Source organism: Miniopterus natalensis, chromosome 1 (genome assembly GCF_054644295.1).
Source record: "Miniopterus natalensis isolate mMinNat1 chromosome 1, mMinNat1.hap1, whole genome shotgun sequence".
Classification (NCBI taxonomy): Eukaryota; Metazoa; Chordata; class Mammalia; order Chiroptera; family Miniopteridae; genus Miniopterus; species Miniopterus natalensis.
In genome coordinates, this window is record NC_142081.1 from 99,775,765 (window position 1) to 100,037,651 (window position 261,887).

The window sequence follows — 261,887 nt, forward strand, 5'->3', positions numbered from 1 at the left end:
TTAATTTGCATCTCTCTGATGATTAGTGACTGAGCATTTTTTCATATGGCTCCTGCCCATCGGTATGTCCTCTTTGGAGAAGTATCTATTTAGGTCCTTTGCACATTTTTAAATTGGATTGTTTGCCTTCCTTTTGTTAAATTATATGAGTTCTCTTTCTATACTTTGGATATTAACCCTTATTCTGATGTGTCATTGGCAAATATGTTCTCCCAGACAGTGGGCTCCCTTTTCATTTTGTTGATGGTTTCTTTTGCTGTGCAGAAGATTTTTATTTTGATGTAGTACCATTTGTTTATTTTCTCCTTTGTTTCTCTTGACCTAGGAGGTGTATTGGCAAACATATTTCTATGAGAGATGTCTGAGATTTTGCTACCTATGTTTTCTTCTAGAATTTTTATGGTTTCAAATCTACATTTAAGTCTTTCATCTATCTTGAGTTTATTTTTGTGTATGGTGAAAGTTGGTGGTATAGTCTCATTCTTTTGCGTGTACCTCTCTTATCTTCCCAGCACCACTTATTGAAGAGACTGTCTTTACTCCATTGTATGTTCTTGCCTCCTTTGTCAAATATTAATTGACCATAATGGCATGGATCAATTTCTGGGTTCTCTGTTCTGTTCCACTGATCTCTATGTGTTCTTGTGCCAGTACCAAGCTGTTTTGATTACAGGTGGCTTTGTAGTATAACTTGATATCTGGTATTGTGAGCTCTCCAACTTTGTTCTTCTTTCTCAAGATTGACATGGCTATTTGGGGCCTTTTATGGATCCATATAAATTTTTGAAGTGTTTGTTCTAGATGTATGAAATATGCTGTTGGTATTTTAATAAGGATTGCATTGAATTTAGATTGCTTTGGGTAGTATGGACATTTTAATGATGCTAATACTTGCAATCCAAGAACATGTTATACTTTCCATTTGTTTATATCTCTATTTCTTTTTTTAGTGCCCTATAGTTTTCCAAGTACAAGTCTTTTACACCTTTGTTTAAGTTTATTCCTCGGTTCTCAGTTTCTTAGTTGCAATGGTAAGTGGGATTTTTTTTTTTTAGTTTCTCTCTCGGAGAGTGTATAAAAATGTCATCAATTTCTGGGTGTTAATTTTGTATCCTGCTACCTTGCTGAATTCATTTATTAAATCTAGTAGTTTTTTGGTGGAGTCTTTAGGATTTTCTATGTACAATATCATGTCATCTGCAAATAATGACAGTCTTACTTCCTCCTTTGCAATTTGGATGCCTTTTATGTTTTCTTCTTGTCTGAATGCTGTGGCTAGGATTTGCAGTACGATGTTGAATAACAGTGGTGAAAGTGGACACCCCTGTCTTGTTCTGTTCTTGGGGGAAATGGTTTTAGTTTTTGCCCATTTAGTATGATGTTGGCTGTAGGTTTGTCATATATGGCCTTTATTATGTTGAGGGATGATCCCTTTATTCCCACTTTGCTGAGAATTTTTATCATAAATGGATGTTGGATTTTGTCGAATGCTTTTTCTGGGTCTATTGATATGATCATGTGATTTTTGTATTTCAATTTATGTGATGTATCACATTTATTGATTTGGGAATATTGTACCAACCTTGCATCCCTGGAATAAATCCCACTTGGTCATGGTGTATGATCTTTTAAATAAATTGCTGGTTCTAATTTGCTAATATTTTGCTGATGATTTTAGCATCTATGTTCATCAGGGATATTGGCCTGTAATTCTCTTTCTTTGTAGTGCCTTTATCTGGTTTTGAAAATAGGCTAATGCTGGCCTTTGTAGAAAGAGCTTGGAATTGTTCTTTCCTTTTGGATTTTTTAAAATAGTTTGAGGAAGGTAGGTGTTAATTCTTTTTTGAATGTTTGTTAAAACTCCTCTGTGAAGCCATCTCGGCCAGGGCGTTTCTGTGCTATTTTTTAAAAATTATTGTTTCAACTTCAGCAATTATTGGCCTATTCAAGTTTTCTGACTCTTCCTGATTGACTTTTGGAAGGTTGTGTATTTATAGGAATTTGTCCATTTCATCTAGGTTGTCTGGATTGGTAGTATATAGTTGTTCATAGTAATTTCTTACAATCCTTTGTATTTCTGTTGGGACAGTTATTTCACCTCTTTTGTTCCTCATTTTGTTTATTTGGGTCCTCTCTCTTTGTTTCTTGATGAGTCTGGCTAAAAGTTCATCAATCTTGTTTATCTTTTCAAGAACCAGCTCTTGGTTTCATTGATCTTTTGTACTGTTTTCTTAGTCTCTATGTCATTCATTTCTGCTCTGATCTTTATTATTTCCTTCCTTCTACTTACTCTGGGGTTTTCTTGTTCTCTTTCTAAGTTTTTAAGTAGTAGGGTTAGAGAGTCTATTAGAAGTTTTTCTTGTTTTTTGAGGTAAGCTTATAGTGTTATGAACTTCCCTCTCAGGAATTTTCATTGTGTCCCATAGATTTGGAGTTGTGTGTTCATTTTCATTTGTTTCCAGGAACTTTTTTCTTTCTTTCTCGATGTCTTTGGTAACCCATTCATTGTTTAAAAACATGCTATTAAGCCTCCATGTGTTTGAATGTTTTTTAGTGTTTTTATTGTAGTTGATTTCTAATTTCATGCCATTGTGGTCTGAGAAGATGCTTGAAATGATTTCAGTCTTCTTGAACTTGTAGAGACTTGTCTTGTGTCCTAACATGTGGTCTATCTTTGAGAATGTCCCATGTGCAGTTGAGGAGAATGTATATTCTGCAGCTTTGGGGTGGAATGTTCTGTAAATGTCAATTAAGTCCATCTGAACTAGTGTGTCATTTAGGGTCACAGTTTCCTTGTTGATTTTTTTGTCTGGAAGACCTATCCAGTGAAGTCAGTGGGGTGTTATATTCTCCTAGTGTGACCGTATTGCTGTCTATCTCTCCCTTAAAGTCCTCTAGAAGGTTTTTATATATTTAGGTGCTCCTATATTGGGTGAATATATGTCTATCAGGGTTACATCCTCTTGTTGGACAAATCCCTTTAGTATTATGTAATGACCTATTTTGTCTCTTGTTATGGTCTTCAGTTTGAAGCCTATTTTGTCTGATATGAGTATTGCTACCCCAGTTTTTTTTTTTTCCATTTCCATCCCTTCACTCTCATCCTGTGTGAGTCTTTTGTTCTGAGGTGGGTCTCTTTTATTTATTTTTATTTTTTTAAATATATCTTTATTGATTTCAGAAAGAGGAAAGGAGAGGGACAGAGAGAGATAGAAGCATCAATGATGAGAGAGTCATTCATCAAGCCCGCAACCCTGGCATGTACCCTGACCAGGAATCGAACCCCAATCGCCTGGATCCTAGGTCGGCGCTCAACCGCTGAGCCATGCCTACTGGGCGAGGTGGGTCTCTTTTAGACAGCATATATTTGGGTCATCTTTTCTTATCCCTTCATTGACCCTATGTCTTTTTACTGCGGCATTTAATCCATTTACATTTAAGGTTATTATTGATAGATACTTATCTATTGCCATTTTAAGTCTTTATACCTACATTTCTCTCTTTCTCTATTTCTACTCCTAATTACAGCAGTCTTTAACTTTTCCTGTAATACTAATTTGGTGGTGGTAAACTCCTTTAGCCTTTTCTTTTTTCTTTTTTCTTTTTTTTTTTAACCTGGGAAGCTCTTTATTTTACCATCTATTTTGAATGATAATCTTACTGGGTAGAGTAGTCTTGGTTTCAGATCCTTGTTTTGTATTACCTTGAATACTTCATGCCATTCCCTTCTGGCATGTAGACTTTCTGATGAGAAGTAAGCTGACAGCCTTATGGGAGCTCCTTTGTAGGTAACAGATTGCTTTTCTCTAGCTTCCTGTAAGAGTCTCTCTTTGTCTTGAATTTTTGGCATTTTAATTATAATGTGTCTGAGTGTGGGCCTCTTTGGATTCTTCTTGCTTGGGACTCTCTGTGCCTCCTGAACTTGTGTGACTTTTTCCTTGACCAGGTTAGGGAAGTTTTCTGCCATTATTTCTTCAAACAGGTTCTCTAACCCTTACTTACTTTTGACCTCCTCTAGCACTTCTATAATGCAAATATTGTTAAGTTTCTTGTTGTTCCACAGCTCCCTTAGGCTGCCCTCCTGTTTTTTAATTGTTTTGTTTTGGTTCTCTGATTGAGTGATTTTTTTTCTACCCTGTCTTCTAATTCACCTATCCGATCCTCAGCTTCCTCTGATCTGCTGTTTATTCCTTCCAATGTATTCTTTATTTCTGCTATGTCATTCTTCATTTCCTTCATAGTTTCCATGTCTTTTTCCATGCTGTTGAGCATCTTTACAATCAACATTCTGAATTCTATATCTGAGAGATTGCTTATCTCCATTTCATTTAGCTCTTTTTTTCTGAAGACTTCTTGTTCTTTCATTTGAGGCTTGTCTTTTGGTCTCCACATTTTGGCTGCCTATTTGGGTTTCCTTCTATGTATTAGGTAGGCCTGCTAGGACTCTCAGTCTTTTTGGAGGGTCTCTGATGCAGGCCAATGTCAGATGCAGTTTGTGACTTGCTCTGAGTACCCTGTTTGGAGCTATCAACAACCCTCGACTTGAGGTCTTCCTTGCTGGGGCTGGGTGCATTTGGACAGGACCAAGATGCACACCAAAGTCTGGTTTTCTGAGGCCCAGGTCCAAAAGCAGATCAGGCAAAGACTCAAAGCACTCTGAGGTCTGCCTCTTTCTGCAGGCTGATTAATCTGATTCTTTTAATGAGCCTCAGGCTGTAGAAACTCCTTTGGGTAGGGAGGGAGGTTTTTCAGCAGGGTGGGGAATTGCTTCCTGCTCCAGGCAAAAGGAGCAAATTGTCTGCCTGAGAAAGATGGGGGAATGCCTTGGCACTGGCATTCAGACGAGTGCCTTCTGATTGCACTCTCCAGATCCCACAACCCTTGGTTTTCCTCACACAGCTCCAGTCCACCCTGCCCTCCTGCGGCTGGGGCCCAAGGTGAGTGGCTGCATATGAAACTTTGTTTTGGCCCTTTAAGAGTGTTTTTCAGCAGGGTAGGGCAATTGCTTTCCCCCTCAGGCAAAAGCCACAAACTGCCTGCCTGAGAAAGATGTCCTCTTCAGTCTGGGGGAATGACTCGGCACAGGAATCCAGACAGGCACCATCTGTTCTCACTCTCCAGAGCCTACAGCCCAAGACTCTCCCCACACAGCTCCAGTCCACTCTGCCCTCCCTCTGTTTGAGCCCAAGGTGAGTGGCAGCACAAGAAACTTTGTGCATTGGCTCTTTAAGACGGTGCCTGCATTTCAAGCCATCTCTCCCTGGCAGACAGAAACCCAGCTGCTTTTCACAGCCAGATGTTTTGTGGGCACCTTTCTCAGTTCTGGTGCTCTTGGCTGAGGAGCCCAGCCTGGGGTTTAGGCCCTAAGGTTCTCAGTGGGAGGCCCCCACAGCTGAGATACCCCTCCAGACCTTCAGCTGCTGCCTGTGGGAGTCCAGGCCCCCCCTCTTACACCTCTGCACTTCCTACCAGTCTCTATGCAGCCTCCACTTTTCCTCCTTGGTTATGAAGGTGCTTTCTATCTCGTCTTCAGTTGGTTTTCAGGCTGGTTTTTCTATATTTTAGTTGTAATTCCAGTTTGGTCCTGGGAGAGTGTCAGTGTAGCTTCCACTCAGTCTGCCACCATTTTTAATCTCTCCCCTTTTCCCATTTTTAAATTGGATTTTTTTTTCTCTTTTTGGTAAGTTGTGTGAGTTCCTTATATATTTTGGAAATTAATCCTTTATCAGATATTGGCAAAATGTTCTCCCGTACAGTAGGCCCTCTTTTCGTTTTGTGGATGGTTTCTTTTGCTGTGCAGAAAATTTTTATTTTGATGTAGTCTCACTTGTTTATTTTCTCCTTTGTTTTCCTTGCCCTAGGAGATGTATCAGCAAACATATTACTATGAGAGATGTCTGAGATGTTGCTGTCTATGTTTTCTTCTAGTATTTTTATGGTTTCACATCTTACATTTAAGTCTTTCATCTATTTTGAGTTTATTTTTGTGTATAGTATGAGTCTGTGGTCTAGCATCATGTACTTGTCCAATTTTCCCAACACCATTTATTGAAGAAACTGTCTTTACTCCATTGTATGCTCTTGCCTCCTTTGTCAAATATTAATTGAGTGTAAATGTTTGGTTGACTTCTGGTTTCTATGTTCTATTCCATTGATCTATATGCCTGTTCTTGGGCCAGTACCAGGCTGTTTTGATTACAGGGGCTTTGTAGTATATTTTGATATCTGGTATTGTGATCCCTCAAACTTTGTTTTTTCTCAAGATTGCTGTAGCTATTTGGGGTCTTTTTTGGTTCCAAATAAATTTTATTTTAAAAATATATCTTTATTGATTTCAGAGAGAGGAAGGGAGAGGGAGAGAGATAGAAACATCAATGATGAGAGAGTCATCATTGATCAGCTGCCTTCTGCACACCCCTGACTGGGGATCAAGCCCGCAATCCTGACATGCACCCTGACTGGGAAGTGAACCCTGATCGCCTGGATCCCAGGTCTACGCTCAACCCGAGCTACGCCTGACTGGGCTCCAAATCAATTTTAGAGTGTTTGTTCTCGAACTTTGAAATATGCCATTGGTATTTTAATGGTGATTGCACTGAATTTATTGATTGCTTTGAGTAGTATGGACATTTTTATGATGTTAATTCCACCAATCCATGAACATCATATATTCTTCCATTTGTTTATATTTCCCTCTATTTCTTTTTTCAGTTTCCTATAGTTTTCCAGGTACAGGTTTTTACCTCTTTGTTTAGGTTCATTTCTAAGTATCTTAATTTTTTTGTTGCGAAGTAAATTGGATTGCTTTTTTGGTTTCCCTTTCTGTGAGCTCTCTATTGGTGTGTAAAAAAGCCAGTGATTTCTGGGTGTTAGTTTTGTATCCTGCTACATTGCCCAATTTATTTCTTAAATCTAATAGTTTTTTGGTGGAATCTTTAGGGTTTTCTACGTACAGAATCATATCATCTGCAAATAATGACAGTTTTACTCCCTCTTTTTCAATTACAATGCCTTTTATTGTTTGTTCTTGTCTGATGGCTGTGGCAGGGACTTCTAGTACTATGTTGAATAAGAGTGGTGAAAGTGGACACCCCTGTCTTGGTCCTGTTCTTAGGGGAAATGGTTTTCATTTTTGCCCATTGAGTATGATGTTGGCTGTAGGATTGTAATATATGGCCTTTATTATGTTGAGGTATAATCTCTTTATTCCCTCTTTGCTGAAAGATTTTGGGTTTTTTTGTTTTTGTTTTTTATCAAAGATGGGTGCTGTATTTTGTTGAATGCTTTTTCTGCATCTATTGATATGATCATGTGATTTTTATCATTCATTTTGTTTATGTGATGTATCACCTGTATTGATTTGCAAAATATTGTACCAGCCTTGCAAACCCAAAATAAATTCCACTTGGTCATGGTATATGATCTTTTTAATATATTGCTAGATCCAATTTGCTAATATATTGTTGAGTATTTTAGCATCTATGTTCATCAGGGATATTGGTCTGTAATTTTCTTTCTTTGTAGTGTTTTTATCTGGTTTTGGAATTAGGATAATGCTGGCCTCATGAAAGGAGCTTGGAAGTCTTCCCTCCTTTTGAACTTATTGGAATAGTTTGAGGAGGATAGGTGTTAATTCTTCTTTGAATGTTTTGTAGAACTAGACAGTGAAGCCATCCAGCCAAGAACTTTGTTTGCTGGGAGGATTTTCTTCTTTTTGTTTTCATTTTTGTTTTGTGTTGTTGTTTTTTGGTGTCTTTTTATATTATTCTCTTTCCAGCTCTTTTAGTTGTAGGATTAGATAGTTTATTTGAGACTTTTTGTATTTCATCAGGTAGGCCTGTAATACTTTGAACTTCTCTTTGGACTGCTTTTGCTATGTCCCATAGATTTGGGGTTCTTGTGTTCTCATTTTCATTTTTTTCTTAGGAAGATTTTTATTTCTTCCTTGATCTCATTGATAACCATTCATTGTTTAGCATGCTACTTAGCCTCCATGTGTTTGAATGTTTTTGAGCCTTTTATTGTAGTTGATTTCTAGGTTCATGCTCTTGTGATCCAAGAAGTTGCTTGATGTGATTTCAATCTTCTTGAACTTGTAGAGACTTATTTCGCATCCTAAAGTATGGTCTATCTTTGAGGATATCCCATCTGCACTTGAGAAGAATGTATATTCTGAAGCTTTGGGGTGAAATGTTCTATAAATATCAATTAAATCCATCTGATTGAGTGTATAATTTAAGTCAATGTTTCCTTTTGATTTTTGGTCTGGAAGATTTACCCAGTGATGTGAGTGGGGTGTTAAAGTCCCCTACTGTGACTGTATTGCTACCAGTCTCTTCCTTAAAGCCCTCCAAGAGTTTTTTTAAAATGTATCTTTATGATTGAAAGCACTACAAATGTTCCCTTTATTCCCCATTGACCCCTTCTATCCCACACCCATCCTCCGCCCCAGGCCTCCTCACACTATTGTCTGTGTCCATGGGTTATGCATACGTGCATATAAGTTCTTTAGTTAACCTCTCCCTACCCACCACACCCCCTTTCACTCTTGATTCATGAGTCTGTTCCATACTTGTATGTCACTGGATCTATTTTATCAGTTTATTTTGTACTTTAGATTCCACATATAAGTGAGATAATGTGATATTTGTCTTTCTCTGGCTTATTTTGCTTAGCATAATACTTTTCAGTTCCACCCATGCTGTCCCAAAGGGTAAGGGATCCTTCCTTTTTACAGCTGCATAATAGTTCATGGTGTAAATGTTCCACAGCTTTTTTATCCACTCATCTACTGATGGGCATTTGGGCTGTTTCCAGATCTTAGCTATTGTAAATTGTGTTGCTATGAACACAGAGGTGCATATATTCTTTCTGATTGGTGTTTCAGGATTCTTAGAATATATTCCTAGAAATGGGACCACTGGGTCAAAAGACAGTTCCATTTTTGATTTTTTGAGGAACCTCCAAAAATTTACATAGTGGTTCCACCAGTGTGCATTCCCACCAGCAGTGTACTAGGGTTCCCCTTTCTCCATATCCTCACCAGTACTTGTCATTTGTTGATTTGTTGATGGCAGCCATTCTGATAGGTGTGAAGTGATACTTCATTGTTGTTTTAATTTGAATCTCTCTAATGATTAGTGATGAGCATTTTTTCATATGTCTCTTGGCCATCTGTATATCCTCTTTGGAGAAATGTCTATTCAGGTACTTTGCTCTTTTTTTAAAAAATATATTTTTATTGATTTCAGAGAGAGGAAGGGACAGGACATAGAGATAGAAACATCAATGATGAGAGAGAGTCATTGATGAGCTGCCTTCTGCATGCCGCCTGCTGGGGATTGAGCCCACAACCTGTCATGTGCCCTGACCAGGAATCAAACCTTGATCTCCTGGATCATAGGTTGATGCACAACTGCTGAGCCATGCTTGTGGGCTTTTGCTCATTTTTAAATTGGATTGTTTGTCTTTCTCTTTTTAGTTGTATGAGTTCTTTGTATATTTTGGAAATTGGCCCCTTATCAGATATATCTATGGCAAATATGTTCTCCCATACAGTGGGGTCCCTTTGCATTTTGAGGATGATTTCTTTCTTGTGCAGAATGTTTTTAGTTTGATGTAGTCCTATTTGTTTATTTTTTCCTTTGATTCTCTTGCCCTAGAACATGTATCGGTGAAAATTCCACTACATGAGATGTCTGTGACTTCATTGCCTGTTTTTTCTTCCAGGATGTTTTGGTTTTGTGACTTACATTTAAGTCTTTTATCCATCTTGAATTTATTCTTGTGTATGGAATAATTCGGTGGTCTAGTTTCATTTTTTTGCTTGTACATGTCCAATTTTCCCAACACCATTTATTGAAGAGACTCTCTTTACTCCATGGTATGCTCCTGCCTCCTTTGTCAAATATTAATTGACCATAATATAATGGGTTGATTTCTGGGGTCTCTGTTCTGTTCCATTTATTGGTATGTCTTCTGTTGTATCAATAACAGACTGTTTTGGTTGCTCTGTAGTATAGTATGATATCCAATATAGTGATACCTCCAACTCTGTTCTTTCTCAATATTGCTGTGGCTATTCAGGGTCTTTTTTGGTTCCATATAAATTTTTGGAACATTTTTCCTACTTCTGTGAAATATGTTGTTGGTATTTTAATAGGGATTGCATTGAATCTATAGATTGCTTTTGGTAGTGTGGACTTTTTAATGATGTTGATTCTTCCAATCCATGTACACAGTGTATGCTTCCACTTGTTTGTATCTTCCTCTATTTCTTTTTTCAGTGTCTTGTGGTTTTCCAAGTATAGGTCTTTTACATCCTTGGTTAACTTTATTCCTAGGTATCTTAATTTTGTAGTTGTGATGATTAAATGGTATTTTTTTTTTTTTAGTTTTTCTTTCTCAGAATTCATTTTGGTGTATAAAAATACCATCAATTTTCAAATATTAATTTTGTATCTTACTTCCTTGCCAAATTCAATGATTAAATCTAGTAGTTCTCTGCTGGAGTCTTTGGGGTTTCCTATGTACAATATCACGTCATCTGCAAATAATGACAGTTTTACTTCCTCCTTTCCAATTTGGATGCCTTTTATTTTTTCTTCTTGTCTTATTGCTGTGACAAGCACTTCCAGTACTATGTTGAATTAGAGTGGTGAAAGTAGACAGCCCTGTCTTGTTCCTGTTTTTAAGGAAAGTGGTTTTAGTTTTTGCCCATTGAGTATGATGTTGGTTGTAGGTTTGTCGTAGATGGCCTTTATTATGTTGAGGGATGATCGCTCTATTCCCACTTTGCTGAGAGTTATCAAAAATGGGTGCCGTATTATGTGAAATGCTTTTTCTGAATCTATTTATGTAATCATGTGATTTTTGTCCTTCATTTTGTTTATGTGAACTATCATATTTATTGATCTGCGAATATTATACCAGCCTTGCATTCCTGGAATAAATCCTCTTGGTCATGGTGTATGATCTTTTTCACGTATTGCTGGATCCGATTTGCTAATACTTTTTTGAGGATTTTAGCGTCTATGTTTATCAGAGTTATTGATCTGTAATTTTTTTTCTTTGTAATACCTTTATCTGATTTTAGGATTAGGATAATGCTCGCCTCATAAAAAGAGCTTGGGAGTTTTCCCTTCTCTTGAATTTTCTGGAATAGTTTAAGGAGAATAGGTGTTAATTCTTCTTTGAATGTTTGGTAAAACTCACCTGTAAAACCATCTGGTCCCAGGGTTTTGTTTGCTGAGAGTTTTTTAAATTACTGCTTCAATTTCATTAGTTGTTATTGGCCTCTTCAGATTTTCTGATTCTTACTTACAGAGTTTTGGAAGGTTGTATGTTTTTAGGAATTTGTCCGTTTCACCAAAATTGTCCAGTTTATTGGCATATATTTGGTCATAGTATTTTCTTACAGTTTGTATTTCTGTGGTGTCCATTATTATTTACCTCTTTCATTTCTGATTTCATTTATTTGGGTCCTCTCTATTTTTTGGTAAGCCTGGCTAAAGGTTCATCAATCTTATTTATCTTTTCAAAGAACCAGCTCTTGGTTTCATTGATATTTGTTTTTTGTGGTGTTTTTGGTTTTTTGTTTTTGTTTCTGTCATTTATTTCTGCTCTGATCTTTATTACTTCCTTCCTTCTACTTCCTCTGGGCTTTTATTGCTGTTCTCTTTCTAATTCTTTTAGTTGTAGCATTAGGTAGTTTTTTAGAGCTTTGTCTTGTTTCTTAAGGTATGACTGTAATGCTATGAACTTTCCTCTCAGGATTGCTTTTGCTGTGTCCCATAGATTTTGGGTTGTTGTGTGTTCATTTTCACTTGTTTCCAGGAAGTTTTTTATTTCTTCCTTGACCTCATTGGTAACCCATTCATTGTTTAATAACATGCTATTTAGCCCCGATGTTTTGAATATTTTTGAGTTTTTTTATAGTGGTTGATTTCTAGTTTCATGCTACTATAATCTGAGAAGATGCTTGATAAAAGTCACTTATGTAGTGACATTCTTTGTCTCTTATGGTCTTTATTTTGAAGTCTATTTTGTCAGAAATAAGTATTGCTACTCTAGCTTTTTGTTTATTTCCATTTCATGGATTATTTTTTTCCATCCCTTCACTTTCAGCCTGTGTGAATCTTTTGCTCTGCATTGGGTTTTTTGTAGACAGCATATATATGGGTCATGTTTCCTTACCCATTCAGCTACTCTATGTCTTTTGACTGGAGCATTTATTCCATTTACATTTAAGGTTATTTCTATATATAGTTATTTAATGTCATTTTTTCCCTTTATGCCTATATTCCCTTCTCTCAATATTTCTTCTTAAAGCAGTCCATTTAGCATTTCTAACAATGCTGGTTTGGTAGTACTGAACTGATTTAGCCTTCTTTTTTCTGGGAAAATCTTTATTTCACCATCTATTTTGAATGATAGCTTTACTGGATAGAGCAGTCTTGGTTGCAGGTTCTTGCTTTTCATTACTTTGAAAACTTCATTCCAATCCCTTCTGGCCTAAAGTGTTTCTGTTGAGAAATCTGCTGACAGCCTTATGTGGGCTCCCTTGTAGGTCACTGATTGTCTCAGTCTTGCAGCTCTTAAGATTCTTTGTTTGTCTTTAACATTTTCCACTTTAATTATGATGTGTCTTGGAGTGGGTCTCTTTGGATTCCTCTTGTTCGGTACCCTCTGTGCTTTCTGACTTGTGTGGCTTTCTCCTTCATCAGTTTAGGGAAGTTTTCTCTTATTATTTCTTCCAACAGATTCTCTATCCCTTGCTCACTTTTCTCCCCCTATGGACCCCTTATGATGTGGATGTTGGTTCACTTCATGTTGTCCCCAAGTTCCCTTAAACTGTCCTCATGGTTTTTAAGTATTCTTTCTTTTTGATGCTCTGATTGAGTGGGTTTTTGGTACCTTATCTTCTAATTAACTTATTTGATCCTCTGCTTCATTGAGTCTTTTAATTCCTTCCATTGTATTCTTGATGTCAGATATAGTATTCTTTATTTCTGCCTGGTTCTTATTCACAAAATCTATATCTTTTTTTTATGCTGATGTAGTTTGCACTAAGTTCCTGGATATTCCCATTAAGTGACTTGTGGTTCTCACTAATTTTCTTGAACATCTTTATAACCATTACTCTGAACTCTATTTCTGATAACTTGCTTACCTCCATCTCATCATGGTCTTTTTCTGGTGATTTTTTCTTTTCTTTAGTTTGAGGGCTGTTTCTTCATCTCCTCATTTTTATGTCTCTTTGCGTTTGTATCTGTGTATTAGATATATTTGCTGTCTCCCAGTCTTGTGGGTTGGGCTTTTGTAGTGAATGTCCAGTTGGGCCCAGAAGTGTGTTTTCCTTATACTTCTGAGCTGTATTCTCTGGGTGTGTCCCTTTTGTTCTTTGGGCTCTCCTGTTGTGATTGGGTCTAGATTGTTGCTGATCTGTTCATGGGAGGACTCTCCTCTCAGACTGGCTACCTGTGAGGCTCAGCCACTGTCATGTTCTGTAAGCTGTTGCACAGGTGCTGACAGGGCAACACAAAACCAAACTGACAGGAAACAAACAGGAGCTTAAAAAATGTCCTAACAATCACAATAAAAACAACCCAAGAGAAAGTAGAATTATGAAAGTGAAGAGAGAACACAAATACTGAGGCAAAAAGAGAGAGAGAGAGAGAGAGAGAGAGAAAGAGAGAGAGAGAAAGATACTGTTGCTAATAGTAAAAAATAAAAGTAAAAAGTAAGATATAAAGAAGCTATTGAGCGATAAAAGTGGCAGAGAAAGGTTCTTAAAGGAAAGAAGCATGAGCAAAAAAATAAGGGTAGAGAGTAGGAGTAGGAAAATGGTTTTAAAAAGACAGGAAGACAGAGAATGAAAGGGGAAAATAAAAATTATGCCAAGGGAACAAGAAGAGAAAGAAAGGTAAAGCAGCCGTAGGGAATGAGACCAATAAGCGATATGGAAGAAACAATAGAGAAAAGCAATAAACATAATAATTATATTATCCAAGCAATAAAGCAGAAAATATCAAGAAAATCTTGATAAAAGGACAAAACTAACAAACAAAAACAAGCAAAGCAAGATAAAACAAATCCCCCCAAATTAAATTAAATTAAAAATAAAAAATATTTTAAAAAATTTAAAAACTAAAAAATATATTTTTTCCTCTTTTTTTCTTAGGGAAGAAAAAAAAAGCCAACCAAGTGATTTTCATCTGGGCAACTTATGTTGTCTGAGGTTGAGTTTTGTATGCTGATTTCAGGTCTCCTGGGAGGTACTTTTGTATCAGCCAATATCAGGAGCTAAGTTTGGCTCTCAGTGACCTTCTGTACCTGGTTGGTCTGAGGCTCTCTGTGGACAGCCTCCACCAGTCAGCTATTTTGCCTCCCCTTGTGGTTGCCTGGTCTTACTCCAGCGTCTTCCAAAGAGAGTCTAGGGTTCAGGCTGGCTAATGTAGCTCTGGCTACTGGGCCCCTTACTTAGAGATTTTGCTGTCAGGTACTCACTGTGGGGAACTTAGTCTCTGCTTCAAAGCCAACTCCTCAGTTTCTACCATATCCTCCAACTCTAGTTCCCCATAAAATGGCCTGCTGCAGGTTCTGATTGAATTCAGTCTGCCTTTTCTATACGGGCAGTTTCAGAGGGCCAGGGCTTAGTGGGATTGCTCAAAAGAGACTGGTGAGCATGATGTCTGCCCAGCCCCCAGAAGGGGTTTTAAGCATTTCCTCTGGTTTCCAAACAATAGTCCCTGAAAGTCTTATGCTTATAATGTCTTCCTCTGAGCTGTTCTCCCTTCCCCCACCTAACTGTGCCCAGTGGGGGAAGAGGGTATCTGGGGCTTCAGTGAGCTGAACCAGCCCCTTTCCTATTGGGGGTTGTGCTCCTAGTCTGCAGGAGAGGTAGGCGTGCTCCACCCCTTCTTTCCCAGTTCTGGTTGGCTGATCTCTCAGGGCGTTCAGTTCAAACTCTCCACAATGCAGGCACAAATCCCAGTTTTCACTGGTCTGACTCCCCACTATAAGCCAGGAAGGTGGGTGCTGTGGGCTGCCATCCAATAATCAAAAAATACATAAAGTAATAAACAGGCAGAAAACATGTTTTGTGAGGATCTGGCACCCTTGCACCTTGGGTCCAAGATGGAGGGGTTACAAAGTCAGCACCATGCAGGCCCCCCACACAGATTATCTAAGTAAAACTGGGGCAGCTCACTATACTGGCTCTTTTCAGAGCAGATCAAAAATCTACCATCCACCCCACCCTCAGCTCCAATCTTCCTCTAGCAGCAGGAGGGCTCTCTTCCCCTTCCCTGTGCCACACAGTTTAAATGCTTTCTGGGGCTCTGTACGATGCCTTATAGGAAAGCAGAAGGTCTCTTTAGGTCACTGCTAGGTGCAGCCCACAGGCCACTTTCTACTCAGAAGCCTTGTTCTATAGAGTAGTCTTCGTTTCAGGTCCTTACTTTTAATTACTTTGAATACTTCCTGCCATTCCCTTCTGGACTATAAGAGTTTCTGTTGAGATACCAGCTGACCGCCTTATGGGAGTTCCCTTGTAGGCAACTGACTGTCTCTCTCTTGCTGCCCTTAAGATTCTCTCTTTGTCTTTAATCTTTGCCATTTTAATTATGATGTCTTTTGATGTAGGTCTCTTTGTGTTCATCTTGATTGGGACTCTCTTTGTTTCCTGAACTTGTGTGAGTTTTTCCTTCACCAGGGCAAGGAAGTTTTCTGTCATTATTTGTTCAGACAGGTACCCCTATGATGCAGATGTTGTTTTGTTTCATGTTATACCAAAGTTCCTTTAAACTGTCCTCATGCTTTTTTTTGTGTGTGTGTGGATATTTTTGGATATTCTTTCCATTGCTTTTCAGACAGAGTGGAAAGGGGAGAGAGAGAAAGAAAGAAACATTGATGTGAGAGACATATCAATTGGTTGCCTCTCGAATGCACCCCAACCAGGGCCAGGGATTGAGCCTGCAACCGAGATACATGCCCTTGGCTGGAATCAAACCCAGGACCCTTCAGTCTGCAGGCAAACACTATAACCACTGAACCAAACTGGCTAGGGCCTCATGCTTTTAAAGTTGTGTTTGTTTGTTTGTTTGCTGCTCTAATTGAATAATTTTTTTCTACTTTGTTTTCTAATTCACTTATTTGATCCTCTGCTGCTTCTAACCTACTGTTAATTCCTTCCAGTGTACTCTTTATTTCAATTATGTCAATCTTCATTTCTGACAGCTTGTTTTTCATGGTTTTTATGTCCTTTTCATAGTGTTGAACATTCTAAAAACCATTACTTTATACTCTGTTTCTGATAAATTGTTTTCCTCCATTTATCTATTCTTCTGGAGATTCCTCCTGTTTTTTTCATTTGGGGTCTGTTTCTTTGTTTCCCCATTTTTGCTATTTCTTTGTGTTTACTTCTTTGTGTTGGATAAGACTGCTATGCCTCCCAGTCTTAACAAAGTGGCTTTCTTGTGGGACCCAGTGGTATAGTCTTGATCTTCTGAGCTGGTTGCTCTAGGAATGTCCCTCCTGTGGGTTATTTGGGCCCTCCTGTTATATTTAGATCTTGATTGCTTTTGTCCCCTTGGTGGATAGGCTCAGTCCTCAGGCTTTCTGACTGAGGCTTAACCCCAACCACATCGTGCCAGCTATTATACAGGTGCTGACAGAACAAAACAAGACAAAACAACACCAAATAAAAAACAACATGAAACATAAAACAACAGGAAAGACTGAAAAAGGGGGAAAAAAATGAAAAAAAAATACTAAAAGATATGAGACCAAAAGAATTAGAGAGGGAAAAAAGAACTATAAAAGAGAATATGGAAGAAAAGAAGGAAAAGAACTTTCTATGTTCTACTTGTGCAGTTCATTGGCTTTTGCTCCAATATTGTTGAATCTGGCCCCTTTGTGTGTCAGTCCCAAGCCTCTTGGGAGGTTCTGCAGTACAGGTCAATGTGAGTGGCTCTTCCTGCCTTGCCCTGGACAACTTGACTAAAGCATGGCAGGGTGGAGCCCCAAGTAGTCTGGGAGGCTGGGCCTCCATAGCCCAGAGGCTGGGTCTCCCACCTTCAGTGTCCCGGTTCTGAGCTGCTCTCCCTTCCCCCATGGAATTGGATTCTGCAGTAGAATCCTGGTCTTGTCCAGTATGTTTTGAACAGATTCTGGTAAGGGTGGTTTCCGTAGCCTTTAGTAAGGGTGTTGGACACTTCCTCTCCTTCCAATAACTTAACTCTGCCTGGCTTGCTGGCGCCTCCACATTGCCACATTAAGCAGAAGGGGATTAAAAAATATATATCATCCCCAACTGGTACTCCAATCTTCCAATGGATGGCCCCTGCTCGGCAGGACCCCCACCCAGGCTCTGACCAGGCCAAATGTCCGAGTTCCCCACTCAGTTGTGTGGATTTTCCAGCCCAGAGCGCTCCCTCCTTACCTCGGCACCAGGGCAGCGCACAACCAGCCTTTCCACGGGTTGGGGAAGGGGGACCTCCGCATTGCTTGAGGTGAGCCGGACCCATCCTCCTTCCCAGCCCTACTGTCCAGTCCCTGTCTGGTGGAAGTTCCTCCAGAATGTAAAGGGTCCCTCAAAATCACTTCTGGGTTAACCTGTCAGACCCCTCCACTGGCCCAAAACTTTGCTGCATGGCCTCTCCCAGACACAGATTGGGGCTAACCTCCCAGGCAGGATGATGGCAGGGCGCTCGTGCTGCTCCCTCCAGCAAGTCTCAGCCTTGGACTCCCGCTGTCGTGCTCGCAGTGAGCCTCTGCAGCCAGTTCTCCCCTCTCCGCCCCTAGCACTCCTGGCTCTGCAGCCTAGCCACAGCTTACTGTCTCCATCTGGTTCATGGTTCCAGTGGTGCCCAGGACTGGGGAGGCGACAGCCCTCTCCCCAGCAAACACAGAAGTTTCCTGATGCTGATTTCTGATGGCAGGGCTGCGCTGCCAGGCCCAGCAAGGAGTGGCGATGGCGAGGCTGGGCGCTAAGTTGCAGCTGCTTCCAGTGCCCTACTCCCAAGGAGGATTCTGCAAAAATCTTAAACTTTTAATGGTCATTCATTATTTTTCTGACTACCAGATATACTAGTCAGAGGCAGGATAATGGAGTAATATGTTTGGACTATTCCCTCATCAAAATTTCGAAGAATTTTCATTAGTAATTTTTACAATCTTTTTTTCGGGTCCAGATCCTTCATCTTGTGACTTAGGTAAATAACTCCTGTCCCCAGGTATCACATACAGGTATGCCTTGGCACACATTCAGTCCTGAAACCCTATCTTGACCTACTGTTTTAACCTTTGAACACACTCTGAACCCTCCTCCTAAACTACTGGTCTTATGGGACAGAAGCTTAATTATGAACTTGGCTCTTCTTGACAGTAATCCTGGTATCCTCTCCCTTGGTACCTTGGGTAATGTGCCTCCTGATGTTACCAGATGGGAACTGGGTCCAGAGCTAGTCTGCCTCAGGCCTGCTGCTAGTGTGTAGATTCTTGAGTTCATGCAGGAAAGATTTCAAAATACGAGTCCAGGTGGTTCTGAGACTACATTTATTAAAGCTGAGGTCAGTGAAACAAAGGAAGGGCTTAAGGTAAAAGAAGCAACAGGAGAGAGAAAGTCAGAGAAAAGGGGCCTTGGAGACAGGTTCCGGGGGTTAGCCCAGGACAAGCTGCCACTGTCTGCTGCTCCCCTGGTAGCAAGACTCCTGGGGTCCCTTAGAGTTTAGGAGAAAGACAGAGAGATACAAGGTGTGGGCGTGCTCTATCCAGAGCACATGTATGTGTAGAGTATGTTTATTACAGCTGGGACTGGAGACGAAGCAACAGGAAAGAGCCTAGGTTTTGGCTTTCTAGAAACATTATAGAAAAAGAGACAGAGCCTAGGCAGAGCTGCTTTGACTCACCAAGAAATAGAAATCATAGTGAAAGAAGTGAGCCATGGGAGGGCTGCTATTAGTTCTCTGGAAAGTCAGAGAAAAAGGGAGCCTTGCAGACAGGTTCAGGAGATAGGATGGGGACAAGCTGCCACAAACCACTGTTGCCCTGGTTGCAAGTCTCATGGGGACCCATAGAGTTTAGGGGAAAGAGAACAGAGATACAAGGTGTGGGCTTGCTCTAGCGAGAGTGAGTTATGAATCCTTTGCCTTGAGTTTTTTTATCTTTTTCGGTTGGCAAGAATCCTAGGGGAGGTCTTGGGGGAGGGTCTTAAGAAAATACTCATTAGCTTTTCAGGTGTGTTTTTTGTTATGATTCATCAAAATGCGCATATAGAGAGGTCTGGGTTATTTTCTGGTTGGTTTTATTTTTAAAGAATGTCATTGAAGAGGGAACAGGACTGAGGCTGGTCCGTCTGGGGCCAGTCTGCCCTTGGATGGTTTAGAATGTGTAAACCATTTGCTCCTAAGTGTCCTTGGTTAGGGAAGATAAAACCTTGTGATTCATTAGTTGGCTAGTAAATTGTTCAAATTGTTTGGCCTTGTTTAATTATTTTGTCTATTTCCCTTATTGCACATGTCAAGGAATTTCCCTAGCTTCTTACTATCCTGCCTCACTGACTGGTGGAGTACCCAGACACTTATTAGTGGTGATGAAAACAGGTTTAAGCAATGTAGGATGTAGTATAAATATGCAATCTGAGGATCTGAAACTGTGATTGTGAGATCAAATTTCCATTTTTTGCTATAAGCGCCATCCTAGCATAATTAGCCTTCTAAGAGAAATTTGATGAATCCTGGGAAGTTACGTGAGAGATGATGTTTTTCTGATTTCTCATTATGAGTCATGTACATATAACTATTAAATTAGGTGGCTAACAATCTAAATACAGGGTGGGGCAAAAGTAGGTTTACAGTTGTGAGTGTGGGAAACAATTTATTCTTGTATTATTATTTACTAATTATTGTATTATTTTCCATACATGCAACTGTAAGCCTACTTTTGTCCCACCCTGTATAAATTACCATGATTTTTAAGGGTCCTTTATTTTAAAAAGTTCATTTTCCTGATTTTTATACTTATTTTAATACTAAAATGAAACTTCATGATTTAAAAAATTTACATTCCAGCCAAATAATGCCACACATAGCATTATTTTATTTTATTTCAGTCAGTGATTCAACTACACTCTGATAATACAGTGGTGACAAAGGAAGACAGGGTCCCTATCTGTAGCGTTCCCATTGATCAGCCCTCAAGCCTCTCTTGTATTAACCCCTGTGCTTCTGAATATCCACTACTTCCTGGATCTACCGCTCTCTTCCTTCCCCACTGCTATAGTTCAAGCTCTCATCTTCCATCTCCAAAAAACCCCCCCAAAACCCCCAAAACCTAACTGGATTCTTATCCATCCAACTATTCAACATGAGATTTCTAAAATGCAGATATCTGGGGGTAATTTTCAACTGCACACGGAATAAAGTCCTGACTTTCGACTTCTATGTAAGCTCCTGTAGGACCAGGCCCCTGTCTTATCTCTGGGCATTCTCCATCTTGAACCCAAAGTTCAACCATTGTCTTACTATTTGCAGTAAGTACATACCCCAGTTTGTGAAGTTTTGTCTGAGGTGGGGGGAGACTGGGGGACAGTTACTAGAGATTATCAACCATCAAGAGAAGAGCCCACACCAGAAGGAGGAAGCGGGACACCTCAAGCTTGCTCTGAAAGCACATCCCTACCCCCACCCCCCAGTCATAAGTGGATCACATTTTGGTGATCTTGTGATCCCCTCTCTAGAAGGGTCATTCCTACTACCTAAGCCCCCCCACAGCATTTCGAATCACAACAATCCGTGTTTTAATCCTCTTCTGCTTCTGAAGTTCCTGGCGAATTTATATTCCCTCTTCAAGATTCAGCCTAGACGTCATCAGTCTGAGGACTTTCCTTTCCTGCTCCCCACCTGGCACTCCTACAGTCTGGGGAGCTCACCGTTCTGTGATGATGTCAGGCCTGGCACCTGCCATGCACACTAGCGACTGCGCCACCATGCCCTGGAGCAGCAGGCACCGCCACCGCCCAAGCAACGCCGCGGGAGCTCCGGGGTCACGCCAGGAGAAGACGCGCGAGCTGTGCTCCATGGTCGCGCGCGACGAGCCGCATCCGGTCACGTGACACGTCGGTTGTCACGAGGGCGCAGCTCACCTGATCAGGAGGTCACGTGGGCCGGGCCGCTGGGACCGAGGAGGCTGGCGGGCCATGGCAGGCTCCAGGCTCTGGTTCTCGCTGCTGCTGGCGGCAGCGATCGCTGGGCCGGCCACGGCTCTGTGGCCTTGGCCCCAGTACATCCAGACCTCCGACAAGCACTACACCATCTCCCCGCACAGCTTCCGATTCAAGTACCACGTCAGATCGGCCGCGCAGCCCGGCTGCTCCGTCCTGGACCAGGCCTTCCAGCGCTACCGCGACCTGCTCTTCAGTTGCGGGTCCCGGCACGGCCCCGCCCTCGCAGGTGAGCGGGACGTGCCCCGCCTCGTCCTGGGCGCTGGGACTGCCTGCCCTGGGGCAACTGCCCAGACTTCCTGAGACGCCCTTCTTTGCGCTTCTGTCCTACTCTCTAGTCACCACCCTCCGGTCTCCACTTCCTCCTGCCCTTTCCCTCCCGCTCTCAGCTTCCTCAAGGTTTAGTCCCCTAACTCCGTTCACTTCACTGAGCTCCTGCCCTCGGGCTGTATTTCACCCAGAATGCCTGCTATTGGACTGTAGTTCAATCAGGATACCAAATTACTGTAAATACTGTGCCAGTAGACATCTGAGGCGATCCCTCTTACAGTGTTCAGGCGTCACAGGGTCCTAGTGAAGCTGTGACCCTGGCTGGGGAGAGGGGAACAGAGCCCGTTCTCAAAGTTGGTACGACAAAACGTGAGAAATGTATTAACCTACGGAAAATTACATGAAAGTCTCTGATATGTTCAGTAAGTGATTAAACTGGGAGAGAAATCACAGAACACGTGCCTGCCCTGTAAGAAAATGGGTTTTGAGCAGCCACCTATAGTGAGGTGGCGAATCTAAGGGGCCAGGGCCGGAAGGAGGGTGTCCGGGAAGCGTGGAGGGCTTGAGCGGCGTCACAGAGGGTAATGATTGAGCAGAAAGTGCTGGGCTGGTGGGGCAACGAGGGCGAGGCCTGCGGAGTGGTGAGGAATGAGGCGGGGGTGGGTGAGGTAAAGTGTGGGATTAAATGAAAAATCAGGAGGGCTTTGGACATTAGTTTCATCTGTATTAGCAGGGGCTGGCAATTTTCTTTAAGGCAGCTGTTGGAAATTGTGTTTGAGGATTATTATTTAAAAGCAAATTAATGAGTGCACTCAGCAATGCAAAGGAATCAGATTCTACTTTATGGACGTTCTCTTGAAAATCTGGAATCTAGTTCTCTGGTGATGATGTGTAGGTGTTTATGAGGAAGCCATACTTATGGTTGGGCCGTATGGTAACATCATTTTGAATGATACTTCAACTGTGCTTAAATTACTTTTACAAATGTTCTCATTTGATATATAGAATTAAAAGCATTTAATTGAGCAGATGGCAGTTAGAGAGTGACAGAGCGTCTTGACATCAAGGTAGTTCTTAACTGGTGAAATTATTAGGCTGGGGGGACAAAAGGCCTGCTGTTGTGTGTGTGCCATGTCACATATTTCTCTGAATCCTTTGTGACAAATATTAGAATGCCTTGCACAGGACTGGCATTCAGAATATGTTTATTTTTATATGAAACAGTTAGGGCCTGGCTTGTGCAAAAAAAATAGATCTGTCATGTAATTGCTTTGTGCCTATCCCAGTGCTGGCAACTCTGGATGTTATAAGAAAAGTAGAAGACTTGGGTCCAAGCTTTACAGTCCAAGTGAGGAAATATGAAGCAAAAGGATGCAATGTATTATAAAATGCTCAAAAGATAGATAATTAGTATGCTTACTACTATTGTATAAATTAGGATAATTCCTGTACTTCTATATTAAGCTTTTATCCCATTAGCATAGAAGTACAGTTTATTCAAGAAAATAGAAACTGGCAATTATATGGCAATGAAGGGCTGTAAATTCCTAATGAAATAGATTTAGAGACAGATTAGAAACTTCAAGTGTTTATTTCAATTTATTACCTGTTTGTAAATGAACTTACTCTATTAGTTGAGGTGTTCCTATCCATTGAGAAATAATGAAAACTGGTTTGGATGAATATTACCAAAGACACAAGAGCAGCTTCTTCCTCTCTTCTTCCCATGGAGCCTTCCCTTTGGAACATGGTTTTCTGGGGAGGCTTTCAGATAACTTGAGCTATAGTCCTATTCCTGGAAAAAAAAAAAAAAAAAGATGAATTGATAGAGGGGAAAGCAACATTAACAAGGCCCAAAACAGGGTATATTTCTCTGTGGCTCTGATTTTAGTAAAGAAAACAATATATGGAAGTTAAATGTTAGCTAACTGCTTTTTGTCCGATTCCTCCAAATAACTTCCTTGTAGCAGTGGGCCAGTGTTTTTCTTAATGCAGCACAACTTCTGGTTTTGATCTGAACCTCGAATTCAGTGGGATTCATACTTTCTTTTTTTGAAAAACAAGTCTAGTACTGAGTTTCCATTCTATTCTGAATTTGCTTTCAAGGGTTAGCCGTAGTCCCTCCACTGCTAAATGGTCTGTGGAGATGTTTATAGTATTTACTACTTGTCTTTGCCATTGAGAGCTATTTCTATCAACTGGAGAGTGTGTGCTACATATTGTTAAACCTGTTAAATGGAATTATTTTAGGCTCTAGATATTTGAATAATCTAGTTCTGTGTTTTGATTATTAAGCCACATCCTGTTTGCAAATCAAAGATCTGATCATTTGGGATGGCACCCATCTAATGTTGTCCAAATTCTTTTTTTGGGTGATTGATGGAGCTGATAAAGCCCTAATTTTCAGGTTAAATGGCTAAATCTGATTATGTAATATGGCTGCAGTCTTCTTTGCTTTCCCTGAAACTAGTTGATTAAAGCTATGGTACTTAATGGCTGTTAGAAAGTTTCCATCCTGTTCTGATGTCCACATACAAATTCCTGTGAGTAACTTAGGATACCACTGCCCCCACCGCATTTCCCAAGCCACCTGGACTTCAAAGTCCATTTATCTTTACAACTGTTTTTCTTCTTTGTATTCTAGAATGGAAGGAAGATTATTATATGAGTATCTGGATCCCTCTGCAGCCATTTTCAATATTTGATTTGCTTGTTCTCATATTAAATGAGTGACTAAGTACGTGGCACAGTGTATTATAATCTGAATCTCTTAAAATACCTCCTTTGGCCATCCCTTATATAACTATGGCTGAAACATAGTAGATAATTATTTGTTGGCCATATTAACTTAAAAGGGCTACTTTGTATAAAAATTGTAAGAAGGCTTCTTGGTTTTTCTTTATTTCTGAAATCATAAAAAAAAAAAAAAAAAAAAAAGATGATTTGCAGGTTTCATTTAGAATTGATTGCCTTGTCTTTCAAGTTTCAAACTTGGAATATTGGCGTGTGATTCCAGGGAAAGGAGGATTAAAACAGGAACCAAGTTCAGCTGCTTGTCACTACCAGAGTCAATAAGTAGAGACAAGGTTGAAGCGTTGAGGTGCTTTATTCAGATGCTGGTGATCTGAGAGAACGGCAGGTAAATACCCTGAAACACTGCTCTAACATCTGTCTCAAGCCGCCGTTATATAGAGTTAGAGGGTGCGAGAGAATCTAAAACTACGTGAGTTCTCGGGGTCTGTTTTCTATCATTGTCCTGGTAAAGATTAGCCCTCAGAATTTTGTCTCCTTTCAGGCAGGGCCTGACCTTGATTTGCTCTCAAAATGTATCTTCTGTCTGAGTGATGGAGCCACCTGGACTTCAAAGTCCATTTATCTTTACAACTGTTTTTCTTCTTACAACACGTCCTCCAGTTTCCCAGGGTCCTAAGAAAATCTCTTTTTTTATAGCTAGTATAGTGAATAGTTATTAATTAACTCCGATTCTATTCCTTTAGTGTGCCCTTCCCCTATCATCACATTGTGCCATGGTCCCAACTCAAGCTGATTTTATCTCATCACAGAGCTAGAGACACATAGGGAATACACCTAGGGAGTGTAGGACGGAAACCTAAGGTCAGGTCGCTGGGCTGAGGGGAAAGAATAATGCTGATTAGCTCTCTCCACTCTAATTGGACTAGTGGCTGTGTACACTTTAACCTTTCCCATGACAAGGACAAGGCATATTCCTACAGAACACTTGATTGCCATTAAGTTTCTTGTTTTAAAAGCAAAGAGGAAGTAAACAACACATAGAATTCTGTAGCAGATTTTTCTTGTTGTCAGGAACCAGCCTGAGAAACAAACAAACCTGAGTTCCAGTGGTGGGAATGAAAGAGACAAAGTTATGGGATCAGGAGGAGCAGCGCCAAATGGCTTCAATGCCTTTATTATATAGTAAGTAACAAACAATTGGTAATGAGGTGAGGGTGATACTAACTAGTTCCTTCAAAGCTGCATACTCTTTCAGAGTAAATATCCTGCCTCCTGCCTGAGCTCAGACCTTGGTAATTTCTTTATCTCGGATAGCAAACCTCCTCAAGGGTAATTGTGGGGAGGGTCGAGTCCCTGACTCCAGACCCTCAGGCGACGTGGACCATGTCCAGACACATCACTGGCTCCCAACATCTTGTGAAGGAGAATAGAGGGACACATAGGAGGGTAAAGAAGAAGATTTGAAAAACAGGTAGAAGGAGCTAGTTTTTAGTTTGGGGGGAAATAATTGTTGTGCTTCAACCAGCCTCTCCTGTTTTTTTCTTTATTACTAATTTGTAACGCTTTTTTGACAGCCTTGTGTAGTACTGACCCCAAGAAGCTCTGCTTGATCAAGGTGTGTGTGGTAGTTTGGTGTGGTTAATAAAAAATTCAAGCCTTATTTCCTTGAGCTATCATTGCTCCCCCTACCTTGTATTTCTGCTTGAAGACTGCAGTGGAGGACTCTGTCTGGAGCATGATTTATTCAGGAGTCAGCCAGAGAATGTTTACTAGTTACCTGTTTATGTGCCCTCAGGCAAACTGCCAAATTTCCAAGCAGCAGCTGCTGCTTTAAAAAAAAAATCTGCCTATATTCCAAACATTTCTGAAGGTAACAAGGAGATAGTGATGGGTGTCTTTACAATCTTTGAAGGAGGGTATGTAGAAGGAAGAACTTGGTGACTTTAAAATAAAACAAAAATAAAAAGAAGAGCCCCAGCGGTGTCTCTTCTCTTCTTCCACCCCACTTCCTTACCACCACACAGAAGAGTGAAGCAGGGCATTGTAGGTTTTTGCCTGTTGATACCTTCTTTTTTGCTTTGGTTTTTTTTTTTTTTTAATAGCAGGTTTAGGCTCCCCCCCCCTTTTTCTTATAGTTACACAGTCTCTTTCTGGGACATGTTGTCAATATATTAGCCTGTAAAGGAATAAAACTAAGTCCTTTTCCTGTTGATTATACAGAAAGAAAGTTTTACTGCCTAACCAATGCTGCTTTTAGAAATGAAGGTCACTGTTATGTTTCTGCATTTTTGTAAGTTTCCTCTGCTGGCCCTGGAGTTAAGTGATAAGAGTAGAGTCAGTGTGCATCATCGAGAGGTTTAACCGGCTGGATTAGGTAGGACCTTTCTCCCACTTTGTGGGGCACTGATAGCAAGGTTGGCTGAAGAGAGGAGGTTTTGTTTGTAGACGTGATAGAGGTTGTCGTGTGAATGGTTTTCTGAGATCTGCCTCAAGGTTTATGGGTTCACTGTCACAGGGAAATGGATTTGCTTCTCTTCTCTATTCCTGGCTGTAGTGAATAAGACCCATTATTGGGTCAGGAACTTCTCTTATTTCCTTTGCGTCTGTTTTAAGCTTCTGTTATTGCTTAAGCTTGCTGGCCATGCACTCAACCCTGACTTCCAGTCATTGTGTCCACATTTGACGTTGGTTGGGATTTGGCTGTGGTGTGGAACTCTTTCCTCTGGACGTGTGTGCTCAGATGTAGGAAATTTGGGCACTTGTCAGATCAGGTGTCAGCAAGCAATCTCCTCTTGTAAAGCTTTGGAATGGGAGCAAGGGAAATGGCTTACCGGATACACTGGATAAAAAGTTTAAATTCTGTTCTGTTCGACACTGCTGGGATTTCACATTAGTGGCTTTGATCTTTTAACTGCGGCCACAGTCCTAGTTTGAGGCAGATTCAGAGTTCCAAGCTTATGTTCCTTTTATATGTTGGAGTGTCAGCCTGTGTGTCATACAGGGTGGCATCACACAGTAGTGGAGCCTTCAGGCTTCTGTAAGAAGTTCATGAAAGCCCTGGGGAAGCTGCTCCCATGGTATGGTTATCCCACAGGGCCCCCAGCCCCTGGGCTCCTCCAGCCAAGTGGAAAACCGACTTAATAGGAAAAGGGAAGTAGAAAATGGAAAGAAACTATCATTTATTGAATGTTTGGCACTTGCTATATGTTATGTCCTTTGATCTTCATAACGGTTCTGTGAGGTTGGTGTTACCCCCATCTTTCAGAACTGAGACTCACAGAGGCTAAGTGACATGTCCAGGGTTACACAACTGGCAGTGGTGGAGCAGAAATTCCAGTCAGGTCTGTCTGTCTACAGACTGTGCTCTTTTTACTATACAATCTTGGGGTAATCTACTCATAAATATCTTCATCAAGCATTATACCAATTAGTGATTTTGAAAACTACTGGCCTCTGGTAGAACTAAGCCCTGATCACACTTTAGTGTTAATTATCTAATTACTTAACCGATAACACTCAGGTTATGAATATTTTGATACCTGACCCATCATTATCAGATTCTAGTAGTATTTCTGGCTGGCTTCCTTCCTTCCATCCATCCTTAGTACCAGTAGGATTTTAAACAACTATAGTTTGTCAGTAGCTCTGGTCCAAAGAATATTAATTGAACTGCCCCCATCCTTAAAGAATTTACAGTCTCCGGAAGTGGGAATCAGACATACAATGAAGTATGATTTTTGCTGATAATTGAAGTACAAGGTGCTTTGGGAGCACCTGACCCAAGTGTGTATGTGCATTTGTAGGTATATTTTGAGAGGCTTCCATAAAGAGCTGTCTAATCTGATCAGAAAGTAGGAGCTGGTGGAGATGGAGGTAGTAATCCACATAAAAAGAACTGCATGTGGGAAAAGCCTTCAGGAAAGAAGCCTTCATGCCATATTCAAGGAAATTGAAGTCGGTATGGTTGAAGCACACAGCTCCAGGGTGAATCAGCAATTTCTGAAGCTAGAGAAGTAGACCCAAATCATGTGAGGACAATTCCAGAATTATGATGTAGCAATTTGAATGTGTTATGCTGCCATTCACAAGGTTATGGGAAATAACAGGAGAGGAAGGGAAGAGGGGAAGGATGGAGTGAAAACAGAGGGAGACAGAGAAATTGATTAAAAGGCTAGAAGTGGAGTGAGAATTATAAAAAGTAAGTTTGATTTTAGACCTGTTGAATGCGAGGTGTCTAGTTTCTAGCAAACAGCTATATGGTACTGAAGCTTGAGAGAAGGAGTTGGAATGCTTCCAGGGGAGAAGAAGTTCCAAAAGGTGACCATGGAGGGGTTGAGGAGGAAGATGATGTTGGATAACTGCTAAGCCAGACATGGTTTAGTTCTTCCTCTTGAGTATTGAAATCATTTAGGATAACAGCCAGCCTTAGGATGGAGAGGAAGACCGGGGACCAGGATCTAAAGTCTTGGATAAATAAAGCAGTAACCAGGAAGTTGCAGAGTGTTGTGACAAGGAGAGGCTCAAGATTTTACAGCTGGATGGCATGAACCACAGAAGAGAGTTTTGTTTTTTTCACTTGATGCTAAAGGGCCTGACAGCAACCCCAGATCCCAACCTGAGGATGTGAGAAGGAGCTGCCTCCCAGAACGACTTGTAGGAGAGATACATTCCTGGGAGAGCCAGCTTTTATTAAGGAGAAAATAGAAGAGACTGAGGATTTTTATAGTTAAATAACCATGGAACGAAATTCCAGAGGGTTTGTGGTGGTGGATGATGATGTAGTACAGGTGGTTTGTGGAGGAGAGCAAACACCACTTACAGGAATGGGAGTGTGTCCAGGAATGAGTAGAGGCAATTATATATTGGGTAGGATGACAAAAGATGATAGAAATATGACATGGTAGATTTCCCTGACTGTAAGATTGCCAAGAAAATAAGTTCCAGAGATAAGCAAGAGTTCATATATACATGAGAATTTAATATACGATAAAGGAAGAATTTCCAGTCAAAAGTAAAAAGAAAGATTAGTCAGTAAGTGGGTAGGGATGGCTTATTATCCATTTGGAAAAAAATTAAATTAAATCTTTACCTCTATCAGTCACAAAAGTAAATTCCAAGTGGATTAAAACTCTAAACATAAAAGATATTCCATAAAAATATTAGAGGGAAATAAAGGAGACTGTTCGTGTACTCCTAGGGGTAGAGGAGGCCTTCTAAGCCAGCAAATAAAGGACACTGTCAAGGAAGAAACTAACAGATTTCACTGCATAAAAGTAAAGCAAAATAACCCATAAGGTTAAAAAAATAAAAGTCATGCTCTGGCTGGTGTGGCTTAGTGGTAGAGCATTGGTCCATACACCAAAGGGTCACAGGTTCAATTCCCGGTCAAGGTCACACCTGGTTGCAGGTTGGATCCCCAGCCCTGGTTGGAGCAAGTGCAGGAGGCAACCAATTGATGTGTCTCTCTCACATCGATGTTTCTCTCTCTTTCTCCTCTCTCCCCTTCCCTCCTTCCCTTCCACTCTCTCTGAAAATCAATGGAAAAAATATCCTTGGGTGAAGATTAACAAAAGAGTAAACAAGTAAAATAAATAAAAATAAAAGTAAAAATGGAGCAAATATTTATAACCTTAGAAGACAAGTTTAAAATCTAGAAAGATCTCTACAAATCAGTGAAAGAAAATTAACCAAAAAAAAGTACAAAAGATACAGCCAATGAATGCAAAGCAGTGCTCAAATTCATTCATTATTAAAGAAATACAAATTTTAAAATGATATATTTATCTATCAGGCTGGCACTGATGAAAAAGAATTGTGACAGTCTAGTTTTGGAAGGCTGTGAAGAGATGGACCAGTGCAGTAGTTTGGGAAGAGTAATTTGGTAGTCAGAACAAAAAAATTATATCTTTGGATTAACATTTTCACCTCTAGGAATTTTCCCACAGAAATCTCTCACAACTACTTTAAAAAAAGGATACACACACACACACACACACACACACAACTATTTACTAGACATTGTTTATGATGTCAGAAACTTGGAAGTATTTCCAAATGTCAACAAAGAGGAGAGAAGTTAGGACTTTAACTCTTTAAAGTATATCTCAAAAGTGGGATTCTATTCAGCACCTCCAAGTGATGTAGATTTATAAATACTGACATTAAAAAATCTGCAGATCATTTTGGTGAGTGGAAAAAATTAGACTAATATGTATTAGGATCTCATTTTTGTTTTAAAAATTAGCAGTCTGTTTTTACAAAAAACTGAAAGACTATGCAAAATATTAACCAGGGTTATCTCTTGGGATCTATAATTATAGGGAGAGTTTTCTTTTCATTGCAGTTATAGGAGAAGAGGAGGAAAATAAATCAAGTTTTAGAAGTAGGGGGGAAAAGAAAACTTTTAACTACAACTTTTACAAAAAAAGATGGAAGGAGGAACATCCAGGAATCATCTGTGGGTTGGATCAGTTGCACTTCTGAGTAGGTATTAGACATCTCTGGAGGATGCACAATCTTAGGATGCAGGAGGAGGCACCATGGTCCAAACTGAATTCAGCAGCACTATTGAGGGGCTCCAAGCTCAGGGCTGCTGGCTTCTCAGACTCCTGCTTTACAGGGATAAAAAGTTTGACAGGGGTGGCCTTGCCTCTTGCCCTAACCACACCAACGTACTTTTGCAGTAACTGCTTCCCAGGCGTTGGAGTACCTCATCCCCTCTTGATAGCCTGGCAAACACCAACTCAGGGTTCAAGGTTCCTGGCCAGAGGTCCCCTCCAAAGTTAAGCCTGCTTCCATTTTTGGAGATAGCTATAATATCTACTGCAGCCCTTGTCATGCTGTTTTGTAACTGTTGTTTATATTTGTCTCTTCACTAGACTGTGAGCTCTTCAAGGGCAGGGACCAGGGCTTGTTTTTGTTTTTAACTGCCCCAGCACCTAGCACAATTCCTGATGCACAGTAAGTGCTCAATATATTTTGGTTGGAGTGAAGAAAAGAGTGGGAAATGAGTGACTTCAAGGGTTTTTATTAGGCTGAGTATTGGGAAAGGAAGCCTGAATGTTATATATATATAAAGGTGGGAGGGGGAGGGGAACAAAGTGGGTGTGGAGAATCAATGACATTGGCACCAGCCTTCGAGGGAACCAGAACATATGGGGCAAGGTAGATCTGAAAAAGTGTGAAGGTGCCAAAGGCTGGGTTGACTTTCCTAGTTTCCACTCTAGAAACAAACCAAATGCCACTCTATAACCAAAATGAATGTGTTTTCTCCGCACTGCTAAGATTCTGTGAATTAAACACACTGATGATAGAAATGTGTTGATTCAAGGAGGAGAAGGGCTGGTGGAGGGAGAGGCTATTGTGCATTGAAGTATAGACAGAGTTTCCAGGTACCCTAATGTAGCAATGATTTGTTCTGTCCAGAGAAGTGGAAAGTCCAGAATCTTTAGATTTATGGACCCCTTTTCAGAGCAGTGTCTGAAAAGGTACTTTCTGTATGCCTGGGTGTCTTACCATCCTCCACCCCAGTCCCAGAAATACTAGGCTTGGATATATAAAAGTAATTTCTACAGATTAACTGTCATTTATGCCTGATTATCATGTAGCACAATCATTGTGCATACATAACATTAAATATGCATTTTTGAATTCTAGCATGACTCATTTTCAGCAAATATTTATTGAATGTTTACCATGTGTCAGGCACTGGGAATACAAAGATACTGAGATTGGTCCTTGCTGTGAGGAGCTCACAGCCTCAGTGAGAAGGACAAACAGCATATATTAAGACAAATGTTATGAAAAGTGTATGTATGTGTTGCTTCACGATCACATAGGAAGGTCTCTTAGGAGAGGGTGGGGGCTTAACAGCAAAGCTTTATAAAAGGAAAACCAGAGCTGTTTCTTAATCAGGTGAGATGTGGAAGCAATGCAAAGTTGGTGTCAATTGGAGGAAGCAATATGTGCAAAGAAAAGCATGGAGAAAATGTGGAATTTTCAGGTTTCTGTAAAGAGTTCATTGTGCTCCTGTGAGAGTTTCTATACAGAGTTTCTGCACAGTTTCTACATCAGAGAAAGACAAGGCTGGAGTTCTTATAATCATCCAGTGGATTCTGGACTTTATTCTGAAAGCTATGGGGAGCCATTGGAGGACTTTGAGCAGAGATTGTCATAATCTGATTTTCATATTAAAAGATCACAAAGGATAGTATATATGGAGGCAGGGAAAGACCAATTGGTAGGTTTTTTTTATAGTCATCCAGGTGAGAATTTATGAGAGGCTGAATTAAGGCATTGACCAATGGAAGTGGGAAAATGGTGATGATGTTAAGAGATAGTAAGAATTTGTAGTTATAAGACTTGAATTCGATCTTTCTTTTTTACTGTTGTAATCTCGGTGCTTAGCACAGTGTTTGACACATAGTAGACAGTCAATAAATATTGACCTAAACTTGTGATATACTCAGAAAGGTGGGAGGAGGAGGAGGTTTATGATCTGGGTTTATGATCTATTGATTTAATAGATGGTGCTATTATCAAACTGAGAGAGCTGATCAGCCAAGAAGAGGAATGAAGAGTTGGTTCCGTTTTATATTTGAGCTTTGAGGTGCTTTTGAGACATTTGAGCAGAGGTGTATGAGCCTAAAGTTTCAGAAGGGTTGGCATATAAAGTTAGGTTTAAGAGTCAGCCTATGTGGGAGTGGATGGCATTGTCCAGAGAGAGCTTAAGTGAGGAGAAAAAAAGTAGTCTTTGGCTCAGGGCACAGACATTGGTGAAAGAGAAGAATGAGGATGCATATTTGAGGAATTAGAAGGAAAACCAAGAGAGCAGTGTTCCCTGAGCCAAGGGAGTTTAGTTCTCAGAAGGTCTGGGATGACTGATGCTGCCATGAGGTCTCAGAAGGAGTGAGTAGTCACTAGAATATTAGTTCTGTGACAGCAGGGATTTTTGTCTGTTTTGGTGACTGCCGTATCCTCAGTACTTAGAACAACCTGACACATAGTAAGTGCTCAATAAATAACTGTTGAATGAATGAATGAATGAATTGTAAAAGGTCCCTTGGATTTAGTCTTAGAACCACAGGACCTTGGTTAAGGCATTTTCAGAAGGAAGCCAGATTATAGTAGACTGAAGAGTGGACAGAATGTCAGGAAGTGGCTACAAAAAGAAAACTTAGAATGGCCATGAGTACTTATGTGCTGGACACTGAGCTAAGCATTAACTCTTTTAATCTTCCTAACAGCCCAGTAAGGTACTGCCATGATCCCCATTTTACAGATAAGGAAGCTAGCTCAGAGAAGGGAAATTATTTGCCCAGGGTCCCACAGCTAGAACCAAATGTAAAACCAGGACTTCAACCCAGATCTTTCTGACTTTGTCAACACCTAACTGCATTTCCTCCAGGGTTTCTTTGTGATGAAAGGTAAGTGAAAAAGTGACTGTTTGAGATGACATACAGTTGAGACTTGCAAATATTTTAATGCTAATGGGAAAAAATCACCGAAAGAAATAATTTGAAGACTTTTGGGGGAAAGGGAAATAATTTATACAAGAGGAGCCTGAGGAGAGATCTAGAGTGCAGGTGAAAGGAAATCCCTTCCACCAAGGTAGGAGGAGGAGAAGGTGAAGACTAGGTGTGTGTTGCAGATATTTTTGTCAGGGAGGAGAGGGAAAAGTAGAGATGGATGGGAGTTCTGATTGTCTAGGTGGTAACCAAGCTCTAGACTTGAAGTGGTATTGTTAACAGGGAATGGCAGCAGATGTTATACCTCAGTCCTTGAATTTTGGCTAAGAAAGAATTCAGTGCCAAGACTCAAATACAAGCAAAAGTTTATTTAGAAAGTCACAGAGGTAGAAGTGAGCTCCTTGGGCTCAGGAAACAAGCTATAGAAGCAAAAGAAGGGCCTGTGGACCTTAGGAGGAAGAAAGCAAAGGTATGTGCCTTGAGTGTGGGTGTGACAGAGAGAGAGAAAGGGAGAGAAGGAACAGAACATTGGGGAAGAAAGGGGGTAGAGAAAGGCATGCTGGGTTGTTGTTTTTTTAATCCTCACCCAAGGATGTTTTTTTCCCCCACTGATTTTCAGAGAGAGTGGGGGGGGGGGGGGGAACATCGATGTGAGAGAGACACATTGATTGGTTGCCTCCCACACGCCCTGACTGCCCTTGACCTGAATCGAACCCACAACCCCTCCCACAGCCCTTCAGTGCACAGGCCCAGGCTCTAACAACTGAGCCTCCCAGGGCCAGGGCCATGCTGGGTTCTTCATCTGAAGGGTTTTAAAGGCAGGGATTTTAGGGGAAGTCTCAGGGGATGATCTCAACAGAATATACTGGGAATGGGGGTGTCATTAGTCATTGCAGCTGATCCTGATATTAGCCATGGTGGCACCTGTTAGATGGGCCAGGTACAGAAACCCAGCATGACTCACCAGGGCAGGAAGCCCCGGATGCCTAGCAAGAGGCATACTGGAAAAATAAGAACCTTGTCCCCAGGTCAATCTATCCTCCCCTAGCATATTAACTGGTTCTGCAGTTTAGACCCCCTGAGTGTTTCCTCCCTGAAGATAACACTTAGGCCTCAGTTGTATTTCAGTTCCAGGCCCAAATAAGCAGCGAAACCAGACAAGTGGTACCTGTTGTTGCCTTAGGACCAGATACATTCACTAATGACCCTCTGTCCTGGCACTGACCAATCAGTGGAGACCATGACCTGAAAGAGCACACCTGGAAAGCTGATGAATATTCTATTGAGACCTCCCTTAAGATTCCAGCTTTTGAAAGAGATAAATACCCTCAGGACAAAAGACCCATCTCCATCCCTCCAGGGGGAACCCATGAGACTTGCAACCAGGGGAGCAATGGGCAGCAGCAGCTCATCCCAGGCTTACCCCCTGAACCTGTCTCCAAGGCCCCCTTCTCTCTCTCTCTCTCTCTCTCTGACTTCTCAGTGATCCAGAGCAGCCCAGTCTAGGTTCTCCTGTTGCTCCCTCTGTTCTCTTCCCTGTTTATATTTTGCTGCTGTCATGGACCCAATACCTTTAACTCAGTGCTATGTAGCCCTGTTCCTTGGATGTCCCCATTCCCTTTTAATACATTTAATTTTTCTTTATTCACCCATCTGAGATGGCTATTTAGCCTGCCCACACACCACCACCATGTTAACCTTTCAGCACCCCTCTTGGCCTTGCTGCTTTTCTGGGCCTGGAGCTGAAACAACTGAAGCCTGGATGTTATCTCTAGTATGGCCAAAACTCTCTCTCTGTGGTCAACAGACCCAAGGCTTTGTTCCTAAGATTATTTGATGATGGTCAGAACGTCATTGTCCTGAGGTCTTAATGCTTAAGGGAGTGATCGTGCAAGGGCTTGTTTGGGAGTTCTCTGGCCCCTTTGTTCCCCCTGTAAGGGAGTCTACCGTGAGACTAGTGACATGCCAGGGGAGGGTCTGAACCACATGACCAGTGATATGAAAGATCAGGAGGTCTAAAAGGCATGACTAGAGATATGCTAGGGGAGGAAAGGTCACTCTGAGGGCAGGGTAAAGGCCCCACCCTACAATTGTCCATATTAGACTTTCTGCCCTGGTGACCTGTGCCTGGCCTATCCTACTCTGCTCATGCCTGTCTGTCTACTATAGCAGTATAAGTTTGAAATGCTGTTGCAGAAAATAGAAAAAGTAGCAGTGACGGAGACAGAAGATTTTCAGGGCAGCATCGAGGGCCCAGCCAAGATGAGAGACCCATGATTTTACCAGTGGCCAAATCACACTGATACCTGATTGTTAGGGTTGAGAGTTTTGCCCACTGGATGTAATAGAAGATAAAAGAGACAGGTTGTTGAGTGTACTGGCTAGAATGTGAGATGATGGCCCACCACATCTAGGGCAGGAGGGAAGGAAGTGAAGGTGGGAGAGAATTCACAATAGAGAGGAGATGGGAGGTTCCTAGTGCCAGAACCTGGAGATGGTTCACCACTAGGACTTCGGGGATAAAAAGATCTCAGAGTTCCACATCTAGCTGACCTGTGATAAATAAAGCAAAGTTATGTTTAAAAATGGGACACAAGAGTAGAAAACTAACAGTGGTTGTCTCTTCAGAGCGGGGGACAAACGTAGGGTACCAAAGATAATTTATTATTTTATTGTAAACACTCTGTACTATTTGAATTTTTTCAACTTTCTAAATTAAACACACGAACTTTTCAGTGAACCCTAAAAGAGCAAGTTCACATGAAAGCAGGGAGATGAGGGAGCTGCGGAGATAGGAGGCAGTGGTCATGGAATGGGGCCCTGGAGGACTATCTGATCCCACCCTGCCAATATTTCCATGGGAGGAAATGGGAGCCTGAGACTCGCTCAGCTTGGCACCAGCAGAACCAGAACCAGAACCAACCTTTTCTGATTTTCCAGCTCTGTGCTCTGTTTTCCAGGCTGCTTCCTGAGCACTTGAGGCTTCAGAATTTCCTGCTGTCCCCGCTGGGCTTACTGTGAATGTGCCCATGAGATTGCTGGCTGTTTCCTGTCCTGTGCCTCCCACACCTTGGGTGCATCTTTGTGCAGCCTGTGTGGGTGTGTGCCGAGGTGACTGGCCTGTCCCCTGACTTTTTTCTGCTCTCTTCAGAGCAGCAAGTTGGAGGTGGAAAACCACAGTGATAACCTATTTACATTCTTTTAAGTGGCCAGTGCCCCTCCTGTTTTGTCAGCTCTCACATCACCACTTCCCCCAGATTTTCCCCCTCAGCTTGTTTAAGCAGCAGCCCAAACCCAGATGAGTCACTGAGTGCATTTAGGACAGGGATTCTTTACCATGAGATTGGTGGCAGGGGTGGAGGGATGAGCCCTTAATTTAGGGGCATTGTTCTAGGGGGGAAATTCTTTCATTTTCATTAGATCTTCAAAGGAATCTGTGACCCTCCCTCTAAAAGACTATGGATTTAGAGAGTAGAGTGCAGGTATGTTTTAGAAAAATAAGATATAATAGCAACAGCTACAAAAATTAGTTGTTTTCTTCTCTTCCAGGTAATAATTCAAATAAACCTGGTGTTTGTACAGCCTTTCTTGTCACTGGGACAGTGACCATGGCAGTTGCATATGTATTAGTTGTGATTTCTCCTCAATTTGGTAGAGTGAGGTCCAGATGATTAACACCAAAGCTCAGGACTTTTACCCTCTTTTGGATGGCTGCCTAGATAAATATGCAGATGAGCTCTCCACATAGTGATATTGAGGCTTTGTGATATGTGACTAGGTACAAGGAGGTACGGGATGAAGGCATAGTTTAAGGAGGGATGTTCTTTTATAGTTTCTTCACCCCCACCTCTCAGTTAAAACCTCCTTTGAGAGTGGCCCCTGCCCTGAAAGCCTCATTGTCCTTCTGTGTTCATAGGGATGAGTTTTTAGGATTTAGAATGGAGTTGTGAGTTGGCCTGGCCCAGAGCAGCCTCAAATTCCTTTTTCCCTTCAGGGTTTAGGTAGGTATTAGAGTGAGAATACAGGGTATTGCCTGGGAGGGAAAAGAATCTGTTTGTTCAGGATGGTTGGAAAGACCTCTTATTGTTCCTTTTTTCAAATCTCTTTTTTAAAAATTATTATTGATTTCATAGGAAGGGAGAGGGAAAGAGAGACAGAAACATCAATGATGAGAGTCATTGATTGGCTGCCTTCTGCATGCCCTCTACTGGGGATTGAGCCTGCAACCCGGGCATGTGTCCTGACTGGGAATCGAACCTCGATCTCCTGGATCATAGGTTGATTCCCAACCTCTAAGCCATGCTGGCTGCACCTTATTGTTCATTCTTGGCAGACCTGAGAGCTGAGATGTGTCCAGGTGGTCATGCTCAGGAGGGGTGCGCAGGCTTCCTTGAAATGGTTCAATGTTTTTGGGTTCCTTATGCCTAGAGACAGATAACATTTGGGATTCTGAGAGCTGAGATGTGTCCAGGTGGTCATGCTCAGGAGGGGTGCGCAGGCTTCCTTGAAATGGTTCAATGTTTTTGGGTTCCTTATGCCTAGAGACAGATAACATTTGGGATTCTGAGAGCTGAGATGTGTCCAGGTGGTCATGCTCAGGAGGGGTGCGCAGGCTTCCTTGAAATGGTTCAATGTTTTTGGGTTCCTTATGCCTAGAGACAGATAACATTTGGGATTCCAATTTGGTTCTGGACTCTCTCTCCCTGCCTTCTGCTAGGCCATTCTGTCCCTGACTTTGTAGTCCCACAGGAAGTCATGGATGTTGTGGTACCAGTGGGAACACATGTGGCTCCAGAAAGGGGAGAGGGGAGGGAGGCTCAGGTTTGGGACAGTGCAATCACAACCACCCTGAAGGTCACAGAGAAGAACCAGTAGGAGGGTGGGAAGAGGCAGCATTGGTATTTTGGCTTTTTTTCAGCATGTACTGTGATCTGTAAGACTATATGAGATAGTATGTTGGCTCAGACTTGGTGGCTTTCCACTGTTGGGAGAATTCTACCTTGGATAGAGAACCTGTTTAAGAAGAGGGAAGGAAGCAGAATGGGCTGATGATCATGTGCCTTTGCTGGGACACCAGCCGGATCATCTCAGGCCTTCTTTGCACAGGCAATCCCCCTGTCATCTTCTTCATCTGCTCACATTAGCTCTCATCTAGAAAGCCTTCATCTAGAGCCCTCAAGAGCAGTGCTACTTCACGTGCCAGTCTGCAACGAAATGGGAAGCATACACACCAGAATATAAAACTGTTCCCGTCATCAAGACCTTGATATGAAAAAAATCTTAGAACTAAACCGTGTTTATTCCGACATAATTGATTTACATTGTGGCATCATATAAGCTTCCTGTCTGGTGACCAACCAGTAAAACAGTTTACAAATCAGCAGCTAATCCACAGATCACACTTTGAGCGGTAATGCTCCAGAGCTGCCTCTAATTTCAAAGCAGTTGGTGAGGCCTTGGAATTGTGTGCTTGGACTGTACCAAGCCAGAAATATTCAGTCCTGGTTACAAAGGACTGACACTAGATCATTCATACATGGCCAGGGCGGGTCAAAACCAAAATGAAAAAGTTGAACAGATGAGTAGGCAGTGCATGTGCCAAGGGTGCATGCCTTTTCCTTCCTTCTCTCTTGCCACAGGCAGGTGAACTGAAGGGACTAGAGCTAGGGACCCTCCTGTAGGGCTTTGGTTTTGCCTGTTGATTCTTATGGCAGGTCAGCCACATTAACTTTACACTGCCCTTGCAGGAAAACAGCATACATTGGAGGAAAAGCATTCACTGGTTATCCTTGTGGTCACTCCCGGATGTGACCAGCTTCCTTCTTTGGAGTCAGTGGAGAATTGTAAGTACCACCCTGTTCCCGTTCGAGAAAAACAAGCACTTGTCTGGAGCTATAGCTCTAGATGGCCTGGCCTAAGTCACTGATGCCAGGCCTGAAACCCTCCATAACTGTGGGGACCAAGGGCCACTAAGTGCCAAGGGCCGTAGAAAGTGAGTTTTCTCCTGTGCCCTCTAACCATTATCTGCAGGCTGACTGTGGACTGCCACACTGGCTATTCACTGAGTCCCACAGAACACCTGCCTTCAGGACTGAGCATAATTCTTTTGCCACTTTAGGAGGAATGTGTATATACTTTTGCTGATTTTCTCTAAGAGTTCCTACGTAGGGAAGAGGAGGAGTTTTTGGTCATTTGAACTGAGATGAGGTCAAGTCCTGTGACTGCCTCCTATCTTCCCTGATCAGCAGCATTTGGGCACTTCTCAGCCTCCAAAGTGAAATTCAAGTCTTGGCTTCTTCCTCACATTCTTGGATGAGGTAGCTGAAGCCTGGGGACAAAGGGGAAGGAGGGTGGTTACAAAGGCTTTGTGAACATTGGAACTTGAACTCACCCCTCTGAGCATCACTGTTCCCTTTGCCAGTAGAAGACTTCATACTTCAGCTAAAGGCTGATGAGAATTCATGTTTCTTGGAGGAGAAACTGACCCACAGTGCAGGTGGTTTATAGAGGACTCTGCTCCAGCCTGACCCTCCTCATGTGTCATCTAGGGTCTGCAGAGCCCCTAGGTGACCACCTCCCACTCTGGCCCCAGGCCTGGCCTACCTGCCATTGCCCTGCTCTGGAGATGCCTCCTCTTTGAAAGAAAGAAAAAAGTGATCTTGCTGTTGCTTTTTAATCCAAGGATTTTTACAGAACATGTGATACATAATCTGAGAGTAGAAATCTTTAACATGGGGTCATTTCTGTCGTTCCAGACACCCTGACCATAAACAATGAGCAGTGTTTCCTCCTTTCTGAGACCGTCTGGGGAGCTCTGCGAGGTAACAAGGTGGGGCTGAAGCTGGGAGAGAGACTGAACGGTGATATGGAACAGTTGGCATTGGTGGGGTGGGAGGACAGGGCTGGGAGACCAGCAATTGCCCACATTTTAGTAAGCTTTATTTGTAGAGAGCAAGTAAAGTGTTTCCCCATCCCCCTGAAAGGAGTATTCTCCTTACAGCTTTCCCTAGAAGTTGACAGGTTTTACCTGTGCAGTGGCAGCAGCTCCCCTGGGTGGTGCCCTGGGGAACAGTGGGAGACCCTGCAGGCTGCTGTTCAGGGTGCCAGTGGGAGACAGGTAGCTAAGGAGAAGGGCGACTCTGCCACAAACACTGCCTTTCCAGCTCTCTCTAAAGATACACAATTGGCCAGGTTTTAGAAAAAGGCAAAGTATATCAAAGAAATAGATAAATCTCAAAAAATGCCCTTCCTCCTGGTTTACTGAAAAGAAATTTGGTCCCTAGGTACAGACTTAGCCAAGCACCTCTACTGCTTTCGGTAAAACATCTGCTAGTAAAGGATGAGAGACCTTCTCACAGGATTCCAAATCGGGGCTTGGTTTGCCCTTTCTCTCCCCTCACCTATGTTTTGGAGAAACAGCGTGTCAACTCCCCTTTCTGCCCTCTTGTACCTTTTGTGCAAGTGCCAATGATTACTTTGGTTGAATAGGGGAAATCTGGGACTCCAGAGCACTGGGCATCAGAGTCAAAGCGGAGCAAAGACAAACAGTATTTTAGGAGTCTGCCTCAGATTAGGTGCTGAGTGACCAAGGATTGATTCCCTCATTCTGAAAATCTGAGACTCTGGGATTCCTTCGTGGAGCTTCTGGATTTTTAGAAGTGGGCTCCACGTGTTGAAAACATACCATGCTGTGGACTCAACATGCCTGCCCTTGGGCCTAGCTGGAATCTAGGAGTCTGTGTCTTGCGGACTGGGACAGTCCTTCTGGGGCAGCAGCTGCCTGCTATACCTCAGATCCATATAGCTGGGTCTCTTCTCAAGCTCTGAAGAGGAAAAGGGGATGATTCTTTGTAGGTCCAGCTGTGGACCCAGGCATCTTGGAAACTGAAGATTATGATCGCTTTTCACAATTCAATCCGGGAGAAGTGCAGGTACAGCAAACTGAGGACTCTTTTTCTCAGCTCCCTTAGCTCCTATGAGTATTATCCTTAGAAAGCCTTAACCCCTTGCAGGCTCATTGTCCCTGCACCTGTCCTTACAAGCACACATCTTCTTAATATTCTTATGAGTTCACACCTTTGGCAATACAGGTAAGAGGTGTATGGGTTTTGAGGGTTAATGTTTTTCTAGAAGGGGCACTAAAACCCCTTACACTTGGACCTTCCGAAATAAAATATAGTAAAAATTGATACCGGCTTCCTAATATCCCCCTTTTGTAGTGTTGAGAATCATCAAACCTACATTACACCCACTTTCACTGTGTGCCCAGACAACATCCTCTGCCATACTGTGTACCTCCCAGATGCATGTGCCTTTTCCCAACCTCCCTAAGTTTTTATTCTGCCTTTCTACTTCCCTGTAGGTCTGGAGACTTTCAGCCAGCTTGTTTGGAGATCTCCTGAGGGAACAGTGAGTGTGGTCCTCAAAAAAGGGGCCCCTTTTAAATCTTGGGTTTGCTCCTATCTTTCAGAGTCCTGGAAATATCTTATTTTGCTTTAAGACAGTCCTAGTGGCTTGAGATGGCCTCAGCAAGAGTATACAGGGTGGAAACTGGTTTGGTAGATTTAGCCTGTTTGGAATCACTGTAATTTATTTATTTATTCATTCATTCATTCATTCATTCATTCAATTTTTATTGATTTTAGAGAGAGAAAGGGAGAGGGAGAGAGAGAGAAACATTAATGATGAGAGAGTCATTGATCGGCTGCCTCTTGCACGCCCCTGACTGGGGATCGAGCCCGCAGCCGGGGCATGTGCCCTGACCGGAAATCGAACTGTGATCTTCTGGATCCTAGGTCAATGTTCAACCGCTGAGCCACGCCCAGCTGGGCTGGAATCACTGTAATTTAGTGCCAGTCATTATTTAGTAATGACCTTGAGACCACACTATTTTAAAGAAAACAACATATTAATGGTCAGTGAAAATGCAGAATCTGTAGGCTGAGTGGTGTGTGAGACAGCTGCATTTGGTTATCCTGGGACAGTTGCTCTCTGGACAGGTTCCTGCTTATGGTCATTGGGGTAGAGGTATGGGGCATTTGGGTAGACACTTACCCTGCTAAACAGTCACAGAGTGGCTTCTCAGGGATCTCGGGAGACTTTTCCTCATCCCCCACCCCACCCTCATGGTGAGTTCCCTTTGAATCCTGACATGTTCATTGTTTGGTCCACACAGTTCTTTATCAACAAGACGGAGATTGAAGACTTTCCCCGCTTCCCTCACCGCGGCTTGTTGTTGGATACATCTCGGCATTACCTCCCATTGCCTAGCATCCTGGACACTCTGGTACCCAGGCCTTAATACCTTCTTCGTGGTGATGGGTCGGGATAGCCCAAGTGCCATATTCCTAAAGAGTTAGAGAGAGTATAAGTAACTATGAGCTCCTAGGAAAAATGTAAAGGGTGATCTGCTCTAAAGCTCAAAAACATAACAAGAGGGATTTAAATCTACCTCACCAACCACTGTGGACCAGGGATGCAGGGGGTGGTTTTGGGACCAGCAGAGCTAACTTTAGTTTGGTTAGGACAAGGTCGTAGGAAAGAGATGTTCCAAAGCCTAAACTGGGGACGTGCCTCACTGTCTTGAGTTTGATGCACAGTCATGCCTGATGGTTGCTGATCCAACTTGGATGTCTGTCTTTTCCTTTGCTCCTCTGCTGGAAACAAAGGAGTGGAGACATCCATCAGTCTTGACTTCTGAGATTTATGGGTTATGGGGCTACTAGATTCACAATAGATCTCGTGGTTTGGATGAATACTAGTCAGATTACCCAAAACAAATGGCAGGAGGAAGTGTTAGTCTTCAGGGTACTTGGGAGCTTTTGGAAGACTCCAGGAGACCACATAGCTGTAAACCTCCTCTCAGTGTGGCTACAACTCATTTCAAAAAGAGAAGGCACTGCTCTGTGAGCCATCTTTGGATGTACCCTGGGGAAAGAAGTATGTTGGGTCTTCATCCCATGTCAGGCACTCCGTGATGGGAAGGTTTGATAGATCCTATTAACACTTGACAGGATGCTGGTCTGGGCTGGCTGAGGGTGTGTGGAGCAGCCTGGAAGTCTTCCCAGCTTCTCAACTTTGAGGCTGAGACTGGAAAATCTATGATGAGTTCATAGTACATGCTCTGACTTACAGAATGTCATGGCATACAATAAATTCAATGTGTTCCACTGGCATCTGGTCGACGACTCTTCCTTCCCATACAAGAGCTTCAGTTTTCCAGAGCTCACCAGAAAGGTATGTCTTGATTTCGCCCTGACCAAGTTTATGGGATGATGTTTGAGCCTATCTGTGGCACTGCGAGCAAGGACAATAGCTCTCCTCCTAACCAGCCAGTTTTAGGGATACACTTGACACAGGAAGAACACTGGATTTGGAGTCTGGAGACCTGAGTTCGGGTCCAAGCTTTGCCATTAATTTTCTCTGTGACCTCCAGGAGATAATCTCTCCTGGTCTCATTTTCTTTTTATTTGTTTGTTTATAGTCTGTCAGGTGGGCATAATACCTACCTTGTTTGCCTCACTGGTGGTGTGATACACAGATAAGACAATATATGTGACAGCTTGTGGGGAATTATGCATACGTTTTGTAAAGATAGTCCCTGATATCAAAGGGCTGTGGGTAGATTTTTCTGATATCCAGGGAGTCCTGGAGGCATTTTTAGTATGCTCTAATCTGTAAGCCTTCAGGAAATGAGAGCCTTAGGGGTGTCTTGTGCCTTTCAGGGGTCCTACAACCCTGCCACCCACATCTACACAGCAGAGGATGTGAAGAAGGTGATTGAATATGCACGGCTTCGGGGTATCCGTGTGTTGGCAGAATTTGACACTCCTGGCCACACTCTGTCCTGGGGACGAGGTAAGAATATGGGGTGGAGGAAGCCTACTGATCCTCCTCTCCTTGGGGCTTTCAGTTGTTAGTGCTTGGATGTGGCATGCCATGTCATTGGTCCCTGGAAGAATTTTTCTGTCAACCTCTTCCACCTGGGAATTTAGATAGGCAGAACTTACTTTGGGCGAAGGAGGCCACTTCTTACTATTAAAATATGGGCAAATTCTTCTCACACATTCTTATCTTAATGATGCCCTTGCAGGCTGTTGTGCCCTAGAGTGGAAGAAAGACTTTGCCAATTTGGCTAAATTGGCGCTCTGCTTTTCTGCCTAAAGGCAGTATGAGAGCAGCCTTTGGGAGCGAGGGTGACCCTACTGGAAACAGTGTGTCAAGGCAAGAGTGTGTGCTGACAGTTGTCTGACTATATAGCCTACCTTCTGACGGTCTGTAATTGTGGATATAGTAGTATTTCTTTGATTGTGACTAAACACTCATGGTTACCAGTGTCTTTGAGCCTCTGAGTGTTTCTACCTGTGTGAGTATAGTGTTTATGAATATGATTGTCTTAACTTAGTGTGACTTAATGCCCTTATGTATATGGCTGGGCCTGGGAGTCTGTATTTGTGATACTTGTGTGGGGTTCTCTACTGGCTTAGGTGTCCCTGGATTATTGACTCCTTGCTACTCTGGGTCTCAACCCTCTGGTACCTTTGGACCAGTGAATCCCATTCTCAACAGTACCTATGAGTTCATGAGCACATTCTTCTTGGAGGTCAGCTCTGTCTTCCCGGATTTTTATCTTCACCTTGGAGGAGATGAGGTGGATTTCACCTGCTGGTATGAGTCCTTTGATCTTCCCATCCCAGCCTGATGAATTGCTTGCTCAGAATAGGCAATAGGCCCTGCCCGGCTACCTATCTCAGGTGTTGCTCAGGGACTAACCTCTGAGACAGCAATTCTGTCTCAATCTAGATGGCTTAGGTCTTGCGCCTTTCCTCTCTCCAGCTCTCTCCAGAGAGGCCCTGTCTGATTTTGGCAGGGCTGTAAATGTGAAACTCTCCCTTCCTCTTGTCATATCCTTGAGATATTTATGGGAAAACCAGCTCTAGGCACAGAATTGTCTTGTTAAAATCCAGGATAGGGAAAAATAATTTATGCTTTTGAAGGCTTGAAATAGTCTGGTTGAAGAGTCAAGACACAGATGAATTTGAGACTAAGAGATGACAGTGAAAGTTACAAATCCCCAGATCTACTTAGCTCAAAAGAGGCTGAGGGGCTTCTCTGAGAAGTGGGCACTAGAGCTGGATCTGGGAAAGTAGTTTGGCTTTTTCAAGAGATGGAAGAGGAGGAAAATATTCCAGGAGAAAATGTGAGCAAAATACAGACATCGTGAGGCAAGGGAGTGGCAGCAACTCTTGTATCCAACTGGAATAGAGAATAAATAAGGGGACATCTGTAATATTTTGAACAATTTTTAAAAAGCCAAGATTAAAAACAAAACAAAACAAAAAGAGCAAGAATAAATAGTAAGGGAAAAACAGAATATGCCCAGGGTAGGGGTTAGAGAGGGAAGTCAGAATCCATTGTGCCAGAGCCTCAGAGCCACATGTCACAGTCCAGGGAGAGCAATATGTGTTCTCTTAGAAAGTTTGAACTTAAAGTTCTTCAGGTCCAGGCTCAAACTTTCTCAGCCTGTGTCAGTGGCCTCCTTTATACAGCTTTGTTCAGCCATACCTTCCATATTTAGGGTCTCTGAGATCCTTAGTTGATTGTTATTTCAAGTGAAAAAGGAAATTGTGGGAGGCCAGGTGACTAATCCCCAAGCTTTGAAAGGCTATTAGGATGTTGAAAGAATTAATCCTCATTTTCTCTTGGGATTTAGGAGGTCCAACCCAGACATCCAGGAGTTTATGAAGAAGAAAGGCTTTGGTAATGACTTTAAACAGCTGGAGTCCTTCTACATCGAAACGTGAGAAAGAAAGGAGGGTGGGCAAGGTCCCTTGGGTCACCTCGAATGGGGTGACCATACCAGGGCCAGGCCCTGCTTGACCACTCTCTGAGTCCCTTGTCCTATAGTTTCAGATTTGGAGTGGTCTGTTCCAAAGTGGGGAAGACACTGCTTGATTAGGAATGGGCCCCTAGTTAGGCTCAACCCCTGAAACACTGGCACTAACAGCCTAGAGCCTGTCTGAGCTGAGTAGATACTTCTTTTACTCTCCAGGCTGCTCAACATCGTCTCCGCCTATGGCAAGGGCTACGTGGTGTGGCAGGAGGTGTTTGATAATGAAGTAAAGGTGAGCCAGGGGCAGAGGGAGAAGGAACCACCTTCAGTGCCTCCCTCTGGTCTCCCAGCCCTTCCCTGCCTCTGCATGGACTGATCCTCCTGATTTGGGTTAAGCTTTAATGTTTAGAGCATGAGGAGCCATCTCTTCTTTCCCCTCTAGAAAGGTTGCAGAGATCTGGGTGTGGGTTTTGGGCCTCTGTCTATCTTCCCTCGCTACAGATTGATCAATAGTTATTTCTGCTCCTGGATTACTTGGGATTCCTGAGACTGGCATAATGGTTTGGGTTTTTCTTCCTGAGTCATAGACTAGGGTCTTACAGGTCTATGGAAGCAGGGTTTCCTTCTCCTTCATTGTTGATCAATAAGATCCCAGCCTCCTGCCACATGCAGGGGCTCTGCAGGAACCTTGTCCATCCTCAGAAACATCTGGAGACTCTTGGACATGGTTACTCCAATGAGTGTGCTGGGCCTCATTGCTTGCCTCCCTTAGCTCATAGCCAGTATTACTATCTCAGTGTGGAGAAAGACAGGGGATGAAACGGCGGGAAACTCCTATGACTTATGGGATCCTTGACCTCTGCACTGGGCCAGGAGCTCAGTGGATCAGAGTCACAGCAAAGTGTTTTTCCGCTAGAAGCAGAGGAGGAGGTACATGTCCCTTGGCTTGGGCTGCCTATATAATAATGTCCAGGAATCTCCTCAGCTACGTGCCATTACCGCCATTTGACCCTTGTGACAGGTTCAGCCAGACACAATCATCCAGGTATGGCGAGAAGAAGCACCAGTAAGCTATTGGAAGGAGCTGGCGCTGATCACCAACGCCGGCTTTCGGGCTCTGCTCTCTGCCCCCTGGTACCTGAACCGCATAAATTATGGCCCTGACTGGGAGGACTTTTATATGGTGGATCCCCTATCATTTGAAGGTAAAAGCAGGGTGCTTACCTTACTGATCAGAGGAGGCTGGACTGGGGTCCGGGGTGGAAGGCAGAAGGGTCTAGGCTGGGTATTTCAGGTTAGAAAATGAAACAACCTACCTGAGGAGGAGGTGGTTGAAAGGGAACCTTAGAGTTGTGTGTTGTTGCTTATTTCCTCTCAGGTGGTCCTGAGCAGAAGGCTCTGGTGATTGGTGGAGAGGCCTGTATGTGGGGAGAGTATGTAGACAGCACAAACCTGGTCCCCAGGCTCTGGTAAGGGTTTTCTGAGGACATGGAGGTTGAGTTTGTGGTCATAGGGTTTCCCTTACAGATTCAGTCCCATCCAGACACCCCAGACTAGCACCCTCCTTTCAGGCATGAGAGGGAAGGGGCATTGCAATGATCTTCGGCTTGTGTGTAATATCCACCCCTCACCTGACTTCCACCTGTGCTTCTCCAACAGCCTATTAGGTATGTAGGACAGAGATAGAGATAATGAGGCCTGGAGAGCACAGATGATTTGCTCAGGATCCAACATGGAAGTCCATGATTCCTATAGGGACTTCCCTAGACTGCCTCCTCAGCAGCCTCACCAGGCCTGGGTGGGTATGGAGTTGACATTTTCACAACACCTGCCGTTGCCACACTGTCAGTAACAGTTCAGGATGCCTTTAAGACTTGCTTTGGTTCCCGTGTCTGTGGGAGGGAAGAGTGGGATCACTTTCCACATTTAATGAAGATGGAGATGAGTGTTGAGGTCACTGGGAATCCTTCAGCCAGGTTGTCACTCTGAGTAAGGTGCTGGTCGCATCCCTGGGCCCTGAGCCTAAACTAGAAGCAGTAGCCTGTGGGTGTCCACCACCTTGCAGGGAATCCAGGGAAACCTGGTGCATGCCTCCTTTCCTGCAGGCCCAGAGCAGGGGCTGTTGCCGAGAGGCTGTGGAGCAACAAGCTGGTGACTGACCTGGACTTTGCTTTTAAACGTTTGGCACACTTCCGCTGTGAGCTGCTGAGGTAAGCAGGCTGTGGGGCCTTCCCAAGGAGGTGGGCAGGTCAAGGGCATGGCACCCCTTACTGACAAGAAAAGAACACTTAATAATAGCTAACACTTAAAGAGGCTTAACCCTTTACAGGCATTATTTCATTGAATCTTCACCACAACCCCATATGGTATAGTTTTATCCTCATTTTAGAGAAAGGCAACCGAGGCATAGAGAGATTAAGTAACTTGCCCAAAGTCACTTAGAATCAGGATTTGAACCAGGCCCACTTTAGAGTCTACTCAGCCATGCTTTTATGGGCTCTTTTAAGGGATCCCTTTGCCCCTGTTGCAGATAAGACTATATAAGATGGTCATTTCCCTGATTGATTCATTGACTAGGTCTTAAAGATCTGAGGGATACTGTCTAGTGCAGAGCAGAACCCCAGGCTGAGTGCCAAGCATGGTGGGATCTAAACCTCAACTGTCTGTAATTCACTGGGTCACTCTGAGCTAGCTCCCTCTCTCTCTAAGCACATTGCTTATTTGGATAATGAGGGAGGCATGCCTAGAGGTGAGGCTGAAAACTAAGGACAGATTTTCATGCCCCCATGGTTTGCATAGCATCTCAGTCCCCTACCACCAGCGCATTCGCAGCATTTTAGAGCCCTTAAAGGGGGCTCAATGGACCAATAGTACTGGGTACTCCTCAAGCATCTACCCCTTTTCTAAAGGAACTGAGTATTTGGGGCTGGGGTACAGAGACAGGCAGGTTAGAATAGAGAGGTGCTGCCCTGACCAGGTAACTCAGTTGGTTAGAGCGTCGTTCCAGTATGCCAAGGTTGTGGGTTCTATCCCCAGTCAGAGCACATATAAGAATCAACCTATGAATTCATAAGTAAGTGGAACAAGAAGTCGATGTTTCTCTCTCTCTTTCTCTCTCTCTCTCTCCCCACTCTAATGAGTAAAAAAAAATTTTAATAAAATAAATTTTAAAAGAAATAGAGAGGTGCTCCCCAAAGGCCAAGGGAGGGAGAGGCAGGAGTGGGTAGAGGTGGGAAAAGTTGGGGAGGGAAGGAGGATAGCTGCAATTATGTCAACATTAAAATTTTTTAATAAAAAAGCTCAGTACCTAACAAAACATTGCTACTAAATTAATATTAATTCACATCCCTTTGAAAATCAGTAGCCTCTTTAGACCACAACAGAGTGCACATTAGTTCACGTTATTATAGCAAAAGCATGTATACATTTTAGATTCTAGAGATGGAACAGATTATTGAAAAATGAAATGTTTGACTAAAACTACTAACCCTCACAGAGTAATTAAATAGTCTTTAATTTTTTTGGAAAAAAAATAATAATGAAAATAAAATAAATTTGCCCTGGCCGGTTTGGCGCAGTGGTTAGAGCATTGGCTCTTGGACTGAAGGGTCCCGCGTTCAATTCCAGCCAAGGGCATGTACCTCAGTTGCAGGCTCAACCCCTGGCCCCAGTCGGGGCGTGTGCGGGAGGCAACCCATCAATGTGTGTCTCTCACATCAATGTTTTTCTCTCCCTCTCTCTCTCTTCCTTCCACTCTAACTGAAAAGCAGTGGACAAATATCCTCGGGTGAGGATTAAAAAATAAAATTTTAAAAGAAATAGGGAGGTGCTCCCCAAAGTTCCTGGGTGTCCCTGTATCAGAATCACCTGGAGCACCTGTTTAGAATGTAGATTCTTGCCAACACTTAGCCCCACCCCAAGTGAGAATCTCTGGAAGTGAGCCTCTGAGTAATATTGGTATAAAGTGACAGTTTGTGGCATACTGAAATGCGGGAAAGGAAGACTTGATTGTGGTAAAGGTGTTGCTGGGGCCCAAGCTTGACTCCCTTCTGCGTGGCTCATCTCCCTTTGTTTCTACATGTCCTTTTGCAGGCGAGGTGTCCAGGCCCAGCCCCTCAGTGTAGGCTACTGTGAACAGGAGTTTGAACAAACCTGAGCGAGCAACCCCAGGAACCGAGGAGGGTGCTGGCCCTAGAAGAATGGTGGTGGGACCAGGCTCCCACTGCATCCTGGCCAGGGGTCAGAGCCCTTTGCCCACATGCCACTGTGCCTGGAGAGAAAGGGGCTGGGGCTGGTGTCCAATAAAGAGTGATATGTCATTTTTCTACAATGTACATGGATTACCTGTGTAAAAAAATGCAAGTGGCCCTGGGGGGAAGGGGAGCTGCCAGGACTAGCGTATGCTCCTGAGAGTGTTGGGGCTCAGTAGAGTCCAGGCAGGTTGGGCTCAGTGTCTGTCCCTGGAGGGATCTTGTACGGTAAGAACTGAGGATGAAACCCTTGCCTTTGTGCAGTCCTGCCTCTCCAACACAGTCCAGATACATACCCCCATCCTCTAGTCATTTCTCTTCAAGTGGAGAGGTTACTTAGACCTCCAGGGCTTCTGTATACAAAGAAGACATTATAGAGGTTCAAAGAAATTCTGGGCAGTGGCAAGGGCTCCAGACCCAACCTGGTCACAGAATAGCCCTTGCTCCATGCATACTCGCATACTTCCCTCTCCTAGAGCTTTTCTTCTGCTGTGGATTGTTACTTCAATTTCATGCAACCATTATTTAAATGTTAAAAAACATATTATGGTCTTGGCACTGTGATAGGTGTTGAATATAAAGGACTTGGTCCCAAGAGGCCCCCAAAAGCCAGCAACTTCCATCCTCCCACCCATTTTCAGCCCAGTTACATGATTTCAGAGAATTGATGGCACAGCTGAGACCATGAGAAGAAAGCCCCTGGCGGTCCAGGAAGTGAGCATGTGCTTCTGAAGGAAGAGGGACTTTGCACAAGTGACCAGTTTTCCCTAGGAGGAAGTGGCTCTGGTGGACCCAGGCTGACCCCTGGTGGGTTCATGTTCAGAGGTGATAGTGCAGACCACAGGCTGGGGTGATAGTGGACAGCAACTGTTTTAGATAAGGATTTCTTTGACTATTTTTTAAGTTCTTTTACCTGGTCCCGGGATGGCAGGACAGTGGAAAGGTTCCCAGGCATTTCTTTCAGAAAATTTCCAGTCTGGTGGACTCAGAAGCTTTGGGAATGGAACTGAGTAAGATTTGGTCCTTAAAGAGCATCCTTCAGTCCCTCAATCATTTTGGGGGGATCTTGTTGGAGGTATACTAACCCTGCCTTCTTGCACTGTTTCTGTAGGGAGAAGGTGGGTACCTTTTACCTACAGAACCCTCTTGGGGATGGAGTTTTCACACAGCCCAGAGTAGCCATGCCCAGGGCTCTGGCCTAGAGAAACACCATGTGTGCACACCAGAGGAGCGAGCCCCCTTTACCACCATTACCCAGAGAATCCTGTGGGGTGGTCCCAGGCAAGGACCCTGCAGGAGTGCTGCTATACTTCACTTGCCCCTGCTTCCTTCTTGATCATAACTTTAACATTGCTATTGTTTGGGATAAAAGTAAATTAAAAGATCAGCCTTTAAGTCATAAGTCTCAAGTCAGTGATGGAACAGACCATGAAAACATTTGTGTTAAAGCAGTAAGGTTCTATGACTTCTTATTCCTGTTGTAAACATTTTTCTTTAATATTATTATTTTTATAATTTTAAAAAAATCAGTGTAGCCTGATCAAGACCTTCAATGGTGGGATGTGCTATTTCCAGCCTTCACCTCTGCTCCTGTGGGCCCAATGATCATGAGGGCATTTACCTGAAGATCATCAGACCTCAAAACTACTGACCAAAACAACCGCCCATTCTGTCCCAGTGCTTCCCCACCTCAGCTCCCTTCACCTGGGCTGTGGATTTAGTGCCCCACCCTGCCCAGGGCCACACTACACCAGCCTACCTGTGTTCTCTGGGCACCACCAGGGGGTGGAGAATTGCCCAGACTTATTTCCTGGTTCCAGTCATCTTAGGGCACAAAGGAGTCTGCCCCTCTCTCCTGTGAATCTCCTCAGGATGCAAAGCAAGCCTACTAGGAATACAATTAAAGGAGTGAATGGAGGCTGGGAAGACATCCAGCCCCACTCAGTAGGAGTTGAGGCCACGTGCCAGGTACCTGTTCTTTCTTGGAATCTCATGTTTTTAGGTGCATCTCAATGGACTAGCACACACATGTATGGCAGAGGACTTGGGCAGAAGTGCTCCACAACAGTAGAGATGGAGTCAGCAAGGGTGTGATGAAAATGGAATGATACTGGGAAGGGGTGAAAAAAGGATGATGTGGGTATAGACTGAATTTATGTAAATGTAGACATACACACCTGTTGGCAACGTTAGCGTGCTAAAATGTAGATTTTTGTAATTTTTGTCAATTTCATTTGTGAAGTTAATCAATATAGGCCATGATAATTGTGTATCATATACCTTTTTTCCCACTACAAAAGTAGGAATTGGATGATTTGTCTATTTGAACCATTCTGTATGGGTTTTTTTTGTAAATAAATAAGCTCAGAAAGTTGGAAAATTAGTGTCCTTTTATACTAACTTTTAATATATGTACAACATAAATCCATATTAACTAATTTCAGTGAAATGTTTACTTGATATATATATGTGTGTGTGTGGTATCTCAAAAAGTGTATACACACCCTTTGAAGTGTGTAAAAGGCAGTGTTTATTAAAATACATTTCATTTTCAAAATTGAACCATCAGCTGTTAAAGTGTGTATACATTTTTTGGGGACATCCTGACATTTTAAAAAATTCTTTTTGAAGCAGTCCTTGTGTGTTGTGTGTTCCTGCATTTTTCAACGAGATTTTTAAAATGAAAGTGTCACCCTGCTTGTGTGGCTCAGTTGGGCAGCATCTTGTACACCAAAAGGTTGCTGGTTCAATTCCCAGTCAGGGTACATACCCGGGTTGCAGGCTTGATCCCCGGTAGAGGGTGTGCAGGAGGCAGCTGATCGATATTTCTCTCTCCCTCACCCTCTCTAAAATTCAACTTGAAAATCTTTTTTTAAAATAAAAATAAAATGAAAATTTTCGTGAACCTTGCTTATTTTCATAGTAATCATTGTACTCTAACCACAGTCATGTATGTCTTCTCTACCACAGTACTTTTATTTTTAATGATGTCCAGTATTTCAAACATAAAAATGTGTAGAATAAAATAAACACAGTATAACCACCACCCAGCTTTATCATATCTTAATAATCATGTTTGCTTCAGATTTTTTTTAGATGAAACATTATTTATGTCCCCAGTCCCTTCCCCAAAATAACCACTTCCAAGAATTTATTTTAAATCTCATTTCCTCTGGCTACCTGATACTTAGCTGTGTTTTTTCTTCATTGTTAATAAATTCTTTATGGCTCACTTTATAGCAAATAAGGGGATGTTTTGGAAGCGACTCAAAAATTTGTGAGAGAAGACAGACCAGTTGGTAGGCAGCATGGGCTGGGAAATGGGGTGTGTCTGTGCTGTGTTGGTGTGCTGCTGAACATGAAAAGGGAGCATATATTGGAGGTATCTGTGTAACCTATTATGAAAAAGAAGATATTCAAACATGGAAATTCAGAGAAAGCTCTTACATAAGTCAGAAATTTAAATGATGATATTTGTGGAAATACATTCAGGGAAATGAAAGCACTTTGACCTTTTTATGTGCTTGCTGTTTCCTGCACTGTTATAAGCATTTTATTGGATGTTAACTTCATATATATACATACATATATATTTATGTCTTTATTGATTTCAGAGAGGAAGGGAGAGGGAGAGAGATAGAAACATCAATGATGAGAGAGTCATTGATCGGCTGCCTCCTGCATGCCCCCAACTGGGGCTGGAGCCCGAAACTCAGGTATGTGCCCTGACTGGGAATCTAACTGCGATCTCCCAGATCCTAGGTCGGATCCTAGGTCGATGCTCAACCGCTGAGCCACACCTGGCCGGGCAGACTTTAACTTCTTGTTAACAACTTTCATCTGCATCCCAACCAGTGAGATAAGCATCAGCATTTTATTGACTGTTAACTATGCTAGCCTGATAGCTCAGGGAAGGCCTGCATGGCGGCTTTGCAAACAGAAACCTAAAGTAACCACAAAGGATGGTCTGAAATTAAAACTTTTTTAACTAAAACAGTGTATGGTGGGTAGCCATTCCCTAGGCCAACATCTTCCCTGACAAATGTCAATCTTTAACTGAGCTTATTGTCTTTTTCATCTACGATAACATATCATTGGAATGTCAAAGTAACTTTCCTTTTTCTGAACCCCTCAAAAACATAGATACTGCTCTTCAGAGACCACAAATCCTCTTATTGTCATTGAATTCATTATTGACTGTTAACTATCCTATACCCACCTGTGTAAAAGAAGTATGTGTCTATCATTTTACTTTTTACCCAGTCCCAGAGTGTTCCCCTCTTTGTTTTATCTGGCCTCCCTAATCTATCACCAATGGGTTTCATGTAACCCACATAAAACCTCTTTTGATTGTAATGTATAAAATAAGGTAAAACTGCCCTTCCCTAAAGCCTTATCTCAATCCTTTGAGATTGTGCATCCCTACAATTGTTGACATTTTGGCTCAAATAAACTCACAAATATTCTTCACAGGTTTAAATGTTTCTTATGTTGACAAAGTTCACCTAGTTAAATACTCAGAAACCTAAGCATATACGTTCTTTTTTACAGGCAAAAGGAAAGAAACCATTATTTGTACAGTTGGTCCTGGAAAATATATGAAGTTTGTATGATGCTGTCTTTTAAATGCCGTCTTTTAAAGGTTAAATTCTGCCCTATACCTCACTAGGCCATCACCCACTGCCTTACTCTGCACCAGACATCTTGCTTTTAGGCACCGCACTCAGACATGCAATGAAGCAAGAGTCTCAGCTATATCTGGGCTCGAGTCCATTTCCTCCCAAACCACTTCCTTATGTACGGTTTATTTTTCTCAGCACACAAATAGGCACAATCTCCCCTATATTTAAATAAATTAAAAACAGTCCTACTTTTTCTCAGTCAAGTTGCCTGAACAACTGCAAGTTTGTCCCCACTTCCCATCTAGTCCTCATGAAGGCACTCACTGAGGCCAACAATAACTGACATGTTGGGAAATCAAGGGACATTTCTCAAAAAATGTAAAATATTACTTGGCCTTTCCTTGTATTTTGAGACTTTGACCACTCCTTCAAAATTCTTTCTTCCCAGACTTCTGTGACATTCTTCCCTGAGTTTTCTCCTATATCTCTCATGATTCTCAACCTGCATCACTGACTCCTCCAGCAAACTCCCATCCCACAACCAATCATGTGCTTTTTCTTGTCTAGTTTTTATTCTGGGATGTAAAACTTTTAAATTAAAGTATAGTTGACATACAGTAGTATTAGTTTCAAGTGTATAACATAGATTTCACATTTCTACATCTTACAAAGTGATCACCACCAAAAGTCCCTTATCCATCTCTCACTGTACAGAATTATTGTGATATTATTGACTGTATGTCCTATGCTGTACTTTACATCCCTGTGACTTGATTTATGTTATGTTTGTACCTCTTAATTCCCTTCACCTTTTGCCCATACCCCCACCACCCAGCCCTCTGTCAGCTATCAGTTTTTCTGTATCAATGAATGGGTTTGTTTTGTTTGTTCATTTGCTTAGTTTTTTTAGATTCCACACATAAGTGAAATGATGAAGTATTTGTCTTTCTCCGACTTATTTCACTTAGCATAATACCCCCTAGGTCTGTGCTTTTACAGATGGCAAGAGTTCTTTTTCATGGCTGAGTAATATTCCTCTGTGTGTGTGTGTGTGTGTGTGTGTGTGTGTGTGTGTGTGTGTCCATTTCTTCTTTATCCATTCACCTATTGATGAATACGTAGGTTGCTTATTTATCTTGGCTATTGTAAATAATGCTGCAGTGAACACAGGGGTGCATATATCTTTTTAAATTAGTGTTTCATTTTCTTCAGATAGTGCCCAGAAGTGGAATTTCTGGGTCATTCATTGTCTCATGTTATAGCCTTTGTTTTAAAGTCTATTTTGTCTGATATACAGATTACTATCACAGCTTTTTTTTTTTTATTTCCATTTTCATGATATATCTTTTCTATCTCTTCATTTTCAGTCTGTGTGTGTCTTTCAATCTGGAGTCTCATATAGGCAGCATATATAAGGGTCTTGTTTTTTTATCAATTCAGTCACCCTATGTTTTTTCAATGGAATACTTAATTTACATTTAAAGTAATTATTGATAGGTGTATACTTATTGCCATTTTAATTGTTTTCATACTAGATTTATAAATGATTGGTCTACAATCTTTACTATATGTTTGCCTTTACTAGTGAGATTTTCTCTTTCATATATTTTTTTATTTTTAAAGTATTTTATTTGTTTGTTTGTTTATTTATTTATAATCCTCACCCTACTATATTTTTTCCATTGATTTTTATTTTTATTTATTTTTTAAAAATATATCTTTATTGATTTCAGAGAGAGGAAAGGAGAGGGAGAGAGAGAGAGACAGAACCATCAATGATGAGAGTCATTGATCGAGCCCACAACCCGGGCATGTGCCCTGACCGGAAATCGAACCCCAGTCGCTTGGATCCTGGGTCGACACTCAACCACAGAGCCACGCTCGGCCGGGCTCCACTGATTTTTAGAGAATGGAAGGGAGGAAGGAATGGGGGGGGGGGGCGGAGAGAGAGAGACATCAATGTGAGAGAGACACATCAATTGGTTTCCTCTCAAATGTGCCCGAATCAGGGCCAGGGATTGAACCTGCAACTGAGGTTCATACCCTTGACCAGGAATCAAACCTGCAACCCTCCAGTCCATGGGCTCACACTCTAACCACTGAGCAAAACTGGCCAGGGCTCATATATTTTCTTATTTCTAATTGTGACCTTTTCCACTCAGAGAATTTCCTTTAACATTTCTTGTAATCTGGCTTAGTGGTGATGAACTCCTTTAGCTTTTGCTTGTCTGAGAAAATCTTGATTTCTTCTTCAATTCTGAATGACAACCTTGCTGGTAGAGTATTCTTGGTTGTAGGTTTTTCCCTTTCATCATGTTGACTATAATTTACCACTCTCTCTGGCCTGCAAAGTATCTGTTGAAAAGTAAGCCAATAGTGTTATTGGCATTCCCTTGTGTGTAACTAGTTGTTTTTCTCTTGTTGCTTTTAAGATTCTTTCTTTATCTTTACCTTTTTAAAAATTTATCTTTATTGTTGAAAGTATTACAGATGTCCCCTTTTCCTCCCCCATTGACCCCCTCACTCCACTCCCAGCCCTTCACCACACTATTGTCTGTATCTATGGGTTATGCATATAAGTTCTTTGGTTAATCTCTTCCCACTCCCTCCTCCCCCCTTCCCTCTGAGATTTGTGAGTCTGTTCCATTCTTCCATGTTTTTGGATCTATTTTGTTAATCAGTTTATTTTGTTCATTAGATTCCAGATATAAGTGAGATCATGTGATACTTGTCTTAATCTGACCAGCTTATTTCACTTAACATAACACTCTCCAGGTCCCTCCATTCTGCTTCAAAGGGGACTCTTACTCTTTATCTTTAACTTTTAACAATTTAATTATAATTTGTCTTGGTGTAGATCTCTTTGATTTTGTCTTTGTTTGGGAAGTTTTTTTCCTTTGCCAGGTTAGGGAAGTTTTCAACCATAATTTCTTCAAATATGTTTTCCATCCCTTTCTCTCTCCCCTTCTGGGACCCCTATGATTCGAATATTAGTATGCTTGATTTTGTCCCAAAGGTCCCTTATGCTATTCTCATTCTTTTTAATTATTTTTTCTTCTTTATCTTCCAATTGATTGATTTCCACTATCCTGTCTTCCTGATTGCTGATCCATTCTTCTGCATCATCTCATCTGCTGTTGATTCCCTCCAGTATATTTTTCATTGCAGTTGTTATATTCATGAATTCTTTTTCTTTTTCTTTTTTAAATATATCTTTATTGATTTCAGAGAGAGGAAAGGAGAGGGAGAGACAGAGATAGAAACATCAATGATGAGAGAGTCATTGATAGAGCCCGCAACCCGGGCATGTGCCCTGACCGGGAATCAAACCCCGATCGCCTGGATCCTAGGTCGACGCTCAACCACTGAGCCACGCCTGGCCGGGCATATTCATGAATTCTGAGAGGTTCTTTTAAATAATTTTTACTTGTCTGCAGAGTTTGATAAGCATCTTTATAACTATTACTTTGAACTCTTCATCTAATAGATTACTTCAGTTTCATTTAGCTCTTTTTCTTGGGTTTTGTCCTGTTTTTTTGGTTTGGAACATATTCTTTTCTCTCCTCATTTTGCCTGTTTGTTTCTATGTATTTGGTAGTTCAGCTAAATGTCCTGGTTTTGAAAATGTGGCCTTATTTAGATAGTGTCCTGTGGTGAAATCCCCTTTGTCACCAGAGCCAGATGGCCCAAAGGTGTTCCCTGGGTTAACTAGTGTGACCTCCTTGTGGCTGGACCACAGCTTCTATGGACACACTAGCAGACAATGCTGGTCCCTGGCCTGCTGGCTATAAGGCCTGGCCACAACTGTTGCAGTATCACTAGTACACAGGGCAAGCCTTCAGTTTGGCTGGCTGTAAGGTGTGTTGCAGACACACTGCTGTGTTCTGGTGCTGACTGAGGCTGCCCACTCGGTGTGACAGAGTAGGAGCCACTTTGGAGGGGTGCTAGCTGGGTGGGTCCTCAAGAAAAGGCCAGAGTGGAGTGAACAGTGTTAACAAGGTTAATGGAGAGTGTCAGAAATTGCACCTGTCAGTGTCAGACCAGCTAGGTTAAAGAAAGGGCAGGGGAGTGGCACCTAACAGTACCTCTAACTCAGGAGAAAGTTCCAACAGATTCCTGTCCCCCCAGCACACACCCTAAAGTTAGTCAATGTATCACCTTCACGTATGACCTAGGTGCTTTTCAAGCTGCTGCCTCTGTAGTGGGACTCAGGAAGAGCACAAGCTGGGTTTCTACAGCCCTTTGGCTCCTCCAGACATAAACCCTGCTGGTTTTCAAAGTCAGGTGTTATGGGGGCTCCTCTTCCTGATTCAGGTCCTCCAGGGTAGGGCCCCTCGCTCTTCAGAGATAACCTCAGGGGTTGTGATTCCTTCCCACTTGTGAGTCACCACATGGGGAGTGAAGGATAAGGTAGGTCCTGACTAGACTTAGCCTCTACCCCCTATTCATTTCAATGTGGCTTTTTCTTTATATCTGTCGCTGTAGAAAATTGTTCTGCTAGTCTTCAGGTCATTCTCAGAGATAGTTATTCTGTATGTAGTTGTACTTTTGGTGTCAATGAGAGGAGGTAAACTCAGATTCTTGTTACTCTACCACCTTGAACTCGAAGCCAGGAACATTGCTCCTGAATGCCAATATAGCTTGTCTGTGAAATGCTGTTCCTTGTGGTTTGTGTACTGCCCCCCAAGAAATGTGTCTCCAAATAGGCCCAACAAATCATTTTGAAGGGTTTGCCTTCTTCCTTCCTCTATACTTTATTCTCAGTTATCTCATTTACACTCAAATCTGCAGAATATATATACATATATCCTCTGAGCTCCAAAATCATCTACTTTATGCTCACGTCACTGAATGTCCATCACACACTTTAAGCTCATATGCAAGGTAGAATTCATCCTCTTTCTTCATAGTTGCTCACTCTACTCTCCCACTAGTAATTTCAGCAAAAATCTAGGAATCATCTTTAACTCCTTCCTGTACATCATAATCACCTAATCTCTCATCAAGTCTTGCCCACTCTATATGAATAACTCTTAGATCCACTTACTCCTCTCCATCTGCACTGCCACTATCTTTGTATAGGCCTATCACATCTCACCCAAACTTAGAATAGGATCCTGATGCAACTGCGTTAAGTATCCTTGAATCACCAGAAAATTCAAGAGGAGGGAAAACTCCCAAACTCTTTTTATGAGGGCAGCATCATCCAAATCCCAAAACCAGATAAAGATGCTACAAAGAAAGAAAATTACAGGCCAATATCCCTGATGAACATAGATACTAAAATCCTCACTAAAATACTAGCAAACCAGATCCAGCAATACATTAAAAAGATGATACATCATGACCAAGTAGAATTTATTCCAAGGATGCAAGGCTGGTACAACATCTGCAAATCAATAAATGTGATACATCACATAAACAAAATGAAGGGCAAAAATCATATGATCATATCAATAGCGCAGAAAAAGCATTCGACAAAATCCAGCACCCATTTCTGATAAAAACTCTCAGCAAAGTGGGAATAGAGGGATCATACCTCAACATAATAAAGGCCATATAGGACAGACCTACAGCCACCATCATACTCAGTGGGCAAAAACTAAAACCATTTCCATTAAAAACAGGAACAAGACAGGGGTGTCCATTTTCACCACTCTTATTCAACATAGTACTGGAAGTCCTCGCCATAGCCATCAGACAGGAAGAAAACATAAAAGGTATCCAAATTGTAAAGGAGAAGGTAAAACTGTCATTATTTGCAGATGACATGATATTGTACATAGAAAACCCTAAACACTCCATCAAAGTACTACTAGACTTGATAAACAAATTTGGCAAGGTAGCTGGATACAAAATCAACATCCAGAAATCAATGGCATTCTTATACACCAACAATGAGCTTTCAGAGAGAGAAACTAAAAAAGCAATACCATTTACCATTGCAACTAAAAAAATAAGATACCTAGGAAAAAACTTAACCAAGGATGTAAAAGACCTGTACTTGGAAAACTACATGGCACTGAAAAAAGAAATAGAGAAAGATTTAAACAAGTGGAAGAATATACCATGCTCATGGATTGGAAGAATTAATATCATTAAAATGTCCATTCTACCCAAAGCAATGTATAAATTTAATGCAATTCCTATTGAAATACCAATAGCATATTTCACAGACCTAGAACAAACATTTCAAAAATTTATATGAAACCAAAAAAGACCCCGAATAGCTGCAGCCATCTTGAGAAAAAAAAAGAACAGAGTGGGAGGGATCACATTACCAGACTTCAAACTGTATTACAAAGCCACTGTAATCAAAACGGCCTGGTATTGGTACAACAGGCATATAGATCAATGGAACAGAACAGAGACCCCAGAAATAGACCCACACATTATGGTCAGTTAATATTTGACAAAGGAGGCAAGAGTATCCAATGGAGTAAAGACAGTCTCTTCAATAAGTGGTGCTGGGAAAATTAGACAGATACATGCAGAAGAATGAGACTAGACCACCAACTTTCACCATACACAAAAATAAACTCAAAATGGATAAAAGACTTAAATGTAAGTCACAAAACCATAAAAATGCTGGAAGAAAACATAGGCAGTAAAGTCACAGACATCCCACATAGTGGACTTTTCACTGATACATCTCCTAGGGCAAGAGAAACAAAAGAAAAAATAAACATACGGGACTACATCAAACTAAAAAGCTTCTGCACAGCAAAAGAAAATAGCCTCAAAATACAAAGGAACCCCATGGTCTGTGAAAACATATTTGCCAAGGATGTATCTGATAAGGGGCTAGTTTCTAAAGTGTACAAAGAACTCATAGCACTCAGCAAGAGGAAGACAAACAACCCAATTAAGAAATGGGCAAAGGACTTAAATAGACACTTCTCCAAAGAGGACATACGGCTGGCCAAGAGACACATGAGAAAATGCTCAACGTCGCTAATTATCAGAGAGATGCAAATTAAAACCACAATGAGGTATCACTTCACACCTGTCAGAATGGCTGCCATCAACAAATCAACAAATGACATGTGCTGGCGAGGGTGTGGAGAAAGGGGAACCCTGGTACATTGATGGTGGGAATGCAGACTGGTGCAACCACTATGGAAAACAGTATGGAGGTTCCTCAAAAAATTAAAAATGGAGCTGCTTTTGACCCAGTGATTCCACTCCTAGGAATGTATCCTAAGAATCCTGAAACATTCATCAGAAAGAGTATATATAGCCAGATGTTCATAGCAGCACAGTTTACAATAGCTAAGATCTGGAAACAACCCAAGTGCCCATCAGTAGATGAGTGGATTAAATAGCTGTGGGACATTTACACCATGGAGTACTATGCAGCTGTAAAGAAGAAGAATCTCGTACCCTTTGGGACAGTATGGATGGACCTAGAGAATATTATGCTAAGTGAAATATGCCAGGCAGTGAAAGACAAATATCACATGATTTCGCTTATACGCGGAATCTAAAGAACTTAATAAACTGATGAACAGAATAGATTCAATGACATGGAAGCATAGATGAGACTGACGAATGTCAGAGGAATGGAGGAGGGCAGGTAGGTGGATGGGGAGAGAGTAACCAAAGAATTTATATGCATATATGCACAATCCAAGGACATGGACAATGGTGGGGACAGGGACTGGGGAGGGGGAAGGGACGGGGTGGAACGGGTCATTGGGGAGAAAAAGGGACATCTGTAATATTTTAAACAACAATAAAATTTTTAAAAAAATAAACTGCAAGCCAAATTATGTCAATTTCCTGCTTTTAATTTTCAAAATTGCCGCATTGTCCAATTCTTTTAGCGTATTCTAGCCTTCTCCTTCAAGATGATGTCTTTTGAGATCTCTAATCAACATTTCATGACACTTTACTTGTATTTGTCAGAACTTATGTAGTTGCAAGGAAAAAACCCAAACAAAAAAGATAACATTGCTTCGTGTACACACATGCTTCATCTAATGGGAGTCAACAATAATATGATCTAGTAGAAGACATACAAGACCTTTATTTAAAAAAAATATGTTGTTATTGATTTCAGAGAGAGAAAGAGAGAAATATCAAGGATGAGAGAGAATCATCAATCAGCTGCCTCCTGCACACCCCCTACTGGTATATGCCCTGACATGGAATTGAACTGTGACCTCCTGGTTCATGGCTTGATGCTCAACCACTGAGACACACCAACTGGGCAAAAACTTTATAAAGAAAATTATTAAATGTTTGAAAGACATAAGAAGAACCAGATTTAGATATGAAATATGTTCATGAGTAACAAGACTCAATATTGTAAGGATTTTTAACTGATCTGTAGATTCAGTGTGATTCCAATTAAAATCCAACATTTTTTAAATTCTTAATTGAATCAACAAATAATAGCTTGTTCAATATAATACCAACAAAGTATTTAGTTACAAATAAGTGAAATAAAAGACAACAATGTTATAAAGGATGGGAGGGAATAATTGGGAATACTCTGTTACAAGGCTCTTGTACTGCTCATGAAACAGTATACTGTTATTTGAAATCACAAAAATAAGTATAATGTTTACTTGAATTAGCTGTAAATGTATTTAATGAGCCTAGGGCAACCACTAAAAAGTAAAAAAAAGGAAGAAGAAGTATAACTGATATGCTAAGAAAGAAGAGAAAATAGAATATAAAATATTCAATTAAAATCATAAAAGGCAGAAAAATAATAGAAGACAAAAATAGGAACAAAGAACAGGGCAATAAAGTAACAGAGTAATCCAACTTTATCAATAATCACTTTAAACATTAATGGTCTAAATACACCAATTAAAAGACAAGGATTGTCAGAGTGGATAAAAAAGCAAAACCCAACTACATGTCTGCAGGAAACTTACTTTTGTTTTCATTTAATAAAAAATATATATCTATTTTTTACATTCAATACTATTTATTTTGTATTAGTTTCAGATGTACAGCATAGTGGTTACACAATCATACATATTACAAAGTGTTACCTGGATATCTCCAGTGCCCACCTGGCACCATACATAGTTATTACAAATGGTAGTTACTGTTGTGTAACTACCAATCTGTACTTCTCAACCCCTTCACCTTTTTCACTGAGTCCTCTGATCCCCAAACACTCTGGCAAATCAGTCTGTTCTCTTTATCTATGAGTCTGCTTTTGTTTCATTCGTTTGTTTGTATTGTTCTTTAGATTCCACATATAAGTGAAATCATATGGTATTTCTCTTCCTCTGACTAACTTATTTCACTGAGTATAATACCTTATAGCTCCATCCATGCTGTTACAAATGGTAAGATTTCATTCTTTTTATGGCTGAGTAATATTCCATTGCATACATGTACCACCACTTATTTATCCACTTGTCTATTGATGAGCACTTGGGTTGATTCCATATTTTCGCTGTTGTAAATAACACTACAATATAATGAAGCTGCACATATTCTTTTCAATTAGTGTTTTGGGATTCTTCAAATATATCCACAGAAGTGGAATTACTGGGTCATAAGGCAGTTCTAGTTTTAATTTTTTTGAGGACCCTCCATATTGTTTTCTGTAGTGGCTGCATCAATTTTCATTCTCACCAACAGTGCATGAAGATTCCCTTTCTCCACATCCTCACCAACACTTGTTGTTTATTGATGATAGCCATTCTGGCAGGTGTGAAGTGATATCTCACTGTGGTTTTCACTTGCATTTTTCTCATGATTAGTGATGTTGATCATCTTTTCATATGTTGATTGGCCATCTATATGTCCTCTTTAGTGAAGTGTATATTCAGGTCCTCTGCCCATTTTAATAGGATTATTTTCTTCGTGGTATTGAGTTGTATGAGTTCTTCATAAATTTTGGCTATTAACTCCTTATCAGATGTATCATTGGCGAAAATATTCTCCCATTTAGTAGATTGTCTCTTCATTTATTTGGTGGCTTCTTTTTTAAAAAAATTATTTTTATTGTTGAGAGTATTACAGATGTCCCATTTTTTTCCCCTTTGCCACCTTCCATCCAGCTCCCACCCCACCCCAGGCCTTCACCTCACTATTGTCTGTGTCCATGGGCTATGCATATGTGTATATAAGGCCTGTCATTAATCTCTCCCTGGCCCTCTCTGAGATCTGTCAGATTGATCCATGCTTCCATTTCTCTGGACATTAGTTGTTCATCAGTTTTGTGAGGGTTTTTCCACTAGATTCCACATATAAGCGATATCATGTGCTATTTGTCTTTCTTGGACTGGATTATTTCACTTAGCATAATAATCTCCAGATACATCTGTACTGTCACAAAAAATAAGAGATCCTTCTTTTTCACAGCTTCATAGTATTCCATTGTGCAAATGTACTATAGCTTTTTTTTTTATGTCTTTATTGATTTCAGAGAGAGAAAGGGAGAGGGAGAGAGAAAGACAGAAACATTAATGATGAGAGAGTCATTGATTGGCTGCCTCTTGCACACTCCCTACTGGGGATCAAGCCTGCAACCAAGCATGTGCCCTGACCAGGAATCGAACAGTGATCTCCTGGATCATAGATCAACTCTCAACCACTGAGCCACGCCAGTGGGGCTACCGTAGCTTTTTTAACCACTCATCTACTGATGGGCACCTGAGCTGTTTCCAGATCAGTAGAATCTGATCTATTGTAAATATCACTACTATGAACATAGGAATGCATATATTCTTTCTCATTCGTATTTCAGGAGTCTTAGGATATATTCCTAGAAGTGGGATCACTGGGTGAAATGGAACTTCCATTTTTAATTTTTTGCAGAAACTCCATACTGTTTTCCACAATGGCTGCACCAGTCTACATTCCCACCAGCGGTGTACTGAGGTTCCCTTTTCCCCACATCCTCAATAGCACTTCTTGTTTGTTGGTTTGTTGATGGTAGCCATTCTGGCAGGGATGAGGTTACATCTCATATTTGTTTTAATTTGCACCTCTCTGATGATTAGTGACATTGAGCATTTTTTCATATGTCTCTTAGCCAAATGTATGTACTCTGGAGAAATTTCTGTTCAGGTCCTTTACCCATTCTTTTTTTAATTAATCCTCACCCGAGGATATTATTTCCATTGCTTTTTCAGAGACAGTGGAAGGACGAGAGAGGAAGAGAGAGAGAAACATTGATGTGAGAGAAACACATCGGTTGGTTGCCTGTCACAAGTGCACCAACTGGGGCTGGGGATTGAGCCTGCAACTGAAGTACGTGCCCTTGGCTGGAATTGAACCCAGGGCTCTTCAGTCCATGGGCTGGTGTGATCTAACCACTGAACCAAACAGGTTAAGGCCTTCACCTATTTTTTAATTGGATTGTTTGTTTTCCTTTTGTTGAGTTGTATGAGTTCTTTATATATTTTGGAAATTAACCCCTTATCAGATGTATCATTGGTGAATATGTTCTCCCATACAGTGGGTTCACTTTTTATTTTGAGGATGGTTTCTTTCGCTGTGCAGAAGCTTTTTAGCTTGATGTAATCCTATTTGTTTATTTTTTCCATTGTTTCTCTTGCCCTAGGTGATGTATCGATGAAAATTCTGCTACCTGAGATGTCTGAGATTTTACTGCTTATGTTTTCTTCTAGCATTTTTATCTTTTCATAACTTATATTTAAGTCTTTTATCCATCTTGAGTTTATTCTTGTATATGGTGTAAGTCAGTGCCCTGGTTTCATTTTTATGCATTTGCCTGTCTGATTTTCCCAACGCCATTTATTGAGAGATTGCTTTTACTCCGTTGTATGCTCTTGCCTCCTTTGTCAAATATTAATTGACCATAATGATGGGGGTTGATTTCTGGGGTTGCTGTTCTGTTCCATTGATCTATATGCCTGTTCTTGTGCCAGTACCAGGCAGTTTTGATTGCCATGGTTTTGTAGTATAGTTTGATACCTGGTATTTTGATCTCTCCAACTTTGTTCTTTGTCAAAATTGCTGTGGCTACTCAGGGTCTTTCTTGGTTCCATATAAATTTTTGGAATATTTTTTCTCAATCTGTGAAATATGCCAATGGTATTTTAATAGGGATTACATTGCTATAGATTACTTGGGTAGTATGGACATTTTAATGATGTCAATTCTTCCAATCCATGAACACAGTAAATACTTCCACTTGTTTGTACCTACCTCTATTTTTTTTTTCAATGTCCTATAGATTTCTGAGTACAAGTCTTTTACCTCCTTGGTTAAGTTTATTCCTATGTACCTTATTTTGTTGTTGTTGCAATGGTAAATGAGATTTTTAAAAGTTTTTCTTTCTGAGAGTTCATTATTGGTGTATAAAAATGCCATCTATTTCTGGATGTTAATTTTATATCTTGGTAATTTTGTATCTTGGTAATTTGTTGAATTCATTTATTAAATCTAGTAGATTTTTTTGGTGGAGTCTTTAGGGTTTTCTGTATATCACATTATGTCATCCAGGAATAATGACAGTTTTACCTCCTTCTTTCCAATTTGGATTCCTTGTATTTTTTCTTCTTGTCTAATCACTATGGCTCAGACTTCCTGTACTATGTCAAATAAGAGTGGTGAAAGTGGGCAACACTGTTTTGTTTCTGTTCTTAAGGAAAATGCTTTTAGTTTTTGCTCATTGAGTATGATATTGCCTCTAGTTTTGTCATATATGACCTTTATTATGGTGAGGTATGTTCCCTCTATTCCCACTTCATTGAGAGTTTTTATCAAAAATGGGTGCCCAAGTTTGTCAAATGATTTTTCTGCGCCTATTGGTATGATCATGTGATTTTTATCTTTAATTTTGTTGAAGTGCTGTATCACATTTATTGATTTGAGAATATTGTACCAGCCTTGCATCTCTGGAATAAATCCCACTTGATCATGGTGTATGATCTTTTTAATGTATTGCTGAATCCAATTGCTATTATTTTGCTGAGGATTTTAGCATCTACGTTCATCAGGGATTTTGGCTTCTAACTTTCTTTCTTTGTAGTGTCTTTATCTAGTTTTGGAATTAGATTATGCTGGCCTTATGAAAAGAGCCTGGAAAACTCCCTCGTTTTGAATTTTTGGAACAGTCTGAGGAAGATAGGTGTTAATTCTTCTTTTAATATTTGGTAAAACTCACCTATAAATCCATCTGGTCCCAGGCTTTTGTTTGCTGGGAGGTTTTGTGGGTTTTTGTTTGTTTGCTTTTTATTACTGCTTCAATTTCATTAATTGTTATCAGCCTATTCTAGCTTTCTGATTCCTTCTAATTGAGTTTTAGAAGATTGTATGTTTCCAGGAACTTGGCCACTGCACCCTGGTTGTCCAGATTTTTGGCATATATTTTTTCTTAGTATTTTCTTCAATCTTTAGTATTTCTGTGGTGTCAGTTGTTACTTCACGTCTTTGATTTCTGATATTATTTATTTGGGTCCTCTCTCTTTATTTCTTGATGAGTCTAGGTAAAGGTTCATCATTCTTGTTTATCTCTTCAAAGAACCATCTTTTGGTTTCATTGATCTTTTGTATTGCTTTTTTAGTCTCTACATCATTTATTTCCACTCCGATCTTTACTATTTCCTTTCTTCTCCTTATTCTGGGCTCTTCTTGTTTTTCTCTAATTCTCCTAGTTGTAGGATTAGATAATTTATTTGTGCTTGTTCTTGTTTCCTCAAGGAGGCCTGCAATGCTATGAACTTCTCTCTCAGGACTACTTTTGCTGTATCCCATAGATTTGGGGTTGTTGTGTATTCATTTTAATTTGTTTCCAGGAAGTTTATTTCTTCCTTGATCTCACTCAGAACCCATTTATTGTTTAATAACATACTATCTAGCCTCCATGGGTTTGAAAGTTTTTGAGGTTGTTTTTTTTTATTGTAGTCGATTTCTACTTTCATGCCACTGTGATTTGAGAATATGTTTGATATGATTTCAATCTTCTTGAACATGTAAAGACTTGTTTTGAGTCCTAACATGTGGTCTATCTTAGAGAATGTTCCATGTGCACTGGAGAAGAATGTATATTCTGCAGCTTTGGGATAAAATATTCAGTAAATATCAATTAAATTCATCTGATCTAGTGTGTCATTTAAGGTTGTTGTTTCTTTTTTTATCTTTTGTCTGGAAGAGCTATTCAGTGATGTCAGCAGGGTGTTAAAGTCCCCTACTATGATTGTATTGCTGTCGATCTCTCCCTTAAAATTCTCCTGGAGTTTTATACTTAGGTGCTCCTATATGGGGTGCACATATACTTACCAGGGTTATATCCTCTTGTTGGGATGATCCCCTTAGTAGTATGTAGTGACCCTCTTTGTCCCTTGTTATACTCTTTGTTTTGGTATCTATTTTGTCAGATATTGTTACCATTACTTTTTTTCATTTCCATTTGCTTGAAAAATTTTTTTCCATCCTGTGAATCTTTTGTTCTGTGGTTGGTCTCTTGTAGACAGCATATATATGGGTCATGTTTTCTTATCTATTCAGCTACTCTACGTGTTTTGATTGGAGGATTTAATCCAATTACATTTAAGGTTATTATGAATAGGTACTTATTTATTGCCATTTTGATTCTTTACACCTATTTTCCTTGTTCTCTTTCTCTATTTCTTCTCATTCTTACTGCAGTTCTTGTAACATTTCTTGCAGTGCTGGTTTGGTGGTAACAAATTCTTTTAGTCTTTTTCTTTTTTGGTCTGGGAAGCTCATTATTTCACCTTGATTTTGAATGATGATAGTCTTGCTAGATAGAGTACTCTTCATTTCAGGTCCTTGCTTTTCATTATTTTGAATATGTTATGCCATTCCCATATGGCCTGTAGTGTTTCTGTTGAGAAATCAACTGACAGCCTTATGGGAACTTCCTTGTAGGTAACTGACTATCTCTCTCTTGCTGCCTTTAAGATTCTCTCTTTGTCTTTAATCTTTGCCATTTTATTTATGATGTATCTTGGTGTGGGTCTCTTTGTGTTCATCTTGATTGGGACTCTCTGTCCTTCCTGAACTTGTGTAAATTTTCCTTCAACATGTTAGGGAAGTTTTCTGCCATTATTTCTTCAAACATATTTTCTGTCTCTTGCTCACTTTCTTCTCCTCCTGTTACCCCTATGATGTGGATGTTTTCCATTAAACGTCCCGAAGTTCCCTTAAACTCGCTTCATGCTTTTTAAATGCTTTTTTTCTTTTTGCTGCTCTAATTTAGTGTTTCTTCCTACATTGTCTTCCAAGTCACTAATTTGATCCTTTGCTTAATCAAGCCTTCTTTAATTCCTTCCAGTGTATTCTTGATGCCAGATAGTGTTCTTCATTTCCAACTGGTTCTTATTCATGGTTTCTATGTCCCTTTTCATGCTGATGTATTTCCCACTATGTTTCTTGTAATTCCCATTAAGTTCCATTATGTTCAAGTAACTTAGAACTTAAGTTATAACCATTACTCTGAACTTTATGCCTGATAAATTGCTTACCTCCATCTTATTTAGGTCTTTTTCTGGAGATTCCTCCTTTTCTTTCATTTGGGGGTTGTTTCTTTGTCTTCCCATGTTAGTTGTCTCTTTGTGTTTGTTTCTATGTATTATGTATGCCTTCTATGACTCCCAATCTTCGTGTCTTGGCCTTTTGTAATAAATGTCCTGTGGGAACCATTTCTGTGGTCTCCTTGAACTCCTGTGCTTGATGCTCTAGTAGTGACTCTTTTTGAGTTGTTTGGGCTCACCTGTTGTCATTGGGTTTTGATTGTTGTCCCATATGTAAGTGGAATCTCCCCTCAGGCTGGCTGACTGTGAGACTCAATTCCAACAATGTCATGCAAGCTATTGTACAGGTGCTGACAGGACAAAAAAACAAACAAAACACAAATAACAAACAAAAGGATACAAAAGACTCCAACAACAACAGCAAAACAACCGCAAAAGGAAAGAGAGAAAGAATAGCCCAGCCGGGCATGGCTCAGCGGTTGAGCGTTGACCTAGGATCCAGGCGATAGGGGTTCGATTCCCAGTCAGGGCACATGCCTGGGTTGTGGGCTCCATCCCCAGTCAGGGGTGTGCAGGAGGCAGCCGATCAATGACTCTCTCATCACTGATGTTTCTGTCTGTCTCTTTCTATCTCCTTTCCTCTCTCTGAAATCAATAAAGATATATATAAAAAAAAAAAGAGAGAAAGAATAATAAATGAAAAAGAAAGAAAATAATATTGATAACAATAACAATAAAATAATAAAAAGAATACTAGAAGAGAAAATGGTAGAAAAAGATTGTGAAAGGAAACAAGGGAGAGAAGGAAAAAATTAGAATAAAGAGTAGGAAGAGGAAAACATTAAAAAAGAAGAGAAAAAAATATGAAAAAGTAAAAAGAAGAGAAAGAGAAAGCAAAAGAAAGAAAATAAATAGAGTAAGAAAAAAAAAGAGGAAAATAAGAGATAGGAAAGAAATAAGCGATAAAAACATAACAATAATAGTACTAATAACAAGGCAATAAAAAAGAAAATAATAAAAAACAAAAACATAAACTGGAGTGAAGTTTGTCTTGGCAAATTTTAGTGACCGCTGGGCTTTCCCTTTGGTTCCCACTCTTTTGTTGTCTGAGGCTGTTTTTTATGCTGGTTCTGGGCCTCTCAGGAAGTACTTTGGTGCTAGCCAATATCAGAAGCTGTCCACATTTGGCTCTCAGTGTCTTGTTCAAAGCTTTAAGCAATCCACAGCTTAAGCAATCCACTGGGCTTGGCTACACATAGGAGGCACAAAGCTGAGCTCTTAGGCTGTTTTTTTAACCAGTACAGTGCCCTAAGGCAGGTCAAAAAATGTTCTGAACTCAAGGAAGATGGTGGGTGTGTTCCCAGACTATTTCCCTGTCCTCAGCCAACCAGATTCTGCCTTAAGCAGGCCAGTGTAGTCTGCTGGAAGAAAAGAGTTTCTATCAGTTCTTCTGTGAGAGGGAAATGCCAGCCAGGTTCCCAGGAATTGGGGGGGGGGGGTCTCCATCCCAAAACCAGCCACTGATGCTCCCTGATACTGCTGCCCTCTGAAAGTCCTGCCTCCTCAGCAGGGGTGAGATGCAGAGTATGGAGTGCTGGATTCCAGAGGGTGGGGTGAGTGGGATTCCTTAGGGTTGGGCAAGCTGTATCCTGGGGTCAGGGTATTTGCCTTTCCCCAGGCTCCTGCTGTTGAGAGAGGTGTGCGCCTCTCAGGAAAAATGGCTGCTGTGATATAGGGGTGGGGGGCATGACAGCACAGCTATCCCTGCAGGCGCCCTGCCTCTCCTCAGGTGACTGCAGTCCACACTGCTATTCCTCTGCTGGGACCTAGGGTGACTGTCTGGGAACACCTGTGCACCAATCCTTTAAAAAAAGTGGCCTTGTCTCCAGGTGGCTCATCTCCCTGGCTGATAGAAGCTCCACTGCCGGTTGCTGTGTGGGCAGCTCTTCTGGGCTCTGGATGTCTAGGCTGGGGAGCCCTGCTTGGGGGCCAGGCCTCTCTCCTCTCTGGGGGAACTCTCCTCACCCTAGGCCTCTCACATCCCCACTCTTCCTACTATTCTTAAGGTAGTTTCTGCCCTTCCTTGATTAAAAGCCTTCTCTTAAGTCCATTTTTAGCTAGATTTTTAGGGTGAATATTCCCCAATTTAGTTTTTTTATTGACTTTAGAGAGAGAGAGGAAGGGAGAGGGATAGAAAGATAGAAACAGCAATGAGAGAGAAATATCCAACAGCTGCCTCCTGCACGCTTCCTACTGGAGATTGAGCCCACATCCCAGTCATGTGCCCTAACCTGGAATCAAACCGGTGACCTCTTGGTTCATAGGTCAACACTCAACCACTGAACCGCACTGGCCAGGCCCTAATTTATTTTTAATACCAGTTAGATTCTGGGAGGAGGTAGAAGAAAGATGCACCTACTCTTCCACCACTTTCCAATTCTAAATGTCAGAGATTTTACTGCCTATTTTTTCTTCCAAGAGTTTTATGGTTTTGAGTCTTATATTTAAATCTTTAATACATTTTAAGTTTATTCTTGTACATGGTGTAAGAAGGTGTTCTAGCCCAGGCTGGTGTGACTCGGTTGAGCGTTGTTCTGTGCACTGAAAAGTTCGCTAGTTCAATTCCCAGTCAGGGCACATGCCCAGGTTGTGGTTTTGGTCCCCAGTCGGGGTGTGTACAGGGTATGTACAGGAGGTAACTGATTGATGTTTCTCTCTCACATAAATGTTTCTCTCTCTCCTGCTCACTTCTTTTCTCACTAAAATTAATAAAAATATTTTTTTAAAGTTTCAATTTTGCATTTATCTGTCCAATTCTTCCAACATTTATTGAATAGACTGTCTTTACCACACTGTACGTTCATGTCTCCTTTGTCAAATATTAATTGATAATATAGACATAGGTTTATTTCTGGGCTTTCTATTCTGTTCCATTGATCTATATGTCTGTTCTTAAGCCAGTACCATGCTGTTTTGATTACTATAGCCTTGAAGTATAATCTGATATTAGGTAGCATGGTACCTCCAACTTTGTTCTTCTTTCTCAATATTGCTGTGGCTATTCAAGATCTCTTGTGATTCCTTATAAATACTGGGTGTCCCCTCAAAAATGTATACACACTTTAACAGTTGATAGCTCGATTTTTAAAATGAAATGTATTTTAGTAAACACTGCCTACATAATTATTCAAAGTGTGTGTATACATTTTTTTTGGACACCCTATATTTGGATTATTTTTTCTAGTTCTGTGAAATACACAATTGGTATTGTGATAGGAATTACATTGAACCTACAGATTGCTTTAAGTAGTATGGACATTTTAATGATGTAATTCTTCCTACCATAAATTCAGAATACACTTTCATTTAATGGTATCTTCTTCAATTTCTTTCTTCAGTATCTTATAATTTTCCAAGTACAGGTCTTTTACATCCTTGGTTAAATTTATTCCCAGGTTTTTTTATGCAATTATAAGTGGGATTATTTTGTTAGTTTCCCTTTCTCATAGTTCATTATCGGTGTTTAAAAAGCAATGAATTTCTAAATATTAATTTTATATCCTACTACTTTGCTGAATTTATTTATCAGTTCTAGTAGTTTCTTGGTAGAATCTTTAGGGTTTTCTATATACAGTGTCATGTTACCTGCAAAGAATGACAGTTTTAGTTTTCCCCGTTGAGTATGATGTTAGCTGTAGATTTGTTATATATGGTCTTTATTATGTTGAGGTATGTTTTCTCTATTCCAACTTTGCTGAGGATTTTTATAATAAGTGGGTTCTGGATTTTGTCAAAAGATTTACAGCACTTATTGATGTGATCATATGATTTTTATCCTTCCTTTTGTTTCTGTGGTGTATAAAGTTAATTGATTTGTGGATATTGTACCAACCCTGCATTTCAGGAATAAATCCCACTTGATCATGGTGTATGATTTTTTTAATGTATTGCTGGATCTGGTTTGCTAATATTCTGTTGAGGATTTTAGCATCTATGTTCATCAGTGATATTTGTCTATCATTTTCTTTCTTTGTAGTGTCTTAATCTGGTTTGGAATTAAGATAATGCTGGCCTCTTAAAATGAGCTTGGACGTCTTCTCTCCTCTTAAATTTTGAATAATTTTAGAAGAATAAATGTTAGTTATTCTTGGAATGTTTGTTAAAATTCACCTGTGAGGTCATCTGGTCTAAGACTTGTTTTTTGGGAGTTTTTAAAATTACTGCTTCAATTTCATTACTTGTAATGTATCTATTCAGATTTTCTGATTCTTCCTGAATGAGTTTTGGAAGATTACATGTTTCTATGAATTTATTTATTTCCTCCAGATTGTCTGATTTGTTGGCATATAGTTGTTTGTAATATTTTCTTATAATCCTTTGTATTTCTTTGGTATCAGTTGTTACCTCATCTCTTTAATTTCTGATTATATTTATTTGGGTATTTTCTATTTTCTCTTGATGAATCTAGTTAAAAGTTTATCAATCTCGACATCAAAATGACTACTAAGCTACAGAACAACCATCATTCAGAACCACCTGAATAGAAGTCTTACAACTAGGAGTTTAAAGAAGCCACATTGAGACTGATAGGAGGGGTAATGATGTAGAACAGGTTGGTCTTACATCCTCGTGTGGCAGTTTAAAATTTGGCAGAATATCTCGGCTGTGGAGAATCTCCCTGTGGAACAAGGGATCCCAGCCCACATCAGGCCGTTCAGCCCAGGGTTCCAGAGCCAGGAAGAGAAGTTCCCATAACTTCTGGCTATATAAACCATCAGGGATTGTTGCTGAGTGAGATGGAGAGTACTGGAGTGCCAGGCATTTCCTCTTAAGGGGCCCATGCACAGACTTACTCAGACTCACTTGCTCTGAGCTCCAGTGCTAAGGCAGCAACTTGAAAGTAACCAGAGACATATTGGGAGAAACTGGATTGTCTGGCATTAAAGTTAGAGCTGGTGAAGCAGCTTTTAGCCAGATGAAAGTGCTGACAGAGGCCACTGTTTCTTTTGTGAGACCTCCACCAACAGAGCTGATAGGTAGACACCATATCTGAGTCTCCATCAACCTGACTCACACTTTTTGCCCCACCTGGTGATTCCCTAAGACTCTGCCCCACTCAACTTGAGGGCCCACTCAAGCCATTTGTTGTGGCTTTTCCATACAAATGCCCTTTCTTGTGTCTTCCTCGTACTTTCCCCAAATCTCTCAAACAAGCAGTATTGGGCCTCTGCATACCCCATACCTCGTGTTAAGTGTCCCCAGGCTGGCACTAGCAGTGGCCAGCCTTGGTTCACAGTTTAACCTCTCCTGGGCCCCTCCAAGCCCAGCACAAGCAGCAACTATCTGCACATTGCTCTGCATGCAGTTCATGTAGGGGGGGCCATAGGCAGGGCACTGGTGGTAGCTGACATTGCACCTCTGGGAGGCCCCAGAGCCAGTGCACCCAGTGGACAGCTTCAAACCATGCTGGATTACAATTCTACCATGTCCATGAGTGACAAACTCAAGGGTGCAGTCAAAACCCCACTAAAGCAAGTCCTGCTCCATGGTGTTGACTCCTGCACAGCAGCACTTGGGCTATAGTCAAAGGTGGTCCTCACAGCTGATTGGCCTGCAAAGGTCAATCACTCCCAGTAATGCCAATAGCAATGAAGGCTCAACTACAACAAGACCGTGTACACAGCCCACACAGGGAAGCACCTGGAGAGTCCATCTTAGGTGACTGTGGAGGCTGTGCCACTGGGCCCTGTGGGACCCTTTCTACACCAGACCACTCTACAAAGTCTGGGAGACAAGGCACCTCTACCTAATACATAGAAATAAACATAGGGAAGCAGTCAAAATGCAGAGACAAAAAAACATGTCCCAAATGAAATAACAGGAGAAATCTCCAGAAACAGAATTAAATGAGATGGACACTAGCAAACAACCAGATATAGAGTTCAAAACAATGGTTATAGGATGTTCAAGGAACTTAATGAGAAGTTCAACAACATGAAAAAGGACATAGAAACTATAAAAAAAAACCAATCAGAAATAAAGGATACACTAACTGAAATGAAGAATAATTTATAGGAAGTCAATAGTAGAGGGGATGAAGCAGAGAATCACATCAGTGATTTGGAATATAAGGAAGCAAAAAACACCAAATCAGAACAGCAAAGAGGAAAAATAAATTAAAAAATAAAAATAGTGTAAGGAGCCTCTGGGACAACTTCAAGGGTACCAACATTAGCATCATGGGTGGTGAACTAGAAGGAGAAGAGAGAGAACAAGAAATTGAAAACTTATTTGAAAAAACAACAGAAAACTTCCTTAAGCAGATGAAGGAAATAAACATACAAATCCAGGAAGCTCAGAGAGTTCCAAACAAGAGGAACCCAAAGAGGCCCTCCTTAAGACCCGTCGTAATTAAAATGGCAAATGTGAAAGACAAAGAAAGAATCTTAAAGGTAACAAGAGAAAAATGGCTACTTATCTACAATGGAGCTCCCATAAGACTGTCAGCTGATTTCCCAACAGAAACTTTGCAAGCCAGAAGGGGGTGGCATGAAATATTCAAAGTGATGAAAAGCAAGCTCCTACAACCAATATTATTATTCTCAGCAAAACTATCATTTAGAATCAAAAGACATATAAAGAACTCCCCAGACAAGAAAAAACTAAAGGAGTTCATCACCACCAAACTAGTAGTATATTGAATGTTAAAGGGTCTTCTGCAAAAAAAGAAAAAAAAGTTGAGACTATGAACAGTAAAATGGCAATAAATACATATTTATCAACAATTGAATCTAAAAAAAACAAAATAAGAATAAATGAAGAAGTAGAACAGAAACAGACTCATTGATACAGAGAACATTTTGATGGTTGCCAGATGGGAAGGCAGTTGGGGGTATGGGTGAAAAAGGTGAAGAGATTAAGAAGTACAAATTGGCTGTTATAAAATAGTCATGAGGGTGTAAAGTAGAGCACTGAATATAGTCAATAACATTGTAATAACTATGTATGATGTCAGATGTGCACAAGATTTATCAGGATGATCATTTAATAAGTTATATAATGTCTAATCACTGAGTTGTACACATAAAACTAATGTAATATTGTATGCCAACTGTAATTTAAAAATAAAAAATGATTTAAAAAATTTATCAATCTTGTCCGGCCGGGCGTGGCTCAGTGGTTGAGCATCGACCTAGGATCCAGGTGATCGGGGTATGATTCCTGGTCAGGGCACATGCCTGGGTTTCAGGCTGCAAGCCAATCAATGACTCTCATCATTGATGTTTCTATATCTCTCTCTCCATCTCCTTTCCTCTCTCTGAAATCAATAAAGATACATTTTTTTAAAAAAAATTTATCAATCTTGTTTATCTATTCAAAGAACCAATTCATGGTTTTATTGATATTTTGTATTGATTTTTTTTAGACTCAATTTTATTTCTGCTCTGATCTTTATCATTTCCTTTCTTCTACTCACTTTGGGCTTTGCTTTTTCTTTTTTGTGTTCCTTTAAGTGTAAGGTCAGATTTTTTATTTGATTTTTTTTTTGTTTTGTTTCTTGAGGTAGGCCTATAATGCTATGAATTTCACTCTTAGAACTGCTTTCACTGTGTTCCATAAATTTTGAGTTGCTACGTGTTCATTTTCATTTGTCTCAAGGTTTCCTTTGATTTCTTCCTTGCTCTCATTGCTAACTCATTTATTGTTTTGTAGCATGTTATTTAGCCTACAGTGTTTGTGTGTTTTTCAGTTTTTGTTTTTTGGGGTTTTTTATTGTTCAAACAGATGTTCCCTTTTCTCCCCGTTGACCCCTTCCACCCTGCAACCACCCCCCACCCCAGTCCCTCACCACTCTATTGTCTGTGTTCTTGGGTTATGCATATATGCATATAAATTCTTTGGTTAATCTCTCCCCATCTACTCAACCCCCATCTCCACCTTCCCTCTGAGATTCTTCAGTCTGATCCTTGCTTCCATGTCACTGAATCTATTTTGTTCATCATTTTATTAAGTTATTTAGATTTCACATATAAGTGAGATCATATGATGTTTGTCTTTCTCTGCCTGGCTTATTTCACTTAGCATAATGTTTTCCGGGTCCATCCATGCTGTCCCACAGGGTATAAGATCCTTCTTCTTTACAGCTGCATAGTATTCCACGGTGTATATGTCCCACAGCTTTTTTATCCACTCATCTACTGATGGACACTTGGACTGTTTCCAGATCTTAGCTATTATAAATTGTGCCACTATAAACATAGGGGTGCATAGTCTTTCTCATTAGTGTTTCAGAATTCTTAGGATATATTCCTAGAAGTGAGATCACTGGGTCAAATAGCAGTTTCATTTTGAATTTTTTGAGGAACCTCCAAACTGTGGCTGCACCAGTCTGCATTTCCTCCAGCAGTGTACTAGGGTTCCCCTTTCTCCACATCCTCACCAGCACATGTCATTTGTTCATTTGTTGATGGTAGCCATTCTGGCAGAGGTGAAATGATACCTTATTATAGTTTTAATTTGCATCTCTCTGATGATTAGCGATGTTGAACATTTTTTCATATGTCTCTTGGCCATCTGTATGTCCTCTTTTTTTTCTTCTTCTTTTTGTAATTGATTTCTGCTTTCATAACATTATGATCAAAGAAAATAGATGATATAATTTCAATCTTCTTAAATTTATTGAGACTTGTTTTGTGTTCTAAAATGTGATTTATCCTGGAAAATGTTCCTTGTGCACTTGAAAAGAATGTATATTCTGCTGCTTTGGAGTGAAATCCTCTGGAGATATCAACTAAATTCATCTGATCTATTATGTCATTTAAGGCTGCTGTTTCCTTTTTGATTTTTTGTTCTGGAAAATCTATCCATTGATGTCAATTGGGTGTTGAAATTGCCTACTGTGACTGTATTATTCTCTAGCTCTCCCTTTATGTCTATTATGATATGCTTTATATATTTAGGTGCTCCTATGTTGTGTACATAAATATTTACAAGGGTTATAGCCTCTTCTTGGATTGATCATCTTATCGTTATGTAATATCCTTCTTTGTCTTTTATTATAGCCTTGTTTTAAAGTGTATTTTATCGGATATAAGTATTGCTACCTCAGCTTTTTTTTTTTGTTGTTTCCACTTGCATGAGATACATTTTTTCATTCCTTTACTTTGAGTCTGTGTGTGTCTTATTTGGTATGTCTCTTGTAGACAGTATGTACGTGGGTCTTGTTTTCTTAACCATTCAGCTATTCTGTGTCTTCTGATTGGAGCATTTAAGTTACTCACATTTAGCGATTTTTGATAAGTGTGTATATTTATGCCATTTTATTCTTTATAACTATGTTCCTCTTTTTTCTTTTTCTTTTCTTCTGAAAAGAAAATGAATTAAAAATATGTTTTTGATTAAATAATTTCAGTTTCCTGACATCAAGGAAGAACACTTTTCAAAGTGGTTTTATTGATTCCTAATACTTCTTTCTTTTATTACAGATACTATTACAGATGTCCCCCATTCCACCACCACCCCTTTACCCACCTCCACCCTACCCGTGTCCCACCTCAGGCCTTCACCACATTGTTGTGTATCCATGGTTAATCTCTTCCAATCCCCCCACCCCCCGCCTCTGAGATCATTCATTCTATCTATGCCTCTGGACCAATTTTGTTCATCAGTTTATTTTTTCACTAGATTCTACGTATAAGTGACATCATATGATATTTGTTTTTCTCTGGCCATATTATTTCACTTAGCATAATAATCTCCAGGTCCATTCATGCTGTCACAAAGGGTAAGAGGTTCTTTTTTTTTCCTCTTTTTTTTTCTAGCCAAATGGTATTACATGGTGTAAATATACCACAGCTTTTTTATCACCTTATCTACTGATGGGGACTTGGGCTTTTTCTAATTATTAACTATTGTAAATAATACTACTATGAACATAGGGGTACATATATTCTTTCTGATTGGTGTTTTGGAATTCTTAGGATATATACCCAGAAGTGGGATCACAGCTCCATTTTTAATATTTTGAGGAAACTCCATACTGTTTTCCACAGTGGCGGCACCAGTCTGCATTCTTACCAGCAGTGTACTCAGGTTCCTTTTGCTCCACATCCTCGCCGCCCTTGTTGTTTGCTGATTTATTGATGGTAGCCATTCTGGCAGGTGTGAGGTGGTACCTCATTGTACTTTAATTTGCATCTCTCTAATGATTAGTGACATTGAGCATTTTACCATATGCCTCTTGGCCATCTGCATGTCCTCTTTGGAGACGTGTCTATTCAGGTCCTTTACCCAATTTTTAATTGGATTGTTTGTCTTCCTGCTGTGGACTTGTATAAGTTCTATATATATGTTGAAAATTAACCCTTTGTCAGATGTATCATTGGCAAATATATATGTTCTCTCATACAGTGAGTTCCCTTTTTATATTGAGGATGGTTTCTTTTACTGTGCAGAAGATTATGTTTGATGTATCCCCATTTGTTTATTTTTTCCTTTGTTACTCTTGCCCTAGGAGGTGTATCAGAGAAAATTCTACCTCTATTTCTTTTTTTCAATGTCTTATAGTTTTCCAAGTACAGGTCTTTTACCTCCTTGGTTAAGTTTATACCTAAGTGCCTTATTTTGTTGTTTCAATGGCAAATGGGATTTTTTTTCTTAGTTTCTCTTTCTGAGAGTTTATTATTGATGTATAAAAATGCCATCTGTTTCTAGATATTAGTTTTGTGTCCTGCTACTTTGCTAAATTCATTTCTTAAATCTAGTAGTTTCTTGGTGGAGTTTTTAGGGTTTTCTATGTACAATGTCATGTCATCTGTGAATAATATTTTTTCTTTTTGTCTGATTACTGTGACGAGACTTTCAGTACTATGTTGAATAAGAGTGGTAAAGTGGGCATCCTTGTCTTGTTCTTTATCTTAACAGAAATGCTTTTAAGCTTTTCCCATTGAGTATGATGTTGGCTCAAAATTTGTCATATATGGCCTTTATTATGTTGAGGTATGATCAATATATTTTAATCAAGGTATGATCAAAACTCCCACTTTGATGAGAGTGTTTATAAAAAATGGGTGCTGGGTTTTGTTGAATGCTTTTTCTGCATCTATTGATGTGATCATGTGATTTTTATCCTTCATGTTGTTGGTGTGATGTATCACATTTACTGATTTGCAAATATTGTACCAATCTTGCATCCTTGGAATAAATCCCAAGTCATGGTGTATGATCTTTTTAATGTATTGCTGAATTGATTTGCTAATATTTTGCAGAGGATTTTAGCATCCACATTCATCAGAGTTATTGGCCTATAATTTTCTTTCTTTGTAGTTTATCTAGTTTTGGAATTAGGATAGTGCTGGCCTTGTAGAAAGAGCTTGGAAGTCTCCTTTTCTGTTGAATTTTTTTTGGAATAGTTTGATGAGGATAGGTGTTAGTTCTTCTTTGCAAGGTTGGGAAAACTCACCTGTTAAGCCATCCAGTCCAAGGCATTTGACTGCTGGGAGTTTAGAAAATCTAATCTTTAGTAAACCATGATTAAGAAAAAGAAAGGAAAAACTTTAAGAATGAAAAATAAAATATAGCTGCAGCAATTGAAAAGGTAAAAATTGAGAAAATACTAGGTGAAATATTGTGAAAATACATTTAATGCTGCATTACAATTAGTTCTTTAAGGAATATATTAATTACCACAATTGGCTCAATGATAAGTGTGAGGATATTTGTGTGGTACCCAATATTTGTGTGTAAGAAATTCGCCACACCTTCAAGAAACAATTCACAAACTTTTTTAAATGAAGTTTTATATTTTTTCTAGAACATGTTTTATTACATTTTCCCAAACAATGTGGTGCTATAAATTTTTGTAAAATAACATTTTAAAATAATAATTCATAATAAAAATAGCTAAGAAGAAAATTAACTATTCTAAAGTGGTAGTTCTTAGGAAATTATCCAGAATGTATCTAAGAAAGTCAAGGTGGTGGAAACTAAGAAAGAAGTAAATAGATAGGAAGACAGAGTAAGACAATCTGATATATCTAATCAGAGTTTCAATAGTGACTAGAAAGAATGAGACACTGCAGGTTTGGTTCCTTAAGAAGCTGTGTCTTGGAGCATGTAAGGTTTTTATTAAGGAGTGCCTTTGGAATCAATTCCCACAAAAGGGAGTGTGAGGCAGCAAGAGTAGATAGAAGGAGAAGATGAGCTGTAATTCAAGGCAAACAACAGCTACAGTTGACCCCACAGGGAGCTATGCTGGCCTTCAGAATTGTTCTTATTGGGGCCTTTATAATAAGATATTGATCAATCATTGGTTGTGGAACACCCTGGGAAGGGGCATGGCCTTGAGGCATTTCTGAAGGGGCTGACAACTGAAGGATACCTGTCCACAGCACTATATCAACAGATTCTTCACCAAAGAGAAGAGAAGGGGCCCTCAGTAGCACTTCACACCACATGAGAGAAAGACACTAATTGAGGAAACAATGACTGAAGAGTTGTCAGAAGGGAAGAAAAACATGCAGATTTAGTAAGCACAAGAAATTTTGAGCAATTTAAATAAAAATAATTGTGTGCTTAAGCACATCATTTTGAAAGTAAAGATTAGCAAAAGAAATGAAAAATTCTTAAAAGCAGCCATAGAGAAAAGCCAATTACCTGCAGAGAAATGAAAGTTGACTATCATAACTAAAGATGAAAGCCAAAGTATGGTAAAACCATATCTTCAAAATGTTGAAAGAAAATAACTGTAACTCACTAAGCTATCATTCAAAAGTGGGCCAAAATAAATAATATCCAGATAAGCATAGCAGAGGTTACCACCAACTGGCTCCTCACTGAAGGAACTTCTAAAGCAGTAGGTGCTACTTAAGCATAAGTATGTTCTAAAGCCCGTTGGAACCAACAAGAGGGCTTTAAAACACACTTATGGTGAGATTCAACCCCTGCAATTCCAATTAAATTAGTCTAGGCTGTGACTGTAACAAGGTATGCCTTCTCCTCCACAACACCAACGTGGTGTCAGAGAAAGTCAAATGGGGAGATAAGACTTTCATTCATCCACACCTAGCATTAACAAGCTCCTCTTCTGTGGGTTCAATGGAAACCACATGAGACTCCTCTCCCTCCTTGCTTTGATGGTTGTTAAAGGGACATTTGTACCTCTATCCAATAGTAATGAGATTCCCTTCCCTTCTATTCAGAGTGGTTTTGGCAGAGACCTGGTAAGATACCTGAATTTCAATGCCCACCTGTCGATTATAAGGCAGTGTTTCTCAACTAGAGTAGGGTCAAAGGTGACCTGCTAAAATAGAAATTTTAGCTATGCAGAGACTCATGATAAAATATCCAGAGTCTCATAATAGGCACCAATATTGATATGACACTGATGTTGGAACTGTGAAAGATTGTAAAGAAGCCATCATAAAATGCTTCAACAAGTAATGACAAATACACTTAAAACAAATAAAAAAATAGAAAATCTCAACAAAAGTAAAAGATATAAATAAAAACCAAAAGAAAATTTTAGAAAATTACAACCAAAATGAAAAACTCACTAGATGAGCTCAACATCAGAACATGGATAACAGAGAAAAGAATTAGTGAACTTGTAGAATTAGACTTAATCTAAACAATTGGGAGAAAATAAACTTTGAAAATTTTAAGAGCCCTTCAGGGGACCTATAAGATTATAACAAAATTTCTAGCACTTCTGTCATCATAGTCCTGGGAGGGAAAGGAGAAAGGGGCTGAAAATATTTAAAGAAGGAATGTCTGAAAACTATACAAATTTAGCAAAAGACATAAACCTGCAAATTAAAGAAGCAAACCCCAAACAGAATAACTCCAAAGAAATTCATATCAAGAAATGTCACAGTCAAACTTCTGAATACTAAAGACAAAGATAAAATTGTGAGAACAGCAAGAAAGAAATAACACCTTGCCTATAATATGTAAACAATTAGAATGACAACAGATTCTTTACCTGAAACTATGGAGGCCATGAAGAAGTGGCACAACATTTTCAAATGCTCAAATAAAAGAACTTTCAGGCCAGAATTCTATATCCAACAAAAATACCCTTCAGGAATGAAGGAGAAATCTACATTTTCAGGTGAAGAAAAACTTACAAAAATTGTCAGCATCAGAACTACCTTAAAAGAATGGCTAAGGAAGTTCTTAAAATGTAAGTGGAAATGATAAAAGAAGGAATCTTGGACTAGCTGGAAGGAGGAAAGAACAATGTAAAGGAGAAAAATATGGTTAAATGTCGTAGGCTTTACTGCTTCTCTGAGTTTTCCAAATTGGTTTTGAATAACATTGTCTGAATTGTTTCTCAAAATATGTAGAGGACATTTTTAAGACAATTATATTATAAATGAGAGAAGATAAAGGAAATTAAAGTTTGGTAACTTTTCTACACTTTACTTGCACTGGTGAAATATCAACACCAGTAGACTGTGATAAGATATGTATGTTTAATATACCTAGAATAAAAAACAAGTAACCCATAGGAAGGCAGAAAAAATAAAACAGAAAAATGAAGAACAGAATGAACAAAAAGAAAACAGAAAAGTGGCAGATTAAAGCCCTAATATGTTGATAATTGCATTAAATGTAAATGGCCTAAATACAACAATTAAAAGTCAAAAATTAGTGGCCTGATTTTTATTTTTAAAAATGACCCATTATATATGCTGTCTACAAGAAACTCACTTCAAATATAGCAATATAGGTAGGTTGAAAATAAATGGATGGAATAAACATACTATGCAAACATTAACAAAAAGAAATCAGGATTAACTATATTAATATCAGATAAAGTAGATCTCAGAGCAAGAAATTTATCGAGAACACAGAGTGATATTATAGTATAATTATACAAGAAGACATAGAAATCCTAAATGTGTATGCACTAACCAACAGCTGAAAAATATGTGACACAAAAACTGAATAGAGAAATAGATAAATTCACAGTTATAGACTTCAAAATCCCTTTCTCAACAGTTGACAAAACAACTAGACAAAACAACTAGACATAAACTCAGCAAGAATATAGAACTCAACACCATCAACTGACAGGATCTAACCTGCGTTTATAGAACACTCCTCTGAACAACAGAATATACGTTCTTTTCAAGTACCAAAAAACATTTTCCAAGATAGATCATATTCTGAGGGTCACAGAACCTCAATATATTTAAAAGAACTGAAATCATACAGAGGGTGTTCTCTGACCATAATGGACTCAAACTAGAAATCAATAACAGAAAGATAACAGGAAAATCTCTAAATATTTGAAAACTATAAATACATTTATAAATAATCTGTGGGTCAAAGAAAATTTTAAAATACATTGAACTCAATGACAGTGAAATGTCCTGACTACCCATTTCATAAACAGATAATTATAAGAACTAACTTTTATTAAAAGTTTAAAAATAACTTTCTTAAAAATCACAATTTCTCAATTTTAATTTTGCTGTAATAATATTTTGTCAATTCCAATTGCTACTACTGCTCTTGAGACGTTTCTTAGAATAATCAGTGGACACAGGTTAGTGATTTTACCTCAAAAAAAGCAAGAAAAGATTTTATAAAAGAAATATGTATAATATATAAATTATTTATCTTTATTCCTCTGTCCAAACATCACTAGCCAATCAAGAGTATACTCAAACATGAGCAAGAGTAATAAAATTCCACCAGCTCAGATATTTTGCCAACTTTCAATCATATAATAAACAGCTTTACAAATATTTTTCATTTTTATTATGAATGTGTATTTGTAAAAATGAGAGGCGAGCAATTTTATTTAACAAATTTTAACTTGATTTGTGACTTTTTAAAAAATCCTCACCTGAGGATATGTTTTATTTATTTATTTATTTATTTATTTATTTATTTATTTATTTATTTATTGCTTTTGTATTTTTCTTTTTTTCTATTTCATGCTTCAATGTCTCTGGGACTATTTTGTTTGTCCTGGGTTTTTGTTCATTAGGTTCCATATATAAATGAGATCATGTGATACTTGTCTTTCTCTGACTGGCTTATTTCACTTGGCATAATACTCCCCAAGATAAGAGATCCTTCTTTTTTACAGCTGCATAGTATTCCATTGTGTAAATGTACCACAGGTGTTTTTTTTTTATCTATTCATCTACTGATGGGCACTTGGGCTGTTTCCAGACATTAGCTACTGTAAATAATGTTGCTATGAACATAGGGATGCATATATTCTTTCTGATTGGTGTTTTAGGCTTCTTAGGATATATTCCTAGAAGTGGAATCACTAGGTCAAATGGCAGTTCTTCTCCCTCTTTTTTTTTTTTTTTTTAAATATGTCTTTATTGATTTCAGAGAGAGGAAGAGGGAGAGAAATAGAAACATCAATGATGAGAGAGTCATTGATCAACTGCCTCCTGCAAACCCCTCACTGGGGATCTAGCCTGAAACCAGGGCATGTGCACTGACTGGGAACTGAAACACCATCTCCTGGATCATAGGTGGATACTCAACCTCTGAACCATACCAGCGGCAGCAGCAGTTCCATTTTTAATTTTTTGAGGAATCTCCACACTTTTCCATGGTGATTGTACCAGTCTGCATTACCAGGATATGTTTATTGATTTGAGAGAAAAAGAGGGAGGGAAGGAAGGAGGGGGAGAGAGAGAGAGAGAGAGAGGTCTTGTTGTACAGGACCACGCTCCAAGCAACTGAGCCACCCGGCCAGGGTGACAACATTTAAATATGTAAACACACAGTTTGTCTGTTTTCATTTCTTCTCTTGCCCTGGGCTCAACAGATGTTGTAGTGGGGCTTGATCCTAACTTCCTTCACTCTCAGAACCTCAGCTTCCTTGTCCAGAAAAGGTAGATAGCACTCCATAGTTCACGAAATTGGAATGAACCAGATATCTGAGCATATGGCTAATATAAGTCCCTTCACTATCCTGAGGAGGAATCAATGTTCAAAGAGTGTTTTTGCAGCTTTTAATTTTATTCCTTTTTTTTCTTTAAAATTAAAAAAAAATGTGGGGGAGGGGGGCGCGGGGACGGAGATGCTGGGAAGACGAACGTGTTTGAGGCTCATGGCTAAGGAAATGGTCGAAGACACCGAAGAAAGAGATGTGTGATGAGGTGGGGTAGGATGGCTCCAAGAAATTGGCTTCGTCAGTGGGAATGTAGAAGAGGGATAACCATCCCCCCCCGCAGGAAAGGCCCTATGATAGGAGGTGTGTGTGCCTATGCGTGAGGAAGAGGGTAACTCCCGCAGACATCACCACGCATGACGAAGCTACTTCCCCTCATGCTGTCCAAGGCGCACACGCGCCATTCACTGCCACGCCCGCGCACACTTGACACATATACATCTGAAGGTCTGGTTGCCATGGCGAGCAGGAGCGCGTGAGTCCAGCCGCCCCTTCGCCTCCGTCAGAGCCCGGTCAACTCCAGCTCTGATTGGCTGCTGCTTCCTTATTATGCAAATTATTTGCGTAGACTCCTTGGCCGCTGCCTGACGTCATCAGTCACGGGGTCTGGAGCTCAAGGCTCGCCTCAGGGAAAGCTCCGGCGGGAGCCCAGAAAGAGCCGCGCGGGGGCCCTCGAGCCAGACCCCAGCGCCCCGCCCGCTCAGTCTGGGCCTGCCCCGCCTCCAGCCCCGCCCCTTTCTAGCCCGCCCCACCCTCTTTACGCCCCTCCATCGGGGACCCCGCCCCCTGTGCAGCGTCCCCGCCCTCGCCGCCCTGGCCCCGCCCCCTCCCCCTGGCCCTCGCCAGCGGTCCAGGGAGGGGACGGCGGGACAGGCGGGGCAGGCGGGACAGGCGGGACAGGAGGGACCAGTGGGACCCGCGGGAGGGCGGACCGGGCAGGGATATGGCCGCGGCGCCCGGAGGGTCAGCGCCGCCCGCTGGCCCTGTCCCGCGCCTGGGATTCAGCACCGCGGACAGCGGCGTCGGCATGAGCGGGCTAAACCCGGGTCCTGCTGTGCCCATGAAGGACCACGACGCCATCAAGCTCTTCGTGGGGCAGATCCCGCGGGGCTTGGACGAGCAGGACCTCAAGCCGCTGTTCGAGGAGTTCGGCCGCATCTACGAGCTGACGGTGCTGAAGGACCGGCTCACCGGCCTCCACAAAGGTGCGCAGGGTCAGCCCAGCCCTACCCAGCCCAGTCCAGCCCTGCCCAGCCCAGTCCAGCCCAGTCCAGCCCTGTTCAGCCCAGCCCAACCCTGCCCTGCCCTGCCCTGCCCTACCCAGCCCTGCCCTGCCCTACCCAGCCCTGCCCTGCCCTGCCCTACCCAGCCCAGCCCTGCCCTGCCCTACCCAGCCCAGCCCATCCCTGCCCATCCTTGTCCAGCCCTGCCCAGCTCCAATCCGATTAGAGTTCTGCCCAGCCCAAACTCCAGCCTCAACCCTAGCCCTACTTAGAGCCAGTCCAACTCCAGTCTAATACAAGCCTCACTTCAACCCAGTATCCTCCCCAGGTCACAGAGCCCCCAACCCAGAATTTTCTCTGACATGCTCCCTCTGATCATTACTCTGACAGGTTCTGCACTCTGACTCCCAACTTCCTACCCTTCACCTCTTACATTCCAACAGTCCCTGCCTTTCAGTTGGACATCCCTCCCATCAGACATCCCAAATCCTGGAATTTGGAAACTTATTCCACCTTTGAGGTCTCTAATACCCTCAGTCTCCCAAATGCTGGACCCAATCATTCCTGAACATGCCCATCTGGTGAAACCCCACTCAGGCCTAACCATCTACACACATATCTTGGACTTACACCCCTCATTCTGGCCTCCAAGCCCAGACAGCTTCCAGAGCCTTCTTTGACTCTTAGACTGCCAACCTGAAATGCCACAAATCCAAACTTGACCCTTGTTCAGAACCCAGGCCTTTTTAACTCACAAAATCCAATTCCCCTCCCAGGAAGCTCTCAGCTCCAAATTCCACCCTCATGTTTAACAGCAAATCTCTCCTACCCCCTGCCAGAATCACAACATAGTCTGCCTCTTCTGATTTGAGTCCAGAACCCTGACCTCAGCTTGGAACTCCTGCCACCTTGTGCCCCCCCATCTCAGGTTTTCTCTCAACTGAACCCACACTACTTTCATTCTCTAATCTCCCCAGTCCTGTGCCTCATCTTTGCCCTTCCCCAATCCTCCTATAGCTTCCTTCTTTCCCTCCCTTATGGGCTAGTCCTGGACCAGAGCCTGCGGACCAAAACCTCAGTGTGGGTCAGTCTGAAGAAGCAGAAAGGAGTCTTTTCCCGGCCCTTGCTAGAGAAAAAGAGACACCATGGTCTTGTCCAGCCACACCCCTTTCTTTCTGTAGAGAGAGGGAGGAGGCTGTTTACATGCAGAAAAGTCTGTCCAGGCTAGCTGGAGTAAGAGAGCCACAGCCATATGTCATACAAGGATGGAGGAAGGAAATGATTTGAAGAGAAACACCTTTATCTCTCTTCACCTTCACCTTATTTCGGTTTCAGGATCTGATGATGAGGAGGGCAGGTTTACCTACTATCCTCCAAGATCTTTTTAGGATAGAAATGGTGGGCCCTGGGTAATAGCTAAAGGTACTTTCCTAAGGGCTGAGAGCTGTAATCAGGCTGCCACCTCTTTTCCATTGGGAGGGCTTGGGGTGTTCCTAGGCACACTAATATAGGGGTTTCAGGAAAATAAATGCCCATAGAAGGACCAGCTAGGTAGCAGTGCATTTTCTACCTTTGGGGCTGGGGTTATATTAAGTGGGGCATAAAAGGACAAGACTATACTATCCAGATTCCTTCTAATGCAGTCCAGCAATCTGGCTGTCCATCCATCCATAGCAATTTATTTTCTTATTTTCTAGACATTTATTTCAGTATGTAACTTCAAGCTAATCTTTTTAGGCCATCTTTACAAAAAGGGCAGTGTATAGAATACCTTTAATTCTCAATCTTCTTACTCTTTTCACCATCAGTCTCTGAACTGTTTCCTCATCCTCTCTCTCCCTTCCCCCTCCCCTCCCTTCTCTCCTCCCTCCCTCCCTTTCTCCATTTAGCTCTAATTCTTCCTGGGTTTTTTTTCATTCATCTGTCTTTACATGCTTCTCTATCTTTACACCCTTCAATTCTTCCATCTCCATCCCAGGTAGGACCACACAGGCTCCTTTAGGCCACAACTGGGGCCCTGAGCCTTTCAGACAGGGTCCCAGTTCTGATGTCAGCTGATATGGCATGGTGGCAGAAGATGGAGTAGAGATGTAAGCAGAATCAGATGTTTGGTGATTTAGTTCCATACCAACCTGCAACTCTCCAAGGCAGGGTTGCTTTGCAGGATGATCAGGGAGGGTCTCCAAGTCAACATCTTCCCCCACCCTCTCCCCAGCAACAGTGATGTCCAAAAGCCAGTGACTCATTTTCCTTTTGATGGCTGGTACAGAGGAAGGCAGCCACAGTGCTTTGAAAACAACCTCAGCCTAGGAGTTAAGAGACTCCAAACTGTATCTTGCCACTGACACACTCTGGGCTTTAGTTTCCCTATTGATACAATAAAGGTTTGTCCCAGGAGTTCTCTAAGGGCCCTTTCATGCAACAAATGGCAGATATCCACCCACCTTAAGGTGGCACCCACATAGAAGACATGGGAGAGAATGTTACCATTTGCCTTTCTAGTTACTGAGGTCTAAGTGGAAAACTGCACCAAGTTCCTTCCCACATCCATTTTCTCTTCCTTCAGTCTTTCTCCTTCCTACACTCAGAGGTTCTTTTTAGAAACAGATCTTATGTCATAACCCTGCTTAAAACCCTTTAGTGGCTCTCCACTGCTCCTAGGAGAAAAGTCCAAAATCCAGACTGAGGTGTATAAGGCAATAGATGACCTGATCCCTGCATACCTAACTGACCACTCTGCCCTCATTACCAATCTGTAATCATACTAGCCTTCCATACATTTCCCCAACACACTGAATTCTTGACTGAGTCTTCATATGTGCTATTTCCTCTGTCTGAAATAATCACCACCCTTCTTGTCACCTGGTTAAATGCTATTTATTATTGAGAACTCAGTGTGTTCTTTGAGACATTTCTCAACTCTTTGGACTCAGTTACATGTCCCCCATGATCCTTTACATAATCTTCATGAGGGCAGAGAATGTATCTATCTTGTTGCCACTTTATCCCGAAGCCCATCATAATGCCTACCAAAATAAATAAGTATTCAATAGATATTTTCTGAGTGAGTGAGTACTCAATGCCTGTTAGAAAGGAAGAAATCCCTGCCTCCGTGCTTCCTAGCAGGCTACAGGTTCTGAGACTGAACAAAGAGGAGTAGGACTAACCCTTTGGTTCAATTCAGACTCCTTCTCTGCTCTATATCTACTGGCTCTTTTAAAGAAGTCAGATTTGAGGCACAATAACCCTTTAAGAGGCTCTGTCTTGAAGGCTTGGGAGAACTAACAGATCATGGTCCTTGGATAGGATGGGAGATCACTGGAAGTTTTTACCTACAGGAAGCCCCTAAACCAGCCTTATCTTCCAAGCCTCAGATTAACCCATTCCTCGGCTTTAGACTTGGAGGAAGGAAGTGTTAAGAAGTTATGGGGTCCTGAGCTTGGCTCCCAACCCCCCTCCTCCTCTTCTGTCTCCTCCCATTGAAACTCAGTTGGGAGACTTTGTGAGTATGAACCCAAAAAGAAAAGGGAAGGCTGGGATTAAAGCTGAGGGCAAAGTGGCTTAAAGAGGTTTAACCCCAACAGAATTTATGACTGGAGTGATGAGGAGAGATGTGTGACTGGGTGTGAGTAAACATGTTCCCTAGGTAGAAGGCCAAGAGCAAATGAGAGAGTCAGAGGCACATGAATCCCCTTCCTTCCGAGAAGGTAGGAGGCAGAGAAGAAGCAGTGTCCTTAGTTAAAGGAGAGTGGCCTTGAGTTTGTCAATTTAATAAGGTCTTTCCAGAAAGAGTATTTGGGGGTTTCAGGAAACCCCCTGAGCCAGCCTCTTCCTCCCCAGGCTGTGCCTTCCTCACCTACTGCGCCCGGGACTCTGCTCTCAAGGCCCAGAATGCACTGCACGAGCAGAAGACCCTGCCAGGGGTAAGTCCACCAGCGTTGGGGGGGGGGCGGGGGCGGTGGGAATCACCGCAGGCGGGGAACATGCCCTACATGCATGCCAAAGCAGTATGTAGGAGCTGGATTGGAACCAGAAACTAGCAGCAGAATCATCTCTGTAGAAGAAGGCTTACTTGTGCCCTGAGCAGCTACAGGTTCTTTTTATATTCGGTATAATGGCTCAAAGAAATGGGCTCAAGACCCTGGGGCCAAGTGTCCTACCCCATCTTTTAGAAGAGGCATCAGTGTTGTAGGCAATACAATTTGTTCACTTTGGTTAAAATCATGGCTTCAAGTGTCATTTGTCACCGGTGTGTATGCAGATACATAGTTTAGAGGCTCTGCTGGGCTGGTATCCCATTTTCTCCAGTACTGGGGTCCTTGATGGCAGGTCCCTCTGGTCCTCTTTCTGTAATGTTCTCTTTGGGATACCTTGACTCACCAAGATTGCCTTACCCCTGCACCTTAAACACTGGGCTAAAGTTAAGAGAGACCTGATTCTATAAGAAGCTGGGCCATTATGTATCAGTGGCATTTAGTCTGACCTTGGTTAATGGCTAATCACTGGACAAAAGACAAAGTGGGATCTATTGACCATGTGGCAGGAAGAAAGTGGTAATTGTTAGGACCTAGCGTAGGCTTACCAAGAGCCAGCAGTCATACTACCTATCCTCATTTTCTCTTGTCCAAAGAGTGATGTGTCTAGAACAAAAGCCCTATTGAAATTCCCTGGGCAGGTCCACTCTGGTATTATATCCAGTTCTAGGCCTTAGGTTTAAAAGGGTCATTAGCCTACCATAAAGAGACCATGATGGGACATAAACTATATATGGGATGATAGTTTGAAGAAATTGGAGATATTTAGCTGAGAAGATAGGTTTTAGTGGGGGCTTTAATAGGGAAGCACCATAACATAATAATTAAGAGTACTAGTTTTCTAGTCTCAAAGACCTGGATTTGAATCCCAGCTCTGCCATTGACCAGTTTGGTGTCTCTGGATACAATACATAGCTTCTTGAACTTCAACTTCCTCATCTGTAAGGAGTAGGTTATACTAACACTTAATTCACTAGGCTATCATGAGGATTAACTGAAGCTTAGAAAGAACCTGTCACAGAGTAGGATCTCGATACACGTTACTGTTTGGTGTGGAGATAACTCCCTTCAGATTCTGAAGAGGGGTTGGGTTTTCTATGGGTGGCCCCAGAGGGCAGGATCAAGATCAGTGGGTAAAAAGAACAGGCACACTAATTTCAGCTCAGTATACAGAAGTATACAGACAGAAGTCATCCTGTTGAATTCCCTATGCCAAGCAATGAGACAAGTCTTGCCTAGAGCTAATCAAGCTGTTAATGGGGTGTCAGATCCTAGAACCTATCCTAGTAATTGAAGCAATTTGAGCCTCACTCTTGAAGATTCAGTGTCATGTAATGCCAACTTATCACCCTCACCAATCCTCTGTATGCAGGCTCTGGAGTCAGACAGACCTGGGTGTGGATCCAGGCCCCACTACTCACTAACTCTGTGACATGGAGCAAGTCTTTATCTCTCTAAGCCTAAACTTCATCATTTGTAAAACTGAACTCATAAGGCTGTTATAATAATTAAATAAACTAAGTCATGTAAAGTGCTTGGCAGACATTAAGCACTGAATAGTTAGCTGCTGGTGGTAGTAGTAGTAATAAGGCAGCATTAGTAGGAGGAGGAGTAGAAGTCATTATTCATCCAACCATAGTAGTAAATGACTTCTGCTGCTCAAATTAGAATTATCACTGAGACAAACTAACATTTCATGTAGGAAACAACGTGGTAAAGGTGAAGAGACAAAAGGAACAGGATGGGTGTAAATGAGGTTGGAAGTGTGGAGGAGGGCCCACGTGAGCATGGACCTGGCCACAGAGAAGATCTACAGAGGGCAGTGGTTGAAGAGGACTTTGGGTGCCAAGGCTGAGGAGTTTGGATTTTATCTTGAAAACAAATGAAAGGCACTGAAAATAATTAAGATGAACTTTGGGAGAACAAAACCCCTCCTCAACCAGCCACAGGGCTCTACAAGATAAGAGGTAACTGGAGGACTCTGTGAGGCTGAGGGCACCTGATATAAGGGGTTTTAAGCCCTAGACTACTGGAATAATTTCTGGGGGAGAAAAGAGAAATAATAAAAGGCAACATTTGTTGATTCCAGAACTTTACATGTTCGAAGTCATTTAATGCTCTATGAAAAAGGTTTTGTTATTGGCAGATGAAGAAATCGAGAGATAAAAAACAAATGAGATGCCCAAGGTCATGTAGCTACTAATGGGAAGATCTGGGCATTGAGGCCAGGTAGTCTGGCTCCAGAACTCATTCAGTTACCTGAGCCAACTTGGTGACAGACAGGGGTCTAAGGTTCTGGAGGTTTTGGTGACTGAATATATCTGCCCTCTCCCATCCTTTCATCTGCAGTCTTCCAACGTAGCCTGGCTTCCTCTGGTACTGCCAAGATTGGTTTTATTCACCCTCCCCAGTTTAACAAAGTGAAAATTAATATTTAATTCTCCTAAATGAAAATCAATGGCTCTGTTGGCCAGCCCCAGCAATGTCCGTGACATCAATCTTTCCTCTGGGCCTGCCAGGGGTAGTAACAGCTTTAGTCACCTGGCCTGACGCCCACCAGCATGGAGGGAGGAGGTTGCCCAGCTCTTTGCAAGCACTGGGTCTTGGGCACAGCTGCCATCTGCTGGAGAAGCAGGAATAAGATCAATCTGGTCTCCTGGAGACAGGCAAGACTATCACTGGAACCAGGAAATGTTGGGTCAACTCCAAAGAGAAAGCCTAAACCCCCAGGGAAAATTTCATGGTAACTGCTGGGAGTGGGACATCCCCTTGGTTCCCCTACCCTGCTCTCTACTAATTTTGGTCACCTATCAAAGCTTGGCTCCTTACTAAAGACTACCTTCAGACTTTAGTGGTCTGTCCCGTCTTCTGCAGCTCCTTCCCCAAGAAGCTGAAACCACTTCTTTCAGCCTCATTTTAAGTTCCAGAATCTACCTGAGGAAGGTGAAGCCCAACCTCAGCCCCACCTTCAGAAGGTACCCTCTTACTTGTCTTTCTCCCTGCTTCTGACCTCCTTTCCCTTGGGCATCCAACCCTTCAAGCACTGTGAAAGAGATACACATGACTGAGCACATTTGCTTTTTCAGGTTATGCCCTGCACAGAACAGTTTGAGTAGAAAGGGCAGATAGGGTCTAAAATCCAACCATGCTCTACTAACCAAGCCATGTGCTTTAGCACAGGAATGTGTCTGTCCAGAAGATGGGACACATTTTTTCTAACTTGCACAAAGGCACTTATGTGCTAGCAGCTACCCAGTGAGTGAGTCTGAGCCTTTGCTCTCAAGTAGCTTCCAGCCCAGAAATAACTTATTGCATCTCAGTGGGGTTTACATCTGACCATGTAAAAGAAGCATCAGGAGTGAAGAGGGAGGAGAAGCGTCATAGAGGAGATGCTATCAGAGCTGAATCATGATCATATGTCATCATATTTGGTGGTCTAGAAACCTAAAAGACAAAGGCCACTTCTGGAATTCTGGGGACAGTGTGAGAACTCGCAGGGAAGGTGTACAGCAAAGGTGGCTAAGGCTCCACATGAATGGAGAGTATTGTGTATGGTGGGCAGCAGGGAAAGCAGGACCCACAAGTTTTTACTGCCAATCTTGGGATTGGGATCTTGAACTTTATTGGGAGGCTTGCAGTGAAGAACCATTGGAAAATTTTAAGCATGGAAGACTGAGGGACTAGTTTTAAAAGATCACTCAGGTTACAGTGTGAAGGTTGTTTTGGAGAGGAAGCAACATTGGAGGCAGGATGACTCTTTAGAACACTGTTGCTTGAGTGCAGATGAATGATGACGCTGACCTGGAGCTGGTGAGAGGGCAGGAATGGGGAGAAGAGGAGGGACTTGAGGATATCCACATAGATTCTAGAACCCATGGAACTTGGTAGTAGACTGAATTAGAGGAGAGGGTGAGGTAGAACGAAGTGCTGAAAATGGTGATATTTGCTTTTTCTCTGCTTCACCCTTCCCTGCACCCATGACACCTCTCTTATGCTCACCAGCGGTCCCTTCTTCGGGAAAGTTCTGATAAATACTCTTCCTGTGGTGGGGGAGGGGCTGAGGACATGAGTGCTGAGTGGAGAGAGGAACTGAGGTCAGGACAGAAGAGCCTGAAGAAGGCAATGCTGAGCCTAAAGCCAGGAATTTTAGGCAAGTCAAGGAGAAAGAAGGGGTGGAGTGTTGCCTTCCCTTTATTAATGGGGGCAGAAGGACTAGTAGGGTCTCATGCCTATCTGTGCTGCCTCCAACCTTCCTCACTTCACTGCCTGGCATAGGTTATTTTCTTCTTTTCCTGACATTCTCTCTCTTAAGAATGGCTGGTTCTGAACGAGACAAGAGCCTGGACTCTACCTAAGAAAATTTCAAAGGAATAGGTGCTCAGTCAAAGTCAAGAGCTCAACCGAGCCTAGCCAGTTTGGCTCAGTGGTTAGAGTGTTGGCCTGTGGACTGAAAGGTCCAGGGTTCGATTCAGACCAAAGGCACATACCTTGGTTGTAGGCTCGATCTCTGGCCCTAGCTGGGACATGTGCAGGAGGCAACCAGTGTGTCTCCCTCACATTGATTGGTGTGAAACACATCTCATAATGTGTGTGTGTGTGTGTGTGTGTGTGTGTGTGTGTGTGTGTGTGTGTGTGTCTTTCTCTCTCTTAAAAGCAATGCAAAAAATATCCTTGGGTGAGGATTACCAAAAACAAAAAAAAAAGCTCACCTGAGGTTCCATGACAAGTTCTTGGCCAGAGAGGCAATGCTTTCCTTTCTCCAAAGGGAAACCATGATTATCTCACCCCACTCCTACATCTGATCCTGTGGCAGGAACAAGACAGGGCAGGGTTGACCAGACAGTTCACGTGGACGACCCTTTTTCTCCTCCAGCAGCACAGAGTACACTTAAATCCCGGGTATCATCCCTAACCACTTCCCAGTGGAAACTGAAGGCCCAAAGCCAGATTCTGTCCTTATTCTGTTGGGCTCCTCCCCTGTGGACTTCCCCAGCACCTTCAAACTCCCAAACTGCCAACTCCCCCAACACCTGAGAGTCAGCCAACATTCTCTCCTCTCCTCTGTCCCCACATCCACTAGATTAACTGGACTAGAACTTTAGTCCAGTTAATTCTTCCTAAACGTGTCTTGAATCTGTCCATTTCCTTCTGCCCTGCTCCAGGTCACCCTCACCCCTTACCTGTATGGCTGATTTTCCTGCCTCTAATCTTCCCCTTTCCAATCTTTTCTCTGCATAGTGACAGCTCATAGATCTTTCATAAGATTATTCCCCTACTTAAAATCCTTCCCTGGATCCCGATTGCCTTTAAAATACAACAAAGTCAAAATTCCTTGTCACGGTTTTCCACACAAAAAAACAAACAAAAAAAAACCCATATTACATCTGGTGCACCTACTAAGATCTAGACATTGTCATTTTTTTTAAAGTTTTTTAAAAAAAATCTTTATATTGATTTCAGAGAGAGGACGAGAGAGATAGAAACATCAATGATGAGAGAAAATCATCCACCAGCTGCCTCCTGCATGCCCCCTACTGGGGACTGAGCCCACAACCCAGTCATGTACCCTGACCAGGAATCGAACCGTGACCTCCTGGTTCATGGGTCAACACTCTACCACTGAGCAACACTGGCCGGGCTAGCCATTGTCATTCTCACCACAACCTTCCAAAGTAGAATCATGATCCTCCTTTTTACTAATGTGGATCCTGAGGCTCAGGGACCTTAGAGAAGTTGACAGTGATGGAGCCAGGATTTAAATCCATATCTGACTCTAAAGTAATTTTTTCTATGCTTTCTACCTCCATGCCAGGTGCCCACCTTGTTCCTTATTTAGACTGGTAGCTCCCTCTCCATACCCAAGGTATCTGGGGTGCTCAGCTTGCAGCCCTACCTCTCCCATTATCTCCACATGGCCCAATCACTCCAGTCCTGCAAATGACCTCCCAGGTCAAATCTGCCTCCTTCATAAAGCTTTCCCTGAATCAACCTCTCCAGCTGGAGTAAGCTTCTCCCAGAGCACATTACCTTGCACTCCTCCTAAGGCCCTGGTCCCTCTGTACCCCACTACTTGTGTTCATGTCTTAAGAACAGAGTTCAGCAGCACAATGCAAAAATCATTGACTTCAGTGCCAGAAAGAACTGGGGGCAAATTCCAGCTCAACTACTTACCACCATGTGATCTTGGACAAGTGATTATCCTCCCTTAGCCTTAGCTTTCTCATCTATAATATGGGGACGATGGTATTACCTTGCAGAGCGGTTAGAAGAAATCTAGAAACAATGTATGTCAAGTGCCCCAGGAAGGTCCTGGTGCAAACTATAGGCTCTCAGCAAATGGTGGCATTATCTTTTCCTCTGTGAGACTTTGAGGACAAAGTTCCTGTGGTCATTGCTGTCTCCCCTAAAGGGCCCAGCCTGGGGTTCTTCACAGAGTTCAGAAAATGCTGGTAACATGCCCAAGTGGTGGAAAGCCTAGGAGCCTCTGATTCCCGGGCTCTGCCAGGTCCATGTGGGACATGTACATACCACCTAAGGCCCACTCTCCATCAAAGAATGAGGGAGTGAGGGAGTGGGGGAAAGGAAAGGGGTGTCCCCCAGAGCACCGATGAGCTCTCTCTCCCCAGAAACCTAGCCTGGGGAGGCAGCTGTGGTGGAAACCACTGCTGTCACATGTGCTCGTCACTCTAGGCTCCAGAGACAAATGCTCAGGATCTATTTAATAAAATAATGATGGTCTTCCTCACCTTCATTGTCCCCAAACCCAGGCTTCTATTATTCTTTCCTTTTTCCCTGCTACTCTCCTCCCTGCCTTTCCTTCTTGACCCCTTACTTCCTCGTTTCCTTCCCATCGCCACCAGTATTTCTCTCTTTCCTCACCCCTTTCTAGGTCTGTCTCTTACTCTCTCACATCATTTCTGTCTTCCAATGTCTCTTCATCTCTCCCTGTGCTTCCATTCTCCATGGCTCTATCTCTTGGTCTCTCCTTCACAATCACAGGTGGCCATGCCCAGGGATGGGTCCTGTCCTCCTTCCTCCTGGTCCCTGGTCCAGGCCAGTCCAGACCTGTCCAGCTCGCCCTGATCTGCTTGGATTGATCTGTCATCCCCTCTAGACCGCAGCCTGAGTCCTGCTGGTGTCTCGGTCCCCACTCACAGTATGGTACACTGTAGGTGCTCCACCACCAGGGGGTGGGTGTGTCAGAGCAGATAAGAATCTGAGCCTTGGGTGGGAGGGAAATAGCACTGATTCAAGCTTGGCCTGTTTTCCTTTCCTTTTTTTAAAAATAAGCCCTCCCCACTTCCCACCCTCAAATTTTATCCAAAGGAAATTGCTCAGCTGTGACTGCCAGGGCATTACCATGGTTACCGAGTAGCACTTGTGGCTATGGTAACAGGAAGCTGCCTGTTGTCTCAGCAACAAGCACATTGGTAGGGGATAAAATGGCCCCTGATTGGTGCAAAAACTGCATTTCCTGAGAGGAGGGGGTCAGATCATCACCTTCTCAGGCCAGATGGGCATCAGTACTCCTTCTCCATGGCCAGGAAGGCTGCTGTTCTTTCCTGCTGGCACTCAGCTGTCTGCCCCCAACAACAATTCATCACATCCTACGCACCCAGCTCCTGGCAGTTTACAAAGACCTTTCGTGTCCCCATTATCTTATGTGATCCCCACAACACCTATGAGAGCAAGGTGAGATGGGGATTCAGTCATGAATTCTCTCAGGGTGGTTGGGGGATGGGAATGTGTGGGCTGTAGTATATTTACATCACCTAGGAGCTTTTACAAATTATACAGTTCCCCCAGCTTGAGAGTCTCGTATGGTTCCCAGGTGATTCTTATCCACCCCTGATCAGGGAACCCCTAAATTAGAAGGTAAAATTGGTTGGTGGGAGAGGAGATGGAGGGAGGAGTCAAGCTGGCTTTCAGATTTATAGCTTAGATAACTGCAAGAATCAGGTTTGGGCAAGAAAATCAACTCTAGTTTGGGTGTGTCAAGTGGAAGGTGTCAGAGGGACTTTCTGGTGGGCATGTCCAGCAAATAGTGGGGCACATGAGTCTGAAGCTCAGAAGAGAGGGTGGGTGGGATATGCAGGGCTGAGTCGTCCCTGTAGAGATGGTAGCTGAGGCTGTGGGTGTGGGTGAGGTTATCCAGGAAGAGTGAGAGGAGCAGGATGAGCGGGTCCTGGAGCACTCCGACATCCTCAGGGGGAAGGGCACCCAGGGAGGGGATTGAGGGGTGGAAACTACGGTGATGCAGAAGCTTGGAAAAGGCTCTCCCCACTTAACAAGTTGAATTAGAGAAGGTGGCTTACTGGAAGTCATACAACCATTAAATGGCAGAGTCGGGGATAGACAGCACTAAGTCTGATTCTCAGATGGTTTAACATAAATGACACAGAATTATATTCTACTTGAGGCATAAACCACAAATCTGCAATTATCAATTCTACTCTCCCACCTAAAGCCTTTAAGGAAGTCCAGGAGCCAGAGGGACAGGCCTCACAGGGTCCCTGCCTGGAGCCCAAGGCAAGAGAATCTCTTTAGCCTCCACTCCACAGTCTGCCCTGCGCTCACCACTGAGCTTCCCATCACCCAACCTTTCAGGTTTTAAGCACCTTCTAAATTCCTAGGTTTAAGAGAGAAATCTTGGAGAAAATGTATAATCCCAGTGTGAGAGAGGTGGAGTTCAGAGTTCAAAGGGCCAAGGCTTAGATCCTGAGGAGTCCAGGGATGGAGAAGCCAGGAGGCCCGAGGGCCAGGCAGTCATGCTGACTGGGGGTGTTGGTTCAATGTCTTTCAGATGAACCGTCCAATCCAAGTGAAGCCAGCTGCCAGTGAGGGCCGAGGAGGTAATTTCCCTGCCTGACAAACCTCAGGGTATCACCCATGTAGGGGATGGTGGGTTCACTCCTAAAGTCTGTCCTACCCATAGTTTATTACTAGAACCTCCTTGGGTCAGGGGGACAAGTGGGGTCCAGAGTTGCTCAGTTACAGAAACAACTTAGCCATCCCAGCTAGGACTAAGAAGAGATGAGCCCTGGCTGGTGTGGCTCAATTGGTTGGGCATCATCCCATGCACCAAAAGGTTGCCAGGTCGATTCCCAGTCAGGGCACAGGCCCCAGGTTGTGGGCTCAATCCCCGGTAGGGGACATGCAAAAGGCAGCCAATTGATGTTTCTCTCTCCCCCTCTCCTTTCCTCTTACTCTAAAAATCAATTTTAAAGTCTTTAAAAGAAGAAGAAGAAAAAGGGATGAGGTCTCAGGGTCCCCAGGCCCAGAAGAGGCAGACAGAGCCTGCACAGATTCAGGAGGTAGAGGATGGAAACTCTTGTCCCCTTACCCCTAGAGAGAGAGAGTTCTTGTTTTTCCAGGTTCTTCTTTGTCTGTAGAGTAAAGCTAGAGTTCTTCTCCTTTTCTAGATTATTCTGATTGCAGAGAACCCTAGGTTGGGACACTCATTCCTTCATTGCAATTGCCTGGTTATTCATGGTCAGAGATGAGGCTGGTATAACAGACTTTGTAGGCCACATTTAGGAATCTGACTCTATGCTGAAGACCATGGAATGACTTTGAAAGTTTTTTAGCAGCACTGTTTCCTGGTGCAGAAAGGCCAATCAATGCTCCTTAAGAACAGGAGGGGTTGAGAGCCTGGGCTTTTTGACAACCAGCTGTGTTCTGGCCATCATGCTGGAAAAGCAATGCCAGCATCTGGTGTCAGTTCTTGGTGTCTTTCTCACTCTTGGATCTTACATCTGCCTGTGTCCCTCCCTGACGTCTACTGACTCTCTCCCTTAGATAAGAATCTGCCTGCCTTACTCAAGATCATCCATGGATTCATTAGGAGAAAAAAGCTTCCCAAGGTCAGGGAGAGAATGGAATCCAATTGACAGACATTTATTGACCCCCTACTAACTTTGCATACCTTCCCAAACTTCATGTTCAGTACAAGATGTTCTGGAGCTCCATGGTTTTATTGTAGAATTAGTTCTTCTAAGAAATCCTTCTTTTATCCTTTTAGATTCTCTGACCTCTGGTCTCCAGTTCTCAGTTTCTGGTCAAGATGTTATCAGCCTTTCTTTGCCTGAAGAAATATTACCAAGCTTCCTTCCTCCCCTCCACACACATATCTCCTTTCTTATCTCATTCTTCCCAGACAGGTCTTTGAGAAGTTCCAGGTCACATACCAAACCTCAGGTTCACTTGTTCCAAGAATTTCTGCTTGAAATTTTGTTAGGCATCAAGGCCGTTGTTGGCTGTCTTCTATGCCCTGCCCCCAAACACTAGACAGTCCCACAGCTGCGAGGCCCGCTGAGAGTACCTGAGTATGCGAAGAGGCAGACAGGTTGGGATGCAGTTTATTCAACCATCCAACCAACATCTTCTGAGTAACTTACTCCACATTAGAAATACAGACTTGAGCAAGGCAGACCTGGCACTTGGCCTCATGGAGCTCTGGAGCGGTGAGGGCATATAGACAAGTAAACAATTGGTTACAATTCAGTGTGATTGGTGCTTTTCAAGTCCTGGGGGGACTGTCGGGACACAAACAAAAGGTACATAGCTTAGTCTGGGAGGTCAAGGTGGACTCCCAGAGGTAGAAATATTTAAGCTGAAATCTCAGGGATGAACAAGTAGTCAGTAGAACAGGAGGCGGGGGAGCTGGAGACAAGTGTTTCAGGCGCCAAGAACAGCACATCCAGAGCTCCGAGGAACATGATGCATCGTGGAGTCTGGTTCCCGAACAAAGCTCATGGTGCCGGGAGCTCTCCTGTTGTTTGGAGTCCAACACATCTTGTCAGGGTGAGGGCAGCTGCACAAAGGAAGTCTCTGTGCCAATAATGCTTCTGCTTGGTCTGGCCCATATGTCCTGGTCATCTGGGACCCGACCAGTGGTATCAGCCTGAGTTTTATCATTTCTCCCTTCAAGTTTTTGTACAAGTTTTTCAGGTGTCACATCATTGACAAATTCTGTGGATGTGGCGTCCCACTAGTGTTTGTCTAGTGTTTGTTTATATTCAGAGCAGCTCAAGAGATCAGAAGAAGCAAATCTGGCTGAAAAGAGGTCTACCTGGCAGTAGAATTCATAATTTTAGTAGTTACACGTTACACAGATATTTCTTGACAAGTGGTGGGTCTTAAGGAGCATGTACTCCAAGTGCATCCATAGATAATCCTTCTTACAGGTTTGGGTGACAAGATCTCTCAGTTCTTCCCTGCTCCCACTCTGAGTTTCCCTGCTATACATTTGAGAGAGAGGAAGCACATGTACTAAGTCTTGGGCCTTTACAATTTTTAAGTATTTTACTACCAATTGATCTGTGTTAGATAATCTTGTTACTAATTAAAATGTGTTCATTTTCTTCAGTGTTATCACCTATCTCCTCTAAAGTGAGTTCTCTGCTGAATTTTAACACAAACTAATGTTCTAGAAAGCCAACTTTTAAAATGGTACTGGACTTTGCTTTTGAAATGTAACATTTGACACCAATGTGGGATATTTGGTACCATTCAAGTCTTATCTCTGTGATCCCAAACATTCTATAAGCCTTCAGAGTTAATGGTCACAGCTGTCCTGATATATTTGAGCCTGTGTGCCTGCATATTTTTTATTATTCCTAAATTAAATCCCTTAGTTTACAGTTGATTAATAATGATTTCTCTATCTGATAAGAATACTGGTATCAAAGTAGGCATAATCCAAGGGATATCAAGGCAAATGTAATCTTCCAAAATTCTGCTGTGTTCTTCTGGAAGTGATTATTAGATTTTTCTTCCCATAAAATAGGGGTCACCAACTCAAATGTTACAGGAGTCATGTAAGTAACCCTAAATGGGCAAGACTGTAATGATTTAATTACAAAATTGCATTTTAATTATATTAAATGTTGCCAACTAACTCAATTTTTTTTTTAAATTTTTTTTTAACAATTTTTTTTTAAACATATCTTTATTGATTTCAGAGAGAGGAAAGGAAGGGAAGAGAGAGAGAAACATCAATGATGAGAGTCATTGATCGGCTGCCTAGCCCGAAACCTGGGCATGTGCCCTGACCGGAAATCAAACCCAGAACTCCTGGATCCTAGGTCGATGCTCAACAGCTGAGCCACGCCCAGCCAGGCACTAAATCAATTTTTAAAGTGAACCAGCACTACGAGAGTCTAAGCAAACCTATCAGATTTGCTTCTTTGGCCCAAAGACTTCCATTCTTTTCCATCTGCCAAACAGGAGTATTCCATTGTACACAAAAATGGTTACTTTACATTCTGTCTTGAATTTTGATGCCAGTGCAACAGAGTAGAGTTTCTCTTATTTTAATGATAGACATGAGGTTTGTGGTTGAAATATCCTATATTTTAAACACATTGTATATTGTATTACTTTTAGAAGATATTAGCAACATGCACATTCAATGCTTACAATGCAATAATAGTAGCAACACAACAGGATCTGCCTGATAGGAGGTGCTGGGGTCCTCTTCTTCCATGGCCATCCCATGTAGCCTTGGTAGCATTTGGAATGCCAGAGGGTCATCCAGGTCTTCATGGACTATATTATAGCAGCCTTTTAATGTATCCCAGCCAGTTCTAATAAATTCTGCAGCTAAATTCACACTGTTCGTATGTACTCTTAAAGGATAATGCATTTAATTTTCCTAAATAAAATCATCTTGTAATATACTGAAGACACCCATTTTTTACAGTAAACATACATAGTGCCAAAAACATTTCCTTCGGCATTTGGATTTATTTGAATGTAAACATTAAATATTTGGCGTGCATAAAAATTCAAGGTTCATACATTTAAAAACTTTAACCTCAAATTATATGAGGTCAGAGCTAGAGATCCCGAAATCTCACAGACAATGGTAATTGAATAGGTCTATTTTATTTTGCTCTTCAGCATGAAGACTGGGGTTAACTTTTCTTAACTTACAGTATTTCTACTATGTAAGCACTAAAAAAATAAGTTAAATTATAATTACCAATCTTATAGAAAAAGCATTTTTCAGTGTTAAGGCAAAATCTTCAAAATCATTGAACTCTTGTATATTTTTTCCTTTTGTTCAAATTTCATAGCATAAAATCAATAAAGTTATAAATCACAATGGTGATTGCTCTGCTTGTTCCATTCCCCAACTTTGCTGTATTTTTAACTCAGCAAATATTTCTATATCCAAGATTCCTAAGGTACAGAAATAGGTTAAGTAATCAATCCGTGCACTGTTTTCACTTTATTTTTTTTAAAGATTTTTAATTGATTTTTAGAGAGAGAGAGAGAAACATCGATGTGAGAGCAGTGGGACAATCGGCTACCTCCCATATTACCCCCACTGGGGATCGAGCCCGCAACCCAGGCATGTGTCCTGATCCAGAATCGAACCAGCCACCCTCAGTGCACAGGACAACACCCAACCAACTGAGCCACACCGGCCAGGGCCACTTTACTTTTTTTAACTAAAATTTTAAACATTCTCTGAGGTGAGGCATCTCTATTAATCTTGAAATTGGTTTAACTCAAAATCCAATTATTTGTCTTCATATCAAACCCCCATCCCCATCCTATAATTGTTAAGTATTTTCTGCCTGAATTTGCAAGGGGTGGTTAAATATCAGCCTAGCCTTAGCCAGTTTCGCTCAGTGTTTACAGCATCGGCTTGTGGACTGAAGGTTCCCAGGTCCAATTCCAGCCAAGGGCATGTATCTCAGTTGTAGGCTCAATCCCCAGCCCTGATCTGGGAGCATGCACAAAGAAACAATAAATGCATCTCTCTCACATCAATGTTTCTCTCTCTCTCTCTCTTCCTTCCACTCTCTCTGAAAAGCAATGGAAAAAATATCCTCGGGTGAGGATTTTTTAAAAAATTAAATATCAGACTAGATTTTGAGTATTAATAAATGTATATTATTATCTAGCTAGGTGAGTCATCTTTTCCAAATTTTCCTAAGATTCTATTTTATTCAGTGTTTAACAACTAAACTTTGAATTCAAGTTAAATTTTGACCTAGAATTCTTAGAATTCCATAATAGTGGGACATGTCCTCTGACCGAAAACAAATATGAACCTTAACAACCACTCTTCTATCAATCAGTTTACATTCATATATGTCTTTGATCCTTATACTTACTTAATTCTAAAAAGTATTCTTCCGACTAAGACCTGGCTGGATAAGTTTCACAGGACTGCTTAAGACTTTACTCAAGTTGATGTTTCACGTCCTGAAATGCATTCCACCTCCAAAGGTAAAAAGGAGCACTTTCCTTCAGCTTGACCTAGGGTGGATTGTCCAAAGCTGATCGTGGTAACACTTTTGGGCTGTGGGTATTGCTGAATCTCTTACAAGCCCTTCAGGTCCGGGTGTACATCCTGCAAAAAGAAAAGGCATCTTGGGAGGCTGAGATTCTTCTCTTTTAAGGGAACCTGGAAGCCACGCTGGGTTTACCTTTCTTACCTCCTGTTTCTCCTGGATTAGAATAATGACACAGTTCTTTTTTGGTCTAAGTCCTGATTTTTCAGCCATCCTTAAAGCCCTTCTTTACCTTATTTTATTTTTTTAAATTGTGGTAAAATAGAGATAACAAACTTTATCATCTTTACCATTTTTAAGTGTACAGTTCAGTAGCGTTAACTATATTCACACTGTGTGCAACCAATCTCCAGAACTTTTTCATCTTACAAAACTCAAACTTTGTGCCCATTAAACAATAACTCCCCATTGAGCCTCCTTCAAGCCCCTGATAACCATCATTCCACTTTCTGTTTTTATGAATTTGACTACTCTGGATACCTTATGTAAGTGGAATCATGAGGTACTTGTCTTTGTAACTGGCTTATTTCACTTAGCATAATGTCCTCAATGTTTATCCACATTGCAACATATGTCAGGATTTCCTTCCTTTTAAAGCCTGAATAATACTCCATTGTAGGTATACGCCACATTTTGTTTATGTATTCATTGGTTGATAGACATTTGAGTTGCTTCCTATTATGGATAGTGTTACTGTGAACATGAATGCTTAAGTATCTCCTTGAGACCCTGTTTTCAATTCTTTTGGATATATATTCAGAACTGGTATTGCTAGATCACATGATAATTCTATATTTACTTTTTTGAGGAACCACAATACTGATTTTCATAGTAGCTATATCATTTTACATTCCCCCCAACAGTGCATAAGGGTTTCGATTTCTCTACATCCTTGCCAAAACCACTAGGGTTGTTTTGATTATTTTTTTATAACAGTCATCCTAATGGGTGTGAGGTGCTAGCTCATTGTGGTTTTGATTTGCATTTCCTTAATGCTTAATGCTGTTGAGCGTCTTTTCATATGTTTGTTGGCCATTTGTATATCTTCTTTGGAGAAATGTCTATTTAAGTCCTTTGCTTATTTTTAAATCCAATGATTTGGTTTATTGTTGTCGCTGAGTTATAGGAGCTTTCTGTATAGTCTGGATATAAACCCCTTATCAAATATATGATTTGAAAAATTGTCTCCCATTTTTTAGATTGCCTCTTTACTCTGATTCTGTCCTTTGATGCACAGTTTTAAATTTTGATGTTGTCCAATTTATCTATTTTTACTTTTGTTGCCTATACTTTCAGTATCATGTCCAAGAAATTACTGCCAAATACAAGGTCATGAAGCTTTTCTCCTATGTTTACTTCTAAGGGTTTTATAGTGTTAGCACTTATGTTTAGATCTTTGATCCATTTCCAGTTAATTTTTTATATGGTGTAAAGTAAGGGTCCAAATTTATTCTTTTGCATGTAAACATCCAGTTTTTTTCAGCACCATTTTGGCCATGTATGCTAGGGCTTATTTCTGAGCTCTTTATACTATTCCACTAACCTATATGTTTGTCTTTATGCCAGTACCACATTGTTGGATTACTGTATCTTTGTAATAAGCTTTAAAATCAGGAAGTGTAAGACCTCCAACTTGCTTCTTTTAAAAACAGATATGTTTTTTATTGATTTTAGAGAGAGGGGAGAGAGAGAGAGAGAAAAGAGAGAGTAAGAAACATCAATTGGCTGCCACCCCCACGGATCAAGCCCAAACACCTACAACCTGGGCTTGTGCCCTGTGAATCAAACCAGCAACCTTTCAGTGCATGGAACTAGGTTCAACCAACTGAATCACACCAGCCAGAGCACAACTTGCTTCTTTTTCAAGATTGCTTTGGCTATTCAGAGTCTGTTGAGATTCCATACGAATTTTAGAATGGATTTTTCTTTCTGCAAGAAATGTCATTGGGATTTTTATAGAGATTGCATTAAATCTGCAGATCACTTTGGATAGTGTTGACATCTAGCAATATCAAGTCTTTCAATCCACAAACAAGGGCTGTCTTCCATTTATTTACATCTTTAATTTCTTTTGGCAATGTTTTGTAGTTTCGGAGGTACAAGTCTTTTGCCTCCTTGGTTAAGTTTATTCCTAAGTATTTTATTTGTTTTGATATAAGTGAAATTATTTTCTTAATTTCCTTTTCAGATTGTTAACTACTAGCATATAGAAACACAACTGACTTAAAAAATAAATTTTTTTAATCCTAACCCTAGTTGTTTTTTCCATTGCCTTTTTTTTTTTTTTTTAGAGAGAGAGTTGAGGGGGTGGGCAGAGAGAGCAAGAGGGAGAGAAACATCAATGTGAGAGAAACACACCGATTGGTTGCCTCCCGCACATACCCCATCTGGGCTGGGGATCGAACCTGCAACCCAGGAACCTGCCCTTGACTGGGAATCTAACCCATGACCCTTTGGTGCTCTGGCTGATGCTCTAACCACTGAGCAACACTGGACAGGGCCACACTGACTGTTAATTTTGATTTCTGCAACTTTGCTTAATTTGTTTATTACTTCTAAGAGGGATGTGTGTGTGTAAAAGCCCTTCTTGATGCTCATCAGATCTGACCAGATGTTTGCCCCGGATGCTTCCTTCATGCTCATTCCCAGTCTTCTTTGGCTCCTTATGCTTCAGTTATCCCTAAGAATGTCAGGGGAGAGATGCTTTGCTCCAAATGCTGCCACCAGCAGAACCTCCTGGGTTGGTATATGGAAGGAAAGGTGGACCAGTATTTTTAGGATGTGTTTGGTGGTTGGTGGTTGGTATCCCAATGCTGAAACCTTGCCCCTAGCCTGTTTGTACAAACATGACATCCCATATGTGAGGAACCCAGAAGCCAAAAACTTGAAAGCACCTCAAGAATTCCTCTGGGACAACTTGAGGCAGGGCCTCCTTTCTTAAATAGCATCTTGGTGCCATTCCTGAGGAAGATGGAGTGGACTGACAGTGGGCTCCCAACCATTTGCTGTATTAGGGTCCCTGACTTGTATGACCAGCTTCACAGAGATGGGCCTCTTGGGCCCAAACAACTTGGTTTGGTTTCAAAACAGTATTTGGTAGAAGAACAAGGAGTACACATTGGATGTCAACACGAAAATGCAGTTCTACCATTCCACTGTGTGTCTTTCCAACTATGTCTCGACTTCACACTGATGCTATCTTTCAATTGCTCCCACTTCAGGAAGGTTGAGCCTCACTGTCTCATATTCCCATCTTTCTAGGGGCCCATCCACCCACCCACGGGATGCTTTTATTCAGACATTTCTGACTTACCTCTTACAGACTTCTCTTTTTTCTTTTTTTTACCAAACTGGTCCAGAATTGAATTATCTGGACTAAATCACATCGCTATCTCTCCCTGGAGACATTGATGAGTCCTCCAAATCTTGAGGGCTATGGATCTGGGGACTATTCCCAGGGGTCTAGCCTGTACTTGTCTTTCACCAGGTCTCTTAAGAAATGTAACCCACCATTTCAGGATCGCCTAAGGCTGACAGTCACCATAACCCAGATCATCCTCCTGCCAGACACCATTCAGGTCCCTGTAAAATGGCAGAGTACCAGGATTCAAGGTGATACCTGGGAAACAGGCAGCACAGAGCCCAGCCTATACCCTGGCCTCATTTTAATTTCAAGTACTGTACAGCCCAGCAGCCCAGAACCATAAAGTTCATGCCTTGTAATGGAAATGGAAATTTGTAACCTGGGAGATTCTCACTGGAAAAGAAGGATCATAGAATTTCATGGTCTGTGACATGACCTTGAACTGACAGCCATCCACAGAAAAGATCAACAAGAGGGAGAGCAGATGAAAGATCAGACTACTGCCCACGGAACTGTCTTTCCCATCCTGGGGACTCTATCTTAGCTTCGACATCTCTTTTCCTACCTAGGGCTATCTGAATGCTCTTCCATGTGGCATGACACCTTACCTAGGTACAGTCACCATGCTGTAGACCCTTCCCAATGACACAGCTGCACTATAAACCAGGCGTCATGAAGCCTATTTAAGCCTTGGGACCCTGGAGGCCCTAGGGTTTTCTCCAGCCCTTCCTGGGCCTTCTGCTGCCACATGGGCAAACTTTAACGTCCTACTTCAGACCAATCACTCCTGGGTTTGTCCCCAGAGGACCGAAAGCTGTTTGTGGGGATGCTGGGGAAGCAGCAGGGCGAGGAGGACGTCAGACGCCTGTTCCAGCCCTTCGGCCATATCGAGGAGTGCACTGTCCTGAGGAGCCCCGACGGCACCAGCAAAGGTGACTTGAGCTACCCTCGGGATCTCCTGGTGATCCTGCCTCACTCTGGGCCACGTGGCCCTTTGGCCTGAGCCACCCGATCCCTCTATCCTGCCCCAGGCTGTGCCTTTGTGAAGTTTGGGAGTCAGGGGGAAGCTCAGGCGGCCATCCAGAGTCTGCACGGCAGCCGGACCATGGCGGTGAGGGCGGGCGCAGGGACTGCGGGTGAGGCCAGGGGGTGGGGACGGGCTCCTCCTCCCCCGTGCGACCAGCGCCCTAGGAAAGGCGCCCGGCCGGGCCAGGGCTGGGTCTGCACCGGCCACCGCGGCCTCGCCTGTCCTCCGCAGGGCGCCTCGTCCAGCCTGGTGGTGAAGCTGGCGGACACGGACCGCGAGCGCGCGCTGCGGCGCATGCAGCAGATGGCGGGCCAGCTGGGCGCCTTCCCGCCCGCGCCGCCGCTGCCGCTGGGGGCCTGCGGGGCCTACACCACGGCGGTAGGTGCGGGCGCCCGGAGCGCAGCGGCCTGGAGGGGGGCCGGGGGCGGGGCAGCTGCCGACCGCCGGGCCCTCCACATCCGCCCCTCTTCCCTCCCAAAGATCCTGCAGCACCAGGCGGCCCTGCTGGCGGCGGCGCAGGGCCCGGGTCTAGGCCCGGTGGCCGCGGTGGCCGCACAGATGCAGCACGTGGCGGCCTTCAGCCTGGTGGCCGCGCCGCTGCTCCCCGGGGCAGGTACTGAGGCGGGGGCGGGGGGGGGCGGCCGGGAGCGGGGCGGCGGCCTGACCGCGCCGCCCCGTCCGCCTCCTGCAGCCACCTCCCCCCCCGCCGGCGGCCCGGCCTCGCTTCCGGGGCTCCCGCCACCCATCGGAGCCAATGGATTCGGCGCCCTGACCCCTCAGACCAACGGGCAGCTGGGCCCCGACACTCTCTACAATAACGGGCTCTCCCCTTACCCAGGTGGGCCCCCCGCTCCACCAAAACCTCCCCGAAATGGAGTGGGGAGCGGGGGGTGGGGGGTGGTTGAGGAGCGGGGGCGGGGGGCCTCCTTGGGAAGGGATTTCTCCTCTTTCCCGGTTGCTTTTCACTCCACCCTGCCTGCCAGCCGCCTTCACTGTGGCCCTGCGCCCCTCTCTCCCCAGCCCAGAGCCCCTGCGTGGCTGACCCCCTGCAGCAGGCCTACGCTGGGATGCACCACTATGCAGGTTTCACTGGGCTCTGCGCAGCCTGGGAGGGTTTGAGGGGCCCCAGAAAGGAATAGGGAAATGGGAGGGGGCGGGGGGATATGCTCTTTTCTGACGAGTTGACCCTCCCATTCCCCAACCCCTGGCCCAGAACGACCTCTCTAAGGGTGAGGGTTACTGTGGACTAGGCTGAATTGGTCAAAGGTGGCCAGGCAGATGGGGCCCTGCTTGGGGGATGGCTCCTGAGGTTCACTGCCCACTCCCGCCTCTGTCTCCAGCAGCCTACCCATCGGCCTATGCCCCAGTGAGCCCAGCTTTTCCCCAACAGCCTTCAGCCCTGCCCCAGCAGCAAAGAGAAGGTGAGGGACAGGGCTGGAGATCAGGGCCTGGTGGGGCTGCACTCAGGATCCCTCCCCTGAACCAGCCCGTTACTATTCCTGCAGGCCCGGAAGGCTGTAACCTCTTCATCTATCACCTGCCTCAGGAGTTTGGTGATGCAGAACTCATACAGACATTCCTGCCCTTTGGAGCTGTAGTCTCTGCCAAAGTTTTTGTGGATCGAGCCACCAACCAGAGCAAGTGTTTCGGTAAGCTGAGCCCCATCCCTGCGCCTCTCCCACTTCCAACTTTGAGAAAGCCATAAGTCAATGGTTCCCAAAGACTGCGCATATAGCACAAAGCAGGCTCAATGTTGGGGCTAAGCCCAGACTAGGAACAAGTGGAGTTCAAGATATATCTGGGAAGGTCAGGTATCTGGAATATATTTCACCAGGTCAGGCTTTAGAGTCTAGCCAGGACAGGAGGTGTCTGGGTCTGGGACCAGAGATCCCTTCCAACTCCAACTGCAGTTAAGAGGACCAGAATGGGAGCTGTGGAGGCAGAGGGTCAACCCATGCTAGGGAAAGACAAGGAAACACCCCAACCAACACACACACACACACTCACTCACTCACAATTGCTTCCTGTCCTTCAAAGAATCACACTTTTATGAAAGTGTGAATTCAGTCCATTTGACCATGTAAGTATGAGCGTGTGTGTATGTGTATGTGCAAACAATGGAGGGTGGATGGGGTATATGTTTGATGGAGCTGAGAGGGGCAGAGAGAAGAAGAGCTGGTCAGAGAGACGGGGGGCCCTGCCAGGCAGAGTTCCCAGCTAACCCCTGTGCCCAAACCCCCAGGGTTTGTTAGCTTTGACAATCCAACCAGTGCCCAGACAGCTATTCAGGCCATGAATGGCTTTCAAATTGGCATGAAGAGGCTCAAGGTCCAGCTAAAGAGGCCCAAGGATGCCAACAGGCCTTACTGATCTGCTCTCACTGGCCAGCCACAGAAAGGTGAGTCCTAAGTGGACCCCAAGCAGATGGGGTCTAAGTGATGGAGGCCCTCTCAGTGTTTTGTTCTTTTGGGGATGTTGGGGCATCTGTCTCTGAAAAAGTCTGGGAGAGAAGAGCCAGGAGTTAGGAGGAATCCTCAGTTGGAGACTTGTGTTTTTCCTTCAATTCAAGGACTGAGATAAATTAGACAACATTCCTGTCCCCATAGTCTGGGAGAGACAATTAACAGTAAGATCCAACCAGTTCTTTTTACTCCAGAGAGAGCCACAGAGGGGCATGGTAGTAGAGAACTTGTGTTGAAGGAGGGCAGAGGGGGATGGAGAATGAGAGTAGAAAAGTAGATTTGGGCAAGCTTGTGAAGGGTCTTAAAGGTTATGAGTTTGGACTTTATCCTGAAGATGGTAGAGAACCATGAGGAATTTAAGCAAAGAGGGAACACAATGTAAGGGCTGGGGAAATGGCAGTTAATATGGAGGCAAGGAGAGAAGCAAGTACAAGAAGAGAAGCAGGACCTGTGGGGCCTGGTGGGTGATGGGGAGGGAGATGACAGGCTCTGTTAGGTTTCTGGAGGGCTAGCTGCCTGCAACTTTTAGAGATCCTGTATCTCAGAAGGTCCCCATGGCCCTGCCTTGCTTGAGCTACCCCAGGGAGCCCTCTGGGGTGGGTACTGGGCTAGGGCCTGCTGTAGCTCTGCTCCTCTGGAAGAGAGGCCCAGGCACTCACCTAAGATATAGCTGACAGGGCAAGCTGCTCTTCTTATCTTGCCCTCCAGACTGATTTTTGCCTCCACCCCCCGCCCCTTATCAATTAATACCAACAGCAGACACTGAAGAGTGAGAAGAAAGGAGAGGAAAAGCACAGAAACACTTCAGCAGCCCTTCTTGAAGGAGAAGCCGCAGACGGAGGCGGGTTGGACCCAAAGCCAGCGCCTGGGACTCGGGCCACTTTAAGGATTGTCTTCATCAAATGAGTTGTTCTATGCCTGTGGCATAAAGCTCACGCTGGCAAGGCATTTGGGGCTGGCTGAAGATGGACGGTTGAGGGGAACCAGCAGAGGGCCTTGGGGGTGCCAAGGGCTTCTCTGCAAGGGAAGCCTAGATTTACTTTGCTCAAAATCATATCATTCCTTAGAGTTTAGGGACCAAAGGACTACTGCTTTTTAAAGAATATATATATATGTATATATATGTGTGTGTGTGTATACATACACACACACATATGTGTGTGTATATATATACACACACACACAAGAGAAACACAGAAGACAGTAGAGAGTCTCATAAAAGCTGCCTTTAAATATCCCTAGGAGACAGGGTGAAGGAGACCTTTAAAAGCCCCAGCCTAGACAGAGGGAGGCTGTGGAAAGATTGTTCAGTGTCTCATATTCTCTTAAACCATCTCCCCACCCTGCCTTTTAAAAATAATTAAGGACTTGAGGTCTAGGCTCAGGTACAGGTGACGAGAGATATGGAAGCAGTGAAGCCACAATCTCCAAACACAGAGCATCACTGAAGAGGCCTCAGGAGGAGCTCTGGCCTGCCCCAGCCTTTGCCACCCGGAGAGAGTCCCTAGCCAGCAAGAGTGGGAACCTGCCTTTCTTTCCAGACAGCCTTTCCTGTGGAACCTCTGCTTCCCCAGGCAGGAAGAAAGAGGGAGTTTTGGTCACCCTAGCCTTTCCCTTTCCCCTCCAGATAGACAGAGGCCCTGCTTTTGGCTGAGCCAAGACACCTCCTGTTTGCCCTCACCCTTAGCCAGCCCCAGTGTCCTGTTGCTCTGGACCACCTTCTGTTTCTAAGTCTAAGTTTGCCCACCTGTAAAGTAGATTCAGGATACATGTAGAGAACAGACTTGGGAGGTTTGCTACTGTACATACTGCCATTGAGAAGGGAATAATTTTCAATATGTAGAAGCCTCAGAATTTAGAGGTCCCTCTTTACCCAGGACCTGGGAGAGAAGTAGATGTTTTGCCAAAATACTTCTTCATTCCTTTAAAAACTACATCTTTCTTATGCAAGAGTGTCTCACATGCTTATCCAAGGTGCTTCTAGATGGTGAGCAGTGTTCAGCTTAGTGGTGTATGCTCTGTCTGTCTGTCTTTGTCTGTCTGTTGTATACAGTGGGTGCCATATAAAGCTGATCAATGGTGGTACTTCCTGCCTGTGTCTGTGAGATGGGCAAAAGATTTCAGCTTAGAACACCATGACTCACCTTGCCTTTGTCATCCTTTCCTGGGCCTGCAGGGACTTGTGCATATTTTTCTCAAAAGGATAATTTCCTCTCCACCACATAGACATGGATCAAACTGGTCTGTGGCCCCAGGTGTGTGGTGGGCACTCTGATCCCCACATGTTGCTGAGGCTGGAGACCTCTGATGTGATAGCACATCAGGCACTAAAGGATGTGAGGGTGGGGTCAGAGGGTTCCTCCTTCATAACAGTTTCTAAGAAAATGTATTCCTAAGAAAAATATTCCTCTGTCTTTGACTCATTTTTGGAGGGAATGGGATGAAAAATAGATCCAGTGATAGCATTACCAAGTAAGGTGTGGTGTATATCAACTAATAATTTCCAACTGAGAGAGGAACCAGTGTCGAGGGCATCTGTATGTCGCACAATGATGACACATAGACTGACCACCCTGGACACTGGTAGAGATAGGTAGCACCTGCACATTCAAACAGATGTTCACATAGAGGTGTAGAGGCTCCCTCAGTAGTAGGTGCTAAGCACTGTGCTAGCAGCTGAGGCTCAGGCATGTTCTAAATACTCAAAGTTAGGAGGAAAGACAGACCGATAGTGTAGTTATATTGGAGGACCACACAGGGTCTATGATAACAAAAAGAAGAGTACCTAATCGAGACTTCAATGGTAATTCAGACTTGATTGGAGATCAGAAAAAGGTTTCCTGAAGGAAATGAAAGGAGTGAAAAGGCCTTTGAGCATGAACTGGGTCTTTTGGACAAAGACATTTGGACAGCTGCATCATTTTGATGTTATCTTTATTACCAAGAAATAATAATGATTACCATTTATTCAGTGCCTATTATGTGGCAGACAATGGGCACCAAGACTATTCTCATTCCTAACTCTACCCTGAACCTTAACTCATTACAAAGTCATGTAAAAAAAACTTGAACCAAAATGGCATTTTAAAGTATTTTTGCTTCATAGTTAGGGACTGGCAGATTGTGTGCCAATGCTGCAGGGTTTGGCAGGGTCTAGATCAAGGGTCAGGAAACTTATGACCTGTGGGCAAATCTGGCCTGCAGCCTGTTTTTGTATGGCCTACAAACTAAGAATGGTTTTTACATTTTTAAAGGATTGTAAAAATTAAAAAATATGAGACAGAGAGTGTATGTGGCCCACAAACCCTAAAAATATCTGATCTTTTAGATAAAAACTTTGCTGACCCCTATACAATCATGGAAGATTGTATAACATCTAATGAGTTTAAACAACATGGTGTTTGTGTGTCTGTTGTGTGTGCATCTAGTAACCTGAACCCTTTCAGCTGCAAATGTCAAAAACCCAACTCAAATATGTTTAAGCCAACAGGAAATTAATTGGCTTACATAATTGGTAAATCAAAGGATATATCTGCCTTCAGGCATGGCTGGATCTAGGGGTTCAAATAATGCCCCCATCTTTTGGTTTGGCCTCACTAGTTCCAGCTCTAAAGTTCTACAAAGAACTTTGGCAAGAATGGACATGTCCCCACCTCTATGGTGGTCCCTACCTATAGGCTATCATAATTGACAATTTTACCAGGTCTGTGTGGAGGGAAAGAATGGGTCCCCAAAGCAAGGGATGATGGGCAGATAAGCAATATGGATCTACTATATTCCACCTCTTTATTGCTCAGCATCCACCTATACTTTTCTTGACAAACACAATTTCAGAAGTGTGCCTGCCTAACAATACAATGATCTTAGGCCCGACAGTAATGCCCACTTCCCAATAGAAAACAGAACAGGATCATTTCCAGGTGCTTTATTGAACCCCCAGTCCAGGGTCCCTTTGTAATGTGCAATTCTTGATCAGGTCTGGATAAAACTTCTCATGATTTTGCAATCCATGGCTAAAAGATAGCCAATATGAAATAGTGGAGGAAAATAGGATAACCAGTTTTTAAAAAGAAAACCACACCTTCCATTTGGAATAGGAGAGAAAACAATGGTCACTAATCTATAGCATATAGCACATCTTTCTGGACAGTGGAGCAAGTTTCTTGGTCAAAAAAAATGATCGCTCTTGGTCCTTTCCACTGGGAAATACCTCTTTTACTTATTGTCCTTTATGGACACCCCTAAGAGGATGCCCCTTCTGGAACTGAAGCTTCCCTCTTCCCTTTGGACATGACTTTGGGCCCAAAGGATGCCTTAGAGATGACACATTCCCAGATCCCCATTTGCCAGGTGTGAGGATTCCTGGTGATTGAGTTGATCCCTGGGCGCTCTGTGAGCTAATAACCATAATCAAGAATCTTGCTGAGTCCTTGTCCTTGAGTCTGGATCTGGCCTTTGGAATTTCTGTCTCTTAGCAACAGGTTACACTTTGCCCATTTCCTTCCCTCTTAACTTCATGGCTTCCATAATGGCCCATCTGGCAATAAGTCAACCTTAATCTGCTCAATGCTCCCAGAGACAGATTACCTCTTCGACACCTGGGTGGCTCACGCTCCAGTGGCCCTGACCAGATAGTCACAAATCCCTGAGTTGCACTGGCTCCTAAGCTGCAGCCCCAATAAGGTGCTTAGGACAGGAGTGAGACTACCACACAAGCACTCAGCCTGGCCAACCTGCATGAGAGGCAGCTCTAAACAGCTGTGTACAGCTCTGGTTCTGCCAGCATAGAAGAAAGCTGAACTGCAGAACCTTACTGAAAATCTTGAGAAGAGGCCAGCATAATCCAACATCCAGACATTTTCCCAGTGTGTTCCTGAAATCTCTCTCTATGATGGATGCATGACCCAGATCTCAAGATAAAATAGATCATTTAACCAGCTGACTTGATACCAAATAACAAGGATTTCCAAATTCTCAGCCAAGGATCATCAGATCCCCACTGACATTTCACTTCAGTTCTGACAATTCCACATTCTGCACACTCCCATTTCTGTATGAGGGTAGTTTAATTACAAGTGGTAGGAACCAACACAAACCAGCTTAAGCAAGAAGGGAACCGTGTGCAGTGTGGTATTACTGACTTCAAGTAGGGCTGAATTCAGGACTCAAATATCACCATGTCTCCATCTCTCAGGGCTCAGCTTTACTTTGTGCCTTGGTCCCAGTCTCTTTCCTGCCATGGACACACTTTCTTCATGTGGCAGAGATAACTAAATGCCAGCTGCTTCAATCTCATATGTTTCTAGCGCCATGGCCTCAAAAGCAAGAGAGCTTTGAGGGGAAGATTATGATTGGCTTTACTTAGGTCACAACCCCATATCTAAACTAATCACTTTGGTCAGGGTGATGGAGTCCCCTGCCTGGCCTGATGGGTTGTGTATGCATCCCTGTGGAGTAGAAGGGGGGAGGGGCCAGAGGGGGCATAGTGCCTGTCAGCCCCACCAAGTACTTATGGAGTGCAGAAACATGTACTGCATGGTCTCAAAAAAACGTGTAATTTTGCCTGAGTGGAGTATAGGATGCAGGTGAGAGGGTGATGAAAGTCAAGTAGGAGGCAGATCCAAAGAAAGGGTATACGTTTTATCCTGGGGACAGTAGGGAGTCATGGAAGGATTTCCATATAGGAATGAACATGATCAGTGTTGGTTTTTAGAAAGATTTCCTTGGGCAGCTAAGTAGAGAATAGGTCAGAAGGGTAGATACTGGGATAAGGGCTTTAGTTAGGAGGCTAGGACAATGGTTCTGGTGAGGAGTCATAGGAATATAAAGGAGGGGTTGATTTAAGATGTACTAAGAGGTAAAATTTAAGATGTTTATGCCCCAGCCGGTTAGAGCATCAGCCCAAGGACTGAAGGGTCCAGGGTTCAATTCCAGACAAGGGCACATACCTTGGTTGCAGGCTGCATCCCCAGCCCTGGTTGGGGTCCATGCAGGGGCCAACCAATCCATGTGTCTCTCTCACATAGATGTTTCTCTCTCTCTCTCCCCCTCCACTCTCTAAAAAGCAATGGAAAAAATATCCTTGGGTGAGGAATTAAAAAATAAAAGATGTTTATGAGGTAAAATTGGTTTAGTTTAAGTGAGGGTGGGAGAAGTCTAAGATGTTTCCCTCTCAGAGTTCAGACTGAACATGTCATAGGTGCTATTTGCTAAGCTAGGAACATGAAGGAAATGCAGATTAAGAAGGAAATGAGCTTGCCAGTGAGATATACAAGTAGAGTTTTCTTAAAAGGCAACTTATCCGCCTTGGCTGGTGTGATTCGGTTGCAGTGTCATCCTGTGCACCAAAGGGTCACGGGTTCAATTCCCAGTCAGGGCACATACCCAGGTTATGGGTTCGATCCCCCGGGTGGGATGTGTATGGGAGGCAAGCAATCAATGTTTCTCTCTCCCTTTTTCTTTCTCTCCCCTTCTCCCTTCCTCTCTCTAAAATCAGTAAAAACATCCTTAGGTGAGGATTTAAAAAAAAAAAAAAGGCAACATATCCAAAAGGCAACTTGAAACTCAGGAGGTAAAGGATGGAGATATAGATTTGGGAGTCCTAGTAACTTGCAGTCAGTGGTCACACAAGCCAATTTAAGCAGAAAAGCCATTTGTTGAAAGGGCACTGGGTAGGTCATGGGATTGCCAGGCAGGAGACACGAGCTTAGAAAATAAGCAGGAACAATGGGATGCCAATCCACTAGAGCAAAAAGCCAAAATCAGATGCCAGAACCAGCCTAGCAAAAATACTACCACTGTCATCATCACTGGACACTGAATATCACCATGACCAGTGCCCACACCACTAGATCTAGCCCCCCAGCATGGGATAAAGCTGACCCTACTGTGACCACTGCCACCAGGATGATTATCTGTTGCTCTAGTTCTCTGAATCGCTTACTGCAGAATCTACATTTCTGGGGGCCACTTGGCCAGGCCTAGGTCACATGCCTCTGTTTAGTTGCCAAAAAGCTGGAAAAGACCCAACCTTTTCAATGTCAGTCATGGAAGGTGGGCCTTGTTTACCTTCAAGATCTGTTACATAGAAAGGATATTCAGATTCTGGACATTCCCAAATTACCAGGGTCTGCTTCAGGTGGGTACTAATGAGGTCACTGGGAAGAGTGATGAGGGTAGAAATGAGTATGAATTGAACTAGATTTTTAATTTAAATCGTGAATGATAGAAGAGGAGTCTCTTAAGGATGCTGTGAAGAAGCCATATGATGTGTAGGAAGAGCACAGCCTATAGGAGCCAACAGAGGAAAGGAATGCAGGGATAGGGTGACCAACAATGCCAAGTGACATCAACTAGTCAAGTAAGTTGAAAAATTCCCAGTGAGTTTAGTAGTTTGGAAGTCATTTGTAACTTTGGTGAAAGTATTTTCAGTATAGATTTTGGGAAGAGGTCAGATGGCACTAGATCCAAGAAAATGGGAGGTGAGGCCATGGAGATGGAGTGTAGGCTACCCCCTAGAAGCTTGGTTAAAGGCAAGAAAAAGTGTGCAATAGCCAGGAGTATGTGGGATTAAAACTGAATTTTTTAAAAAAGGTTTGGCTAGTTGATCAAGTTTTTATGCTGAGATCAAAGAGTAGGGGAGAAGAAAAAGTTGAATATCCATGAAGGAGAGGCATAAGTGAAGGAGGAATGGGAATGAAATACATGTAACAGTGAAAGGATTAACCTTGGATTAGAAGGGAGACTTTACCTCTGAGAAAGAAAGAATGGGAGAGATTCTAATGTTTGGAGGGTGCTGAAAATTGAGAGAGTTTCCCCTATAGTGTTTAGTTTCTCTGTGAAGCAGAATGGGGGATGGTGGCAGAAATGTAGAAAGACTGCTGGTTACACTGAGGGCCCAGCTGAGGAGACTGAATTTGTATTAGCTCTGTGTTGGGTACAAGTTAACTTAAGCAATTTATTGTAGATAAAGGTGACTCACAGATCCCAAGGTCAGAGGGCCTCAGGAAGGACCTGGGAAGCTTCCAGAAAACAAAGAGCAGTCTCACCATTCAGCTCTCTGCATCTTCAAAATCTGTTTTGGGGCCCTTGCTAGTGAGTTGCTTTAGGGAGCAGAACCCAGTCCTTCCTCAAACACTCTAAATTTCTGCCCTCTGAGACTAAGGCTATAGAAGTCCTGTTATTTTATATCCCTCACTTTTTTAGGTATTATAAGCAATTGGTGTAACAAACTAATACTGAGGCAGCATTGTGGCCCAGCCTGAGTAACAAGGAGAGAAGGGGGGGCATCAAAAAAGAGAGGGAGTCAGAAAGGAGATGCTGAGGATATCCAAATGTAAAAAAGTCCCTGGGAAAAGTTTGGCTGAGGCTGGCTCAGGAGGGATAGAGATGATGTGTTTCTGTCATTCAGGGCCAAAACCTCCTTGTGTGTGCTGTGTCCAGCTAAAAGAGGGAGGGAAGAAGGAGAATAGATCTAAGATAAATCTTTCCTCACTAGTGCTGATGGAACAGAGGGGCACGTAGGAGCCAAGACACCCAGTTCATAAGGACGCAAGAAGATCTGGCTGTGTCTCAGGTTAACAACCATAATAACCACCATTATAGCTTCCATTTATGGACTATAGTAAGTCCTCACTTAACATTGTTGATAAGTTCTGGGAAGCTGAAATTTTAAGTGAAATAACATCTAAGAAAACCAATTTTATCATAGGCTAATTTATATAAACAAGAATTAAGTTCCTATCACCATATCTCTGGTCAGAAAACATCACCAAGCTTCTATATAAAGACCCTAACCACTTCTAACATTAGACATTGATATAGATGTGAGCTATACATACATTTAAGAAAGATGAATGAAAAGCAACAGAATGATGATCTAATCTGCTTATTCCAGTTCAGGGTTGAGTGGAGCTGGAGCCTCTCCCAGCACTCAGAGTGCAAGACAGAACACACCCTGAACAGCACGCCCTTCCAGCACAGGGCCACTCACATGCCCCCACACTCAATCAGATTGGGACAATGGAGACATGACAATTCACCTCAAATGCACATCTTTGGGATATGGGAGGAAACCAGAATCCCCAGAAAACCCCCACAAAGACTTGGGGAGACAACTCCACACAGACAGTGGCCCAGCTGGAAATAAAAATTTTTTCCCCTCATCAATGTTATAGTGACATGACATTAAACAAAATGTTATTTGAGGACCTGCTGTACTTCCTAGTCCCAGGTACTCTGCTGGTTTCTTTATATGAACAGTTGACTCTTTTTTTTTTAATTTTATTTTTGTTTAAAATATTACAGATGTCCCTTTTTCTCCCCAATGACCCATTCCACTCCATCCCACCCCCCTCCCCAGTCCCTCTCCCCACCATTGTCCATGTCCTTGGGTTGTGCATATATGCATATAAATTCTTTAGTTACTCTCTCCCCCTCCACCCACCCGCCCTCCTCCATCCTTCTGACATTCGTCAGTCTCATCTGTGCTTCCATGTCATTGAATCTATTCTGAACAGTTGACTCTTGAACAACCCAGGTTTGAACTGCTCAAGTTCACTTATATGCAGATTTTTATTTTATTTTTCAAAAAAATACACAGTCAGCCCTCTGTATTCCCAGGTTTCGCACATGTGAATTCAGCCAACTCCAGATGGAAAACGGTTTTAGATACAGGGTTGGGAATCTGCAGATGCAGAGGGCCAACCGTATGCATTGTTTTATGCCATTTTATATAAGGGCCTTGAGCATTCAGGGATTTTGATATCACAAGGAGTCCTGGAACCAATCCCCCCGGATATGGAGGGATAGGGATGACTGCAGTTAAGTTTTGAAGGTGTCAGAAGTTACACACGGATGTTTGACTGAGGGTGAGGCAGGTTAGTAAGAAGCTAGAAAAATTCCTTGGCAAGTAGAATGGGGAATCTGAGACAGACAGCCAAACAAAGTGGTTGAGCAATTTACAGCCAGATAATAAATTGCAAGGAAGGACAGTTAGGAGCAAATGGCTTATACATTTCAGATCATGTACCTGACCAATTTTTCCAGCATCATTTATTGAAAAGACTGTCTTTACTACATTATATGCTCTTGCCTCCTTTGTCAAATATTAGAGCATAATGGCTTGGGTCAATTTCTGGGTTTTCTGTTCTGTTCCATTGACATATATGCCTGTTCTTGTGCCAGTACAAGACTGCTTTGATTACAGTACTTTGTAGTATAACTTGATATCTGGTATTGTGATCCCACCAACTTTGTTCTTCTTTCTCAAGATTGCTGTGGCTATTCAGGGTCTTTTTTGGTTCCATATAAATTTTTGGAGTATTTGTTCTAGTTTTGTGAAATATGCCATTGGTATTTTACTAGGGATTGCATTGAATCAATAGATTGCTTTGGGTAGTATGGACGTTAATGATGTTAATTCTTCCAATTCATGAACATGGCATATTCTTCCACTTGTTTATATCTTCCTCTCTCTCTCTCTCTCTCTCTCTCTCTCATCCTCAGCCCAGGACATTTTTCCCCCATTGCTTTTCAGAGAGAATGGAAGGGGGGGGAGAGAGAGAGAGAAACATCGATGTGAGAGAGACACATCAATTGGTTGCTTCTGCACGCACCTCGACCGGGGCCAGGAATCCAACCTGCAACCAAGGTACATGGCCTTGGCCAGAATCGAACCTGGGACCCTTCAGTCCATGAGCTGATACTCTCACAACTGAGCCAAACTGGCTAGGGCCCTCTATCTCTTTTTCCATCATCCTGTAGTTTTCTAAGTACAGGTCTTTTACCTCCTTAGTTAAGTTTATTCCTAAGTATCTTAATTTTTTTGATGCAATGGTAAATGGGATCTTTTTTTTTTAGTTTCTGTTTCTGAGAGTTCATTGTTGGTGTATAAAAGTGCCATTGATTTCTAGATGTTAATTTTGTATCCTGTTACATTGCATAAATGAGTAAATGTGATACATCACATAAACCATCTGAAAGACAAAAATCACATGATCATATCAATAGACACAGATAAAGCATTTGACAAAATCCAACACCCATTTCTTATAAAAACTCTCAGTAAGCAGGAATAGAGGGAACATACCTCAACATAATAAAGGCCATATATGACAAACCTATTGCTAACATCATACTCAATGGGCAAAAACTAAAAGCATTTACCCTAAGAACAGGAACAGGTGTCCACTTTCACCACTCCTTTCAACATTGTACTGGAAGTCCTAGCCACAGCAATCAGACAAGAAGAGAACATAAAAGGTATCCATATTGGAAAGGAGGAAGTAAAACTGTCATTATTTGCAGATGACATGATATTGTACATAGAAAATCCTAAAGACTCCACCAAAAAACTACTAGATTTAATAAATGAATTAGGCTTTCAGTGTTTTGTTTTGTTTTGTCTTGTTTTGTTTTAAATATATCTTTACTGATTTCAGAGAGAGGAAGGGAGAGAGAGAGAGAGACAGAAACATCAATGATGAGAGTCGTCATTGATCGGCTGCATCCTGCATGCCCCAGACTGGGGATTGAGCCCACAACCAGGGCATATGCCCTGACTAGGAATTGAACCCAACCTCAATGTCCTGGATCCTAGATCGAAGCCCAACTGCTGAGCCACCCCCAGCTGGGTGGCTTTCAGTGTTTTTAACAACCAAAACAGGGTAGAGGAAGAACAAAATGCCTCCCAATGGAAACAAAAGGCTTACTTGTTAGCTTTAAGTTCTAGGCCACTTCAGGGTTTACCAGGCCCCCAGGCCGCAATAGATATCAAAGGAGCAATGCTATTTCTGAGACAAGAAGGACACATAAAGAAGGAGTACACACAACTGACTCTGGCACAGCTGCCTCCAGGACCATACTCGCTCTGTAAGGAGGAGAGCCATTGGAAGAATGAGTGAGTGTCCTAGGCTCCAAAGGAAACCTAGTATCTCTGAACCAATGATGGTCAAAACACCAGAGAATTGATGGTGCCTGAGGTCGACCACCACTCCCACCGAGCATCCAGCCATCACATCAGAGTAACCTCAGGTTACCCTTGACATGGCAAGTAAGCCCCTTGTGGTTTTACTAAACAGGGGCTGCTTATTCTATGCTGACTTACTCACCTGGACCTCTTTCTCCCAAAACCTGTTTGATCTCTGGGGTAAATGGGTGTCCTCAATGCTCAATCCCTTGCTGCAACCTTGGAAATCTCACTTTTAATCATGCTTTTCTTGTAGTTCTGGGGTGCCCTATCCTCTTATTAGGGAGGGGCATCTTGTCCAGTCTAGGAATTACCATAACTCTAGGAGCATTAGCCATAGAAAACAATGAACCCTCATTTTTATGCCTGATGGCCAATTTACCTTCTCACCCTGAACCAGGAATTAATTATATTCCAGAGTCTGTCCTCACCCAAGTCAACCCTGAGACTGAAATACCAGGCAGAGCAATGAATGTACCCACTATCAAGATATCCCTAAAACCAGGGACAAGATATCCCTAACAAGAGACAGTACTCTCTAAAACCTAAGGCCATAAAAGGGATAAAAACTCTCATTGACAAATATTTAAAGCATGGACTTCTCAGGCCCTGCCAATCCCTATTCATACCCCTATTCTCCTAGTACAAAAGCCAAATGGATAATACTGGTTTGTACAAGATCTAAAGGCAGTAAATGAGGCTGTGATTCTGGTACATCCTATAGTTCCAAACCCCTACACTATCTTAACTCATATCCCAGGAGAAGCCAAATATTTTACTGTATTAGATTTAGGGGTTTTTTTTAGAAAACCATTTATTTATTTTAACACTTTATTAAATTTATTGGAGTAACAATGGTTAGTATGAACATATAGGTTTCAGGTGTGGGTTTCTATGTTACAAGATCTGTATATTGCTCTGTGTGCCAACCACCCAAAGTCATATCTTCTGCTGTCACCATATATTAAGACATCCTTCACTCCCTCCCCACTCTGGTGACCACCACACTACTGTTAGTGTGCACGAGTTTCAGTTTTATATCCCACATATGGGTGAAATCATATGGTTCTTAGCTTTTTCTGACTGACTTATTTCACTTAGCATAATATTCTCAAGGTCCATCCAAGTTTGTTGCAAATGGCAATATTTCATCCTTACCCAGGGATAGCTTTTCAGAGAGAGTGGAAAGGGGGGGAGGGGGAGAGAGAGAGAGAGAGACATTGATGCAAGAGAGACACATCGACTGCTTGCCTCCTGCACATGCCCTGACAGGGCCAGAGATTGAGCCTGCAACCGAAGCACGTGCCCTTGGCCAGAAACAAATCTAGGACCCTTCAGTCCAAGGGCCAATGCTTTAGTCATTGAGCTAAATCGGCTAGGGCAGTACTTCATCCTTTCTCATGGCTGAGTAGTGTTCCATTGTGTCCATGTACCACATCATCTTTATCCTCTATTGCAGGACACTTTGGTTGGTTCCATGTCTTGGCCACCGTGAATAATGCTGCAATAAACATAGGGGTGCATGTATCTTTGCAAATTCATATTTTTGAGTTTTGGGGTATATACCCAGGAGAGGGATGGCTGGGTCATATGGTAGCTGTATTCTTAATTTTTGAGGAATCACCAGACCGCTTTCCATAGTGGTTGTACCAGTCTACATTCCCACCAGCAGTGAATGAGTGTTCTCTTGTCTCTACAACCTCTCCAACAGTTGTTATTGCTTGTCTTGTTGATAATAGCCACTCTAACAGGTGTGAAGTGGTATCTCATAGTTTTGATTTGCATTTCCCTAATTGCTAGTGAGGTCGAACATCTTTTCATATATCTATTAACTGTTCATATGTCTTTTTGGGAGAGGTGTCTGTTCAGGTCCTCTGCCCACTTTTGATTGGGTTGGTTGTTTGTTTGGTGTTGAGTTTTATGAGTTCTTTATATATTTTGGAAATTAAACCTTTGTTGGAGCTACTGTTTGCAAATATCATCTCCCATCTGTTTGGGTGCCTATTTGTTTTGTCAGTTTCTTTTACTGGGCAGAAGCTTTTTAGTTTGATATAGTCCCATTCATTTATTTTTGCCTTTACTTCCCTTGCCTTTGGGGTCAAGTTCATGAAATGTTCTCTACGACCAAGGTCCATAAATTTGTTACCTATGTTTTCTTCTATGTAACTTAGTGTTTTGGGTCTTATATTTAGGTCTTTGATCCATTTTGAGTTAATTTTTGTACATGGGGACAAACTGTAATCCAGTTTCATTCTTTTGCATGTGGCTTTCCAGCTTACCCAGCACCCTTTATTGAAGAGACTGTCCTTACTCCATTGTGTGCTTCTCGCTCCTTTGTCGAAAATTACCTGCCCATATAGATGTGGTTTTAAATCTGGGCTCTCTATTCTGTTCCACTGATCTGTGTATCTGTTTCTGTGCAAATATCATGCTGTTTTGATTATCACAGCTCTGTAGTATAATTTGAAGTCAGGGAGCATGATACCTCCAGCTTTGTTCTTTTTTCTCAGGATTGCTTTGGCTATTCAGGGTCTTTTGTGGTTCCATTAAAACCTGATGATTTCTCGTTCTATTTCTTTAAAAAATGACATTGGTATTTTGATGGGGATTGCATTAAATCTGAATATTGCCTTGGGTAATATCGCCATTTTAATTATGTTGATTCTTCCAATCCATGAACATGGGATATTTTTCCTTTTCCCTTCTTTTTCAATATCTTTAAAAAATGCTTTGTAATTTTCAGTATATAGGTCCTTCATGCTCTTTTTTTAAGTTTATTCCTGTGTATTTTATCCTTTTGATTGCAATTGCAAAAGAAATTGTTTTTTTTATTTCTATTTCTTAAGTTTCACTGTTAGTATATATGAAAACAGTGGATTTTTGTACATTGATTTTGTACACTGCAACTTTACTGTATTTGGTTTTTTCTAATAATTTTTGGTGGAGTCTTTAGGGTTTTCAATATACAGAATCATGTCATCTGCAAAAAGTGGCACTTTTACTTCTTCCTTCCCTATTTAGGAGCCTTTTATTTCTTTCTCTTGCCTTATTGCTCTGGAAAGAACTTCCAGAACTATGTTGAATAAGAATGGTGAGAATGGGCATCCTTATCTTGTTCCTGATCTTAGAGGAAAAACTTTCAGTTTTTCACCATTCAGTATGATATTAGCTGAGGGTTTATCATATGTGGCCTTTATTATGTTAAGATATTTTCCTTCTATTCCTATTTTATTGAGTGTTTTAATCATAAGTCATTGTTGTATCTATCAAATGCTTTTTCTGGATCTACGGAAAAGATAATATGATTCGTATCCCTTCTTTCGTTAATAGGGTGTATTACATTGATTTATGAATGTTGAACTATCCTTGTGCCCCTGGAATGAACACTACTTGACCATAATGTGTCTGTGTTAGATTTAAAGAATGCCTTTTTCTGCATCCCCCTTTATCCTGATCCCCAATACCTGTTTGCATTCAAATGGACTAACCCCCAAACTAGGAAAATTTGTCAATATATGTGGACTGTGCTTCTTGAGGGCCTTAGGGACAGTCCCCATTTGTTTGGAAATGCTTTAACCATGGAATTAAGGAAACTCCAATTGACCAATGGGACTTTCCTACAATACGTTGATGATTTATTAATTTCTAGTACTAACAAAGAGAACTCAGATAAAAATTCCATCCTGGTATTAAACTTCCTTACAGATAAAAAATACAAAGCCTTTCCCAAAAAGGCCCAAATAACCTCCCAATGGGTCCACGACCTAGGGTACCTACTCACCCCAGGAGCCTGGACCCTGTCAACCCCAAAGAAAACAGGCCATACTGGCCCTTGGAGTCCTACAAAGTAAATGACAGCTTCAAGTGTTTTTGTAAACAGAGGTGGCTTCTCTCACTTCTGGATACCAGGTTTGTGTCTGATTGCTAAACATCTATATGAGACTTTAAAGGGAGATGACAAAAGCCTATAGGCTAGACCCCTGAATGCCACAGTGCCGTCAAGGAGTTAAAAGTCAAACTAAGCAGTGCACCCACCTAGGGCTGCCAAATTTAGAAAACTGTTTACCTTATATACAGCAGAAAGACAAGGAATAGCACTTGGCATATGCACCCAGAAGTTGTGTCTAACTCCAAGACCAGTAGTTTACTTTTCAAAACAACTAGACCCTATAGCAGCCGGCTGGCCACATTGTTTACCAGCCATAGCAGCCACTGCTCTCCCAGTAGGAGAGGCCAATAAACTTACCTCAGGGCAGCCACTAAAGCTAAAAAAAACTCCCCATCAAGCTGTGTTAGAAATAAAGGGACAGGAGTGGCTCACAGGGGAAGGCTAAGTAAATATCAGGCGCTCTTCCTTGACTCTCCTGAATTAACCCTAAAGGTCTGCCAAATTCTCAATCCTGCCACTCTCCTACCAATAAACAAAGAAATACAGGTCACACACCAATGCATAGAAACTACTGAACAAGTATATTCAAGCAGGCCTGAACTAAAAGATAAGCCTTTACCTAACCTTGAAGCAAAAAGGTTTATGGATGGCAGTAGTTATACACAAAATGGGGTCCAAAAGGCAGGCTATGTTATTGTCAGTCTTCAGGAAACAACAGAGGCAAAAACCTTTGCCCCCTAATTCCTCAGCCCTAAAAGCTGAACTTGTAGCACTCACTAGTGCCTTACAACTAGGGGAAAACCTCTGGGTTAATACCTACACTGACTCAAAGTATGGGTTTCTAATATTACATGCCCATGCTGCTTTTTGGAAGAAAAGAGGACCTTTAAGAGTTAAAAACTTCATAAAACACCATAAAGAAATTTTAGAACCCCTGGCAGTTGTAACTCCCCCAGGAAGTGGCAGTAATACACGAATGGGGGAACACAGACATAATTAAACACAATACACTGGCAGACCTGGCCACTAAGATGGCAGCCAGGTTTTCATCAATGGCCCTAGAGGCAGCTCTATTCCCCAACCTCCCTCAGCCCCCAGAAGGCCCCTCCTACAGCACAGAGGAGGTCTCTTGGGCCTTAGTGAATGGGTTCTATAGAGACTCTACAGGCTGGACGTTAAAGGATAAGGAACTTTTATTACCTCAAAGCTTAAAATGGAAATATATCAAAATGCTCCATGATGACATCCATATGGGGAGGGATACTCCTGCCACCCTTGTCTCCCAGCTGTCTGTGACATAAGGGTTTCATAAAACTATAAAAGAAGTGACCCGAGAGTGTGTACTCTGCTCCAAAAATAACCCCCAGAGTCACCTCCCCCCCTCTTAATGCCAATACAACACAGGGGCACATACCCTGGAAAGGACTGGCAAATTGATTTCACTCAGATGTCCCCTAAAGCTGGATTTAAATATTTACTAGTATTTGTAGACACTTTTCGTTGTATGGGTTGAGACCTTTCCTACCCAAACAGAAAAAGCTAGTGATGTAGCCAAGTACTTACTAAAATAAATCTTACCTAGAAGATTATAGAGAGACAATGGACAATCTGTAGCCAAAATTACACAACAGCTGGCTCAAGCTTTAGGAATCAGCTATCACTTACACTCATCATAGAGACCTCAATCTTTGGGTAAGGTAGAAAAAGCTAATCAAACCCTAAAAAGGACTCTTGCCAAGCTATGCCAAGAAACCTCAGAGTGTCTATGATACCCACAGGTCTCATGAGAATGACAGCTGCATCTAAAGAAAAGTTACAAGTAGGCCCCTTTGAACTCATCTATGGTCGACCCGTTCTCAGATCTGACCCACTAATAGCTAATAGATGAGGAAACTCTCCAGCTGTTGTCTTACACCATTAATCTAGGACAAGTACAAAAAACATTACAGGAATATGGAAACAAAATTCTACCTGCCCCCAATAAGGACTACCAAAACAAACAAGTAAAGCCAGGAGACACTGTCTATTTAAAAACCTGGAAGGACAACTGTTGAATTCCAGCTACAACACAGATGGAAGGGCCCACATCAGGTCCTACTAAGCAGCCCAACTGCAGTAAAGCTCTCAGGAATAGCCAGTTGGGTTCACTTATCTCTAATTAAATCTGTTGCTTATGAGTTCCCACAGGAACCATAATCTGAGACTTACTCTTGTGAATCCAGTGAGGACCGTAAGCTCCATTTCAAGAAACAAAAACCTGATCCTGGCTGGGTAGCTCAGTTGGTTCAAGCATTGTCCCAATAGACCAAGGTTCCAGGTTCAACCCCCAATCAGGGCACACACAAGAATCAACCAATGGATGAATTAATAAGTGGAACAACAAATCAATCAATCAACCAATCTCTCTCTCTCAAAATCAATAAAATTTTTTTAAAAAAATGAAACAAAAACCTGTCCTGACCAAGTGGCTCAGTTGGTTGGAGCATCATCCTATACACCAAAAGGCTATGGGTTCAATTCCTGGTCAGGGCACATATCTAGGTTGTGGGCTTGGTCACTGGCTGGGGTGTGTACAAAAGGCAACCAATCAATTTTTCTCTCTCCCCTCCCCCTTTCTCTCTCTCTCTCAAAGCAATAAACATCCTTGGTGAGGATAAAAGAAAAAGAAACAATAACTGGTCACAGATAAGTAACATGGTGACTGGGCTTTAATATAATTGTCTTTCTCATATTTCCTACTAGCCTGTCAATACGCTCAGCTTCCTCTTCCAGGAAAATACTTTTTCTGTCCCTGTTGGATTGAATCCTTATCAGATAAAGTCCTAGGTCCTCTACTCTGCTCAAATTATTCAAATTCTAACCAACCATGTATATCTTTCTTATTTTCATGACCCTACTGTACCCAGGATCCCTACAAGGAGAATGGGAGAACAATATAGTAATAAACTTTTCTAATATAATTGCTACTAGAAATCAACTTTCCAATTGCTGGATCTGCCATAGCTGGTTGCAACAGTCCTCCCACCTCAATTTCAACCTACAGTTTTCAACTTGAATCTAACTATTACCAAGGTCCTCCAAGGATTTCAAAAAGGCCAGTCCTTTTTTAGTAAACCTCCCTCCAGTTCCCAGTGGCTTTCCTTGCATCAACCTCTCCCTAGTCATTAGTCAGACTAATAACTGGTCAGTAAGATGCTCTTATGCAAGACCCTTAAAGAACCCTGTTGTCATTGTGTTACGTCCAACAAATGTATCAATAAGCCTGGACTAGATGATTCTGTCCCACCTCCAATATATCCAAAGACTTTTTCGAACAGAGTTTTCTGTATCCCTAATTTGACACACTAGTGTCCGCTAGTCCACAAAAGCCAACCAGGTATCTGGGAAACTAATTCTCAAAATGACCCCCAGAATACCTGCAGCTATTGGCAAGGAGAAACTAATACTAACTGGAAACTCCTTTACCAGATCCCCACAGCACACAGAGCCCCCACAGGGCCAAAGGACCCACTCCTAAAAGGGGATCCCTTTCCCCTGATTGCAAGGGAGACCCTATGAGCCTGGTTTTCAACAACGTATCCCCAGCAAGCGTCCACCCCTCATGGATACCTCTTCTTTTGTGGACTCCCCCAAAATAGCCTACATTATGATGGCAGACCTTATACCAAGTTCTATCAGCCTTAGCTGCTCTAGCTTATCCATGTGTCGACAACACATAATTTCAAGGCCAGTGCACCTTAGGTTTTCTTGGCCCTTGAGGGATTTCTGTCACTGTTCATAATGCCACTCATCCTCAAAATAAAAGGGCCATTGGTCTCATTGTAGCTGGAACAGGGGCAGTCATCAGCCTAGCAGCCCCATGGTGAGAATTTGCCTATCATGAAGCCATCTTAAGAAATTTAACAGACAGTATAACTGCCCTAGAAAGGAGTACTGGCGATGCCCTCAAAAACTTACAATGGTCTCTAGTTTCTCTTGCTAATGTTGTGCTAGACAACAGATTAGCCCTCAATTACCTACTGGCAGCAGAGGGAAGGTATGCGCAGTCATGAACACAACCTACTGCACTTACACTAACTCTTCAAATCAAGTAGAGGAAGACATTTAAAAAAACCAAAAACCTATGACCGGGCCACCTGGCTTCATAACTTTGGAAAGGGGAACCCTTCTACCAGCTCAATCTGGGATTCTGTAAAGTCTGCTCTCCCCTTCATTACCTGGTTTTTACCCCTCCTTGGACCTCTAGTAGTTATAGTTCTCCTTCTCATCTTTGGACCATGTCTTTTCAACCTTCTTGTCAAATTTGTCACCTCTGAAATACAACAATTCCAAGATGATGATGCTTCAGGGATTCTAGCCCATCCCTACTTTAGAAGAATCAGCTAACAGCCTCTCTGTTTCAGTCTCAGACTCCATTCCCTTGTACCCCTTAGATCAGGCAGGTAGAGACTTCCATACCCTATGCAGGGAGGAACCATGACTCTTGTGAGCAAGAAGCAGTTACTGAAGACAGGCCCTCTTCCCTCATCACCCCTAAAAGACTTCAGGGATGAAAGTCTCTGAGGGGAAAATGAGGCAGGTTAGTAAGAAGCTAGGAAAATTCCTTGACAAGTAAAATGGGGAGACTGAGACAGGTAGCTGAACAAAACAAACTGGTGGAGCAATTTACAGCCAGATAATATGTCATAGGTCTTATCTTTGCTAATCAAGGACACTTAGGATCAAATGATTTACACATTCCTGACTGTGCCAGGGCAGACCCACCTCGGTCCCAGTCCCTCTTCAGTGACATTCTTTGAAGATAAAACTGACCAGAGAATGACCCTGACCCCTCTTTACACTCATTTTGATGAATCAGCATATTGAAGGGCACACCTGGGAAGCTGGTGAATACTCTGTTGAGATCCTCCCAAGACCTATCCTAAAATTCCCACTTTTAGAAAATAGATAAAACCCCCCAAGATAAAAGAAGCCACCAAGCATTCTCTCTAGACTCTAGAGTCTACAGCGTGCCTGCATCCCCCTTTTCCTCCGGTGAACTTTTGTTCTCTTTCTTCTAAGCTCTAAGGGTCCCGACAAAGCTTGCAAGCAGGGGAGCAGCAGGCAGTGGAAGCTCATCCTGGACTAACTCCCTGAACCTGTTTCTAAGGACCCTTCTTTTGTTTAACTTTTCAGTGAGCTGAAAAACAGCTCTGCCTGTGCTTACTCCTGTCGCTGTGAACTTGCCTCTTCTATCTTAAGCTGTTCTTTTGTTTCACTGTCCCCAGCTTTAATAAGTATGCTCCTCAAATCACCTGGACTCAAACTGTGAAATCTTTCCTGCTTAAAGTCAATAACCTACACATTCCATACCATGCCGGGGCAGACTCCCCTTGGTCCTTGTCCCTTTCCAGTGACAGGGTTACACCCCTAACCCCAGTGTTGTTCAAGGGCCAACCATATTAGTTTGAGCCATATAAAATTGCAGGTATTTGACTCTATATCCTACAAAATGGCACTTTTATATGGTTCAACCATCTCATTTCATCCTCGCCACAGGAGCCCCATTAAATATACCTATTTAATTGTTCCCACTTTACAGATGAGAAAACTAAGACTCAGAAATTAGGCTGAACAGTCAATGAGTACTGAAACCAAACTTTGAACCCTGTTAATTCTTCCTTTTGAAAACTTTATAAGAATTTATTTGAACCAAGATTTTTTTTTTTAAGAGTTTTTTGTGTGTGTTTTTTTAAAAATATATCTTTATTGATTTCAGAGAGAGGAAAGGAAAGGGAGAGAGATAGAAACATCAGTGACGAGAGAGTCATTGATCGGCTGCAGCCCGCAACCCGGGCATGTGCCCTGACCAGGAATCAAACCCTGATCGCCTGGATCCTAGGTCGACACTTAACCACTGAGCCAAGCCCGGCCAGGCATATTTGAGCCAAGATTTTGAGGACACTCTTGGAAGCAAATTTTCAACAGATTGAAAAAATGCTCTGGGAATGGCAGTTTTACAGCTTATTTTATACATTTGGAATCAAGGGAGAAAACATAAAGAAGGTTACATGAAATCTACTGGTGATAGATTAGGGAGGTGGGAGAAACCAAAATGGGGAAATGTCTAGGGTTGGATAAAAAGTAAAATGGATCTGGCCGGGCGTGGCTCAGCGGTTGAGCATCGACTAGGATCCAGGCGATCAGGGTTCGATTCCCAGTTGGGGCACATGCCCGGGTTGCGGGCTGCAGCAGATCAATGACTCTCTCATCATTGATGTTTCTATCTCTCTCTCCCTCTCCTTTCCTCTCTCTGAAATCAATAAAAGATATATATTTTTTTAAAAAGTAAAATGGAGAGACATATACTTGTTTACAGAGGTGGGTATAGTATAGTTAACATTTAACAATATAGTGAATCATTCAGAACCATCTGAAATCTGGTGAATGGAAGTCCTACAACTAGGGAATTAAAGAAGCCACATCAGACTGATAGGAGGGGTGGAGATGCTGAATGAGCTGGTCCCACACCCACATGTGGCAGATAAAAATTTGGAGGGATATCTTGGCTGCAGGGGTCCCCCCCTAAGGAGCGATGGGTCCCAGTCCCATACCACACCCCCTAGCCCAGGGTTCCAGTGCCAGGAAGAGAAGTCCCATAACTTCTGGCTGCAAAACCAGTGGGAATTGAGGATGAGGAAGACAGAGGGCTGCTGAAGTCCCAGGCAGTTCCTCTTAAAGGGCCCACACACAGACTTACTTGGACTCCCTCCTTCCCTCTGAGCTCCATTGCTGGGGCAACAGCTCAAAAGGAACCAAGGACAAAAGGGGAGAAACTGAGTTGTCTTTCATCAGGGTAAGAGCTGGGGGGCAGTTTTCTCTCAGACAGAAGTGCTGGCAGAGTTCATTGTTCCTTTGATGAGCCCTCCCCTACACAGAGTTGGCAGGCAGGTGCCAACCATATCTGAGACTCCATCAACTGGGCTAATCCTATTTGCCTTGCCTTGGTGACTCCCTAAGCCTCCACCCCATCCAACTTTTGGGCCCAGCCAAGCTATTTCCAGTGGCTTTTCTATGTGAATGGCTTATCTTGGCTCACGCTTCAGATTTTCCTAAAATCTCTTAAATGAGCAGCATCCGTGTCCCCTGTACCTATCACTAAGTTGGTTCACAGCTTGGCCTCACCTGGGTACCTTGAAGCCCGGCAAAGTAGCAGCTATCCGCAGATTGCTTTGTAGGCCATGCTGGGTGGCCCCAGACAGAACACAGGCAGCAGCTGACCTTGACCTTGGCCTGCACTTCCTAGGAGGCCCCAGAGCCAACACATCCAGTGGACAAATTCAGATCACATTGAAGCACCACCACCCAACCACCTTCACAAGTGCCACACTTAAGGGGCAGACTCAGCAGGTACCAGAACCCTGCTGAAGTAAGTCCTGCTCTGTAGGGTGGGCCCCCAGCAAAGCTAATATTCTATGGTGGTTGGAGGTCAGTGGTTGGTGGTCACAGCCAGTCCTTGAGCTGATCAACCCAGGGGTAAATCTCTCCCATTCACATGCCAACAGCAATCAAGGCTCAACTACAAGAGCAGGGTGTGCACAGCTCACATAGGAGTCAGACTTTGAGTGCCCAGCTTGGGTGATCGGGGAGGCTGTGCCACTGGACCCTACAGAACACCCACTATATTAGGTCACTCTACCAAGCCTGGGAGATGTAGCAGCTCTACCTAAAACACAAAAACAAACACAGGGAGGCTTCCAAAATGAGGAGACAAAGAATCATGTCCCGTATGAAAGAATAGACCAAAACTCTAGAAAAAGAACTAAACAAAATGGAGACAAACAGTCTACCAGATGCAGAGTTTAAAACACTGGTTAAAGGATGCTCAATGAATTTAGTGAGAACATAAACAGCATAAAAAGGACCAGCCAGAAATGAAAAATAATTTACAGGGACTCAACATTAGAGTAGATGAGCCCTGGCTGGGTAGTTCAGTTGGTTGGAGCATCATCACAATATTCCAAGGTTGTGGGTTTGATCCCCAGTCAGGGCACATACAAGAATCAAGCAATGAATGCATATATATATGGAATAACAAGTCGATGTCTCTCTCTCTCTTAAATCAATAAATATAAATTAAATAAATATATCTTTTTAAAAGAGTACAGTAGATGAAGATGAGAATCAAATCTGCAATTTGGAATATAAGGAGGAAGCAAAAAACACCCAATCAGAAGAGCAAAAAAACGAATCCAAAAAAATTAGGATAGTATTAGGAGCCTCTGGGACAACTTTAGGCATACCATAATTCACATCATGGGGGGTGCCAAAAGAAGAGAGAGCAAGAAATTAAAAATCTATTTGAAAAAGTAATGACAGAAAACTTCCCTAACTCGGTGAAAGAAACAGACATACAAGTCCAGGAAGCACTGAGAGTCCCAAACAAGATAAGCCCAAAGAGGCCCAGACCAAGACACATCATAACTAAAATGCAAAAGGTTAAAGACAAACAGAGGGTCTTAAAAGCAGCAAGGAAAAAGCAATTACTTACCTACAAAGGAGCTCCCATAAGACTGTCAGCTGATTTCTCAACAGAAACTTTGCAGGCCAGAAGGGAGTTGCAAGAAATATTCAAAGTGATGAAAAGCAAGGACCTACAACCAAGATTACTCCATTCTGCAAAGCTATCATTTAGAATCAAAGGTCAGATAAAGAGCTTCCCAGACAAGAAAAAGCTAAAGGAGTTCATCACCACCAAACCAGTATTATATGAAATGTTAAAGGGACTTCTTTAAAAAGGAAAAAAAAGATAAAAAATATGAACAGTAAAATGGCAATAAATACATATCTACCAACAGTTGAATCTGAAAAGCAAACATAAACAAACAAGCAAAACAGAAACAGACTCATAGGTACAGGTAACATTTTGACGGTTCCTGGATGGGTGAAAAGGTAAAGGGATTAAGAAGTACAAATTGGTGGTTACAGAATAGTCATGGGGATGTAAAATATAGCACAGGGAATATAGTCAACAATACTGTAATAACTGTGTATGGTGTCAGAAGGGTGCGAGATTTATCAAGATGATCACTTAGTAAGTTATGTACTGTCTAATCACTAGGTTATACACCTGAAACAAATATAATATTGTATGTCACCTGTAAGTGAAAAATTTTTAAAAAGATTAAAAAAAACACATTTACAGTGAATAGTGATAGTTTGCAAGCAACGAGATAACGAGAGATCTCATGGTCTCCTGTTCCATTCGTCTTGTGCTCTGGTGTCAATGGTTGTGCCTCTGAGGGGGTTCTGGAAAAGAAAATTACACTGACAATTTTGGGTATGTTATCCTAGATGCATAAAAACAATGGGCAGGGCTCACTGAAGGTAAAACTTGACCTGCCATGACATGCCCTTAGGAGTTCAAGATCAGACCATCCTGTGTGGTGCCTTTGCGGTCATTGAGTATGCCGGCCCGCCAAGTAGGCCCCTGAACTTGCCGGGTCTACTATGTCACCCGTTTTCTTCATAACTCCTCTGTCTGTATAGAAGGTTGGAGTGCTTCCCAGTACACCGCAGCTGCCAGGGGAGTAAATGTATTAAAGAATTAAATAATCCCTAGGTGTCTGACTTCCACTACAAAACAGAGATTCTTGGAATCAGCAGGGCCTCTGGAAGCCCTTCTCAGTCTCCATCAGACCGCCTTTGAACGCCCAGAGGCAGCAGCGGATGGCCTTCCCTGTTCATTCCTCCCAGCCACAGGGGGCGCCAAATGCCAACGTCTCTTTTGGAGGGCCCTCCACGCAGCCTCGGAGCCCCTCTTGTTGCTCCACGCACCCGCCCTTATTTACGCCGCAGCCCTCCCACTCCGCGTAGCGCCCCCTGCCCCACCACCCACCCAACCCGCCAGCACCGCGCAGGCTCAGTGAGCTCGGCGTCCTGAGCAGCGGCGCGCTCCGGGCCAGGCGGCGTGGTGGTTGGGCCCGAGCGGGCCATGTGGCCAGGTATCGCCGCGTCCGCATGCGCAGAGTGGCTCAGCGCGCCCGTGACGGAACCACGGGGCGTGGGGAAGCGCGACCTCGCCCGCCAGTCCCGGCCCCCGCCCCTTGCTCTGCCGCTCCGCCCCCGCTGGGCGTCCCGGGCCGCTTGTCCCCTCAGCGGCGGCCGCGCGCGGCCCGGGGTCGCCGTGAGTACTCGCGAGGCCGGCCTGTGAAGCGGCTGCCCGGGGAGGGGTGGGGCGGGGCGGCCAGGCCGCTCGAAGGGTGCGGGGCCCGCTCCGCCGGCCGGGGTGGGTGAAGTGACGGGCTTGGACGGGTGGCTCTGAGGGGCTCTCCTAGGCTTGACAGGCTTCCCTCAAGGCCGGGCGGCGGGCGACACAGATCGGGCACAGAGTTTCTTTCCTGGGAAGCAGGTGTTAGGTGTCCTTGGGGTTTCCGGAGGAGACCAGAGACTCCCCCAAGGGAGGCCTCCGGGCCTGTCCTGGAAGCGCAGTGGCAGCTAGTGTTTGGGGCAGACCCCGTTTTCTCCCTCCACGGGGTGCCCGAGATAGCGCTGGTCTGTGGGAACGGCCCTCTGTGGGTTCTCCCCCGCACTCTTTGTTCAGTGGCCTCGTCTTTCTGAGAAAGGAACACTCGATATGGAGCACATTAACCTTTCCCAAGACCACAAAGCTGGGAGTCAAACCCAGATTTTAAACGTTAAGATCTTTGACTAGATGTAAAGTTGTCACACCGAAAAACCCGCATGGAAAGACCTTTGTGATCCAGACTTGAGGCATACTTAACGTTTGGTCTGTTCCCATGAAAATTCATCAAGTGTTCTATGTTAGCTACCGCCATCCAAAAACAAACTAAACTCTGAGCTGAACAACACCCTTTTCTGGGCACTGTTCACACAATCTGTATTTGGCCCAGCTTCTTTTGAAAGGGTCCCTCCTTTACCTCATTTAGATAAATCAGGTCTTTCTTGCTTAATTTATTATGAACTCCTTAAACTAGTTAAAACCACATCAGGAGAAGACTGGATGTAATTAAGACCTGTCAAATATGCTTAAGTTCCAGTTCCTCTATTCTGAGCAAGTAGTTTCACCTCCCTACATCTTGGTATTCTATGTATAACATGAAAGCTTTGAAACAGGTCATCTTTCAGGTTTATTCCTCATGAAAAATGTCTGTGATTCTGTGAATTTCATGACTCACCCCTCCCATTTTCCCATTCTTCACCTTTTAAACCCATTCTCCATCTCTTGAGAGGAATGGGCATTGATAGTAGAAAGTGGAGAGTATCTTTCATTAAAACAGCCTGGTTTGGAAAAGATGGTAGACTCTGAATTGTTTCTTCCCTGGACGAGAAAAATTCTAACTACCTTTTCCTCCTTGTGTTAACAGCAGAAACCAAGTAACAACAGCCCTTGGAGAGAGGCTGTTTCTTGACTTCTACAGTGACAAAGACTTGGAGAAAGTTAATGCTCCTGGCCCACTCTGCTGTCATCCTACCACCGAGCCCAAGACAGCCTAGGCTGGACATTAGTGCCTCCTCCTTTGTTCCTCTCTGATCATCCAGATTAGCACCTGACTGTTTATTTTCAAATCTCACAAACCCAGCCCCCAGATCTTCATATTCTGGTTTTCAGCTGCTTTTAAAGGTGAATGGAGTCTTGCTTTTTAAAATCATTTTTGTATGATTTTGTTTATATGTAGGTACATTTAGGTGCTGGTATGTATTTGCCCTTTGGCTTAAGTATCAGCAGATGATTGATTGATTGACTCATTCATTCATTTAATAAATATGTGTCGAGAGACTGGCAATAGAGGCAGTGAAAACAGTCAAAGCCTATGCCACCATAGACCTTACTTTGTGGTGGGAGATAAACACAATAAAAAACGTTTTGTATGTCAGAGCATGATAAGTACTGTGGAACAAAATAATGCAGGGAAGGGGGATAGAGCGTGCTAGTATGTATGTGCTGGGGTTTTGCTATTTTACATAGGATCCAAGGTGACCTTAGAGCAGATATCTGAAAGAGTGAAGGAGCAAGTCATGTGGATATATGGGTGAAAAGCTTTCCAAGAAGTGGGAACAGCAGGGTCAAAGGCCCTGTGGGGGGAATATGCTTCATATGTTTGAAGAATAACAAGGAGGCAGTTGTGGAGTCTTGGGTAATCTTTTATTCACATTTAGAGTTGACTTTTTAGGGAGAGCCCCTGCAAGAGTCCATGAATAACCTGATTTTTTAAAAACTTTTTATGATGAAATTTTCCAATTATACACAAAAGCTGAGAGTACAAGAAACCCTCATGTACCCATCACCTAGCTTCATCCATAATTGGCATTTTGCCATATTTATTTCATCTATCCCTCTCATTTTAGTGCTGGAGTAGTATTTTAAAGATCTCAAATAGGTGCCCGGCCGGGCGTGGCTCAGCGGTTGAGCATCGACCCTAGGATCCAGGCGATCAGGGTTCGATTCCCGGTCAGGGCACATGCCCGGGTTGTGGGCTGCAGCTGATCAATGACTCTCATCATTGATATTTCTATCTCTCTATCCCTCTCCTTTCCTCTCTCTGAAGTCAATAAAGATATATTAAAAAAAAAACTCAAATAGGTGATTTAAACTCTAAGAACTTCACTTGCAGTTTCCTTTTGCATATTGTTTAATTCAGTAGATTTCAGTAGGGGTCCTTGAAATTGCATTTTTAATAAGTTCCTTGATGGTACTGATGCTACAGATCCACAAAGCCCACTCAAAAACCACTGATTTAGAAACCTAAGATTCAACAGAGCCATATTAGAGACCAAGAAGCCCTGTGTTTAAGGTTGGTGTGGGTGAGACTGAGATATATGCAGAGCCAGGAAGGCCTAGAACAGTGGTTCTCACTTTTTTGAAAGGACTAGGAGTTCATGTTTTTCTGAGCATTTATTGGGATCATTATTGCATTTTTGTTCAGGGAATAAGTTCCAAGATGAGTGCAGGGCATTATTTTGGCCATAACAGCTCAGACTGTGTCTACCAGAGGGTGTTCAGTGTTGTTGAGGACTTTAAATTAGCTAAGATTATCATATAAAGGCTTCTAGTGATACTGATGTTTAATAAGCGATGGAGACTTGACTTGGAGAAGTAATTAGGGGTAAAAACTCCTCAAAGAATCTGATTCTGATGGGAGTTGGTACTATGAAAAATGTTCCAAATGAACTGATGTGATAGAATAGTGTAAGCATCTGGTCTTGCCACTATCACTTTTGGCTTCAAGGTTGGTACAGCATCATGAACTAGAGGAGGGACTTGCTCCAGTCCCAACTCTCCAGCATAAATGGAACAGTAATGTCTTATGTTTCTGAAGGGCTTTCAGAGTTCATTATCTTTAAAGAACTGTGTGTACAAGTATGTGCACATGAATGGAAGTATGTTTCTTTATGCACAAGTGTCTATACACATGTATAATAAAAGTATATTCATAAATGTGTGCCTGTGTATACACACCAGCTTTCATGTGGTGATAAAACCAATTGTTGTCTACTTTCTACAGGACAGTGACTTGTTACCACCACCACAGCAGAGCCTGCCATCCCCAGCAGATCTCCAGTCAGCCCCAGACATCACCCCCTCCTTTGTCTCCCTTTTGGCCTCCTAAATGCCCATCTCGTTGGCCTGGGTTCAGCTGGTGGTATGGAGGGGTACTGCCTAGCACTCAAGGAGTGTGTGTGACCTATTGACCCAATGGTGAGGACTGACTGCCCACCTCTGCAACTGAGCATCCAGGGGGTAGATGGGACAAAGTGCAGACCTCATCTTTTCCTGGTGTTTCCCCTCCCACCCTTTTGGAAGGTAGAGGGGCTCTTTGAAGTTAAAGGAAGCAGAAGAGGCATGGAAACAATATTATTTGATCTGTGTATAGGTGGATTTTCTTTGGAAGGAAAGGGAAAGAAAGGGAGAGATGAGACAAGAGTTTAGGTATGCTTTGGAACTGCATTGGGTTCCCTAGATGATTCTAGAGGCTAGCTTATACTAGAACCTAGATATACCTAGGAACCAACCTTGACATTGAATTCTTCATCCTCTTGCCTTCTGGCTACCAGACCCTTAATCATACCTGACACTTAAGAAGGCCAAAATTCTCTACTGTTTTTTTCCATCCTACCAACAGAGCTAGGCCATGGATATGGCCAGATTCAGGAAGAGTCTCAGATGCTCCCAAAGGATGAGGTGAAGGGAATAAAGAAATTAGGGACTCAATTATGCTATCCCAAGGGACCTCCCATTCCTTGTGGGGATCTATTTCCCCACCCTGTCACCTCACTCCATTCCATGGGGTAATGGATCAACAAAGGATCCTACGCTTATTTCTCATTACTAGGACATCAAAGGCCAGTTTTGGAATGATGATGATTCGGAGGGAGATAATGAATCAGAGGAATTTCTCTATGGAGTTCAGGTGAGATTTCAGCCTCTAAGATACATGTTGGATGGTAAAAATGTGGTTCTCTGGAGTAAAAGAGATGATTCTGGACCAGAGATACAATGTTGGTGTGGTTTGAGCATTATCTTGTCAGAGCTGATATATCCTTGCTCTTGTCTGGGACTCATACCTTTCCTAGAATAAACTATCTCCTCTCTACGTGGAGGCTACCCACATGTTGTTTGTTTGTTTGTTTGTTTTGTTAATCCTCACCTGAGGATATTTTTTCCATTGATTTTTAGAGAGTGGAAGGGGGGGGAAAGAAACGATCGGTTTCATCCCATACATGCCCCAACTGGGGATCAAACCTGCAACCCAGGTTCGTGCCCTTGACCTGGATTGAACCAGCTACCCTTTGGTGCAAGGGTCAATGCTCTAACCACTGGGCAACACCAGCCAGGACTACCCTTATGTTCTTATTTGGAAATAATTATTTTCTGACTGTTCCCTCACTAGCCAGTGGATCATTTCAATCATTACTGTAAAATTTTGTTAAGAATTACCCTGCCAGGTAGCTCAATTGGTTGGAGCATTGTCCCTGTGCACTGAAAGGTTGTGGGTTTAATTTTCCATCAGGGCACATGCCTAGATTGCATGTTTGATCCCCGTACAAGAGGCAGCCAATCGATGTTTCTCTTTCACATTGATGTTTCTCTCTCTCTCTCTCTCAAAAAAAAAATAAATAAATAAAAATATGTCCTCGGATGAGAATTAAAAGAAATTTACCCTGCCACTGATTGCATCAATACCCAAGGCATGGTCCTGAGCAGGAATGTTGGACTCTTCAGACAGAACCAATCTGAGTTAAATTCTGTATTCTTCAGTCTGTTTTGAGCTCTCATAGAAGGGACACCTAAGTATTCTGGTCAAGGTCTGAGAAGAGTAGCTGAGGCTTAAGGATGTGAACCCCTTAAGCAAAGCCTGCAGTTGTCTATTGAAACTTTTTAGAGTGGTGATGGAGGGAGACTGGTCTGTCAATGAAATCCCCAGCTAGGGCTGCCACCAACAATTCTTTTGTATATATAGTTTTTTGCTTATATGTCCTGCTGTTGTTTGATTTGCCTGTTCCTGGTGTGTTTTCATCGTTTTTTTTCCCACCTCTCTCTTTACTGCTATGTCTTCCTCCCCACCCCTTACTGTTTTTGCTGCGGACTCAGGGAAGCTGTGCAGCTGACCTATATCGACACCCACAGCTTGATGCAGACATTGAAGCCGTGAAAGAGATCTACAGTGAGAACTCTGTATCCATCAGGTGGGACTTCAATTCAGGAATGGAAGGGGAGCAAGCCACTTCTTTCTGATCTGTTAAAAGGCTAGAGGTTTTCTCTTTTTATGGTGTGCTAGGGGATCTGTGTAGACATTGATAAATTGTGAGCTTAATGATAGTGAGAGTTGCTCAGAGTACTTAACCTTGGCTATCAGAAATAAGGGAAGTATAGCCACTTTTCTTAGAAATTCCTTCTTATCCTAGACCCCTCCAGACTGATAGTTTCACCTTTGAGGTAAGAAAGGCTTCTGGCCTGGAGAAGGCTCTGATTATTAGGTGGCTTGAGGCTGTAGCTAAGAGCCTAGGTACAGAGCTACCTTGTACCATTCCCTTCAGTTTCTGTTCCCTTCTTTCTCCCTTAATGAGTCTCACCTGTGGTCACCTGTATCTCTATAGAGAATATGGAACTATCGATGACGTGGACATTGACCTCCACATCAACATCAGCTTCCTTGATGTAAGTGGTGCTAGTACCTGCCAACAACATATCTAGCTGGACTTGTGGATTTTGTCATGTAGGCCAGGAGTCTTGTACCTGAGTGCTGTATTTGGAGCACATACACTCCATCCCTGTCTTTTTTAGATCATTAGTACATAGTGGTGTGAACTGTCATGTGCATGTGTGTGTCTATTCAAGTCTATTTCTCTCTGTTGCTAAATTGGAAACTGTTTCCCTTACTCTTTTATTCTTATTTATTTATTTATTTATTTATTTATTTATTTATTTTGGTGCTGTGACTCAGATATGACCTTACTCTTTTAGGAGGAAGTTTCTACGGCCTGGAAGGTCCTCCGGACAGAACCTATTGTGTTGAGACTGCGATTTTCTCTTTCTCAGTACCTTGATGGACCAGGTAAAGGCAGTGACTTTGGGCAAGTGTGAGCTAATCTAAAGTCCTAAATTAAGTGAAACAGAGAAAAACTAGGAACAAGGCCCTTGGGCATAATCTGCAGGCCATTGGTAGGGACTTTTCAGTCTCCTCTCACTGGTGTCTTTATTCCCTGTCACCTGATAGCAACCCCCTCAAATCCTTCTTGGTTAATGAAATTGTTTTCTTTGGATCCCAGATATTATTTATTCCTCTCCTTCCCCTCAACCTCCTCATAATGGTTAAGGGTATTTGAAATTGGTTAGTCTACTCCCAGAATCTGCCCTTTGCCGCAAATGTTTTCCTTCTCCATTGTTGTTTAGTGTACTCTTAGAATTTGAGGAAGCTATTCCACTGAACTGGAGCTTTGGACTCCCAGGAGGAAAGTGACATGTACATACTAGGAGCTTTCTCTTCTCTTTGCAGAACCATCAATTGAGGTTTTCCAGCCATCGAATAAAGAAGGGTTTGGGCTGGGTCTTCAGTTGAAAAAGTAAGAACTCTGATCTTTCTGGTTATGGACATACGTGGATGGACAGGCAGATGGAATGTTTGTTCATCCTTGGGTGTAATTTTTCTTCCAAAATGTCTTTCTGAGATTTGCCCAAGAAAGACTAAAATAAATTTTGGGGAGCCAAATTTATGGTTAGGCAGAGGAGCCTGTGATTCTGGGGTATCTGGCCTAGAGACATCTTGAAGGTAAAAAGATAGGTTCATTAGTATTTAAGCAAAAGTACAACCCTGGAATTGGAGCCATGTTCTTTATATATCCTCTTGTAGTTTTCTCAGAGTGGGACCTAGGAGCTCAGACAGTTTTAGTTTATTGAATGTGTTGAGCACCTTGCTAAGTATTTGGTATACAAAAAGAATTGAGCTACAGATTCTTCCCTCAGTGAATTCCGAATATAGTCCAGTGGAGATACATGTTCTAATACAAGTGAATACATAAGTTTTAGAACACAGAAAGGAGTGACTTAATCTGGTGGTAGGTGGAGGACTATGAATGAATGAATGAAAGGGAGATGAATAATGGTTTTCAAGGATAGATAAGAGTTGCCTATGTCAACAGACTCTAAAAGTGAATAACATTTGCTAGGGCACAGTAACATGAAGCAGCATGTATGTAGGAAGCTTCAAGCAGTTAATATTGCTAGTAAAATGCAAGGGAAGAGTGGCAGGAACTGAAGCCAGAGATGTAGGAAGGGGTCCAAATCAGAGAGGATCTTGGGCTTTTATATTGTCAGCAGTGGGAGTATTGAAGGGTGTTAGGCAGAGAAAGGACCTGGTTGATTTAGCTTTAAAAACACTATTCTGGTAGCATTATGCAAAACAGATAGGGGATGAGACAAAAGACCAGAACTAGTTTAGTAGGAGGCTTTTGTAGGATTCCAGACATGAGATGATGAGGGCCTGAACCAAAGTGTGACTGTAAGTAAGAATAGAAGTGAGAAGTAGACTGGAGAGATTTATGAGGTATAAAATTAGTAAGACTTGCGTTTTGGCTCTCTGAGCAGCACCATGGCAGTCAACAAGTGCCTTATGAAGGGTGGCAAAAAGGGAGCCAAGAAGAAAGTGGTTGATCCATTTTTTAAGAAGGATTGGTGTGATGTGAAAGTACCAGCTATGTTCAATATAAGGAATATTGGAAAAATACTAGTCACCAGAAGTCCAGAAACCAAAATCGCATCTGATGGTCTCAAGGGTTGTTTTTGAAGCAAGCCTAGCTGATCTGCAGAATATGAAGTTGCATTTAGAAAATTCAGGCTAATTACTGAGAATGTTCAGAGCAAAATTGCTTGACTAATTTCCATGGCATGGATCTTACCTGTGACAAAATGTGCTTCATGGTCAAAAAATGGCAGACCATGACTGAAGTTCATGTTGATGTCAAGACTACTGATGGTTATTTGCTTTGTCTAGTCTATGTTTTACTAAAAAAATGCAGCAATCAGATTCAGAAGACCTCTTATGCTCAGCATCAACAGATCTGCCAAATCCAGAAAAAGAAGATGGCAATCATGACCTGAGAGGTGCAGACAAATGACTTGAAAGAAGTGGTCAATAAACTGATTCCAAGTAGCACTGGAAAAGACATAGAAAAGGCTTGCCAATCTATTTATTTGCTCCATGATGTCTTCATTAGAAAAGTAAAAATGCTGGAGAAGCCCAGGTTTGAATTTGTAAAGCTCATGGAACTTTCTGGTGAAGGTAGCAGTTCTGGAAAAGCTACTGGGGATGAGACAGGTGCTAAAGTTGAACAAGCTGATGGATATGAGCCCCCAGTCCAAGAATCTGTTTAAAATTCAGACATTTAATGGTGAAGAAGAAAAATCCTATTTGTGATATTTTTTAAAAAATCAGTAAGACTTGAAGATTGATTTGAATGTGTTGTATGTGGTCATAAGCCAAGGAATAGTGGAAAGTTACTCCTAGGTTTCCATCCCAGATGTCTGGGTAAATTGTAATATCAACAGATTAGGGATTTAAAAAGAGGAGCAGGTTTGTGGAATGAGGTAGATAATTACTTCCATTTTAAACATGTTTAAAGGTAACCTTGGGATATTTAAGTGAAGATACTTAGTAGATACATATGTAGATTTGGTACTTACAGGAGAGATTAGGGTTGAAGATATATATCAGTGTATGGGTGGACATTATAGCCAGTGCAGAACTGGAGTTTGCTAGAGGAGAGCATGATGAAGTAAAAAGATCAAGGGCAAAACACCCTTTAACACCCAGACAAAATAACCAAGAAATTAGCAGGGTAGGCAGAGAAAGAAGAAACACTGAAGGTAGGTGAAAGAAGTTGGAGAAGAATGGGAAGAGAATGGTGTCACAGAAGGCAAAAAGGAGGGTTTCTACAAGGAGGCCCAGGTGCCAGAGAGGATAAGAAAGAGAACTTAAAAATTTCTGTTGGATTTAGCATCAAGGTGAGAGCAGTTGTGGTGGAGTGGTGAAGATAGAATATGTTGAGAAGTGAGTGGTTAGTAACAAAGTAGAAACAATAAGTATGGATTGAGAAATATGGATGAGGATAGGAGGGAAAGAGGGAGAGGTAGCTAGGTAGGTAGACTGAGGGGCAGAAATCTGAAACTTCTTGTAGACTTTGGGAAACGAATTGACAGGAGAGGGGGATGATTGATGGATCAAGGTCCATAAAGAGGCAAGAAGGGGCTGAGATCTAGAGCACAAATAGAGGCATTGATCCTTAAATAGGAGGATTACCCTGTCTCCAGAGAATGGAGGGATTGAGGTAAGGGTGGAAATGGAAATAAATTTGGTAGTTAGGTTGGAAAATTAAGAGAGCTGATACCTGATGGCTTCAGTTTCCTCTATTTAGAAGGAAGAGAGGTTATTTGTTGTAGGTGAAGTTAGTTGCTTAAAAAGGTGATAAAGATTTAGGATAGTAGCTTAGAGCAGCAATTTTCAACCTTTTTCATCTCATGGCACACAAACTAATTACTAAAATCCTGGGCACACCAAAAAAATTTTTTACCAATCTGACAAAAAAAAAAGGTATACTTTCGATTCATTTACACCAGATGGCTGTTGTGTTGTCATTTTTTATTTGACATTCTAAGGGAAGACAGGTCAGTGCCCCTGACTTAATAGTCATATATTGCATGTTTACTTTTTTAAAAAAATATATTTTTATTGATTTCAGAGAGAGAGGAAGGGAGAGGGAGAAAGAGATAGAAACATCAGTGATGAGAGAGAGTCATTGAGGGGCTGCCTCCTGCATGCCCCCCCTCCCCCTCTGGGGATGAAGCCCTCATCCCAGCCATGTGCCCCAACTGGGAATCAAACCTCGATATTCTGGATCATAAGTCGGGTATTGCATGTTTTAAAAATTATTGTGGCATACTGCTGTGCCATGGCCACCAGTTGAAAATTGCTGGCTTAGAGCAATACTAGAGAAGCTGATCAAGGACAAACAAAAGGATTGACAACACTACCTGAGGGCCTAGCTCAAGTTGGAAACCATAAATTTAGGGATGTAATTTTTCACCTAACAATGTCAGTATCTCTCATGTCCCTAGTTTTTTTCTTCACTATTCTCAAGGCAGAGGGTGGTACTTACCTCTATACCACTACTTTTGTTTCACTCTCAGTATATAGTCATTCTTGGCAACAAGTTCCAAGGTTCACAACTTTTGAAGACTCACCTTTGAGATCTCCCTCTAAAAGCAAAGCATCTTAGAATTTTTGGGGTCCATTATACTAGGTAATGGGAGTGGGTATTTACCCCCCTAGTTAGGTAAAGAGCTACTTTAGAACAGTACATTTTCATGTGCTAAGGTCATATGGTAAGGGTGGTTCAGACACATTCTCCCACCACAAGTACCTTTGCAGTCCCTGGGTCTGAATTTTAGATTAGTTGCCTTTCATAGTCCTATTTCTTGACCTGTTCCCCTGCCTGAGCTTTCTTAAGCCTGTTTTCTTTAATTCCTTAGGATCCTGGGTATGTTCACATCTCAACAATGGAAACATCTCAGCAACGATTTCTTGAAGACCCAGCAGGAGAAGAGGCACAGTTGGTTCAAGACAACTGGTACCATCAAGAAGTTTCGAGCTGGCCTCAACATCTTCTCACCCATCCCCAAGTAAGTTCTCCCCTAGGAGCTGAACATCTTGAATCACCTTAGTTTTGTCTAAGCCCCACCCCACCTTCTTGATTACCTAAATATATTCTGTTCTCTCCTTGGGTCCTCTGAATTCTGTACCCTTAACCTACTAAAAGTACCCACATGTGTCCTTGTCCTTCTACTCCTGACCCCAATTTTTATGCCTTACTCTTTATGTAAAACACAATACCTAACTCATGCTGTGTATTTGGAGAAAAGTATGCTAATCTCTCCATCTTTATTTGACCCTCATCCTTATTCCCTATCCTAAGGAGGCAGAGTCAGAGAACAGGCACCAACTCCTTGCTCATGTGCAAGGGTACGTTGATTTATTACCTAGTTCTAGAAATATCAAATAAAGCACCACCTCCTCCTGTGCTCTCTAATCTTCCCAAAGGCAAATACAGGCCCAGATTTGTAGCTTCCCAGATACTGTTATTGACAGAGTGTCAGACATCAGGCTCTTTGGGATGAAACTACTTCTTGCTTAGTAGAGTGTTTAGCATTTAATCATATGTATATAAATATACACACACACGCACACACATACATACATACATTGAGTAAACGAAATAGGCATCCTCTCCAAGGGATCGTTCCATACCTGGCCTAGATTCTATAGAATGACTTAGGCTTGGCCTCTGCCTACCCTCCACATTCCAGCCAAAAAAAACAACACAAATAATGACATAAAACTCAATTTAGATGTGTGATATACTTACTTGTTTTAACAGTGTTTAGATCCAATGGAACTTGTCTCATATGTTCCTCTTTGACTTAGGTTACTTCACTCATCCTGGCCTAGGACCCAAACCTCTCCAAACCTCTCCAAACTGAATCCCCAGTTTCATCACTTCTCCTTGATCTCTCTCCAGGTCTCCCAGTTTCCCTATTATACAGGACTCCATGCTGAAAGGCAAACTTGCTGTACCAGAGCTTCGGGTTGGACGACTCATGAACCGTTCCATCTCCTGTACTATGAAGAACCCCAAAGTGGAAGTATTTGGCTACCCTCCCAGTCCCCAGGCAGGTCTCCTGTGCCCTCAGCACTTGGGCTTCCCTCTCCCAGCACGGACCTCTCCTTTGGTACATGAGCTGGGGCGGGTTTGACTTGGGTATCAAGAGGGTGGGAGTGGAATTGTGGGAGTATAGCTTCTCAAAATGGGGTGGGAGTATGGTTTTCCAAGCATCATAAGTCAAACCTGGGCATGTACCATGAGTGGGTGGAATGGAACACATTTTTTTAATAGCTGAAAACTTACATCTAAACTATTGGGCAAGCTTCTCTGATAGTAGGCCATGAAGCAGAGTCTGGGGTTGGGCATCCCAATGAAATATCATTTTATGGTTTTATTAGGGTTTGGTTAAGACTTGACCAGCTTAATAATCAGCTGCTGTACTAGCCTATTCCACCTACCTTGAAGAAGGTTAAGGATGGGTGCCTCTTGGCAAAAATGTCTAAAGGTCTCTCCAGCTTTGGAATTACTTAAGCTGATTGGAGCTAGGGCTTTTCTACTTTAGGAGAATCCTCGGTGAGGGTGTGAGTGAGTGATGTCTATACAGGTGCCAGTTTCATAGGAGGCTCATGAGGTCTGTCTTTTTACTCTTATTAGGTCAGTGGTCACTGCAAGAACATCCCCACTCTGGAATATGGATTCCTTGTCCAGGTAAATCAATTCCAAAGTTTCATTCCAAAGCCTTTCCCCTGTTGTCTGACCCATCTGATCCCCTAACATCTTCTGGCTCCTCAGTCAAATATTTCCTGAGTGGTTCTGCTCCCAGGATAATACTAAGTGTTATGTGGATAGGAGAAAAGAAGGCATAGTTCCCATCCTCAAGAAGCTTACAGCATTACTGGGAAGACTATTTACAGACTACTTACAATCAAGTGCTAAATGATGCACTGCAAATTTTAAAGGCCTAGTTCTCGAAATGAGAAAGTAATTGACACTAATTTCCTTATCATCCCCAACATTCTTGCTCAAGTAGTCTTCAGTTTTCCTTACAGACCTCTTTTTATTTATTTTTTATTTTTTATTTTTTTAATATATCTTTTTATTGATTTCAGAGAGAGGAAGGGAGAGGGAGAGGGAGAGGGAGAGATAGAAACATCAATGATGAGAGAGTCATTGTTCTCCTGCAGCCCACAACCCGGGCATGTGCCCTGACCGGGAATCGAACCCCTATCGCCTGGATCCTAGGTCAATGCTCAACCGCTGAGCCACGCCCGGCCGGGCCAGACCTCTTTTTAAAAAAAAATAAAATTTATCTTTATTGTTGAAAGTATTACAGATGTCCCTTTTTTCCCCATTAGTCCCCTCCACCCTGACTCCCACCCCCGCCTTCACCACACTATTGTCCGTGTCCATGGGTTGTGCATATATGCATATATGTTATTTGATTAACCTCTCCCCACCCACTCCCCCACCTCCGCCTTCCCTTTGAGATTCATCAGTTTGTTCCATGCTTCCATGTCTCTGGATCTATTTTGTTCATCAGTTTATTTTGTTCATGAGATTCCACATATGAGTGAGATCATGTAAAACTGAATCAGGAAGAATTTAGAAAACCTGAATGGGCCAACAACAACTGATGAAATCGAAGGGGTAATCAAAAAACTCCCAGCAAACAAAAGCCCTGGTCTGGAGAGTTTCACAGGGGAGCTTTACCAAACATTCTGCTTCTTATTACAGCAATTCCTTTAATGTTTCTTGCAGTGCTGATTTGGTGGTGATAAATTCCTTTAGCCTTTTTTTGTGTGTGTTTAGGAAGCTATTTATTTCACCATCTATTTTGAATGATAGCTTTGCTGGATAGAGTAGTCTTGGTTTCAGATCCTTTTCATTTCCTTGAACACTTTATGCCATTCCCTTCTGGCCTGTTGGGTTTCTGATGACAAATCAGCTGACAGCCTTATGGGAGCTCCGTTGTAGGTAACAGATTGCTTTCCTCTTGCTGCCTTTAAGATTATTTTTTTGCCTTGAATTTTTGGCATTTTAATTATGATGTGTCTGGGTGTAGTCCTCTTTGAGTTCTTGCTTGGGACTCTCTGTGCCTCCTGAACTTGTATGATTTTTTCCTTGACCAGGTTAGGGAAGTTTTCTGCCATTATTTCTTCAAACAGCATCTGTAACCCTCTCTTACTTTCTACATCTTCTGGCATTCCTATGATGCGAATAGTTACATTTCACATGTCCCACAGCTCCCTTAAACTATCCTCCTGTTTTTTAATTGTTTTTTCTTTTTGGTTCTCTGATTGATTTTTCTACCCTGTCTTCTGATTCACTGATTTGATCCTCAGCTTCCCCTAATCTGATGTTTATTCCTTCCAGTGTTTTTTTTAAATTTCTACTGTGTCTTAATTTCTTTCAGTTTCCATTTCTTTTCTCATGCTGTTGAGTATCCTTATGATCAGTATTCTCAACTCTATAAATATATATATAGGTTGCTTATCTCCTTTTCATTTAGCTCTTCTTGTGGAGACTTCTTTTGTTCTTTCATTTGGGGCTTGTTTTTTTGTCTCCCCATTTTGGCTGCCTGTTTGGATTTGTTTTTATGTATTAGGTAGACCTGCTAGGACTCCCAGTCTTTTTGGAGGGTCTCTGGTGCAGGCCAGTGCCAGATGCTGTTTGTGGCTTGCCTTGGGTGCCTTATTTGGAGCTGTCAGCGATTGTGGCTTCCTCTGCTGTGGCTGGGTGCATTTGGAAACTACTAAGATGCCTACCAAGGTCTGCTTTTCCAAGGCCTGGGTCCAGAAGCAAATCAGGCAAAGACTCAAAGCACTCAGAGGTCTGCCTGTGCCTGCAGGCTGTTATTTGTAGACTCTTAATGAGCCTCAGGCTGTAGACCACAGTAAGGAGTAAGCACCACAGGGTGGGGTGAGAGGCTTTCCAGTGGGTGGGACAGTTGCTTCCCCACCCAAGGCAAAAGCTGCCTGGATGGTAAAGGTCTACCTGAGAAATATGTCCTCTGCAGTATGGGGGAATGACTCGGCACGGGAATCCAGATGGCTGCCCTCTGAGCTCTATCCCCAGAACCAGCATCCCTGGATTTTCCTCACACACAGCTTAGTACCCTGCGCTCCCTTCACCAGTCCTCAAGGTGAGTGGCTGCACATGAAACTTTGTGCATTGGCCCTTTAAGAGGGCTCCTGCATTACCAGCTGTCTCTCCCTGGCAGACAGAAACCCTGGCTGCTTTTCACAGTCAGATGTTATGTGGGCACCTTTCTCACTTCTGGTGCTCTGGGTTGGGGAGCCCAGCTTGGGGTTTAGACCCCAGACTTCTCAGTGGGAACCCCCAACACCTGAGATATCCCTCCAGACCTTCAGCTGCTGCCTGTGGGAGCCCAGCTGACCCTCTCATGCCTCCGCACTGCCTTCCAGTCTCTATGCTGTCTCTCATTTTTGTCCTTGGTTATGAGGGTGCTCTCCATCTAATCTTCAGTTGCAGTTGATTGTTATGATGGTTTTTCTATATTTTAGTTGTAATTCCAGTTTAGTCCTGGGAGAGTGTTAGTGTAGCTTCCACTCAATCCACCGCCATCCTGGAATCTCCCATGTTGAGGATTCTTAAAGGCTGGGAATTTAGGGAGGCGTTAAGGAAAGGATCACAATAGAATATTCATCGGTTTTATGCTCCTTGCAGACCTCTTTCACTGCTCAGCTACTACTGGTTATTTCTTCTTTTTAAAATCTTTTTATTCCCTGGACATGCTTTCACTTTTGCATCCCTGTTACCTTTGTTCGTGTCATTTCTTCCACTGGATTTCCTCCCTATATCTGCCTATTGTAGTCAAGGCTCAGTGTCATCTTTCCCATAAAATCTTCTCCGTTATGCCAACTATGTTAACTAATTAGCTGGAAGTGATGTCTCCTCTTACTGAGCTCTCATGATGCTTTTTGTTTTATATGGCATCTATGTGTCACGTTCCATGTGCTGCCTTGAATTGTAATTAATTTGTATACATACCATATCTGCCCTATAGGAGTATAAAGCCTGAGAAGACAGTGTTTTGTGTTATTGCATAATCAAGGAGACCCTTCACTGAGTTGGGTACATAGTAGGCATTCAATAAATCTGAATGAGTAAATGCCCTTGTATGTCCCTTTACCACCCCCAAAGTATGTGAAATGGGAATAACTTGATTTATACACAAAATGTACCTGGTTGAAAAGCCATGTTAAGACAGAATGTTTCGCCCGGCCAGCATGGCTCAGTGGATGAGCATCGACCTAAGATCCAAGAGATTTCAGTTCGATTCTCAGTCAAGACTCATGCCCGGGTTGCGGGCTCGATCGCCAGTAGGGGATGTACAGGAGGCAGCTGATTAATGACTCTCTCATCATTGGTGTTTCTAACTCTTTTTCTCCCTCTCCCTTCCTAAACGCTCTGAAATTAATAAAGATATATTTTTTAAAAAGACAGAATGTTTAAAAACAAATACTTTAGGATATTGCTGCATGAGCTCTGGATCTCTCTTCCCAGCACAGAGTTGTTTCTGTGGTTGTGACCAGTGGATAGGCTGATTGTTCAAGGTACTTGAAATGGCTTCTCAGGCCCCTCTGACATCTGATCGTGGGTTCAATACTTATCTCTCCCAGAGGGGCAACCTATAATTACTACAACTAATGTTAATAGTTTGACTAATACCTGTTAATGTTTAAAAATACTTTCACAGAAATCATCTCATTAACCTTAATACCTCTATGAGGTGAATACTGTTCAACTTTATAAACTAAGAAATCAAGGCCTAGGTTAACTGACTTACCTGAAGTTACATGTGATATTAAGTAGTGAAGAGGGAAATCTTAACCCAGGTCTTCTGCCATGGCTGGTCTTATTTTTACTTTTAATATATAGTCTGAGCTCTGTTGTCAGGCCATTAGTTGAACTAAGTACAGGGCCCAGGAAGAGATTCTTTTCTAGGTACAGGATTGGGAAGGATGAGAGTAGCTGGAAAAGAAGTTCCCATATCTATCAAAATAGTTCCCATTTTGGGAACTATCAAAATAGTTCCCATATCTGTGCCTGTACTTCCAAAAGATTTAATAGAATCTCTTCTCTCCCCAGATCATGAAGTATGCAGAGCAGAGGATTCCAACATTGAATGAGTACTGTGTGGTGTGTGATGAGCAGCATGTCTTCCAGAATGGGTCCATGCTCAAGGTATAAGACCTTGCTCTGTGACCCTCTTCCTTGGACCCTTAGTCAAGTCCCCTTCACTCCTCATCTTTCCTTTTTTCCTGGGTCTATGGTAAAGGTAGAATTCTGCCCTTACCCCCTAAGACTCTAGAAATAACTGTTTTTCTCAGAAAATGTCAGCAGTCCTGTTAAGAAAGATGAGGTAATGTGTATATTTTTGAAGATACAATCTCCACCCAACATTTAAAAATAGGGATTAGATATTGACCAAGATGATTGGATATGATTGTGTCCTTAAGAACTCCAAATCTAAATAAGCAGACAGACACTTTACTATCAGTGTATGGAAGAGATATGAGCAATGTTGTGAAGCTTAGAAGAGAGAGCATCTAACTACCTAGGGAAGTCATAGAAGGCGACATAGAGGAGACAGCATTAATTCTCAAACTTATCAGTAAAGCATTTCAATTACGACTTCACTTATTTACAGTTTTCTCTTGACATAGTGGACTCCAAACTCGTACCTCATTCTAGAGTTGTCTGAGGTCAGGATTGTCCCTCTCTCCCTACAAACCTTTTTATTACACCTCCTCTACCACCAGTGTGTATTTAATATGTCCATTCAGCCAGCTGTCTGTACTCGTGAGCTGTGCGTTTTCTCCTTCTATACACTGGGAGTCATGTCCGGAGCTGCAGAGGAGGTGGCCACTGGAGCAGAGGTATGGGAGAGGGAAATGCTGCTGGGGAACTGGGATCAAGAAAGGCCAGGGAACCTGGCAATTCACTCCTTGGAACTTAACCTCTGGAAATGCTTTCATGTATAAGGATGTTCACGATAATATTATGTGTAATAATAATATTTAAAAAATGGATACAACTCTATAGAGCATCTAGTTAAAGAAATTATGTTGTGTCCTTACAGTGGAAATACTATACAGCTATTATTTATGGATAGAAATTTATAACATATAAGAAAACAACAGTATGTATAGTACAATTATTTTTTTTAAATAGCCTGTATAATAAAATAACGATTTCCATAGGAAAAATATCTGGAAGGATATACATCAAACTTAGCAGTTTATCTGTGAGGAATGAGATTTGTTTGGGTGCAGGGGGATGAATTTTATTCTTTAAATACTTTTTTTAATTGTATTGTGAGAGAGAGAGACATTGATTTATTGTTCTACTTATTTATGCCTTCATTGGTTGATTCTTGTATGTGTGCTGACTGGTGATCAAAGCTGCAACCTTGGTGTATTAAGTCTATACTAACCAACTGAGCTACTTGGCCAGGGCTTTTTAATCACTCTTAAAATCATTTTTACTTGAATTTTTATGAGTTTATATTTTCTAATGAAAAAAACCATAAACATATTTGCTTTTAAAAAGAGCAGAGAGAAATGCTGAGACTCCAAAAGGTAGACTTATCCTGGATACTGTGTGACTCCAGAACTGAGAAATCATTTAGCTTCTGCTGAACACTTTTTCTCCTTTCCCCAAAGGTGGTGGATCTGCTGGTGGCCATGTGTAGGGCAGCTTTGGAGTCCCCTAGAAAGAGCATCATCTTTGAGCCTTATCCCTCTGTGGTGGACCCCACTGATCCCAAGACTCTGGCCTTTAACCCCAAGGTATAGTTGCTTGGGAAGAAAGTCAGGGCTAAGGAACAAACAGTAGAAGATAGTGGGAGACTATGGGCTATTATCCTGGTTACACAGCATCTTGGAATAAGGATTAGAAGAAATGACACACTTGTTTCTTGGGAACTCTTGAACCCTAAGTTTTAGCCGTTTTAGTGAATAAATAACTGAATTTGTCGGAAAAAGAGGAGAAGAATTAATATTAGTTACGTCATGAAAGGAAAGAATACAGACTTTGGAGCCAAACAAACCTGGATTCCACTTAAGACTCTGCTGTTTCCTACCTGAATGGTGTTAGGCAAGTCAGTTAATCTGGGGATAATATCTACCTTGCAGATTGTTATAAAAAGGAGGGATAATATGTAAAGTACTGCATTGGTTAGAGTTCTCCAGAGAAGCATAACCAATAGGAGATTTATTATAAGGAATTGGCTCATATGATTATGAAGGCTAAGAAGTCCCAGGGCCAGCAGTCAGCAAACTGGAGACTCAGGAGAGTCAATTGTTTAAGTTTCAATCCAAAAGCTAGTAGTCTCCAGATCCAAGTCCAAAGACAAGAAAAGACCAGTGTCCCAGCTTCAAGAAGTCAGGCAAGAGGAGCCTCCTACTTGGCCTTTTTGTTCTATTCTGACCTTTTACTGATTGGATGAGGCCCACACAAATTTGGGAGGGTAATGTGCTTTACTCAGTCTACTGATTCAAGCGTTAATCTTATCTAGAAACCCTCTCACAGACACACCCTGAAATAATGTTTGACCAAGTGTTTGGGCATTCCATGGTCCAGTGAAATTGACACTATTAATTGACACAATCATCACATTGCCTATCACTCATTGTTATGTATCACACACTATACCAGGTTCTTTACATATGTCATTTCAGAACATCTATATGAGGGTAGTGGGAATTTTTATCTTCACTTATTCACGGGGGTACTGGGGTTCTAAGAGGTTAAGTAACTTACCCTATTACTCTCAGCTGGTAGAGAAAACTAGCATGTGATTCCAGTGCTATCTGACATTAAATCTATTTTCTTTCCATGACATACTACACTGTTTCCCTAGGGCCTAGACTTTTTTTGTACATCTGGTCCTCCTTTTCATCACATCTTACTCTCCTCCACTTTTCTCCATCTGGGTCTTCTCTTCCCATTGATTCCCCACAGAAGAAGAATTATGAGCGACTTCAGAAAGCTCTGGATAGTGTGATGTCCATCCGGGAGATGACCCAGGTACTCTGCCCTTTGCCTGTCCCCTGCCCTCTGCCTGTGCCACAAGTGTCATATTCTGCTTAGAATTCATGGAACTGGAGTGAAGATTTAGAGATGCTACTCAGATTCCTCACTGTGTTTACTTTAGTTTTCCCTCCTGTTCTGTTGTTTTGTTAGCTCTGTTACTACTCTTCTTTCTTACTCTTAATGTCTCTCTCAACCTTTACTTTTGCTGCTAATTCCTTAACACATTGTTCATATTTAATGTTTCTTCCATAATTCTTAGGGAATTATGGAGGTGAGGGAAAGACCTCTGCCTAGGGTTGGGAGGTTGAGAAGGGGGGCTTGGAGGTAAGGAACTAGACCCAGGGACCTGCATCTCTACCCTTCTTGGGGTGGGGCAGCCATATGGAACAGTGACCATCCTTTGACTCAAGACTGTCCCTCACTGGACTTCCTCACCCCTCATCTGCAACTTCTGCATGAATAGATACTCATTTGAGCTCATTTACAGGTGGGCCTCTTCTCAGCAACTCCTATATATTACAGTTTAGGTTAACACATGAGATACACCAATGAGGGATGATTTACTTGTCAGAAGGACTCTGCTTTATGTAAAGTTTTACCATAGGATTCCTTAGCCTATTCTTTCTAGACATTGATTTTATTTATTATTTACAATAAACTTTGTAAGGCTGTAGGAATTGCATAAAATGAGGGAGACCCACCTGCATGTTGTTTTGTAAGTATCTTCAGTCATTTTCATATTTATTTATGAGTTTTCCCAATCTGACTGGGCTCCTTGTGGGTGGGAACCCCATCTCCTCTTGCCTTTGTGTGGCCTTCATTGTCTACCTTGCCCCTGGGTCCTGACAGTCATTTGTGGAAAGTGGGAGAGCTCCCACTGCTCCTGGAAGTTAACCTTATGGCTGTTGTCTTACAGGGCTCATATCTAGAAATCAAGAAGCAGATGGACAAGTTGGATCCCCTGGCTCATCCTCTCCTGCAGTGGTATGGATAGAATGATTCATTCTTTCCAGAGTGGAGCAGGGACATGGCATTAGACGTGAAGCCTACACCTTCTCTTAGAGACAGTTTCAGCTTCCTTCCTGAGGTTATATGTATCATGGATGCTTTTTCTTGAGGTTTTATTGACACCTGGCTTTGATAAGAACTCAGGTCCTACAGAGAACCCACAAATTCTGAGATGTATCAACTTCTCTTAGGGGTTTCTTATTTCCCAGTAGGTTTTTCAGTGCCCCTTGCATGTAGGAATTAACGCTATTCATTTCAAGTAAGTTTCTGTGCATCCAGAGAGATGTATCTCTCCCTTCTACTCCCTTTCGCTGTCTCAAGGTCTTCCCTGTTGACATAGACTGTCCAGAGCCTAGAGGACCTATTGTTATTCCCTTCTAGCAAAGTTTCTGACCACTCTCTACTGCCCTCAACCCCCACCCTCCCTCCCTGATCTTTTTTAATTTATTATTTTTATACTGTTGACACTATTACAGATGTCCCACATTTCCCCCCTGCTTGCCTCCCTCCACCCAGCCCCTGCCTCACCCCAGGCTTCATACTATTGTCTGTGTCAATGGGTATGCATATATGTTCTTTGGTTAACCTCTTCTGGTCTCCCCCTGCAACCCCCAAGATATGTCAGTCTGTTCTATGCATCCATGCCTCTGGACCTATTTTGTTCTTCATTTTATTTTGTTCATTAGATTCCACATAAAAGTGAGATCGTATGATATTTGTCTTTCTCTGACTGGCTTATTTCACTTAGCATAATAATCTCCGGGTCCATCCATGCTGTCACGAAGGGTAAGAGATCCTTCTTTTTTACAGCCCCATAGTATTCCATCATGTAAATATACCACAATTTTTTGTGCTGTTTTTTTTAACCCTCACCCGAGGATATTTTTTTCCATTGATTTTTAGAGAGAGTGGAAGGAAGGGAGGAGGGAAAGAGAGAGAGAGAGACGTCTGTGTGAGAGAGAGACATCGATTGGTTGCTTCCTTCACACACCCCAACCGAGGCCAGGGATGGTATGTGCCCTTGACCAAGAATCAAACCCCGGACCCTTTTTGTCTGTGTGTGAACACTGTAACCACTGAGCCTATACCACAGCTTTTTAATACAGCTTTTTTAATCCACTCATCTACTGATGGGCACTTGGGCTGTTTCCAGATCTTAGCTATTGTAAGTAACACTGGTATGAACATAGGGATGTATATATTCTCTCTGATTAGTATTTCACGATTCTTAGGATATATTCCTAGAAGTGGGATCACTGGGTCAAAAGGCAGTTCCATTTTTAATTTTTTGAGGAACCTCCATACTGTTTTCCACAGTGGCTGTACCAGTCTGCATTCCCACCAGCAGTGTACTAGGGTTCCCCTTTCTCCACATCCCCACCAGCACTTGTTTGTTGATTTATTGATGGTAGCCATTCTGGCAGGTGTGAGGTGGTGCCTCATTGTAATTTTAATTTGCATCTGTCTAATGATTAGTGACATTGAGCATTTTTTTCGTATTTCTCTTGGCCATCTGTATGTCCTCTTTGGAGAAGTGTCTATTCAGGTCCTTTGCCCATTTTTTAATTGGATTATTTGTCTTCCTGGTATTGAGTTGTGTGAGTTCTTTATATATTTTGGAAATTAAGCCCTGATCAGATGTATCATTGATGAATATGTTCTCCCATACAGTGGGCTCCCTTTTCATTTTGTTGATGGTTCCCTCCCTGATCTTGATTCCTGTTCTGTTTTCTTGACATCACTTTTCCCTTTCTTCTTAGTCAGCCTTTGACATCAGTACTTTCTCAATGCAGCATGCTCCCTCTCAGCATGGGGAATGACCAGGCTAGATCTTCCAGGATGGCATCATAAGTACACGGGTGAAGCACAAAAAACTAAACCATCCACTATAGGAGATAATGCTCCTTTGCTGAGCCCTTGGTATTTTATGCCTTTAGTCTCTCTTGTCCTCTAAGTTCAGCCTATATATAACCCAGTGTATCCCAGAATCCTTAGGAAGTTTGTTCTAGTTTCTTCTGCTGCTTTCTCCAGCCGAAGCAGTAACTTTCTTTCCATTCTTCACCTTTCCCGAGAGGCTTCCTCTGAGCTCAGGTGGGATGGTTCCTGAGCCCAGTTCTAAGTTTCTAAATCCCAAGGATAAGTCATCACCATCCTAATACAGACACCTCTCTTTTTAGCTGACCTATTCTCTTCCTTTTGTTCTTTTCTCTCTCTAGATGTAGCAGCTCACCGTCCATCCCTCTCTTTCTTTCATTCGTTATTTAATTACCAGTAACTAGCTTTCCTTTTACATTTTTATATGCAAACATTACTACCCAAGGGAATATCCATGTAGAGGCCTGGATATTTCACACAATTCAGACACCGTGGAATCCTTGCTTGTTCTCCCAGGGGCACAGCAAGGCTGCTGTGTTCATGACGGCCTGACCACACACTTATTGTATCCTTTTCCTTTTTCCTCTGTTTTGTCCTAGGATCATCTCTAGCAACAGGTCACACATTGTCAAACTACCTCTCAGCAGGGTAAGTGACCGGTCTCCCTCTCAACTCTAAATATCTGATGAGAGGCAGGGAGGGGCTCCAAACCAGCCAACCACATTGGTCCTAGACTTTCCTGATTGACTCTGTCAGTCAACAATAGTCTTTGGGCCTAAGCATATTTCCTTTATTTGGGATTATTGCAAGCCTGATTTGCTCCCTATCCCCAACCCTTCTCTCCCTGATCTCTGTTTCTGCTCTGTTTTTCTGACTCCACCCCCACCCTGGGCAGCAGCTGAAGTTCATGCACACCTCACACCAGTTCCTCCTGCTGAGCAGCCCTCCTGCCAAGGAGGCACGGTTCCGGACTGCCAAGAAGCTCTACGGCAGCACTTTTGCCTTCCAGTGAGGAGGGTGGAGATGGGGGAGGGAGGGCAACAAATAATGAATGTAGGGTGATGGGAGAGTTTATTCAAGATGAATGAGTTTGTGTCCATCAATCAGTTACCAATTAGTTATATTGTAGTAGGTTCTGTAGAGGATAAAAAGATACTTAGGATACGGTCTTTACTCTCAAGCTACTTATGATGTAGTTGAGAAATGACATTTACATATAAAAAGATCATTGAAGAAACAGATTAGAGGGATTAGATTTGAAAGCTACTTTGAGGAAATCCGCAATTCATGCCTAATTGTGGGAGGAGAAAGAGCAAGCCATATTAAAGTAACACAAAGGCAGTGGTGGTACCCTTTTCTCAAAGTACACATGAATTCAGGACTGGAAGCCATATTTGGATTTAGTGATAAATTTGTTGAGTTTGAGAAGAATTTAATTTGAAATATAGGAGAATAGGCCAATGAAAATACTGAGACTAGCTAAGCATGGAAGAGAGGATGGGACTGGAAATTAAGATAAAGGGATTAGCCACACACATACATCTTGCATGCCTGTAAGTATGTCCATATGCATGCTCAGCACTAGATATATGTGTCCATCTTCATGTCCTGTGTGGGTGAGAATGGGTGGGAGTGGCAGTCTTGAAAGTGCTCCTGGAAACCTCATACTGTGAGGAGACATGCATTTTATCCTACCTTACAGTGGGTCCCACATTGAGAACTGGCATTCGATCCTGCGCAATGGGCTGGTGAATGCATCCTACACCAAGCTGCAGGTGAGGCTGTGCCCCTTTATTCTTCCTCTTCAAGCCACCCCCCCTCCCTTTCTGGCCCATTCAGTTTTGGGGAAGTGCTGTAGTACTCAGCTGTTTTTGCTTCAGCATCCTTAAGTCTAGTCTGCTGTGTGGCTTCCCTAGGGAGGAAGTTGGAATTGTATGTATAAAGTGAATGTGGCTTTTATATATTTTACCTCCTGGCTATGTTTTTTGGTGGTTTTGGGAATGGGAATGTAGCTGTAGGCAGGAGTATGAATTACTTATTATAGCCATTCGATGAATTAACCTATTAGAACTTTTCAGTACATGTGATTATTCATTCAGAGTTGATACAGTGTCACCAGAGAATTAAATTTCTCCTTTGTTCATGGGAGTGGGGTGGCTCTTGGGGTACCACTGAGATAGCATTTTCAGAAGCCTCCACAGGACAATGAGATGTGGTAAAAGGCTTTAGTGGCTTTATGGTATGGAGTTACATTCCTCAGGTTCCAAAATCCCATGCCCCTTAAGGCCTGAAAGAGGTGCAGCTGGAGATCCAGTAAAGCCAAAAGGAGGGCCAGTGTCCAAAGCCTCCGTTCCCTGCTGGAGCTGGGTTCAGTACATTCAGTCCAGATTCAGTTCACTAATCCATTGTGTGGGTCCCACATGGCTGTGAGCTACGTGGATGCAGTGGACTGTGCCCCTGCAACAGGAGAGCCAGGAGCCCAGCATACGAGAGAGAGAGAGAGACAGAGAGAGACAGAGACAGAGAGAGAGAGAGAGACTGACTCCTTTGTTCAAAAGTTTAAATATTCAGGTTTAGCTCCACTTGCAGTGGCCACACCCATTCTGGCCACTGACTTGCTCCCAGGTGTGAATGATAGACAGGTAGGCACCTTCCCACATTACTCAGACCTTACTGGGCATTAGTCCAAACTGCCTTTGTCCAGTCCCTTCTCTCATTGATCTGTGGGGAATAGACTTGGAAATTGTCAAATTAGCAAAGCTATATAAATGGCATGCCTATATTATCTAGTCTTCACTTTACTCCTTTTCTGTTAAATAATAACCAGATTATTATAACTATCAATAGGAGACATATTTCTTTGCCCTGTGAGTCCCCAAGGAACAGTTATTATCCTTCCTCCTGGCTACCTGTTTTATAGTTCTTTTTTTTTTTTGAATCTGCATACATACCAATACCTGGGGACAGGAACATGGATTCTGAGGACTGACTCAGTGGTTGTGCTATTCCTCACTTTCCAAGGCTTCAATGTCTAGTGTTTCATAGACAAAAGGGTTAACCTGCATCAAATTTTCATCCAGTTGGCTTTTTAAGAGTAGGTGCCTAGAGCTATCTGAATGAGAGAGATAATGGAGGGACAGAGAGCTGGCTAAGCCTTGTGGCTGCCTAATATACAGCCATGGGAGGGCCCAGGCTCATATTACTCATCCTGGTGTTTCCCTGCAAGCTGCATGGAGCAGCCTATGGCAAAGGCATCTACCTGAGCCCCATCTCCAGTATTTCCTTTGGATACTCAGGTAAGAAATACTCTCTGGCCACCTTGACTCTTTTTATACTGCATCCATTTTGTGAATACATGATCTGTGCTGTCTCCTCCTCTTCTATTCTGGATACTTGGTCTATGTCAGCTCTATTCCCAGTCATGGATACAGACTCTTTCTCAACTTTCATTAGAAATTTGGATTCTTCACATAGTGAGGCCATTTATCTCCTTTTTTCCATGGGGATGGTTTTATTCATTATAGAGGCTTGGCCCTGGGAATGGGTTAGGGAATAACTGGGAAATGAAACTAGGCTTTTGGTAGACCACATTTTTGGTGTAATAGCCCATCGTTATAAATTGTGTGCACACACGTGCATGGGAGTTTACATGTGAATACACTTGAAGGCTTGAGGCCCTTCCATTGGCTTACATTTCTGGAGACATTGTTCTTTTCCCAGTCATCCATCTTTTCAACTATGTATAATTACACACTATAATATCAGTCACAGTGAATGCAAGAGAAAGCATTTTATTCCAAAGATAAGGCATGAAAGGTCCAGAATCTGATCAGGAGATGAGTCCAGCTTTGTCCTGCTCAGAAAAGGATGCTGACTTAGAACTCTCTCAGTGTTCCAAGTTCATGTCTTCATTCCTTTTCTGTCTTCTTTTGTTCTTGTTCCGGATAGTCTCTGTATAAAGGAGAGCTGCCATATAGTTGCATGTCTACAGTATAAAGGGGACAGTGCTAGAGTCTTTATAGATTATTATTCAGTATCCTCCAGTAATTATAACTGTTACACAAAGTAGAAGAAGAGAGATAATACGAATAAGAACCAAAACCAATCTGTTCTCTACAATAGATTGAACCAAAAAGCCAAGAATTGATTCTTTTAAAGAACTAAAAAACAAAAAAAACCCAAAACCAGATACAACTGGTTACATTGAAGAAAAAGAACACAATTAGGTGAATGAAAAAGGGAACATAACTACAGATATAGCAGAATTTAGAAAGATAATGGGAGGATTTTGTTAACTTTATGCCAGTACTTTGAAAACTTTGACGAAATGGATAAATTCCTAGAAAAATATAACTAAAAACCTATTCAAAAAGAAATAGAAAGCCTAAATAGCCCTAAAACTATAAAAGACATTGAAATCATAGTTTAAAATTTTACACACATACACCCCCCAAAACCCAAAAAAACCATCTAGCTCAGATAGTTTTCAGTTCAGTCTAAACTTTCAAGGAACAAATTATTGCACAGTTTTATAGAGAATCATCCAGAGAATATAAAAAGATGGAATCATAAGTCTTAAAAGACTGGTAAATTTGACTTTATTAAAACTAACAACTTCTGTTTATTAGAAGACATCTTAAGAAAGTTAAAAGACAAGCTACAAACCAGGAGGAGACATTTGCAACACATATAGTCATAAAAGATTAGTAATAAAAATATATCTTAAAAACTCTTACAAATCCCCCTGGCTAGGTGGCTCAGTTTTGGAGCATCCCAACCTGTGCATCAAAAAGTTGTGGGTTCAATTCTAGGTCAGGGCGAGTATGGGAGGCAATTAATCAATGTTCCTTTATCTCTCCCTCACCCTCCTTTCCCTCTCTCATTTCCTCTAAAAATCAGTAAGAGCATGTCCTCAGGATTAAAAAAAGAATCTTACCAATCAGTAAGAAAAGAACAACCCAATAATTAAAGACTTCCAATTAAGATGGTGACATAGGTAAATGTGGTACTCACCTCCTCCCACAACATCAAAATTACAACTAAACTACAGAACAACCATCATTCAGAACCACCTGAAATCGAGCTGAATGGAAGTCCTACAACTATGAAATTGAAGAAGCCACATGAAGACTGGTAGGAAGGCCCAGCTGGTGTAGCTCAGAGGTTGAGCACTGACCTATGATCCAGGAGATCGCAGTTCAATTTCCCAGTCAGGGCACATGCCTGAGTTGTGGGCTCATTCTCCCATGGGGGGTGTACAGGAGGAAGCCAATCAATGACCTCTCATCATTGATGTTTCTCTCCCTCCCTTTCCCTTCCTCTCTCTGAAATCAATAAAGACATATTTAAAAATAAAAAGACTGGTAGGAGGGGCAGAGATGCAGAAGTGCTGGTCCCACACTGACACGTGGCGGATAAAAATCAGGAGAGATACCTCAGTGGTGGAGGCCCCCCTGAGGAGTGAGGGGCCCCAGTCCCACACCAGGCCACCCAGCTCAGTTCCAGTGCCAGGAAGAGACATCCCCTTAACTTTCTAGCTGTAAAAACCAGCATGGATTGAGGCTGAGAGAGGCTGAGGCTTCTGGAGTCCCAGGCAGTTCCTCTTAAAGGGCCTGCACATGGACCTACTAGGACTCATTCCCTCTGAGCTCCAGCACTGGGGAAGCAGCTTAAAAGGCATCAGAGACATAAGGGGAGGAACTGCATTGTTTGGCATCAGGGTGAGAGCTGGAGGGACAGCTTTCTCCCAGACAGAAGTGCTGACAGAAGCCATTGTTCCTTTGATGAGTCCTTCCCCCACAGAGCCAGCAGATGAGTGCCATATCTGAGATTCCATCAACCTGGCTCACACTGCCCCACCCTAGTGATTCCCTGAGACCCATCCCCACCCAACTTTTGGGCCCTCCCAGGCTGTTTCCAGTGGCTTTAAACATAGGAATAACTCAGGCTTCAGATTTTCCTAAAATCACAAGTAGCATCTGGCCTCAGCGAGCCCCTTACCTCTTGTTAAGTGGCCCTAGGCCTAGTATTAACAGTAGCCAGCTTTGATTCAGAGCCTGGCCTTGGCTGGGCACCTCCAAACCCCGCACAAATACCAGCCATCTGCAGACTGCTTTGTAGCTCATGCCTGGTGGCCCCAGGCAGAACACAGGTGGTGGTTGACCTTGGCCTGCACCTCCCAGGAGGTCCCAGAGCCAGTGCACCCAGTAGACAGCTTCAGACCACATCGAAGCACCACCACCTAACCACCTCCACAAGTGACATACTCAAGGTTTGGACTCAGTACCAGAGCCCTGCTGAAGTAAGTCTTGCTCTGTGTGGTGGGCCACTGCACAGTTGATCTTCCAAGATGGTTGGAGGTTGGTGGTCAGTAGTCACAGACAATCCTTGCAGCTGATCAGCCTAAGTAAACCCCTCCCATTGATGTGCCTACAGCAATCAAGACTTAATTACAACAGAAGGGTGTACTGCCCACACGAGGGGCACACCTCGAGTACCCAGTTGGAGTGATCAAGGAGGCTATGCCACTGGACCCTTCAGGTCACCAACTATATTAGGCCACCCTACCAAGCCTAGGAGACATAGCAGCTCTACCTAATACATAGAAACAAGCACAAGGAGGCAGCCTAAATGAGGAGACAAACATGGCTCACATGAAAGAACAGAACAAAACTACAGAAAAATAACAAAATGGAGACAAGCAATCTAGATGCAGCATTCAAAACACTGGTTATAAGGGTGCTCAAGGAACTTAGGACTTCAGCACATTAAAATAAAAAAACAAGGATACACTAACTGAAATAAAGAATAATTTACAGAGAATCAACAGTAGAGTAGGTGAAGCCAAGAATCAAATTATCCATTCAGAATATCAGTTAGCAAAAAACACCCAATCAGAAGAGCAAAAAGAAAAAAAAATTTTAAAAAGATAGTGTAAGGAGCCTCTGGGACAACTTCAAGTATACCAACATTTGTATCATGGGGATACCAGAAGGAAGAGAGAGCGCAAGAAATTGAAAACCTATTTGAAAAAATGACAGAAAACTTCCCTTACTTGGTGAAGGAAACAGACATATAAGTCCAGGAAGTGCAGAGAGTCCCAAACAAGATAAACCCAAAAAGGCCCACACCAAGACACATCATAATTAAAATGCAAAAGGTTAAAGACAAACAGAATCTTAAAAACAGCAAGAGAATAGCAGTTACCTACAAGGGAACTCCCATAAGACTTCCAGCTGATTTCTCAAAAACTGCAGGCCAGAAGGGAGTGGCAAGAAATTTTCAAAGTGACGAAAAGCAAGGACCTACTACCAAGATTACTCTATCCTGCAAAGCTTCCATTTAGAATCAGTGGGCATATAAAGAGCTTCCTAGACAAGGAAAGAAATTCACCACCACCAAACCAGTATTATATGAAATGTTGAAGGGTCTTCTTTAAGAAGAAGATAAGAAATATGAACAATAAAATGGCAATAAATACATATCTATCAACAACTGAATGTACAAACAAAATGAACAAGTGGAACAGAAACAGACTCATGGATACAGAGAACTTTTTGTTAGTTGCGAGATGGAAGGGGCATTAGGGAGATGGGCAAAAAAGGTGAAGGGATTAATACAAATTGGTGGTTACAGAATAGTCATGGGGATGTAAAGTACAGCTTAGGGAGTATAGTCAATAATATTCTTATAACTAGGCGTGGTGCTGGATGGGTACAGGATTTATTGGGGTGATCACTTATTAAATTATGTAATGTCTGGTCACTGGGGTATACACCTGAAACATATAAAGATGTACATCAACTAATTTAAAAAAAGAAAGATTTTAAAAAATAGGCAGATGACATGAACGGGCATGTCACTGAAGAGATGACCAAAAAATGTGAAAAGCTGCTCAGCCACTATTAATCAAGGAAGTAAAATCAAGACCAAGGTGATTTACCATTTTAGCACCCATATGGATTAGCAAAAATTAAGAAATCTGATACCTCTGTATCAGAGGTTGTAGATCATCAGGATCTCTTTTATTGCTTAAGGGGGTATAAATTAGTATGACCACTTTGTTTTAAATTTGGTGATAAGTTAAAGCTGAGAAATTTTATCCCAGTGACACAGCATTTTCATCCCTGCGTGTGTACACCCAAAGATGTGTACAAAGATGTTCAAGGCAATACTGTTTGCAACAGCAAATCTTCGGAACAACCCAAATCGGGAGAACGGATAAATACATTCTCACAATTGACTATTATTCAGCAATGGAAATGAATGAACAGTGGCATTCAACAACATGGAAAAATCATAGTAATAAGCTGAGGAAAAAAGGCAAGCCCAAAAGACTACTGTGTGCTACCTTTTTAATGTTCAAAAGCAAAGAAAGTTAAACACTATTTAGGGGTGTGTTTGTGTGTGTGTGTGAGATAAAACTGAAGAATTTCAGGATGGTAGTTACCTCCCAAGGGGACACAGGTAGTAGCACATAGTTAGATATAAGTCACTGGTAATGTTTTAGTTCTTGGATTTAGTTCTTAGGTTGGGTCTGTAGGTATTCAGTGTCCTATTAAATAAATGTCAGTGTGGCCCTACCAGGTTTGGCTCAGTGGTTGGAACACTGGCCCACCGATGGAAAGGTCCTGGGTTCAGTTCCGGTCAAGGGCATGTACCTTGGTTGCAGGCTCAATCCCAGGCCCTGGTTGGGGTATGTGTGGTAGGCAAGCAATCAATGTGTCTCTCTCACATTGATGTTTTTCTCTCTCTCTTCCACTCTCCGAAAAGCAATGAAAAAAATATCCTTGGGTGAGGATATAAATAATAAATAATACATAAATAATAAATAAATAAATAAATAAATAAATAAATAAATAAATAAATAAATAATAAAATAACAGTGTGTCATGAACCAAATGTTAGGATTAATCCACGCAGGGTAAGTGTCGAATAAATATTTATTAAGTGTGTACATGGATCTTACTCTGTGTGCCTGGGGTCTAAAGTGGGGGAGGGGTGGTTAGGGTAGTCTTTTCAGCTTCTTTGTCTAGATTCCTCAGTTTTTATCTCTGTCGCAGGCTGAGCTTGCCTCTAATTAAACTCATATTTTCCAAATAGTGAAATTCTCCTGGTTCTCAGTGCCCACAAGATTCTTCCTGTCTATTTTCTCCCTGTTTTCTCCCTCTGTCACTGGCCTTTGCTTACCACAAAGTGCCTGAATACCATTATTTATCAGATGGAGCCAGAAGTCTGATAACTGACTTACCTTTCTTCATCACTCTACTGATTACTTAAAAACATCATATGATACCATTCTTCTTGAAAAGGTCAATTGATTATAGATACAAAATACCATAGGATTTTACTATTAGAGTTATAGGTCATCTTGTCCAATCCCCATTGTTTAGATAAGGAAGCTGAAACACAGAGATGTTAAATGACTTTGGGATCACACAACTGAGTAGCAGAGCTAACACAGGAATCCAGATCTCCTAACTTCTAGGACAATGTTTTTACTATTATATTGGACTGACGGGGTAGGCTTTGCTTGAATGACTGACTCTATGAGGGCCCCATAGATATTTGGGTCTGTATAACAATGGGTAGAATATGTGCAAGTGTCCAACTTACTGTAGTTACTCTAGCATTTGGTCAATATTATCTTATTGCATGTTTCCTTCCACCCTATTCTGATCTGATTTTCTCTGTTCTTTCTGAGGGTATCCTTAGCCAGCAGCATTGGGTGCCTTCTGGGAGCAGTATAGAGAGCATCATTTTGACTAGCGGAGCCTCCAATGACTTGGCCAGAGTATGCACATTAAAATGAGAGCCAGTCAGAAAGGAGATGGTAAACTCCATCTATTTATTCCTGTTTAGAGACTTGGAATAGGTATATATTCCAGACACAAAACATCCAGGGGTTATTCTAGCCATGATGTTCTCAGGGTCTGGTCTTAGGAAACTAACCAAAGATCACTAGGGGTAGTAGTATGGACAGGATGGTGTGCAACAGGATTGGGATGAGACAAAATTTATATCATAAGGATCATCTCTAAGACCAGCCATAGAAATCAGATTGTTCTTTCCTATTCTCTGTGGTAGAACCTAAATGAGAATTTCAGAGTGTTTTCCTATTTTCTGGGGTAGAACCTAAATGAGAATTTTACTCAGAATCTTGCACTGAAATACCCAGGCTGAGAAGGTCATGTTTGGATGCAGAGCTAAACCTAGTTCAGGCTAATGGAGAAGGTGGAAATGGGTGGTGAGTGTGTAGGAGGAAGAAATTAGCAGTTCAGGTCTTGAAGTTCTCCTTGCCCTGAGTTTTGTTCAGGCCACAATTCTGTCGGACTTTAGTGTGAGTGCATGATGAATTGACAGCTTAAGCAGTGAAGAATGTCAGTCCAGTGGTTATCATTCCCACAGCTACACCATGGCTATCACAAGACGAAAAGTTGAAGCAGAGTGGAATTAGTAATAATAGGCAATTCCAGGGTGGAGTGGTTGATAAGGGCCCTGCTGATGGCCTGTAATGATAGTATCATTTCCCATCTTCATCCGTCTTCCTCTCAGTCTCACACACACATAAGATCTGTGATAAGGCTGGGCCTGTGCTAAAGCTGAGCATAGAGACTGAATTCCTAATCACAGGCCAAAAAGAGTTGGGAGCAGGGGCACACAAGCACTGTTTTGTATCTAAGAAAAATCCAGAATGAGTCTATAAATGTTATAAAGAGGACTGTTCATTGGTGGGTAAGGATGGTGGAGGATTTATAGATTTAGATACGGTGGAAACTGGAGGGAATTGGCACCACTTCCTAAAGTGAGGGAAGACTTTCTGAAGGAAGCAAGGTTTTTGCCATTGTGTTTATCTGTGGAAAATTATTTATCACTTAACTGCTGTGCTTTTTCCTTGTTTTCTTGGAATGATTCTGGTCACAGTATTTTATGTCACTTTGAGACTAGAGCAGATCTGACTTGCTCTGCTTGCTTCCTCTCTACTCATTTCACTCAGCCTGGCATTTGATCCAAGGTATTGATGTCACCACTGTCTTGGGCACCTCGTTCCTGTCTCATTTCTTGTGTTACTCTCCTATTGTAGAACCCTTCAGTGATTCCCTGGTATTCTCAGGATGAATTCTAGTTGCCTTAACATGGCCTAGAAGGCCTGCTTGACCTGATCCTAGCTCACCTCTTAGACATCATCTCTGGTCACTCCTCTGCCATTGACTGTGCTTCATACAAACTGAGGCATACTGCTTGTTTCCTTCTATATCCTGTTACTTCTACCCAGAACACTGTCCCCTCTTCATATAACTAATTCTTCCTAATCCTAGAGTTCTCAGCCTAGCTGTCACTAGGAAGCCTTCTTCAGACCCCTCGGCTAGGTTCCTTCTCTGCCTCTGGCCTACACAGTGCTCTATATTCTCCCCATCACAACACTTGCCATACTGTGTTGTAATTACTTGTTCTTTGCCTGTACTCTCCACCAGACTAAATTTTGTGAGGAAAGATACCTTGTTTGTTTTATTCACCACTGTACTGCCAAGTGTCTAGCTCAGTGCCTGACACACAGTAGGCACTTGAGCAAATGTTTGATTAAGGAATGGGTGAATGAACTGGGTTTGTTGTTCTGTGACAGGAATGGGAAAAGGACAGCACAGGATGCCTTCCAAGGATGAGCTGGTCCAGAGATATAACAGGATGAATACCATCCCCCAGGTATTATTAGTTGGCCCTGCTCCAGTGAGACAGTACCCTTCTCCTGGGATAATTTTTGGCTACAGAGATGGATCGGGAAACGTGGTAGGGGTGGTGGGTAGTTTGAAGAGCATTTGAAAGAATCAGTTACATTATAAACTGAACACACTTCCAGAGTCATAAGTGGCTTTAGTCGTAAGTATGAAAGCAGAGATTGAGTTTATGAAAAAAATGCAGTGACATAAAAATGTAAAGATGGAAGCTATGGATGCATCCAGACTGGTTATGGGAAAGTAAAATTTGTGTGGGTGGGGGGTGGTGGCTGGGAGCCCAGGTTATCCCTGATCCCACCCATCACCAGCTAACAAGCTTCTATTGGGAAAGCTATAACAGTCTACCTGGCTCTGCTGTCTTCCTCTTCCAGACCCGATCCATTCAGTCAAGGTTCCTGCAGAGTCGGAATCTAAACTGTATAGCACTTTGTGAAGGTAGGTAGCTTAACCAGTCCCTGTTTTCCTAGGTCCCCGACCTTTCTTTTTGTTGCAACTAATGGTGCATGGTCCAGCCAAGGGTATGTTGAAGCATCATGTCTTCCCTCCCCTGCCTGGACTCTGACCTAAGCATTACATATATAACTCTGACCCCTTCTTCTCAGTGATTACATCTAAAGACCTCCAGAAGCATGGGAACATCTGGGTGTGCCCTGTGTCCGACCATGTCTGCACACGGTTCTTCTTTGTGTAAGTCTAGGAGGATACCTTGGGGATTACTCTGAGGAGTGAGGATGGGGGAGTGCTGGTGTGTTACTGCTGTTATTTGATACTTGTCCCTGGCTTCCTGAGTGCAGCAGGCACTGGACTTTCCCCTTGGAGGTTGGGGATGCCTATATATCAGGGTCTGTTTAGAGAAAAACAGACAAGTTGAATTTCTTCCATCCTGAGGAGAACCAAGAAAGGGTTTTTACTTCTGGGATGGCCCACTTCCAAATACAATTCCACTGGTTGACATTATTTGATATTGTACTCCCTCTTGTGCTCACACTTGCCCTGTCTTTGGCAGATATGAGGATGGTCAGGTGGGCGATGCCAACATTAATACTCAGGACCCCAAGATACAGAAGGAAATCATGCGTGTGATCGGAACTCAGGTTTACACAAACTAAGGGGGCCCCAGCCCTCTACCACCCCTATTCCCCCAGGATCCATCTGCCCTTATTAAAGGGCTCAGGAGCAGCAGGCGAGACTGCCCTGAGGAATCAAGGGGCCATTACCAAGGGGCAGGAAAAGGACAGAAGAGGCGGCCTTCATGGTGGAGACTGACCCAGGAACCACTCCACATTTGGATGGCCCAGACTGACCCCCTATCCCTGATTTTCCCAGTTGACTTCACCCTGTTTGTAAATAAAACAATAAAATGGAAGGTGCTGTGGACTGGATATGATCACTGTGGTTTGACTGGCCTTGGCCCAGCACCTGCCCCAAGCCCCCAAATGGGAGTGGGAGTGGGGAGAGTGGAATATTGTGAGGGTTGGAACTATTTAAGTTAGGTGAAGTCAAAGCTGAGTCCATCTAGTGTAGTGTACTACAGATCTGTCAACATTTTAATCAATTGATTAAAGAAGGGAAATTAACAGTTATGCAGGTGACACAAACTGAGACGAATATAGAATACAATACCACTGATTAACTGTTCCTCAGGTTTTAAAAGGACCATTGAGGCCAAAGCAGCTCAGATTTACTATCTCTGGAAATTAGGTCACATTAGAACCTCTGCTTTCTGCACAAAACCTATCCGTTTTCCCTTGCTCTGTATCTCAGTGGCAGGGGCCTTACTCTTCCTCCTCCCATCTACTTCTTTGGGATAGGGAAGTGGGGAGAGACCTGGCAGTTGGGTTTGTGTCTAACTTGAAATCTATAAAAAGATCCTAAGGAAGTGCAGCCTTCCATAATGAAATAAAACCCAGATTCTCCAAGGCAAGCCAGCAAGGTGCTGGAAGACTGCTGTTTCTAGATCTAATTGTTTCAGTGAAATCCATCTCCCTATAGAAATTCCCACTACCAACCTCTGCTGGCCTTTGTGCTCCATGTACCTACAACCCTAAGTTAGTTGTAAGAGACAGGTTGGACATTGCCAAATAGTTTGAAATATTAATGAAGAAAAACAAATAGAAGCACAGAATTTTTTTTTTTAAGCATTTAAACAAGCCTGGCTTTTCAAGTATAGGCATACCTTGGAGATACTGTGGGTTCGATTCCAGGCCACTGCAGTAAAGTAAGTATTGCAATAAAGCAAGTTTTAATCTTTTTGCTCATGGAGGGTATTAACTTCAATTTGTTAAAAAAGAAAAAAGAAAGCATCTGTGAAGTGCAATAACATGAGGTCTGCCTCCCAATAAATTCAATTTACAATAATAATTTTTAAAAATCCCCTATATAGTTTTTATTATTATTATTATTGTATAGCTTCTTGATTTACAAAGCCTGTGCTAGATCAGCTATTTTCTTTCATTACCTTCACCCTACTTTGGAAATAATTTTCTTTGCCTGGGTTCCTTACCTGCTTTGTAGTTCCTGAGTTGCCTTCATTTGGAAGTACCATTCTTAAGGTCCACTCCCCTAGAAGCTGTTGAACTTCTTTATCCATTCTTGATCAAGACTACTACATTCTGATTCTACAGTTCTCCTAAGGCTCTCTTCCCATTCTGGTTTCAGGTCTAGCAGAAACCCTCTTCACTGAGTAAATGACCCCATCGGGAATCCTACCCTAATTGACATTTCTGCCTCCTGGGATGACCTTTGCAGCTTATCTGTATAGTATCAGAGACAGTTAACATCTTAGTTTTTACCAGACAGGTGCTAGGCATTATGCTGAACACTTAAATAATTTGCTAACACTTTGGCTTACTATGTGCTTGGCATTGTAAGCTCTTTACATGTATTGACTAATATAATTCTCACAAGCCTATAAAGTAGGTGCCATTATTCCCATTTTGTAGATAAGAGAGGCACAGAAGATAGTGATTTGCCCATGTTCCACAGCTAGCAACTGACAAGCAACCTGACTCCAGAACTGCTGTTCTGGTTCTATAGTAGATAGCCTTTCAAATTTTACAAATGTTTTCATTTAATCCTGTCAACAAAAGCTGGAAGATAGGATTTCTCTAGAGATCTTACTGTGTCCAAGTCTCATAGCTGGTTAGTGGCAATGCTGGCTTTTTAACCAGATCTGCCCAACTCCAGGACCTGAACTGTTAACCATCGTTTTACTTCCCCTAAGGTTCTCAGATTGCTTCCGATGGTGTTCCAGCAACTGTACCTAGGTGCTTGACTACTCAAATGATATAACAACATTTTTGCTCTATTTTCAGATATTGTCAATAGATTTTTCTCAGTTGTAAGCATTTCTTATAATTTTTCTTTATCAGTGGCAGATGACAGCAAGTACTAGTAAATGATGGAATGAGAAGTAATGAACAGATAGGGTATGTTACCAGAGAAACTCTAATACCTAAGCTAGGCTCATGGGTGTCTGGGGTTTTTTAGAACATGTACATGATGATGATCTTTTTTTAAAAATGCCAAAAAATTCTAATGAAATTAAGTACAGCAATCCCTCAAATAACATGTCTTTATGATGTTGATAATATGCCATAGGAACTTAACTGTTGTTTATACCAATTAGCCTGTGGTAAAATTGGTCTAGTTGCATGCTCTTTCCCTTGAAGGCCCAGAAAGCTACCGATTACATTAAGTGAGGGCTTACTGAACCCCATTTTATAGTGTTCCATGTAAAAGCAACAAGGACTTTTTGAATTTGAGATGTTTGAAAGCCATATATAATCATGGCTAAAAAAAATTCAAAACATGTATGGTGTAAAACAAATCTAATAAAGGCAAGAATGCCTTTATTGCAGGGAAACTTGCTAGATGGGGCCTTGAGCTTCTAGAGTGGAATCCTCCCACAGCCTAGAGGGGGAGTTGGGGAAATAGTGCCCTTTCCGCAACCCACGCCTGGCTACCTTGGGGGGGGGGGGGGGCTGTGAAAGCCAGGTTTGAGCAAGAGATTGTCCTTCCCAGAGGCCAAGGCTATTAAAATACTGCACACACAGGTTGACAGTGGCCTCCTACCTTTCACCTAGTCCTGGGCTCAAGGAGCCCCATTTCATTTAGACCTGGACATGCTTAGGGCTAGAGCCCAGGGCCAGGAAAATAACTTTTCCTCAGTTAGTTCCAGGTGAAGAGTAGATGGCTGTGATTTCTGGATTGAGATCTCAAAAACCCTGGGATCTTAACTTTCTCCTTCCCTCTTAGGGTAATTTTCCATCCATGTAGGGTGTGGCTATGACTCAATTTGTGGTAAGGATGTAGCCATTCATAGGGGAGGAGCCTCCTGCTTGATTCCGCCCTTCATTCTGGCCAGCAGGGAGAGTCTGGTGCTGAGTCATAACTGGGTTACTTACCAGCTTCTCACAGGATGGATTCTGAGATGGAGGTTTGGAAGATGTCTCAGCTTCTGGACCCAATTTGGGAGTGGTGGGAAGGAATTCATGGGTCACAGAATTCCCCCAGAGCCCTCCTCCTAGAAAGGATGGGAATAAAGTAGGTTTAATTCATTTGAAGGGGCATCATTCTCTTTGGAGTATAGGACTTCCCATAAATATTTCAGAACCTCCTGCAATGAGGCCAAAAATGCCACCCTAACTTAAAGCATTGTCTACCAAAATTATTTTATCTAGTAGACAGACCGAAGTAACCTTAAAACTAGTTGTCATTTGGGGGATAAGTGGATCTGGTTAGCTGGTAGCCAGTGAGTAGGGAGGTGGAGACTAGAAGCAAGGTGCCAAGGAAAAAGCAGACTTTGAATTGTAACAGGAGGACTTCCTGGGGAAGGGGGCACTTGATCCATTGTTCACTGATGTCTTTCTTGGTCCTCCAAATCTTGATTACTTTTGGAAGATAGGATCCGCTTACATTTGCATCTTAGGGAACCTAAGCTCTGGCTACACTTGTAGTGCCCCCAAGGAAGCAGTTTGGTGGACAGGATTAACCTGCTCTAAGGAGGCTTGTCCTGTGAGCCCTAGCAGTCCTGGACTAGAAAAAGATTGCTGGAGGTTACATCAGCTGACAGAGTCACCTTGGCTGAAGCAGTACTTCTGCTTCCTTCTTGCTTCTAAGTGCTGATGGGGCATTTCTTCAGGAGGGGGTACCAGATACACAGTTTCATTCAGAAAACATTCTTCCCTGTCCCTTCCCCTTGGAATGGCCTTCCTATACCCATCTCTATCTTAACCAACCCTTCATCTCTTCCTCCGTGAAACCTCTTTCCCAGACAACCTGTTCTCTCTTTATCCTTACTTAACTCCAGAAGGCCAACTTTCCTTTCCATCTAGGATTTTCTGGAGGGAACTCTGGAATTAAGATTTTGTGCCATCCTGGTGGGCCTGAAGAGATCTTGGGAGTCTGAAGGAAGGCATAGAATAAATGTAAAAGCCTACTTGGTCTGGCTCTGGAAAAGGCATATAAAGTCCAAAGTGATAAACATTTCTGCTTTAAACCTGACATTCAGGACCTATGGGCTACCCTGGAAATCTGTATTGTCCTGATAGAGAAATAACATTGCTGTTTCAGGCAGAGGCCAAGAGGTCCGTAATGGTAAAGCCTATAACCAGGGCCAAAGCTCATCTTTGGGCTCCAAGATTGGGTCTAGCATCGTTTACTGACACACCTTCCCCACCAGGGACTCCAAATGGCCTTTGAGACTTAAAGCATTAAACTCCAGATTCTGTGGTTCTGTGGCTCAGAATCCAAACAGGTAAAACAGCAATCTACAGCCTCATTCATACCCCAGTCCAGTAAACCCAGTGGCTACCCCTCCCAACCTGCCAGGTCAATGAGCACAGTGGAAGGGCTGGCTCTAGGGGGAGGAGCCTGGCCTCTAGGAGAATCTGCCTCTTCCTCAGCTTTCCAGTTTCCTATTGTCCTGGGGTTACTTGTTGCTGGGTCAAGACAGTGAAGATTCAGAAGGATGATCAATAGAAAGGCAAACTAAGTTATGTGAATTCAGAAAGGTGTCCTGGAGCCAGTTACAAGGACAACCTTCAAGAAGTCAATTCCCAAAGAAAGAGGATGCCTATGCTGTAAAGAGGGCCCTGTGCTGTACTTATCTACACATATCTGATTAAACCCCACCCTATGAAGCAGGAATTGTCTTCAGTTTACTTTTAAGGAACTAGACTCTTACACATTAAATTACAGGATATAGTCATAGAGCTAGTGAGTGGAATTGGAATTAAGATATGATGAAACGAAAGCTTCTATACTATGCTGCTTTTCAGCAAAACGATAATCACCTTAAACTCAATGTAACAAACTTTCACTATGCATCTAATGTGAGCAAGGATATGCTGGATTTGTCTCTGCCAGAGTTTTATAGACAGCATTTTTATAACCATTGGATGATCAACATCTGTAACCAAAGGGCAATGGTTTGCCACCAACTCTCCAGTTTCATAGAGGTGCACTTCAATCTTGGAAATGCTTATATCTAGATTTAGAACTTTGACCAGTACAGCATAGTACAGCATTGTGTAGCATTGACCAGATCTCTACCCCTCTCTGCTTCCCATATCCCCAGGGTTGTGCACCACTGTACTTAGTTTATCCTTAGCTGGGGAGCCAGAAAGGGCCATTTATGCCATTCCTCTTCCTCTGGATAGGAACAAATGTGATTTTCCCTGGTGGCGCATGGCCTTTATTCCTCTCAACAACTTCATGTGCTCTCACCACTTCAATAAACAAGCATTTACTTCCTATCTTGAACTAAGGGACCTGAATAGGCTCACAGAAGAAATTAAAAGATTTTATCCCAAACAGAAATTTACTTTTAGGCTCACTTTTTCTTCCCAGCTTATCTGAGCTAAAGGAAAGCATACTGAAGGCCTGTGATTCAGCTGCAGGGTGTCTGCCTGAACAGGTCACACCCATTGGTCTCATTTTCCAGGAAAAGCAAAGAACCTAAAAGAAGAGTCTTCATGATTTTTAATGAAGCAACATTGTATCTGCTCTCAAAACTTGTCTGAATAAAGGCAAGGGTTAACAGCTGTTTCACTGATAACTGCTGTTACCACTGGTTGTTGGCTAATTACTGAGAAACTGGAAAATGATTTGGAGAAAATGTAAGAAAACAATATCGATTTAAAAATAAAAGGTTGAAAACAGAAGTGCTAACTCCAGCAAAGATCATTGGCCCTCACGTTCTGACGTGGTATTTCCTGATGGATGGTCAGTTCTGCACTAACATTAATACCTTCTATACGCTTTCTACTGTCTGGGATTCCAGTCCTACCAAAGTATTCACACAGCCCCAATCTGTCCTTCCATGTTCTAACCCTAAGAACAGAAGGGCCTCGCACTCCCGCTCCACGTACACCGCGCCCTTCCCAGTTCTCCCTACGCTCACTCCCACGCCCGAGCGCCCCAAAGGCGGGTCCGACCTCCCACCACCTCACGAATCTCCTCTCCCCACCTTCGGATCCCATCTCAGGCTCCCCAACCTCCTGTTCAGCTCAGTGCCCCGAGGTGTGCGCTGGGGCAAGCACCCGGAGGGGTGGGGAGTCGCGGGGCGGCGCTGGGGAAATGATGTCGGGGGACCCTTAAATCTGGGAACCGCCGCAATGGGCTAGGGCACCGGGAGAGGCCGGGACCGAGGGTCAGGAGAAGGGCCCTCCTCGGCCTTGCTAATTAGCGGCAACAGGTGGCCCAGGCGCCTGAGGGTCTGGGAGGCTGACATCTAGGACTCCGTGGGCGGACCCTGCCGCCTTTTCGCTTCCCTATTGGCCTCTTCCGAGCGTCAGTCTAAGAGTTACTTTATGCAGTGACCTTCCGCCGCAGAATGTAGTCCTCCCCAAAAGTGCAACCTGCAGGCCCGCGCGGGCCTCGCGGCACTTCCCGCTGCGGTGCCTGCTGCCCCTGCACGCAGAAGGGCGGGCCGGGCGAGCCGGAAGCCAGGGTTGGGTGGGGGCGGGGCGGGGCGGCGGAGGGATTGCGACGGCCCTGCAGTCGGGATAACCTTGAGGCAGAGACAGCCGCCTCCCCAGAGGAGCGACGCCCCCGGAGCCCGCAGACCTCTCTACAGGAGCTCGAGCCGGACCACGCCGGAGGTGAGCAGGGGCAGGGGTTGGGCCATCCGTGCCCGCCTGGGCTCCCTTGGCCGGGCTAGTGTGGCACCCCGGCATCCGTTCCGTGGCGGCGCTGGACCCTGGGCATCGCGGACCTGGTTGGGTCCGGGGAGAGAAGCTGCTTGCGCCCGGGACCTGTTCTTCAAAGCCCCCAGCTCCTGTTTCTTCCAAAGTCAGATGGGTCAGCCAGCCCCTCTCCTGCCTCAGTCCCTACCCTCATTATGGTATCTTCGCCCACCCATATTCCCTCCTAATCTGCTCCCCTCTTCTGCCCTCTCCGCCTCCTCTCCCTTGCTCGCCTACTCCCCTTGCCCCTTAATACTATTCCATTCGCCCCCTCGTCTTCAACCTGCCCGTCACCCCCTCATTCAGATGCTTTCCTTGTAACCTCTCCGTGAAACTCCTCTCGCTCCCCACCCCAGCCCTCCCCACTCAGGTCCCTGTGCCCTCTGCTGCCCACCCCTACCCCATTCATCTCGGGTTCCCGCCCCTCCCCTCCATTCCAGTCACGTCAGCTCCTCCGCATCCTCGTCCTTTGCGCCGCGAGGTCCTCGCCCCTCCCACTCCGTTCTGGTCACGTCCGTCTGCTCCCCCGCCCCCCATCTCCCACCTCCGTCCGGTCCCTTCACCGCGCATCCCAGTCTCCGGCTCTCCTGGAGCCCCGAGCTCCTGGCCTGGTCAGCGTCCGAAATGCAGGGGCCTGCGATGGCCCAGGTCAGCCGAGATACAGCGGCGGCCGGGGTTACGTAACCTTGGCGTTCCCCGCCGCAGGGGAAGAAAGGGTGGGTGCTCCTGGGGCGCCCCAGATTCAGTGGGGTGGCCGCGGCGCTGCGCCCGCGCCGAGAGCGGCGGCGGGCTCCATCCCGCCGCGCTGGGGCTGCACGTAGCGGCCTGCGCCTGGGGCCCGCCCCTCGGGACGCCCGCCGGGGCCGGGTTACCCCCGAGCCTCGCCGCGGCCCGATCCGCCGCGCATGCGGCGCGAGGGCCTCGCCTCTGCCTCACGCTACTTAACAGATGCTCCCGGATTGTAGAGCGCGGGGTGGGGTAGAGCAGGTGTGTGCTTGGAGCTGTTTGGGGGAATGGGATAGAGACCGGTCGTAGCCCATAAAGCTCACAGTCGCACTAGAGAACGAACATGTAAGTTATCACTGGTTAGTATGGTGAGGAAGGCACACCCTTCCCGCTTGGGGAAAGGGGAGGGGGGCGCCAGGAGGCCTCACAAGATGGCATTACACTGGGTTTGAAGAAGGAAAGCACCTTGTGGTCTGAAGGTTATTTAAAGGCCTGGAAATATACCCTTGGCTTCTTATCCATGCCTTCAAAACCAGGACATCGACCCTCTCCTGTACAGGAGAGCCTGATAGGTGACGTCCACGCATGATGGAATAGAGGCATTGGGAAGGTCTCAGCAGGCTTTTAAGATTAGGTTTGACTCATTAATATACTAATAAGAATAATGGAAGGAATTCAGCCTTAGGACTTCAGTGTTCCTTGTGCAAACCGGGAGTAACATTTTTCTGCTGATTGTTGGAAGGATTGGTTTCTGTACACAAATCTACAGGTATATATGTTGAATAGTCAGTGCAGTGTCTAATCTCTGGTGAGATGTCAAAAAGAAATGCCTCCAAATGTATACTTTTAGTCACTGAGCAAATTAATAAATAATTGAGCACGAGGGCTCATCTTCATGCCATCCCCATACACAGCTAATAGTTAATCTTTGGGAGTTTCTAAATACTAGATATCTCCTAGAAACCAATCCCCTCAGGGATCCTGGTACAGTGTTTTTACAAAGTAACAAATAATGTTACTTTGAAACTCTCCACTTGAACAGGGGTTCTTTGGTCTCCCAAGAATGAGGACCTCTAGACAAAGGAAGACAGGGGGTGCAGGCGAGGTGGGAGATTTTAGTCTTTAGTGTTTGGCTATAAGAGTAGAAATAAACTTGCAACCCCAATACTGAAATCTTTACATTCTATCTGCACCTGCCTGGGTTCTAGGATTTGCTGAGCCAGCTGGTAAATGTAAAATTAGGATTGGAGGCAGGTGTCAGTAGCCCCCCCCCCCCCTCGGCTGTACTGGGGGTGTGGCTGCCCCCTAGGGTAACAGAGGAGGGCCTAGGTCAGGACTCCCACCCTGTAGCATTGTTAGCAAATAATTCGTCCTCTCGTTATTCGAGGATGCTGCTGGGAATACAGTGGGGCTGTTCAGAAGGGCTGGGTATGTAACCCATCAGCAGGTGTGTGTGTGGAGGCCGGGGAGGCTCTGTGGAGAAGATGACTCAACCTTTCAACTTATCTGCTTTTGAGAGAATTATCTTTGTTGGGTGAGTGGGAAACTGTTGCGATAGTTGCAGTTTTAAAAAGTCCCCTCTCCCCTTTCAGTGAGTCAGATAATGAAACATGCATTGCCCCCAGTTAAAAATGTCTCAACTAAGTGAAAAATGGTTGGTCCAGGTCCCCAGGCTCTCCGTACAGTAGTGCTCTAAGAGCAGCAGAGCCCTTCACCCAGTCTCTGTACCTGCGTTCTCCAGCCTTCTGTGGTGGGCATGCAGCCTCTCGGGATAAGGGCTGTAGTGGACATGAATACGCCTGAAAAAATGTCCTTGAACTCATTTCTGAATTACTGGACGTAAGCCAGAATATATGGACATTAGTATCTTCCTGTCTACTACGGCTGCTCTCATTTTAAGCACTGCATTAGAAGTAAATAATTTTAGTGTTGAATTTATAGTTTAACCAAGAGCATTAGTGGGTCTTTAAGAAATGTACCCCCAGTGATTTGGCAAATTTGGTAAATTTGGTAGCTTTGACTCCAAAGAGCTAGCACCTTATGGGAGTTACTTCTGTGCCCTGAATGTTGTGACATCGATGTGGAGTCATAGGAAAAGCCATTTCATTTTTTAAAGCTGTTTATTTCTTAATGTTGAGGCAATGGAAGAAATGAGGAAATGGCCCTGAGCGGAAAGGTAGAAAAAGTGCCACTCTTGCATTAGAAACTCACACTACATGAGTTTTAATTTATTTTGCTTCAGCTTTTATGAAGGCATGCCAGGAGGTGTTATTCTGACCAAGAGCTAAGACTGAGATCAAAGTGGGGAAAGTGACTCATTTGACAGTATTGCTATTTCTGAGTCATTCCAAGGATCCACATTGAAATCCCAGTTAACTGGCACACCACAAGAATGAGTAGCCCATGTGAGCAACCTTGTGGAGGATCTCGTAAGATGTAGAAGTGATTTATTTGGTAAAAGGTCTTGTAGTACCCTGAGTCATCACTTTAAGCATCAAATTCTGGTACAGATAGAGCTAGAGCTAAATGAAAACCATTCTTTTTTTTTTTTTTTTAATATATCTTTATTGATTTCAGAGAGAGGAAAGGAGAGGGAGAGAGATAGAAACATCAATGATGAGAGAGTCATTGATCGAGCCCGCAACTGGGCATGTGCCCTGACCAGGAATCGAACCCCGATCGCCTGAATCCTAGGTGGATGCTCAACCGCTGAGCCATGCCTGGCCAGGCTGAAAACCTTTCTTAATGCCACCATACTTTCTGGGAACTTGCATTTTTCACAGAGAGGCAGCCTTAGACTAAATAAATGAATAGTCTGCTTCTTTGGAGCTTTGTCAGAGAAGCTTTTGGGGGAAAGGTGAGCCGTGGTGGGGGTGCGCAGCCTTTGCTGGGCCCTTTGGCCTCTTGATTTGACTGTTCGGCTCAAAAGGGGAGGTTGGCTGGGCCACCAAGCAGTCCCCGCCCCCGTCCCTCCCCCCCCCCCCATAGTTTGTGCCTGTCTGCACGTAGGAGAGCCAGGCTGCAGTACCTCTGGTGGCCTCTGAGACTAACCTGCCCCACATCTGACCACAGGCAAAGCTCCTCTGGAGCTCTAAGCCTCTCTTTCCTGACCTCAGCAAACTATTTGAAAGTCAGTTAGGGGTTGTGGTGGGGAGATGCCAAGACCCCACTGTGATAGGGCAGTGAGGTTGCTGGTCATAGCATTTCAGAGTATGACCCAGCTTAGCTGATACAGTCCAAAAATTTTTCTGAAAGGAGCCCCATCCCTTCTAAACATCTTTATCAACCTACAGAGAGATATTTATTTCTCTTTAGACAACGGTGTCTCTCTTGTCTCAGGGGATGAGTCAGCTGAATCAGTTTTGGTATGAGACAAAACTGTACATTTTCGAGGACCCCTGGAGTTTTGATTTGGATAAGATGTAGGGAGGTAAAGACAATATCCCTCTTTTGTTATTATTTTAGAGAGCAGACTCAAAAAAGTTACCCATCAGATAGGCAAACATTTTATTTTATTTTAAATATATCTTTATTGATTTCAGAGAGGAAGGGAGAGAGAAAGATAGAAACATCAATGATGAGAGAGTCATTGATCTGCAGCCTCCTGCACACCCCTGACTGGGGATTGGGCCCGCAACCCGGGCATGTGCCCTGACTGGGAATCGAACCCGGATAACCTGGATCCTAGGTCGACGCTCAACCGCTGAGCCACGCTCGGCCGGGCTAGGCAAACATTTTAAAAGTCTGATGGTATCAAATGTGGGCAAAGGGGTGGTAAATCAAGAACTGACATTACTGGTTAGTTGTAAATGGATATAACCACTTTTGAGAGCAAGTCAGCAATATTTAGTAAAATAGAAAATAAGCATACCTTGTGGCCCAGGAATTTCATTTCTAGATGTAGAGAAGTTCACACCTGCACAATGAAACGTACTAGGAGAGTTGTTAGAGTATTGAAAACTGGAGGAAATAGGTATAATGGGGGGAGATAGCCAACCAGTAAGGGAATACATAAATAAAGCATCTAGCTGTGCAGTGGGCTGGCATAGCAGTTCACATGAATTTACTAGATCTGTATATAAGCTGGATAGATGTTAAATGTGCTGAATGAAAAAGCAAGTTTAATGATATTTGTAACAGTATACTAAAGGCATTTTAGAGAACAGCAATATCACAGGGTTCAGTATAGCTATGGACACGCTTTAATGAACTAGAAGGATACAAAATGTGTGACAGTGGTTGGTGTCAATGGTTTTGATGGGGTGTGGGAAGGGCTGAAGGGGCCTTACAATGAAGAAAAAATAAACTATAAAATTTTAATTGTTTTTTTAAGTCTAAAAACAGATCTGGCTAAATGTTAATGGTCAGTTCTTGGTGGTAGAAATAATACAGATGTTAATATTTCTTTAGTTCAAAACAAAACAAAATAGAAGCAAACCTATGAAGGTCATTGTAGGAAGACCAGCCATACTAACTAGGTCAGTGCTCTTGGCGAGCTCCCACTGCCCTCCTTCCAACCCTCCTTTTCTTCCTCCAGCTATGATGCAGGTTGGCTCCTCCTTTAAATCTGAGGCCGTCACCCAGCTTGATTGTAACTGACTTGGAAGAGCCCTAAACCAAAATATGAGTACCATGGTTGGAAGCACTGCCTCATTATCTTAAGCCTAGGAAGAAAGCAGTAATAGAGCACAACAAAAGCTTCATACCAACTTCCTCCTTTGGGCTGAAACAAGTTCCCTGCTCTGAGCATGTACAATCAAACCAGGAAATCCTTGGCATCGGAGGACATGGAGGTTTCCCTGGAGTTGACTGTTCCATTTGGGGTTAGGCCCTCTCAGTGTCAGCTTTTGTGTCCCATTCCACACTCTAGTTTGAAAAAGGATCTTAGGCTCCTGCTTATAAGGTTTAAGTCACTTAGCTCTAGCCCTGAATAAATAAAAGCAAGAGAATTTTACTTGAACCCACAGATGGGTTCATTTTGTTTTTCATAACCAGGTAAACTAGACTGTGTTATGTTATGGGGCCTGCTGAGGGTAGACTAGACTTCAGATTTACATCTCTCAGTTAAAAATTGCTTACCCTCCATAACCTATTCGGTATGCAAATATACTGTTGTCATTTCTCTGTATACATCAGGATGCATGCCCATTCACTCCGGACCCTAGGTTCTGTGGCTGGCCCAGCACCCATTTGGATCTTCTTGCTGACATAGATGAGGGCCACTCTTGGGAATTATATTTCCCTGCTCCATCATCTGGGGAGAGAGCTAGGGAGCTGAATGGCTTGAATGTCCTGTCCAGCATATTGTGATGTAAACTTTCTAATGGATTGCTAACCTTCTGAAGATTTGGGAATTGAAAGGCCTTAATGCTGGCTTGGAGACTTGGAAGCTTAAGTAGGAAATTGATGTCAGAGTGAGGAAGACAATTGCAGGTAACAGGTGCCATCCTTATTGGGTTAGTCTGTATGGTGAAGATGGCTTGAAGCAAAATTGGTGCAGAGATTCCTGCCTGGTTAAAAATTGGCATATGCACATACAGATTCATAGGCCAGGCTGTTTACTAGGGCAGAATGATTTGGACCTTTGTGAAACATAGAATTGGTGGAGTGAAGCGTGAATCTTTCCCAGAACAACTTGCCAACAGTATAGGCTCCTGGAAGTGGCATTTTGTTTTTTTTGGTATGAGTGCCCCAACTCCCTGCTGGTTTCTGAAGAGTGCTACAAGTCAAACTATAGTTTTGGAGAACCAGGAGCTGCTTGAGATGAGAAAGGAAAGGTGGGAATAGGGGCACCTGGAGCTGAGCTGTGACTGCCTGCTCCGTCCTGTCAGCCCACACTGAGGCCTCCGATGGTGTCTTGTTTCTCACATAGGAGAAATGGCTCTAAGGAAGATCCTACTGCAGGGGCTCGGGTTCAAGAATAAAGCTCCTGTACCTGGGCACAGCATTTCCCGCCATCAGTGGATACACCGGGCTTCCACTGCTGGCCTGAGGTTGGCTCTGCATGTCAGTGCCTCCCAAGGGGAGGATGCAGTAGTGAGCCCGACTGCGGGCTGGGCTGCATGTCCTGGCAGGCACTGTCCACACAAGCAGCGTGCGGAAGGGGAGCTTTTCCCAGAGGCAGGCCCTGAGAAACGGGCTGAGAGAGTCCAGAGGTGTTTTAGGCAGAACTCTAGGTGGTTGGTAGGATTGGCAGCTTGTGCTCAGAGAAGAGATTAATGGAGGACCTTGGAGACAGGCAGGAGAGACCAGTAGGTGACCCAGGGATGAGACATAAGGTCACTGGTTTGGTAGAGGGCTTTCAGGGCATGCTGAGACCTTGTAGGAGTCTGAACAGACTTGCTGACAAGCAAGCTTTTTTTGATGGCTGGTGTGTATTTCCAGTCAAATACCAAACAAGTTTTTGTTATTTTTCTATTTAATAGCCCTGGTGAACAAAAGATCAGAGCTTGTAAACCTCGATTTAATTTGAGATGGTTAAAATAGAGTTAGCGTTTGAGCCCAATGTAATTGTATCTGCTAATGGCATTTCCTGGTCCTGGCGGCAGGCCTTCTGTACCAGAACATCCTTTTATCAAAGATTTTGCTGTGAAGCCTGAGGACAGACTAAACAGGAAAAGAAGTTTGCTGGATTTGGTTACGTAACAGGTTTTTGGCATTGAATTTTCCTATGAACTATTACTACTACTACTGCTACTATTATTATTATTATTTTGCTTTGCGGTTCTGAATGCATCAGATTGACCTTAAGCCACTGAAACTGCCCAGTTGTGACCTAGGGCCTAAGATGAGTTATCTTACCTGCCACATTTAAACAGAGTATCCCTGAAGTGCGTAAAGCAGCAATTGCTTAATAGAACTGGGAGATTCACATTCATTTTAATTTCAATACTTTTACCAGGGTGCTTGTAAATACCTTGTTTTTAGAAGAGGAATATTTAATTTTTCTTATTATAAAAGTATTTCTGTTAGTAAATTCATTAGTAAAGACAAGAAAAATTTTGCTGTACTCCTCTATCATCCAGACAACATGCTGTTAATATTTGGGTAGCTGTCCTTCTAGTCCTATGTATGTTTAATTTAGTGCCCCTTCCACCTGAAAAGGGGGAAGAATCAGGTTCTTATATAGTAGTAAGAGATTTTACAGGGAAAGAAATCTTTGGGTGTTAGGGGGAGGGGATAAAGCATCATAGAGGGGACAGTAAGAACTCACATTTACCTGCAAATTTTCTGTTATCAGTTTCTTGGTATTTTTTTGGGAGGCTTTTGTTTTTCTTTGTAACATAGCTGAATCTCTAGAAACAACTACCACCTGGATACCTGGTTATTAAAGTAATTTTTCCATTACCCCAAAGAGCTTTAGTTATACTCAGCTTTCACCTTAATCCTTGTACAGCTCCGCAGGGAAAACCTTACTCAGATCCGAGCAGTCTTTGCAAGTGGGGCCAAGGAGCCACCCTGAGCCAAATAAAGAGCATTATGTCACCGGAAGCCCAAGCCCAGGGAATACAAGGTATGACCGATAATCAGTGGCCCCAGCCAGGTCTTAGCAAAGAGATTCTAATGTCTCAGATCTAGTGAATAGCCAGCTGATGCTTTTTAAGAAGAGTGGGGTTAGTTACACCAACCCAGTCATTCAGACCTTATTTCGTTCATGACACAGTCTTCAGTCTGGATGACTCTCCACTTGGAGGCCCCAGCAAGGCCTTTGTGTTCCAGTTGGCTCTGTGTGCCACCTGGTACTATTTCCTCAGTAATGTTCCCTTAACAGCCATACTTACCTAAGCCTGGCTGATGTTCTGAAGGCATGAAGCCCTGCTTCAACTGTGAGTGCAAGTACAGGGGGACCTTGGCTGCCCAGGCCATCCTGTCAGGAAATCGGAAGTTCCTCGGATTTGGCATGAAGGAATAGAGGTACAACTTTGATTTTGACAAAGAGGCATTATGACACATGAAAAGGTATTCAACAGACACTGGGATATGTCCAAGTGCTAAGAGGTACAGAACCAAATAGATCGTGGAGGAGAGCATTGGTGCTGATTTGAGGAACCTGTTAAGTATTAGGGAGTTAGGAAATATACATTGAAAGGAAGTGTGTTTGTCATGTGGAATAATTAGCCAGTATCTTATTTTTTATTTAAAAAATTTTAGATTCCATAGTTGAGGGCTTAAGGTTTATTCACAACTGGTCACAAAGTTTCTTGGGCTTTTACTAGGCTTCTGGAAGATGGCAGAGGTGAGTTTAGTTGCATGCTGTACCGGAGCCACCCCGAGAGGCCACAAAGTCAGGGATGGAAAAGAAGAAAGTGCTATATGTATGGGGGGTGGGGGTTGATTTGGAGCCCTGAGGTTGAGGAGGAGGTAGGACAGGGCTAAAGAGGGATTTGTTTCTGAGCCTAGGCTGAAGCATTTAGGCTTGAGTGTTTTAGAAGGAATAGCCCTTGGTCTGAGAACTTGAGGAAAGGGACAGCCTGTTGAGGAGTGTCAAGCTTCTGCTTGAATCCTTACTTGACAGTTCTTCAAAGCACTGGCCACAGCTTCTCACTTCTTTGTCTCAAATCAGCTGACTGGGTGAGAGTTTAGTTTAAATCAGTAATGAAGAAAAGCAAAGGTCAGGACAGTTGTCAGGATTGTAACCTGTGCTGGTTAATTACCTGGAACAAGTGGTCTTTGTTACAGGGAGTGGTGTGCTTGTCAGATTTCAAACGGAAATGGGGATGGTGCATCAGAAAACCAGTTGGGGAAAAGGTTTGACAAGCACCTTTAATCTTTTCATGTTGCAAATATAGCTGTGATCATTTTAGAACTAAACCAGAGCCATTGTGGTTATCCTTGGTTTTATGCAAATTGCTTTGCAATTCCTAAATTCCTTCTGGTAGATGTGCTTTTTAGGTATAGACTCCTGGGACAAAAGATTTTGCATTCAGGATTCTGGTGGGACTTTGCTTCGTGTCCAGGGACTTTTGTTTTTTGGGATTTTATAAAAAAACTTAAAAATCTATTTTTATCTTTTTTTTTTTTTTTTTCCAGAGAGAGGAAGGGAGAGGGAGAGAGATAGAAATATCGATGAGAGAGGATCATCGATTGGCTGCCTCCTGCACACCCCATACTGGGGATTGAGCCCGCCGCCACTGGCAACCTCATAATGCATGAGCCACACCAGCCAGGCCAGGCCCTGGTTTTTATTGCCCATCAGTGGGCTGGGACCTACTTGGGCCTAGGGTGAGTCAAAGAATGAATTTATGTGGTGCTTTGGGTGAGTGAAAACCTAGGACTCTGGAGCTAAGAGGACTGCCTAAGTGGTGGTTGTCTTCACAACCAGGAACGTCTCTTTGGGTTTGGATGAGGATTATTAAGAGGCAATGTGGATGCCCCACTCATAGCAGATGTTTGTAGCTTTGAGACAACTTTTCATACAAAGATCTAGATTTACGGGGGTTCTAAACTAGAAGTCAGTTGTTTATGTCACTGGAAGATGGTTACAGTTTTCTTTTGAGGAAGCTTCTTCACTGCATGTAAAATGATGTTTATAGGATTAACAGGAAAGCTATCAGGTAGAAACTAGGCCAATGTGAGGAAGGTCTGCTTACAGTGGATGCCTGGGTAATGCAAGCATTGGATACGAGATTTTAACTTGCTCAGGGTCCTGTGAGCCTTTGCCTGACTCAAGGAATACCCACATAGCCAGAGCATGCTGGGTTCCCTGTGGCTTGTGCACAAAGAGTGCTTATTCAGTTAATGTGTAAGCAGGAAATGGCTTCCTGTGCCAAGCGGTGTATAACAACCCAGGCTTCTCAGACTGATCATGCTCTTCAATTCCCCTGGACCCAGAACTTCAGAAGCCATGTCGAAGCCCCATAGCGATGTTGGGACTGCCTTCATTCAGACCCAGCAGCTGCATGCCGCCATGGCTGACACTTTCCTGGAGCACATGTGCCGCCTGGACATTGACTCACCGCCCATCACGGCCCGGAACACTGGCATCATCTGTACCATCGGTGAGTGAGTGTGCCCCTCCCCTAAAACAAGGCTTCATGTGAAGGGGTCTTTTCTCTTCTGAAAAGTCTAAATATAGCAAACCTAGGTGCTGAGCAATATCGTACACAGATTCTTATGGGAACTCAGATCATAGGAAGTTGCAATAATTAGTATGCTTTGTTTTCTGCTAAAGGCAAAACTTAGAAGGCATCTTCCTTAGCATGTCTCTGTAGGAGCATCTCTGAGACCTAGGAAAGATCTTTCTGACATTCTCTGTGCAACCAAGATTCTGTGGTTGGACATCTGGCTGGGCTTTGAAGAGCAAAATATCAAGAGTTCTTTAAACCTAAGCAAGTTTCAAGTGTTAATCCTTTGAATAATTAGAATTATGTTTTTAAAATTTTGTTTACTAGGCCCTGCTTCCCGGTCTGTGGAAATATTGAAGGAGATGATTAAGTCTGGAATGAATGTGGCTCGTTTGAACTTCTCTCATGGAACTCATGAGGTGAGCCTCTGGTAGACAATTTGGCCACTGGGATGGCTTGTAGGAAACAGGGTGGGGATGCAGTGTTTGTTTGTTTGTTTATTTTTAAATGTATCTTTATTGTTGAAAGTATTACAAATCTCCCCCTTTCCCCCCGTTGATCCCCTCCACCCTGTGCCCTTCCCCCCAGGCCTTCACTCCACTATTGTCTGCATCCAAGGGTTATGCATATATGCATATAAATTCTTATGTTAATCTCTCCCCGCCTTCCCTCTGAGATTCCTCAGTCTGTTCCATGCTCTGTCTCTGGATCTGTTTTGTTCATTGGTATATTTTGTTCATTAGATTCCACATATGAGTAAGATCATGTGACACTTCTCTTTCTCTGACTGGCTTATTTTGCTTAGCATAATACTCTCCAGGTACCAACATGCTGTCTTAAAGGGTAAGTAAAGGGTCCTTTCTTTTTATAGCTGCATAGTATTCCATTGTGTAAAATTCTGAGAAGATGCTTGATAAGATTTCGATCTTCTTGAACTTGTAGGGACTCGTTTTGTGTCCTAAAGTGTGGTCTATCTTTAAGAATATCCCATGTGCACTTGAGGAGAATGTATATTCTGCAGCTTTGGGGTGAAATGTTCTGTAAATGTCAATTAAATCCATCTGATCTAGTGTGTCATTTAGAGTCACTGTTTCCTTGTTGATGATTTGTCTGGAAGATCTATCCATTAAAGTCAGTGGGGTGTTAAAGTCCCCTACTATGACTGTATTGCTCTTGATCTCTCCTTGAAAGTCTTCCAGAAGTTTTTTGTTTTTTTCCAGCGTGTGTGTGTCTTTTCTTCTGAGGTGGGTCTCTTATAGATAGCATATAGTTGGAGTTTTGTTTTGTTTTTTTAAATTTATCTTTATTGTTGAAAGTATTATAGGTGTCCCATTTCCCCCCCCAATTGACCCCCTCCACCTTGTTCCCACCCCCTCCCCAGACCTTCACCCTGTTATTGTGTGTGTCCATGGGTTATCATATGTGAATATAACTTCTTTGGTTAATCTTTTTCCACCCTCCACCCCCCTTCCCTCTTTCCTCTGAAATATGATCGCCTGTTGCATGCATCAGTGTCTCTGGATCTATTTAGTTAGTCAGATTCTTTTGTTCATTAGCTTCTTCTTAAAGAAGACCCTTCAACATTTCATGTAGTACTGGTCTAGTGATGAACTCTGTTAGCTTTTCCTTGTCTGAGAAGCTCTTTATCTGACCTTCAATTCTAAATGATAGCTTTGCTGGAAAGAGTAATCTTGGTTATAGGTCCTTGTTTTTCATCACTGAATATTTCTTGCCATTCCCTTCTGACCTGCAAGATTTCTGTTGAGAAATCAGGTGACAGTTGTATGGGTGCTCCCTTGTAGGTAACTAACTGCTTTTCTCTTGCTGCTTTTAAGATTCTCTCTTTGTCTTTAACCTTTGGCATTTTAATTATGATGTGTCTTGCTGTGGGCCTCTTTGGGTTCCTCTTGTTTGGGACTCTCTGTGCTTCCTCGACTTGTAAGTCTATTTCTTTCCCCAGGTAGGGGAAGTTTTCTGTCATTATTTTTTCAAATAGGTTTTCAATTTCTTGGTCTCTTTCTTCTCCTTCTGGCATCCTAATAATACAGATGTTGCGCCACCTGAAGTTGTCCCAGAGACTCCGTACACTATCTTCATATTTCTGGATTCTGTTTTCTCTTTCCTCTTCTGGTTGGGTATTTTTTGTTTCCTCATATTCCAAATTGCTGATTTGATTCTCAGTGTCCTCTACTGTTGATCCCCTGTAAATTATTCTTCATTTCAGTTCGTGTAGACTTCATTTCTGATTAGTACTTTATTATGTCGTCGATGATCTCACTAGTTTTCTTTCCTTTTTTTTTTTTTTAATATATCTTTATTGATTTCAGAGAGAGGAAAGGAGAGGGAGAGAGAGAGAGATAGAAACCTCAAATGATGAGAGAGTCATTGATCAGCTGCAGCCCGCAACCTGGGCATGTGCCCTGACCGGGAACCGAACCCTGATCTCCTGGATCCCAGGTCGATGCTCAACCGCTGAGCCACACCCGGCCGGGCTCACTAGTTTTCTTAATAGTCTTATTAAGATCCTTGAGCATCCATATAACCATTATTCTGAACTCTATCTGTTAGCTTGCTTCGTTTTATTTCATTTAGTTCTTTTTCTGGAGATTTCTTTTGTTCTTTCCTTTGTGACATGTTTCTTTGCCTTCACATTTTGGCTGTTTCCAGGTGTTTGTCTCTATGTATTAGGTAGAGCTGCTATGTCTCCTAGAATTTGTAGAGTGTCTTTGTGTAGTAGATATCTGTAGGGTCCAGTGGCTCAGCCTCCCCAGTCACCTGAGCTGGGCCTTCTAGGTGCTCCCCTGTGTGGGCTGTGTGCACTGTCCTGTTGTAGTTGAGCCTTGGTTGCTGTTGGCATCCCTGGGAGGAATAGACCCCGAGGCCAGTCAGCTGTGAGGACCAGCTGCAACTACAGCCAAAGAACTGCTGTACTTGAGACACCCCTACGGAGCAGGATTTACTTCAGTGGAGCTTTGGTGTTCACCAAGTAAGCCCCTTGAGTGTGTCACTTGTGGATGTGGTAGGGTTGTAATCCATCATGGTCAAAGCTGACAACCAGGTGCATTTTCTGGGTCCTCCAAGGAGGCGCAAAGTCAGCCTCTGCCAGTGCCGTGCCCAGCGCCACCCCGCATGAGCTACACAGCAAACAGCAGTTGGCTGCTACTTGTGCTGGGCTTAGAGGTGTCCAGGAGAGGCCAAGTTATGAACCAATGCAGGCTGCCACTAGTGCCAGGCCTGGGGCCACTTATCAAGACGTATGGGGCATGCTGCTGCTTGTTTGAGTGATTTTGGGAAAGCCCTAAGCATGAGGTTCAAAAGACCGCTTGCATAGAAAAGCCACTGGAAATGGCTTGGATGAGCTTGCAAGTAGGGAGAGGTGGGGTCTCCCGAGTCACCAGGGTGGGACCAAAGGTGTGAGTCAGGTGCTGGAGATTCAAATATGGCTGCTGCCTGCCTGCTATGTGGGGGGAGGGCTCGCCAAAGGAGCAATGGCCTCTGCCAGCTCTTCTGTCTGGAAAAAACTGCCTCTCCACCTCTTTCCCCGATTTCAGGCAAGTTAGTTCCTCCCCAAATGTCCCAGGTTCCTTTCAAGCTGCTGCCCAGCACTGGAGCTCAGAGGGAGAGCATCTGAGTAAGTTCGTGCACTAGCCTTGTAAGAGGAAAGCCTGGGACTCCCGCAGCCTCTGGGTCCCTCAGCAACAGTCCCTGCTGGTTTTTACAGCCCGAAGTTGTGGGACTTTTCTTCCCGGCACTGGAACCCTGGGCTGGGGGGCCTCTTGTGGGGCTGGGATCCCTCAGTCCTCCGGGAAACCTCCACTGCTAAGATAATCTTCCCAGTTTTAATCTGCAGCACCTGGGTATGGGACTGAGGCTGTCTCTGTGATTCCGTCCCAGTCCACTTGCATCTCTGCTCTTCCTACCAGTCTCGTTGCTTCTTCAGTTCCCTGGTCGTAGGAATTCCGTTCAGCCAGACTTCAGGAGGTTCTTAGTGGTGGTGGTTCTGTATTTTAGTTGTAATTTTGATGTGGTTGTGGGAGGGAGTGAGTACAGTGGTCACCTGTGCTGCCATCTTGTTTGAGACCCTGGGTCTTGTTTTCTTATCCATTCGGCTACCCTGTGTCATTCAGTTGGGTTATTTAATCCATTTATATTTAAAGTTATTTTTTGATAGCTACTTACCTATTGCCATTTTATCTCTATATGCCTGTTTCTCATTCTGCCTATTGCAACTTATTATAGCAGTCTCTTTAACATTTCTTGCAGTGCTGGTTTGGTGATGATAAACTCCTTTAGCCTTTCTTTTGTCTGGAAAGCTCATTATTTCACCCTCCTTGCTGGATAGAGTACTCTTGGTTTCAAAACCTTGTTTTGCATTACCTTGAATACTTCATGCCATTCCTTTCTAGCGTGTAGAGTTTCTGATGAGAAATCAGTTGACAGCCTTATGGGAGCGCCTTTGTAGGTAACAGATTGCCTTTCTCTTGCTGCCTTTAAGATTCTCTCTTTGTCTTGAATTGTTGGCATTTTAATTATGTTGTGTCTGGGCATGGGCCTCTTTGGATTCTTCTTGCTTGGGACTCTCTGTACCTCCTGAATTTGTGTGACTTTTTCCTTTACCAGGTTAGGGACGTTTTCTGACATTATTTCTTCAAATAGGTTCTCTAACCCTTGTTTACTTTCTTGATCTTCTGGCATTCCTATGATGCAAATATTATTACATTGTTCCACAGCTCCCTTAATCTGTCCTCCTATTTTTAAATTGTTTTTTCTTTTTGGTTCTCTCATTGAGTAATTTTTTACTACCTGGTCTTCTAATTCACTGATCTGATCCTCAGCTTCCCCTAATCTGCTGTTCATTCCTTCTAATTTTTTTAATTTTTACTATGCCATTCTTAATTTCCTTCATAGTTTCTATATTTTTTCATACTGTTGAGCATCTTTATGATCAATATTCTGAACTCTGTATCTGATAGACTGCTTATCTCCATTTCATTTAACTCTTCTTGTGGAGAATTCTTTTGTTCTTTCATTTGAGACTTTTTGTTTTGTTTTGTCTTCCCATTTACACTGCCTGTTTGGATTTCTTTCTATGTATTAGGTAGATCTGCTAGGATTCCTAGTCTTTTGGATGGTCTCTGGTGCAGGCCAATGTCAGGTGCTGTTTGTGACTTGCTTTGAGTACCCTTTTTGAACTTTTTCACACTCCACAGCTTCTGATTGCCTCTACTGGGGCTGGGTGTGTTTGGACAAGACTGAGATGTGCACCAAGGTCTGCTTTTTCAAGCCCTGGGTCCAGAAGCAAATCAGCCAAAGACTCAAAGCACCCAGAGGCTGTTATTTAGTCTCTTAATGAGCCTCAGCCTGTAGAAGCTCCACAGGGTGGAGCTGGAGGTTTTCCAACAGGGTGGAACAGTTGCTTCCCCCCAAGCAAAAAACTGCTTGGAAGGAAAATGTCTGCCTGAGAAAGATCATATGGGATGGCTCAACACTGGGGTTCAAATGGATGCCCTCTGAGATCTGTTACCCCAGCCAGCTGCCCTCGATTTTCCTCACACTGCTGTAGTCCACTCTGACTTCCCTCTGCTGTAGGTGAGTGGCTGCACAGGAAAGTTTGTGCACTGGCCCTTTAAGAGGGTGCCTTCATTTCCAGCCATCTCCCTTGCAGACAGAAACCCTGTGCTTTTTACAGTCAGATGTTATGTGAGTACCTTTCTCAGTTCTGGTGCTCTGGGCTGAGGACCCAGCTTGGGGTTTAGACCCCAGAGTTCTCAGTGGGATATAAAAGCTGAGATATCCCTCTGGACCTTCAGCTGCTGCCCATGGGAACCTAGCCAGCCCTCTTGTGCCTCCTCACTTCCTACCAGTCTCTATGTGGTCTCCACTTTAGATCTTTGGTTATGAGGGTGCTCACCAGCTAGTCTTCGGTTGATTATTCATGATGGCTTTTCTGTATTTTAGTTTTAACTCCAGTTTGGTTCTGGGAGAGTGTCATTGTAGCTTCCACTCAGTCCACCGCCATCTTGGAATCTCTTGCATTGTTTATTTAGCAATGGGACCAGGCAAGAACGAGTCTGGGGTTACAGCCAGTGGGAAGGTGGCCTTCACAAGCCTATCCCTACTCTCCTTTCCCCTTCTACCATCTCAACTGGCGACATCTCCTTAAAGACTTTCTCTGTCATTGGCCATGGTTCTCCCACACACCTGGACTACCATTAGTCCTCACAAAGGAAAGTGGAAAGGTTCTACTGGAAACCTCTCTCAGCCATTAGGTGCCCTGGCCATAGGGCTAGACACTCCCACCCAGCGTTTCTGTAATGGCTCATAATGCAGTGACAAACCAAAACTAAGTCAAAACACTTTCCCAGGAGCCTAGTAGGATTGTATTAGTGTTGGGGCTGTTTATGAGCTGACTTGACCTGTGGAAACTGACCTTACCCAGGGACCAAGTGGCAGCTATTGGGAAGTCCTCCATTCCTGCTGCTTTTCCTAAGATCAGAACAAGCTCCTTTTGAGGGGTATAGGGCCTCCCTGAGGCACAGTGCCTTTTAAATGCCTTCAGGCTTGCCTGGCCAGTGTGGCTTAGTGAATTGAGCATCATCTCTGTCAGGGCACATGCCCAGGTTGCAGGCTCCATCCCCAGTAGGGGGTGTGCTGGAGGCAGCCCATCGATGTTTCTGCCTCTCCCTTTCCTTTCCCCTTTCTCTCTAAAAAATAAAAATAAAAATAAAAATAAAAGCCTTCGGGCTCAACCATAGGCCCTGGGATTTCACACTGACATTGATAAGGAGTAAGGGGTGAGGCGAACTTTCTCCACTCTTCACTTCTATATTTCCTGTTCAGAGTAAAGGAAATGCTGCCCTGTAAAGGCATGGGGCGAGGGGTTGCCCTCTGGCATTTGGAAGTTGGTGTTGAGTTTAGACTAAAAATAAAGCCTCAGGAAGAGCAATCTAGGAGGTGATTTTCTCCTCTCTGGAAACATGAGACCATTTATCAGGTTCTGTAACCTGTTTCCATAAACAGCCTATGGCCTGGCAGGTGGCTGGCCTCCAAATGTCATAGGGGCCTAACTAAGTTAAGAAGACCTGTGCTCAGCAGGCACCTCAGGCAGGTTAAGACACGCCATGACATTCTGTAATTTTCCAAAGGTGGGGTCCTCTGCAGGAGTCACCAGGAATTACTACAAGTATTAGCTTAGCCCAAAAAGAGAGCTAAAGACTTCAGTGAAGATGGGTTCACTATGGATCCTTGCTGCTGGATCAGGGATTCAGGGTCTCCTGTGTGCAGGGGAAGCAGCAGAAATAGATTTTAAGAAATTGACCTTTAACTAGGCTTGATATAGCCTCTTGCATCCAGTAAAATAAAACCACACAGCCCTGAAATGGCAAGGGCAAGTGCTGTCTGCTGCACCTGTTGGAGTGGGGCTGGCTCAGGGATTTGGGTGTTGTTGGGTTTTTGTTAACTGCATTAGGCATTTGGAGATAATCTGTTCTTTAACTCTTATTTACAGATTAGAATTGGAATTGAAAGAAAAACCCCACAAAAACCCAAATCTCTCGTGTGGGTTTATTTTAGGTTTTTGACCAGGATGAGGTTTTCCCTGGGATCTGGGTTTTGGAAGCTGATGTGAAATTGCTCTAGTATTATATAATGTAAACAAGTTATGGTTTGACCATGCTTCATGGCTCTTGACTAGCAGCTGGGGCTCTTAACATTTTAAATACTCTTCTAAACAGAACATTGAAATTGCTTCTTCTCCCTCACTCTGACAGAGGAATATTCCTTGCGTGCATTTGACCTCTTCACAGCTTTAGCACGGTATCTCTAACCCCCACTTTGATCAGTTCACACAGGCAAGATGTGTTTTTACTGAACATGTGGTCCCATAATGCCATGTTGGCCAGAAATACTGACTTAACCAACCTAAATTTAAAACTTTCCACAAGGACAGCATTGAGTGGTGGAATGCATTACCACTTGGTAACATCCAACAAAACCACAGCCATAGTGGAAGACTTCAGTACACCTCCCAGAAATATACCAAAACATGACAGCATAGTGGATTTGAGGAATGTAATACCTAATGATGTAATTGATATGTGTATATGATTTTGTCTCCAAGACATAAATGCATGTTTATTTAAAATCCTAATGTTTAAAAAACATATTAAGCTACTAAAAAGCAAGTTTCATAAAGTAGAAATTATATAAGTCACATTCTCTGACTTATCTTTTTATGAAAATTGAGAACAAAGGCTAGTAATCAGAAAACTTGTAAACTTAAATGCCTTATTAGAAAGCAAGAGTCTGAAAGTAAATTAAATAAATACATATTTAATACAAAACACTAGGGGGGAAAACTGAAATAACTTTAAAAGGGTGAAGGAAAGGAATTGATTTAAAAGCATAGTTTAATGAACTAGAAAATAAATTTGACAAGTGGAGCCAAGAGCTGATTCTTTCAGCTAAAAAAAAAAAAAGGTAAAAACCAGTAGAGCGGAAACCCCTGGAAAGCCTGGTCAAGGCTGAGGATGCGCAGAAAAGGGACTATTTCCTGTTGACATGAAATTGAATATTTTCCACGAAGTATAAGATATTAATAAACGAGCAGTCTTGAGAAAACGAAAAAATGACTAAGATCTACCTCTGCTCAGAACACCAGGCCCAAATGATTTTGATGGTTGAATTGTGTCTTTCCATCAGGAATAGTTAAATCCTTTGTTATTCTGTTCCAGTGCCTAGAGAAGTGTAGAAATCTTACCAATATGTTCTTTAAAACCCTGATACTGAGATGAGACAAGGGCAGTGCCAAAACCAGACAGGTTAGTACTCTAGACCAATCTCACTTAGAAAGATGCGGAAAACATAAATAAAATTTAACAGTCCAAATTCAGTAGTGCATTAAAGTCATGACCCAAGACCAAGTAAATTTTATTCTAGACACACAGTTCACATTGGGATTAATAAGATGGTGATAATAGTAGGTAACATTCATTCAGTAATTACTTTGTGCTCATTTCTTTCTAAGTATTTCATGTATTCCCTTACTCCTCACATCAACTTTGAAGAAAAGGTATTTGACAGTATTCAACACCCATTCCTTTAAACTATTTCTATATTCTATTCTGTACTATTTTATCGCAAGCCAGCAACAGAAAGAAAATTTCATAACTTACAGTGTGGACTCAACCTCCAAAAAAGCCAGTGGTCCTCATTATAGAGTATGCCTGAATTAGAAGATAAAGATTTTCAGACACAAGCTTTAGGCAACACCATGCTTGGCCATTAAGCTCTAGTTCAGCTCCTCTCTGGCCTCCTACTTGCAGGTGCTACTTGCTCTCCTGGATAGTAGTGGTTAAAGGACAAGGCCTGCAAAGTGCTGAATTGGTTGCCTCTGTTATCAGCAATGTCATATTGATTACACTATTTAAGAACTTTGGACATCTTAGCTTTGAGTCAAACAGTAACGGCAAGTGGAAAAAGAGGAAGGGCTTAAGAAAGAAGATTGAAGTTAGGATTTGTTGCAAGTGAGAAATAAAAAAGCAAAGGGCAGAGAAAGGCATATTCCCAACTTTCCCTATTCCACTTCCATCTCTAATCAGACTCTAGAAAGTGATTGTGAAAATAGGCCTGCATGATCTTAGGAATAGGCCACCATTTATATAGCTCAGGCCACTGTTAGCCTAAGTAAATAACTTTGAGTTTGAATTGTAGCTGGAATCAATAGAGGAAAAGCTGAGAATTACCAAATCTATTCAGCACCTGGCACTGATCGACAGACCAGTATTATCCAAACACAAGCCTGGGCCTTTTATTCCTGTTGTCTGCTTTATTTGATGAGTTCTGAGGAAAAGAGAACCACTGAGGGGACACAGGCTTCTTTATGTTGACACGTGGTTATACCCATGCCTTTAATGGTTTTTGGTGGCAATACTCTGAAAAGTTTCTAAGATTTGCCCTCAGAGTGAGTGAGTGCTGTGGTAGAAGTGAGTGGAAGCCAAGGAGGAAATAAGCAGGGAGGTTGCTCAGTGCATGAATGGTTCTGAGACTAGGTGATGATGGGGGGGTCTAGAACATCCACGGGTCTTTCCTAAGTGATCAGCTTCCGCTCTGGCGCTAGATCCTAGAGTGTGGGAGAACACTTATCACTTTCCCTCTTTCCCCCAGTACCATGCAGAGACTATCAAGAACGTGCGCACAGCTACTGAAAGCTTTGCTTCTGATCCCATCCTCTACCGTCCAGTTGCTGTGGCCCTGGACACTAAAGGACCTGAGATCCGAACTGGGCTCATCAAGGGCGTGAGTATCCTGGAGAAAAGCGAGAGGGAAGGTGAAGGAGTTGGGGGCCCAGAGAGGTCCTCAGCTATCTCTGCCCTGCTGGAAGCCACATTCTTCAGAGTTTAGGTGTATAAATGAAGGTTTTATTCATCAGTGTAAAAATGTTGATTTAATCTACTTGGCTAAGGAACAATACCAAAAAGGAATCTTTTTTACTCTAAAAAAACTACTTCCAAATCTCTACCTTTAGGGAGCAATTTGTCTCTTTTCCCCTATCATTAAATAGCATAACTAGAATATTGTAGGTTTTTCTGGGGTTATTTCCTTGAAATAAACTAAGTTAGACAATATGATTATTTATTCCCCAAGGAAAAAGCTTTATTGTTATTTCTACCGGAGATCTGAGCATTGTTCCCTGGAGGAAAGCGTTTCTTTCCCTGCCAGGAGGGCCTGCCTGGCCTCTGAAGTTTGGACTGGTGATTTACTCTCTTGTCTGCAGAGCGGCACCGCAGAGGTGGAGCTGAAGAAAGGGGCCACTCTCAAGATCACTCTGGATAATGCCTACATGGAAAAGTGTGATGAAAACACCCTGTGGCTGGACTACAAGAACATTTGCAAGGTGGTGGAAGTGGGCAGCAAGATCTACGTGGATGATGGACTTATTTCTCTGAAGGTGAAGGAGAAAGGTATGTCTAAAACAGGCTCCCATCTCTAAATTTCCACAAGGAAGAGAGGTAGCTTATTTGACTGGCAGCAAGATTGAGTCTGTATTCTCAGGAATTCCCTTTATAGCCCCTTATCTTCAAAAACAGAGTTGGGTCCTGCAGGAATATATGAGAAGATTTCTTTTTATGCATCCTCACTACTTTGAGCTTTCTGCTTCCTCTGTCCCTCAATGTAATATGTACAAGACTCCAGTGTGTCTGGGAATGATAGCTCATATTTGAGTGCCAGGCAATATTCTAAGCATTTTACATGATAATTTGTTTAAATTTTAAAATAATCTTATGAGGAGATATTATTCCTGTTTAACAGGTAAGGAAACTGAGGCACAGAGAGGCTAATTGACTTGCCCAAGGTTATAGTCAATGGAATTGGGATTTGAACTCTGGCAGTATGGCTCCACTGCCCGTGATGTACTGCTTTCCAGTTCACTGTACTGGGGATAGAGACAGCAGCTTTTCGTTTCTTCCCTTCCTGTTGAGGACACTGCTTCCGTTGCCCTGCATCCTCATCTACTCCATTTCACACAGGTGCTGACTTCCTATTGACAGAGGTGGAGAATGGTGGCTCTTTGGGCAGCAAGAAGGGTGTGAATCTCCCTGGGGCTGCAGTGGACCTGCCTGCTGTGTCAGAAAAGGACATCCAGGATCTGAAGTTTGGGGTAGAGCAGGATGTAGATATGGTGTTTGCGTCTTTCATTCGCAAGGCATCTGATGTCCATGAAGTCAGGAAGGTCCTGGGAGAAAAAGGAAAGAACATCAAGATAATCAGCAAAATTGAAAATCATGAAGGAGTTCGCAGGTAAGTGCCCCATTGTCTGTCCCCGCCTCCTTCCACCCCAGCCCTGCTCTCTGAAGAGCCAGGTTTACCCTGTGAGAACCTGGCTGCCTGTGCATCAGAATTCAGACTCCTGAACTTGTTCCAGACCCAGCGAACCAGAATATCCAAAGGGGAGGAGAGGAAGGCATTGGTACAGTATTTTTTAAAAAGCTTTCTAGGTGATTTGGATGCCAGCATCTTGACATGGTTCCAGAGACCCAGGTACTGGCCTTGGAGAGGACAGTGTCACTGTTCACAGGGTCAGAAGTCGTGCTATATGCCTAATCAGGAGCACTACCTGTGTTTGCTGGAATGAGGGGACTACCAATAGGGAAGGCAGCAGGCTTTTAGGAAGGGGCCATGTGGAAGCTCAGGGCCTGGTGTTGGTGCTAAAGATCGTAGCTTCCTAGTCTTCATTTAGAAAGCAGCTGGCTGGATGATGGGCTAGCTCTGGCATGGTATCAGCCCTTTTAGGCTTAGATTGTCCCAGCTCAGCTCCCCACCTCCCCGGTGCTCACCAGCTAGAGCTAAATGATTGTGGCCAGCTTCATGACATCTGTTATTCCTTGGTTTCCTACTAAAAACACAACTCAGTGCAGCTGAAACCCTAGACCTCACGTGGATTGGGCGTGTGCTGGTGGAAGGTGGAAGGAGCAGCCTACCCACTGTTGTGGCCTTGCCGTCCTTGGTTTTATGTAAATATCCTTTGTATTAGGCAGTTTGGGGGTCCTCCCTCTGCCATTCAAATAAGCCAGCTGACCTTGGCCCCAGGCCAGGCAGAGCTGTATGTCCTCTTTCCCTCAGCAAGTTGGAGGGGCCGCCTCAAGGAGCAGCCCTCAGGTGTCCTTGGATGGAAGACGCCATGGACCTTTGTGTTGGGAGCTATAAGCAGGTCTTAGGTTTCCTTTCTGCCTTGGAAGTGTTGACTGGATGGAGATGGCAGAGAGACTTCATGAGGCCTCATAAAATGCGGATAGAGAAGAAATGAGCCTGTGGGACTTGAGAGCAAATCTTGCCCCCTCCCGTGTCCCCAGTGAAGTATCCATTCTAGTGTTGAAGAAACTCAGCAGGCTGAACTATTGGGCTACTCTGGGGGAATGAGGTAGCTGGAATGCCCTCCCACCTCCATGCATCCATGGTGACATCATGGATGGCTGTTCTGCAAGGACAGCTAAGTCAGAGAATCCCAGTAAAAGTTCCTTTGCATCACCATACTGGTGGCCCCTGTTATACATAATCTCTCTCTACCTTTCCATCAGGTTTGATGAGATACTGGAAGCCAGTGATGGGATCATGGTGGCTCGTGGTGATCTAGGCATTGAGATTCCTGCAGAGAAGGTCTTCCTTGCTCAAAAGATGATGATCGGACGGTGCAACCGAGCTGGGAAGCCTGTCATCTGTGCCACACAGGCATGTGCCTCTTCTCACTACACATGCTTGCACTGATGTCTTCCATGGACCCTTCCCTGCATCACAAACACATACACACATATGTCCCCTTCCCCCTGTGTACCTACACAAAGTCATACTGTGTGTACGTACACTATCCAGGGAGTCAGCTTGCAGTCATTCATCTCTGAAGACAGCCCAGGCCACGTCTCACTAATGCTCTGTCCCCTCCCAGATGCTGGAGAGCATGATCAAGAAGCCCCGTCCCACCCGGGCTGAGGGCAGTGATGTGGCCAATGCAGTCCTGGATGGAGCTGACTGCATCATGCTGTCTGGAGAGACAGCCAAAGGGGACTACCCCCTGGAGGCTGTCCGCATGCAACACCTGGTGAGTTCTTAGGGCCTGCCAGTCTCCCAGGCTTGGTTTTGGGCTTGGGCTGGGGTGGAGGCAGCCCTGGTACCAGAGCCATACCTTTTAGGCTTATGCACCGACATCTTTTATTATCCTTCAAATCACAGTAAGAGTGAGTGGGGGTGCTGGGGGGGGCATGTCTTTTGTTTTTTTCTCTTCTGCCTTCCCTGCCCATAGCCCCCTTTCTGTTTCCTTCTGTTCTGGAGATGTTCTCCTTCATAAGACGTAACCCAATCACTTTGACTCCTTCCCTTGGCTCAAGTACCAGGATACTTGTACCTCTTCCTTTGGACAGCCCAGAGGACCTGAGTACCTCTGCCCTACTGTAAGGCCTCCTGCGCCTAGCCATCCTCTTTGTTTGGCTTCCATTTTGATTCCCCACCTGTCCTACAGATAGGTGCCTCCCCCACAGGGCCTGTTGTCCACACTGAGTTGACTGTGAACTTGCTTTGCATGGTGCCTGCAGCTGGACGTGCTGTGCTGAGCTGTTGCACTCGCCCCAGACTAAAATGTGGGGTTTAAGTGAAAGGTGACAGGTTTCAAATAGAGACAGGTGGAAAGATTGCTGGTCCTGGAGGTGACTTTTCTTTTTCCCCCCAGGGAGCTAACTAGGTTTTCGAGGCTCTTCTGCTCCACCATGTCCCACTGCCAGGCTGTTTCTTACAGCTTGACACTCGGATCCTCTGCCCTGTCCGCTCCTGCTCTAGAACTTACTGAAGAGTTAACATAGGGATCTCAGCTATCAGGGTTACTCATGCCTGAGAAAATGAGTGCTACAAATTAACTTGCCCACAATAGTCCTAGGTCAGTGTTTATAATGTGTAGCTCAGTGAACTTGCATCTTATCCTGAAATGGTTTTTCTTTAACCTTCCTACTCCCTTTCAGTCAACAAAGGGCCCCATGCCCTTTGTGTGACACCTTTCCTGCATTCCCTCAAACTTAAAACAACCCCCAAAAAATAACCTCTGGACTAGGTATCTTCCTTTTCTCCTATGTTCTGTGTGTCCAGTTATTAGGCTTAACTAGCTTCTAGAGAAGACATGTCATTTATAATTTAATTCCTTTTCAATGGTGAACTGAGATGTCTTAACTAAAGTTGTCTTCTGGGCTGTCTTCAGCATCCTTTGTGGATTTCCCCATGATGAAATCCTATCCCTGTGAAATCTGTACCCTGGCCCTGGCGGGTGGGCCACCCATTTGTGAGATAAGCTTGCTGTTCTGATGTTCGGGTACCCTGAGCCATTATCAGGATCGCCCCAGTGCTGGGAAGGTGCTTTCTCTCTCCTAGGAAACAGTGGGCCTTGAACCAGTCACCTCTAGAGTGGCTGCTGGTGTGTTTATGGGTCTCTCCACACATCTCCTCTCTAATTGCGTTGCTTAGAGGTGTAGTCTCAGAGGTGGAAGAGTGACCTGATTCACTAAACCATGAAACATGTAGGGACTTTAATGTGTCTTTGGGCAAATCACATAACCTCTCAAGGCCTTATCTGTAAAGTGAATTAGCTGGAATATATTTAATTACAGGCTTAGCATTAAATATTCACTGCAGTTATTAAATGCCTCATAAGTCCCTTTGTAGATTGGTGTAATAATCTTCATAACCTCTGTGAGATATAGAAGTCATCCCAATTTATAGATGAGGGTTACATGATAATAAAGCCTGAGCTTGAACCCACATCTGACTTCACAGCCAGTGTTCTTTCCTGCAACATAGCACTCTCTCACAGGAGATAAGGCCAGGCCGCTACATGGCGAGGCTTGTACTGGGGTCAGACACTAAGAATCAGGCTCTAGGCTCTCACTTCCATGTCTGTTTTTTCCAGACCCCAATTTTCCTATAACAGATGGACACCTTAGAGAGAACTGCAGGGCTTGGATTAAATGGCCCTGCTCAAAAGATAAGTTATGGGGTCTGGGCCAGGTGGTGCTGGCCTCTCCTTTCCATGTCCCTAGTTAACACTGGCTGACAGCTTCTCTTAACTGTTAACTGCTTTCTCCTGTGTCTAACCGATGCAGTGAATGACCTGTAACTAAGGGCTAGGCAGTACCAGGTATGGTTCTGTTTCTGTTTCTGTTCCTGTCCCCTGTCCTATGGGCTGCATGCATTCCATTCTTGTAGAGAGACGACCTTTAACCTAGTAAATCCTGCCACACATCTGCTTATACTGTCAAATTAATGAGATGATATTACTGATTCTTTCCTTACCCATTATTCTCTTAAGATGCTGGTGATGCATTATAATCCTCTAAAGCTTAAATTTTCTTTCCAGTTCTTAGTGTTATCTGAGCAGGTGGTCTATAAATAACTCCGTGGCTTTCTCATGACTTTAATCATTAGATTTTAATCAGATGTCTTATTCAACTTGCCTGCGTGCTTCCACAGGCATCTGTCTCCACATGGCTGTTCAATGCACCCTCACAAGTTCGCCAGTTTTTCACCCTCCTGCTTAGAGCACAGTTAAGCCGCATGGCTTTGGCTTTGTTTGACCCCAGCTTTCCAGCACTGCTCAGTGCGTTTCCATGTCAGGCCATTGGAAAGGCTCGTAGCACCCCTGTGCTCGATGCCAAGCCAAGAGCTCCATGTGTGCATGGAAGCTGGGCAGGAAGCCCTGGGGAACTAGACAGCCATGTGAAGAGGGAGGGCCTGTTTCTTCCTGTAAACTGTGTCATGAGGCAGCGTGGTCAAGTCCTGCCAGTGAGTGGCATGGGCCCAACCTGGGCATGTTTCCATGCTAAGGTATTAGAACCTGCCACCGTATTGTCTCCCTCCACCACCACAGCCAATCAAAAATTCCTTCCAGAATGGAAGAACCAATTTCCCCTTTAATGGAGGGGAAGCAGCAACAGTTGAGGCTGGAAATTCTCCACATATCCCTGAGCAGGCTTGTATCACTCTGCCTCTTTGCATCTGCCTGAAAGACAGATTTAGCCAATTAACCTAAGGTTACCTTCTCTTCTGATTAATTCCCCGTTCTGTCTTTCCCTGTTGTTGTTGTCTCGTTTTTTTCCCCTCCTTCGTCCCTCTTCCTTGCCTCCCCTCCCCCCTAAACCTTACAGATAGCTCGTGAGGCTGAGGCAGCCATGTTCCACCGCAAGCTGTTTGAAGAACTTGTGCGAGCCTCAAGTCACTCCACAGACCTCATGGAAGCCATGGCCATGGGCAGCGTGGAGGCTTCTTATAAGTGTTTAGCAGCAGCTTTGATAGTTCTGACGGAGTCTGGCAGGTAGGGCCCTAAAGACAGGTAACTCTGTAGGATAACCAGCCTCTTGCTCCAGCTGCTCTAGAAAACAGCCAGGGCCCAGCCCTGCACCCGAGGCCTGGACTCAGAGCCTCTTTTTTCATCTGCAGGAAGCTAGTCAAGGGAGCTCAGGCCAGGGCAAAACCAGAGGGTCTTTCGCTCAGTAGGCACAGGTGGTGTCACAGACACTTGGTGAAGAGTGGTTCCTGTGAATCTTGATCTTGGTCAGCTCAGAACCTGCAGTGATTGGGTTCCTCTTGGCCTTTGCACCCAGGGACGTGTTCCTCACCAGCTGTCTGTGCGACTTTTCCCCTCCTCCCATTGTGACACACCTCTGACAAAGCTCTGTCCCCATCTCGTTCCTCTGGACGGATGTTGCTCCCCTAGATTGCCCGTGAGGCAGAGGCCGCCATCTACCACTTGCAATTATTTGAGGAACTCCGCCGCCTGGCGCCCATTACCAGCGACCCCACAGAAGCTGCCGCCGTGGGCGCCGTGGAGGCCTCCTTCAAGTGCTGCAGTGGGGCCATAATCGTCCTCACCAAGTCTGGCAGGTAGGAGGTGGCAGCAGCTCCCTGGGAATGCCCTGCTCAGTGACACCTTTCCTTGGGGTTCCTGGGAGCAGTGCATTGAACGATGTTCAGATGGCACTTAGCCAAGGTAAGACCCTGCTGCCTGCCACCTGGACCCTGCAGGGAAGGAGCTCCCTCAGCCCCCAGGCCAACATCTGGGAATGAGCAGAGCCCATTCCCTGGCTCAAAGGACTCCAGGCAGCACTCGAAAGGCATGGGGAACCATTTGGATCCAAAGCAAGTTTACACCATCAAGACTTCACCGTGTAACTACAGATAGACAGATTACAATTGATGACTTGGTATTTAAAATCTGGTTTTCTAAAATAGTAAAAGACCACCAGCTTTGCTTATTTCAGTTACTGTGTCCTCTTTAAAAGTTCAGCTTGGAAAACTAGTGCTATTCACTAACATGCTCTTTGGTTGGTGCATGGGTCCCTCTCTATCTTTGAACTCCGGAGACAAGTGATTTCTGGCCCAGGAAAGGTCACCATGTTGTCATGCAGCCAAGCTGAGGCCTGTGTTTGGCCACGGACTTGGGATCCCTTCCTAGTCCTAGACATTGAGTTATCATCTTTCATTCCCCCAGTCTTGGGGTGTGCTCCTCATCCCTGCCCACAGGCAGCTGGGTTTCCTGGAAGAGGAGCATACAGGCAGTCCCCAGCACTGAGGAGCCCCAGGGGACGCTGCCTAAACACATGAGATCTGTGCAGATTCCCTCAGCAGAGGGCTTAGGATAAACAGCTCCAGCCATTGAGGTTGACCTTTATGAAAAGGTCGAACCTTTGCTATCTGGCTATTTTTAGCTCCTGTCTTCTTGGATTTCACTCTCAGCCCATCCTGATTTCAGCAATTGCTTCCCTCTGAAAAAGTCTTGTATAGGCCAGGCCTTAAGCAGGGCATTCTCTCCTATAACATGGTTTAGGTTTCCTTGATACCTGTTGAATGGTCTCATAGCTTGCCTTCTGGGGCCTAGTCCTTCTGCATGCTCTTCCCCAACACATCTGCAACTGCAGGTGTACAGGAAATACCCAGCACGGGCTTCAGAGGGGCCCCTGCCTTCCAGAGGAACCTGCACAGGCAGAGCGTCCCACACCAGCAATTTCAGCTCCTGATCTTGCCCTCACTTACTCAGGTTTGACTCGATCTCTAGAGCTCAGTTGCTGGGACTGTTTCAGGGACCTGGAGGCCGTGTACGATAGGGGGAAGATAGGAGGGAAGGTGGCTTGGGTTGTAGATTTCTGGGGAGTTGGTAGGCTCTGTTCCTGTTCTTTGCAGCTATCAAGAGTCAAGTGCTATTCACATGCTGCTTGGCTTGTAGGAGTTACTGGCATCTAGAGAAATGGGTGCTGGTGAGCTTGAGCCAGAGCTGCCTTCCTGTGCCAGAATGGAAAAATTTGGAGGGGGCATTCTGCCAGCTGTGGGCCATGTGGGGAAAGTGGGTGAGACTGACCATGCTGGGTCAGTAGGATCCTGGGGCCCTCGCCTGTGGGGAGGGGTGGAGGGCAAAACAGGTCACACAACTATGAAGAGGAGTTATGTGCCATGGGAGGCAGTTCCCAGGTCCTACAGGGGGCCCAGGAAGTAGATGTTGAAATGGCCAGAGCCTCAGGCTGGCATATTGAATTGAATTAGAGGGTGAGGGGGCTTCCTGGGAGGCTTTTGGGACAGTTTAATAGTCTCTTCTACCTGTTCTTCATCTCCTCTCAGGTCTGCTCACCAGGTGGCCAGGTACCGCCCCCGTGCTCCCATCATTGCTGTGACCCGTAATCACCAGACAGCTCGCCAGGCCCACCTGTACCGTGGCATCTTCCCTGTGGTGTGTAAGGACCCAGTGCAGGAGGCCTGGGCTGAGGACGTGGACCTCCGGGTGAACTTGGCCATGAATGTTGGTGCGTGACTGGGAGCAAGGGCTAGAGCCTGGGTTGGGGGTGCTTGCACACTGCTCTCTCTGGGATGCTATGGAAAGGGGAACATGCAGACCTTAGGGTGTAAGAGCCCTGGCCGCTCTCATTGGGAACGTTCTCTTTGATTTCCTCCATTCCCTTCCCTGAAGTCCTGGGCTGAGCCCAGTAAGGAAGAGGGGCCTTCGAGTTGTGGAGCTGAGCAGCCATTTGTTTCGTCACTTTTCAAGTCTAGGGCCCAAAGCCAAAGGATCCTGGATAATCAGGATTGTCCATTCTTTGGCATCTGCTCATTAGTGACGTGTTTTATTTCCTTTTTAATAAAATGGCCAGAGCTCCTGCACTGTGGGGTGGCCCACACACAGATTATGGACTGATGTGGCCTTTGTGCCTATGTAAGTGTAGGATGCCATGGGATAAGCGGGAGCAGCTAGCTCTGACTTTGGGCAAGGCTCTCCACCCTCCAGAGTATAAAATGATGTCCAAAGGTCTCTGCCAACTCTGCCATCTGAGTGATAAGGAAATCTCAGGACAGCCTCATCCCCTTTGCCTGGGCTGTGAAGCTGGGTCCACCTTGTGGCGTAAAGAAGTAATAGCCAGCCTTGCTTGCTGTCTCTGGCTGTGGGGCAATGTCTCATACCTGCCTGACTTGGTATTTACTCACCCACTCTGTTCTCTTCCTTCAGGTAAGGCCCGAGGCTTCTTCAAGAAGGGAGACGTGGTCATTGTGCTGACTGGGTGGCGTCCTGGCTCTGGCTTCACCAACACCATGCGTGTAGTGCCTGTGCCCTGATGGGCCCCAGAGCCCCTCCTCCAGCCCTTGTCCCATCCCTTTCTCCCAACCCATCCATTAGGCCAGCAATGCTTGTAGTGCTCACTTGGGGTTGTAGTGTGGCACTGGTGGACTGGGACACCAGGGAGGAAGATTAAGGCCTCTGTAAAACATTGCTATCTTTAAGATCCTGCTCAGGTGAGGTACCCCAGAGCCAGGCTGCCCATCTTATGGCCCCACCCAAGCAAGAGGCAGGGGTACAGGACTGGAGGCTCCAGAGCTTAACTTAGAAAGCAACAGCTCCTGCTTCACCTTTGTGCACTCCGTTCAGTTCCTGTAGAAATGGAAACTCATAGAACTCCCAAGCCTGGCCTGGGGTTAGCATATAGCCAGCTAGAGAGGGCAGTGGTTCTAGTTTCAGCAGACTCTGGCCCTGGCCTTCACTTGCTTCTCAAACCCTCTCAGCCCCCACTCCCATCTTGTTGTGCACTGTGCATCTCTGTTCTTGCACTCCACTCAGCTGTAACTGCAGACAAACACTCCACCCTCCACCTTCATTTTTCCCACTACTGCAGCCGCCTCCAGGCATGTTGCTATAGACCTACCTGTATGTCAATAAACAGCAGCTGAAGCACCTGTTGCCTCTTTTTTCTGAAGGGGGTGGGGGGAGAGGTGATCCCTGCCCTCTGAGTAAGATGAAAATGGCATGAACCTCAAGGCTTCTGGTGGGGCTCCCAAACAGCTCAGGCCACCTGTCATCCTGTCCATCTCCACAGTACAAAGATTCTGAGAAAGCAGTATCTGACTTACTTGCATAGGTTGCCCCCTTCTGCACTCCAAGGAGGTGTAGCAGCTGTGTAAAAGCTCCTGCGGCCCTGGCCGGTGTGGCTCGGTTGGAGTATTGTCTTGTGCACCAATGGGACACAGGTTTGATTCCACTCAGGGCACATACCAAGGTTGCGGGATCAATCCCTGGTTGGGAAGCAAGCAATGTTTCTAAAATCAATACCAAAAAAAGGCAGCAGCTGGGGAAATTTATTTTTCTTTAATCCTCACCCAAGGATATGAGAGAAAAGAATTGATTGGTTGCCTCCCACACAATCTGGGTATGCACCCTGACTGGGATCAAACCTGTGACCCTTTGGTGCAAGGGACTACTCTCCAACCAACTAAGCCACTAAGCCAGGGCTGCAGCTGGGGAAATTTTAATGGCTTTTTGAATCAAAGATGAGAGGGCGGTGACAAGAAACCCCTTCCTCCTGCTCTGGTGAATAAACGGAGTGAAGTGGTCCTTGCCCTGCCCTCCCCTCAGGCCTTCATGCTGTAGTGGCCCCTGATGGGAGCTGTAGGACGAGACCTGGCTCCTGAGACAGCTGCTCCCTGTTCCCAGAACAGTTTCAAACTTGGGCTCATTTGTGCTCTGTCTTCCAGTCCCTGCCCTCCATGATACCGCTGGGTGAAGGAGGTGGGAGAGGTTTGGGAATGGAACCAAATCTGGCTTGTACCTTTCCCCTCTCCTGACCACTCGCAAGGATTAAGCCCTACCTGGTGGGGATAGGAGGGAAGGGGCCAAAAAGTTGGGGGAAGCTGAGTTTGATCCCATTCTCAAGGCCCAGTTCATTGTAACCACCAATCTCAGCCCTCTGCCTGTGCCTCCCCACTCTTGATTTCCTGGCCATCTTCAGCTCTTCCCAGCCTTCTCCAAAAGCTTTTTGCCTGGGCCACACTGAGTTTCCAACTCTGGGAAAAGTACGTGACAGCATTTTAGCTCCCAGTTTGTCCGACTGTCATGTACAACACCCTCTGGTGTTCCCCACTCAGGCCCTCACTAATTGGTGTGGAGAGAAATTGAAAGCTACCCTGGGTTCAGTGTGGGGAGGGTTTGGAGGAGGGCTGGAACTGGTTGCTGCGGAGAGCACCAAGCTCCCAGACTGCGTGAAGAGGGAGGTCGAGGAGGGGACCCAAGGCCCTCGCTGTGCTGGGCGGGAGGTAAAGACCCAGGAAAGGGGCCTTGGCATCTGTGCGGTGCTTGGGCCCCGCCTCGAGTCTGGAGAGGGGGAAGGACCGGCCAATGGGCAGGGCCCATCCTGTGGGGGCAGCCAATGGGCTGGAGGGGGCGGGCCCTCCAGCGGGCGAGGGCGGAGCGGGTGCGCAGGCCAGCCGCTGGGTGCCGGGCCCTTGCTGGAGGCGACGTGATGACTGCTCTGAGCCGAGGCGAGACCGCAGAGGCGGGCAGGTAAGGGCTGCAGCCCCGCACGCTGGGCTCCCCGCACCAGGGGCTGCGGCGAGGGGCGGGGTGGGGTCCCGGCGCCTAGGTGCCTTCTGCCCTGCGGGCAGGCACTTCCCGCCATTGGAATGCAGACTCAGCTCCAGGGCTGCCGTCGCCAACCCCGGCGCCTCGCGGGTTGTCGGGTGTTCCCGCCGCGCCCGGGCGCGTCGTCCGGGCCGTCTGCTCAGGGCAGGGGGTCCGCACGGGCTGAAGAGACGTCCAGGCGGCATCAGGGTGGCGGAGGGCACCCTCCTTCCTACGCCTCCGGTAGTCCAGCACCACCACCCTCTGCCATCATCGCGATTCATTCAGACATGTATTCATTCATTCATTCATTCATTCATTCAGTCATTCATTCAGTCAGTCAGTCAGTCAGTCAGTCAGTCAGTCAGTCAGTCAGTCAGTCAGTCAGTCAGTCAGTCAGTCAGTCATTCCCCAGTCACATCGACCCCCTAGTCCTGACTGCTCCCCACCCAAAGGCTGGCGCTTCCCTGCTGCTCCTGGATGAGGGTGTCAGCCGCTCTGCCCCCCAGCCAGGTCTGCGAACGAATCGGCCCGCCCCTGCCAGGAGACAGCCTGGAGCTGTCCCGGCACGACTGGGCCGCACCCCTGGGTCAGGCCCGTCGGGCGGGTCTCGGCCTGGAGATCTGATCCGAAGGCGCCCTGGAGGAAGGAAAGTTCTTGCAACCACGGAACAGGCAAGGAGGCAGGGCAGGCGGAAGGTGTTTCAGGTGACATCAAGAATTGTGGCCTCTGCCCGGCTGGCTTGGCTGAGTGGTTAGAGCGTCGGCCGCGGACTGAGGGGTCCTGGGTTCGATTCTGACCAGGGGCGCGTGCCTCCGTTCCACACTCCATCCCAACCAAACTATGTGTCTCTCCCACATTGATGTCTCTCTCTCTCCCTTCCACTCTCTCTGAAAAGCAATGGAGAAAATATCCTCAGGTGAGGATTAAAAAAAAATTGTGACCTCTGCCCCTTGAGGTCTGTGGGCCTTTGGGGGTGGGATTATTTGGGGAAGACTGAGTCAGTGAATGAGGCTGTAAATTCCTGCCCTTGCCCAGATCCCAGGCTCCATAGTCTGAGCTCTGGACAGTTAGCACTGGGGCCAGTGGTATGAATGTGTAAGTCCCGTGCTCACTCCACTCAGTTATTTGGAGCTGGTGGAATGCTTCAGAGCTCCCACTGTCCTGTCCTCAAAGAGGCTGGTAGTGCCCTACCCAGTACCCTACCCTTTGCTGCCCTCGCCCCAAGATTGTTTTAAGGTGCCATCCTTGCAGGGATTGGGCTCCTAGAGAATGAGAGTGCCCTGACCATTGGTAATGTCTTTGCCCCATGTACACCTCCAGCTGGCTCTGAAGTTCAGCTCTTTTCACAGCAAAGGCTTCCAGAGTTGCAGGGAAAGGTGAGTAGAGGGTGTCCCCTCTACCCACCAGGCAAGGCAATTGGACTGGAGACCCTCCAAAACGGTGATTCTGCTACCAAGCATGTTTCCCCTCAATTTCTGAAGGCATTTTATTTCTTTACATTATTTCTTCTTTGCTATAACCAAGAATTCAAGAACAGTACAGCATTCCACTTTGGTGTCCAGTGCCTGAGTCCATACACCAGAAATTCATTTGTTTTTCTCCTTTGAGAAGTGAAAACCATTCTTTGGCATGAAGTCTATCTTGGCCACTATGCTGCTATTCACCTGGGCTGCAGGGCATCAATCTGTCACCACCTGTTATCACCAGCCTTTGAAGCTTTGATTAATTCCCCTGTTGTTTACTAATGTAGGAAAAGAAGGGGAATGGGGGAGGGCAGAAGCCCCTGGGCCTGGGCATGGAGCTTCCTATGTAATTCAGAAGGAATTGCCTCCCCAAGGAGGACCTGCCTGCTACAGCACAAATGCCAGAAAGAAGGTGTTTTCCAGAATATAAGCCTTCCATTTCTTCTTCTTTGTTGTTGCAATTTATTTGTTGAAGAAATAGGATTATTTTCCTATAGCATTTTCCAGTTTGTTGGTGTTTAAAATATTCCTCTGGCCCTAGCCAGTTTGGCTCAGTGGTTAGATCATTGTCCTTCGGACTCAAGAGTCTTGGGTTTGATTCCAGTCAAGGGCATGTACCTTGGTTGCAGGCTCGATACCCGACCCTGGCTGGGGCACATGCAGGAGGCAACCAACAGATGTGTCTCTCACGTTGATGTTTATCTCTCTCTCCCTTCCACCCTCTCTGAAAAGCAATGGAAAAAAATATCCTCGGGTGAGGATTAAAAATAATAATAATAATAATAATAATATAAAATAAAATATTCCTCTAACTCTTGTATTACCTAAAAATAGAGAGTTGTATCTAGAAGTTGCTCAGATTCAAGAGTTATTGAGCACTTAAGGAAGCACATCTAGTTATTTCTCTGGAGGATGCTAGCAGTCATTGATAATTATTTTATTTAGACCCATTATTTCATTAGGGATTGTAAAATGGTATTACTCTAATTCTATCACTCTTTCATCATTTATTAACTTGGATCTTTCCATAAAAAAAAATGTTTCCTCATTTGATTACCCTGAAGTATGTATAGCTAGTACTAGAAAGGCAGATTTAAAACTTAACTATTTACAATTTTTCAAAATGATGAAATGGGTCCCTAGTATCCACCAAAGGTGAAGAATGAGTCATTTTTGTATTGTTATAATCTCATGGATTTAAACAGATTTGATATATTTCAGTCCACTATAGACACCATTCTTATTGACGCTCTTTGTTCCATCTTTGTCCCATCTTCAAAGGCTCCTGGGTCTTGTGCCATAACCTAAGTCTTTTATGGCTTCCTTGCTTTCTGGTGTGATTAGGTATTTTATGCTCATTTGTGCATTTCCTGTTCCAAATCTGGAATCAGCCATTTCTTCAAGGAGCGTAGGTTTCTTTTAGTGGGAAATGGTATTTAGAGACCACAATCAAAGCACCAAGGGTGTTTATTGCTAGCTGAGTGTTTATTTTTTAAAGTAATCAGTTTTGGAGTTTATATTTTAAATCCATTTTGTTGCTGATCAAATTAAAGTTGTATTTCCTATCATTTTGGGAGTAATAGGCTACATTTAAAATCTAGTAAAAATGAAATGCTCTTTCCAGATGTATGCCCCTTTGTTCAGACACAACAATTTTGCCTAAAATTTCTGGAGTTCACAGACCCACCCTGCAACCCTTGCCTGGACTCTGGGGTCTATTAGACTGTCAACTGTGGTCCATAAAGATGGAGGAGGACTTGGGAGGACTGGAAATAATCAGTTGGCTCCATGTAAAAGCAGCAGTAGGAAAGCTATGGGGTCTTCCAATGTCACCCAGGAGAAGAGAGGTTATAAGTGGTCATGGCCCAGACTGCACTGGTCACACCAACAGTGGACATCTAATTTTATCAAGGAACGAATGTGATGACACCACTTTGTTCCTTGGTGAAAGATCACTAGGTAGAGTGAGGTCCATTTGGGTGTTGGAAAGAACTTTCTAGTAATCAGGGCTACAGTGACATACGTGATGGATGATATTCATATGTAGGCACATACTTTGAAATTCCTTGTGCCCAATTACAACTCTACCCTTTTTTTATCCACTTGAATATTTTTTTACTTACACCAAGTTTCTTGATATGGATAACAGTGAACAAGTTTCGTTTCCTTTAAGTCATTCTCAGATGTAGTCACTGTGACATAATAATACGAAAAGTCTGAGCCTTCAGAAAGACCTGGACAAAATCCTTGCTCCACAAATTAATGCTGATCTACTACTGGCTCTGAGCCTCCTTTTCTTCATCTATACCATCACATCTGGCCCACTTACAGATTCTCAGGCTGTGTAACTACATGTTCACCAGAAGTTAGTTTCCCTGCCATGCCTTCAGCTTTGGGAATCTGAGACCTGGATTCTGATAATTTAGCCCCAGCTCTAAAAAAAACTTGATCTGTTTAGCCCTTTCTTTCTTTCTTTCTTTCTTTCTTTCTTTCTTTCTTTCTTTCTTTCTTTCTTTCTTTCTTTCTTTCTTTCTTTCTTTCTTTCTTTCTTTCTCTTTCTTTCTTCTCTCTCTCTCTCTCTCTCTTTCCCTCCCTCCCTCCCTCCCTCCCTCCCTCCCTCCCTCCCTTCCTTCCTTCCTTCCTTCCTTCCTTCCTTCCTTCCTTCCTTCCTTCCTTCCTTCCTTCCTTCCTTCCTTCCTTCCTTTTTTTAAAAAATTTGTCTTTATTGATTTCAGGGAGAAAGGAAGAGGGAGAGAGAGAGAGATAGAAACATCAATGATGAGAGTCATTGATTGACTGCCTCCTGCACGCCCGCCCCCTACTGGGGATGAGCTGCAACCCGGGCACTGCCATGACAGCAATTGAACCCCCATCTCCTGTTTCATAGGCAAGGCTAAATTTGCTTCTTTAAAATGTTGACTCTTCCCACTCAAGAACAGAGTTCATCTCTCCATTTATTCAAGTTTCCTTTTATGTTATTTTTTAAATCTTTGTGGTTTTCCTCTCATATTTCTTTACATTTTAAAATGTTTATTCTTGGGTATCTTATATGTGTTGTTGACATATATAAGAATAATTTCCCCAAATATATTTTACAACTGTTTATTGCAGGTCTAGAGAGAAATGGATTATTTATTTATTTTTTTAAAGAGAGAGGAAGGGAAAGACAGAGAGAGAAACATCCATGGGTTGCCTCGCATACAGGCCCGGCAGGAGATGGGCCAAAAACCTGGGCATGTTCCCTGATCAGGAATCCAACCCGCCACCTTTCGGTGCACAGCTCCACACTCCAAGCAAGTCACACCGACCAGGGTGAAACTACTTATTTTTATGTTAATCTTGTAACCAAATAATAATTAGCTCCATAAGAGGTCATTGTGTTTCTATTCCAATCACAGCTCTGCCTAGCCCATGTCCAAATATAAGAATATCCGGGCCACTTTCTTATGTTTTTTCAGTTGATTATATGTCCTCTGGGTAGATTATTTTACCATCTTTCAAATAATAAGCATCTTTTTAATATATAAGCCTTTTATTTATTTTTCTTGCCTTTGTGCAACGGCTAGAACCTCCAGAACAGTGTTGAAAATGGTGGGAAGAGCAGGCTGTCCTAAGGGCTTTCCATCAGACAACTGGGTTCTCCCTGCAGGAAAAGGTCCCAGCAAGCTCCTTAAAACTAGGTCATCAGGAATCTAAACCCTTAGCTGGAGCACAGCTTAGGCGGCAGAGCTGGCGGGAGCCTAAGGCAGGGCGCGGAGCCGGGCCTGGTTGGGGCGCCTCAAATCCGGGCCCACTGCCGGGTTTGGTGCTGGGCACCCTCGCAAGAGGGGTTCCCTGGTGCAGGGAGGCCAGGAGGTGCGGGCGCACCTCCCCCTGCGCCCCCAGGCTGCGCCAGCTTCTCTCCTCCGCCTGAGGACCCACCAGCCCCCTGGGGACCCACCAGCCCCCACCCACAGGAGGGAGTGCTCTCTGGCGCCAGAGCCCGGGCCTCGGAGCCCAGCTGACTGCGGCGCTGGAATTCCGGGCGTGGCTACCCTCTGGGCGCAGAAAATAGCCTTGCGGTTTGAGGGCCCGGCAGAGAGGCCCCGGGGGTGGATTAGCGTCTGCGGAGAACGGCTGGGGAAGGGTGGACCCAGCAGTGAGGCTGAGGGCAAGAGCCGTATCTTCTCCCTCCCCGACCCCAAACATGCCTCTCAGGGAAGCAGGAGACGAACAGACAATCCCTTTTCCCACACACGCTCTGGTATCTCTGTCGTCTTTCACTGGGAGGAAAGCAGAATCCAAGGCTGGTGTGGTGCTGAGCTAGTGGTGACCTGAGTTTTCAGCTGTGCTCAGCAGCATCCTTACTTGTGCTCACTGTCCATCCCTGGGATGCAGTCGCAGGCGGGGAAGGGGGAGGAGGAGCAGGCCGTTAGCCCCGAGTCTGGGTCATGCCTGCCTTTCAGTTTTCTCCTTCTGGGCCTCTCCAAACTGCACTGCCTTCCCGTTCCCCTTTTGGAAACACTCCTTGGGCTTTCACAACAGCCTATACACCTGATTGGCTTTCTACCTCTTGGGCCCCTCTCTCCTACGCTCTTGCAGGGCTCCTCTCCCTCTCCCACACAGTCTGTAAGTGTTGTGGTTCTTGAGGTCCCAGATTTCTCTCCCCATCCCTCTCCTCCTGGAGATACTGTTGGCCCTCCATATCCTCCGGCTTCACATCCCTGGATTCAATCAACCAGGGATCAAAAATATCCAGAGGCAGAGAGGAAGTCCCAGAAAATTCCACTCGAAACCTCTGTGAATGAGTGATAGGTAGGCAAACCCTGAGGTAGCCTATATACCAATATAGGTGATATGCAGTATAACACCTTTTTATTTAAGGGACTTGAACATCCTGGAATTTTGGTATTTATAGGGACGTTGGAGGGGAGGGTGGGACCAATCCCCTAATGTATACCAAAGGACAACTGTATAATTCACATACCATAAAATTCACCCTTTTAAAGTGTACAGTGCAGTGGCTTTTAGTGTATTCACAAAGTTGTACAACCATCACCACTGTCTAATTCCTGACCAGTTTCATCACCCCAAAAGAAACCCTATGCCCATCAGTCACTTTCATATTCCCCTCCCCTCAGCCTCTGACAACTACTTACTAATCTACCTTCTGTCTCTATGTGTTTGCCAATCCTGGATATTTCCTGTAATGGAATCATAAAATATGTGGTCTTTTGTGACTGGCTTCTTTCACTCAGCAGAATGTTTTCAAGGTTCATTCATGTTGTAGCATGTGTCAGTACTTTGTGTCTTTTTATGGCTGAATAATATTCCCACTGTATATACCATATTTTGTTTATCCATTCATCAGTTAATGGGTATTGGGGTTTACATTTTGGGGCTATTATAATGATAATGATTATAATGCTATGAGTATTCTTGTACAAGATTTTATTTGGACACGCTTTCAGTTCTATTGGATGTAAACCTAGAAATGTAATTGCAGGGTCATACAGTAACTCTGTGTTAAACCATTTGAGGAACCACCAAACTGTTCTCCAAAGCATTTGCACCAGATATATATATGAGGGTTCCAATTTCTCTGCATCCCACCAACACGTGGTATTGATCATAGTCTCCTTGTGGGTGTGAAGCAGTATCTCGTGATTTTGTGATGGTGAGCATCAATGTACTTATTGGTCTTTGATATCCTCTTTGAAAAAATGTTTATTCAAACATTTGCTCATTTTAGTTGAATTATTTGTCTTTTTATTGTTCAGCTTTAAGAGTCCCCCTTTTTTTAAAAAGTGTTTTAAATTGTGGTTAAGAAGAACACATGAAATAAAAATTACCATCTTAACCATTTCTAAGTTCATTGGTACAGTTCAGTAGTGTCAAGTATATTCATATTGTTCAATCCATTTCCAGAACTTTTTCATCTTGCAAAACTGAGTCTATACCCTTTAAATAACTTTACATGTTCCCCTCCCTCCAGCCCCTGGCAACCATTATTCTACTTTCTGTCTCTATGAATTTGACTACTCTAGATACTTCATATAAGTGGGATCATACAATGTTTGTCTTTTTGTGACTGGCTTATTTCACTTAGTATAATATCTTCAAGATTGTAAGAGTTCTTTGTATATTCTGGATATTAGTCTCTTGTCAAATCCATGATTTGCAATTATTTTCTCCCATCTGTAGGTTTTCTTTTCTTGATCATATCAGCAGCAGCACAAAAGTTTCTAATTTTGATGAAGTTTGATTTATCTATTTTTTCTTCTGTTTCTTGTGGTTTTGGTGTTGTATCTTAAGAGACCATTGGCTAACAAAATGTCACAAAGATTTACACCTATGTTTTCTTCTAAGAGAGCTCCAACATTTTTTAGTTAATTTTTGTATATGGTGTGATGTAGGGGTCCAGCTTAATTATTTTGCCTGTGCATATCCAGTTGTCCCAGCACATTTGTTGAAAAGACTATTTTTCCCCTCATTGAATTGGTCTTGGCACCCTTGTTGATAGCTTCTCTTCTTTATGTATCTACTTTCCCTGGGATATCTTCCTAGCTTCTGTACTACCATGGGCCAATAACTCAGAAAGTTATCCCTCCAGCCTGGACCTTTCTTCTGAGCATTTACCAATATATAGCCTAACATCTCCACTTAAATGTTTCTCACACATGTTCAAGACTGAACTCACTATTGTTTCCTTCAAAGACATTCTTTTTCCAATACATTTTCCCCTGTTTTGTCTCAGCAAAACATAGTAGTATCCTACTTGATTAAATCAGAAATTAGGAGTCATATTTTATATATTCTCCCTTATGCCCCACATCTAATTGATCACCAAGTCAGGTTGGTTCTATTTGGAAATATATATCCTGAATCCATCTCTAGCCCTCCATCATCACTGCCACCAAGTCTGAGACATTATTTCTCTGCTAGAATACCGTCTCTTAACTGATCTGTCTCCATGTAAAATTTTAAACATACAAAAGAGGAGACGGTAGTAGGGTGGACACCCATGTATCCATCACCTCGGTGCAATAACCACAATAAAGTTGCTCCCATTTCATCAATTTTCATCCTCTACTCCCCCAGCCCCACCTCCTTTGGATTACTTTAAAGCAAATCTATGTATCAGAGTGATCTCTTTAACATACAAAGTTGATTGTGTATTTCCCTGTTTAAATTCCTTCATTGGTTCCCCATTGCTTTTAAGAGAATGATGAAAATCATTACTGGGGCCCTGCCAACCTCTCCAGCCTCATTGCTTACTGCTTCACTATTTACTTCTACCCTCCAGACACAAAGGCTCTATTTATGTTCCTCATAAATGCCACACACCTCTGGCCACAGGACCTTTGCACATCAAAACCTCTCTACAGTGACTCCTCTCCAACTCCTTCCAACCACCCCCAACCCATCTTATTAGTATCCATTGGCTATCAGCTCAAATGCTGCTGTTTCTTCAGAGATGCCTTCCCAACTCTCCATGGCTGAGGTAGGACTCCCTGATAGAGGTCCTCCTCGGACACTGTACTTTTCTTTCAAAGAATATATATTGCAGTTTTAATTATGTATTGACTTATGTAAATACTTGTTTCATGTCTGCCTCTCCTACCAGGCATTTTGGGGATAGTAGCTTGCCTTATCCCTCTTAGCATACACAATACTTACACAGAACTGAACAAATAGCAGGTCTTCAGTTGGTGTTTGTAGGAGGAAGATGGAGAAGCTGGCAGCCCTTGGAGGACTATGCTTCTGCTAGCCTCTCCTGGGACAGGCATTCTTCTGACCACAGAGGGCAAGTGGCCATCTGCAGTCCACCTAGTGCTGGGCTCTGCTTTGTGTTTACCTGGACATTTGCTTTCCCTCCAGGGCTAAGAGTGTCTTGCCTTATTTCAGAGGAGTAACTGAGGCCCAGAAAGAGCAAGTGGCTTCCCCAAGGCCCCTCAGCAGTGCAAGGTACTTCCAGCCTGCCTCCCTGCCTTCCTGCCCCCACATTCAGGCTCTTCAGGACCCTGAGACCCCTCCAATCTGCCTGAGCCCTGAGAAGAGCTTGGTGGGTCCACAAGGTCAGAATGATTCTGAGGTTGCTTGGTGGTTGGAGTGGAGTGCACTGGATGGACAGAGCTGACTTGTCCCAAGAGTAGCCACACCATCTGGCTGCCTTGAGTGGGGGTGTCTGAGCGACTTAGGCTGTCTGTGGGCCCTCCTTTCAGCAGGCCCAGCCGAGGGTGGCCACCAGAGTACAGGGTTGCTCTGTTTCTTAATGAATACAAGTCTGTTTTTAGACCTGAATGACCAGCTTCTTGTCTGAAAATGGCCAGGCCTCAAGTGGCCTGCCAAGAAAAAGTGGTCTGTGACCAGGTCCAGGGGTGCCAGCTCAAACAGATGCTGCTACAGGAACAGGCCGATCTCTCTCTCTGTAGAACCAATTGCTTGCTCCATGGTGTGGCCTGGGCTTCCTAGGAAATCCTGGATATTCCCAGAAGCAAAGCTCCTGGGTTTCGGCCTTTCAGCTGTTTAGCCTATATGTCTCCCTGGTAACTGTCTTCACTCTGCAGGCATTTGAGCTCTGGCCAGGAAGAAGGCAGCAATCGCTGGCCTCAAAGCTCTGGTGGAGGGAGAAGAGAGAGAGGATGGCATCCTGAGCATGGCTGGACCCAAGCTGTGGGAGTGCCTCTGAGCTCAAGATGGGTGGGAGGTAGTCATTGGGTGTGCCCCAGATATAGAGAGGGCCCTGCTCCCAACTGCTCTCTGGCTGCAAGCCCAGGGGAAAGATTCAGTTGTGCAGGACATATATGGAGCTTTGTGGGTACAGTTCAGGGCCTAGTAGTGCCTCCATCTCTGCTTCCCCTGGGGAGCTGCAACTTCTGGGCATCCTTCAAGGGACATGATGGACTCAGGGCCAACTCAGCTCTCAGTGGTGCTGGCAGGGGATGTGAGGCTCAATGGGCAAGGCTATGAGAACTGGCCCTCTCCCCAGAACTGGGCCATGACCTCTCAGATCCTCTCAGGAACATACAGCAGTCCTGAAGATCTGTAGGTCAAGGTGGAGCAAACTCGGGGAGAGATGACTGGGGGCCACCCAGAAGGTCAGGGGAAGCCAGAGCAAACTTGAGTGGGTTGCTCTCACTCCAGCTCTTATGTTCGTGTCCTGAAGCCCTACTGCTGCTGAACAAACTGTTGAGCTTTTCATCAGAAAGCATTTGTTTATTCAGTAAACAGTTATTGAGCACTTACTGTGTGCTTGAAGCTGTGTGAGGCCCTGGGGCAAGAGATGAATACAGAGTCTCGTGGGAGACAGCCACATAAACAGGCAATGCAGCAAAGGAAAATACCTGAGCATACTGGGTGTAGACACAGGCAGGGAGAGGTCTACTTTCCCTGCAGGTACAGGCTGGCCAGGCTTCAAGGAGGAGAGGTACTGGGGGATGAGAACATGAGGAATTCCATCTTGGGCAGGATCAGGTTAGCAAAGCAGGGCCCAAGCAGAGCTGGGAGGGGCACCTCATTCGCACACTTCCCTAGTGCAGGGAAAGCCTCAGCCAGAGCATTTGCTACTGAATTCCGTCTTCTTGAGGAGCTGGGCCTTTTTGGTGTGCTGAGAGAGCCCAGGCCTGGGTGGGGAGTCAGGGAGCAGGGGAAATGGTGATTGGGGCCCTTTAACCAGGGTTGGTCCAGTCAGCCAAGCAGCTAAGGGGCTTGGCTACACAGATCTGGGATCCACTGGGAGACCTGGACTGTGGGCAGTGTCTTGGCTGCTGAGAGTGGGAGAGGGGGCCAGCCTTGCTCTTGGCGGTCTCAGCTTCCACTGGATGGGGGAACCCAGGGTTTCTCAGATCCTTGTAGGTAGGAGTTCTTGTTAGCACCAGAGCTCAAAGGGGTCCTTGTTCTGGATGGATCCAGCCATCCCCAGAGGGCTGGGCCATCCCACATCTCCTCCTGAGCAACTAACCCTCCCAGTTTGTCTGGTTCTTTGAGTAGAGGAGATAAAGGCTTGGGAGAGGGGGTCTAATTTAGGCAATCCCACTCCCCAGAGGGCCTATGCATATTCGTCTCAACCCAAGAGACCCCCTACTGTCTCCCCCAACTCTCCTGTATTGGGGCCTTTGGAGAGAGCTGGGGCCTGGCCCTGCAGGCAGGGAAAGCTGTAAGAGAGGGAAGAATTCCAGGGCTCTCGAATCCTGGCCCTGTGCCACATTAGAAAGAGTGTATAGTTTCAGCCAGACTGGATTTTGAATTCAAGCTCCACTACTTTCCAGTTATGTAGTCAGGAGCAAGATGCTTTACCTGTCTGGACCTCAGTTTCCTCATTTGTATAAGGAGGATGGTGCCATGTCCCTGTAGAACTAGAGCTGAATAAGGATGAGAGGAGATCATGAGCCAGATCTGGACACCTCCCTTCTCCCCAGGGGCCCCCTCAACTAATAGGGCTTGCCTTAGTTTGAGCATTCAGAGAGAGTCCTCTCCCCTTTCTGGCCCCTTTTTGGGGGGTATGGTATGGAGTCCTGGCCCTGCCAATGACTGTGTGTGGGCAAATCACTGAACCAAACTGAGCCTCCTTTCTTCACCCGTGAAATGTAAGTAGTATCTCCTTCCTAAATGACATCACATGCATGCCTTGGTTTGTCATCTTTGGGCAAAACAGGCGTGGGGGTTTCTTGTCTGGCTGCAATGGGAGCAGAATTCAAGGTCAATGGGCAGCCACAGGGAGTGGACCATCTTTGCTGTCCCTAGACTGGAGGCTTGGTTCATAGCCCCCTGCTCCTCTCTGCTCCTGCTTCCCTCGCTCTGGCGCACCCAGATATTCTGCTCCAGCATGCTTGTTCACTGCTTTGGCTGCACACCTCCACATCTCATGTTTCCCAGTTAGTACTCATTAGAAAGGGCATCTGATGGGCCTGCTCGTCTTTTCACTCTACAGAGGCTGCTGGTCAGCTTGCAATGGCTTTGCTTGGGTCTGGAGCACACCTGTGGCTCTGTTGGCTGTGGTACAAACTGTAATGTTTTGAGAAGCGGGGCCTCTGGCACTCCACATCTCCCTCATTTCAAAGATGCCACAGGTATTAAAGGGAAACCAAGCACCTTCCTGGCCCGGTTGTTCTTAGACCAGCTTCTGAGAAGTATATCTGTGGCTATGCTGAGCACCTTCCATCCCTGAGTTCTTTGCCAGGGTTGCTGAGCAGGACAGCTGGGTCAGGACCCAGCATGTGGCCCCAAACTCCCTGAGCCTCACCCTTTACACTTAGTATGGAAGTCAATTATGGGATTTCCTCACCTTTTCTAGTCAGCAGAAAGGGCAAAGCAGTTGTCCTAGATATGGAAAATCGGAAGTGAGGTGCAACCCCTGTGTAAGAAATATCAGCATTATTCTTTGCAAAAGAAAAAGATTACCTTTACCTTCAAGGTTCAGTGTACTGATGATGAGCCTGACTCTATATTCAGATTTCCAGTTTCCCTTTGGGAGTGGTCTGGGCTGTGTGTTGGGACTATGGCCTTTCAGGAAGGGCGCAGTGTGGCTCAGAGCTGGCCTTGGCCACATGGGAAAGCTGCTGGTCTTCTTACTTCCTTGGCACAACTTAGTAAATGGGCTCTGTGACCCTAGCAGATGAAGGAAATCTCTATTGGCAGTGCAATTCCTATCTTGCCAAGGATGTTCCCGGAACTCTGGAGGGACAGAGTGAAGGCATAAGGTCAGGGTCCTGGCTCCAGAGCCCCAGGAGGATTGGCCCTGAAGACCAGAAATGGCAAAAAAAGGAGGGGTGAGGCAGGGTTCATCCAGTGGTTTCATAATGCTGGCTGTGTGTTGAAAATCACCTGAGAGCCTTTAAAAGCCTAAAGCTGAACATACGCCTACCTTATGACCCAGCAATTCCAATCTCAAGTGTTTACCCATAGAAATGAATACTGTGTCCACAAGACAGGCACTGGAATGTTCATAGCAACACTTTCGGAACAGGCAAAAACTGGAAACTGCCCATATGCCTATCAACAGTAAAACGAATAAATCCATTATAGTGTGGCCATAGACCAGGATTCTAAACACTAGTGAAAATGCAGTTTAAAACTACACACGACACTGGGTGAATGTCACAAATGCATTGCCAAGTAAAAGGAGCCACATAAAAGAGCACATAAGATATGATTCCATTCAAAGAAAGTCCCCAAGAAGCAAAGGAGCCCCAGTGGCCAACTTTCCTTCCAGGACAGATGTCCACTTAGCTTCCTGTCCTTAGATGTCTATTTCTGTGGTCTCTGGGTTTGTATTCTCAGGTGCCTGCTACTGAGATGTTTTGTTTTGTTTTGTTTTGTTTTGTTTTGTTTTGTTTTTGGAAGAGAAGGTCTCTCCTTGGGGCAACCTGGGGCCCAGCGTCCTGGCTGGCTGCAAGAGAGGGTGGAGCTGTCCCTGGGCCTGGCTTTGAGAAAAGCTAACAGGACCCACAGGATGCTCTAGTGTCTCAGATGTCCATGAGAAGTCCTGGGGAGAGTGTGGGTGTCTCCCTGTAGCAGGAGACACCACAGGTGACTGTGACCACGAAGACCCAGCTGGCTCAGGCTGCAAGGCATCAGCTATGGCACTGCTTCTGCCAGAGGCATGGAGGAGCACTGGAGGGAGGTCCTCCCTGTGGTTAGGAAGGTTGAGTGGGGGAAAAGGGGCTGGGTAAGCTGGAGGAGTGTTGCCTGGACATGCCACAGCCCAGGGGAGTGCAGCCAAGGAAACAGTATAGTGGGGGCAGCAGGGGCCCAGCTTGTGATTTCCCCAAATAGCCCAGCCCATCCTGTCTGGGCCACATTATCCTTTTCTATATGTTGTCTACCTCCCACCTGAGCTCCCCCTTTGATCAGTCAGCCACATGGATTGAATGCCTGGTAGTGCTGGGCCAGGGCAGAGCAAGCACCCACTGTGTCCTCTGGATAGGTATCCTGCCTTCAGACCAGCCTCAGCAGGGTGAAAGGGCCTCATTTGAGGACTTTTCCAACATTTTATACCCTTTTAATGTCCAAAATACTGGGCCTCCCCTGCTCCATCCCCCTCATGACAATAATGATATATTTCTGTATCTTTGATTAAAAAAATAAGTATGGATTTGAGAAACCCTGATTTTTTTCCCAATTAAAGTTTAATTCAATATTATTTTGTATTGGTTTTAGGTGTATAGCATAGTGGTTAGATAATCATAAACTTTACAAAGTGTTCCCCCTGATATTTCCAGTATCCACCATACATAGTTATTACAATATTGTTGACTATATTCCCTGTGCTGTACATTAGATCCCCATGACTATTCTGTAACTGCCAATTTGTACTTCTTAATCCCTTTAACTGTTCATATACTCTCCCAATCCCCTTTCCTTCTGTCAACCAGCAGTCTGCTCTTTGTGTCTATGAGTCTGTTTCCATTTCATTTGTTCATTTATTTTGTTCTTTAGATTCCACATATAAGTGAAATATGGTATTTGTCTGACTTATTTCACTGAGCATAATACCCTCTAGGGCTATCCATGCTGTCACAAATGGTAAGATTTCATTCTTTTTAATGGCTGAGTAATATTCCATTGTGTATATGCACCACCTCTTCTTTGTACAGTTGTCTATTGATGGGCAGTTGGGTCGTTTCCATATCTTGGTTATTGTAAATAACACTGCAATGAACATAGGGGTGCATGAATTCTTTCAAATTAATGTTTTTGGTTTCTTCAGACATATTCCCAGAAGTGGAATTGTTAAATCATAAGGCAGTTACACTTTTAATTTTTTGAGGGTTCCCTTGTTTCCACATCCTGGCCTACACTTGTTGCTTTGTTGATCTATTGATGATAACCACTCTGACAGGTGTGAAGTGATATCTCATTGTGGTTTTAATTTGCACTTATCTGATGATTAGTGATGTTGAGCATCTTTTCATATATCTCTTGGCCATCTGTATATCCTCTTTGGAGAAGTGTCTATTCAGGTCCTCTGCCCATTTTTTAATTGAATTGTTTGCTTTGAGCAGTATGAGTTCTTTATAAATTTTGAATATTAACCCCTTATCAGATATATCATTGGCAAATATCTTCTCCCATTCAAGAGGTTGTCTTCATTTTGTTGATGGTTTCCTTTGCTGTGCAAAACTTTTTTAGTTTGATATAGTCCCATTTATTTATTTTTTCTTTTTTGTCCCCTGCCCAAGGAGATATATCAAAAAAATTTCCAAGAGAAATGTCAGAGATTTTACTGCCTTTGTTTTCTTCTAGGAGTTTCATGGATTTGAGTCTAACATTTAAGTCTTTAATCCATTTAGAGTTTATTCTTGTATGTGGTGTAAGAAGGTAGTCTAGTTTCTTTTTTCCCCCTTTTTTTAGCATGTGTCTATCCAATTTTCCCAGCACCATTTATTGCATAGATTGTCTTTACCCCAATGTTTGTTCTTGCCTCCTTTGCCAAATATTAATTGACCATGTAAGCACAGGTTTATTTTGGGGCTCTGTAGTCTGTTCCATTGACCTATATGTCGGTTTTTATGTCAGTACCATGCTGTTTTGGTTACTATAGCCTTGTAGTATAGATTGATACTAGGAAGCATGATACCTCCAACTTTGTGTTTCTTTTGTAAGATTGCTGAAGCTATTTGGTCTTTTGTGGTTCCATACAAATTTTTGGATTATTTGTTCTAGTTCTGGGAAATATGCCATTGACATTTTGGTAGGAATTAAGTTGAATCTATAGATTACTTTGAGAAGTATGGACATTTTCATGATGTTAATTCTTCTTATCCATGAATATAGTATATGCTTCCATTTATTTGTATCTTCTTCAATTTCTTCAGTATCTTATAATTTTCTGAGTATAGGTCTTTTACATCCTGGAGAATCTCTGATATTATTAACTCAAAAGTCTGCATGTGCAGGTGAGATGGGGGTGGATGTGCAGGAGGTATAATTCATAGCCCACAGAGTAAGAGAAACTTGAGGAACTCTATGTGGAAATGGACAGAGGCTGCCTGCAGGGTCGGGGAACCAAGGTAATTTCCCACCCTCAATTCCCTGGCCTTCTGGGTGGGACCCAGTGGTCTCTGGGTGCCCCCCCCCTCACCTGCCTGGTTCTGCTGGTGAAAGCTCGATGACCACTGGGCCCCAAATCTTCTCACCTGGCAATGTTCTCCTCTTTTTATCTTCACTCATTTAAACAAACAAACACTGTAAGAGTGAAGAATATTTAGTAGAAAGCTTGAGTTAAAGATAATTTTGAAAGCAGTACGTTTTGGCCACAGTTGGGGTCTCCTTACCAACAAGCCTTATCAGGGCAGCCAGGTGGTCTGGCTCCTGAAAGGACCTGCCTTCCTTCCCCAAGAAAGTCTCATTTTAATCTAACGGTGAGTGGTTTGGAATCCATGCAAAAGCATGATTATCCATGCATAGTTAGATTATGGAATTCCTATGCAAGACTATAGTCCTACCTCATTGGTAAGGTTCAGCTTCCCTTTCTCTAGGAGCCCTTCTGTAACTCTTTCACTCAACAGGGATCTAAGTGTCCTCTGAGCTCCTGCAGCCCTGACAACTCAAATCACAGTCTCCAGTGCCTGAGTGACAGTCTTCCTATCTCTGAAACCATGGGATAAGCTCCGTCTCCTTCTCAAGGTCCTGTTTTATCCCCTGGTCTCCAAGCTGGAGGGCTTGTTCCTTGGAGTGGAGCCCATACCCTTGTCGTCCCTGGTGGCCCAGTGGGTTCTTGGGCTGCAGGGCTCACGCTCTCTAAGGGCTCAGTAGTTTGACTTGGACATGTGCTGCTTTAAGGGCCTCTCCTATCAAAGCACTCAAACCAAGTAAGGAACAGAGAGATGAAAGAGATAGATGAAGGCCTTGGCAGGGAAGCTCAGTTGGTTAGAGCATTGTCCCAATACCCCAAGGTTGTGGGTTCGATTCCCTGTCAGGGCACATACAAGAATCAACCAATGAATGCATAAATAAGTGGAACAACATACTGATGTTTCTCTCCCTTCCTCTAAAATCAATAAATTTAAAAAAATTTAGGCCCAGCCAGTGTTGCTCAGTGGTTGAGTGTTGACCCATGAACCTGGAGGTCATGGGTCAATTCCAGGGCAGGGCTCATGCCCAGGGTGCAGGCTTGATCCCCAGTAAGGGGCATGCAGGAGACAGCCGATCCATGATTCTCTCTCATCACTGATGTTTCTATCTTTCTCTCCCTCTTCCTTCCTCTCTCTGAAATCAATAAAAACATATTTTTAAAAAAATTTAGAAAGAGATAGGCGGAATCTACCACACAAAAATTAAACATAAGTATAGCAATAATACTAGACAAAACTAAAAGGCAAATGACTAACTGGGGGAAATATTTGCAAAAATGATAAACCAAAGATTAATATTCTCAATAAAGAATTTACATAAGTCCCCTTGGTCAGTGTGGCTCAGTTAGTTGGAGTGTCATCCCATGCACCAAAGGGTCACAGGTTTGGTTCTCAACAGGGCACATACCTAGGTTGTGGGTTAGGTCTCCGGTTGGGATGCATACAGGAGGCAAACAATGGAGGTTTCTCTCTCTCTCTCCCCCCCCTTCCTCTCTTTCTCTCTCTAAAATCAATAAACATTGAAAGGTGAGGATTGGAAAAAAAAAAAGAATTTATACAAATCAATAAGAAAAACATGAAGATCCTTATAGACAATTCACATCTCAACGGTTAATAAATATTTGGGGAAAAATTGTTCAACCTACCAGTAAGTAGAAATGGAAATTAAAACAATATATTCTCACCTATCAAATAGGCAAAAAATGAGAAAAAGGTAATATCCAGTGTAGGGCTTGGGTATAAGGACATGGGCACCCTGATACAGTGCTGAGGCCGTGTCAATTTGTATAGCATCTGGAAAGCATTTGGAAGTGGGTCTAAAGAGCCTGAGAAATGTTCATTCTCAATCCACTAATTTCACTTCTGAGAATCTATCTTAGGAATGGACAGTGACATGGGGAATTTCTCATGAAATCATGTTAAGCATCAAAAATAGGGTATACAGATTATATAATATATAATCCCTCTCACATAAATTATATATTTATGCATAAATGTATTTTGGGGTGACTTGGGGGAATATTTTTCTTATGGGTGATTTTGGTGATCATATTTCTGTATTTTATATTTATATACTTTCTATAATGAGCATTAAAAAAAAAACCAAGGAGGGAAAAACCTCCTTGAAATGTGAAATGATGGAGCCAAATAAATTCCAAATTAACTTTGGGAGTTAAAGGGTAAAATCACTAGTACAATCTGTCACTTTGCAAGATTCAAGAAATACATGTTGATGTGTATATCAAAACTCTGTAAGATTGAGACAGAGGTCACCAGGTCGCATGGCTGTGACATTGGGTGCAGCCTGTTCCCTGCTAGGTCTCAGTTTCCTAATCTGTACAATGGTATGGTGGGAGGGGGTTAGACTAAATAATCTCTGGCAGATTTCTGCTGAGTACTTAACTATTTGCTTTTTTATTTTTTTAAAACATATCTTTATTGATTTCAGAGAGAGGAAAGGAGAGGGAGAGAGAGAGATAGAAACATCAATGATGAGAGAGTCATTGATCGGCTGCCTAGCCCACAACCCAGGCATGTGCCCTGACTGGGAATCGAACCCGATCTCCTGGATCCTAGGTCGATGCTCAACCGCTGACCCACGCCCGGCCAGGCACTATTTGTTTTTTTAAATCCTCACCTGAGGATATGTTTTTATTGATTTTTAGAGATAGAGAGAAACATTGATGTGAGAGAGAAGCATGGATTGGTTGCCTCTGGTATGAGCCTTGACCAGGGATAGAGCCCACAGCTTAGGTATGTGCCCTGACCAGGAATGGAACCCACAGCCTTTTGGCCACTGGGCTGTAACCATCCTTGCCGGAGTCATGGAGCTGAGAGTGACTAAGTACTGGGATTTGCAGGCTCCAGGTTCCAGCTCCTTGTCATCTGAGAGACCACTGGGCAGAACTTTGTTACCCCCCACCACAGTGTCTTGCCTAACCCTCTCTTCCCATCAGCCCCTGGGCCCACCCAGCTGGGGGCTAGTTTGACTGCTCAGCCTTTATTGATTTCAAGCCTGTCTTCCCTAGAGGGGCAGAAAGCAGGTAACCCTATTGTTTGGAGCCATTTAGTGGAGGCATGAACTCAAAGGCCAGTGAAGAGCCAGCCCCCTCTGCCCAAGAAGAGGGTGTCTCCTTCCAGGACCTTCTCTCTGGACATTTTTGAGATGGCTTGGCTCTCAGGCTGAGCTACCCTGACCAAAGAAAACCAATGATGACTTCCTGGTGTGGGGTAGCCCCTTTCCTCCCAGCCCACACTTACCTGTAGGTTAACGGGAGTCCACTTCCACACCACCAGCCGCATTAGCTCCTCAGCTTTGATAAAGCCTCCTGTGCTCAGCGTCCTTTCCCAGAACCCAACGGTTTACAGTAATGCTGCCTAGGCCCCTCAGAAACGTGCTTTCAGCCTTGAGCGAGTCTCAGAGTCCTCCTTCCCAGCGTGCCGCCTTAAGGGTGAGGCCAGAGGCCTAACTGCCTGGTGCTCAGATGAGGTAGGTTAATTTTCTTCTGGCCCAGTAAGCAACTAAGCTTCAGGCTTCTAGGAAAGACAGCTAGTAAGACTCCCACCTCCGTCAACAGCCCAGAATCTCTGCCTAAGCTGCTGCCTCCAGGCTGCAATGTCTTCAGCCTCACCCTAAATAGTCTTGGGTGGCAGGCAGAGGCAGCTGCCCTGGGTATGGTGGAGCTGATAGGGAAAGGTGTCCCCATAAAGCTCCCTTCCTGATGTGGGCCTTTTTCTTCTTAGCAACCAACAGATTCATGGGAAGACAACTTCTCTGAAGAGCCCCTTGTTCTCCACAGAGAAACTAGACAGGGTTCAGACACCCCTGGACTCCAGGTGAGCCCCCCCCCAGTCAGATATGCATATGGATTGGAGGTGGGAAGCCCTCAGGAGGTGACCTGTTAGAAATGGGACCGTAAGCCTCTTCCTTCTGGGAGCAGGCCTTTGCCTTTGCCTTTCCCTTCCCTTCCCCTGCCCTTTCCCCTCAAGCACATTACCTTTAGCTTCCTCACTCCCAAGCCCCAAAGGCCCTTCCTTTGCCTCTATAACTTGTTTCCTAAGCCCACTTCTTCTAAGAATTGCTTCTTCCACCTTTGTGATTTAACAAAATTAATGTTCTCTTATAGTTCAGGTCTTGGCTCTGAATTCTATCCTAGCCAGAACCCAAGTACCAAGGTTACTGAACCCAGGTCTGGTCTTGACCCTCCCCCACCCCACACACACACCAAAAAAAAAGAAAAGAAAAAGAAATGGGACTGTAAGGCTGAGACAAGATGTTAGGGCTAGCATTGGCTGCCCAGGGCCTCTTCCTCCCACTCCCAGGCCTGACCCAGTGCACTGGGACCTAGCAGAGTCCTGGCATCTCAGGTTACTAGCCTCCTCCCCTGCCCACCTGTCCTCAGGCCAACTTGGCTAGGACAAAGGTTTGCATTTCAGCACCACCCCATTTCCCCCAGCCTGGGTAGCTTGGTAGCCTCTGCCAGGTCAGGTGAGTCTGCTGAACTCACTGCAGAGCTCCAGGCTACCAGGAGGAGGCTGCTAGGAGGCAGTCCTGCCGGGATCATGGCCCATGGTCAGGCCCCGGAGCTGTGAGTCTGACACCTCAATCTCACCCATTCCCCAAGCTGGTCCTCATCCCTGTGCCTCCTGCTCATTTATTCTTGGGTTTGCTCCTCTGCTTACCCCTTGGCCAGAGAAATAGGAAAGGGTTTTTGACACCCAGAGGTAGATGGCTGCTAAGCATCTCTGGGAGATCTAAGCTTAGGCTAGGCAAATCTCCTGGGCAGGGGGTGGGGAGCACTTCTCACAGCTGTCCGGGAGGAGGGGTCGCTGAGCCGCCTTCATGGGAACCCTCTGTGCATCCAGGAGTGTCCTTCACCAGGGCGGAGCTATTTGCTTGCTGTGCTTATCACTGTGCTGTGGCCTCTAGAGGACCCCTCTCCAATCTCTGCCCCAAGTGGCTGGCTTGAAGCCAGGGCAGAATTGGCACTGAGGATGCATGGGTAAGACTCAAGGGTTCCTTGTCCCTGGAATGGAATGTCTCCTTTGCAGTCTGCACTGGCCAGAAGGCTTGAAGGGTGAAGAGATAAAGAAGTACAGTCGAGAAGGGGTAAGTAAGTGTGTGGAGGCTGACTTCTCGCTGCCCAGCAAGGGAGGGGCCCTGGGCTGCCTGAATTCAGTGACTGCTGGCTCCTTGGCCACCAGGAAACCTGAGTGGTGTCCCTCCTGGGTGGGAGTGGTACGTCCCTCTCCAGTCATAGGCTGCCTAGCAGGACCCAACATTACCAGGAGAAAAGCTATGCTTGGAACTCAGCCCTCTACACCCACTGGCTACTTACTGGCGGCTTCATGCTTAGTCCCCAGGGGGCCCTGTGGCATTATTTCCTGGTGGCTGGAGCAGGGTCCCTTTGGTGCTGTGATCTCCCAGGACTTCTCAGCCCCAGTCCCTGTGTTTGCAGACACTACTAAGTAAATACAACCAGCAATACCACAAGCTGTTCAAAGACATCCCCTTGGAGGAGGTGGTTCTCAAAGGTGAGCTGTCTCCCTGGCATGCCTGGACAGGTGCCTGTAGTGCCTGAGGCCCAGGCACTGTCCTCACAATTCAGAAATGGGAATTGGTTGCTCTTTGGATGTGGTTGGTTATTTTTTCTTCAAAAGTGAGGAGACTAGGCTGGTTTGGGATATGAAGTTGAATTTATGAAAGTTTTCTTGAGGGAACTTCAGGGCTTCCAAATTTTATTTCTGTTCTGTTCTTATCAGTGACTATTCTTTGCTGCTCAGGCCTCTCACTGAGCATGTGGGAGCACTGGCACAATCAGGGTCCTCTAGCAGGTAGGGAAGGGCAGGGTGGGGCAGGGCATTCTGCCTGAGGGAGTGAGAATCCGGGCTTGGGGGACCAGGGCAGAAACCTGCTGGACCCTTTGGGGTATGGATGGAGAAAGAGGAAACATTTAGCAGTCTGCTGGGGGGAGGGGAGGGCAGTCAGGACTCAGGAAAGGACCCTTGGGGTACTGGAGGATGGGTTGTTTGGGAAGTGGGGTTCTGAGGAAGACAGAATCCTGAGAGCTGGACTCTGGACTCTTTAGTGTGAGGACCCAGGCCCTGGGGCTTCCCGACAGACCTTGCTCATGGTAGCCTTCTCTCCTGTGACTTTCCAGTGTGTTCCTGTGCCCTTCAGAGGGACCTCCTTCTCCAGGGCCGGCTCTATATCTCCCCCAACTGGCTCTGCTTCCATGCCAGCCTCTTTGGCAAGGATATCAAGGTAGTAATGAGTGGTAAGGATTGCCCTAGTCTGGTGAGGTCCCAGCCTCAGCCCAGGGAAGAGAGAGGCCCCTGCCCTGAAGGCATGTGTTGAGTCACACCCTGCAGGCTGGCACAAGGCCCCTCACTGGTTGGATGAACAGCTGTGAGGCATCCCACCTGATGTCAATGCAGATCCTTCCAAAATAGGGGCTCTAAATCTAGACTCTATCGGGCCTGAGTTGGCCTGAATTGTTATTCTGCCTCTGAAATGCCTTTAGAATCAGAGTAGAATGTCACACTTAGGGGGAGCCATAGGTGTGGTCAGGAAATAGCTCAGGGAACTCCATTACTAGAGTATGGGATTCAACAGAGCAGTCATCGTTGGCCTCCTGGGTGAGAGGGTGACAGCCTGGAGTGACATGTGCTGCCCGTGCTGGGCATGGTGGGGGTAAATGGAAGGAGAAGCTGCATGAGAAGGGGAAGGTTCACATACTCTCCCCCATGGGGCCAGGCTTCTCCATAGTGCTTATGTTTGGCTCACTTCGAGCTGGGGCTGGGGCCCTGTTCTGGAAGCAAAGGGACAGTGTCCTTAGGACAGTGCCTCTCTTCCCTCAGGTGGTCATTCCTGTGGTGTCTGTGCAAATGGTCAAAAAACACAAGATGGCACGGCTCCTTCCCAATGGCCTGGCCATCACCACCAACACTAGCCAGAAGGTCAGTGAGTCTCTAAGTCACAGTCTCTTGTCAGTCCCCCCATCCCAGCCCCAGAAGCCCATAGCCCGACTCTGGCACAATCCCAAGTCTTTACTCACCCCACCCCTTTGTTTTCTTTCCATGTCCCAGTATGTTTTTGTGTCATTGCTCTCCCGGGACAGTGTATATGACATGCTGAGGAGGGTCTGCACTCACCTACAGGTATGGAGCTCAGGGGCAGGAGTCAGGCCAGGGAGGCTGCTAAGCCTGGACTGAGGTTTTGGGACAAGGCTTTAGGGAAGTTAGCCCATTTCTTCAGCACAGGGAACAGGGGCAGCGAGAGGTGAGTAACAGTCTCAGGCTAAGTGTATCAGAGGTAGTCCTTGGACTGTGTGTCTGTATTTGCGAACATGTCTCTTTGAGGCTAGTAGGCCTTCATATGTCCCCATGTAGAAGCCCTCACTTGTGCTTCCTCAGGGTACAGACAGACAGGAGCACGGGGCTGCTTCCCAGGATGCCTATAACTCTTTCTGGCCTATGGTGAGGAAGGGGGAGGGGCAGCAGCCGCAGGGGAGAATAGGTTGCCTTGGACTTGCCCCTCCACTCGAGCATTAAACAGGGCATCCCTGCAAACTCTGGGAGCGAGGCTCCATCTGATCCAAAATGGAGGGAGCGCCTCCCCGTGCCTGACCTTGGCTGTTCCAGAAGGACAAGTAACCCCTGTTCCCTTTCCTCCTCAGCCTTCCAGCAAGAAGAGTCTGAGTGTAAGAGAATTTTCAGAGGAACCTGAGTGCGAGTCTCTGGTGAGAGCTGAGGCTGGGAGCAAAAGCTGCTGGCTTGAGATTTCTTGTGGCTCTAAGACTTCAGGGCCTCTCAGGCAGTGGCCCACAATGTAGAACTAAGGCATCAGGCTCAAGAGCCAGTGGCTATGCTGTGGCAGGGTGTCTCTGAGACCTGCCACATTCCATACCATGCAGAGCCACCAGGTCCTAGGCAGATTTGCTGACTTTATGAGCAGAACAGATGTCTAGCCCTCAGAACACTGTCCAGGTCGGCTCCCACACCTGTACAGGCACAGAGCCAGTGACCCATCCTCTTTCTTTCAGCAAAGTCAGGAGGGCCTCTAAGAGGATAGAGGTATCCCTGGGGAAGAACTTCAAAGGCTATTAATGTAGAACACAGACAGGTTCATTTTAGATTTGCTGAGATCCCAGCAGTTTCCTTTGGCAGCTGGGCTTCTGGGCAAGCAGAGCTGAGTTTCTAGAGTAGGGATGGGGGTGAAAATGGCCCCAAGGTGTTTGAAGCCTCCTTCAGTAACTATAGCAGTCAGCCAAGCATGCAGTATGCACAATACCACACAGGGAGAGAGAAGGTGATGTTCCCATTTTTGTTGATGGGAACCATAAGTGCTCACTGCCAAGACTGGTGACGTGCTTAGGCTTAGAGCCCAGATTAGAAGATGTCATGGCTTATCCCATCTAAGAGAGGTTGTGCTGGGCTTTCTGAGCAGCTGGTCTGAGCATATGCTTGGACGTCTGGGCCTCACATCTTGAACTTCCACTAGTAGTCTTCAGAGGCATTGTTCCCTAAAAGATAGCTGGTCCCAGTGTGGGGACAGATAGGAGACACGTGACTGCTATGGCAATGGTTTCCCCTTCCGGGCACCTGCTTCCATGCCTCGCTACACATCTATGTTGGTAAAATATGCAGAAAGCTTTAATAAAGCTGGTGTGGGCACCGCAGGGCAAGTAAGATCCCAAGGGTCATGGAAAGATAGCTTCTCCTTCTTCCTCTGCAGGAAGTCCTCATCCCTGAGATGAAGTGGAGGAAAGTGTGCCCTGCCTCCAGGTCCCTGTCCCTCCCAGACAGCATCCCTTGTATCCCTCGGGCATCCATGGACTCCCCGGACAGCTTCTTCCCTTCCAGGAAACCTCGAGGGTCTGGTGAGTTCAGGGGCCTTGTCCATGGCAACAGCATGCAAAGACTAGGCTTCTCCTCATCCCACTTCTGTGAAAAGGGATCATCACTGCCAACAGGGCTTCTGAGAGCTGTTTCTTTCTTTCTCCAAACCCAAAAGGGAAAGCCAAGAGTCCAGGCAGCTTCAGAGAATGGTAGGAGGTGGGCACGCACCATGTTGAGCTGGGGTCCTGCTGCCTCAGGAAGATGACTAACTGCTCTCTTATTGCAGAGAATGCTGTCCGTGAGGAGGAGACGCTGGAGGAGGAGCCCAGGAGCAAGGAAGAGCTGAGGCTCTGGAATTACCGGCTCCTCAAGGTCTTCTTTGTGCTGTAGGTGACTGTATTGGGAGAGGAGGCAGACCCATCCAGGTGTCTGGGTGTTTGGAGCAGGGCCCTTGGTGTGTAGGGAGGTTACTGTACAGAGCAAGGGGAAGATTCTGAGTCAACTGCTAGCTCCTGGGTGGTGTCTGGAGGTCACATGGCAGGCAGGCATGCCCTTCTGTGGTGAGACAAAGTATCTCCAGTTTTTATTTTTAACTTAGGGTTAAGGCTGTACAATGGGGAGGGGTAGGACATGAAACTATTGAGAAAAGGAAAAGTTGCACAAGATTGGAGAGGGTTGACAAAATTGGGGAGGGCCATCAGATAGGCTAGGGGAAAGCCAAGGCCTTCCTGCTGCCCACCATTAGGGCAGTTTCTGGTACCCCAGACTGGTCTGTAACTCTGCTTGAGGACCAGAAGATAGTGAGCATGGTGGGATGTTTCATGAACAGCCAACCTTTGGCTTCCTCTCACTTTACCTCATCACCGTCCTCTGGCTCTGCTGACTGGTGGGGGCAATCTGTCTCCAGGGGAGGTACAGGACTAAGGTGGCCGGTCAGAGGGAAGGTGGCATCATCTGAAGAACCCCGAACTCCTCCTGGGCGTTGAGGACATCTCCACAGAGATGAGTCTCAGGACCCCCATGTGTCCTTTGGTGTGAAAGATGCCCAGGCTTGAACATGGCTGCAGGGCAAAGGGCTCTTCAATTCTTCCTATTGCAAAAGGAGCTTAGTCCCACTCACTCCTACTTTTGGTGAGCCTCTAAAAGTGCACTTTTTCTAGAAGAGAAATTCGACCCCTTTTGCCCTCTTTTCTCCAGGATCTGCTTCTTGGTCATGTCCTCATCCTATCTGGCATTCCGCATTTCCCGGCTGGAGCAGCAGTTATGCTCCCTCAACTGGGATGGCCCAGTCCCCGGGCACAGGTGATGCCCTTTCTCTTCCCAATGCCTCTGGGATTCAGGGCTAAGGACAGGGACCAAAACATACATTTAGGCTGCTTGTTACCCTGGCTGGATTGGCCCTGCCCTTGACAAGCTGGTTTGATGGCCCCAAGTAAGGTTGGCAGAGTGTACAGGGTACAGAGATCCCACCCTGACCCACTTAATGGGGGGTGGGGGGAGGCCTCACTGACCTGTGTCTCTGCCTTCTAAGCCCTTTCTCTAATTTGGGCATCTCTCCTGTGTGCAGGTAACAGCCATTTGGTCTTTGTCCTCACTCCTCCAAGAAGATGCCTTGGGTGCTAAGGTTCCATCAACACTCCCCTTGGGTTTATGAAGCTGCTGCTGCTGTGCTGGGACTGATTATGAAGGAAAATATTCCAGATCCCTCTTCTTCCCCCAACTCTTCTCCCTCCTCCAATGAGTGATCTAAAGAACCTGTTTGCAAAGCTCCTACAACTTTTTGAACTCAGACAAAAAGCCAAATTTTTAGAACTAGCTGAGGAATTCTGTACATTAAGATTCAGCAACCACTTAAGTGGGGAAAAAATTTACCTTGTTGCTTAGAAACAGTTCTGGCACACAGGCAGAGCACTGGGGACCACCCCAAGGGACAAAGGCCATGCTCTGATACCTGGAATGCAGTTCTCTGACTGTCACATGGCTCACTCCAGTGGTGGGACAGAGGCCAGAACCCAAACTGCCAGTGTGGGCTCTGCTCTCTCCCCACATACTGAGAGTCCCTGCTCAGGGACCCAAAGGATTTCTCTGTGGGGATCCAGGTACCTACCCATCAGGCCTAAGGAAGACTGGGGGGAGGTGGGGGCAAATTATGAAAGGGAAGAGGAGGGCTTGTGGCCAGGATTCCTTCAAGAAAGGAATATTTCTGCTCTGTGTTGAGACTGTTCTGGCCCCTCATGAGGAGGCTGAGAAGACAAGGCAGGAGCTGCAGACGGTGGTAGGGCCTGTGAAGGAGAACAGGGGCCTAGCATTCCATGTCCTGTTGCCATTTCCTGGTGAAACAGGTGGAGCAGGGCCTTTGATCATAGACTGGCACCGGATCTCCCCTGGGTGCATGCACACATTTCCAAGATGCCACAGGTGGAAAGTAGATATGACAAATGTGGTGGCCTTGATCTGCGGCATTGCTTTGTACTCTGCCTGAATGCCTGGATCTTGGGCAACAGTAGGCAACAGCAGCCTGTCGGAAGGCTTGGCTGGGTAGCTGGCCACGATGGTGTTGGGCCAGCATAGGGCAGAGCTCACTCATATCACCTGTAGCCATTCCATGGGCTCTTTTCTCCGGGAATAAAGTGGAGGTGTCCAAAGTGGGCCTGGCACAGTGCAGGGACCAAGCCAAGGGGGTCTGTCTGATACCTTTGGGGACAAGAGGGGATGGAAAGGGTAAACACAGTAGTGGCTTTGCCTTAGAGATTCCTCCTTCTCTGCCAAGGTCTTCTCTACTCTAAAAAGCTTGTTTGTGCCTCAGAACTCTGGGCTGCTCTCTCCAGGAGTCCCTTCTGCTAAGACAGTGACTTTGCAGGTTCTGTAAGGGCCTTAGTGAGGAGGTCAGCAGCATCAGGGAGTCACTGGTGATTGGGTGGGTAGTGTCGGAAATAGACACTGTTTTCCCCTTTTCAGACACCTGAGAGGTTAATCAGGTAGAAGTCTAAGTGGAAATTATTTATTACAGAACCATGCTTGTCTGCCGTGTTTATGACAAACCCAGATGAGGACTGGAGGGACCGGTGGGAGGTGAGAACTCCCTAAGCTCAGACTGGAGGCCTCGTCATTTTCTTCCCATGCCAAGCTGTAGGATTAAGTTTAGAGCTTGGCCTTGTGGGTTGCTTGTACCAAATCTGCATGTCTCAGGTGAAACTCACTGTTCTCTTTTCCCCACAGTACCACACTGGATGAATACCCATCTTTTTGGGGGGAACCAGTCTCCTTCATCACTGCTTTTCATCATATTTTTAGGAAAATAATCCTACTTGCCCTAGAGCTTCCCCTTCCCATTCCTTGCTAAAGGGTGGGTAGAATAGATCTATTCTCTGAGCCTTGCAAAGTTGAACCAGAGGCCATGAGAGATGCCAGGTCATGGGTGGGCTGGCCAAGGTGCTGATGAACACAGTCTCCAGCCATGCCCCAGGCTCAGAAAGGGCAAGAAGCATGCTATAGGGTAGGTGGCTTTGGAGGCCCTCTTAGGGCCTAGGGCTTTGAGTGGCATGGGTGTGCCTGTCCCTCTGGAGGCTCCTCTCTGTTTCTCCCATTTGTCCCCCATCCTGGTTCTCTGGGGCCAGTGTACCTTCTGTTTTGCTCATTTATAAACTATATATATTTATACAGACTTGCTTGCATTGGCCGATGTTCTTCTAATTCCCTGAGAGTTTGGTTCAGCTATCCTTGGGTTGTTTGACTATTGCATTAGCCTTTGAAAATATTTTTAAATAAAATAATTCTGATTTTTCTAGTGTTTTGCGATATGGAAAGTTAATTTTTATCTTCTGACTACTCACTAAAGGTACTCTTACTGACATACCTGGCACCAAGAATACTGATAAAGCTCAAGTCATTCCCAGAATCCCAAGTATTCTGCAAATCTCATAGGACTTTAGCTGAGCTAACTCATACTTCAGGCATATGGCGAAGGGTAGGGTAAGAGTAAGCCACAGCAAACCACCACAGTCTCTGTCTCTGTTGGGGGAACACGGAGAATGCCTCCCCATTTTTCCTGGGAAACTCTAAAGCAATGTCAATGGTTTTAATACTACTGTGCTTTTTACTCAGGAATTAAAGTCTGGAACTCAGCACCAGAAAATTCCTGTGCCCTTTTCTATGACATGAAGCTTAGATTTGGCAGGTTCCAATTTAGGCCCATATCACCTTGCTTTCTCCCTAGATGCACCTCTAGTAAGGATTCATTCATTCAGTAAATATTGAGCCCAGACTATGTGCCAGGTACTATGCTGGGTCCTGGCTGTAGCAGTAACCGTGTTAGGCAATATCTTTGCATCTCCCTGGCACTTGCATTCCATGTAAAGGTAAGTTCCAAGTAAATAGTAAACAAACAAAGTAATTACAGATTGTGATTAAATTCCAGGAAGGAAAGGCACAGTGATATGAGATTAAGTAGAGAGATGGCTTTAGATGGGTGGCCAAGAAAAGTTCTTTGAAGGGACATTTAAGCTGGTTCTTAAAGGATGAGGAACCAGTCATGGGAGGAACTGGAAAAAGAGCATTCCTGGCAAATAGATAAGCAACTGCAAAAGGTGGGAAAGAGTGCATATGTCTCTCAGAAACAGACCGTCTGCATGTCTCTAGGATACTAACCAAGTGGGAGAGTGACATGAGAAGAGGTTGACGACCCTGGTAGGTATGGCTCAGTTGGGCACTGTCCTGTGCACTAGAAGGTTGCAGGTTCTATTCCCCGTCAGGGCACATGCCTGGATTGGGGGCTCAATCTCCAGCAGGGGCGTGCAGGAGGCAGCCAATCAATGTTTATCTCTTTCTCTCCCTCTCGCTTTCCCTCTCTTTAAAAATCAATATATATATATATATATATATATATATATATATATATATATATATATATATTTTTTTTTTTTTTTTAAAGAACCAAGCCCAGCCCACATGGCTCAGCGGTTGAGCATCGGCCTATGATCCAGGAGATCAAGGTTCGATTCCCGGTCAGGGCACATGCCTGGGTTGCTGGCTCGATCCCCAGTAAGGGATGTGCAGGAAGCAGCCTATGAATGACTCTCATCATTGATGTTTCCATCTCCTTCTCTCTCTCCCTTCCTCTTTCTGAAATCAATAAAGATATATATATAAAAAAAAATCAACCAATGGCCCAGGGTGGGTAGCTCAGTTGGTTAGAGCTTCATCCCTATATACCAAGGTTGTGGCTTCAGTCCCTGGTCAGGGCACATACAAGAATCAACCAATAAATGCATAAATAAGTGGAACAAGAAATCAATGTTTCTCTCTCTCTCTAAAAATCAATTTTTATAAATGGATAAAGGACTTGAATAGGCCTTTTTCCAAAGAAGACATGCAAATGGCAAACAAGCACATGACAATATGCTCACAATCACTAATCATTAGGGAAATGCGAACCAGAGCCACTATCAGTTACCACTTAACACCCATTAGGATGGCTATTGTCAAAGAAACAGAAAACAATCAATGTTGGTGAGGACATGGAGAGATTCAAACCCTTATATTCTGTTGGTAGGAATGTAAAATAGTGTAGCCACTGTGGAAACAGTATGGCAGTTCTTCAAAACATTAAAAATAGAACTACTATATGATCCAGTAATGCCACTTCTGGGTATGTACCCCAAAGAATTGAAAACAAAGTCTCAAAGAACTGTCTGTACATGCATGTTCATAGCAGTATTATCCACGATAGACAACAGATAGAAGCAACCCTTGTTTATCAACAGATGAATAAATTAAATGTGATGTATACATACAATATTATTCAGCGTTAAAAGGGAAGGACATTATGACACATGCTACAACATGGATGAACATTGAGGGCATTATGCTATGTGAAATAAGTCAGACATCAAAGACAAATACTGTATGAGGTACTTATATGAGGTACTAGGGTAGTCAAATCCATAGAAACAGAAAGTAGAATGGTGGTTACCAGGGGCTGCAGGGAGGGGCATGGAGAGTTATTGTTTAACAGGTACAGAGTTTCAGTTTTGAAAGGTGAAGAGTTCTGGAGACAGACGGCAGTGATCGTTGCACAATAATGTGAAAGTACTTCAGACTACTAAACTATACACTTAAAATGGTTAAGAAAGTACATTTTGTGTGTATTTTACAATTTAAAATATTTTTAAAAAAATAGGTTGGAGAGGTAGGCAGGAGAAGGGAGTTTGGGTTTTACATAATCCCTGGGTACTGCAGCTCAGATCTGAAAGTTTGGAGCTGGTAGGATCAGTGGTTGCTGAAACCAAGTGCTTCCCTTTGCTAGAGGAAACCTGTGGATGTAATGTGCAGGAAAATATGACTGATAATCTACATATGATAGTATGCCCCCTTTCACTATTCCCAGGAACTGGTTCATAGTAGCAGCATTGCAGAGAGGATATATAATTTTACATTTATATTTTTAAGTTGAAATCATCAACTTTATAAGGGAGAAACAACTGCCTTAAATTTGGAGAAACAGAGAAAAAATTCATATATATATGAATTTATATATATATATAATGCAGGAGCTTCAGTTTTGCAACATGGGCTGTAGGCGGATATGAGGAAGGGTCATGGGAAGGGCAGGAGTTCTAATGCAAAGGGCATTCAGGAATGGGGGGCCTGGGGAAAACTGCATCTTGCAGGAGAAGTCCTAGGAGCAAGACACTGCTCCCACCGTCACTGCCTCCACCCAGGTGCCCAGCCATCCCAGCCTTGGCCCTCCTGCCTGCTGGTAATGGCATGGGACACTTACCAAGCTGGGTGAGGCAGTGAATCTGTACCGCTCTTTTCTCTTAGCTGCTGGGCCACAGAATCAGGGGGTGCTAAGGCAGAGAAAGGCTTTCTGGTTTGCCTCAGGCCAGGACTGAGGCCAGATTCCTAGGATGGTCTCCATGTGAGGGGGAAAAAATGCAACTAAGTCACTAGGTGGCAGCAAAGTCCAGCAGGAACTGGAGCCCAGGTGGTGAGGAACAGACTTCATACTTCTTTCTCAAAAAATGTCCCTTCTGCCTCCTTTTGGGTTAAAAATGGGCCCAGGCCTGGTCCAAGTCCACTGCACTGCGTATCTGACACACTCGCGTGGCCGTTTCTTCCCCGAACCCTTTAGTCTGTTCTCTTCTCTTTCTTCCACTGCCCAGAGAAAGGCTTGAGGTGATTCTGAAAGGAAAGCATTCCTGAGGACCCTCCAGACCTTCTGAAGGTCAGGCCAGTTAGGAAGGCAAGACAGGCAGGTGTGAAGAATAAATGTGTGTGTTTGTATTTGGGGATATGGAATCCGCAGGGGGTAGGAGAGAGCTCAGTTTCTCTTCCGTCAGGGGCACAGAAATCTTGGGCTTTCACCCTGACCTGCCTTCATTGTCAGTAGCATCTCCTTTCACTTAGGTCACAGAATTACAGAAATCTGGCCCCTGCAAAGTGTGATTTCAGGAGGTAACAACACTCTTTCCGCTCTTCCTTCATTTAGAAGTAAGGGGCTGGACCCCAGGGCAGAGAGAATTACAATTTAAGGGTTACATATACTTTGTCCACTGACAGTGAGAGGAAAGGAGGCAGTTAAGCCTCTGAAGTGATAATCCAGAGGAACCTGAGTCCATCCCTCTGTGTGCCTGACCTCCACAGAGCCAGGAGCCCCTGGCACCCAACAGGCCCTCCTTGCGAGGCCGCCTTCCCATTGGTGGGTCTTCTTGCCTTCCTGGAATGTGTTCCTTCTTGTTTGCCACTCAGTGCCTGGCCCAAAGCCAAACCTGGGCTGCTCGGAATACCATGCCCCACCCGCTTCTCTCACAGGATCTGAAACAGGCTCTCTCTTCCACTTGGGAAAGGCCAGGCCCTCACCGCAGCCTCATCCCACCGGCGCTGACTTCTCACATCAGTCCCCCCTCCAGGGGCTGAGAGAAAAAGCACTCAGGGAGGACACAGCTGTGACTTCAGCAAAGCAGTGTGGCATATTCACATCTTATCCTATTCGCAGCCTTCCAAACTGGGTCGAGTGGGCAAACTGTCATTAACTTTTAATGACAAGTAATGAATAAGCTGTTCATGAACTTGTGTGTTTTTTAAGTGACTTCTTTTTATTCTTATTTTATGGCTTTCCTCTTTATCGTTCATAAAATGATAGTGATGTTAGTAGTAAAACTTTCAGATATCTTTACCTAAAAAATTTTAAAAGTTGGAAACCCTTTTTTGGTCCCCAAATTAAAAAAAAAAAAAAAAAGATTTATTTTAAAAGTTTTAATTGATTTTATTGGGGGTGCATTAACTTGTTAAATGCAGAAATGTTGGCATAGGCACTACTTTGAGGAATGTGACACCCACTGCTCCTGGATTCACTCTGGCATGAAGGTGTGTTCATTGGTGTAGGATTTCTGATGGAAGTTTTTCTTTGCTCTCAGTGCCAAACACCAGGCTAGTCTGAATGCACACTCTCTCCAGTATGTAACTACATTTGAGAGATTTATTAAGCACTTTTTATGGGCTCTGGAATGTTTGCTTCTATAGATGTAGTATAATTTTCTGAGCACTTAAGTGGGTACCAGGCCCTATACAAGGTGTTTTTACAGTCATCTCATTTGATTCTCAATACAAGAAACTCCCAATACAACAATATAGTTTGCACTCCTTATGTTGTGGAAACTGAGACCAACAGGCCAGAAATACAATATGGACTCCTTCAGGGAGTTTACTGAGAAGACAATGTAAAGGGAATAGCTATATAACAGTGTACGACATGTGAGCTCATGGTAAATACAAAAGGGAGTGGTAGAGACTGACTCAGTGGCAGAGGCGTGTGCAGCACATGTGGGTTCCAAAGGATGGGTAAGATCTGGGTAGGAGGAGAGGTGCAGGGAGGATCCTCACAAGATGTGTGTTTGGTGGGGGGGACATTGGTAAAAGGATGGTGGCGTGGAGGACGGTGTGATGAAAGCTTGGGAGAAGCAGAGTTCCTGCTGGGGAACAGATTCATAAGTGAGCAAAATCCCTCAGGATCTAAATGCCAGGATAAGAAGAGACTTGTTCTTTCAAGCAATGAGGAGGTTTTGGAGCTTGACAGTGATGGATAAATTCGATGTTTTAGGAATGTTGGTTTGACATTGGAGTCAAGATAGATTCAAAATCTAGCAGAATAATCTAGATAAGTTTTTCAACCTCAGTGCTACCTGACATTTTAGGCGGCATAATTGTTACGGGGGTTACCCTGTGCCTTGTAGGATGCTTGGCCACATCCTTGGCCTCTGCTCACCTGATGCCAGCAGCACCCCCCACCCCAGTTGTGACCACCCAAAATGTCTCCAGACATTGCCAAATGTTCCCGGGGGGGGGGGGGCATGTGGGGGTGGAAATGCCCCTGACAGAGAACCACTAGTCTAGATGGCAGAGATCAGCAGGTATTTTCATAATCAACTGCATCCATCTACTGATTTTAAGAACAGCTGACAAAAGTAAAAATGATTTCCTTGCCATAGGAAATACATGATTAGTGCCAAAGAACTTAATGGCATGGAGACAAGAAGCCTCAGAAGTAGATCATTCTGCATATTAGAAACCTCTAGAGGATACTCCAAAACTACAGATAATGTGCTCTGGACGGCTCATTAGCAAGAAAGTGGCTGCTAACAGGATTCTCTCTCTCCTAACCACCCCCTCTCCTACCCCACCCCCCACCCCCAAGTCACAGCTTATTCAGTGGCCACTTTGAATAAGGAGTGCTCAATCTGTCTCAGGCAGAGAAGTTACTGATCTGTCATTTTGCTAGGTCTTTATTCACCTTTCTAAAATTTTGTTTTTAGCAATTGGTAGAGTGAGTGGATAGAGCCTGGCCTCCAGTAAAGAGGTATGATTTACCCTGATGTATGTTTGTCCAAATCAGTGAAGTACCTACTGCCTGTTGGCCACCTGCTTATTTTCACAAATATTTTTATTGGAACAAGGCCACACCCATTTGTTTATGTATAGTTTCTGGCTCTGGAGATCCAAAGGCGGCACTGAGTAGTTACACCAGAGATCACATAACCTGTAAACCTGTACTATTTACTATCTGGCCCTTTAAGAAAAAGTTTGCTGATCCCTGGTCTAGGGGGAAAATGCCTGTGTTGTACAAAATCTGTGGACTCAGCGGTTGTTTAGGAATGACAGATTTCCACTTTTTCAGTTCTAATAATTATCACTGAATGCCTACTATGAGCTAGACACTGTGCTGAGTGCTTGGGATATATTAATGAACAAAGCAGAAAAAGATTTTTGTCTTTATGGAGGTTATATATTCTAACAGGTGAGGGAAGGGAGAAAAGACAATAAGCAATAAAAATAAATTATATAGTATGTGAGAAGGTGATAAGTGCTAAGAGAAAAAGAAAAATGTAGGGCAACAAAAAAAGGGGGGGATTGGAAATGCTGATGAGATATCGCAGTTAAAAGAGGATGGTCAGGGAAGGTCTGATTGAGAAGTTAGTATTTTACAAAGTGAGAGAGTGACTTTGTGGGGGCCCAGCAGGCAGAGCGAACAGCCAACACAAATGGTGGAAGGTGGGAGGGTGCCTGGCTTGTTCAGAAACAGCAAGGCCCCCAGGTAGCTGAAGAGAGAGAACACGGGAGCAGGGAGCAGGACTAGGAAATGGGATCAGAGGTAACGCTGGGCAGCCCAGGATTGGGGGGGATGGGGAGATCATGTAAGAACTTTGTTTTTAACTCTGAATGAAATGGGATGCAGGGGAGTGAATAATGAGCTTTTATTATACAGGATTTAAAAGGATCACCCTTGCCTGCTAGGGAGGGAAAGGTGGGAGCAGGAGGTCAGTTAGAAGACTTCTGTGGCAATCCAGGTGAGAGACGATGGTGGCTCTGACTAGGGTGGTAGAAGCAGAGATGGTGGAAATGGAAAAATTCTGGATATATTCTAAAGGTTAAAACAATAGAATTTCCTGTCAAATTAGAGATGGAGTATAACAGAAAAAGAGTCATAAAGGATAACTCCATGCTTTTTGGCTTGAAAGGATGGATGGAGTTGTCATTGACTGAAATAAAGAAAGCCGTGGATGGTGCAGTTTTTGGAAGGAAGATCAGAAATGCAATATTGGATATGTTAAGCTTAAGATGAGTATTAGACCTCTAAGTGGGGATGCCAAGTGAACAATGGACTATATGGATCTGGAGTTCAGTAGAGAAGTCTGGGAGATATAAATTTGGAAACTGTCAACATATGGATGGTATTTAAAAGCATGAGACTGTATGAGGCCATCAAGGAACTTCGTGTTGGTCGATAGAGAGGAGAATGGAGGCCTGAGCCCTATGGCACACTGTCAGCAAGAGATCCAGAAGGAAAGGAGGAACTCACGAAGGATACTGAGAAGTGCCTGATGAGGTAGGAGGAAAAACAGAAGAGCCCGGTGTTCTGGGAGCTAATTACCATATATTAAGGAGGAGACTGACAAGTGCTGCTAGTAAATCACAATTCTTTTATTGTGGCTCAACAAAAATTCTTTCTCACTTTAACTGTAACCCAGAAGTTTCCAACTGGGACAACTCCAAACAACTTAAGTTTAGGGGTCATTCTTTCAATAGAAAATGGCCTGAGTCCCATTTCCAACCACTGTGGGAAGTCCTGAGACCTCAGTTTCTTCAAGGGTTTCCAAGGTTGCTTCTGTATCCTGGGTCTGACTGTGATGCAGCCTGCTTGCCCACTGTCTCCTGTTCCTTTGTCTGTTGTCCTCTTGCCTATGATGCGCCACTCCTCATCCTTCATTCCTCCAAATAGCCCACCACCAAGATGGTTGGATGTATCCAAATTGCATAAATTGTTTAGAGTTAATGGAAGGCTATAGTGCAAAGCAGAAAACAACTTCAAATCCAATGCATACATGACTGCTTATAGAAATTAACAGCCATTCTCTACTATCTCAGGAAACTTCTCATCGGCCATGTCCTCCAGTAGGCCCCTGCCTCCTGCAATGTTTCTGGCATGCATCCCATCTCAGTTCTTTTCACCAACCTCTCTCCACTTCTTTCTTTCCCAGGCTCATTCTTTCCTAGGGCATCCAATGAACATTTAAATTTCTTTCACTTTATAATGTGGAGTAACTGGTCTCTTAGTATCCTCCTGGCCCACTCAGGCTAAACTCAGGGAGCTGACCTTTCCTAGGCAAAAGGTCCATCTAGGTACCTACCTCAACAAAACAACCACCTTTCTAGCAATAAATTATGCCATACTCCTGATATCAGAAAGGCTATATTCAGTTTTTGTTTTTAATAGTAATCTTTCCTTTGGCATTAAAAAAACACTACCACCAACAAACAGGAGGCAGTACCTCATGCTGGTTAAGAGTACAGGATCTGCCCTGGCTGGTGTTGCTTAGGGGTTATAGTGTTGGCCACCTGCAGGAGCCAATCGATGTGTCTCTCTCACATTGATGTCTCTCTCACTCTCTCTCCTCTCTGTCCCCCTCCTTCCCTCCTTTCCACTCTCTCTAAAAATCAAGGGGAAAAATAACCTCAGGTGAAGATTAAAAAAAAAAAAAGAGTACAAGCTCTGGGTCAGTACATCTACATTTGAACTGTGTCAATTTACTTAACTTGGGCAACTCACAGCCTCAGTTTCCTCATCTCTAAAAGGGGGATAACAACAACAACAACAATAATAATAGTAATAAATAAAACAGGGATAATAAAAGTATCTACCTTACAGGTTAATGGTGATTATTAAATGGAAAAATTCATGTCAAATCTTTAGAAGTCCCTGGCACATAGAAAGAGCTCAGTAAATGTTAGTTATTATCTACTACTCTTCAAGAAATCAATTTAAACTAGTATAAAACTCAATGTTGGCAGAGCTATATGGAATTAGATATAGGTTGATATTATACATTTTCAATGGTATTACACATTGATTCTTTCTTTTGAGAACTCTCTGGCTATCTATATGAAAGGATATAAATTGGTCATACGCTTTGATGTCTCAATTCCACTTTTATATTCTTCAAGGAGATGATTTGAAATAAAAAGTTATTTATGAAGAGTTTTTGCAGTATTGCTATTCATAACAACAGAACTTACCAAAAAGCCTAACAGTTGGAAAATGACTAAGAAAATCATGATCTGTTAACTTGATATAACCCCATGTTACCTTTAAATATAACAAGCAGACAATGGTTAAATGTGGAAATTCATAAAAAGAAGAATTAAAAGTGCTTACACATGGATTACAACTATGCAAAAATGTAAAAAATCTCTAAGAAATCAGCAGATAAGTTGAAGAGATGTCCATGGTTAGAGTTACATGTTGGGTGAGTTCCTTTTTTTTTTTCTGTTAGGTTGCTTAAGTTCAACAAAACCTCCCCCTACAATAGCTTGCTAAGGCAAGTAAGAAATTGCTCATTTTGTTTTCTTGTCAGTCTTCTAAACTTGTTGAAGTTGGAACACCCATTTTAGTTAATGAGCTGATTATTTCATGCAGAATCCAAGAATTTTTCAAGTTTAAAGGTGTTTTATTTTTATATACTACCCAAATAAAAATGTTATTCACCTCAAAAAAAAAAAAAAAAAAAAGGAAATACTATGCTGATTAACATGGTGTTTCGATTTCTGCTGCAATGCCATAGAAGGATAATGGGATTTATTTATTTTTTTAAAATAAATTGCTTCTACCATAGTTTACTGGTAGAAGCCTGCAGAGGCAACCAATCGATGTGTCTCTCTCACATCGCTGTTTCTCTCTCTCTTCTACAAATAACCAGTGTCTATGTGCCAGGCACTATATTACGCAGCAGGGATTCAATGGTAAACAAATCAGACATGGTGCCTGGGCTCCAGGGCTTTTATAGTTTAGTGGTAAGAGAGATACAACACCAAAAATTTTAAGTAATTTGGGCACATGGGAAGGACTCATGATTCTAGGAAATTGTTTAAACAAGGAAAACAAACTTGTCTGGGGCATTAGGGAAGATTTACCCTGAGGAAGAGATTACATAGGCGTTCCACTGATGAACAGGGTGGGAAAGTTAGAGCGGGGAGAACGGCAAGCTGAAGGCAGAGGAAGGAGAAAAGAATGCGAGCATTGGAGGAACTAGAAGGTCTGCAGAGCTGCAGCACGGTAAGCTATGGGAAGAGTGGTCCAGCTTACCGAGTAGGAAGGGCCCACATTATGCAGAGCTTTACAAAGAATAAAGAGTACTGTGTGTGCCCTAGTCAGCTTGGTTCAGTGGTTAGAGCGTCGATCTGCAGATTGAAGGGTCTCAGGTTTGATTCTAGCCAAGGGCATGTACCTTGGTTGCAGGCTCGATCCCTGGCCCTGGTTGGGGTGTGCGCAGAGGCAACCAACCAATGTGTCTCTCTCACATCACTGTTTCTCTCTCTCTCTCTCCCTTCCAGTCTCTCTGAAAAGATATGGGAAGAAAACATATCCGTAGGTGAGAATTAAAAAAAAAAAAGAAGAGTACTACATATGTGAGTACTATATATGGAAGACTACTTTAGAAGCTATTGTGGCAGTCCAGGTGAAAGACGATGGTTGTTTGAACTAGAGTGCTGGCATTGGCATGGATTTAAAGAGTATTTAAGATGTAGAATCAACACAATTAGCAGATTGACAGATGTAAAGTATGTGAGAGGGAGACAATTCAAGGATGACTCCTAGGTTTCTGGCTAGAACTGGGTGGGGCAGTGGAGTCGCTTCCTGAGGTAGGGAATACTGCTAGAGCAGGTTTGATATGTAGATGTTTTGAGCTTTAGGATTTGTTGGGTTTGAGTTGCCTATGAAATATATAAAGGAAGATGTTTAGTAGGCTGATAAATGGATATACAGGGAGTTTGGGAGAGTTCAGGAGAGGAAGTACAGGTCTTAAGTGCACAAATCTATCGTTGGCTGGGAAATGGATAGGAGAGACTAGGAAATTTGTACACAATGAGGAGAAGAGGGCTTTTGGAACAAAACCCTGAGAATCTACAGCAAGTGGAGAAGAAACTGGCAAATAAGAGTGGTCAGAGAAATACTAGAAAAACTAGGTATAAAGGAAGAGGGGTTTAAAAAGGTTTTAATGTTGCTAGAAGGATTAGTAAAATAAGAATCATTAGTGATCTTACTGGGAAGTTTTTGTAGAATGGTGAGAGTAGAATATGGATTGAAGTGGGTTCAGAAATGGAAGGGAGGCGAGGAATTGTGATGCGTTAGATCTGTCTGCAGAAAGGAGGAAAGCAGTCCTGCTTTTATTTATTTTAATCCTCACCTAAAGATAGGTTTTTAAAAAATTGATTTTAGAGAGGAAAGGAGAGAGAGTGAGAGAGAAACATAGATGTGAGAGAAACATTGATTCGTTGCCTCTCATACGTGCCCAGACTGGGATTGAACCCGCAACCTTTTGGTGTATGGGACAACACTCCAACCAACTGAGCCACCTGGCTAGGGCCCACTTTTATTTTTTAAAATGAGGAGGTTAAATACATCTATACATCTTGATGCTGATGGAAAGGAGCCAGTGGATCAAGGATGATGATGGTTATGATGATGATGAGTGTGTGAAGGAATTGTTTGAACAACACTCCTGTGCACAGGTGGAGCGTCACTGCAGCAGGAATGAGGAAGGCTCAAAGCTGGACACAGGTACAGGTAGGTAGGTCTGTAGATCTGGTGTCAGGAAAGTTGAAAGAGTTCATGGTAGATTCTCTTTTCTCTCTGAAGTCAGAAGTGTGTGGGAGGAGATGAGGACTTTGCAGGTTTGAGGAATGAAGATGAGGGAGCAGCTGCTGAGAGCAGGAGTGTAAGCTGGCTGGGGAAACAGAGCCTGGGGCAGAAAACCTTGTCCAGCTTGCATCAAGAGAAAAGGATTTTCTTCCAAATAGACGTTGCTTCATTTGGGTACGATGAGGGAAAAGAGCCAGGAAGTAATTTTTCTTGTCTCTTAATGAATTGCAGGACCTAAGATTAACCTTGTCAGGAGTAATGATAGCTTCCCCACTGACACAGGCTGGCTATTGCCTCTTTGACACTGCGACGTTGGTTTTTCCCTACGTAAGAAACTTCATTTAAATATACTTTGCACTTAATTTTTCCTTAGTGGAATTTCATTTGCCCCACTTTGGAACTTAGTGATTAGTCTCCCCACTTTCATATAGAATGCTCCATCTTTGCTTAGTTTCACTTATTTAACTCAATCCCTTTAAGCCCTCTCTTTGTTTATGAGATTCCCCAGGCAGCTGCTCCTGTCCTACTTCCCATCTTTCATACACATGGCATCTGAGAGGAAGTACAATGTAGGGTTTTAAATTGCCTTTGGTCAGTAGATTGATGTCAGGAGCTGATCCAAATGACCGAATATATAAAACAAAGCCAGTTTTTATATAGGTTCTGTTACCTGACAAGGTGACAATTTTTCACTAGTGGTTTCTGTACTATACCAGCTGAATTTATGAAATTTATAAAGTGAGGTGAGATTACATTTAAAATGTTCAGCAGCCCTGGCCAGTGTGGCTGTTTGCTGAGTGTCGTCCCATGCACTAAGGCTGTCAGTTCATGCCCAGGTTGCGGGCTCCATCCCTAGTAGGAGGTGTGCAGGAGGCAGCTTCCTCTTTCTCTAAAATCAATAGAAGCATATTTAAAAATAAATGTTCGAGCAAGGAGTTCCTTCTAGCATTTTCTGTGAGAGGGAGAGAAGAATAGGTGGAAAGGTGGGAGAAGGTGGGGCCTGCATTTCACTCTAGGTCTTGTCACTTTCAATCATGTGACCCAGCCTCTCTGAGTTTGTCTATAAAATTAGAATACCCGGGGGGTGGGGTGGGGGGAAGGTAATTAAATGAGTTTACTGTTGACCCTAGAGCAAGCTAGTTTAGGGTCCCTGACCCCTGCCCCCTCCAGTTGAAACTCTGGGTATAACTGTTGATGATCCCACCCCCTCAACCTTAACTACAGTTGTCCTTCAGTATCTGCAGGGGATTGGTTTCAGGACCCCCAGCAGATACAAATCTGTGGAAAATACCCTTTGTGATTGGCTGTTGGTTGAATCTGTGGATGCAAAACCAAGGGATATGGAGGGACAACTACATTTATTAAAAATAATTCATGTAAGTGGACCTGTACAATTTGAAACTGTGTTGTGTTATTCAAAGGTCAACTGTATATATAATTATATATAATATATATAAAGTATCTGGCACATAGAGAGTGATACAAAGATTAGTTGTCATCTACCATCCTTGAATGTTTTCTCTTGTACATATAACAGTATTTATCAGGCTATATTTACACAGTTATTTAGCTGCAATATAAAACTAAGTTTTCAAACTTGCTGCTAGTCTTAAAATGGAATTGGTAGTAGGACAGAAGGGGAGTAGGTGTATTTTAGTGTCTTTCATATACTTTACATACAGTATTTAATCCTTATAGTACCTGCTTAAACAGACTATCTTCCCTTTGTAGATACAGCTACTGAATGTCAATTGTGCCTAAGGCAATATATTTATAACCACAGGGCTTTGATTTGATTAAAACACTAACACTCTTTCCCACACCACAGCATATAAAATTTTTTTAACATTTAAAAAAATCCTCACCCAAGGATATATATATTTTTTATTGATTTTGAGAGAGAGAGAGGGAGAGAAACAAAGAGGGAGAGAAACATTGATGGGTTGCCTCTCATATGGACCTAGACTGGGATCAGGCTGCAACCTAGGTATGTGCCCTGACTAGGAACTGAACCCACCACCTTTTGGTGGGAGCATAGGATGACACTCTAACCAATGGAGCCATCTGGTCAGGGCAGCATGTAAATTTCTGTAAATATTTTCCCCTTTTCTATTTTAAGAGATGAAAAAAATTTTTTTCCTTACCAATAAATCATGTGACTGAGAAATCATACTTTGCCATCTTTTGAGTATTTTTTTTTTTTACAGCATTTAAAAAAAAATGTATCTTTATCGATTTCAGAGAGAAGGAGAGGGAGAGAGAAACATCAATGATGAGAGAGAGCCATTGATCGGATGCCCCCTGCTGGGGATTAAGCCCAAAACCCAGGCATGTGCCCTGACCAGGAATCAAACCTCCATCTCCTGGATCTTAGGCCAATGCTCAACTGCTGAGCCGGGCTTAAGTATGTTTTTTAATTGATTTTAGAGAGAGAGGAAGGGAGAGGGAAAGGAACATCAAAGTTCGAGAGAAACATTGGATTTGTTGCCTCCCTCCCGTACTCACCCATCGTATGCACCCCAATCAGGGATCGAATCTGAAACCTGGCTACGTGCTCTGACCAGAAATCAAACCAGTGACCCTTATGTGCACTGGATGATGCTCAACCAACTGAGCCCCATGGGCAAGGGCCTACTTTGCCATTTTAATGGAATACCTATTACTAAAACATGTGGTCAATATGGAAATAGTAAACATTATAGCACAGTAAAAATAATAAGGTACATATCAGAAATGTAATCCACTTGTGATTTTTCTAATTATTTTGTTCCAATTAGAACTAGTGCATAGGAATTTCAACAGCTATCCAGCCAAAGGGCAGAAATAATTATAATTTGGATGGAATTAAATAGAAAAGCCACTGATACTTTTATTTTTGACTACCATCTACAGCTGGGTTTACATATGCCAACATTTCTGAATTCCATATGAGACATAGGTTAAACAAATGTGAGTATATTTATGGATCAATGCAACAGGATATTTGACAGCAGGTAGTTCAGTGTCAATCCAATTTTGAATAACCTGCTTTCCTTTTGCATATTTTGAAGCTGAATTTTGCACATTGAATCCCTTTGACTCTAAGAGAAAAGGGAACAATAGCAGCAAAAGATCTTTTTCCTATTTTGTATCATGTAACATCAATCAAACAGGTGCATAACTTACAGGCTGTTATAGTATTTAGTGAAATACTATAAGTAAACTCTTAAATTATCCCATCATTTATAATGCTAACACTTACAAATGGCATACTCAAAGTTTTGTAGAAGTAGACTAACCCGCAGCACAATCCAATCATGTTACGCATTTGGAAAAAGAAACTTTACAAAGACTTTACTAGTTTAGTTGAAAAAATAATTTATTTCTGGGACAAATCTTAGGGAGTTCGGAAAGATTGCTTTGATATGTACTAACTCTTGAGGCAGACCATGCGACATCTGAACAGGCATAAGTCAATTGATGGTCACTGGTGCCAATTCAACTCCAAAAGGGATCCCCAATTTGGGGCAGTGAAGAAGAAAACTTTATTCAGTGCAAAACAGCTCAATTGTGATACAACATAGCTGGAAAATAGCATAGCTGTGAGGCAGCCCTGGGGCTAGGCCCCTGTCCAGCTAGAGAGAGCTTTACTCTGCTCTGTGCCAGTCTACTTGGGCCTGCACTGGTATGCTCCGCTCCACTCAGGAGAGAGACAGCATCAGTTTTTTAGCTCCATCCAGGAAAACACAGTACTTGGTGGAAAGAGAAAGAGAATCTCAGAGCCAGAGGGGAGCTGACTTATATAGACAGAATTCCCCACCCCTGGTCCCTGATCGGTCCATCCTCATGCAAATAAGGATCCCAAATCTTTGCAGGTTGATTGGTCCAAAAGGCACTGTCCTGATTGGTCAAAACAGAGCAGTTCTGATTGGCCAGTGAAGAAGCTGAGGGGGGTGGGAATAGCTGCACAGCTCTGATTGGAATGAGAAAGCCTCAGTTCTACTGGTTGAAATAGGATTCCAGGAACTCCTCTATAAGGGCTGGCTGAGATGGTACAAACATACTGCAGGCAGGCAGTTCTGTACAGGCTTCTCCTAAGTGCAGTTTGCATGAGAGGCCCCTGTGTAGAAATGGCTGCTAGGCTGTTTTTATAAATTTGAACCCAGTTCAGCCACCAGGACCCACCCTCAGTAGGTGTCTCCTTCCTCAGGGTCCACACATACTTTGCATTATTAGAAAGACGACAACCTTTCCAAGGGAAGATTTTACCCAAGTTATTGAAATATTGCTCTCATCATTACCTACACTCTGTCACTTCTCCTGTTCTCTCTCCCTCCCTACTTCACCTCTATGGCTGACGACCAGTTCCTAATTGTTTTTCTGATGTCTTCCATTAGGTCTCCTTTTTATCCAAAACATACTGACTTGAAATGGAAACTTTTTGTAGCTTTTTCTTTGACTTTTAGTCTCAGCTCTTGTTCACTCAGGCCTATCACTCAGGCAAGCTATGTAACCAGTACTTCTTTACACTGTGTTTTCCCTCCCTGATTAAAAGGAACTGAGTAACTGCCTCTG

General features: G+C 43.5%; 5 protein-coding genes, 1 long non-coding RNA gene and 1 pseudogene across 43 annotated transcripts; 6 read left to right on the plus strand and 1 right to left on the minus strand.

The window, feature by feature from the left end:
- The first annotated feature begins 21,165 nt into the window (after window positions 1–21,165).
- On the plus strand, window positions 21,166–53,691 carry HEXA (hexosaminidase subunit alpha). Its single transcript, XM_016201438.2, has 14 exons — window positions 21,166–21,452; window positions 39,462–39,557; window positions 40,470–40,535; window positions 42,077–42,123; window positions 42,890–43,000; window positions 43,849–43,950; window positions 44,439–44,571; window positions 45,201–45,381; window positions 46,427–46,513; window positions 46,766–46,838; window positions 47,568–47,751; window positions 47,925–48,015; window positions 48,652–48,756; window positions 50,639–53,691. Exons 1-14 carry the CDS (start codon window positions 21,200–21,202, stop codon window positions 50,700–50,702), a joined length of 1,593 nt encoding a protein of 530 aa, XP_016056924.1. The 5' UTR covers window positions 21,166–21,199; the 3' UTR covers window positions 50,703–53,691.
- Window positions 53,692–88,731: 35,040 nt separating this feature from the next.
- Window positions 88,732–114,137, plus strand: CELF6 (CUGBP Elav-like family member 6). Of its 32 annotated transcripts, XM_087824509.1 has the most exons (12): window positions 88,732–88,993; window positions 92,852–92,934; window positions 101,849–101,897; window positions 111,522–111,650; window positions 111,750–111,829; window positions 111,977–112,123; window positions 112,226–112,358; window positions 112,437–112,583; window positions 112,766–112,828; window positions 113,086–113,166; window positions 113,251–113,394; window positions 113,988–114,137. In XM_087824509.1, exons 1-12 carry the CDS (start codon window positions 88,732–88,734, stop codon window positions 114,113–114,115), a joined length of 1,446 nt encoding a protein of 481 aa, XP_087680635.1. In that variant the 3' UTR covers window positions 114,116–114,137. The 32 variants fall into 32 exon arrangements, with proteins under 32 accessions (XP_087680635.1, XP_087680634.1, XP_087680637.1 ...); XM_087824508.1 differs by having other exon boundaries at window positions 113,089–113,394; XM_087824511.1 differs by lacking the exon at window positions 113,086–113,166.
- Window positions 114,138–140,127: 25,990 nt separating this feature from the next.
- Window positions 140,128–176,264, plus strand: PARP6 (poly(ADP-ribose) polymerase family member 6). Of its 6 annotated transcripts, XM_016201425.2 has the most exons (23): window positions 140,491–141,687; window positions 143,570–143,763; window positions 144,398–144,475; window positions 145,657–145,751; window positions 146,163–146,223; window positions 146,530–146,620; window positions 147,062–147,128; window positions 151,090–151,239; window positions 152,136–152,346; window positions 152,874–152,927; window positions 157,332–157,427; window positions 158,030–158,122; window positions 158,909–159,034; window positions 160,209–160,274; window positions 161,197–161,264; window positions 163,763–163,811; window positions 164,059–164,171; window positions 164,866–164,938; window positions 166,390–166,459; window positions 174,787–174,866; window positions 175,270–175,333; window positions 175,501–175,585; window positions 175,905–176,264. In XM_016201425.2, exons 2-23 carry the CDS (start codon window positions 143,761–143,763, stop codon window positions 176,005–176,007), a joined length of 1,896 nt encoding a protein of 631 aa, XP_016056911.1. In that variant the 5' UTR covers window positions 140,491–141,687; window positions 143,570–143,760; the 3' UTR covers window positions 176,008–176,264. The 6 variants fall into 6 exon arrangements, 1 of the variants encoding a protein (XP_016056911.1); XR_015715684.1 differs by lacking the exons at window positions 166,390–166,459; window positions 175,905–176,264 and adding an exon at window positions 140,128–140,229 and having other exon boundaries at window positions 141,431–141,687; window positions 175,501–175,523; XR_001602356.2 differs by lacking the exons at window positions 166,390–166,459; window positions 175,905–176,264 and having other exon boundaries at window positions 140,498–141,687; window positions 175,501–175,523.
- Window positions 147,230–151,079, plus strand: LOC107528347 (small ribosomal subunit protein eS1 pseudogene; annotated as a pseudogene).
- Window positions 166,939–180,111, minus strand: LOC148094281 (uncharacterized). Its single transcript, XR_015715687.1, has 2 exons — window positions 179,305–180,111; window positions 166,939–167,114 (listed from the first exon to the last, which is right to left on the minus strand). It is a non-coding gene; the product is annotated as an uncharacterized LOC148094281 (long non-coding RNA).
- Window positions 180,112–182,920: 2,809 nt separating this feature from the next.
- On the plus strand, window positions 182,921–214,617 carry PKM (pyruvate kinase M1/2). 2 transcript variants are annotated; one of them, XM_016201395.2, is made up of 11 exons: window positions 182,921–183,003; window positions 193,645–193,811; window positions 194,205–194,296; window positions 204,042–204,173; window positions 204,652–204,838; window positions 205,406–205,676; window positions 206,954–207,104; window positions 207,319–207,471; window positions 211,123–211,289; window positions 213,018–213,199; window positions 213,898–214,617. In XM_016201395.2, exons 2-11 carry the CDS (start codon window positions 193,658–193,660, stop codon window positions 214,002–214,004), a joined length of 1,596 nt encoding a protein of 531 aa, XP_016056881.1. In that variant the 5' UTR covers window positions 182,921–183,003; window positions 193,645–193,657; the 3' UTR covers window positions 214,005–214,617. The 2 variants fall into 2 exon arrangements, with proteins under 2 accessions (XP_016056881.1, XP_016056872.1); XM_016201386.2 differs by lacking the exons at window positions 182,921–183,003; window positions 211,123–211,289 and adding an exon at window positions 210,554–210,720 and having other exon boundaries at window positions 193,404–193,811.
- A 1,546-nt stretch (window positions 214,618–216,163) lies between these two features.
- On the plus strand, window positions 216,164–242,945 carry GRAMD2A (GRAM domain containing 2A). The gene is made up of 11 exons (XM_016201366.2): window positions 216,164–216,219; window positions 236,543–236,635; window positions 237,851–237,908; window positions 238,258–238,333; window positions 238,960–239,063; window positions 239,660–239,758; window positions 239,888–239,959; window positions 240,478–240,540; window positions 241,536–241,680; window positions 241,926–242,025; window positions 242,837–242,945. Exons 1-11 carry the CDS (start codon window positions 216,179–216,181, stop codon window positions 242,943–242,945), a joined length of 960 nt encoding a protein of 319 aa, XP_016056852.2. The 5' UTR covers window positions 216,164–216,178.
- The last annotated feature ends 18,942 nt before the right edge of the window (window positions 242,946–261,887 follow it).

Bases quoted from the DNA above. Each gene is read 5' to 3' on its own strand.
- HEXA (XM_016201438.2), top strand. From the start codon at position 21,200: ATGGCAGGCTCCAGGCTCTGGTTCTCGCTGCTGCTGGCGGCAGCGATC. The intron at 46,514-46,765 runs GTGAGAAAGAAA...TTTACTCTCCAG, and splicing joins GAGTCCTTCTACATCGAAAC to GCTGCTCAACATCGTCTCCG. The intron at 47,752-47,924 runs GTAAAAGCAGGG...ATTTCCTCTCAG, and splicing joins GGATCCCCTATCATTTGAAG to GTGGTCCTGAGCAGAAGGCT.
- CELF6 (XM_087824508.1), top strand. From the start codon at position 88,732: ATGGCCGCGGCGCCCGGAGGGTCAGCGCCGCCCGCTGGCCCTGTCCCG. The intron at 92,935-101,848 runs GTAAGTCCACCA...AATGTCTTTCAG, and splicing joins AGCAGAAGACCCTGCCAGGG to ATGAACCGTCCAATCCAAGT. The intron at 111,830-111,976 runs GTGAGGGCGGGC...TGTCCTCCGCAG, and splicing joins ACGGCAGCCGGACCATGGCG to GGCGCCTCGTCCAGCCTGGT.
- PARP6 (XM_016201425.2), top strand. The intron at 145,752-146,162 runs GTGGGACTTCAA...GTATCTCTATAG, and splicing joins GAGAACTCTGTATCCATCAG to AGAATATGGAACTATCGATG. The intron at 147,129-151,089 runs GTAAGAACTCTG...TTAATTCCTTAG, and splicing joins CTGGGTCTTCAGTTGAAAAA to GATCCTGGGTATGTTCACAT.
- PKM (XM_016201386.2), top strand. From the start codon at position 193,619: ATGCTCTTCAATTCCCCTGGACCCAGAACTTCAGAAGCCATGTCGAAG. The intron at 193,812-194,204 runs GTGAGTGAGTGT...TTTGTTTACTAG, and splicing joins TGGCATCATCTGTACCATCG to GCCCTGCTTCCCGGTCTGTG. The intron at 213,200-213,897 runs GTGCGTGACTGG...CTCTTCCTTCAG, and splicing joins GAACTTGGCCATGAATGTTG to GTAAGGCCCGAGGCTTCTTC.
- GRAMD2A (XM_016201366.2), top strand. From the start codon at position 216,179: ATGACTGCTCTGAGCCGAGGCGAGACCGCAGAGGCGGGCAG. The intron at 239,759-239,887 runs GTCAGTGAGTCT...TCCATGTCCCAG, and splicing joins CCACCAACACTAGCCAGAAG to TATGTTTTTGTGTCATTGCT. The intron at 241,681-241,925 runs GTGAGTTCAGGG...CTCTTATTGCAG, and splicing joins CAGGAAACCTCGAGGGTCTG to AGAATGCTGTCCGTGAGGAG.